Source organism: Eptesicus fuscus, chromosome 12 (genome assembly GCF_027574615.1).
Source record: "Eptesicus fuscus isolate TK198812 chromosome 12, DD_ASM_mEF_20220401, whole genome shotgun sequence".
Classification (NCBI taxonomy): domain Eukaryota; kingdom Metazoa; phylum Chordata; class Mammalia; order Chiroptera; family Vespertilionidae; genus Eptesicus; species Eptesicus fuscus.
In genome coordinates, this window is record NC_072484.1 from 68,954,886 (window position 1) to 69,218,813 (window position 263,928).

Consider the following 263,928-nt stretch of genomic DNA (forward strand, 5'->3'; position numbering starts at 1 on the left):
GGGAGAACTGGCCTGCAGGGCGGAGGTCTGGCCATTTCTCCCTACATTCCTGGGGGCTAAGTCTAGGGACCCAGGCTTCCAGCATCAGCCATCACGTTCCCCAGAAGGAATCTCTAGTCATAACAAACCCCAAAGGTCAATACACAAAGGTCACCCGTCTGAGAATCAGAGTTCTGACTCCGCCCCAGGGCAGGAGAGAGGGCCCAGTCTTTATGGAGACCACCCTGCTGTCCGGATGGGGGTGACCTGCTCTGGCCAGCCTGTGGGCCCCTCTTCCTCCTCTGGCTCTCCTGTGGGGTGGTGTCTGGATGGGACAGGTGGAAAGATGGATAAGGCGCCCCTAGAGAGTCCTAGTGCAGTAAATGCATGGGCTCTGGGTCAGATTCCCCTTTCACCGCCTCCCAGCTCTGTGGCCTTGGGCAAGCTACTTTACCTTGGTGTGCCTCGGTTTCCTCTTCTGTAAAATGGGGATAATGATATCTGCTGCAGAGGGCTGCCATGAGGATGAAATGAGATCCATTCATTCAAAGGCTATTTATTGAAGGCCTGCCAACTTCCAGGCGGTGCGCAGCAAGGCACCGAGTAAAAGAGACGAAACTCTCTACCTTCAAGTTTTTAAAGAGGAATATTGTGACGGATATTGTTTACTTTAGAAAACGCTGGCACCAAAAAAATGGAACAAATATAGCAAAATGGTAACAGTTGTTAAATCAAGGAGATGGGCAAATGGCAAGTGGTTGTTCATTATATGTTTTCTATACTTTTCTGTATGTTTGAAATATTTTATAAATGGAAGGAAGGAAGGAAGGAAGGAAGGAAGGAAGGAAGGAAGGAAGGAAAGAAGGAAGGAACCTCTGCCCTTGGCAAACTTACAAGTGGGGAGTAGACAATACACAAGTGAGTAAAGCTTGCATTAGATCAATTGATGCTCAGTACTTTGGAGAAAGACAAAGAGGAGGAGTCACAGATGCCCAGGTGATGGGGGACTTCCATTTAAAACCCAGTGGTCAGGGAAAGTGACATTGAGAGTAGGGCTCAGGTCTCCTGGTTTCTGGACCTGGGTGGCCCCAGGACCCACGTCCAACCTTCTGCCCAGGGAAGAGTCATGGCAAAAGCCCCGAATCCAAGACCCGTGGGACTGTGAAATCTTAGAATTACGTGTGGCAGGTACGAATTTCAGTTCAAAATCCAGATGCTCGGAGAAGGTACTCGATTTTGAATTCATTTTTAGCACAACACTCCACTTCCGACGTAGGAAGAAAAGTAATCTTGATCAGTTTGGTTGTTTTCCCCATCGCACGCACATGCGCGTGCGCACACACACACACACACACACACACTTTCCCTGTGGTTGTCTAAGTGTGAGGTTGTCTCGGGCTTTCCTGGCTGGGACACATCGTATGACCGTTTCATCTCTTGAGTCCTTCCCCCCACCTTCTACTTTTGGATTCTTCAAAGCTCTCGGGGTCACACTGACCCACAGAATTAAAAATATGTTCACTCATAGCTTGTTCTCTGGCTCTCTTCCCAGCCTTTTTATTTGGGAGGAAGGAGAGAGGGGAGGGGAGAGATGAGCATCTGTCAGGGTGGGCTAGGTTAGGTGCAGTAACAACCACCCCCAACCTTGCTTCTCGGTCGCTCCTGCTGCTCCCGAGATCAGCCACAGCCCTGCTCCGCGTCTCCTGACCCCGTGGCCCGGCCGCTGGAGCGGCCACCACCCGAATGTGTACAGCAGGGGACAGAGAAAGCATCGAATCACGCCTTTCTCTGACTCATTAGGAATTAATATGCCCCAAGTCCCTTCCGGAATGGTTTATTTTGGAATGAAACAGGGCTTTTGGAACCTAAAAACTTGTTTTCTGCTTTTACTGAAACACCCTTCCCTGAGTCAGTGATGTCCCCGGGTCTACCTATCTGGATGGGGAGCAGAAAACCCGAAGGGGGGAACGCAGGCGGCCCCCGATTCCCGGAGTGTGAGTGCCCCGCAGGCTGAGGTTGGGCTGAGGACACGGACGGGAGACTGACAGCCCAGCTTTTCCCGTCGAAAGGCCTTGGCACCCAGGGGCCCTTCCCACGCAGGCGCTGCCTCCATCTCCTTCTTCCCTGCCCCTCCCTGCAAGTGAGCACAGGGCAGGCTTGCCGGCTGTGTTCAGCTTCCATTCCCGAGTGCCAGCCAGTTCGGAGGTTTCAGGCTGCAGGTAGCAGACTCCCCGACACTCCTCACGTCAACTGTAAGGACCTTTGTGGTCAAGACACCTGGAGGTGGGTGGTTCCGGAACCGGTTAATTCGGAGGCTCCGTGACGCCATCCAGCATCCTCAGTGTGCTGGCGTTAGCCCTGGGGCCTGGCCACCTCGTGGTCTCAATGTGGCTGCCCGTTTCCGACATCGCAGCCTCACACACCACGTGGAGGGGAAGGAGAGGGGACCATCTCCCTGCACAGCTTTCTCAGCCCAGCGAGCCCTTCTCAGGCCCCCCCAGCAGACTTCCTGTCCCCTCGGCCCGACGAGGTCACCTTCTTGTGGAAGACAGCCAGCGCTCACCGCCCCTCTTCCTGGGCACACGGCGAGGCTGCAGGTCCCAGCCTCCTTTGCAGTTAGATGTGGCCACGTGACTGAGTTCTGGCCAATTGGACGCGAGCAAAATTAATTGCCCCATTTTCAGGTCTGACCTATAAAAACCTCCTACCCACCCTTCTTGCTCTCTGTCTGCCGGCTGAATGGAGAGGACTCTGAGGACAAGGAAGGCAGAGTCACAAGACAGCAAGAGTCTCAGCCCCTAAAAAGCTGCCCGGAGAAGAGCCTCCTGCCCAAACCTCCTGTGCTGTGATGTGAGACAGAACCATCGCCCGTGGTGTAAAGCCACTGACATCCTGGAGTTCCTTGTTCCCGCGGCTCACAAGGCGTAACCCAGCCAATACACACCCAGCCCTACACGCCAGCCAAGGGGCCTGGAGAACCTGGAACGGCTTAGGGGTTGGGAAGAAGTTCCACCTGAGCACTTTGTCCCCCCTCCCCCAAGACCAGAGCACAGGCAGCGGTAGAGAAGGGCGAGGGCAGGAAGGGGAGTGAGCGATGGGTTTGGGGCTTGAGCGGGACCTAAGGCCACAGGAAGATGGGGCTCAGGGAGACAGCTGCGTTCCCCGCGTGGTGGGTGAGAGGGTCACACACAGGTGGAGGAAGGGCTTCCGGAGACAGCTGTCAGGGTGCTCACCTGCCCGCGGGCCACCCAGGGCCTCTGCTGGCTCAGCCCTCTGGACCACCCCATGCGTCATCCTATGGACAGCAGAGAATCGGGCAACACTTGACTCATAACGTATGGTGGCTCCCCTCAGGGAATCTGAGCTTCTTAGAAGCATGTGTCCGGAACCCCTAGCATGGGGACTCTCAGGAGCCCGGGGCCCTGGGGCCTGCGGGCAGGCAGGGCTGTTCAGGCTGCGTCTCCCTCCTCTCCTTGGGGAGGGAGATTTGCATGGTCGATCAGAGGCCAGGCTTCAGCATCTCAATTCCACAACCTCCCAGCCTGGCCAGCGGGACAGGTGAGCTCATCTCCCTAAACTGAAGTGTTTCTATCTGCAAAATGGGGGAGGGAAATTAATTCCTTCAACACGGGTGAAGAGGAAGTGAAACAAGCAACATGGAGGACCTGGAACCCAGTGAGGGCTCCTGAAGTGATGGCCGCCCTCGTTATCACTGATGGAGGGGGGACCGCAGCTAGATTCTGTCAGCACCCCCTCTCCACCCCACAGCTCCAAGAAGCTGTCTCTTTCCCCGAGGAGAAGTATTGGACAGAAGTCTGCCCTGGCAGGGCGGGTCCAAGCCCTAACTCCTCCCTCGCCAGCATGCCACCGGTCTGCTCCAAGCCTCAGTTTTTCTACCTGCACAGTGGGCACAATTGGTTCCCCCATCTCCGCCTCACAGAGTTGTAACAGAATTCAGTAGGAGCAGCAGATCTTTGTGCTTCAGTTGACGGTCCACAGCCACCCTGCCCTGGGTTCAAATCTAGCTCCGGCCTCTGCCTGTTTTGTGACCTTGATAATGTCATTGAGTTAAGGTTTGGGGCTGTCAGAGGGGATGACACGGGATCCTACCTCATAGGAGGGATGAAATGTGACCAGACATGTGACATGCTCAGCTCTAAGCCTGCACCTTTGAAAGGGCTCGGTTAATAGGAGAATTGTTATCGTCACCGGTAGCCTCAAGATTTTGCAAAGGACAGAGGGCTCTGAGTTGAAAGGTTCTTGGGTCAGTCTCCATGAGATGCCGAAGAGGACAGTTCCATTTCACCTGGAGGCCATTTGGGTTTCCAGATCCTCCCACCCCATTGATACCCTCTTCCTAGAATTGGAGCCACGTGGGAGGCAGTGGGTGGAGGGCTGGGAGTCTGGAGCTTCAAATTCTAGTGCAGCTTCCGCTGCTCTCTGGCTGTGTGACCCTGGGCAAGTGCATCGCCCTTTCTGAGCCTCCTTGAGAGTCGTGTGAGGCGACGGGACTGCAGGCTCTACCCTAAGGACCCCTATGCCTGTGGCATTCCCTGACTCCTTCCTCACAACAGCCAGGGGCCAAGGGAGAGGGCGTGGCTCCCCCGGGGGCTCAGGGTCAGGGTCACTGCTCTGCGTGGAATCTGGTCTCTGCTGCCCAGAACTGCCTCTCCGGATGCTGGAATTTCACCAGGAGTGACTCACGCCTTTGGGAAATCATTGCCCTCACCCCACTGAGTAATAACAATAACAACCCCTCGTGGCTTCATAGCCGAGCCTCACTCGATGATCAACCACTGAGCCACACTGGCCAGGCTCAATCTCTCATTCTTTTTCTTTTCTTTTCAAATCCATTTTGCCAAGGAACACGCATGTAAGTGTGTGTCAGCTCCCAGCTCAGCCAACAGCCCACCCCTTGGGAATTTCTGCTGTAAATACTGGGGTTCAGGACCCTTCAATCCACACCTCTGCACGTGCTGTTTCTCCTCCCGGCCGTGCCTCACTAGCTCCCGCGTCCGTTCCCATTCTGCTCAGCAGCGGCCAAGGTGGCCCACAGGCCCTCTCCGGGGGCAGCCCCTCTGATCGCTGCCCCTGCCCAGTTAGCACAGCATTACAGTCTCCCTGGGGTGGGGCGCGTGCCTTAAATCCTTGTTCCCCCAGTTATCAGCACTCTGAGGGCAGGGACAGTGCCATCCATTTCTTTACAAAGTCAGACCGTCCACCACCCCCACATCAGCAGGCGGAAGGGATTGTGGTCCCCATTTTACAGAGAACATGGCAAGTGCAAGTGAGTGGTGAATCGGGGTCTCCACCCCAAGGTCCTTGCTCGCACTGAGCCGCCCTGCTGGGCTGAGCGCACAGTAGGGATGTGCCTGCATGGGCATCAGCAGGGGACGGGCCAGAGTGGTAGAGACCAGCAACCCTTTCCTCTGCGTCCTGGACACACAGCTAGTCCGCATTTCCCAGCCTCCCTGGCGGGGGAAGCGGGGCTTTTGTCATCCTGAGCACAGGAGACGGAAGCAGAAGGTGGTTCGCAGGGCCCGGGAGAAGGAGTGGGAGGGCTCTGGTCGGAGGGGTACAGACCCTCCGTTCGGGGTGAGGAAGAAGTTCTGCAGGTGGAGCGTGGTGGTGGCACAGCGAAGTGCGTGGACTTAATGCCACGGCTCTGCAGAGTTAGACGTGGTGAACATGATCAAGTTGGTGTTGTGTGTTTTACCACCATAAAAAATGTCATACAAGCCGCAAATCCAACCACATATGTAATTTAAAGTTTTCTAGCAGACACGTTTCAAAACGTAAAAAGACACAAGGTGGAATTAACTTTTACAATTATTTAACCGAATCAATCAAAAATAGTATTTCAACACATCATCAATATAAAAAAGGTTATTAAGGAGTTATTTTGCTTTTTTTATTTCTTTATTGATTAGGTGTTACATATGTGTCCTTATTCCCCTATTACCTCCCCATCTCCCCCACTAATGCCCTCACCCCCCTGGTGTCTGTGCCCATTGGTTAGGCTTATATGCATGCATACAAGTCCTTTGGTTGATCTCTCCCCCTTACCTCCACCCTCCCCTACCTTCCCTCTGAGGCTTGATGGTCTGATCGATGTTTCTCTGTCTCTGGATCTGTTTTTGTTCATCAGTTTCTGTTGTTCATTATATTCCACAAATGAGATCATGTGATATTTATCTTTCTCTGACTGGCTTATTTCACTTAGCATAATGCTCTCCAGTTCCATCCATGCTGTTGCAAATGGTAAAAACTTCTTTTTTACCACAGCATAGTATTCCATTGTGTAGATGTACCACAGTTTTTTAATCCACTCATCTGCTGATGGGCACTTAGGCTGTTTCCAAATCTTAGCTATGGTGAATTGTGCTGCTATGAACATAGGGGTGCATATATCCTTTCTGATTGGTGTTTCTGGTTTCTTGGGATATATTCCTAGAAGTGGGATCACTGGGTCAAATGGGAGTTCCATTTTTAGTATTTTGCTTTTTTTCCCCCACTAACAAAATCCGGTGTGTGTTTCACACTGACAGCACAGCTCAAGTGCTCAGGAGCCACACGTGGCTCGTGGCTTCTGTATGAATAGAGCAGGTCTCGCCCAGGCTTTTGATGAGTGGACTATGAGCAAGCCTGTGTGTTTGTAATTTTGATATTTACGAGGTGGCCTTCCATAGGCGCTAATGCCACATGATGTAAGCCCGCCAGCAAGGTCTGAGGGTGAGGACTCCGTCCCCTCGCCCCTCGCCCACCTCACTGCCCACTTGAGGGATTAGAAAGTGCCTGCTCATTGTGCACTTGACACAGGTCCTTAGGAGGAGTGAGCGCCTTGTATATACAAAAAGCCATTGCGTTTCCTCCTCTGTGAACCATCGGCTCACCTCACTTGAGCGCTGTGTGTACTATTTCTCTGCACACCTCTCCATGGGCCCCAACCCCACCAGGCCCTGGGACTAAGGCCAGATAGTTCAAATCATGCCGTAGTGGGAGCCGGCTGTTCCCAGCAGCCAGGACGCTGTGGGCCCGAGAGCTGGGAAGCAGGACTTACCTTTGAGGCCATACCTCCCTCTGCTGGCCAGGCTGAGCTTCTCCACTAGGACTTGGGCCAGAAGAGGAGGCTGGACAGCTGGGGACTCGGGAGCCTGTGGAGTCTGGTTTCATCTCACTTCTACCGTGTACTGCTCTGTGACCTCAGGTCAGTAACTCCACCTCTCTGGGCTCTCCACCCCCTCACCTGTAAAATAAAAATAGTAGCCATTCCTCTCACTCACGGGGTTGCTGGAGGAATAATGAGGACAAGACATGAAGGTGCTGAGCAGTGGTCCTAGCACAAAACAAGTGCTAAATAAGGGGTCGCTGGGGTGTTTGGGACCCAGGGAAGACAGGGAACGGCTGGCTGGAAGCCTCGTAGAGGAGGCAGCTGGGTTTTCATGGGACCAGCACTGCCTAGCCAGCTTCATCGTCCTCTTCTGCGGACTGGCCACGTCACTTCACAGCAAGGGACTGGGACGTACTGCAATGCCGAGGACCCGCACACCTGTATGACCCCCTGCCGAACCTGGGCAGGGCCCCAACCTCTCCGCACAGGGGGCTGGGCACACAGGAGTGCTGAGCGAATCCAGGCTGGATACCCACCGAGGCATTTGGAGCCTCCCAGCCTGGACGCTCCCTCCCAGGGACCTGCAGACACCCTGGCAGGGGCTTTCGGAAGTCATTTCTCCCCCAAAGGGCACCCCCATGGCGGGTACCCATGTGATCACATCACCTGAGCACCGGCTCCTTGGCGGTGCTGGGTGAGGACGGCTTTCTCTGAGCCCGCCTGGTGCAGGGCCCGTGGGCCCTGTCCTCTGATCTGACATTCAACCCTCGCTTAATTGACAGTTACGCTCGAACCCTTCCTCTGCCCTGAAACCTCCCGTAGCCCCCCCAGGGCCTGCCAAGTGAGCCCCGATTCTCACCCCTGGCCTGAGAATGGCCCATCTGCGTCTGGGGGGCAGGGGCGCTGCTGGGCTGCATAAGGAGCACTCACCCAAGTCCTGCCCGTCCTCAGATTGCCCCACCTGCCCCTTCACGCTTTCATCCCTCTATCGCCTTTCATTTCTTTTAAAAAATATATTTTATTGATTTTTCACAGAGAGAAAGGGAGAGGGATAGAGAGCTAGAAACATCGATGAGAGAGATACATCGACCAGCTGCCTCCTGCACACCCCCCACTGGGGATGTGCCCGCAACCATTGTACATGCCCTTGACCGGAATCGAACCTGGGACCCTTCAGTCCGCAGACCGACGCTCTATCCACTGAGCCAAACCGGTTTCGGCTATCACCTTTCATTTAACACCGTTTATTAAACACATCATTTATTTGTTAGTACATATCCGTCCCCCACTGTATGAAGACACTGTTCTAGACACTGAAGTAGTAGAGACGGTGATCTTAACCACTGCGGCGAAAATGTCTTAATTTGTAGATTTCGTAAATCGTGTGCCCACGTGATTGCATTGTAGGGTCCCTCCAGGTCTTGGACGGGGACGTGAAGGGAAGCGCCCTGAGCTTCATCAGCCTCAGGGCCAGTCCGCCTCTGCGTCCAGCTGCAGGCCGGCTCCTGCGCAGGAGGCTTCCGGGTGATGCTGGCTTCCCCTCCGCGCGGCAGGGGCTGACTCCTGGCTCCGCCCTGGAAGGTCATTTCCCAGGTCTCCCGGATTGTGTTTGTCAAGGGGTAACAGTGATTCCTACCCTGACAGACGTATTGGGAATCACACTGGAGTAGGTGTAAGTGCTCCTGGGGGCAACCCTCCTTAGCAGCGGGAGCAGCTGACTCCAATCCTGGCTCCCAGCTCCCTGGGGATCTAGAGGTTCTCCTTTTGCCCACTAGAGGGCACCAGACATCACAAACGACCTCCCGTGCTTTGCCCCCTGGAGAGAAGCAGGCTTCCCAAGGTTCCCAGGGTAAGAATGAGGGGTGGCTGGGACTCAAAAGAGACCCCATCAAGGCAAGCCAAGAGCCTGGTAGGTATCCTTTGTTCCTGGGCCCGGCTGTCAGGGGTGAGGGCAGGCTGCGATGGATAGAAACAGCCAGGTCCTCGTGCCACAGCCCACCGTTGATCCTGGGTGCGTCCCACAGCCCCAAAGAGTGAAGTATTCTATCACTTCTGGGGCTAGCTCTTTGAATTTCTGTCTGTATGACCTTTGGCCAGCGACTTGACCTCTCTGAGCCTCAGTTGGAAATGTTACTGGTCCCAAAGAAGGGAAAAGCCCCTGGACGCAGAAGGGTGGCCACGATTGCTTGTGGTGCTTTCCATCGAGTGAATATGCTCAAGTGTAATTAGCTTTTTTTCTGCTGATCAAAAATGTAACGTACTGATTAGTCGAAATGTTTTGTTGAGCATCTTACCTTGAGCCAAGCCCTGCACTGGCTTCTGAGATTGGCAAAAATGAAGCTAGTAGTTTTGTTTGGGGGGGGGGTGGTATTCTGGGTGATGGAATACTTCAGCCTCCCCCCTTCTCTCTATAATATTGATGCTTTGACTCTGCAATAGTAGAAAAGGAACAAATAGAGGGACATTAATTGGGCACCTACTATGTATCAGATGCATAATTTCATCCTTCCTCTGACCCTGGGCTCCATGCAAGCAGGGGCCATCTGGCTCACTCACCACTGTATTCTCCATGCCTAGGACAATGGCTGGCACGTAGTAGGTCCTCAATAGATACTTCTTTAGTGATTAAGAATGATTTGTACAAAGTCTACAGATGAGGAACTGAGGCTCAGAGAGATGGTGTGACTTGTCCGAGGTGAGCCAGCTAGTGGGATACAGGACCAGGATCCTGAGAAGGTTCTTTCTACTCAGTGCTTGTCCCTCCTCCCCACGTTCCCACACCCCCTTGGCCTAAAGCAGCTTATTTTACAAACACATACTTACGTAGTACTTGTTAAGCAGCAGCCCTCAGAGGTAGGTGTTAGAATTCTCCCCATTTTACAGATGGGAAAACGGAGGCACCGATCAGTTAACTAGCTTGCCCAGGTCACACAGAGTAAATGGTAGGATCAGGATTCTAATCCGGGCAGTCTGCCACTAAAACGCTTGCCGTTGACCAGTATGCCATTCTGCCTCCTCGAGAGGCCACAGGGTATGAACCTTCTCTTCTCACCCCCTGGGGACCCCTGATGACCTGGGTCATGCCTTCTTTTGAACAGCCCCTCGTGCCCTGGCGCAGAGTTGGGCGTGCTGTGGGGGCTCAGTTCAGGCCTCTGGCTGGGGGTTTGCCCAGCAGATGAGGCCCCTTAGTTGCTGTTGCCCCATTTGGAAGTTAGTGGGTGGCCCTGAGGTGTTAGTGCAAGGTCATCCCGGCCCTTTGAGCCTATAGCCACCTGTCCATGCCCCACCCAGTCCTATACACACCTGCCAGCAGCGAACGGTGCAGGGAAGAGGCAAGAGTTGGACTTTTCCCCTTTATCTGCACCACTTTCCTAGATGTATGTTCTGAAGTAAATGGCCTGTGTGCACATGGGTATATATATGATGTAGCCCATGTGAACACATGTGTTCTCATGCATGTGTGGAAGTGAGCAGTCCTGCATGTGAGTGCACATATGTCTGGCTGTGACACGTACGGTCCTCTGTGTGTCCAAGGTTGCAGATGTGGACCTGAGTGTAACATATAGCTGCATGTGTGTGAGTAATGTGGAAAGACAGAGCACTAAAACAGAAGGGCATCTCCTCACCTAGCCTCAGTTTCCTCATCTGTAAAATGGAGACAATGATGGTATCTTATTGGTGGAGCAGTGCCAGACACACACTTCGTGCCATAATATTAGCTATTATTATTATTGCCCACCCAGAGGTTGTGTGGAGATTCCATGAAATGATAGCTTTGAGGATTTGGCTCAAGAAAAGTTTCTTCTGTCCTCCTTAGATCAATAATTTTCCCTTCTTCCCCTTGGTTTTATCATTGCCAAGGCAACATAACAACGATCCAGAGAGTCTGAGACACAGAGGTGGGGAAGGATGGGGTATCTGTCACCCACAGCTCCTTCCAGACTTTGTCCATAAGTAAGCTAGCAAGGGCTTAGCTCAGGGTGGTGCTCAAAACACAGTTGGATAAGTTAACAAATATATTTTTTTCACCTTAGATGACTAAACTGAGCATCTTTTTATTCTGCTTTTGTTCACTTATTATGGGCATTTTCCATGTGAGATAACCAGTTTATAATTATTAGAGACGTTAGAAGAAGATTGGAAACTTCTCAATGCCCCAAACTGGGAAATAGTTCGTTTGCTTATGGAAAAGTCACTTTAAGAAATGTGAGATTCTCTTCTTTCTTTGGGACAAGTTAATGTTTTCATATTGGGAATTGGGTGTCCCAGGATTTATCCGTCCCTGGATGTAAAGTGATTCCATTGAAAAAGATGGCATTAGACATCAAGGAAATGCAATTCAAACCTGTAGTGAAACACCTCTGCAGACAACCCCAGTGCTGGTGAGGACGTGGAGAAGTGGGAGCCCTCAGACGTTGCTGGTGGGATGGTAAAATGGTGCAGAGGCTTCGGAAAACAGTTCCTCAAAAGGTTAAAATTAGAGTTACCATGTGACCCAGCAATTCCACTCCTAGATATAGACCCAAGAAAAACAAAAGTATATGTCTATACACAAATGTTCACAGCAGTTTATTCATAAGACCCAAAAGGTGGAAACAACCCAAATGCCCACCAATTGATGAATGAATATATTAAAAGTGGTATGTCCACACAATGTAATATTACTTGGCAATAAAAAAGGAATAAAGTACTAATTCCTGCTACAACGTGGATAGACTGTGAAATCACATTAAGTGAAATAAGCCAGTTACAGATGACTTTGTGTGATTTCCAGTTTGTTTTTATTCCATTCCATGAGTTGTCCAGAATAGGCAAGTCCATAGAGACAGAAAGTGAATAGGTGATTGCCATGTGCCGGGAGCGGGGCGATTGGCAGAGAGGCCAGTGAATGACTGTTAACGGCTACAGACCTTTTTGGGAGGATGACGAGGAAGTTCCAAAACTGATAAACCTAGTAAAAACTTGTACACTTTAGATGAGTGATTTTCAACCTTTTTCATCTCATGGCACACATAAACTAATTGCTAAAATTCTGCAGCACACCAAAAAAAATGTATTTTTTGCCGATCTGACAAGAGTAGGTATAATTTTGATTGATTTATTTTAAAAATAATAATAGTAATTACCTACCCTTTTTGCTCCAAAGTGAGTTCTTAAAAAATCAGGTGCCTACCCCGGCTGGTATGGCTCAGTGGTTGAGCATCGACCTATGAACCAAGAGCTGCAGTTCAATTACCAGTCAGGCCACATGCCCCAGTTGCAGGCTCGATCCCCAGTGGGGGGGTGTGCAGGAGGCAGCCAATCAATGATTCTCTCTCATCATTGATGTTTCTATCTATCTCACCCTCTCTCTTCCTCTCTGAAATCAATTTTTAAAAATCAGGAGCCTATATACTTATATAAAGTGTTTTTTGTTGTTGTTGTTCTAAGAATTAACCAATCAGACACAACCTTATTATGCAATATGACCAATAAGATGCAATTCTATTATGACCTATATATATGGTTCCAGACAGGGCATTCCCACTGGACAGCTATTGTGTTGGCTGTTGTCTTTTTTTTATTTGACAATCTAAAGGAAAAGAGATCAGTTCCTCTGACTAAATACTCAGGTACAGACAGTCCTCGAGTTACGTCAGACTCAATGTATGCCGTTTCATGGTTACGTTGCCATCTCCCATTTATTTATAAAAAAAAAATTTCCATCATTTCGACATATGTACATATGTGCTTTATGTTTTTTATTATTTATTTACCACAAGTAAAGGTCAGGAATTGTTATCTTTCTTTTAAATTTTTTTACTGTTTCACTTCATTACTGCTGTGTGTGTGCTCCATGTGAGTGACATAGGCGCTTATGTAGGTGTGTTCCAACTTATGGTGAAAATCGCATTACATTGCGCCATAGGAACGGATCTCTGACGTAACCCGAGGACCTACTGTATTGGCATGTTTTAAAAACTCTTGCAGCACACCAGTTGAAAAATCACTCTTCAGATGGATAAATCATATGGCATGTGAATTTTGTCTCAATAAAGTTGTTAGAATAATTTTTAAAAAAAGAATAGAGCCCTAACCAGTTTGGCTCAGTGGATAGAGCGAATGAAGGGTCCCAGGTTCAATTCTGGTCAAGGAAACGTACCTCAGTTGTAGGTGTGTGCAGGAGGCAACAAATCAATGTGTCCTCCCCACCCCTTTCCACTTTCTGTAAAAATCAATAGAAAAATATTCTCGGGAGAGGACTAGCAAAATAATCCTATCTAATAAAAGAGTAATATGCAAATTGACCATCACTCCAACACACAATATGGCTGTCCCCATGTGGTCAAAGATGGCAGCCCCCATGTGGACACAAGATGGCCACCACAAGATGGCCAGCAGGGGAGGGCAGTGGTGGGTGATCAGGCCAGCAGGGGAGGACATTTGGGGGGGTGGTCAGGCCTGCAAGGGAGGGCAGTTGTGGGGGACAAGGCCTACAGGGAAGGGCAGTTGTGGGGGGACCCAGGCCTGCAGGGAAGGGCAGTTGGGACCAGGCCTGCAGGGAAGGGCAGTTGGGAGGGACAAGGCCTGTAGGGGAGGGCAGTTGAGGGGGGACCAGGCCTGCAGGGGAGGGCAGTTGGGGGGGACCAGGCTGGCAAGGGAGGGAAGTTAGGGGGTGACCAGGCCAGCAGGGGAGGGCAGTTGGGGGCAACCAGGCCTACAGGAGAGAACAGTAAGGGTGACCAGGCCTGCAGGGGAGGGCAGTTGGGGGCAACCAGGAGGGCAGGGGAGGGCAGTTAGGGGCAATTGGGCCAGCAGGGGAGCAGTTAGGCATCTATCAGGCTGGCAGGCAGAAGCGGTTAGGGGCAATCAGGCAGGCAGGCAAGTGAACGGTTGGGAGCCAGCAGTCCTGGATTGTGAGAGGGATGTCTGACTGTCCGTTTAGGCCCCATCCCAGTGGGATCGGGCCTAAATGGACAGTCAGACATCCCTCAAGGGGTCCCAGATTGAAGAGGTTACAGGCTGGGCTGAGGGACAACCACCCCAATGCACGAATTTTGTGCACCGGGCCTCTAGTCCTATATAATAAAAGCCTAATATGCTAAGTGTCTGGTCGTCAGGTCGTCCTTTCAACCAATCAAAGTGTAATATGCTAATGATATGCTAAGGTCGCTCAACCACTCGCTCTGATGTGCACTAACCACCAGGGGGCAGACACTCCGACCTGTAGGTTAGCTCGCTGCTGGGGTCTGGCCAATTGGGATTGAGTGAGAAGGGCCGGACATGCTCTGGAGTCCTCCCGTGGTCCCTCCCTGGCTGGCCAACATCTCTTATCCCTCTCCAGCCCCGGTGGGGTCCCTCGGCCTGGCCTGTACCCTCTCGCAATTCGGGACCCCTCAGGGGATGTCAGAGAGCTGGTTTCGGCCTGATCCCGCAGGCCAGGCCGAAGGACCCCATTGGTGCATGAATTCATGCACCGGGCCTCTAATAATAATAAAATAAAATAAAAATAGAGACCCAAGACAACAATGCAAATATACAACATCATTATTGGAAACATGGGCTCCGGGGCCAAGTACATATTTTTTTAAATAAATCTTTATTGTTCAGATTATTACAATTGTTCCTCTTTTTTCCCCCATAGCTCCCCTCCACCCGGTTCCCACCCCACCCTCTGCCCTTACCCCTCCCCTCCACTATCCTCATCCATAGGTGTACGATTTTTGTCCAGTCTCTTCCCGCACCCCCCACACCCCTTTCCCCTCAAGAATTGTCAGTCTACTCCCTTTCTATGCCCCTGATTCTATTATATTTACCAGTTTATTCTGTTCATCAGATTTTTTTTATTCACTTGATTTTTAGATTCACTTGTTGATAGATATGTATTTGTTGTTCATAATTTTTATCTTTACCTTTTTCTTCTTCTTCCTCTTCTTAAAGAATAACTTTCAGCATTTCATATAATACTGGTTTGGTGGTGATGAACTCCTTTAGCTTTTTCTTATCTGTGAAGCTCTTTATCTGACCTTCAATTCTGAATGATAGCTTTGCTGGGTAGAATAATCTTGGTTGTAGGTTCATGCTAGTCATCACTTTAAATATTTCTTGCCACTCCCGTCTGGCCTGCATAGTTTCTGTTGAGAAATCAGCTGACAATCGTATGGGTGCTCCCTTGTAGGTAACTAACTGTTTTTCTCTTGTTGCTTTTAATATTCTCTCTTTGTCTTTTGCTTTTGGCATTTTAATTATTATGTGTCTTGGTGTGGTCCTCTTTGGATTCCTTTTGTTTGGGGTTCTGTGTGCTTCCTAGACTTGTAAGTCTATTTCTTTCATCAGGTGGGGGAAGTTCTCTGTCATTATTTCTTCAAATAGGTTTTCAGTATCTTGCTCTCTCTCTTCTTCTGGCACCCCCATAATTCGGATGCTGGTATGCTTGAAGTTGTCCCAGAGGCTCCTTACACTATCTTCATATTTTTGGATTCTTTTTTCTTTTTGCTTTTCCGGTTGGGTGTTTTTTGCTTCTTCGTATTTCAAATCTTTGACTTGATTCTTGCGATCCTCTAGTCTGCTGTTGGATCTCTGTATATTATTCTGTATTTCAGTCAGTGTATGCTTAATTTCTAGTTGGTCCTTTTTCATATTCTTGAGGGTCTTGCTAAATTTATCAGCCTTTTCTAGAAAACTCTTGAAAAACCTTATAACCGTGGTTTTGAACTCTATAGCCAGTCATTTGTTTTCCTCCATTTCTTTCATTTGTGACCTGTTTCTTTGTCTCTGCATTTTGGCTGCTTCCCTGAGTTGATAGAGTGGCTTTGTGTGTTAGGTGTCCTATAGGGCCCAGTGGCTCAGCCTCCCCAGTTACCTGAGGTGGACACTATTGGTGCACCCCTTTGTGGGCTGTGTGCACAGTCTTGTTGTAGTCAAGCCTTGATTGTTTTTGGTATCACTGGGAGGAATTGACCTCCAGGCCAATTGGCTGTGAGGATCAGCTGTGTCTACAATGGGAGAACTTCTGTGCTGGAGACACCCTTATGAGACAAGACTTGCTTCAGTGGGGCTTTGGTGCTCACTGAGTCTGCCCCCTGAGTGTGTCCCTTATGGATCTGAGGAGTTGTAATCTGGATGGTCCCACTCTGACCCCTGGGTACACTGGCTCTTGGATCTCCAAGGAGGTGCTAATTTAGCCTCTGCCTGAGGCCACCCAGCAGGAGCTATGAAGAGATCTGCATATTCCTCTTCTTTGTTTGGGAATTGGAGGTGCCCAGATGAGGCCCAGCTGTGAAGCAATGCAAGCTGCTGTGGGGCCTTGGGCCTTCTTTTGGATGTTCTGGGTCTCACTGACTCAGCTGTAGTTTGTTAGGTAAGTTTAGAATTCAAAGGACCAGGCCATTCATATGCAAAAGCCTCTGCACTCAGCTTGGATGGGGCGGAGTCTCAGGGCAGAGCAAACAGCAATGGCTTCCTGTCAACCCTGCCCTAAGAGGCCCCTGGGTCTCAGTGTCTCGCGGTAATCGCTGCAAGCACTTCTGAGAGAAAGCCGCCCTCGAGTTTCGCCCGCTACCAGACAGTCCAATTTCTCCTCGTATGAGTCTGGGTCCCCAGAGTCTCACCCGGAACTGGAGTTCAGAGCAGTCGGGAGCTTTTGTCTCCCTCCCGCTTGAGAAAGCCAGCCACGTACTCAGTTGCCAGTCCTCTCCGCGCGCACGCCTCCGTACCTCTGCACTTTACTTCCGCAGCTCCTCTCCGCGCGCACGCCTCCGTACCTCTGCACTTTACTTCCGCAGCTCCTGTGCGTCTCAGTGTGCTTTTCTCTTTCCTTCTAGTTGTAGAATTTCCACTCAGCCAGCCTTCCTGTGGTTCTGGATGATGTCCGTTTTGTCTTTTAGTTGTCGTTTTGAAGTGGTTGTGTGAGGCAGCAAGTTCAGGTGTTTACCTATGCCGCCATCTTGGTTTCTCGCCAAGTACATATTCATCTCACTTGACTTTCTCAATAGCCCTGTGAGCTTATTTCCCTATCGGATAGATGAGGACACAATCGAGCGGGGACTCAAAGCTCTGTGCTTCTCCTGAGAAGTGGAGGGTTTGAGCCCTGCATCTGGTACCTCAAGTGCTTTTGTTGCCTCCTTGAAGGAGCCTGGAGCTGGTACACAGGTCAGCTGGGCAGACCTATAGGGACCAGGATCTAGGCTCCTCCCTACTCTTTATCTGGCTTGGGCAGCCAGAGCTCATGGTCAGGGCTCTTTATTGCTCCTCAGGCCTTCTCCCAGCATCTCTCTGTTGAGGGACCCAGCAGGGGGCTGCCCATTGACGTTGGTTTTCTATTCTTAAAAAAGAAAAAAAAGAAAGAAAGAAGGGGTTCATCAATGGTGAAGGGGTGAACAGCAGAGGAGGGGGGAGGCCATGCCTTCTCTTGGGTTCCACAGTTTGCATAAGGCTTAGAAATGCCCAACAGACCACCTAAAGCTCCCTCCCCAAGGCACACCTGTGTGCCTGCAGGGCCAGGCTGGCCCTAGTCCTCCTCCTCACTCTCCCTCTGGGGAAAGGGCCCATGTCCTTGATTGCAAAATTCAGCTAAAAACAAAACAAAACCAGGAACCAATTTCCCTTCCCAGACAATCAAATCCTGAAAGAAATGTACTTGCAAAATAATCCCACGATGAGGTCACCGCACCAGGAAGGTCCCTGTGGGAGGACTGGAGGGAACTCTGAGGTGTGGACGCAGGTTTGAGATAAGAGATGAGCCCTTCCCTGTGGCTGTGCTGCAGGCCTCCTCCTCCCCTCTCATAGCCACTCTGACTCCTTAGCTCCGGCAGCCACCATGCATTCCTGGAGGGCTCAGAAAATCCGCACCCCAACTAAGGAGGCATCCAGGCTCCTGCCTGCACTCTTTTCTGCAAGTGCAGGATGTTTGTGGACTCCCCAGGGGCTCCCCAGGGGCCACAAACCCCTCTTGGGCTCCACTATCTCATCTGCCCAGACCAGACCACTACCTGGAACCCATACCAACTTTACCAGAAACAGGCCTTGCTCACCCCTGCTCCACAGCTTATGTCCCCCTCGCCCATTGGGGGCTGCTGGCTCCCCAGCTGGGACTAGGAGAGACTCTTGGAGACTTGAATTTGCAACCACCCCTCTCCCAACCACTCCCAGCCACGACCTCCACCACCATCACCCCCCCCACCCCACCACCACCACCACCACATGGAAAGGGACAGGAAGATGTCACTAAACTGAAAGGCCTGGCAGAGAAAGAAGAGGAGACTGTCTCCTCGGTCTTCAAAGGCTGTTCAGAGCTGTTGGTGCCGAAAGGCCCCACCAGAGGATTCCCCGAAACCACAGGGGCCTCGGGCACCGAAGTTCTCGGTTGTCCTGAGGAGGCGATTCCAGCCCTGGCCAGCGTGGCTCGGTTGGTTGAACTCTGTCTCTTGCACCGAGAGGTCACCAGCTCGATTCCAGGTCAGCACTCAATCCCCAGGAGGTGGGTGTGCAGGAGGCAGCCGATCAATGTGACCCTCTCACATAGATGTTCCCCCTTCTTCTCTTTCTAAAATCAATACTAAAAACATATTTAAAAACAGAAGAAATGATTCCAGGCGCTTCTCCCTCCCAGAAGCACACCCATGCCCTTCCTCCCTTCCAGGCCTGCACCTCCTAACCTCTAAGGGTCCCCACGAGACTTGCAGCCAGGGGGGGCCATGGGCAGCAGCAGTTCCTCCCGGGCTCACCCCCGGAACCTGTCTCCAAGGCCCCCTTTTCTCTGACGTCTCAGTGAGCCAGAGCAGCCCCGCCTAGGCTCTCCTGCTGCTTCTCCGGTCCTACCCCTCCCTTGTTTACTGCCCCAGCTTCAACCAACGTAACTCTCCCAGGAGTGATTCCATGGCAGTTACACTAGATGTGCAAGCAGTGACAATAGCAGCCAACCCTCACACCCGTCCACAACACTGCCCCGCACTCGAGGCCAAAACATTCTGGACAAAATAATCTGTTTAGCACCGTAACTCCTCTGGTGGCCGAAACCTAACTTGAACAGATGTATGAATATTCAGACATTAATCTTTGCATAAATATGGATGAGTCTAGTTACTGGGAGGCTAACCCAGGCCCCACTGCTGTTATGTAACACTAGAGGCCCAGTGCACGAAATTCATGCACTCACGGGGGCGGGAGGGGGGGTGGTCCCTCAGCCCGGCTTGCGCCCTCTTGCAGTCTGGGAGCCCTCAGGGGATGTCTGACTGCTGGCATGGGCCTGCTCCCCCCTGGGGAGCTGGCCTAAGCCAGCAGTCGGACATCTCTAGCGTTGCCGCGGAGGTAGGAGAGCCGCTGCACTTGCCAGATGTGAGCCCGGCTTCTGGCTGAGCGGCGCTCCCCCTGTGGGAGCACACTGACCACCAGAGGGCAGCTCCTGCATTGAGCGTCTGCCTCCTGGTGGTCAGTGCATGTCATAGCGACCAGTCATTCCACCGTTCGGTTGATTTGCATATTAGACTTTTATTATATAGGACATGGCATTTGCTTTCTAAAACACCCAAACGCTCAAAATCCCACAGCTCATAGGGGGCCCCAAGACATCGGGGTTTTAGGTAAGGGATCATAGCCTGAATATATTCTAAGTGCTTTACATCTGTTAACTCACTCGGTTCTTACAATAAACCTATGGGGTAGAACTTTTATTCCCCCTCCCATTTTATAGATAAGGAAATGGAGGCAGAAGGAGGTGAAGTGACTTGCTTCCCGGCTGGTGGGTGTTGGAGCTGGGGTTCAGAGCCAGGCACCTTGCTAAGCGAGGTGGGGGTGGTAGGGTAGGGGTTAAACAGCACAGAATTGCCATTTTAAGCTGCCTTTGCAACACGGACATGCCCAGGAGGGTATGTGAGAAGCCAGCCTGTTGTGACAGGCCCTCTCATAGGGTGACCAGCCTGGTTTGACTGGAACTGTCCTGGTTCTGTGGTAGGCAGTTAGACAGACGGGAGCAGAGCAAGAAAGCCCTGGGTGCCCAGCAAAGGACAATGGTCGGGTGAGACCTCGCCCCTAGGGTGCCCTTTCCTCCCCTAGCTGGTCATGGACCCCTAACTTTTCCTCCCTAGAGGTAACATGGAGGCCTCAGTTGTATTTCAGCTCCAGGCCCAGAAAAGCAGCAAAACCAGACAAGCAAGCCCAAGGCTGACTCAGGACCAGCCGAATTGGATAATGACCCCCTGCCCTGGCACCGGCCAACCAATCAGTGGAGAGTTAAACTCGGAAAGGACACACCTGGGAGGCGGAGGAATATTCTATTGAGATCTTCCCCTGGGCCCTCCCCTAAAACCTCCGCCCTAAAACCCTTAGGGCAGAGGGCCCAGCACCTTTCCCGTCCCCCTCCCCATCCCCCCAGGGGAGTCACCTTTACCTTCCTCACTTCTAAGCTCCCAGGGCCCCTCCTTGACTTCTGTAACTTGTTTCCTCAGCCCATTTCTTCCATGAATTACTTCTTCCTCTTCTGTGATTTTCTAAATAAAAGTTCTCTTACAGTTTGAGTCTTGGCTCTGAATTCTTTCCCAGCCAGAACTCGAGAACCGAGGTTGCTGAACCCCTGGAGCTGTTCCCGCCGCCCACAACAGTTTTGGCACGGAAAGTCCTGCACCCCAGCAAGCTCCTCACTCCCACCACGCCGGGATGGTAGGCCGCCTAGAAACTGGGGACCATGAGCCTCTCCCCGTGTGCATCGTGAGCACCCCAGCCCACTGAGGATCGGGATCCAGGATCGGAAGAAGAACATTGTTCCCACAACACGGCTTCGCCACGTCGGGATCTCCTGCAGGCGCTTGACCGAGACCCGGGAGGAAATGCTGGCTGCGGCCCTTTCACCGAGCAGCAGTGTGTCTGTGTCCAACCCGGCTCCTGCTTACAGCCAGGCACCTGCTGAAGGGGTTTGCAAGGACAAGGGCGACCGACTCCATGAGGCTTTGCCCTTGCGTGTTGACTTTGGACTCCATTGTAAACACAGTTGAATAGCCCCGTGCAGGGAAATTTACTCCGATATTCCAAGTTAGAAATGTCTGGCTCTCATCCCCAAAGCCCCACACGGGAGACCTGACTTCTCAGGAAGGATCCACACCAGGGACTCCTATTCACCTGCCACAGCCTGCCCAGTCCTGTTTGGCTGCAAAGGACCCTGAGGCAAGACTGGGCCTAGGAGGCAGGAGAGAAGCATGCCTGGGCTCAGAGGGAGACACAGGCCGTGTGCTGAGCGTCCCAGGGGCTCCTGAGCTCGCTGAGGAAGGAGGGGTCAATATGTGAATGCCCTACAATCCACATAACCCCTGGGGGCTCCCCCAGTCAAGAACCCAGGCGGGAGGCTGCCAGTTAAACATGGCCTGAACACACTTATTTATCTCCACTGTCCTCTGAGATTCCAATAAAATGATATAAAGGCATTTTTTTTAAATGCACATCTATCTACCGGGACAGAGAGGGTATGTGAAGAAATAACAGCATATAAAAGGAGTCAACCAAATTCTGAAAGCTGGAAGGCAGATGGTGAGTGGGGACTGATTTAAAAAACCCAAGAAATTGCCCAGCCAGTGTGGCTCAGTGGTTGAGCTTCGACCTATGAACCAGGAGGTCATAGTTCGATTCCCGGTCAGGGCACATGCCCAGGTTGCTGGTTCAATCCCCAGTGGGGCCTGCAGGTGGCAGCCGATCAATGATTCTCATCATTGATGTTTCTGTCTCGCCCTCTCCCTTTCTCTCTGAAATCAATAATATATATATATATATATTATTTATATATTTTTTTATATATATATTAAAAAGGAAAGAAACCCAACAAATTGAAGCCTGAATGTTCAGGGGGAGCCTTCAGATCCACAATTTAAGATCCTTAGAAAGACTCAGGGATTGGAGAGGCCAGGAACCTCCCAAGAATGAGTCGAGGCAGGCCTGAAAAATGGAAGGACTGGTTGGTTATCTATCGGGGGACAGCTGGCACAGGCAGAACATGCCCTCCCCACCACTACAGAGGCTCAATCATGCAAGGGGCCGGAAGATGGAAATCAGAGATAGTGTTCACCCAAGGCTCAGCTCAGGGCCCGAATAGACAGGTCCTTAGGAAGTTGTTGCTATCATTATTATATTCAGACTAGAGGCCTGGTGCACGAAATTCGTGCAAGGGGCTTGGCCCTCGCAGCCTCGGTGGCTTGCCTCGGCCCTCGCTGCCCCGGTTTTGTCTGGAGGGTCGTTTGGAAGGTCGTTCGGCTGTCCAGTCTAATTAGCATATTACACTTTTATTATTGTAGATGGCCTCTTTCTGTCATGTTCTCTTCATTTCTTAGTCAGGAAGTTATGAGGCAGAAGAGAAGTGAATGGCAGAGTCTGGCTGCCTGTACCATCCCTCCACCCATCCACACACCCTTCTCACAAGCCAGGCTGCTCGATGTGGCAGAAATGGCTAGTTGCCTTCCAATATCTACTATCCACTTCCTCTATCTAGCTAAAATAAATAAATAAATAAAAAGCTAGCTACCTTGCTTTCCAGCCTCGGGACATTTTACAGTCTCCTTTGTAATTAGGTGTGGCCATGTGATTATATAAGTGGAATTTGTTATATAAGAGGAAATCGGGAAGTATCTTTAAAAGAAAACAGCTAAAAAGAAGAAGGAGGAGGAAGAGGAGAAGAATGCTTTTCTTCTTCTACTCTGCTCTTTGGGCAGTTGATGTGATGGCCAGCGCTCCAGCAGCCATACTGTGCAGTGAGGGTAAGGGACATATATGAGGGATGGCAGAGCAGAGAGAGGGAAGGAGCCATATTTACAGAGTTGCTACACCAGCCATACATTGCCACCTCTGGACTTCTTTTGCATGACAGAGAAATAAACTTGCTTATTTTTTTTGCTACTATTATTTTAGGACTAGAGGCCCAGTGCACAAAATTCATGCATGAAGTGGGGGGTGGGGGTGGGATCGGGCCTAAGCTGGCAATCAGACATGCCTCTCGTAGTCCGGGGCTCTCATAGTCCGGGACCCCTCGCTCCTTACTGCCCACCTGCAGTGGAGGTGGGAGAGGCTCCCGCCACCGCCACTGCGCTGCCAGCCATGACCCCGGCTTCTGGCTGAGCGGCGCTTACCCTGTGGGAGCGCACTGACCACCAGGGGTAGCTCCTGCGTTGAGCGTCTGCCCCCTGGTGGTCAGTGTGCATCATAGCGACCAATCGTTCTGTTGTGCATATTGGGGTTTTATTATATAGGATTTTGTGTTGTGTGCAACTGATCCTAGGCCTGCCTGATAAGTTTGAGTTGGGGACATCCCTCCCTTGTCTTCTTTCTATTCAGCTATCCTAGATCAGAATCAGCAGAGACCTTAGTTATTCTGGAGTCCACAGGGCCAGGGGCAAAATCTGGACCACATATACATATATAGGTTATCCCAGTGGTCGGCAAACTCATTAGTCAACAGAGCCAAATATCAACAGTACAACGACTGAAATTTCTTTTGAGAGCCACATTTTTTAAATTTAAACTTCTTCTAACGCCACTTCTTCAAAATCGACTCACCCAGGCCATGGTATTTTGTGGAAGAGCCACACTCAAGGGGCCAAAGAGCCACATGTGGCTCGCGAGCCGCAGTTTGCCGACCACGGGGTTATCCCATGAGCTAGGTATGGATGTGGGCTATCCTATGAGTTAGGTATATATGTGAATTATCCTATGAATTAGGTATGTTCATGTGTTATCCTATGAGCTTGGTATTATATGTGTTATCCCCACTCAATAGATGAGGAATTTGAGGCTCAGAGAACTTGTCCCAGGTCACAGACTCCAAACTGTCTACCTTCCATGCTTACTCTGTCAGCATTTGTGTTTGCAACCCTTGATTTCCTAACCACTTGCCAGGAGGTTTGCAGAGGAAAACAACAGAACCAAGGAGGAAGACATACTTGCTGACCCCGACTCCCTGCTGCACGGGGAGCAAACCAACTGGAGAGCGGGGTTTCCTCCACATCCTCAGTGCCTGGTGCAGGGCCAGCCTAGGGAACCCTGTGCTGAGCGAATGAAGTGACCCGCCTTCAGGTGGTGCAAACTCAGGGGCGCGTGCCTGCCCAGGGCTCTGCCCGCAGACCTGGCCGCTGTCCGACCTTCCCTGCTTTGTCCTGGTACTGACAGAGGTCAAGAGCACAGGCTCTGAGGTCTGGCTTCTTCACACCCACCTTCCTGCTTCATCTCTCACTCGCCATGACCGCGTTGAGCCTTGGTTTCTTCACCAGCAAATGGGGCTGATCATGGTGCCTCACAGGGCTGCTGGGAGGACTAGATGAGATTATGCAAATCCCTTCTCATGGCCACCAACTTGAGAAGTAGTAGCTGTTACTGTGACACATACTTTGTGTGAGTGTGTGGGGTGGGGACGGGTTAATTTGCCTGAGTCTTAAAATCCTTTTCCTTATGCATTGACTTGCCCCTCCTTAACCCAACGCAGCCTGAGCCCTGCACAGGACTGGACACAGGTCATGCTCAGGTGAGGGCTTCCCATATAGCTCAGGAGCTTGGCACCAAGGACCTGAATCGCCCAATTACATCCCTTCGTCCCAACAACACTTACAAGCTCCTGCCCTCCACCAGGCCTGGGTCAGGACTGGAGGTCAGGGATAACCTGAACCACCTGTCTTATCTGTGAAGACCATCTGCCTGACTGGCACGGTTAGACAAGGTGCATGATTGCCGAGACACAGGAAATGATGACACTAGATTTTTTTCAGGAAGGATATGTGAGAGTTAGCATTCCTGTGCATTTGAGAATGCATCTCTCCCGTCTTCACATGTGAATGATGCTGTGTGGATGATGCTGTGTGGATGATGCATTGGAAAGCATCTCTCTCCATTCCTCCTCCAACTCTGTGGATATTGGCCAACTGTGTACTGGCGTGGAGAAGTTCAAGACCAGCCTGTGTCACCCAGGGTCCTGGCAGGAACCAGGTGACACACTCAAACTGAAAAATTGAGGAGAGTTGAATAAAGGACTTATTTACAGTTATCAAATAGATAAAATCTGAGGATCTCACGTACAACATGGTGACTATAGTTGGTTGATAACACTATTGTGTAATTAAAATTTGCTAAGAGCAGCCCTAACTGGTTTGGCTTAGTGGATAGAGCATCGACCTGCAGACTGAAAGGTCCCAGGTTCGATTCTGGTCGGGGGCATGTACCTTAGTTGCGGGCACATCCCCAGTAGGAGGTGTGCAGGAGGCAGCTGACTGATGTTTCTCTCTCATCGATGTTTCTAACTCTCTGTCTCCCTTCCTCTCTGTAAAAAAAATCAATAAAATATATAAAATAAAATAAAATTTGCTAAGAGTGAAACCGAAGTGTTTTTACCCCCTCCCAAAAGAGGTAAATATGTGAGGGGATGCATGTGTTAACTCGATGGGGGAATCCTTCCGCAATGTATACACAGGCCAAGTCATCACACTGGAGTTAAGCTCCATGCAGTTCAACAAGGGATTCTCCTACAGGCTTTCGGCCGAGGTCAAGAACTGGCTCCTGTCCAAACATGACCCTGAGGAGGAGGCGGAGCTCCGCAGCTGGATGGAGGGACTCACGGGCCTGTCTGTGGGTCCCAACTTCCGGAAGGGTCTGAAGGATGGAACTATCCTATGCACACTCGTGAATAAGCTCCCGCCCAACTCAGTCTCCATGATCAACTGCTCCATGCAAACTGGCACCCGCTAGTAAACCTCTCCAACTCCATCTAGACCACAGTCAGCTACGGCACGAACTCCGTGGACCTGTTCAAGGTCAGGACCTTGAGAGTGAACACGTGAAGCTGGTGCAGGTGTCTCCTCTGGCTCTGGCCGGGAAGGCAAGACAAAGGGGCTGCAGAGCGCGTGGACATCGGCATCAAGCACTCGGAGCAGCAGCAGTGGAGCTTCGATGACGCCACCACGAAGGCGGGCCAGTGCTCCACTTCTTACATTGCCACTCAGGGTTCCCAGAGAGAATGTTCCAGAGGCCCCAGTGGCTCCAGTGTGTGCCAGCCAGTCAGGCATGACAGCATATGGCATGAGAAGACATCTGTGTGATCCAAGAACCATATCCTGCCACCCATGGGCCATTCATCATGAGCCTGCAAATGGGCACCAACAAGTGTGCCAGCCAGATGGGCAGGATGGCTCCCAGGACCCAGCGGCACATCTATGACACCAAGCTGGGGACCGACAATTGTGACAACTCCTCCTGTCTCTGCAGATGGTCTACACCAGGGGTCCTCAAACTTTTTAAACAGGGGGCCAGTTCACTGTCCCTCAGACCGTTGGAGGGCCGGACTGTAGTTTAAAAAAAAAAACTATGAACAAATTCCTATGCACACTGCACATTTCTTATTTTGAAGTAAAAAAAACAAAATGGCAAAAACACCCGCATGTGGCCCGCGGGCCGTGGTGTGAGGACGCCTGGTCTACACGCAGGGAGCCAAACAGAAGAGCCAGGTCTCTGGCCTGGGCTGGCAGATATATGACCCCAAGTGCTTCCCACAAGGCCCAGTGGCTGACGGAGCTCCAGGGTCAGCCAGCAACTGCCCAAGCCCAGGGAAGGCCCTGGAATACCCCTCTGCAGGCTACTGAGGCCCTCCTTGCAGGGTGTCTCCCCACATCATTGCCCATGTGGATTTGGGGTTTCCTGTGTTTTTATCTTGTTTCTTTATGTGTTCAAGTGCTTCCAGCTGAGGGTCTGTGAAGGCCAGCTCCAGGCATGTGGGGTAGGGGTCCCTGCCAGGGCACACCCAGGCAGCAACCTTCCCAGCAGGCTCTGGGTGAAGCTGTTGTGGGAAGAGGTCCGTGGAGGGAGGGGAACGGGCCCCAAGCTTTCAGTTGCTTGGTCCTCTTTCCTTTTCTCTGCTATCAGTTTGTGGTTTCTGTAGCCACAGAAATTTCAGGCAATTTTAACCAAAGTACAGTGGAACCTCATTTCTCGAACTTAATTCTGTTCAAAAACGAAATAACTTTTTCCCATTAGAAATAATGTAAATTTAATGAATCTGTTCCAGGCCCCCGAATGATTCCCTGTTTCAACCTTTCGAATATACAGTACATGCCTATTGTACTGTTTAATCTATAAATGAACACTTTAAAAACAAAAAGGACATGACGTGAAAATTTAACAAAAAGGAAAGGAAATGTTCAGTGAAATGTGAAAACTTAACAATAATTATAAGCAGCAGCAAAAGCAAAAAAAACACCTATGAAAATATTCGCAGCACACTATCCTGAGATGTTAGCAGTGGTAAATGGACTCATAATCGCAGCTCTCTCCTTCATTTGTCACCTGAGAGATGAGTGACTGATCACACGGCATCAGCATGAAAGGGTTGTCAGGTTGAGAAGCGAATTGCTCGAGGTGGGAGACGTTGTTTTCCACTGTGATTGGGGTGGGGGATGGGGGATATTAGCCAGCACTCCTATTATCTACCGATGCCTAACAACCTATGCCAAGACTTAATGACTTCAATTAGCAGCCGTTCTATTACATTATAGCTGCAGGTCAGGAATGTGGGGTGGGGTCAGCCGGCTGCTGTTCTGGTCCCACATGGCTTCGCTAACGTGTCTGGTCTCTTGGTGGGGGCGGCAGGAAGGCTGCGCTCAGCTGGGCAGTCCAGGGAGGGACCGCATGTGGATTCTCCAGTGGGGACTTCTTACATTGCCACTCAGGGTTCCCAGAGAGAATGTTCCAGAGGCCCCAGTGGCAGCGGCATGGCTTCCTATGACCTAGACTCAAAGTCCAGAAATATCAGGTTCCCCACAAGTCTATCAGGCAAACAAGTTACTCTTCCAGCCCAGGTACAAAAGGAGGAAAATTAGACTCCAACTCACTGTGGAAGGAATAGCAAAGAACGCGTGTCACCTTTAATGGACCTGCCAGTCATCCAGGTTGGCCAGTGTGTGAGGACTGTGCTGAAAAGTAATGGGACTGATGTTGGGGAGGAACTTGAAGGTCCTGGCAGGGCGCTGGGGAGACAGCGATAAGGTCGAGTGAAGGTTCTAGAGTCAGGTTCAAATGCAAATCCCAGCTGCCACGCACAGCTCACGTGCCAAGCAGGCTGCTCTGTTCTCGGAGCCTCAGCGTTCTCTCCTGTAAAAGGAGATCACTTCCTACTCCACCATATTGCTGTAAAGATGAAACGGGATGGTGCTAATAAAGCGCTTCTCAGAGTACCTGCTCCAAGTATGCCTCAGGGAATAGAGCGTTATGATTTACCCTGAGTGGCACAGAGAGCCAGGAAAGGGTCTTAGCAAAACACTCTGGTTTCCACAATGTACCGGAAGAATCGGTTTACAGCCATCCAGTAAAGGCCTATCTTCCCTAACCAAGGACACAATGTGAGTAAATGGTTTACACTTCTCCCCCAGCAGAGGCTAAATAGCTCAAATCAGCCTACTCAGGGAGCTAGATAACAGAAATCCAATAAATGCCATTTGTGCCAGCCACACCCAAGGACAGATGAAGTTAAGGGAATAAATCTCATTTTGGCACGTGGGCATAAAGCTGATGAATATTCTATTAGGTCCTCCCCTAAGATCTCCCCTAAAATCCCCGTCTTTAGAAAACAGATAAGACAAAGACCCTGCGAGGGCTCTCTCTGGAGCACGCCATGCCCCTTTTTCAGGCATGCATCTTTCCTTCTCTCTCCTAAACTCTAAGAGGCCCCAGGAGACTTGCAACCAGGGGAGCAAAGGGCAGCGGCAGCTCGTCCCGGGCTCGCCCCCTGGACCTGTCTCCAAGGCCCCCTTCTCTCTGACGTTTCAATGAGCCAAAGCAGCGCCGCCCTGACTCACTTCTTTCCTATAATGTTTCTAGGGCCAAGGCAGAGCACCCCCAGGCTCTCTCCTGTTGCTGCTTCTACCCCAGGCCCTTCCTTTGTTTCACTGTCCCCTCAAAATCACCTGGACTCGTGTTGTGAAGTGTTTCCCACATGAAGCCAAGAACCCAAACGTGTCCAGGGCAGACCCACTCTGGCGGTCCCTTTCCCGTGACGCAGCAGCCCAGGCTTAACATGCAATGCGCACTCCAGCCACTTGGGAATCGTGTTAAAAGATGGATTCCAGCTCAGTAGGTGTGGGGAGGGTGCGAGAGTCAGCAGGTGTCGTCAGCTCCCAGGTGACATGGATGCTGATGATTCCCGGCCACACTTTGAGAATATTGTTTCCAAATAAAAGTTTGATCCTGTCTTGCCTCCACTTAAAACCCTTCATAGCACTCTCAGGGGAAAGCCCTCACTGTGTCCCATAGTGACCTAGTTATCTCTCATCGGATTGTCTAGCCCAGTGGTCGGCAAACCGAGGCTCGAGAGCCACATGCCTCAATCAGATTGAGGACGTTTTTAGCAAAGGCCAGCTTAGGAGTACCCTAATTAAGTTAATAACAATGTACCTACCTATATAGTTTAAGTTTAAAAAATTTGACTCTCAAAAGAATTTTCAGTCGTTGTACTGTTGATATTTGGCTCTGTTGACTAATGAGTTTGCCGACCACTGATCTAGCCCCTTGTCCTCCACTCTCCTGCCCTCTCTTTTCTCCTTATTGTTATCAGCTTATTTATAATACTAGAGGCCCAGTGCATGAATTCGTGCACAGGTGGGGTCCGGCCAGCCAGCCCCAATGAGGGCCTATTGGGGCGGGGCCATCTTGGGGGAGGGGCCACAGGAGGTTGGGGCAGGCTGATTGGGGCCAGATCGGGCAGGTTGGCCACTGCAGTGTGCATCATAGCGACTGGTCATTCCGGTGGTTCCGCCATTCAGTCACTGGCCTTTATATCCTACCTAATAATAGACAAATATGCAAATTGACCGTACCTTCGCTATGCCTGCGATTGGCCAGGAGGCGTGGGGGGGCAGGACTCGGGGTGGCCAGGGTGGCCGATTGGGCTGGCGGGATGCTGAGCTCGCGTCGCCAGCGGCGGCTGGAGCTCAGCGTCTGCGCCGTGGCTATGCTGCGGCACAGAAGGGGCCTCTGGGGCAGCGAGCTCACGTCCCACCGTGGACCATCAAAAGCGGGAGAGCTGGGTGCCTGTCCACTCAGGCACCAGGCCTTTCAGAAGGCTCCGCCGCGCTGGAGGCTTCTGAAAGGCCTGGTGCACCAGCGATCAAAAGCAAAAGCGTGGGAGCTGGGTGCCTGTCTGCTCAGGCACCAGGCCTTTCAGAAGCCTCTGCCACGCCGGAGGCTTCTGAAAGGCCTGGTGCATGAGCGATCAAAAGCAAAAGCGTGGGAGCTGGGTGCCTGTCCACTCAGGCACCAGGCCTTTCAGAAGCCTCCGCTGCGCCAGAGGATTCTGAAAGGCCTGGTGCACCAGCGGACAGGCACCCAGCTCCCCTGTGATCGAAGCGAAAGCGTGAGGGGACCCTACACGTGCATGATTCAATCATGCACTGGGCCTCTAGTATATAGATAATGAGATGAAACCACCATCCCACCCAAGCACTGGAACATGACCAGTAGCCTGAACGTACCTGTATGCTCCTCCATCTGCGATAACCACTCTTCTTCAGTTTACTTCTCTCTTTCCCTTGATTTAAAACATTTTCTCCCAAATGCATGTGTCTAAACATGCATATTTTTGGTTTTTGCTTTTATTATACATTCCACGAGTTACATCATGGCCCATGTAGTTTTGTGCAACTTTTTCACTCCACGCTGTTTCTTAGGTGGATGTGGTGCTGTTTGCAACTGAAGTTCATTCGATTTCACCGCTGTATACTATTCCACGGAGGGAGTGTCCCAGAGGTTATTTGCGCACTCGCTGTGGGTGGGCCTTGGGGTGTTTCCAGTGTTGTTCTTATTACAGGGGGGCACAGTGTGAACATTCTCCGGCTTCCCGCTTCCACTCCCACTCCCTTCACCTGGCACACTCCTTCAGGTGCTCAGACCAGCCTTCCCCGACCTGCAGGCCACGGGTGGTCCCCATTACAGCTCCCTAATTACACACTTGTGTTGTGTGATTAAGTGATGAGCGTGGGTCTAGCCCAGGTAGAGAGCAAGCCCCACAAGGTTTGCGATGCTCACGGGCTCCCAGATTCCAGTGGGCCTGGCACTCTGTAAGCACCCAGGCAGCAGAGCCGGGCCTGGCGGCTGGAGCCTGAGCCCACAGGTGGCTGCAACCCCAAGTCCCAGGGCCAGTGTTTGGGCGGGCCAAGGCGCTGAGGGGCCTTGTGTTTGTTCCCATTGCTGGGCCTGAATTCCAGGAAAAGCACAGCTGGGGACGGAGGGGCGGGGCGGGGCCTGGAGCGGGCCGGGGGCGGGGCCTGGGCGGGCTGGGGGCGGGCCGGGGGCGGGGCGGAGCCGGGCCCCGTTAAGAAGGGCGAGGCGGGCCGCGCTTACTGCGGGGCCCCCGGGGAAACGAACCGGCCTCCTATTCAGCCCTCGACCGCGGGGATCCGGCGGAGGAAGCAGCGGCGCGGGGCGCGCGCTTGGCACCATGACCCAGACACCCGCCTTCGACAAGCCCAAAGTGAGCGCGGGCCGGGGCTCGGGGTCCGGGTTCTGGCTCCTTGTCTGGCTGGAGGGCTTAGGGATCAGCGGGGCCCCTGCGGGTGCTTTCTTCCCTCCGCTCAGGCCCTCGTCCGCCTCTAGGCTCCTGAGTGAGAGACAATGAGGAAGTGAGGGTCCTGAAGCTGGAGGCATCCCTGGCTGGCCTCCGAGTTCTGCTGCTGCCGCTGCCTTGCCTCCTTTGGGTCTCAGTTTTACCATCTGTCAAATGGGCATTCTCTTGGGACCTCATCCGTCGCATGGGGCTTGGGGCGCGGCGTCTACAGCCGTAGGTGGTGGTGGGAATGGTGCGCAGGGAGCGCTCCGTGAGTGTAAACAGCTTCATGCTCTAACGCTGATGGTTTCGTCCACTCCGAGGAGTCCGTTTGTGGTTGTATCACGGGACGAACTGAGCCATGCCAGAGACGGGGGCAGCGGGTTTGGGTGGCCTTAGGCTTTGGGCTCTGGTAAGATTCGAGAGCCACTGGCCCCAAAGGATAACTTCCTTGTCCCGCCTCCCCCACCAGCTGTGGTGTCTTGGGAATGGTGGGGTCAGGGGAGTCCAGGCCCCTTGGTGGGCTTCAGAGCACTGCGATTCATCAGGGAGGGGAGCGGCCCAGAAGTCCGCCCAGCGGAGTGAATCAGCAGCTGGCGGGATCTGAGCCTGGGGTCAGGGGGAGGTGCGAGTTTCAGTCTGCTTCACTCACCCATCTGAGAAACAGGTGTGTGTGATGATGGCAGATGTCACAGAAGTGTGGGTAAGAATCCTGTGTGTGTGCACCGAGGAGAGGGGAAGGAAGAGGGGACTCGGAGGAAGCAAGGCCTAGCGCCCCCACCCCCACTGCCCATGCCCTCGCCACAGGGCAGATGCTCAGCTACATCCTTCCAGGTGTTCCAAGTTCTGGGGAAGCACTTCTGCCCCCCCCCCCCCCCATGCCTCCTTCACATCTTGTATGAATGCCCATGCTCCATCCTTAGTGGTTCTTCCTTTGAAGGCTGTTTTTTTGTTTTATTTTGCCTTAACTGTTCTTGGATTCCCTCTACCATTGGTCTGGGAACCACCTTGCCTGAAATGAATTCCAAGGCAGTAGGCAAACCCCCTTGATGGGGAGTGAAGTGGGAGTCATGGAGATAAATAAGAGGTAACGCTGCTAAACACTTTTAACAGCCCCGTGTTGGAGCAACGATTGCCATTCCTAATTTTTGCCTCACCCAATCCTCTCCTCTGATTCAAGCTGGCAGGTCATTTCCCCTCACTGGGCCTCAGTTTCCACACCTGGGAAGTGGGCCCCACCTGCTTGTAGAGGTATCCAGAGGTCACCCACTGTGTAGGTGAGGTGGGGTACACGGTTATCCTGGAGAGGAGGGGACGTGCCTGAGCGGGCAGGGAAAGCGGAAGGACCATGAGTCTCAGCCACTTCACCCTGGGTGGGGCAGGTACTTAACTCCGAGTATTAGCAACTGGTGCTTCCATTGAGTTGATTTTTGCTGTGCCAGGACCCTTTCTGCGAATGTTACCTGCACTAATTCATCTGATTCTGACTGTGACTCTGCGACGTAGCTGGTGTCACCCTTATAGATGGAGAGACAGAGGCACAAGGTTCACTGGGTTAGGACAAGCACAGTCGCCAAGCTAGGGCTGGCCTCACAGTCCCGTGGCCCTGACGAGCTTTCCTGAGCTGCCTCTGCAGAAGCCCTTGGCGGGTGGAGGTGCCAGAGCCCCAGGTGCAGGCCTCTGGCTGCTCAGGCCCCTCTGGCTGCTCAGGCCCCTCTGGCTGCTCAGGCCTACCTCCAGGTGAGGCCAGGCCCCGGCCAGTTTTAAGCAGCCAGAGCCGAGCAGTGCTTTCCAAACATTAAAGTGTACTCAAATCACCTGGTTCTTGATAACATTCAGCCTGTTTATAGACGAAGAAGCAGAGGCACCGAGACGAACTAGGTGAGGCAAAGCACAGCCGCCGGGCTAGGGGGCTGGCTCCCAGGCCCGCCCGTGAAGGAGTCTAGGGTAGGGGCTGAGGTGCTCCCTCTGACACGCCCCCAGGTGACGCTGATTCGGCTGGTCCACGGACCGCACTTGAGGTAGCAAGACCCTGGCAGCTACCTACCTGGGTCGATTATGTCATTCCAACAAACGCTTCCTGAGCCGCTGTGAGCACTGGAGGAGGTGCAAAGGGGGATGGAGGGGGGGCCCTCATCTGTTTCCGCAGGGCAAGGCTGGGAAATGCCCAGGCACTCGAGAGTTCTTGGTCAGGGAGGGCAATGTGGATCACATGCTAGTGTTTTAACAATAATAACAGCTGCCATTTAAGTGTGGGTTCTGGTACCTTCCAAGATTCATCTCTCAGAATCCTCTGGACAACTTGACAAGGCAGATATTTTCTTTTTATTCTTTTTGCTGTTTAATGCGGATTTTATTTACGAGAATTCAGGGGAACAACACCCCAGGAGGAAAGGGGTGATGAGAAAGACTCCTCTCTGGGAGATACCGGCCACCCCCCGTTGTGTAAATGTTTGGGTCCCATGAACCCGTTGCGGTAAGAGGAAAGGAACATGTCTGTGAGCAAGAGGGCGGGACGGTATCCATCCACAGTGTCTCCCAAGGCTGCAAAACGGGTCACGTGTTCTGCAAGACACAGGAGAACACTTCACAGCGTCCCTTGCAAATAGTAGGAAGGAAAGGTACCACGTCAGGCCTAAGACTGCAAAATGCAGAAGACGAGGGCAAGCCCCTTGTTATGCCACCCAAAGGCAGAACCCGGGGTGAGCGCAAATCACAGCAGCACCGTGACGGTTACATCACACCCAAGGGCTCGAACGTTCTCTGCCGCTGTCTCATTGGTCCCGTGAGGCAGGCTCCCAGTGGATGCGGTGTTACCAGAGGTGTAAACCGGCAAAGGTCTAGTCCCTCCTCGGCAGCCAGAGCAGAAGAGTGCCCAGGAGTGAGCAGAGAATTCCTGTAACAAGACACGCAAGGGAGCTTTCTGTTCTGGCATCCCAGCTTAAGGAAGGTTCCCCCCACACCCCCCCCCCACCCCCGCCTCGGCCAGGCCGCCCTGGTCCTCAGTGTCGGGCCCGCTAAGCACCTTCTTCAGCTTGTCCACCGGGCCACCTCCTCTTACGCTGCTCTGTCCACGAAGGCAGATGTTTCACCCCCGTTTATAGACGAGGAGGCGGAGGCCTGGGGAGGTGAGTGGCTTGCCCAAGGCTACTCAATCTGAGAGCCGGGCGAGCAGCCACGTTGGAACAGCAGTCTCTAAACTGTTCCTTTCTGAGGAAGCGGAGAATTGAGGCTAAATCTCCTGGGCACCTTTTCTTTCTCTTATTTGAATGTTTACTCCGAATCTGGCGCTGTTCTGATTTGCATATTTGCTTGTACTGACTCATTTAATGCTCACAACAGCCCTCCCGCAGGAGGTCCTATTATTCTCATTTACAGAGGAGGAAATTGAGGCTCAGAGGGGAAGGAACTTGCCAAAGTCACACAGCCGGAAGGGCGGGGGCTACCTGGAACTGACATGGGTGCTGATACCTGCTGTACTCACCTGCCACCCCCACTCTGTGGGGGAGGAGTTAGACTTAGGGTGACCTTGGACTTCAGATCGACCGGTGGGATCCCTGTCTTGAGACTTAGCAGCTGTAAGGGCTCAGGTGGACAGTTTCCCGAACCCCAGCTTCCTTCTCTAAAATGGGCTGACAACACCTAGGTCGTGGGGCTCTTGGGGGAAATTGACCTGCTGGTTGGAGCGTGTTCCTCCTGGGGCTGCCGACCGGCAGGAGGCCCTGAGGGCTGCATTTCCTCCTGGGGCTGCCGTGGGGGCCGCTGTGGACTCGGGGGGCCTCCGTCTGCCGCGCCTCCGCCTTCTGCCACAGAGCCCACCGCCGGCGCTGCTCTGGGCTTTCGGTGCTTTTCGGTTACCAGAGCCACCCGGTAAATAAAGGTGCCCCTGGAAGAGCCCGCCTGACCCTGGCTGCGTATGGCAGTCGGGAGGGAGGGGAGCAGAGATTGGGTTTCACCGAAGTCTCTGTCTGACAGGAGGAAGCCAGGCGGAGGGAGGGGAAGTGCGGAGTCTGGTCACAGCAAGGCGGGGGAGGCCAGCAGCCTCCGGATCCCGGAGCTGACCTCAGGTGGGCTCGACCTGGGAGGAACCTGTCCCCCTGCCCATTGTCCCAGCGCGTGTCCCCACAGCAGGGGAGGGAGGGCAGGACCGTGGTCTGGCTTGAACAGGGGAGAAGAGTAGAGGTTCGAATCTCTATTTGCCCAGAGTGTTGGGGGTTGGCTTACCCCTACCCTTTAGGGTTCTGAGGCCCTAGGGCTGTGGATTGAGAGGAAGTGGCCTCTGGGGCCCTTTGACCATAGAGGGAGACCAGTGAGGAGTTTAAACTTGGGCAGCCGCCGGGCCAGGCTCTGAGTGCTGTTTTCCCCCTTTCTCCATTGTGGGAGTTGGAGTGAGTTGCTTCTGCGTGCCTCAGTTTGCCCATGTTAAAATGGGAATCACAGTTTTATCCACCTGCATAAAACCCCAAGTACAGGCCTGGCTGCAGGGCGGCAGGGCGGGGGCTGGGGGCGGGACATGGCAGTGCTAGCTGCTAATTGATCATCCATCATCCTCATCATTAACCATTCAGTTCAGATTGTGGCAGCGCTGACTCAGCGCTGATATGCGGGGTGAAGGGGTGGTTGTGACGTCCAGTCGGACAGCGTCCTGGCTGTGCACTCATTGATCTGTGACCTAAGGCAAATTCCTCATCTCTCCAACCCTCACTTTCTCACCTATAAAGTGAGGGTGACTCTGCGGCACTCCAGGGCTGTGGCCCCACGGATGCCCTCCTGGCCAAAGGCACACCTTGCCTTCCATGAAACGTCTGTCCCGGGAAGGTCACAGCAGCAACGGAGTCTTTCAGGCTCCAAGTCAGTAGGAGGCACCGGGGGACTGCTCTGCCCCTTCCCCTCTGCACCTCAGAGCCTCAGGAGCCCAACTGGAGCTGAGCACAGAGGACATCCTGGAGGAGGTGTCCCTCAAACAGTGTCAGCCCCAGGGCTGCGCTGTCTCGTCTTACCCCCAAAGTCAGCGGGGAGGCTCTGGCGGCACCGCCCCCTGGCACTGCCCAGCTCATCGCCAAGAGCAGGGCTAGGAAGGGAGGGGATGTCTGCCCTGCAGTGGGCGCCGGGCTGGCCCAGGTTCTGACTGTACTGCCAGATTCAGGGGTCTGGTCAGGCAATCCTGGCTACTCTGTCCCATCTAGATTCTCTGCCAGGCCAAGGGGCAGGCCAGCCCCTTCTCCGGCAGGGAGAGGACACACGCTGCTGGCCCAGGACAGGGAGATGAGAAAGCCACCCTGGTCTCTCAGCACCTGCTGAGCACTGTCTGCTGTGCCGGGCACTGTCCTGGCACCAAGGGTGCAGCATGAGGACACAGTCTCTGCTTCCAGGGAACTGATAGCGGGGGAAAGAGACCTGTAAGGGAATTCTAAAATCGGTGGATGGGAAACAAAACAGTGATGTGTTTGGGGGCCTGGGAAACCCTGAGGGAAAGAACAGTGATTGGGGAAGGCCCAGGAGGGGACAGCCCCCCCCCCCCACCCTTCGGCAGGGTCCAGCCCAGGAACCCAAGGCCTGGGTCCTCGTCCTGGCTCTGCTGCTGCCACCGGGGGGAGCCTGGGCCAGGGAACGCACCGCCGCGCCTCGCGTTCTGGCTGGCATCTCCTGAGGGGACCCGGCGTGTTCCCCAGGGTGCCGATAGTAAACATTTGTTGGTTACTGAGGATGCTTCCTGCTCGGAGGATTTCCTGCAGTTCTGCTTGTGAGTCAGCCTCACGGAGAGCAGGTGCAGGGACGGGGCCTGAGATTCTTCCCCTGGAGGCCTGGCTCAGTGCCAGGGAGGTGGTGTGGCCCTGGCAGGACTTGGGTCCCAGCCCCGCTCTGCCACCATAGATCGGTGTGGCCCTGGGCAGGTCACTGCATTTCTCCAAGTTGAGCTTGGCAAGTCCCGATGGGGCTCGTGTGCAGCTCTGCCGAGGGGCTAAGACGAAATGAGACCAAGGGTCTGCTCACAGGCGGATGCTGTTACTACTGCTGCGTTATTTATACCCGAGGCTAGGCCTGTGGGAGCTCAAGACTCAGACCTGGGTTCAAATCCTGATTCCATCACTGCCTGTGTCCTTAGAGACTTCTTTGAGCCTCGGTTTCCCCATCTGTAAAATAGGAGTGAAGTCCCAACCTCCCTGGTTGTCAGGATGAAGGGAGATCATGCCTGTAGACGGTCCAGCACCCGGCAGGTGAGCCAGAAGCCCCTGCTGCTCCTTTCCCCTGAGCAGTCTCTGAGCCTGCACCCCACTGTTATCTGGGTGGGTGACACTTCTCCATGGCTAGTGGCAGTTTTCCAGAAAGTTCACTGGGAGGCCTGCCTGAGCTTGGGCTGCTCGAGGAGGTGGCTTCTGCCTCTGCTTCTCCCCCAGGAGGTGGCCCCTGTGGGCACGGTGAGCAGCTGGGCTCTGCCTGCTCTCTCCAAGGGCCACTCTCGCCTCCTGCCGCCTCTCTGCGACCTTCCCGCCACGCACCCAGTGCCGGTAGCTCGTGCTTCCTGAGCACCTACTGTGTGATGCTGTAGGAATTCTGGTCACTGCTCATCTCCCATCTGGATCCCGAGCCAGCTCTCTGTCTTCCGTTCTGCCTCCCGCCAACCTGCTCACCACGCAGCAGCAGAAAACACTTTGAAAAGATCGTTCCCCTTTGGAAACATCCGTGGACCCCTTCATTGTTATCTGGGGGTCCCCTGCCTTCCACCCCCTGACCTTCTCTGGCTTCATCTCTCACCACCAACATTCTCTGCACTTGAACCAATTCGTTCCCTGATTGCTTAGCACATGCAGTTCCCTCTGTCTGGAACAGCTCTCTGTCCTTCCTTCTCCCCCTCCCCCCACTAATTCCCCTATTCACCCCCATTCCCCACACACAAAGTGATCTTTTCTAAACACTGAGTTACTGCCCTCCCCCCCTCAACACCCCCCCCCACCCCCTTGTGTGTTTCTTGTCCTCAGGCATTTGGTTCATTTTCCCACCACTGTTGGTACAATGAGTTCTGAAAGGTGTCTGCTCAGGCAGGATAGACTCCGGTCTGCTGCAGTAACCAACATCCCCAGGGGTACGGCGTCAGAGTGTCCCTTCTTTTTTTTTAAAAAAAAATATATATATATTTTTATTGATTTCAGAGAGGACAGGAGAGGGAGAGAGAGAAACATCAATGATGAGAGAGAATCATTGATCAGCTGCCTCTTGCATGCCCCACCCTGGGGACTGAGCCTGCATCCTGGGCATGTGCCCTGACCAGGAATCAGACCTTGACCTCCTGGTTCATAGCTCAATGCTTAACCACTGAGCCACGCTGGCTGGTGGCAACCGTCCACGAGGGGCAACAGCACCAGAACAATCCCCAGAGGTGTCCATTCTTGCTCATGTGACATGCCCATCACAGCCCGCTCATCAGTCATGCAGGGACGCAGGCAGACGGGCGGCTACCATCCTGGACGTGTCCATGTGTGCGGGAGCGAAGCGGCACGTAGGGCTTGGGCAGAAGTAGCCTCGCAGGCCCACCCGTCCACGCGGGGCAGCAGCACCGGGACGTCCCCAGATCCCCTGCTGCCGGGTAACTCGGAGGCGCTCTGGTTTTCGCCTTCTAACCTCGCCTGCCTTTTCGAACCTCATGCAACTCTTCTCTCTCAACTTCAGTCTCCATCATCGTTTAAACATGAAAAAGACATACACATCATTTCCTCCTGGAAAAGAAAGACAATTCTCTGTGTTTCAATTCACGTCCACCCAAATGGTCTCCATGTCCTTGCCTCTGCTTCTGGCTCACCCTGCTCCAGTGTGGATCCCGCGCCCTCGGGCCTCTGGGATGGCTGCTGGAGGGCAGTGCTTCTCCATCTTGGCCTCACGTTAAAAACAAACCCCTGTGCCCGGCCCACCCCAGGGCTGTGCTGGAATTGACTTGGTGGACACAGGCACCTGTCACTTCCCAAAGCCCCCCAGCGCCCTGTGGGCCCGCAGGGTGGGAGCCCCTCCTGGGCCTGGGCCCTGCATCCTCGGTCCCAGGGACACGTCTCTGCTCTTCCTGGGGGGGAGGAGGGGGGCGGCGGCCTGGCAGCCTCTCCAGTCCCAAACCCCTCCTCCCTCCTCCGCACCCCTACACCACGCTCTCCTCACGGCCCCGCCTTTGTCAGGCTGTTCCCTCTGCCTGAAGTGTTGTTCCCATCTTCCTCAGATCTCGGCCCGAGATCTGCTTTCTCCAGGAAGCCATTGCCGGCTGCCGGCCGGGCGAGGTTCTTCTTGTGTTGGCTTTCACGGGTCTGTGCTTTTGCTCCCAGATCATGCCGTGGCTCTGGTTGGACCTCTATCGATGTGACGCCCCGTGTCCCTCTCCCTGGCGGGGCTGTAAGCGCCACAGGAGCGGGCGTCCCTTTGGCTTCCCGCTCCACTCCCGCACCCAGGGGGCCTCCAACGCTGGGAATGAAGGCCTCGAGGTTGAGGATTGTTTAGCGTTTGCTCTGTGCGAAGCACACTGCATGCTTTAACGTGGTTAACCCTCCCCAAGCAGGAGGGAGGCCTGTACCTTCCCTGTTGGGCTGGTGGGGACCCCAGGGAGCAAGGAGAGGAGCTGGGATTCCAGCTCTAACCACAGGCTACCCTGCCTCTCTAGCCGGGTCCTCACCCCATGGGAAGCCTTAAGGATAAGAAAAAGGAGGCTCAGAGAGGTGGGGTCCCCTGTCCAGAGTCACACAGCTGGCCGGCAGGTCCCTGGACTGGAGGCATCAGTGTTCCCAATGCTGAGCATTCCGGGGGAACCCGGTAAGCATTTGGCTGAGCAGCACTGAGCCTCTTTAGTCCATGAACCAGCAGCTCAGTGCGCCCCGAGTCTGGGTGTGGGTGCCGCCTGGCCCCGGGCCGGCTGGATGACCGCTGAGAGCTCTGACGATCGGACGGACGTCCTGCTGAAAGGCGGGCCTGGCAGCTCTGAGCTGACGGCCTCCCCTGGGCCTGGGCGGGGTTCCTCTGCAGCAGGCAGCTCGCGTGTGTGTTCCAGATGCCCTCTCGCCTCCCCAGCCAAGGCAGCCACTTGCTTGTCCACGTCCCCAAGTTCCAGAAAAGGCCCCACCCTGGTGGAGACGGCAGGGAGGTTTCGGATGCCCGGGCGCAGGAACCGTTTCCTCCGGGGCTGGACCAGCAGACGCCAAAGGCGCTCTCCGCTGTCCTCGGCGCCGCGTGCCGCTCCCCGCAGCTCCCGAGACACCCAGAGGAAGGGCTGCTCCCAGGCCGGGCAGACCCCCCCCCCCACCCACACACACATGGTCGTTTTGGGCCCTTACATTGGTCTTGGCCCCTGAGGCAGCCACAGCCGCTGAGGAAGGGGCAGAGCGGGGTCAGACCCGAGTGGCTGTGTCCCAGCCCCTGTCCTAACTCCTGGCTTTGTGTGCAGAGCGTTGTTGTGGGGCCGCACATACAGGCGACCATCAGCCAGATGGCCGAGTACCTAGTGTCGTTTCCAGAGTCCCGGGAAGACCTGGGCTGCTTTCATACGATCCCTGAGAAGCTGTGCTTGACCAACACCTGCTCTGGAACACGGAGCTGGAGTTTTGAAATGCATCACGTGGTTCGCTAGTCCAGGAAGTCTGTCAGCCCTTTGTGTGAACGCGGGAGTTTGTTCAGTGAGTTGTCTGAGAGCAGGACTGCCCGTGTGGCTGGGCTCGGGGGCTCCTACGGGACCATGGCTGTCCTGATGTGTAGGGATTGGGCTCCGGTTAGAATTCTGGTTCTGTTCACTGGCCGTGGTAAGCACACAGGCCTGGGTTGGGTTCCTGCTTCCAGCACTGGCTTGCTGTGTGGTGGTGGACAAGTTACTTAACCTCTCTGAACCTCAGTGCTCTCAGCCTGAGAGAGAGAGGAACAGGCCCACCCACAGGCGAGGATTAATCACGATGCTGTGTGTGGACGTCGGTGCCTGTGTGTGTGCGGTGAGTGGTGACGAATGGTCATCGTGGTGAATGAGCACTGACTCTGAAGGTCCTCCCGCATTCATGGGGCGTGTTCTCTCTCTCTCCCCTTTGCCCCTTGCAGGTAGAACTGCATGTCCACCTGGATGGATCCATTAAGCCCGAAACGATCTTATACTACGGCAGGTAAGTCCGCCGATGCGAGGCCTTCCCCCCAGTCTGAGAGCATCCGGGGTTGCTGCTCCTTCCCGTCTCCCCATGGGATCCGCCAGCCCCCGGCCAGAAGGGCTCTGAGCTGGAGACCCGCAGCCCATGTCTCCTGTCTTCGGCGCCTTTGATTTTTGTCTTCCTGTTTCCAGGTGAGCCAAGGGGAGCATGTGCCACCTTACACACGGACACACACACACACACACACACACACGGACACGGACACACAGGGACAGATGGACGGACACACACATACACAGAGACGGACACACACACACACGGACATGGACACACACACACGGACATGGACGGACACACACACTGACACACACACACACGGACACACACATGGACACACACACGGATGAACACACACACGGACGGACATGGACACACACACACACACACACACACACACACGTGGAAGCAGTTCCCAGGGCTGAACCAGTCACGGTGTTTTGCAGAGAACTGGTGGCAGGTGACACACCCACCGGGAGGAGGCTGTCGCTATCCCCATCTCACTGAGGGGAGAGCAGGTTCAGAGATGTAAAGGCAGTTGCCCAAGGCCACACAGCAAGTAAATGGTAGAGTCAAGAGTTTATGGGGTCAGCTGACCCCCAGGGCTTTCCCCACAGCCCCATGGAAATAAGCCTCCAGGGAGACGTGAAGCGGCTCCCTCTCTGGTCCCAACTCTCCGCATCTTCCAAGCGAGAACCACCTCCTGCTGCAGCTCTCCTGGATGCTGGCGGTCCGAAGGGTCCCTGTGCCCCCGCCCCCCGTGAGGGCGGTCTGCCCCCCTCCCCACACCCCGAGGGCCCATGGTGGCCCCTCTGTTGGGTCCAGCACCTACGAGCACAGGGGCTTTGAAGGCCAGTGGGTCTGGATTCAAGTCCAGACAGTTTCCTCGCTGTGACCTTGGCCTCTGGGGTGAGGGTAAGAAGAGGCCTTCCTCAGAGCTGACTTGGGAGATGGGCGCCCGTCCTGCCATCGCCCCTCCCTGGGCAGACTGCGTGCTTCACAGTGTGACCAACTCGCCTTTTGTTGGAGCTGGAAGGACTCCGCCTGCCCTCAGTGCTCCACGGAGGAGCTGCTGCTCCTGGAGTCAGCCCCGACTCTCGGGGCATCGCTCCTACTCCCCGGGCCAGCTCTGCGAGAACACGCTCCTCGTCTGCCCGTCAGCGGCCCTGCTCTAGGGAGCGGCTGTTGATCTCGTTATTTAACTGTAAGTGTGTGCATTCACTGCCTGCCAACAACGTCCGGATTCCTCAGGACGCCTGGGAAGTGGTTATATTGTCCCTATGTTACGGATATAAAGGAAACCGAGTCATGATAGCTGAAGAGACTTGTCTAGTAAGCACGGCTGTGACCAGGGTCCGCCCCTGCCCGTACCCTGCCACCAGGGGTGTAGGTCAAATACAGCAGGGAGCACACTTAGCTCAGGGCTCCAGCAAAGGCACTTAATGAGCTCAGTATCATTAATCACAACCAATGGCTCTGCTAATGGGGTCAAGCGTTCGGCTTATCTCTGCCTGTCCTTTGACTCGAGCGCCAGCCCTTGCCACGGGCCCGGCGGGGCAGGCCGTTGGGGCGGGTTATCGGAGGCCAAGATGGGATCTAATCGGGGTGCTCGTTGAGGGGTCAGAGAGCACCCAGTATCGCAGCCAGGAGGCGAGACGCCAGGGCGGGTGGAGGGAAGGAGCCGCCGGTGCTGGGTGACTGGTTGGACTTTCCATCTCCCTGTCGCCTGGTGTCTCGGCGCAGTCTTGGCCCTGGAGAGGGGTGGGGTGCCAGGTGGAGTTTGATCTCGAGGTCAGCAGGCAGGGGAGCAGGGAGTGGGGCAGACTCCGTCAGGGGCAGCCCTGGAGGACTCCCTGGTGGGGGTAGGCCAGGCTGAGAAGAGGAAGAGATGGAGGAGGAGGGGAGTGTCTGGCCTGTGACCTACCCCCGGGGCAAAGCCCAGTGGCCCCTTTTCTGCCTCTGACCGAGGCCTCCATTGATTTTGTTTTCACCCATTTCTTCTTCCTGTGAGTCCATCTCCTGACTCTTTCTCAGGCTCCTGCGAGACCCCATCCCCTCATTCTCTAAGGCCCAGTCCCAATCTGGCTGTCCTCCCTTCTGTCACCACCCTGTTCTGAGCCGCTGCCCGTCCCTCACGTAGACTATCGCAAAGGCCTCAGGACGGGTCTCCAGGGGTCCACTCTGGCCTCACCCCTCTACCGTCCTCACAGCACTGTAGTCAGGACAATGGTCTTACAACCGGGTCTCATCAGCTCGCTCTCCTGCTCAAACCCTCTCACGGTCCTTCCCACCTTGCTCGGGGTCAAGCCAGTCTGCGTATGGCCCTACGGTGCTCCGAAGCCAGCTCTGACCTACTCTGCTCCTTGGTTATTCCACAGCCGATGTTTCTCACACGAACCAGACCTAGTGAACACAGGGAGGGTGGGTAACGGGCCCAAGGCCACACAGCCTTTACAACAGAGCTGGGGTGCAAACCCCGGCCACCTGGCTTCAGAGCCTGCTGCGATACCCAGGACACAGAAAGAGCCTCGTGTGTGCGTCTCTGTACCTGCAAACAAAATACGCTCTGAGTCTTACTGACAAGGACATGGAGGTCCTCAGAGGGCACAGCTCCTGCCTGGGGTGGGGTGGCACCTACAGGGGGGCCTGGGCTTCGAACCCAAAGCCTGGGTCCATCCTCCACGCTGGGCCGGGCTCCGTGGCCAGGCCCCAGGGAGGTGGGAAGAAGACAAGGGAGATGGAGTTGGGGGAAGGCCCTGCCTCTGGCTTGGTGGTTAGATGGAGGAGCCATACTTGGAAACGTGGAGCCCGGAGTGGGAGGAGAAGGGGGTGGTCAGACACATGAGTCTGTCTCGGTCCGTTCCCTGCCCTGCAGGCTGTCAGGTGGTGTGGGGAGGAGTTGGAAACTGGGGACCTCTGGGTCCTGGGTTGAAATCCATGAAAGATCTGGAAGGGAATGGTCAGGAGGCAGCGCCCCAACAGGAAGCGGCGGGGTCCAAGGCAAATGTGGCCCCTGCATCTGCCAACATGGGAGCCAGAGCCTTAGTGCCACCTCCTCTGCCTGCAGCCCACCGGCTCCCAGAAGGAGTCACAGCACAGCATTTAACACCTGGTGCGGGCGGCCTGGGGCCTGGGGGCGGCCTGGGGCCTGGGGGCGGCTCGCGAGGGTGACTTGGGGGCAGGCTGGCCAGCAGGGGAGAGGCTCAGGATGCGGCCAGTGAGGAGACGCGCTGGGCTGGCCGGCGGGCTGGTGGCGGACCCGGGTGATGCCCACTGGACACTCGGAGGGGCTGGAGCCACCTGGAGGGGAGGAGGGCATATTTAGGGGCTTAAGAAACAGGTATTTAGGTAGGAAAACATTTTAATATTTGAACAGAAGCCACGAAAGGATGTAAGCACTGTCCACTCAAACTTCCATTTCTTTGGCAATTTCGTCCTCCTCTCATCTTGCTTTATGGGTAACTGGGTGCCTGAACCTCCTGATTCAATCATCTAATTTTCTTTACCATTTGCTTTTTTATTTTTTATTTTTTTTATCACCTTGTCTTTTGTTCTACTCACTGGAGAATTTTCTCACCTTTATTTTCCATCCCTTTCGTTTCCTCCCAATGGCTGCCGCCATATTCTTTTAAATGTCCAGCAGCTCTTTCTTACTCTCGATACTGAGCTCATTAAGTGCCTTTGCTGGAGCCCTGAGCTAAGTGTGCTCCCTGCTGTATTTGACCTACACCCCTTTTAAAAAGCGACATTCCTGGTCCAACGATGCTCCTCCTTTCGTCTCCTTGAGGATTTGCATTTCAGGTTCAGGTTTCTTTTGTTTTCTGCATTTTTAGTTTCATCAGAGCTCCTTTTGTCTCTTGTTGTGTCCCTTGTGGTAGAAGTGTTTCTTGAGTGTCTGGTGTCTCTTTTATCTTAAAAAGTGGGAAAACTGCCGTCCAGGGTGACCCGTGAGTCGGGGCAGAGCCAGGATGAGCACAGGGGTGAGGCATGCAGAAGGTGGGGGCCAGCCCAGCCGAGCCCGCTGCCCTGGCTGGGGAGGCGGAGATGCTGCGGAGAGGAGGCGGCTCCAGGCGGAGGGCTGTTCTCAGCAAGGCCTTACTGGGGGTGGCCGTGTCCCCGCGTGGGGGCGGTGGGCCGGGAGAGGAAGGCCTCTGAGGTCGACAGCCAGCCCTCCCAGCACACTGGGCCCGCAAGCCTCTCTGATAAGTTGGTCTGCCAGAGAGCAGAGGAGGGAGGGCCAGTGCTTGCCCTGGCCCCTGCCCCTGCCCTGTAGTTATTGCCCCGATAACCCCTGAGCTGGCGTAGGGCCAGTTGGCTGTACCCACTCTTGGGCTGAGGCAAAGTTGTGGGCTTGCTGCCCTGGCACCTCCCCTGTCCCCAGGCACTTGTCCATGCACACAAACAGACTTTACCCCAGGTGCCCCCGCCCCTTGAAATCTGCTGGCTGACCATGGCCTTGGGGACAGGAGGTGCTGGAAGGACTCTGATCCTGGATTTGTATGTGCTGGGCCTCAGCTTTCCCATCTGTCCAATGGGTGGAGTTGGATGGAGAGGATCTCAGGTTTCCAGCTGTGGCCCCTGGGGAGTTGGTCAGGTCCTCCCAGGGGCAGTCCGTCACCCTCGTGTTTTGTCCCCAGGAAGAGAGGGGTCACCCTCCCTGCTAACACAGCTGAGGATCTGAAGAACATCATTGGCATGGACAAGCCACTCACCCTCCCGGGCTTCCTGGCCAAGTTCAACTACTACATGCCTGCCATTGCGTGAGTCCCCTACCCTCGGGCCCTCGTCAGAGTCCATCCTGTGCCCAGGATGGGCTGCCAGCCCCAGGCCTACACCTCAGCCCATGGGGTGGAGACCCCAGCTCTGCTGTTCACCATGGTGTATACTTGCTTGACTCTCTCCATGCCTTTGGGCCTTGATTTTCCTCTCTGGAAAGTGGGTGTGCTGGACTGAAATTCAGCTTCTATAGCGAAGTGACCCAATGTGGGGTTAGGAACACAGGTCCTCGTCTCAGTCTCATGACGTGATGTTGGCACATTCCCCCGGTCCTCAGGCCCCATTCACACAGTGGCCTTGTGATCCCGTCTGCCTCCCGGGCCGGAGTTTGGGCCGGACACGGGGCTGTCCTCGCACTCCCCCCTCACTGTGGAGACAGCCCCACCTTCGCTGACAGACACTGGTGCTTTTATGTCACGTGGCATTCCTTCCATTTCTTCATAGATGAACATCATATTCGCACAGCTCACAGAACTGTACTTTCTGTAGTCGTCCGCTAGGTAAACTTACTCCTTTCCAGAGGAGGGAATGACGGCTCAGGGAAGTGAAGGGGCTTGCCCAGGACCCCACAGCTGGCAGGGGATAAAGCCGAGTCTCGCCTCGGTACCACCTTGAGCTTCCTGGCAAGAGGCAGAGCTTCCAAGGCAGGCGAGAATCAGCTTTGGCAGTTGGTGCTGCAGGAGCTCGGGACAGGGAGAGACAAGGGCGCAGGGGGCAGTCAGGAAGGGCTGCCTGGAGGAGGAAGTATGGACCTGGCCTTGGGATAGGAGGGTGTGGTCTTGTCCAGAGGGCTGGGCTTGAGGAAAGGCTTGGAGGGTGGGCCAGGCACTGGCTGTTGGAGGAGCGGTGAAGGTGTGTGAGGCCGAGCAGAGGCATTGGCTGGGTGAGTGGCAAAGCAGGTACGAGCAGTCCTTGGGAAGGACGATGTGTGGCAAGGTGGCCGACTTCTGGCTGGAAGCCTTTGGGCTCAGCCTGGAAGGCACTGAGTGTCCCAATCCTCGCCTCCAGTAAGCAGACACATACCACCTCCCTGGAGGCACCTGCCGCCACACCAGAACGCATGAGCAGGCCAAGCGCCTCTCCTGGCCACGTGACAGAGCGGCCCCGCTCCCTGAAGGCCCAGCCCACCCAGGCTGCTGGACAGCACCTCCTGCAGAGCTGCCTGGCTATTTGGGGCCATGGCCCTGGAGACTCTGACCTTTCACCCCCTTGCAGCACGCACAGGGGCCCGACGGAAGCCCTCCGCGCCTGCCACTCGCCGCTTGGCTCCCCCTCTCCAGCCACATTGGCCTCCTGGGGCACCTCGGGCTGCACCCACCCCCGGACCTCAGGTCCTCTGTCATGGCTGTTCCCTCTGTCTGGAACACTGTTCCTTAGAGGCCCCAGCACTCACTTCCTCGCCTTCACGTCTCTGCTCACGTCACTCTCTCAGTGAGGCCTTCCCTGATCACACCACTGAAAACTGCAGTCCCTCCCCCTCACATTCCATGCCCCTGGCCCTGCTTTATGTGTACCCATAAAACTTCTCACCGTCTGACCTGGGATGCATTTTATATTTTACTTCTTTCCTTCCCTGTCCCTCTTGCTAGGCTGTGGGCTCTTTGAGGGCAGGGATTTTGTGATTTTGTCTGCCTGGTTTGCTGTATCCCCTATCCTCAGGGCAGTGTGGAAGGAGCCCCCAGCCATGGGGGAGATAAGGACCCTCTCCCTGGGAAGCCAGCTCCCTCCCCAGGGCTGGCCCCGCCCCCAGGGACTTCCCACAGCAGCTGCCCATCCTCATCTTGGCTCTCCAAAGCACAGGTCCTTCCATGACCCTCCCTGGGAGCGGCCCATTTCCGCAGGGCACCTCTCACAGTCTGCTTTCTAGTAACCCATCCCTTTCATGCTTCCTGGTGGGAACTCCCAGCTAAGGCAGGTCCCCTGTCATCTGGTCACACTCACAGTTTGGGCTTTGCTTCTGGAGCCCACATTCAGAAATAACAGCTAAAACACTGAGCATGTCTGTTCTGTTCCAAGCACTGACTCAGGTGAGTTTTATGAGATTTAACTGATTTGTCCTCACAATAACCCTTCGATGGATATGTCAGAGGTGACTAACTGGGGTCACGCAGCAGGTAAGTGTGGGAACCAGGGTTCAAGTCTGAATCCCAGGTATCTTCCCCACCCTAGAGTTCCCTCCAGATTTGTCCATCTGTGTCCTTTTCTCTCTTTTTAAAAATATATTTTTATTGATTTCAGAGAGGAAAGGAGAGGGAGAGCTAGAAACATCAATGATGAAAGGGAATCACTGATTGGCTGCCTCCCGCACACCCCACACTGGGGACTGAGCCCACAACCTAGGCATGTGCCCTGCCCGGGAATCAAACCATGAACTCCTGGTTCATAGATTGACACTCAACCCCGAGCCACGCCCGCCGGGCTATAGGATCTCTTTGTGTTCTTGGCTATTGGCTCCTTAGTAGGTATCTGGTTGGCAAACCCTTCCTCCCATTCCGACTTCTCTCTTCCCTGCTGAGTCTCCTCTGCTGTGCAGCCTTCAGGGTGATGCAATCCCACTTGTCTATTTTTGCTCTTGTGGCCCATGTATGTCCTCTCTTATTTCTCTTCCCTGCTGGCCTACATCCATCACTCAGCAAACAGCGAGGGGCCACTCTGTCCTAGGTTCTGGCCTCGGCTGAGGGAGCAGATCAGTGTCCAGACAGATGGAGGAGGCCTTGTGCCATGGCGACTGCATTCTGCAGGGGAGATGGAAACTGGCTAATAAGCCAGTGAGGTTCAGGGGAAGGGGCGGAGAACGCCAGTGGGGCCTTTTTAAGATCAGGCGGTCGGGGAGGCCTCTCTGAGGAGGTGAGACTGGAGCTGGGGCCTGAGTGGAGCGGGGGAGCGAGCACAGGACGATCTGGTGAAAGACCATGGAGGCTGGGGAGCTGCAGACACAAAGGCCCAGATGTGGGAACGAGCTCGACTGTCCCTTTGACAGAAAGAGCTGGGGAGGCTGGAGGGGGGGAGGGGTTATACAGGCAGGGACTTCATTCCACGCGATGGGAGCCCTCAGGGTGCAGAGCGGAGGAGCGACATGCTCTGATTTGTAGACCGCTCTGTCTGCTGTGAGGAAAGGCACAGGGAAGCGTGGAGACCAGTTAGACGCCGGGTGAGACCCAGGGCGAAGGGGCCGGGAACTGGCAGGTTGGAAGCAGAGCTGACAGGACTGGCCGTGCTTCTCGGATCTTCTCCAGCGGAGGCCCAGAGCTTGGCACTGGAGGAGAAGGATCGGGGCCAGAAGTGGGTTTGATCTGCCAGGGTTGGGCCAGCCTTGTGCCTGGAGCTCTGAGAGGACACTGGAGAGGGCTGTCCCAAGTGCTCCCTTCCCTTCCCAGGGGCTGCCGGGAGGCCATCAAAAGGGTCGCCTATGAGTTCGTTGAGATGAAGGCCAAGGAGGGCGTGGTGTACGTGGAGGTGCGTTACAGCCCACACCTGCTGGCCAACGACAAAGTGGAGCCGATCCCCTGGAACCAGGACAAGTGAGTGACCGCGCAGAGGGGCTGCGCCAAGGCTGGGGCAGGGCGGCCCAGCCTGGGCCCGCGGGACAGACTGCTGGGAGGCCCTGACCCAACAAGACTTTGATCTTGTCCCCCAATCTGGTCTGCGGCCTTGGAAAGATGGGCTTACCTCTGTCCTGAGAGAGAGGGTTCCCATCCCTCCCCTGGGCTTATGCTTTAACTTTGGGAGAAAGCGTTTGGCATTTTGTCACCCCTAATCCTAGACACAGGCCTGCAGTCACTACTTACCCAGTGACTTCCAGGGTCCTGCTCTGACCCCGTAACTGAAGTGAGTCTGGCCCATTCCTGCCCCTTGCCTGGACCTCCAGGGATCTAGCAGTGCTATCACCCAACCACTCTGCCCCTTCTAGCCATGACTCTGACACAAGTGAACAAGTGGGACTCACACGCAGTGAGCTCAGCAGTGCTCCCCACCTGGGCGCAGGGCTGTGAGTGTCTGAGCCACCCCCCCCCCCCCCACACACACACACACACACATCCTCTAGGTCTGGAAGTGCCGGCAGTTCCAAGGAAGCCGGAGGGGGTGTGCTAGGGCTTGGGCCGGCCCCCTCAGTGTTTTCTCAGAGGCAGTGGGCTGGTGAGGAGAGGGGACTTCTCCTGGAAGAGTCCTCTTCCCTCCCCCTCCCTCTCCCTCCTCTCTCCTCCCTCCTCCCTCCCCTCCTTCCTTCTTCCCTCCCCTCCTCTGACCCAGTCCCAGGGCTGTCCGTCAGACCTTCCTTTGTCCCAGGCCCATCCCTACTCCTCTCTCCACACAGAGGGGACATCAGCCCAGACGAGGTGGTGTCCCTAGTGAACCAGGGCCTGCAGGAGGGAGAGCGAGACTTCAAGGTGAAGGTGCGGTCCATCCTCTGCTGCATGCGCCACGAGCCCAGTGAGTGTGACCTCGGCCCTGCCCTGGCTGCACATCTGACCAGCCCCAACGCCCCGGCCGGTGCTGGGGCTGTGCCCCCGCCACCCGGTATCCCCCTGAGCCCATCGGCTGCACCCCAGGGCTTCCTGAAGTCGTCGGAGTCCTGGGCAGGCTCAGGGCTTCTGGCAGCACTTTCTCCCTGGGGAGACCAGGCACCCAGCCACCTGACCTGCAGGCGGTTCAAAACCAAAGGAGCCTAAACAATAGAAAACAAGCTAAGACAGGCTCTGACCAGCCCACGGTTCGCCCTTGAGACCCTGTGGGCCAGGCCTCTTGTGGTTCAGGCCACAGGTCCTATGAGTAGGTCGGACCTCTGGGACCCGAGGGGTCTCCCTTGTGACTGACACTGATCAAGCCTCCAGGGAACTTCCAAGGTGCAGAGCCCCACTGTCTGACCGTGGGCAAGTCCCATCACCTCCCTGACCTCAGGTACACACTGTCCACTGTGAGGAGTAGTGAGGACCACAGCAACGGGAGTGCCAGCCGCCGGCCCACCTGCACATAGCGGCTCACCTGTACTTTCTCCAGTCCTCGCAGCAGCCTGAGACTACCGCTGTTTATCCCATTTGACAGATGAGGAAACTGAGACAGAGGGGAAGCCTCTTGCTCTTCAATCAGGAAGGCAAAAAGCTCTGATTTGAACCCAGGGCCATTTGGTTCCAAAGCCTGTGATTTCCCACTCATTTTAAAACACTCAGTGATGAGTTTGCCGGTTAAGAGTCCACAGTTCCTTAGCAATATGGTTAGTAATGCCAGCGAGTCATTGTTAGATTTAAATGTTAAACTGTGTGGGCCTCCCTCTCCTCTCCTGGGGATGAGCCCACCTTGAGGGCTGCTGTGGGGACAACTGAGAGAAAGGCCATGGGCGTGTACTGAGCCCAGGCCCTGCCCTCAGTGCTCCACACAGCATCTCGGCACAGCCTTGCCGAGACCCTGTGCAGCCGCTGGTGGTGTCTGAGAGGAAGCTGAGGCACGGGGTGGAGCTGTTTGCTGAGGCCATGTGGTTAGGCTGTGGCAGTGGATTTGAAGACGGGACCCTGGGCCCTCTGTCATGTGCTGGCCTCGGGTGGAGGGTGAGTGGGATGGGGCAGCCAGCAGGCGTTCGGGAAGGATCGTTCCCCGGCGGCGGCTGCTGACAGAGGCCCGTGGGCATCCCGCCCACAGACTGGTCCCCCGAGGTGGTGGAGCTGTGTAAGAAGTACCAGCAGCAGACCGTGGTGGGCATCGATCTGGCTGGGGATGAGACCATCGAAGGGAGCAGCCTCTTCCCTGGACACCTGAAGGCCTACGAGGTGGGCCCGGGGACGGAGCGGGGGGCTGGCCCTGGAGGCTCTGGGAGAAAGAGCTTGGCTCTGCCCACGGCAGGGAGACGTCACCCGGACTGGAGCGTGAGGTCGCAGCGTGAGCTCTCCTGGGTTCCCAAGATCTCAGTTGGGCCTGGGGCCCCTAGGGGTGTGAATTTGGCATAAAGACAAGACCCCACTTGCTGTTGGGACTCTTTCTGCCTGTGACTTGCTGCGACCTTAAGCGAGATGGTCTCTTCGCTGGGCCTGTCCGGGCAGACGGCTCAGCCTTCTGTGGAAGGAGTGAGGTGCAGGGTTGTGAGTGGGGTTCCGGACAATCACTGCCCGGGTTCGGAGCCTGGCTTCCCACTTCCCAGCGGTTTGACCTTGGTCATGTTCCTTACTTTCCTGAGCCTGCGAGGGGCATCCCTGGGGCCCACCCCGAGGCCCCCACAACCTGGCTCTTGTCCTTCCAGGAGGCTGTGAAGAGCGGCATTCACCGCACGGTCCACGCCGGGGAGGCTGGCTCTGCAGAGATGGTGAAAGAGGTGAGGCGGCCAGCGGCCGGCGGGCTGCGGGCCCTCTCCCTACGCCCGCCTCCCCTCACTGGACTCCCATCTGCTTCCCTGCAGGCTGTGGACAGGCTCCAGACGGAGAGGGTGGGACACGGCTACCACACCGTGGAGGATGAGGCCCTGTACAAAAGGCTGCTAGAGAAGAACATGCACTTTGAGGTGGGAAGCTAGGAGGGGCCTGGGAGCCGAGGGAGAGTGGGCACTCAAGCTGCCAGGTGGTGGAAGACTGGGACCGACGGCTCATGGGAGTCGGCAACAGGGAGGCCAGTGTGACCACGGCCGGATAGGTGGCTCCAGGCCCGGGCGTGGGGGGCAGGCCGAGCGCCCTGGGATGTCTATGCCAGCCGCACGCCTGCTTGCTCTTCCAGGTCTGCCCCTGGTCCAGCTACCTCACGGGCTCCTGGAACCCGGACACGGAGCACGCAGTCGTTCGGTGAGGCTCGCTCCCCTGGGGCCAGTTCAGTCTTGTACCAGGAGAGCCCAGGGTGGCAGGAAACGCAGGGACTGGGCACCGGCTGTGCTGGGTCTCCTGATACAAAAATCTGTCAGAATCCTTGGGAAGCAGGGTTACCATCCTTGTCTTACAAGCGAGGACTCCAAAGGTCGGATGTGCTATAACCTGACGACATAGCAGAGCTGGGGCCCTGCAGCCCATTGAGCTATACCAGGGTGTCCTGCTGCCCCAAGAGAAAATGGCACTCCAGACCCTGCCTCCGAGGGGTCAGGAGGATGAGTGCCTCCTGCGCACGTGGGCTCTCTGGGCTCCTCTGGGCATTCCCACAAGCACCATCCGGAAGCTTTTCCCTGGAGGCCTGTCCCACCCTACACTGCTTCCGCCCCGCAGTCCAACGCACAGCCGTGGCCCGTCTTCAGGCTGTCCTTTGACTAAGCTGGGGGTGACATCAGGCCTTGGGAGGGCAAAGCCACCTGCCCCTGACCCAGGATGAGGACGGCAAGAACTCGGGGTGATCACGGTCAGGCCAGCACTGGTCTGTCTGCCAAGCTTATGCGGAGGGAAGGAGCTCGGGCTCCGATGTTGATTACAAGGGGGTGCTGAGCTCAGCTTTAGGAAAGAGGAGTGTGCAGTACCGTGGCTTATCCGGGAGGTTCTTGGAGGCTCCTGGGCACACAGCCTGTGGTCTGTGGAAAAATTCAAGAGCCATCTACCCAGACATGGGGGTTGGAGGGAGAAGTGATGGCCTAGGGAGATGGGGAGCAAGAGGGCCTAAGAGAGGACCCAGGAGGAAGTGACAGTTATGGGGCAGGCAGGAGGAAAGCCAAGGTGTGGTGTCTGAGGATTCGAGGGAAAGGGTTCCATGAACAGTCAACAGTGCAGTAAGAGCTGGAAGGTCCACTGGACTTACTAAGACCGTGGGCAGGGACCGTGCCATGAAGTTTCTTGAGAAGCAGAGCCCAGCGGGATTGAGGACGGTTAGGGTTAGGCTAGGGCTAGGGTACTGACAACTCTCCCAGAACGCTGGCTGTGAAGGGGATGGCTAGAGAGGGTGGTAGCTGGAGGGGGGTGCTGTGTGTCTCCCCAAGCCACCATTCTAGCGGCCCCCTTTTCTGCTGTTGCCTGGCTCTGGCTTGATCAGATGGCTTGTCTTGAGTTCCTAGTTTTGTGGCCTTGCACAAGTCCCCCAAGTTCTCTGAATTAGTTTCCTCCTCTGCCTGAGAAGATCTCCCAGGTGTTTAGAGACGATGTGAGGCTCGAGGGGGGTGTCGGGGTCCATATGCAGTGACTGCTCACGAGAGTAAAGGGAGGCTCTTCCCCACACCCAGATTCAAGAAGGACCAGGCTAACTACTCGCTAAACACGGATGACCCGCTCATCTTCAAGTCCACCCTGGACACTGATTACCAGATGACCAAAGAGAAGATGGGCTTTACCGAAGAGGAGTTTAAGAGACTGGTGAGTGGGTGTGGGCCCTGTTGGCCTTGACTCTGGGCTCCGGGACTGTGAGGCCTGCAGGGCCTGGAACCTCTGAGGATGAGGTGTGGGTTTACCTTAACAGGCCAAGCCAAGCCAGACCTAGAGTTAGATGCCTTCCACAGGGGGACGTACTGGCCTGGGATCAGGTGTTTCATCCTTGGCTTGCCCTCAAAGACTGATGAAAGCCAACACCCTCTCCCCAAAGAAGTGTGGTCAGCTATAAAATTCTGCACTTTCAAGCCGTTCACAGACCCCAGGGTTGAGCTCTTGATTTTTAGATGTTATTTCCCAAGCCTGTCTCTGCAGGACTATCTCTCTGGCCCCCTACATCCCACCCTGCCTCTCAAAGTTTCTCCAACTTCGTTCTCACATCACTGTATCATGGAGTGCCACTTAAAATTTTTTTAAAATATATTTTTATTGATTTTAAAGAGGAAAGGAGAGGGAGAGAAACATCAGTGATATAAGAGAATCATTAATTGGTTGCCTCCTACATGCCCCACACTGGGGACTGAGCCCACAACCTAGGCATGTGCCCTGACCAGGAATTGAACCATGACTTGGTTCATAGGTTGATGCTCAACCACCGAGCCACACTGGCTGGGCTGGAGTGCCACTTTGAGATCACAGAACCGCACGGTCTCTGCTCTGGCAGTTATTCACCTTACCTTGGACAAGTCCCTTCCTCTCCGAGCTTAATCAACTGCCCACGTTCAGTGAGGAGAGTGGACTATCACTAGATGGCCACAGGATCCCTTCCACAGTCTCTGGTTCCATGTTGTCTGCCATTCTGGCCCTTCCAGAATATCAATGCGGCAAAGTCCAGTTTCCTCCCAGAAGATGAAAAGAGGGAGCTACTGGATCTGCTCTATAAAGCCTACGGGATGCCACCTGCGGCCTCTGCAGGTATGTTCCTGCCTGCGCTTCTGGGCCCTGACTGCCTGGCTCGTTTAGCTTTCTGTGGGACCCCGGGGAGACGTCCTCTCTTGGGTAGCACCAAGGACTTGCAATGGCGCCTGGGCACAGGCCCTGGCTGGGGCAGCTTTCACCACACCGGCCTATTTTCTGTGTGATGCTGTCTTGAGGCTGGTCTGAGGGGGAGACTTTCTGAAGGTCTTAGCTGTTCTGCTCCTTCCTGCGTGGCCTTGGCAAGGCATTCTCGGGCTCTAAGTCTCTGCAGGGGACGCCTGTGGCTCTAATGTTCTGTGATTTTATGCCCTGGGGACTGGGACTTGCCTAATCTTCTGCTTCTCTGACTCGGCCAGCAGAGCAGCAACCGTGAAGGCATCGCGGCCGCCGCTCCGAGCCGCACCCTGTGGATGGAGACTTCATAGCTCTGGGGGTCGAGTGGCACCCATCTTTCTCCCTCTGGGAAGACCATGCTTTCCAGTCAGCACTGATGCTACTTGAAGCCTGTGTGCCCCTGCTGACCCACACAGCGTGGCATGGTCAAGCCCCTCCTCTGGTTATGAAACCCTCCTCCTCTGGTGACTAATGCGGAAAAGCTGGTGCTCAATAAAGAAGCCAACGGCTGGTGTCGTGCAGCACGTGATGCGTGGTCTTGGGCAGGACGACTGGGTGGGGGGAGAGAGAAAGGAGCGTCTAGGGCAGCCTGCCCAGTGGCGGCTGTGACTGGGAAGCCGGAGCTCCCATGCTGGGGGGAGGGCCCACGCCTGCCCTCCCTCCCAACGCAGCCAGGCTTCTCTCGAGGAGTTGTCTGCTCACAGGCTCCCTGAACTTTCAGCCCCTCCCGGTCTAGGTTTTAAGAGAAAACCTTCCTTTTGGGTTCCTGAAGCTGGACGGGTGAGAGGGAAGAAGACCCTCGGACACCAGCTTCTGCTCAGGTATTTCTGTGGGAGCTGGGGCAGCAATGGATCATAGCCAGCTGTGGACGTGGCCTACCCCCTGCTTTTGCTGTTTAACGGAGAAATAATCTTAAACCAGTCACACAAATCACCAGCATTTATTTCCTGGGTCCCAGGTGTTATTTATCTTGGTAGAAAGGAAGGACAGAGTTGATCAGGTAGTTTTGAGCACAAAAATCCCTTCCCTAAAACTGGATCTGTAAAGCTCCAAGAGGGAACCTCAGAGCTGCGTAGACGCGCAGAATTTAGATTAAAATGGCTTTCACAAAAAAGTGAATTGTCAGCTCCTTCCCTCTCTGCTGAAAAAGGTTTATAATTTTTTAAAGTTTCTTTTTTTAAAAAGGGATCAGATCAGAAGGTCTTGACCTAGACGGTTGGTTTTGGAGACGAGGGGGCAGAACTGGGACATGGTCCCTGCCCAGGTCGCCTAGGAGAGGAGCTGCCGTGGGGGGCTGCTCACCCAGGTGAGCAGGACCCAGCCCCTGAGTCTCAGTGCCCAATGAATAAATAACATCCTGTGGTTATAGTGTCTTAAAAGTGTACCTGGGCACGGTGAGGAGGTGGTAGCGTGGAGCCTGTGGGTATGGGCAGAGGGCCTTCCCAGGGTGAGGGCCTCTGGGGGTGCCTCAGTCTGACCTTGCTTGGCTGGAACACGGGGCTCAGAAGAGGCTGTCGGGCCAGTGCCAGGACTCCCTGTCCAGGTGGGGACAGCAGGTCTCTCTTCCAGCCTCCTTGGGCAAGGTCAGACTCAAGATGAGGTGGTCCCGTCACTGCTCTCAGGCTGGTTGCTAGCCTCCTTGTCTGGGGCACCTGCCTCCGCCTGTCCTTCTGGAGAGAAGAGGAAGAGGAAAATATACACAAACGTAAAGCACAGAAGGAGATAAGGAAGGGCCCAGCCAAAATGGTAGCAGTGGATGAGCCCTGAGTGCAGGATAGGAGCTGGCTGAGAGGCGGTGGCAGCCAAAGGGAACTGGAGCCTTGTCTCTAACATTTCAATGCTTACAAAGAAAATGCATGTGGCATTACTAGCATCGTTAACTCAATTAAAGGCCAGGATCATGGATGGATGCTAAAAGCAACAGGCAAAGGGCTGTTGCGGGTCAAGGGCTGTGCAGGTTCTCCAGGAGGAGAGGGCAAATGGGAGGTCCCAGCAAGTAACAGGTGCTCAGCGAATGGTAGTTCTTAGAAGACAGAAAAGGATATTAGAAAAAGGCGTCAGACTGGGCCAGCTCAGGAGAGTACCAGGGTATGGCCTGCATCAGGGTTAGGGGTGGAGCCTACGACTGTTTCATTCTGCGGTGTCCTCACCAGACCTGCCGAACATCCCTCCCTGGCCTCTGTCTTTGCATCCTCAGGCTAAGCCTTTCCCATGACTAAGAACCACCACCCTGTACCGAGCTCCATGCAACCCACCCAGCAGCCTGGGGTGTGATTAGGGGCTTGATACAGGTGAGAAAACCGAGGCTCAGAGAGGTGAATTGATGTGCTGAGATCAAGTGATGGAGGGAGCCAGTGTCCTTTCCAGGAAATTCAACTCCTGCCAAGCAGCATCGCTGGGGTTTATAAAGGCCTGTCACCATCGACACGGCATCATTTTGCCCTTGCAGGAGTCTTGGGAAGCAGGTGTTAGTAGGAGCAAGTGGTGCAGGCAGAATTTGGACATCTGTCTCTCTGCCAGGATACCTCCTATCCTGGGTGGTGCTCGTAGCAAAGGCTTGGTTCCAGAGGGTCCTTCTGGCCCCTCCAGAAGCCTGACAATTTAGATGGCACTTTGGGCAAGTTTCCCAGCTTGCAATGCCTTATTTGGCCCTGAGCCTCCAGCCCCAGCAGGTAGAAAGCATCTTGTTAGAGTCCGCAATAATCTCTGCTCTGCCATTTCCTTGCTGTGGAATCCTGGACATTTAATCTCTCTGAGCCTCTGCTTCCTGATCCGTAAAGTGAGGATGGTGACACCTCTGCCTGTTCACGGAGGGGTGTGCTGGGCCTGCATGTGACCATTTGACACACGGGAATGTCTCAGCCAATGGTAACGCTTCCTCTGTGCCAGTCCCGGCTCTCCTGGCCCGAGGAGAAGGGCCTTAAGCACTTTCCTGTCCAACCAGCACCCTTGGGACTTTTGGGGCCTATTTCAGAGCACCATCTGAAGATGTGTCACAGTTACCCACTGCCAGGCAGTGTCCTCATTCCTTCAGGCCTGTCTGTTCTCAGTAAAAGGCCAAGGAAGGAAAGGGTTGTGCTCCTCACACAAGGAGATATGAGGGAAGACAGGTTTGCACTTAGCATGCTGTGCATCAGTCTCCTGGGAAGCTTGAAGCAAACATTCTGAGCAGCGGGATCAGACTCTCTGATTGCCACTCCCTCGGTAAGTGCCGGACTGAACACGGAGGGCCGGCCTGCGGAAACTGCACAGAGCAGGGCTCCTCGGCCAGTCTGGCCTGCACCCCACCATGAGTGCTTCACTTCCTTGAAGTGAGCACTATTCCTTTCTCAGGTCCTTCTTAATGCCCGTCACCCTGGAAGGAAAATGCACCTGCTGGGAGACACCTCAGAGAGTTGGAATTGGATGGGAAACAGGTTTTAGAAGGGACTGGGCCCATGACGAGTGGCTGCAACTGCTGAGGTAGAGGGAGACCGAAACAGCTCACCAGAGCTGAGGATACAGAGCGCTGGCAGCATGCCCAGGTGGCAGCTGGACAGTGAACAGCCATTGACTAGGCACCTCTACCATGTTCCAAATGTTGCCAGGCACCACGGGCACAAGACAAAGATGCTGTGTGGGAGAAGCTCACAGCTGGAGAAGGGCACTGTGCTGAGTGCGATTAGAGGCAGAGGATGTGCCTGCCCCTGCCTGAGAGGGGGGTGGTCAGGGAAGGCCTCTCAGCAGAGCAGCTGGGATTCTGAGAATGAGGGGGAAAGCCAGGGAGGGCTGGACAGAGGAAGCATGGTGTTCAGCCCATAAAGGGCTTTTGAGAACAGAAGTACATTCCTCTGGCTGGACCACGGGAGAACGATGAGCTGAGGCGAGCAGGTGAGACGGGTGGAGCTCATGTGCCTGGGTAGGGAGTGTGGGCCACATGATGAGGGGGTGACATGCTGACAGAACAGAGAAGGGGTGTGGGTTGTGTCCCTTGGGCCAGGTGCTGGGGGAAGCCAGGTTCTCATTCTGTTAACTTGCTGGTGACCCTGAGCAAGCTACCCACTTCTCTGCACGTATTTGTCCAGATTAAATAACATGACAGGGCTGGCCCATGCCCCCACAAAGTCGTCTCTGTTCTATACTCAGGGGAAGGAGGAGGGGAAGAAGGGAGGGGGATGGTGGGGAGGGGCATCACAGAGGGGATAGCAGATGCGGTTTCCTCCACTTATTCATTCAGCCTGTGGTTGCCAAACCCCTGCTCCTGCCAGCAGAACAGAGGCCCCTGCTCTCCTGGAGCTCATATTTAAACCCAGGCGACCTCGTCAGAGTGTGAGGAGTCATGTGACCAGGGAGGGCCAGTTCGAGCTGTCAGAGAAAGCCCCTCTGAGCACCTGGTATCTGAGCTTGGGCATGAGGTGGCAGCCACAGGGCTGCGCGGCGGCTGTCTAGCAGCGGAAACAGGGAGACGTGCAGAAGTGCTGAAGGGTTCTGACCTGCCCCCTCCAGTGCCAGCTCGCCCATGTCTCCAGCCAGCTTCCTCACACTCACGGCCTCCGAGTCTCCCTGGATGTCAGGGACCGCATTCCGACGGCCTGTCCGGTCACAAGAGATGAAGTCCGAGTAGGAGGACTCGACCTCCATCATGCCTGTCGCATCGTTCTTCAGGCCTGTGGGGACAAGGGCAGGAGGGCAGTGAGTCCAGGTGCATCTGGCAGGGAAGGCACAGCTCTGGTCTCCAACACCAATGTCTTGACAAAAATGTGTTTTGGAGGGTGAATCAACAGGACCTGGTGTTTGAATGATGGGGAAGAGAGCTTTCTGAGATGAAAAGTAGGTGGACAGAAGTGTGGTTTCCTGAGAGGGGGAGTATTTTGGGGAGTGATGGCGGGTGAAGACTCAGAGCTCTATTTGACCATATTAACTCTGAGATGCTGTGAGCCCTACAAGGGGAAAGGCAAAGTAGGCCAAAAAGAGATGGGGTATGGCATGGGGAGGGGAGGTAGGAGATTAGAAGTCAAGAGATGGTGGCTAACCCTGGTTAGTTGTATAGCCTGGACAGAGGAGAGAAACATACATATAAAGAGCCATATACATTTGAAGAATTATGTGGGGATCATACTATACATTGTATTTTATAGCCTACTCTTTGGAACACTCTGGAACATGTTATTGTACATGATTTGATCTGTCCCCTAGAAAAGAACATGGAGGTACTTTTCAATTTCACACCATTACAGACACTCCTAGGTCTTTATGTAAATCCTTAGAGTTTATTCCTAGAATTGCTGAGCTAAATGGAAGGATGAAATAATTTTAAAACTTTGTTTTGACACATTTCCAAGTTGCCTTCCCGAACGCACAGTGGGACAGTTAGGGGCGCCGACTGCCCATGCAGTCAATAATCCGCACATAACCAAAGTCAGCCCCTGCATACTCAGAGTCCCAACTGCCAGGTGACCCTGAAGAATGCAGGTCTGAAATGTGTGGGTCAACTGAAAAAAATCCACGTGTAAATCGACCCACACATTGTTCAAGAATCAACTGGTAATGACAAAAACAATGAGGGAAAAAACCTTATAAATTCATTACTGTTCTATTTATATTCCCACTAGCAGCAAAGACTGTCCATTTATCTGCACCCTTACCAACAACAAGTATTGCTATTATGTGAAAATGCCAATGTCTGTAGTGTAAGGATATTTACCCCATGTGGTCAGTAATGGCGAACCGTAGGGGGTCACCTGTATGTCCAGCAGGAAGCCAGGCATTACCTGAGTTATAAAGTATTCATAAAAAGAAATGCACCAGATGGACTGGTACTGACATAACCGTTTATCTCAGAACCCTTCCTAACTGCAAAATGTAGGTTGCAAAACAACACCTAAAATAAAACCCAGTTTCTGTGGTGAAAGATAGCAGATACGAGCAGAAACACACACACACACACACACACACACACACACACACACACACAACCTGTCAAGTGTGATTCTTTGGGACTAAAGGGAACCTTCCCTTCTAAGACAATATTTTTGTAAAGGTAGAAGATTTTATCCGTTCAAGTTATTGTGTAATGCTTTCAGAAGGTAAATAATATTGGCAGATGTGCCCCAAAGTGCCCAGGGTGGGGCTCGGTAAGTGCTTTGGGGATTGTGTGTGTGTGAGAGAGAGAGAAGGGGAGAGAGGGTAAAGGGAGGAGGAGAGAGGGAGAGAGGAGGGCTGGCTAGAATGACATCACAATACCTAGTTCAGAAGACACCCCTGAAGAATCAATTGTGGGCACTCAAAGATTAGGCATGGGAGACAAGGAGGTGTCCATTAGTAGGAAAAAGAGAGTGACCCTGTGTTGTGAACCTGGTTCTGCCACAGGACCTTGAGCAAGATAGCGCCTGTTACCCCATCTGTTAAAGGCAGGGCTGCATTCTGTCTAAGGTAATCCCCCCAAGCTCCAGCAGAGGGCGCGCCCAGCCTGGCCTTGGCTGCCTTGAGAGAGAGAGATTGCCCTAGTTGTGCTTTGGCTCCTTCTCAGCAAGAAACAAACAACAAAAACCTCTCCAAGTCCCAGAGGTGGTTCCTTCTGCAGGTCACAGACGTTTCAGTCCTGCACTCTCCCTCTGGGTAAACTGCCCAAAGCTTCAGGGCAGGGGAATGGCCTGTTGCATAGCAGTAATAACGGAATAAAAATGATAATTCTGACAATAAGTAAAGATAATATTTACCAAGTCATTCTCTTTTCCATACCTCACTTAACTGTCCCAACAGCTCTCTGAGGTCAGTGAGGTAAACGTATAACCACGACTCAGAAAGATCTCAGTTGGGCCCCTCTAGCTCGTAGGCCCAGCCTCTTCCTCCACGACATGCCTGTTGCCTACAGGAAGGAACAGACCCTGTGCAGCCAGCCACACCATCTCTGAGCTCTTTCCTCCAACTAGACCAGTGGTTCTCAACCTTCCTAATGCTGTGACCCTTTAATACAGTTCCTCATGTTGTGGTGACCCCCAACCATAAAATTATTTTCGTTGCTACTTCATAACTGTAATTTTGCTACTGTTATGAATCGTAATGTAAATATCTGATATGCAGGATGTCTTAAGCGACCCCTGTGAAGGGGTTGCGACCCACAGGTTGAGAACCACTGAACTAGAGTAGAGTGTTGGCTCCCGGAGAATAAGGATTTTTATTTGGATTTTCACCACGCCCGACTGAAAAGCCTAATCCTGGCAGCTAAGCCACATGCTCTGGCTGCTCCATCCTTGGATTCTCGAGCAGCACAAAACTGACGTTCAATAATACTCCTCAAAGTAAATGTGAATCTGTCTGTCTGCCTTCCCACTATCCCTCTTTTCCTATCTGTGGGGACGATGAAGTGATAAAGCGACTCCTCTGGACTATTGCATAAAGCTCGGTTCAATGTAGACTGCTGTGCTGATGTTCTTGCTGTTACCGCTAGGAACTGACACGGTGGGATGGAGGTACAGGCTCCAGCTTAAAGGAACAGACACCCTGGGTGCTGGCTCCCGCCTCTGCCTGGCTAACTGGTACAGGAAGCTGACCCTCCTGGCTGGAGAGGGAAGTGTGCCAAGGTCAAAGGCCAATCCTGGAAAACACCACCCAAGCCGACAAGCTCTGGCGGCCCCACTGCATCCCCTCAGGGAACAGCGGTTCCAAAGATGGGCCTGGGGTTTGTGTCTGGGGCTCTATGACCCGAAGTGCAAGCACATTGTTTTGTTTTTCTTCAACATTTATATTCTTCCCTCACTCTGTTCTTTAAAGTCAACAGCAAATGTGGAAATAAAGAATCCTCTGAGTTGGTCATTCTCAGACTGTTCATAAGAGTGTCAACTGTCAGGACTTCTCTGGGGAGTAACTTGACAAGATGCATCAAGAAATCTCGATTTTTTTCCCAGATCCTTGAGCCACAAAGTCAGTATGTCTACTAAATCAGCTTATAATAACTTATTCTAAGAAAATAATCCCAGTTGTGCATGAAGATCAATGTACAAAGATGTTTACCACAGTATTATTTATACTAGTCAAAAACTAAAGACACCAAAATGTGCTCCTAAATGGACAACAGAGATGTCTGTACATATTTAATTAATGAAAGTGAAATACCAATCAGGCATTAAAATATTTGTGAATATTTTTTAAAAACATGGGGAAGTGTTCACATATTAAATGAAGAAGAATCTCAATGACGTGACCACATATATTAATACTATGTAATTCAATTATGAGTGATTTAAATACTTTTTGTATTTTCTAAATTTTCACAGTGAAAGGATTCACTTTATTTTAAAATTATTTCATTTTTGAATATGTGTGCATGTGGTGTAAAACTGGAAAGATAAAAAGGAAAAGAGTAAGCCTGGTAGCTTCTCACAGGCACCCTCCCCAGGCAAGCACTGTCTTATGTCCTCCTAGAGATACTCTATGCAATACACACGTCCCATCACTCTACCCTTCCCTTCCTCCCTTTTTCTTCTTATTTAAAACAGAAAATTGTTTTCCATCTTGCTGTTTTCATTTACAAATACATCCTGAAAACAATTCCAGATCACCTTGAAGTCACCGGGCACTGATCATAGCAATCAATAAAGCATGAGAATGGTCCATTTTTGTAGGGTGATATCAGTAAAACTGTCCTTTTGACATTTTTGTTCAACTCCTTTGTTTTTTACTGTTTAATGGTACATAGAAGGCCAAAACCTATATACTTCCTTCTTTTGTGCTTTATGGTGCTGAGTGGAATGTAACTTCCACAGAAGTGGTGACCTGGCTGGCATGTGCGCCGCTATATCTGAGAGGCCTAGCACATAGTTGAAGCTCAATGAATATTTGATGAATGAGTGATATTCTAGATGCCAGGGTAGAAAGGGCCACAGGGTGAGCAGCCCTGCATCATAATGGTGGCCAAGGTCTGGCTCAGTCCCCATGCAGGAGGGCGACTCCTGTGGAGTCCCTTCCTCTCTCCCCGCTTCCAGGTTGAGATACACAGTAATCTCTAAGTCTCTTTAGTCCTGACATTCCATTCATCCATTCATCCTGTTTTCTGAGCACCTTCTGTAAGCCCCGCAGGCACTGTGCCAGGTATGGAGTATACACTGAAGCCTAAAAAGACATTTATAATTTGAAAAGAGAAAAAGGCACTGACCAGGGAAATGAATCTACCACACAGATTGTGGTAAGTGCTAGGAAGAAGAGAACAGGGTTCTCTGTGTGTGGAAGGTTCAGTTAAAGATCATATGGTCAGGTGAGGCCTCCTTGAGGGGGTGACCCTGGGCTGAAATCTACAATAAAGTTGGAGGGAGGGCGATCCAGGCAGAGCTAACAGACAATCTGGCCTATGGTGATCCAAGATCTATCTTAGCTCGAGGAGCCCTAACGGGTGCTGAGAGTGCTTCCTCTTCCCTCTTCCTTGCCCTCAGGAGGTGTTGGTGCTTTCCTGGGGTCTGGATGCTTGGGAGGCACTTGACTGACCCTGAATGCCCCGTCAAAAGAGAGGAGCCTTCTACTCAGGTTCCCAGACTCTCGCTCGTGGCCCAGGGTCAGAGGCTGTGGCTCCTACAGGTGCTTGCTCTGGTGACGGTTTCCCCAAAGGAAGCCACCTTCTCCCTTGGTTTTTCATTCTCCCCAGCTTTGTAAACTGAAGAGGCTCCAGACTCTGCCAAAAACTACACAGTCTGTTCCAAGTCTGCAGCTGAGTCCTCAGTGCACAGCAGATTCCATTACAGCTCCAAATTGTTTTCCAAATATACCAGAAAGGTCATTTCCTGTTTTCTTTTTCTTTTTAAAAATTAAATATTTGCAGAGACCATACGAAAAGAAAGCAGACGTTTTGTGGAGGACGCAGAGTGGGACTTGGTCCCGTGGGAGAGGCCGCCTGGGGGTGGGGCAAATGCTCTCAAGAGTTTCTCTGAGGGAAGGACTGTGCCAAGCTGATGGAAACACCAGGGCCCACGGAGCTGGCATTCCTCAAATTCAAAGGGAAGCGGCCTCTCTCTGTGAAGGGCAGCCAGAACCAGAGGGCGCTGAGGCGAGCAGAAAAGGGCCCCAAACCAAGCACATTCCGAGAACCTGGCAAAGGGCAGGGCGGCTGGTGTCACCAGAGAGGAGCCGTCCTGCCAGGGCAGTGCCTCCTGCCCATTCAGAGCGCAGCCCCTTGGTGAGGTTTCCTTTGGAAGCAGGCAGGCAGGGCCTTGACCTCTGGAGGGCCAGCCCGACAGCCCCAGGACAGGCAGTGGAGAGACAGGTTGTGGGAGTCCTCTCGGTGAGGGGAGGCAGGGTGCTGGAAGGTCCCCCACTCTGTCCTCCAGGGGCTTCCAGACACCACATCCTCTGGGCCTCCACACAAGTGCCTCCTCCATTAGGGACCTTTGTGTTAGAGGCCCTGGGACCAGGCCTGGGTCCTCTTCTCTGTTTATTTACTCCCTGGGGTTCTTAACTTTTCCCTAAATAGCATGTGTTGACATCCCCAAATAGCCCCAGCCTGTTTTAAGAGCTCAAGATTCCTGAACCTAACTGCCTAGTTAGCGTGTCCGCTATCTCACCAGCATCTCAAACTTTACATGGCAAGTCACAGCCTGCTCCGCCCAGCTTCCCCAGCTCTGGGAGGCACATCTGTCCACACTGCTCACACCGGAAACCTGGATTCCTCCTCCTCCTCCACCTGCCTGTCACCGGGTCCTGTCTCTTCCACTTCCCAAACAGAGCCTGAGTTTGCCCACCTCTCCGCTCCACGTGCACCTCCTGGTCTCCACCATCTCCCACCAGCACCCTCGTCACGTCCCTGTTTTCCCCTTCGTCTTCACCCAAGGTCTACTCTCTCCACAGGCAGCCAGGGTGATGTCCTCAGATCAGGCACCAGGTCATGTGATTCCTCTGCTTCATTCAGCCTTTGATCTTCTTTCATGCCACATCTGGCAAAACCCAAACTCCATACCAGCCCCTGAAACTCTGCATGGTTCTGCCCTGCCATCCTCTGTGATCTTTTGTCTCATTTCCACTCTCTTCTGGCCCATTTTGCTCTGACCACACTGGCCCCTGTTTAATTCCTCAAACCAGCTGACTCTTTTTGACCTCAGGTTCCCCATGAGACTGTTCTCTCTGCCTGGAACATTCTCTGTCACTCTGCTTTTTCCAGAGCCTCCTAAGTGGATTTCGGGCCTCGACGTTCCAAACTTTCCTGCTCTAGGCCCTGACCTGGGGCCCTGCAGGGAGTGAAGGCTCCCGAGTCCCTCTGCCCACCACTACTGCATGTCGAGGCCTGGCTGGCGTCTTGCGTGGTGCAGTGGCCACAGCAAGGACTGTGAGGTTACCTCAGCTTCTGACCCCACAGCTGAGTGACACCTGACTGCATGTTCCTCTTCTATAAAATGGGGGTGTTACAACTGCCCTGAAAGGTGGTTGGGATTAACCAGAGCCAGTGTGTATGGAGCCCTTACTGCACGCCAGACTGTGCTAAGCATCTTGGAGGCATTATCTCATTTAATTTTGCAGCGACTCTAAGAAGAGGAAGCAATATTCGTGTTCTACCGAAGAGGAAGCTGATGTTAAGTAGCTTGCCTACTGAGTTGGACAGGGTCGAGCCTGTACTATTAGGCTTGGAGGCGTGGAGATGAATTAATCATACTTGCTACACAGTGAGGGTTTTTAAAAAGACCCTTCTCCCCTTCGTTCTCCTCTATCCCCAACCTCATCATAAGGTATTTCTGAAGGAAGAGCAAGAAAGCAATGAAAGTCCCAAGAAAACATTTGATAATGCGGGCGGGAACATACACCCAGGTGCATTTTACCCTTGCTTAAGCAAAATTCTGTTCAGAATTTTCAGCCAGAGGTAAAAATCTTCAGAACCTTTTTAGTGACGTTGGGTTGATGATTCTCTGAATTCTGCCACCATTCTAATGTCTGTTACCTAACTTCACAGCAATGGTAAAATAGTTTCAGGTACAAACTACAACTCTTACCATCCCGGCAGCTACATTTCACCCCGGGCAGGCCTGGGGGTTGGGACAGTGATACAAACTCTTCAATCCCTGAAAGTCTGTGCTTCTCTGGAAAGAGGCAGAACGGTCCAGCTGAATTACTGCTTGGAGACCATGCTGGGTCTTCCTGGTCTCCCGCTGTTTACATACTATCAAACTTGGTTCCCAGTCACTGGCAGTTCCCATCCCCGTGTGGAGGGAGGGCAGGAAGGGAAAGTGAGGTCATTTCCAAGCAGGCCAGCCAGAGTCCGGGCCTGGACTGACCCCAGCTCTGCTCATGCCAGGCTGGCCCCTCTGGCCTCGGGGGTTTGAGTGTGGAACGCAGGGGTACACGGGCATCTCTATGGTTGCTCTGAAACATGTCTCTAATTCTCTGACATCCTCCTATCAAGAGGTGACTCTGAATTAGCTGGCCTTGGTGACTTGCTTCTAAGAGAATGCAACAGAAGTGATGTCGTGTGACTTCCAAGATGAGGTTAGACATGGTGACACAGCTTCCATCTGGCTCTCTCTTGGGATGCTTCTCTTCGGAGCTTTGAGCTGCATCTAGGAAATCTGAGGCTGCTATGCTGTGAGGAAGCCCAAACCAACCCCACGAAGGGACCACATCGAGAGTCCTAAGAAAGCAGAGAGAGAGTCGGGGCTAGCAGCCCCCAGCTGAGCTGGCCCCTGGCTGCTCCAGCACCAGCCCCTGTCTAACTGCGACTGCATGAGATCCAGCCAGAACTGTCTAGCCAAGCTGTTGCCCAATTCCTGCCCACAGAAACCATGAGAGATAATAAATGACTGCGGCTGTTTTAGACCACTAGGCTCTGAAGGTGAGGTGCTCCGCAGGAATGGAGAACAGAGTGACGTCTAAGGGTACGTCCAGGTCTGGGGGCCCTCTCTTTCCTCCAGAGCGCCATAGAAAGCATGCCCCTCACCCACTGTGGAGAATGAAAGATCTTATATCTCTGTAATGCTAATGTATTCCCCCATTCATTCAGGCAACAAAATTTAACTGATCCCTCAGTGTGTACCGGGCTTGGGACTGGATGCCATGTTATAAAAACGGTAAAGCACCAACTGTGCCCTTGAGGGGGAGTTCCTGGTGTAGTTAGGGAGCCCACATTAACACACTGTATACAAGATTCCCAACCCCTGGGTTCGGTATTCCAGCCCTCCACCCGTCACCTCCAGGCACTGAGTCCTCATGGGGCTGCCAGCCCAAGTATCCTGTGTAACTCCTATGGCCCAGGGCGGAGATCCCTCAGCCTGAACCCCTTCTTCTCTGACTCAGCAGAAGACATAAGACCTTCTTGTTTTGCCACTTGCAGCACTTTGACTTCTCCTTCCTAATCATCACTGCACTTGTACTTCACTCAAAAGTCAGCAAATGTATACTGAAGTCTCCCATGAGCCAGGCCTGACACAGGTACTGAGGCATTTGTTCATATTGGTCGGGGCCGACTGGTTCCAAGAAGAGTAGGTACCCTGGCTCTCCTTGTTTGTCCCTGTATCCCCAGCACCAGTTCCTGATACACAGAAGATGCAAATAAATAAACTCATGTGAACGAATTAATGAACAAATAAACAGACAAAATAAGAACTTAAGAACATCCACCCTCTCAAGCCAGTGATTAAAATAACCATCTGAGTCCTGGCTCCTGACAAAAAAAATAACAATGATAATTAACAAAGTAAAAATGGCTGCCATTTAGGGGTTGTATAGACTATACTTCAGACATGGTAACAAGTGCTTTCTACATATCACCTTAGTTATGCTTCAAGTAGCCCAGCGTAATTAAATCCCTTTTACACATAACTAGGACATACTGGACCCTGGATTCACATCCAAGACTGGCTGGCTCCTAGGTTCAAGGCCCCAAGGGTGGCACCTCCCTTTGGCTCAGGAAAGCAGAGGATGTGGGACCCCTAGAAAAAGGTGAGCTTAGCCCTAGCTGGCTTGGCTCAGTGGATGGAGCGTCAGCCTGCGGACTGAAGGGTCCCGGGTTTGATTCCGGCCAAGGGCACATGCCTGGGTTGCAGGCTTGATCCCCAGTGGGGGGCGTGCAGGAGGCAGCCAATCAATGATTCTCTCTCATCATTGATGTTTCTATCTCTCTCTCCTCCCTTCCTCTCTGAAATCAATAAAGAAATATATATATATTTTAAAAAAAGGTGAGCTTAAAGGGGCTAAAGTAGCAGGCGGGGACTGGCTGGGAGAAGAAAGGGAGGTTTCTCCTTGGTGCTCATTCACATCTGTCTCCAACTAGTCACCTGACCTCCTAGAATTTACTCCAGCAATGAGATTTACAGCATGTTCTTTCATTACTTCAGTCATTCATTCAGTCCTTACAAGTACGACTCTTTCCGGCAATGACACTGACGGTATTTTTAGAGGCACTGCATTATTGAACCCTCCCAATAGAGAGCCCATGGCTCAGAGAAGTGGCCTGAGTCGCCCAAGGTTCTCCTAGTGACTAAATCAGGACTTGAATCTGCGTTTCCTCATTCCTGGCTCAGTGCACATTCTTTAGGATGGTACGTTCTGGTGACGCCTCTGCCCTGATGTGGATGATACAGCATCTGTCTCATCCCCATCAGAGAACTCTCTGTTATCAAACTCCCTGCCTCTCTGGCTTTTCTCAGCTCAAATGGCCATCCCCACCTGGGTCAAAGAAGGTCACATCCTATATAATAAAAGCCTAATATGTAAATTGCCCCCTTGGGCGGTCATTCAACCAGGAGTTCAACTGGAGACTGGGAATTTGCTCGCTATAACGTGCACTGACCACGGGGGGGGGGGGGGGGGGGGTTCGGGGGGGTGGAGCACAGAACATGGCGGGCATCAGCTATGTGCTGTGACCTGTCTCCGGCTACCTGGGGCCTGCTACCTGGGGGCGGGGGTGACAGGGATGGAGGTGTGGTGAGAATGCCGGGTGTCCACCAAACTCACTTTCACTCCCCCTGCTACCCTCTCCTGAGATGCCAGGGCTCATGTGCCGGGAAAGCCCCCTGCGCTCAGGTGCCGGGTGCCTGCGAGAAGCCCACCCCACATCCACACGGTGTCTTCGGGTGAGCCAGGCCGCAGCCGCCGGGACCACAGGGGCCGGTCAGGCTCCCTGTGGGTTCACGCAGGAGCCAGTGTGCAAGGCTGGCTGGGAGAGAGCCGCTGCCCGCCGGGCTTCCGTGCGCCGCTGCAGGGCAGCCCAGAGGCCAACACTGTGCCCCAGTCCGTGGCGTCCAGCCGCGCTCACTGCATCTCCGCATGGGGAATTGGGCAACGTGACTCAGGCAGAAGGGGGTGTGTGGGGACCCGGAGGCCCAGGTGCTGCCCAGGGCCCAGAGGTCAGCTGGGACCTGCCCTTCCATGCTAGATGTTCACGCTTTTATCACTGGCCAGGCCTAGGGACCGCACCTGTGCACAAATTTCGTGCACCAGGCTTCTAGTACTATAATAATGGGAAGACCGACTTTCAGAGTGATTTACTCAGCACCTACCACAGTGCTTGCTGCACAGACCTAATAAATGCTTCCCAGAAGAATGAATGAATGAATGAATGAATGAATGAATGGAGTCAAGAGAGATATACACAGAATCTGCCAATATGAAACAGCTCAAGACAGTGTGCTGACAGGATTCCGTGTGTGCTGCCTCCTGAATTTCAGAGTGACAGGCATCTACATGAGTGCCCTTCACATCGACAACTAAAGCAAGCCTGCGATTCAGATAACAAAAAAGATCCTGTGCTGAACCACCACTGGTTCAGAGGCCAGTGGAGAAATGTGTGCCCACAAAACCATCATCCTTTTACAGACAGGCACTGAGAAAGCCTATTTGACAGGTGAGGCTGAGAAGTGGAATTACTCAGAAAAAAACTTGTCTCTTGCTTACATCAACCCCAAATTCGAGCTTGCAGCTTCTTAGCTAATAAAACCATTTATAAGACATTGAGTCAAATTTCATTTGTGTAATTAATCTTTAGGGAATGACTCACTCCAGATCACCAAGATTCCCACACTGTTACTCTTTTAAGAATCAAAGTGTTATATGGAGAAAGTAGATTAGTGATTGAATAGGACTGGGAAGAATTGGGGGGATAAGAGGGGGATGAGTAAAGGGTGTAGGGTTTCTCTTTGGGGTAATGAAAGTGTTCTTACATTGATTACGGTAATGGATGCAGAACTCTGTGAATATACTGAAGGTCACTGAACTGTACACTTTAAATGGGTGAATTGTATGTTATGTAAATTATATCATAATAAAGCTATAAAAACTCATTTGAATTATAATGGATAGAAATTCTTCTCATGTATTGCACTAATGCATTAATGTACTACTTGCTAACATTTTCTTTTCTCTATTGAATTAATTGGGGTGACATTGGTTAATGAAATTATACAGGTTTCAAGTGTACAACTCTATAATACATCATCTGTATATTGCATCGTGCATTCACCACCCAAAGTCAAGTCTCCTTCTATCACCATTTATCCTCCCTTTGACCCTCTTTTATCTCCCCCTAACCTTTTCTTAATGATTTAAGATCACTGCTGTGAGCATAGTTTTTAAAATCTGATATAACACAGCAATGCTTTCAGTATTATAATATACAGGGCTGTTTGACCTACACTAAACAGCCCCTTGTTTTTTCTGCTTATTTATTTTCTTCTAACAATGCCTTTTAATTTTAGTTTAAGCTTGGTGGTTAAGCTCATGTGCTCTGGTGATGTATCACTTACTGAGGTCAGAGTGATCACTTATTGGCTGTGTGATCTCTGCAAAATTACTAGATCTCTCTGTGCCTCAGTTTCTCCCTGTGTAAAATAACAGAAGCAATCTCAATGGAGGGCTGTGAGGATTACATAAAATAATGTGTATAAAGCATTTAATTCTGTCCTTGGAAATGGTAACCCAGATTGAATTTTAGCTACCAATACTGTTCTTGATGTTGTCAGTATAGCTGCCTTATGAGCTATGGACCCCAAACCTGAAAATCCACATAATATGTTCAGTATACTCGGCGTGTTTGGTGAAATGTAACAGGGGCTGGGGGTACAATTTCATGACTGGACTTTGGAACACCATGGGATGGCTCTGAGTTTTAGTAATACTAGGTAATTTGTCCCAATTCACCCTAAAGAGAAAAACCTAAAGGCCTGGTTAGGTCTCACATGACCCTGGTATCTGACAGGCTGGTGCCCAAGGATACACAGTGGCCCACGACACCTTATGCTCTCTCTAGACCAATGGTCCTTAGAATTCAGAGGTCACAGGCACACCTGAGAATCTGAGGAAAGCAATGGACATTCTGCTCAGAAAAGGGTGTGTGTGTATGTGTGTGTGTGTGTGAGTGTGCACACACGTGCATGGGTACATACAAAGTTGTACCCATGGTTACAGGGGGCTCCAATGTCCCAGAAGCCAACCATAAAGCTCTGGTTAAAAAGCCCAGCTCTAGACTTCATACAACCCAAGCACTCTCAAGGTTTGGTGGCTCTAGCCTCCGACGTTCCCACAGCAGCTGAAACAGAAAGCCCTTTGCAGGCCTGCCCTCCTAAACTGGCCCTGGCCAGATAAACCGTCCTGGGAACAGACTGCCACATCCTAATTACTACAAACATCTGCATCCAGGGGATTCCCAGGGGCACTGAGTCAGAACAGGACGCAAGCCTGGTGGTTTGGGAAGCTACTGTATGGCAAGGCCCAGAAGCCCTGCTGATAACTAGCTGGGGAGTTCCAGCTCCAGGGCACTGCCCACTGGAGAAGGGGACTCTTGGGAGAGGTGTGGGAGGACGGCTAGGCCATGAGGGGGAATTCAAAGGAGCTGGAAATCCCCCAAACTCCCGGAACTAGTAGGACTTGAACAGAGAAACAAAGGCTGGAGATTCTACCCTAACTGCAAGGAGACGGCACTGAAAGGGGGTGGGCAAGTAGGGATGCAGGGGAGGTGGATGAAGCATGAGTCACAAGCTGGTAAAAACTATTAACTTATGCCAGGAATGTTTAGATGCCATAAAAATATAAACACTGACCCAAGGTGGCCATACCTCCAGGCCACTCATGTTCTATGAATTGCGTTTTTCTTCCAACTGGAGGGCCCTTGAGCCATCTCTCTTCAGCAGTCCAGTGGGCAGTGCTCGTTCCTTTGGGCTGGGTTTTGCTTGCGTTTGCCCCTCTATCACAGCATTAAAATTACCACAGTGTGCCCTTGTCTTTGTGAAAATAGCTTTATAGCACACAACTGGTAGACGGGAAAGTTGACATCATACCCATATTTGTAAAAACTCCTGTGTATGACCCATCTGCTTAAGCAGATGGCTAAAGAAACCATTCTCTTTTAAGCCATCAGAGGCAATTTCTCTTCCTGATGCTATAAAGAAACTGTCTGTAAATGGAATCATGACTGTGAAATTGCAGTGTGATGTCATATAACTTTTGAAAAGGGTCATCCTGCCTTTTCTTCATGGAGCCAAAATTCCTGTCTAATTTAATTTGGAGCCTCCATCTTGTCTTTCTTCAAACAGAAATAAAGGTTTTTAGGCAAATACTCGTGATGCCACAGAAGAGTGGTGTGAACAATGTGACTACCCACCTGGTTTAGTCTCTTCTTCCTGCTCGCATCTCTTCAGATTTTCCACTGTTGACAAATCAGTGTGGAAATTCTAAGGAACCAGAAGAAAAAAATAGTAATTAGAGCCCGTCATACTCCAGGGTTGTACACTGAAAGAATCTTTTGGGAAGATAAGTGAACAATATCTAACAACATGTTAAATGTGCACATCCTTTGGGTCAAACATCTGGGAATTTATACTATAGATAGGGTCACATGAATAAAAATATGTGCAGCAAAACATAATGTGGAAAAGCAAAAAAAGAGGAAATAAATGATTATAAGAAAATAGTTAAATTATAGCATATCAATACAATGAGAAACTATAAGGAAATAAGGAAATAACGGTATAAATAACAATATAAGGAAATAAATGATTATAAGAAAATAGTTAAATTATAGCATATCAATACAATGAGAAACTATAAAGCCATGAGCACTGGCAAAAAGGAATACTGTTTAAAAGTAAATTTTAAGCTTAATAAAAAAGAGAAATTAAAAAGTTTTTAAATGTCTTCCACTAATATTTACAGGGTAAACTGAAGATTATTATTCAGGCAATCTAATCCTTAGTAGTCACCATAACTACAAAGAGAGTCACTTAGTATGTAGGCATCACAGTATTGGTCAGCATCTGAAGAATAACCATGTAAGTTGCTTGGTGTAAAAGAAAGAAAAAGACTTTTAAGAGAAACTCTCTAAATGTGGCCTAGAAATTACTCTGGGAGGAAATGAAAGGATATTTCCTTCAAATGTCTAGAAAATTGTAATTAAAAGTCAATGTATTAGGCCCCAAAAAGTAAATAATTTGCATTTTGCCTCCCTAAACAAAGCTTATGTAAGACTAATAGCAAAAATTTAATTAGTGTCATTTACTGTCAACACCCAAGGACAAATGAAGTTAGAAAATAAGCCTTATTTCAGACTAATTTAAATTGGCAAGTTAAAATAAATATTCAGGGGAACTTAGTTTTACTAGGCAGGAAACTATTCCTGAAACATTAACTAATTTTTTACTGATGGTTTATCTCATAATAAAGCTGCTTATAATGCAATGAATCCAGAACAGTCATATTTCTGTGCAAAAAAATGAAATTAAAAGCTATCAAGACTGCATTACAAGATTTCCAAAAGCCTCTTGATAATATTTAAAACAAAAAAAGGGGGTGGGGGATAGTAGATTAATCTTCTGTAAGTAAAATACATCAAGCCTTAATTACTTAAATTTTTTTACTTTAAAATTTTTTCACTTGTAATGCTGATGTAACCCATGAAATTACACTGGTGTCAAGAAGCCAAAGGAAAATGGTTTGGCAGAATGAAAGGATCCCGAGTCTAGTTTACAGAAAGGGTTCCTTTATTAACATTTGGTCGAGAATATGCTTGTATATTTCCAGAAAACTCCTCCAGCCCATATGGATTCCTGCAACAATGGATCCAAGAGGAACTAACCAGACTACTCCAGCCACAGATGGCAGTGGCCCCAAGCAACACTCTGAGGAGACAAAGAAGAAACAGTCCAGAGATGGAGGATAGTGAAGATGCCTTGCCATGTTAGCAGTCAGCAGCTGTGCGTCGCTGCAGGTTGCCCAGGACAAGCCAAAGAAGGTTGGACCTGCATTGCATTTGCTCAGTGTTTGTCCACCATCCAGAACTGGAATATCATTGCTGTCATGTCACAAGGGACCGTGATTGGAAAGGGGACTCAAAGAACTATTGGCCTAGAAAGAAGCTACCAACCCTCTACCTTCTCAGGTACAGCACTGTCCCTCTCTTGGGGGAGGGACAACCTATATAATAAAAGCCTAATATGCTAAGTGTCCGATTGTCCATTCAACCAATCAAAAGCATAATATGCTAATGATATGCTAAGGCCACTCAACTGCTCGCTATGACTTGCACTGACTACCAGAGGGCAGATGCTCCAACTGGTAGGTTAGCTTGCTGCTGGGGTCCAACTGATTGGAACTGAGCGAGACAGGCCAAACATGCTCTGGAGCCCTCCCGCGGTCCCTCCCCAGCCCCAATCATGCACCGGTGGGGTCCCTCTGCCTGGCTTGTGCCCTCTCACAATCCGGCACCCTTCGGGGGATGTCAGAGAGCCAGTTTTAGCTCAATCCTGCAGGGGAGGCCAACGGACCCCACTGTTGCACGAATTTGTGCACCGGGCCTCTAGTAATCATGTGTTAAGAGTTATCCAAGACTTCTTTACCTATTGGCCTCTGAGCTACTTATAAGTCTTACATAGGTATTCCCCAGACCACCTTGCATAATGCCTAACACAAAGGTGAATGAAGGGAGAACCAAGATGGCGGCATAGGTGAAACACCTAACCTGCAGCCGGGCACAACAATTTCAAAAATACAACTAGAGGTCAGAACAGACATCGTCCAGAACCACAGGAGAGCTGGCGGACTGAAATGCCCACAGCTGGGGGGAAGGAGAAGGCCACGGGGACAGTCGGGGAAGCCGTAAAAGCCTGAGGTATGGAGAAACGGGCGGAGACACGAGCACACGCGCCTGCGGGGAGGATGGAACCAGAGAGGAGGGGGCGGCTGATGACCTGGCCGGAGTTCACTGGCAGGAAGGAGATAAAGGCTCCGGAGAGCGCTGAGCACCGGCTCCGATTGCACTGAACCCCATTCCGGGCGAAACCCTGGGAAACTCACTCACTTTCGCAACTCCGCCGCCCCCGCAGGCCGCCCGGCCCGGGACGCTGGGGACGCCGCCGCAGCGGAGGCGCCCGGAGCCCGGCGGCCTCCCAGCACCCGTCCCCGCCGCGCAGCCCCCGCGCGCCTGGTCCCGCGGGCCGCGCGCCCCGCACACCGGATGGAGGCCCGGGCGCCCTCTCCGTGCACCTCCCGGCGGCGCTAGACTTCAGTAGAGTTGACTGAATTCAAGGGATTAAAAAGTATAAATTGGGGGGACGCCGCGGCGGCGACGTCCGGAACACGGTGATGGCGGTGCCTGGAGCACGGCGGCCGCCCAGCGCCCGTCCCAGCCGCGCAGCCCCCCGCGCGCCTGGTTCCGCGGGACGCGCGCACCGCACACCGGACGGAGGCCCGGGCGCCCTTTCCGTGCACCTCCCGGCGGCGCTAGACTTCAGTAGAGTTGACTGAATTCAAGGGATTAAAAAGTATAAATTGGGGGGGACGCCGCGGCGGCGACGTCCGGAACACGGTGATGGCGGTGCCTGGAGCTCGGCGGCCGCCCAGCGCCAGTCCCAGCCGCGCAGCCCTCGCGCGCCTGGTTCCGCGGGACGCGCGCACCGCGCACCGGACGGAGGCCCGGGCGCCCTTTCCGTGCACCTCCCGGCGGCGCTAGACTTCAGTAGAGTTGACTGAATTCAAGGGATTAAAAAGTATAAATTGGGGGGACGCCGCGGCGGCGACGTCCGGAACACGGTGATGGCGGTGCCTGGAGCTCGGCGGCCGCCCAGAGCCCGTCCCAGCCGCGCAGCCCTCGCGCGCCTGGTTCCGCGGGACGCGCGCACCGCGCACCGGACGGAGGCCCGGGCGCCCTTTCCGTGCACCTCCCGGCGGCGCTAGACTTCAGTAGAGTTGACTGAAATGAAGGGATTAAGAAGTACAAATTGAGAAGTTTGAAAAAGATGGCGGTGGAGGTTAAAGGCTGTTCTGTTGCCTCGCACCCAGCGAAATCGGAGGGGATGAGGTGTGGAGGTGCGTGGGTCTGGCTGGTGGCGGGGGAAAGGGGCTTTTGTTCCAAACCTAAGGGAGATTAGCTCTCCATCACCCTGAAACCCATCTTCTGGCGAACCCCGGGAGACCCAGATGCCTGCGGGGAGAGGCGGGACTCTTGCAGAGGTGCGCCCAGCAATCAGTGTTTGCTGCGCTGGAATGCGGAACGAGAGGACTTAGATACATGGAAGGCAGAAGGACCAGACTCACAGCCATCGAGGCTCGCCGCACCATGGCCTGTTGGCGCCCTGAGACCCCGCCCCGCCCTGGGACCCGCCCCGCATGTTTTGAAGACCTGCCCCGCAAGTCTTGCAGGCACACCTGCGCCCCAAGCAACGGCTTATGCATGTGGGTGGCCTGCCCTCTGGCAGCGGACCAGATGATCTGCTGTTCTAGTCGGACTGCTCCAGGGCCACTCAGACAGGAGGAAGAAACTACAGTTTTTGCTGTAATCCTTGCTGAGTGCCTAAGGCAGTAGCTGATCTACACCCCATTGGAGACCCAGAAACGAGGGCATCTAGTGGTCTGTGGGAGATGACACCAGATTTCAACCACGGGCATAAGGGACACATTCAACGGGAATATTCAGTGAGCGCCAAAGCTTTGCTGCACCAAGACCCGGCCCATAAACGTGTCTCCTGCACAGCAACTCTTCCTTTATAGACAAAGAGAGCCCCCCCAGTGACACCAACAACAATCAAGACTTAACTATACAAAGGAGGACCAAGATGGAGGCATAGGGCGGAAGCCTGATTGTTGCCTACTACAACAACTTTGAGACTACGACAAGAGAGCAGAGCAGACACCATCCAAGACCACCATAGGGCTGGCTGAGTAGATGCTCTACAACTAGAATAAAAGAGGGGTATGTGGGATGATGCTGATGCCGGTGACCCAAAGACCACACTTTAAGAACTACAGCTCAGGCGACACAAAAGAACTATGGCTCAGGCGATACAACAGCGGCCTGGAACGTGCTCGGCGCAGTTCCCCCGGCGGTCTCCGGCTGAGGGGACGGCTCCACTGGCAGCCAAGCACGGACAGACGAGCCCCTATGAGACATGGGGTGGGAGACTCCGCGCTTGCTGACCTCTGAGTCCGTCAAGAATCTCAACGCCCCGGAAGCGGCCAGGTGCGCATGCTCGGTGACCGGCCACCTATGCAGACCCAAGGGCCGACGCAGCGACGCCAGACTGGCCCACCGCCATGCACCGGGTGCACCGGAGCTTCGCCGAGCCGCCGCCCGACGAGTTCTGCAGCAGCCATACTGGAGCTCTGGAAGGATGGCCAGGGGAATTGCTGAGGGGGGATTGACCGGCAGGAATTGGGATCGGGAAGACGGGGCCCCGCTGAGACCCGGGAGCGGGCGGGGTTGCGCGCCTCTGGACTCGGGTGTGGTCACACGCCTCTGGGTATAAGTGAGGCCTCACGTCCCTGGGTCTAGGTGAGGCCACATGCCCCTGGGTCCAGGTGAGGCCGGACTCCGGGTCCGGGTGAGGCCAAGTGCCCCTGGACCCGGATGACGCTGGACCCCGTGCCCGGGCGAGGCCAAGCGCCCCTGGGTCTGGGAGAGCCCACACACCCCTGGGTCCAGGCGAGACCATGTGTCCCTGGATCCGGGTGAGGCTGCGTGCACCTAGGCCCGGGTGAGCCCAAGTGGCCCTGGGTCTGGGAGAGGCCAAGCGTCCCTGGGTCCGGGTGAGACCATGTGTCCCTGGATCCGGGTGATGCCTTGTGCACCTAGGCCCGGGTGAGCCCAAGTGGCCCTGGGTCTGGGAGAGGCCAAGCGTCCCTGGGTCCGGGTGAGACCATGTGTCCCGGGATCCGGATGAGGCCTCGTGCACCTAGGCCCGGGTGAGCCCAAGTGGCCCTGGGTCTGGGAGAGGCCAAGCGTCCCTGGGTCCGGGTGAGACCATGCGTCCCTGGATCCGGATGAGGCCTCGTGCACCTAGGCCCGGGTGAGCCCAAGAGGCCCTGGGTCTGGGAGAGGCCAAGCGTCCCTGGGTCCGGGTGAGACCATGCGTCCCTGGATCCGGATGAGGCCTCGTGCACCTAGGCCCGGGTGAGCCCAAGTGGCCCTGGGTCTGGGAGAGGCCAAGCGTCCCGGGGTCCGGGTGAGACCATGTGTCCCTTGATCCGGGTGAGGCCTCGTGCACCTAGGCCCGGGTGAGCCCACGTGGCCCTGGGTCTGGGAGAGGCCAAGCGTCCCTGGGTCCGGGTGAGACCATGTGTCCCTGGATCCGGGTGAGGCCTCGTGCACCTAGGCCCGGGTGAGCCCAAGTGGCCCTGGGTCGGGGAGAGGCCAAGCGTCCCTCGGTCCGGGTGAGATCATGTGTCCCTGGATCCGGGTGAGGCCTCGTGCACCTAGGCCCGGGTGAGCCCAAGTGGCCCTGGGTCTGGGAGAGGCCAAGCGTCCCTGGGTCCGGGTGAGACCATGTGTCCCTGGATCCGGGTGAGGCCTCGTGCACCTAGGCCCGGGTGAGCCCAAGTGGCCCTGGGTCTGGGAGAGGCCAAGCGTCCCTGGGTCCGGGTGAGACCATGTGTCCCTGGATCCAGGTGAGGCCTTGTGCAACTAAGCCCGGGTGAGGCCACGTGCCCCTGGGTCTGGGAGAGGCCAAGTGTCCTTGGGTACGGGTGAAGCCAGATCCTGGGACCGGGTGAGGCCGTGCGCCCCTGGATCCATCCGGGTGAGGCTGGGTCCCAGGCCTGGGTGAGACCACGCGCCCCTTGGGTATGGGTGAGGCCACGTGCCCCTTAATCCAGGTGACGCCGTGCCCCTGGGATCGGCCGAGACCAAACCAGAGGGAGTCGGACCTCCATTACCACCATTTGTCCACCATCCAGAGCTGAGGGGTCAGTGCTGACATGTACACATAAGGAACTACTGGACATCGAAATTGGGTCTCAAAAGAACTGTTGGTCCAGGGGGAAGCTCGCTACAGATTGATTCATTTGCCTGTCAGCATAAATATTATTGCTCGTCTCACATTCAGTTCTTATTAGTATATATCTAGTGACATTTAATCTTGTTCATCTAGAGGAAATGATGAACAACATAGACTGAGGAACAAGAACAGAACCAGAAGCAAGGAGGCATCGATCGGACTATCGGGCCTCAGAGGGAGGATACGGGAGGGTAGGGGGAGGGTGGGGGGAGGGGGAGAGTTCAACCAAAGGACCTGTATGCATGCATATAAGCCTATCCAACGCTTAAGTTCAACAGGGGATTGGGGCATGCGTGGGGAGAGGGGTGGGATGGGAATGGGGGGATGAGGACAAATATGTGACACCTTAATCAATAAAGAAATTAAAAAAAAAAAAATAAATAAATAAATAAATAAATAAGGTAAAGCCAAAAAAAAAACAAACAAAAAAAAAAAAAAAAAAAAAAGGTGAATGAGTTCATGCATATACAGGAAAGTACACACGAAGGCTGCGACCTCTAACCATAGACATTGGTTCCTCCTACCCAAGGGTCTGAGCACCTAAAAACATGAGCACCTTCAAGACAGGCAAACAGACTCTGCCCAGGAAGAAATTAAAATTATAACTAAACTTGATATATAGTGGTAGTGGTGTGGGTGAGAGGAGGGGAGGGAAAAGCATGCTAATGGAAGCTTATATAGGTAGAAGCTTTCTGGTGCCAAACTGGAAATTTGTATCAGAGATCTAAAAAAGTTCATGTCCTTTGACCTAACAACACCGTATTATAAAATCAGAGAAGAGAGCCCTGGCCAGTGCTGCCAAGTGGTGACAGCATCAGCCCGCGCACTGAAGGGTTCAATTCCCAGACAAGGGCACGACATAACTTGCTGAGAGGCAACCAGTCAATGTGTCTCTCTCACCTCCCACCCCCACCCGCCCTGCCCCCCGCAACTCCCTTCCACATTCTCTGAAAAGCAAAGGAAGAAATATCCTCAGGTGAGGATTAACGAAACAAACAAACAAACAAAAAACAACCAAAAAATCAGAGAGGTGAAATCAGTGGGTGATGATTTAGGTATGTTTTCTGAACTGTCTAGTTTTCCTTCCATGAACATGTTCTAATTTTATAATCTGAAAAAGCAAACCCACACAATAAATGCTATAAAAAGGAACTAAAAGAAAATCCAGTGGTGCTTTTAGACTACAAAACCACCCCTGTGTTTCCTTGCTAAACTTGGGATTGCAGATTTAGGGTTCTCAGTGGGCGGGGGAGGGGGGGAGGGGGGGGGCCCCCCCCGCACAGGCCTGCATTTTGTGAATACTGCCTTTCCTTGTCTGAAGCCTTGTGGGACAGGAAGGTGTAAAAGCTTCAGCAGGGGCAGCTCTCATTTCTCCCTAATGCAATACTGGCAAAGCTCGGAGAGTCAGGAAATGGAGGGAAAGCTTGGGAGTAATCAACACAGCTCAAGGCCAGGAACTCCATCCTGCAATGATTCATTCACCTGCCCGTATTTCCTGATGCACTAAGAGCTCCACGAGAACAGAGGCTGTCTCCTAATCAGCCTGTTGCTCTGGCCTCGTGCTTAGTACTAGCTGGCCCCCAGCACAGTTTATTGAACGTCAGAGACCACATCTATAAAGTTCTAAACACAATGATGAGGAGTTAGATGGGATCAGGCAGTTTAGGGTAATGGCTGCCAGGAAGGAAGGTGGTAGATAAGGAGGAAATAAACCAGATGGTCAGGATGTGAGCAACATAGGCGGAATGCCTCAGTCAACCTATAGAGCTGCCCTTCCCCCTGAACCCAAGGGCGGTAACTAAAAGCGGGAGAGGAGGGCAAAGAGAGATTGGCTGGTGTGTTTTTTGAAAGAGCCAACAGAAGTCAAGGGCAGGAAATTTAAATCCCTAGACTAGTGAGTTCTTCGGCAACCCTTCTCGGGCCCCTCTCTGAGAGCTTTGTTACTTCCGATCTTGGAAGATTAAAGAGACTCCTTTCAAATAAAGCTAGGAATGCTGGCTTCCTCCAGTAACAGCGGATGCACTTAAATGTGCAATTGGGAATCATTCCTCGTCCCAGCTGACTGCAGCTTCCAAAGAAACCACTCTCTGAAAGAGCAGCGACACTCCAAGTTTTCCTAAGACGTGTTCGACTTCCAGGAGGCAGTGAGCTCCGCTTTGAGTCATGATTAGTGACTTGTTTCCAAGAACTTCAGATTTTCCATGACTGTCTCCACTTAGGAATCACCTCTGGCCCCCCATCAAAACAGCAGAATTGAGCAGCTTGGCTTCTGTCACACTCCGAAACTAACACCTGCCACCAGCTTCTTCCTTAAGAGGCTGGGCCAGGTCGCCTGGTCCTAAGACAGCACCCACTTCTGCATCTGAATCAGCACCTGATTGGGTGACAGGAAGTAGTGCTGAGGCTCGGTTTGAAAAGCCAAAGTGGCAGCTCCAAGGCCCATCACAGGGGGTTTCAACAATGCTGAGGTTGATGCCCTGGCTGGTTTGGCTCAGTGGATAGAGCATCAGCCTTCGGACTCAAGGGTCCCAGGTTCGATTCCAATCAAGGGTATGTACCTTGGTTGTAGGCACATCCCCAGTAGGGGGTGTACAAGAGGCAGCTGATCAATGTTTCTCTCATCGATGTTTCTAACTCTCTCTCCCTCTCCCTCCTCTCTGTAAAAAAAAAAAAAAAAAAAAAAAAAAATCAATAAAATATATTAAAAAAATAAAGACAAAATAATATTTTTTAAAAACCACAATGCTGAGGTCGAAGGTGTCTTCAAATTCCTCAGACAAATGCCATCCTATGACAGAGGGGACAGGTGCCTGTATACATTGGCTAACACTCTCTCTCTGGAAACCATAAAGCAGCTAATCCCGAGCATGTATCTGTGTACCAATTAAGGTCATACTAGCTCTATCCTATTTAATCCTCAGGGTACCCTTTGAGACAGGTTATGGTGACCCCCACTTTACAGAAGAGAAGCAGGCTCTGTGAGGGGAGGTCATCTGTTTAAGATGTCTCAGTGAGGAGGGGGTGAGGGTAGAGCTCTTACTGCTAACCCTCGCCAGTTTCTCATTGAACCATAAATTGTCTAAAGTGATAGAACTGTGGAAATGAACCAGTCCAGGAGTGGAAAAGGCAAATGCCCATGGGGACCAAGGGACAGGCAGGAGACCAGAGAGTGCAATAGACTGGGCCAGGGAACGGCACAGATGGTAATAAATGGGAGAACACACCCACCTAAAGACATTCAAATTCAAATAAAAATGAAAACCCAAACCACTCTGACTTCTGACTCTGCCTCACACTTCATTTCATAATGGAGAAGCGGAGATTCGGAAGGTGGTACAGGAAAGTCAGCGCAGTGCAGTGGGAATTCAGGCCTCAGGAGAGCCAGCTCTCATGAGGAAATGCAGCTATTATCTGTTAGCTGAGAGGCCCAGGGCAAGTGACTTCATCTCTGACACTTTTACGTGTAAAATGAAAATAATCTCTGCTTCACATCGTTGCTGTGAAGATTGAAAGGAATCGAAATACAGGGTGGGGCAAAGTAGATTTACAGTTTTTAATATGCGAAACACAGAGTTTATTCTTGTGTTCTCATCGATGTTTCTAACTCTCTCTCCAGTTTCTCATTGAACCATAAATTGTCTAAAGTGATAGAACTGTGGAAACGAACCAGTCCAGGAGTGGAAAAGGCAAATGCCCATGGGGACCAAGGGACAGGCAGGAGACCAGGTGCACGAAATTTGTGCATGAAATTTGTGCATGGGGAGGGGGGTGGCCTCAGCCAAGCCTGCCCCCTTTCACAGTCTAGGAGCTCTCAGGGGAAGTCCAACTACATTTTTAAAAAATCACCCTGTACTTAATTTTCTTACTAACTCCTCCTTTTGAACTCCCCTCACTCTCGCATTGTTTCTTCTTTTTATTTAACTATTTTCCTGGCCTCACCCCATTTTAGCATCCTTCTCTTTCCTGCTTTCTTTCCCTCCCTCCCTCCCTTTGAACCTACCACAGCCCTTCTCCTTCCCTCCCTCCTCCCTTCTCTGCCTTCATTCCCCATGTCTGTCTTCTTCTTACTCCTCCCACCTCCCCACCCCATTCGCCTTTCCCTTGTGAGCCTGAACCCTGCCTCTCCCTCCCTCCTTCCCTATTATTACTCCCCGCACCCCCCCCCCCCCCCCCCGCCCCGGCCATGTTCACTGGTCTCTCTTCTAAACCTTCCCCTTTCCTCTCTGGGGCCTGCTTCCAGCCCCGCCTGAGCGCACTTCGATATTAAAGCTCCCATTTGGGGGGCGTTAACCCCCAGCCCAGGGCCCAGCCCTGGCCAGGCCTTCGCCACCCCCACTTCCCCGGCCTCCCCACCACCGTCCTCCTCCCATTCCCTGCCCGGGACCCCCCAACTTCTAGTCAACAAAGTACACTTAACATGCCAGCAACCTAACCCTGGCCAATGTCTTTGGGGTCCAGCCCTCAGGGACGAAAGCGGTACCCTCCTTAGTGTACGACTCCGCCCCAGCTAAGCTGTGCCTCCCCTCCCAGTGCGGGGCGCCTGGCCCAGCGAGGGTGGCCGAGGCCCACACGGCCCGGGCGCTGCTGCCATAGAGCAGGAGCGCCTCCACCTGAAATGCCTCGGACCGTCCACCCCTCTGTCCCAATGGCCCGCAGCAGGGGCCACCACCCTCCTCCCGCGTCTGGGTGGGGCTCCCCGCACTGTGCCACCTGCGCCCCGCCCCTCGCCGGGTGCAGCTGCTCCGCTCCCTCTCCCCGCAAGGTCACCACCCCCTGCCATGTGCAGCCCTGCATTTCCTTCCCTTTTCCATTCCTGTGTCTTTTTCTTGTTCCCTTTCTGTATTTCTGTTTCACCTCTCTGCCTGTCTACACGCAGGCCTGCCTTCCTCTCCCTCTCCTTTCTTATCCTCTCCTATCGTATCCTATTCTACCTATCCCAGGCTTCACAGCTGCCTGAGCAGGTGGCAGGGACGCAGCCTGCTGAACGGTCGTTACGTGATGGCATCCCGGACAATTTGCATATTCCTCTATTGTTAGTATAAATTGTTGTAGCCCTGGCCAGGTAGCTCAGTTGGTTAGAGCATCCTCCCGATACCCCAAGGTTTCGGGTTCAATCCTAGACCAGGGCACACACAATAATCAACCAGTGAATGCATGTGAATATGTGGAACAACAAATAGATGTTTCTCTCCCTCTCTCCCACCCTTTCTCTTTTAATAGAAAAGATTGTATTATTTTCCATATGAACAAGTGTAAACCTACTTTTGCCCCACCCTGTTTGCAAGATGCCCAGCCCTGTGTGTGACATGTGTTTCAGGGAGATATAAAAGCCAAGCAAGAACTCGGGACATAATAGTCTCTTCCACAACGTACCTCCTCTCCTGAGATGCCCTAACGTGCTGTGGGGCAGGCGGACTATCTGAGGATGAGCACGCTGAAAACAGTGTGACTGACAGCACCTCATCCGGAAGGCCTGGAGCGCGGGCGGGTGAGGCATTCCACCACACTGCCACTCCCCCACCCCGGCAGGAACCACAAGGACCACGTGGGCACTTACTTCCAGAGTACTATCTCCTCATCACCTCCTTAGGAGGAGAGATTACTTTTTAAATTATTCAAAGGCTCTGGAGATCCTGGGGGGATGGAGGGAGGTGGAGGGAGGGCCTGGCCTTCCCACTGCCCATGCCCCTGGGGAGTTCCATGGCAGCAACAGTCCACTTTCAAGGGCTGAGGGGCTTTGAGAATCTTACTGGAAACCCAGATCTTAATTCATGCAAACAGTTTTTAAATGCCACACCTTCCTGCGGGTTAGGGTCTATGATGGCCTTAAACATAAAAATCCCTTAAATCCCCAAGACCTAGAACCTTGGAGACTCACAATCCAAGATTTGACATCTTCCTTTGCTTGTCTTTGGGCTTTGCTCCCACTATCCCGCCCCAGCAGCGGTGGAGGCTGTGTCAAGGTGAAATGAAGGGGAAGGGAGCAAATGAAGGGATCCCCCCCACCCCACCCCACCCCCCGCCTTTCCTCCTTCTCTGTTGCCAACCTAGGACCTAGAACCGTGGGCTTTTGAGTTAAAATTCAGTCGCTGTGTCTCCTCTGTACCTATGTGCCAGGCTCTCCGCCAAGCAGTGGGCTGCAGAGATAGATGAGAGTCTCTTCCATAACCTAGAGAGAGGGTGCCTACGGTCTAGCAGAAACACAGTGGCCTGAAGTTATGCCAGTAATTCTGTGAGCACAGTACAGGTAAACACTTGGAAAGAGCTCAGGATAATATGGGAACATATAGTGGAGACCCCCTCAGTCAGTAGAGTCAGGGAATGATCTGACCACCTCTTGTTATGGAGGGATGAGCGTAACACTTAGGGGTTGCTCAATCATGTTAATTCCCTCTCCTCCCCACCCCCCCCCCCCCACCCCATTGTGTGTGAGCATGCGCACGCATCCGCACACGGAAACTTTCTCTTTCTTCAGGAACACCAAACCTGACAAAACCATAAAAATTCAGAAATAACTTAATGTTGCCTGTTTTGTGTCTTCTTTTTAACTCTCCTAGAGGCACCAGTGTGTAGGCACTCTGGGATATGGAAAACCAAGGGCACTTTGCTCACGGGGAAAGAAATATCGATGGCTCATTTCACACGAATTTGGGACTACAGCAATCAACTAGATTCGCCCCTCATTTACATACGAACGAGGAAGCTGAAGCCAGGGACACACTTGCCCAGGGTCACATAGTTCCCTTGGGTGGCCCTTCTCATATATGGTGGCTCTTTGTTTTCTCCTTAACTGTGATTCTTCAACTACTTTTACTTGCAAGCGAGGGAGGTGGTGACACACAGCAGCTACAAACCATTTGAGAACCCTCCACTTGGGCACCCTCAGGGTTCAGGATTAAAATCCTGACAACAGACCGGACAAATAAAATGCCCATGGGCTAACAAGTTCTGTTTCTTTTCCAGGCATAAACAGCAAATTTCTAAAAGGAAGCAATAAAGAGATCACAGTTAAAGAGTTCCAAAGCTTCTTCCCATCTTGGAGTCCCCACGCAGCCGGCAGCCGTACATGTGTTGAGATAATTTCACAAAATCTAATCAGATCTGTATCTTAAATTTAAAATATCAATCTTATATCTAAGGGTAAGTCTCCACTCTGTGAGGAAAATATTGCAGGAAATTTTCACTTTGAGAGACATTTCTCTCTGGACTGTTTAAAAAATTTTGTACTATCTTTGTAATCAGAAAAAATATATAAAAGTTTCACAAACCCCAGCTTCTAAGGGAGGATTTCTTCACCTATATTTGACGCAAAGAGCTGCTTTTAAAGCTCTAGATACTCTGCCAAAGTTCTTGGGTAAAAAGTAAAACAGCATTTGAATGGAGCCGGTCTGTGAGACCTGAGGCTCAGACGCTAGTCCTAAGCAGTTTCAGACAAAGCCATAATTTTCAGAGCAATAATATATCATAATATAAAAATAGACACTTTGTGACCAACAAACACACGCTCTCCGGAGAGCTCTGCCTGCAAGCTCTGCTTCTCCCAGGGGTGGAAAATGAAGTTCTACTTACAAGAGCAAAGAGTTTCTTCAAAGTCCAGGGGTCCTCAGTCAGAGGTGAAGGTAGAATTTAAGAAACCAGGATTCAAAACGCCTCCCTTTTGAGGATAACCCTCCTTTGGAGCAGACCAAGCAGGATTCTCTCTTACCCTTTCACTCTCTCTGTGTCTCCTAAATAAAATGCACTTCGAGGTTTTAGTGGGTGTTTCCCACGTCTCCGGCCAAGTAAGTCCCCATTTGTTGTAATTCAACGCTCAGCCTGATGATGTCAACCACTCAGCTCCCTTGCTCAGTTTCCACCTCTCCGTCCACAAGAGAGATCCATTTCCTTTGGACAATGAGCCAGGGGGCTGTAACTACATCCCGAGCCTTCGTCACGTTTGCCTAACATCCTTCCTTCAATTTTCAACCCTGGAGCCTTACTGACAAAAGGCTTCCTATCCACTCGCTGCAGGGCTCCGGGCAAATCCCTCTGCCTCGTAGTCACTGTGGGCTAGCTACTTTGCTCTGCAGTATTTTAACTAATTTCTTTGGTATATAATTTACCAGGTTAGGGTGGAGCCCACCCCCATCTCTTTTTTCCTGCTCAACTTTCCAAGCTGTTTAATTTCCCCCAAGTTTTCTAGGTGCATGCTGGGCACAGTGCATGCGTGAGCTTTTCCTTCACTTTGGGGAAATGACACGTGCCCACGTGAAAGGCTTAAGAGTGCTTGTCTTAACTCGAGGAACTGGATTCTGATCTTAGTCACCCACCTGACTGAATGAATGGCCTTAAGTCAGTCACCCCTCTCTCTGGAACTCAGTTTCCCCATCAATAACACGGCATTGATGTCTTCCCTTCCTGCAGTTCAGTGATGGAGGAGCTTAACAAATGCAAAGGAATTTTACCACAAGCTGACTGACTACATGCTTGAGGGAGGGAAGAACCCAGGAGGAGTCACAGGACACTGCTCAAGAGGTCGGGCTCAGTCTGGCTCCTAAACCCCCTTTATTTTGGAGCAGAACTGTTTCTCTGGGAGAAAACCCGAAAGAATTCACTAAGCAAATCCTGGGGGACATTGAAAGAGGCAGCATAAACTGGAAGATAAGATAAAGAAGCAAGAGAATTTAACTATCCTTAGGGACTAACATGGAACAGTAGTGGTTACAAGAGATAATAATTGCTTGCATTTGCAGAGTGCTTGGTGGGGAAGACATATAAACCTCTCTACTTTAGTGTACAGTGGAAAGCAATGTGACACTATAGTGATTATCAGCATCAATTTAGGAGCCAGAGACGTGGATCTGAGTCCTATGCGACTACTTCAGGATATGTGTTTTTTTTTTTTTTTTTAATTGTAAAATGGAATGCTAGGGCCTCCATTTTAGGACTGTGAGAATATTACATAACATGTAAGGGAACTGTAAGTTTTTGACATATACTGAGTGTTGATAGATGGTAGCTCTCATTGTTGTAGTACATAACCTCATTTGATTCTCATTTTATAAGAATTAGGTACCCAGGGGCTACACTATTAATCTCCTTTTCCTGAATAGGAAAATAAAACAGAGAAGTGATGTGCCGGAGGTCACACAGCTCAAGATGAAAGGGCCAGACTTGGAAAATGAGTCTTAATTAGTCCAGCACACATGCCAATGCTACTTCTCAAAATGGTTATTTCACCGAGTCTGGTCCTTATTTCTAATTGGGATCATCTCTTCTTAGAAAAATGAGCTAAGCTTATTAAAACAAATGGGCAAGGTGTGGGAGGGAGAGTTTTCCTGGGTTCAGCCAGGCCAGGGATGGGGAGAGCTGGTCAATCTGCTGCTTAAAGAAAACATTTGGGCCACTAGGTAAGAGGTGGTGCTTACTTGTTTTACTACCAGAATACCGTGTGGTCTAGAAGCAAGACTGGGCTTCCGTCACCTCTCCCCCAAAGAGGCAGATGTGATTTGTCTTAAAGCTACTTGGATGGGTAGTGGGGTTGGAGCTCTATTGGTAAAGAAGAAGCTATTTATAGGTGTGGGTAAGGCTGTGGTCGTTTGGAACTTAGCCAGAATTTTAATTCGTTCTCAGAAAATTTTGATGCGCATCAAAAAAGGGCCAGGCCAGCAGGCTATATATAGGGTGGGGCAAAAGTACGTTTAATTATTTGTATGGAAAATAATACAATAATCTTACCTAATAAAAGACAAACATGTAAATTGACTGTACCTCTGCTACACCACCAGCCAATCAGGAGTGATATGCAAATTAACCCAACAAAGATGGCGGTTAATTTGCATACACAGGGGCTGAGTGACGGGGCGGGAGGCTTGCGTCGTTGCCATGGCGGGACGCAGGCGTTCTGCTCCACCTCCAGTCTCTCAGGGCCTCTGGGCAGCGTGGGAAGAAGGCAGGCTGGAGCCAAAAGAGGCGGCTCCGGGGCCTGAGCGGAAAGGGGCTGGGCCGGAGTGGAAAGGCGGTGCCAGCAGCCAGGGAAAGGAAAGCCCATTCTAGCACGAATCTTCGTGCATCGGGCTTCTAGTTAATAAATAATAATACAGGAATAAACTGTTTCATGTACTCACAACTGTAATCCTACTTTGCCCCACCTTGGAGTTTGCCAATCTGAAGGCTTTCCCACAGCTGGTATGGGACTGCAGTGGAATAAAAAGAACACCAGCCTGGTAACCCAGGGAGAACAGCAGTTAATGGCTCAGAGACCTGGGTTTCCTGTTCCTAGCTGTGTATGAACTTGACCTACCTGTGTATGTGCCTTGGTTTCCCACTGTAAAACAGGAATTAAAATGAGACTTATCCTGCAAAATGCTTAAGTGGATAGGTGCCTGACACATACTACAAGTTAAAAAATACTTGCAAAAAATAAGCTGTAGCATCTTAATAGCAAAGTCATTATTTTCTAATTCTGACTCAGTTTTACCATTCTCTGCCCTGAGGATGACGTGACAATAAATGAATACGGTCAAGAATGCTGGGAAGCCAGAAAAAGGGCCCAGTGTTTCTCTAGAACATCAGGATGAGCACGGAAGGAAAAGCCTGCCGAGAGCAGCTGGAATGCTCTCAGCAGCAGCCCCCAGCTGGGAGGGCCTGGAGGCCGGGCCATTGTTTGGCTGGGCCTTTATTCCAGAAGCCCGAGTGGCATCAGGAAATGAGGATGGGCTCTTGACAGGTCAGTTTACGGACATCACCCTCAGTGCTTTCAATCAAGTTTTGTTACTTGAATGAATGTAATAGTAAGGAGCCCATTCATAAAAACAAAGATACAGTTTCTTTCTATAACATGTATTTGGTAACACTTTCCTTACAGACGAACTGTACACCTGTGACAGAATCCATAGAGAGGACTGTGACACCACCGGCACACTCATTTTGTCTTCTGACAATGGCAGATGTACTTGGGGCCATGCCTGGTGCTGAGCACTCTATAAATACCACTTTATGTCATCCTTCCAACAATCAGGTGCAGGAGGTATTAATATTCTCATCTTACAAATGTGGAAACTGACGTGTGCAGAGACTGACCAATCTACAAAGGTTCGCTGGAGTGACAGAGCCCATGCTGTATTTTTAAGTCCCTGACTCACAGCCAGCACTATCGGCTCCATTGGAGGATAAAGGAAACTTTGGCTGCTTCATAGCACAGAGCTGGCCCGAAGGGCTCAGCCCCTTCACCACAGAGCTGCCCTTAATTCTCACCCCCTCACCCCGAGTCTGGAAGGAGTTTCTCCCTCCTCTGAATTTCCTTAGTACTTTATCTGTTTCTTAAGGAACTTTTCCTCTTCTCTTTTGAGGCATATTTATTTCTGGGCAGATCTTATTCCTCTGCTATAATTTGAGCTTCTTAAGGAAAAGATCTGTGTCTAATTTATAAGCATTTTGTACATATTATGAGATACTTATTAAAATAAAAAATTCATAAACAACAAAAACTTTTATCGAATGTTTACCATATGCCAGATAATACTCTAACATAATCATAATTGCTTATTATAAAAAATAGCAAAATATAGAAGAACAGAAAAAAGGGAGGAAAATCATCCATCATCCTACCACCCAGAAATAACCAGTTATCCTCCTGGTATACAGACACAGAAAGAATCACACCTACACTCAAAACAATGTTTTGAAATCAGACATTTAAGTCATTTGTTGGGGGAGGAGTCAGCCCCACAAAAGGTGACAAAAATGTTCCATTTTGTTGGTTTGTTTGGGAGGATCCTGGCTGCTTTCTACAGAGTTCCATGTTCTGAGGCCCCACATCCTTGTGCCCCTCAGATTACTGCTGAAGTCCGATGAACTGCTGGCAGGAGAAGGGGAGCCTGATCATGCATCTCGCAAATGAGTAGGGGTTTGCAGGGTACCACACTGCCCCTCCCTGCCCTTTTCAGCTTTCTCATGATCCACTTGCCACCAGCTAAAGACAGGTTTCTGACTGGGGCAGTTATGGGACAGATGGATCTTCACTCTTGAGTAAATTTTAAACAATCTTAGCCTTGTGTTTAAAACTGAGACGGGCATGTGATCGCCTCCTGTTCATGAGGAGGAATGCCAAGTCCAGAAAAGGCAGACTTCCTGACTCTGCAGAGCCTGCGCTCTAACAGTAGGAAGTCCTTCTCTCATTCCAGGCTCTCCCTTGCCACTGTGCTTTGCCACTTGCCACTGTGCTTTGCCACTTGCCACTGCGCTTTGCCACTTGCCACTGCGCTTTGCCACTTGCCACTGTGCTTGGAAATCCTACTCAGCCATCAGATGTCAGATTAAATGTCACTTCCTTCTGAGCCAAGTCAGCTCCTGCTTCTGTATCGGTCCTATGGCATTCTCTATTTCTCCTCTCATAACCCTTAACACGTTATTGTAAGTATATGTTATCTGTCTTTCCCAGCCAGACTGTAAACTCTGTGAGATCAACATGTCTCCCTTGTTCACTGGTACAGAAAAGGAAACTCAATGAATATTTTCTAAACACACACACACACACAATCTTGGGTAGTACAGGCTTGAGGTAAAGGGAGCAATAACATGAATTTAAAACGTATCGTGTGCCCTGGCCAGGTGGCTCAGTTGGTTGGACCGTCGTCCTGTGCACTAAAAGGTTATGGGTTTTACTACCGGTAGGGGCATGTATAGGAGGCAACCGAGGAAAACAATAAAGAGAAAATTGTTCCTGTAATGAAAAAGGAAATTCGGACAAATGAGAAGCTTAAAAAAAATTTTTATGTCTTCAGAGAGATTCTGAAGACACTGTGTCCATAAAACATGAAATAAACTGGTAATACTGGGCTCTTGGAAATTAATCATACGAATACTGAAATGAACAATTCAGTATAAGGACTGGAAAATAAGAAAAGGAAGGAAATCTTTCAAAGGATAGAAAATATTCACAGAACAAAAAAGGATCTCTCTATAGAACAGTAATCCAGGAAGTTCACCATCAGACTAAATAGGAATTCCAGAAAACGAATAGAACGGGTGACAAGTACAACAGGAAATTATCTAAGAAATCACGAGGAAAAATTCTCAAAGCTGAAGGAAGATTGCATCTTCCAACTGAATAGTTTAAAGAGTGTTGAGAAAGATGAAGAGAGACTGTAGCTAGACACAGTCTCCTAATCTTCCAGAATTCAAAATGGAAAAAATCCTAAAAGTTTATAGAGAGGCAAACAGACTGTTTCAAAAGAAAAGAATCAGAATGCTCCCAAACTTCTTACCAGCAACACTGGGTGCCTGAGCTCAAGGGAGCAATGCTTTCTGGGGGAAAGGGTCCAAAGGAAACCCATTTGGAACCTAGAATTTATACTCAGCTAGGCAATAAGGACTTAGAAAAATTTCTCTTTCACTCTTTTCTCAGCAAACTACTGGAGAACATACTTTGCCTAAATGAGGATTTAAACTAAGGAGAGTTGAAAAACAGGAATCTAACAAGTGAGGTGAAAGGAATGTCAAGGATGGTGATGAGACCCTGGCTGACTCAGGTCTCCAGCGAGCGCCAGTCTGACCACAGGAGGAAGGTGGGAGGCTCCAGGAAAACAGAACTGATGGACTGCTTGATAGGTTTGCTGAAAACTGTATTGAAAGTCTACAGGAAAGTATGGAAAGCCTTAGCAATAAGGAACAAAAAAATCCTTATTATGAAGTCCAAGAAACATAGTCAAATAGAAAGGAAAAATAATTAGAATGCTACTGGCTAGGTAGTAAATAATATTTGCCATCCCACAACACATATTTTAATTCAAAATGTGATACTGGGAGAAAAAGGTAAGAAGTAGCATGAGAAGTATGTATGAGCCCCGTGGTGTTAATAGAAAAGCTAAAGCCTCACGTGCTGGTCAACAGGTAACATCTAAAACTGATGAATAAAGGAAGAGCAGTAAGGTGGTGTGTGGTCCTGGTTTGGATCTGATTAGAAAAAAAAAAACAAACTTAAGAGTTAATTAGAGATATTTGCTAATAATAAGGGATTATTAATTAAGTTATAGGATTATGGCAGCGTGTGTGTGTGTGTGTGTGTGTGTGTGTGTGTGTGTGTATGAGCCCTTATTCTTTCAGAGATACATGCTAAAGTAGTTATTGATAAAATTACATGATATCTAGTAGCAGGGGGAGAATGGCTGTAGGCACAAATGAAATAAAACTGGTCTTGATTCTTGGATCTGGGTAAATGAGTGGTTCATGAAGGTTCATTATATTATTCTCTTCAGTTTTTTATGTGTTTGAAAATTTCCTCAATAAAATGTTTAAAAAAGATGTATCTATATAAACATATTATTTAGGATATATTAAAAATACTAGAACAAACAGCTAATAGAATCGAAAGTATATGTTCTTGGGAACAGAACAGGAGAGAGGGGAATAGAGGGGTGGGGGTAGGGGATAGCTGATTTTTAGTGTAAGTTTTTAATGATATTTGATCTTAAAAAGAACGAAGCAAAACTATGTGCATGTACCATTTTGACAAAAGAGAGAATTTTTTTAAAAGAAATGGAGGTAATATTTAAATGGAGGTAACCACCAAAAGAACTAAAAGCAGAAAAAATTAGCCCTAGCCCGTCTGGCCCAGTGAATAGTGTTGACCTGGGGACTAAAGGATCTGGGTTAATTCCAGTCAAGGGCGCGTATCTAGGTTGCAGGTTTGATCCCCAGGCCTGGTCGGGGCAAGTGCAGGAGGCAACCAATCGATGTGTCTCTCTCACATTGATATTTTTTCTCTCTCTGTGTTTCTCCCCCTCCCTTATACTCTCCCTAAAAATCAATGGAAAAATATCCTCAGGTGAGGATTAACAAACAAAAAAATTAAAATGGCTCCCTCAGGGTAAGGAGTTAAGCAGAATAATGATGCATATCTGGAATTTTAAATGATGTGCATGTATTACTTTTTTTTTAAAAATATTATCTATTGTCATCAGTTATTGCTGTCAGTTTTTATCAGGGCCTTTTGCTAATCCTGACATCTACACACTGAACCGGTTTCTCCAGGTGAAAAATCCTAACTACCCAGTGTGAATATCTCTGTTACAGAAGACAGGAGAAAAACCAAGCAACGCTTAGAGAAATGGAATTACACTTTATTATTATTATACCAGTGGGCTCAGAGAAAAATGTCTTTCAAATTCTGAGCAAAAACATGGAGGAAGCTTTCCTTATCTATATCTTTCCTAGTCCTTTGTTTCCCAAATTTGGAATGAGACTTCCGGACCTTCCGAGAAAGAAGGCCTGTGTGCTGGGAAGGGGCCATGAGACCATATCTCAAGGTCTGGCCTGGTGCCAGCACTGACAACTTTGTTTGGGGCATAGTTTATGGCCTCTCTGGAATGGGAGTAGTCTTATTTTCCCTATTATTTAAGCAAGCAAGCAAGCGTTTACAGAAGCCAAAATAGCAGGATTAAAATTTCAAACAGCAGTTTTTATATAAGATGGAGGTTACTATGCTTCATCTACACATTAAATGTAATAATTACTATTATTGCCACTTAACTATGTCTACCATTTGTCATTGCTTTACGTTTGTTATTTCTAATCTTTGCATCACTCCTGTAAGACAGGTATTGCTATTCCCATTTTACAGATGAAAAGATTGAGGCCAAGAGACATTAGCCATTTGCTCAAGGTCACAAAGTAGGCCAGGCTTGGGAGATTCTTTCCACCACCTTACTGCTACTTACATTCCACTAGTTGGGTACAGTCCAGATGTGCACTTTTACATAAACTTCATCAACTCCATGAAACAGGAGAGACAAGATTATCCTCACTTAACATATGAAAAAACTAAACCTAAGTTAGATAATGTGCCTAAGAATCCAGTAGTACTTTCCTTCATCCCTTATCATCTATCCCCTTGAAAATAAAATGTCAAGTTATTCATCCTCCTCATGGACATTTGACATAAGAGTCACTAAATGAATGCTGCCAAAGCAAGAATTTCTTTTAAAGAGACTATTTTCTCAAAAGGGATAGAGTAATAACCCATGGAATATCCTCAGTTGCTCAAATGTCAGCTGCCCGCCTGGCATACCGCAGATCAGCTGCCAGCAGCGCAGCTTGCAGCAGTTCCCAGAACCACTGCCGCTCTTCTTGGCTCCAAAAGAAAGGAATGAGCCGTGGGTGCTTCTGCCCTGAAAAGAGAATGTCTATCTCCTAAATCTACTTCAGTCAAGGCCATGTGGCCAAGGCTTTTTATAGTTGACAGTGTGCCTCTAGAGCAGAGGCAAGTTTGTAAAGCTATAGAACAGACTGCGCAGGCGTGAAGCCAAAAGTGGGGAACTGAAGCGCCTGGGTCCTCTCAAGCTGCCGGGTAAGCTAACAGCTCCACTTGGCAGAGAAACAGCCCCAGGGCTGGACACAAGTGCCATGAGCCTGGTGTGAGAGGGGCTCTCCTGGCAGCGGAACAATGGCCAAGCAGCAACTAGGGGGAAGAAGCTGTTTACTGAAGTTCAAACTATTTCTAGCACCAGCAATCTGCACATATTTGGATGACGAATCTCTGAGCTTCAAGTGAGCAGTGCTTTGCTCCTGGACGCTCACCAAACACATCGCCTCCCCACACCACCCCCAGACCCGCTCCCTAACACTTGTTGCCCTCGAGGTGTTTTATTTAAGTTGATGAGTTTTAAAAGATTATAAAAAGAAACTACATTTTAAGAATAACTAACCTGTTTTTTAATCCTCACTCAAGGATATGTTTTTATTAATTTTAGAGAGAGAGAGGAAGGGAGAGAGAGTAGGAAACATCAATGTGAGAGAAACATCAACTGGTTGACTCCCGTATCCACCCTGACTGGGGATCAAACCCACAACACCTAAGTATGTGCCCTGACCAGGAATCAAACCCACAACCTTCCCAACCAAGCTATCTGGCCAGGGCAAGAACAAGTGACTTTAATTCACTCGTCTATAAGTTTAAACTACATAGTATCATTTTCTTTAAGGCGTGAATCAGATATTAAATTCTAATACATGTGTATTCTATAAAACACCACACAACTGAAATGCAAACAGCACCTGAATGAGGTCTCTATTTTAACATGTCCTACACTGTTGTAATGACACTGAGCCCTGCTCAAGACTTACAAGAGAATGTTTCTTATGACACAGTTTACATAGGATGATAAAAAGGTTTAAGTGCAGATCCACAAACAATATGTCATCGCATACACATTCCAAACAAACAAAAGATGTCTTATTACCTACCCACCAATTCTGGGGCAGAAGCAGTTGTAGGGTTCCATGATCAACAATGCGGCCCCCCCCCCCCCCCCCCCCCCGCCCTCCACTGCATTCCAAACAGGAGAGGTTTGCCTGTAAGGAAAAGATGTGCAGAGCCTTCTGCACAGTTGTAACTCGCAGAAGGTGTTACATATACCTTTGACAACAAACGTGTTTGGAAAAACCAGCCTACCTCTAAAAGCTGCCTCGTTTTTACAGCAAAAGCAATGCTCATCAGCCATCTCGCCTGAGACAGGCATTAATCCCAAAGGGGAAAACGGATTGTTAATCATCATGTACTATTATTGGCTAAATTGTTGGTGGCTTTCAGTCCTGTCACACAATGCAGACAGAAACCAGCAGAGAGAAAAAGGGCAGTAAGTGAGAAGAAAGGTTTACAGTGTGAAGGGTGATGCTGGACGGTTAATTTAGGAAGAGGTAACAGAAGGGACTAACTTGTTTCTTTTCCCTCTGCTAAGGAAGCTCATTAGAAGACAAACAAAAAGGTCTCTAAGATAAGCTTTCAATAACACCACTTTCAGGAGGAAAGTGCTAGTGAGGGTAAAGAAAAGAAACATGTCTATACACTGTGGAAATGTAAATTATTTTAGAAAAATTTTGCAGGTCAACTTGCCAATATTATATTAACCATAGTTTTTTTTTAAACTTTTTTTTTATTGATTTCAGAGAAAGGAAGGGAGAGGGAGAGATAGAAACATCAATGATGAGAGAGAATCATTGATTGGCTGCCTCCTGCACCCCTCAACCCTCTTACTAGGAATGGAGCCTGCAACCTGGACATGTGCCCTGAAAGGGCATTGAACCCTGACCTCCTGGTTCATAGGTCGACACTCAACCACTGAGTACAAAGGCCGGGCATTAATCATAATTTTTTTTTAAAGTGTGTGTTTTTAAATATATTTTTATTGATTTCAGAGAGGAAGGAAGAGGGAGAGAGAGATAGAAACATCAATGATGAGAGAGAATCATTGATTGGCTGCCTCCTGCACGCTCCCCACTGGGGATCGAGCCCACAACTCTGGGCATGTGCCCTTGACCAGAATCGAACCTGGGACCCCTTAGTCTGCAGGTCGACGCTCTATCCACTGAGCCAAACCGGCTAGGGCTTGGTTAGAATTCTTAGTAGCAAATGACAAAATCCATTCTAGCTGTATAAGCGGAAAAGGCTGCCTCCTACAAGCCCCCCACTGGGGATAGAGCCTGCAACCCGGGCATGTGCCCTTGACTGGAATAAAATCTGGGACCCCTCAGTTTGCAGGCCAATGCTCCATCCACTGAGCCAAACCATCCAGGACTTAATCATAATTTTTTTAAAAAAATAATTACTTATTGTTGAAAGTATCACACATGTCTCCCCTTTTCCCCCATTGACCCTCTCCAGCCTCCTCCCACCCCCCCGACCCAGGCGCTTCAGTTCCCCACTTTTGGCTTCACGCCTGCACAGTCTGTTCTATAGCTTTACAAACTTGCCTCTGCTCTAGAGGCAAACTGTCAACTATAAAAAGCCTTGGGCCACATGGCCTTGACTGAAGTAGATTTAGGAGATAGACATTCTCTTTTCAGGGCAGAACCCCCCTGTGTTCTCACTCCCCCCCCCCCCCCGCCCCCGCCCTCCAGCCTGGTACTCGTCTGCATAAAAATATCTCAAACAAAACAAATCAAAACAAAAACCAGAGCTCTTTTCTTTAATAACCAGTAACCATGGATTTTCTTTTATGCTACTTTAAGAAAAAGGAATTAAAAAACTAAAAGGATGTTCTGAAAAAAACTTCTAATACTAACAGGAACCTGCAATCCCCGATGCTGGTTTGCATTGTTAGATCAGCAAATATTTATTGAGCTATGAAATGGTAACAATGTCCGCTATTTGCATCGTATGGGGCTCTTTCACATCGATTGTCTCATTTCTTCTGCAATACATTTTCTCTTCGTAAGTGCTTATATTACCATTTCATTAAAAAAAAAGTGGAAGGTAAGAAGGGAAAGTGACTTGCCTAGGGTCTTTTTTAGCTTGTAAGTCCTGCAGCCAAAAATAAGAATACAGGCAGACCTACCTTTTCCTAAATTTACAGGGAAAATGTCAGTAATGAGAGAAACAGGAAGGCAGGAGAGATAGCAGCAGGATAGAAAGTGGAGAGACTATGTTAAGTGGCACTGTTAGAGCATGGGTGTGAATGCAGATGTACTTGAGGACAAATCCTGGCTCCATCTTCTACTTACTAGCTGTGTGATTTTAGGCAAATCACTTAACCTCTCTGAATTCATTAGTAAACTAAAGAAAATAATAGTGTCCATTGCATTTAAATGGGGAGGTAGAAGGAGAAGTGAAGAGGTGCTAATTTCTTCATCTTTTACAGAGTTACAAAGAGAGTGGATTAAGACTGCCATTTTAGCCAATAGATGGACTAAATTTCCCAAAACCCTTCTCCCCAAATCCTTCAAATGATAAGAAATAGTAATGAGACGAATAACGTAAATATAAATTTCAGAAGAAAGGAAATCCAGTCTTATGATGATGAGAATAGGAATTTTACTTTAAATGTGCCTTATTAGAGATTTCTTTGTAATGATAAGGTGAAAATGGAAAATGCCTCAACTGCTGAGAATAGTGAAAAACTGAAAACAACCTTACAAGTCCCCAGTAGGAAGTGGCTAAGTAAACTTTGATCTACCTATAGAACTGAATATTATATAGTCACAATAAGTGATGCTACAGAAGAATATCTAATTGTTAGACATGAGCAGAGCAAGGATGAGGGTCAGGTACAGACACTCACCAGGCAGAAAGCCCGGGGAGGCCTAACAAGGGGCAAACCTGGGAAAACAAGAACCTTGTCCCCAGGTTCCTCCCATAGCTAGTCATGCAGTTTAGACCCCCTGACCTTTTCCTCCCTAAAGGTAACATCTAAGCCTCGGGTGTATTTCAGCTCCAGGCTCAGAGAAGCAGCAAAACCAGACAAGCGACACAGTGGCCACCTCAGGACCTCTCAGCTACACTGACTAATGACCCCATGCCCTGGCACCAACCAATCAGTGGAGACCACGACCCTCAAAGAGAAATAATTACGTTCAGGACAAAGGAGCCAGTGACCATCTCCCTCCAGGGAGCACGCCCCTGCCATTCCCTTCCCCTCTCCCTCCCCCTAGGCATGTATCCCCGAACCTCTAAGTCCCCATGAGACTTGCAACCAGAGGAGCAATGGGCAGTGGCAGCTTGTCCTGGACTAACCCCCTGAAGCTGTCTCCAAGGCCCCCTTTTCTCTGACTTCTCAGTGAGCCAGAGCAGCCCGCCTAGGCTCTCCTGTTGCCTCTTCTATGCCCTTCCTGTTTCACTGTCCTGAGTATATTTTTGCTGCCATCATGGACCCAGTACCCTTTGGCTCAGTGCTGTGTAGCCCTTCCCTTTGGATATCCCCATCCTCCATCCCCTTTTCCTTAAATAAATTCAAGTTTTCTTTATTCACTCTCTGAGATGGCTGTTTAGCCTGCCTGCACAGCACTGACTTTAACTTTTCACTAATGACATGAAAAAAGTCTCATTTTCGTGTTAAGATATATACAGTAGGGTTTCATATTTGAAAAAGGAAAAATTGCATTTTGCATAAAAAAGAAGGCAAACTACTAGGAACACTGAAGATCATTTTATTTTCTTTCAGTCTATTGGTATTTTAAATTTTTCTAAAAAGCATTAGTTTTATAATAAAAACATAGTATTACTTCCATAAAAAGAAAAAGACAAAAAGCTATTTTTAAGTTCCTCCGGATGATATATACCAAGCGCCACAAATATGTACACACTCTGACTTATAAGTGAGAGAGATATTTATAGCAGTGATTACTAACAGTGAAAAAATGGAAACATTCAAAATATTAAACACATTGTCTGGCCATTGAAAACAGTGGAGAGAGACATGAGCCACACTCTGCCAGCTGAGCAGTCTCCAGGGCCCTGCTGCTGCCCTCCACTCCCCTGGCCCGGCCCAGGACGTGTGCTGCCAGCTTGTGCCTGGCACAGGGGGTGGGCACTGGGACCTTTCCCACATGTAGAAGGCACGCCTGAAAGTGGGAGGAAATGAAGTCTCTAAGCTCTGTTCAGGCACCGCAACCATATTCAAGCTGCCTGATGACAGCAGTGATCATGAAGAGCATAAGAATATGTGGGGAAGCATGAGACTTGGTAGGAAAGTTGTGAGGAGGACATTCTGAGAAAAGGGAAGTGTGTGGAAGGACGCCTGCCCTGTTTATCGGAATTCCGACTTAGGGGAGTCTTAGGGGAGTGCTGAAGGCGGAACCCCTAATTATTCCTTGACCTTTCCAAACAAGTCTGTGCATGTGCAGACCCTCAGGTTTTACTGGAATCCTCCTGCTTAAGACCTGGATGCCCTTGCCTAGAGGACAATGTAAACACGTGTGTCCTCCCAAGATTACTCACCCTTCTGATTGTATCTAAAAGATAAACTTTATCTCAAACTGCTGCGACAGTAAAAGGCTAACAGGCAGGCAATTCTCTTTGACAGTGAAACTGTGTTGGAGTCATCTGTTCATCCATTGTTCAGGGGCTGCTGGTCAGCCCCAGCAAGAATAGCGAAAGAAAGGAGAGAAGCAGATCCCAGGAAAAGAAAAGGAAACAAAATGGAAGAAAAAGGAAGATTTTTAGAAAGGCCAGACGGAAACCTGGGCGGATGAAGCAGGACCCTCCGGTCAGAGGGAAGTGCCCTGGACAGCCTCCGAGCTCTTAGCCAGAGCCCTCCTTCAAAAGCTTTGAGGAGACATCACAGAAAAAGGACCCCAGAGCTTTCTTCTCACTTCCCATGACTGATCATATTGCTCCTGGCAGCTTGATGATAATTATACATCCAGGGGATTTTAGTACAATGAAAGATTAAATCAAGAGTAAGGCTATGAGACCATAGTCCAAAGGTAACTTCAAACTAATGTGCAACCATGCAACCGTGCCATGATTTATAATAAACAGACTGTTATTAAAGCTGCAAAGAGGCTACTGTGTCCACAGATAAAAATTCTTAGCCAGGAACAAATTCCAGGCCTGAGGCAGCACAGTCTTTAAAGGAGAGCTGACTTGCAAAAGATGAAAGGGACCCTTCCCTCCCCCTCTGGCCGGACAAAGGCTGTTGGCAGTGAGATAAGAAAACTGTAGGTACTCAATGTTTCTCAATGTTTCTAAAAGTCTTTAAAAGTCCCAAGTAGGAGAACAAGAAGAAAGATGACATACTTGAGGATAAATGTAAACAAATTAGAAAGAGAACAAAAGCAGGCTGGCCTCTTGTGTTACAGGAACTAGAGGAAGCTGACAACAAGCTCAGTGTGAATGTGAAAAGAGAAAATTCCGAAAGGGACAATGACACTGTGACTTCTCCATCCCTCAGGTCCCATGGTAGGAGAACCGGGGAATAAGACCAGAAGACTTGAATGTGGACTGAATATATTATATAGGATCAAACAAGAGAAGAACAAAGTTATACCTGAATTATGGTCCCTACAATGTTTATGCACCCAACCAGTGACTTCATTGTCTGCAAATATCAGCAAGGATAATTCTGATTTAGTTACCTTACAGGAAAGACTGATCTAAGTACTCCTCAACAGCCATTAGTTTCTGGCCATTTCTCAAGATTATCCATACATTATGGCAGAGAGCTTCAAAGGTGAGCCTTCTGAAACTGATGATCATAAAATTCTGATTATCCATACATTATGGCAGACTTCTAATAATAGAATCCTCTGTGACATGGAGACACCATCTGAAGCTGAGGATTAGAAGGGACATTTAACAGAGCAAAAAGAAAAAAAAAGAAAGCAAAAAGAAAAAGAAATATTTAATTACAGAAATAGAGCCAATAGGCTCTTAGAACTCTAACAATCAAGACAGGCTCACAGCACTGAATGTAGTTAAAAACACTGGCATACCAGTTGAGGTTTTTGACTGGAATGTCCCAAAGGAACTTTGATGAGGACATCATATTATTCAGGGAGTTGCAAGATGTCCAGAATGAACATATGAACACTGACTGCCTGTCCTAGTCTCTTAGGACCCACTTACACAGAGAGTAGCTCACTGAACAAGTAACTAATTCTTCTTTTCTCTCTTGCTTTGATAATCCTCAACAGAGGATATTTTTTCCATTGATTTTCAAAGAGTATGAGGGAGGAAGGAAGGAGAGAGAAGAGAAGAGAAGAGAAGAGAAGAGAAGAGAAGAGAAGAGAAGAGAAGAGAAGAGAAGAGAAGAGAAGAGAAGAAGAAAACATTGACTGGTTGCCTCCACACACTCTAGCCACGAAGCCATACCAGCCAGGGCAATAACTGATTACCTTAAAGAACTAATACAGCAAGTAGCTCCTGTTCCAACTGTTCAATCCTACAGCTACAGTGCAAACGCAGCCATAGAAACAGTGCAAATAAATGAACATGGCTGTGTTACAACAAATTTACAAAAACAAGTGGCAGGCCATATTTGGCCTGCAGGCCATGGTTTCGCAATCCCTGCATTAGAGGATGGGATGCTAGCAGTCAAACGCATGCAGTGTTAAGAGTTTTTAAAATAATCATCTATGGTCATCTGAAGCAAAGTCCATACTGAAGGCAAAGCTATTGCAAACTCAGTGGTTGCTGTGCAGACCAATGAGGGACACAAGGAACGTCAAGGCCATGAATTGGGTTAACTGCACCTAACCGCTTTGGAAACCGTAAAGAAAATTACAAGCTCATGCTATAGGGCTGTGTTAGGGCATTAATTTCTGATGTCAAATATCAAATGTCATTTGTGCCGAAGAAGTGAGTCAAGGCTGCAGTGGTGTTTTCTCTAAAACAGCCTCCCTAGTGTGGCTAGGCACTTCTCATGGAACATGGTCCCTGCCTGCTTTTTTTTCCATTTGTGTAACATTCAAGCCCAGATCCATCAACTTCCTGGAGACTCTAAAAGCTACCTTTTCCGCTGATACAGCTAGAATGGATTTCATCATTTGCTACTAAGAATTCTGACCAAGCCCTAGCCGGTTTGGCTCAGTGGATAGAGCGTCGACCTGCAGACTAAAGGGTCCCAAGTTTTATTCCGGTCAAGGGCTCATGCCCAGGTTGTGGGCTCGATCCCCAGTGGGGAGCGTGCAGGAGGCAGCCAATCAATGATTCTCTCTCATTGATGTTTATATCTCTCTCTCCCTCTTCCTCTCTGAAATAAATAAAAATATATTTTTAAAAAAGAATTCTGACCAATACCTAATAAGCACCTCAATTATAGTTCTCAGCACAGTACATTATACTTGTTATATTTCTGTCCATATGGAGAATGTACTTTATTCAACTCTGTAGCCCAGCACCCAGCACAATGCCTAGCAAACAGGAGGCACCTAAAAATAAGACGAATATACAGAACAGAAAAAAACACAAACACATGAAAACTATTGCTTTAGTTAAAATGATGAGATAAATAGTTTTACAATGATGTCTTAATATATTTTTTTGAGTTTCTAGGTCAAATTTAGTATCATTCACCCAAGACCAATTAGCATAGTAGGGACCACATGCTCTAATGAAGAAAAATGCTGATTCTGTTTCCATTGATAAGATTGAACAGAGTTTCAAAGCTTTAAAGGTTTGTATGTTTATGTCCAGAACAATGATAGGAATGTGAAATCATGATCAGGAAGGTGTGTTTCCTCCTGTGCTCACAACTTATCTTATAATACAACTAGGGGCCCAGTGCCGAATTCGTGCACCTTGAAAGGAACTGTGGGCCGCGAGGCTGCAGTGGGCACAGGGGTGGGTCTCGGCCCATCCTCCACACCCCTGCCTGGCCCCGCCTGCCGGCAGCCCCACTCCCGCAGCCGTTGGCTCCAACGCGCTGACAGCTCTGGCCCGGCTCGTATTCCTGATGGTGCGGAGCGATGGGGGCCAGCGCCAGCAGCAGGTGCGAGCGGGGCTGACACCATCAGTGGGTGCGAGCGGTGACTGCTGCCCAGATCGCCCTTCAGGAACAGAAGCCTTCAGGGGCGATTAGGGCCGGCAGCCACCGCTCGCACCGGCTAACAGCGCCAAGCGATCGGGGCTGGGGCTGGGTACTGGCAGCAGGTGCAAACGGTGGCTCTAGCGCCAGCAGTGGGTGCGAGTGGGGCTGGCACCGGCAGCAGGTGCGAGTGCCGGGTGGGACCGCGGCACATGGGAGCAAAGAATTTTCAGTGACCACCAGAGGCTCACCCTGACAGTGACCGGTGCCTCACCTTGGTCTGGTGCCCCTGCTCACCTTCTCGACCATCCGCGTGCACCTCCTGGTGGTCAGTGCACGTCATACGACTGGTTGTTCGGTTGTTCTGCTGTTTGTTCTATTTGCATATTAGAGTTTTATAGATAGATAGATAGATAGGTAGATAGATGGGGAGTCACAGAAAGTTTAAAAAAAAAAAAAAAAAAGATCACCGGCCCTGTTTGGCTCAGTGGATTGAGTTTCTGCTGTTGAACTGAAGGGTCCCAGGTTCAATTCCAGTCAAGGACACACATACCTTGGTTGCAGGCTCAATCTCTGGCTCCAGGCCAGGGCATGTGTGGGAGGCAACCAATCGATGTGTCTCTCTCATATCGATGTTCCTCTCTCTCTGTCTCTCCCTATTCCTTCCACTCTCTCTAAAAATGTCAATGGAAAAAATATCATTGGGTGAGGATTAATCAAAAACCAAAAATAAATAAATAAGATCACTGGATGAGGTGGCCTTAGGATCAGGCAAATAACAAAAAAGGTGAGCCTTCTGAAACTGATGATCATAAAATTCATTATAACTCATGCTACGTCACAATTTAGACAGAGCTTATAAATGCAATGAAGGTGTGCCCTTTCATGACATCAGAAACTAGCAACTTCAAAATGGCACAAAAATGAGATCAAAATCCTAACACATCATGAGGCCTATGCTACTGCGGTAATAGTAGGTTTGGGGAAATGAAAAGGAATATTAAAAAAGGACTCAGTTTAAAACTGACATTTTCCCACCTGCTGTGTGTGGGGAAGAGGGAGCTTTGACTCCAGGTGCTTATTCCAGTTACTTTGAGTATAAGAGATTCTATCCCCTAAAAGTTGATCAAGACACTACCAGATTTTTCTTTCCTGCAGTCAAAATTAATCTCTCCATCTACCAGTATCTGAGAAGGTGAGGTTACTAAGTAGAGCCAAACCTCACACTGAAAATAACTCCTGGTGGATCTATAAATTTAAATGCAAAAATATCAAGCCATATAAGTACTAGAAAAATTCAGAATACAACATTTTATAACTTCACAATGGGGGAGGCCTTTACAAATATGATATAAAATACAGAAGTCATTAAAGAAAATACTGATAAATTTGACCATGTGTAAAATTATTTTGCATGGCAAAAAATAATTATCAGCAAAGTAAAAATCAAATTTGGGGAAAAATGTATTTCTTACGATGAATTGAAGCATCCATCTTATATAAAAACTGCTGTTTGAAAATTTTAACCCTGCTATTTGGCTTCTGTAAATGCTTGCTTGCTTAAATAATAAGGAAAATAAGACTACTCCCACTTCAGAGAGGCCATTAAACCTTCCCGGATGAAATTATCAGTGCTGGCACCAGGCCAGGCCTTTGGTTGAGGTCTCAAGGCCCCAGCACATAGGGGCTCTTTAAGAACTTGCAAAAGGGGCTGGAAACACCCCATATTTGGGAGACAAAGAAGGTAAAAACATATAAATAGGGAAAGTTCCTCCATGTTGGGGCCCAGAATTTGAGAGACATTTTCCTCTGGACCCGTGTGTAATAAATGTAACTCCAAACTCTCCGAGCATTGCTTGATTTATTCCGGTTCTCTGTAACAGAATAACCTATTCCTTAATCTATAAAGAGCTTCTAGAAATTGATAAAACAAAGTCCAATAACCCAAGGGGACAATAAGGTCAGAATATGAGCAGGGAATTTACAGAAAAGAAAATACATAAAATTCTGAATATATGGAAAGTAGTGCAGTTGGGGGTGAACAGGCTGAAAGGTGGGGGCAGTTGGGGGAGAGCAGGCTGGCAGAGGGGGGGGGGCAGTTGGAGGCAATCAGGCAGGCAGGCAGGTGAGCAGTTAGGAGCCAGTGGCCCTGGATTGTGAGAGGGATGTCCGACTGCCACTTTAGGCCCGATCCCACAGGGGTCCCAGATTAGAGAGGGTGCAGGCTGGGCTGAGGGACACCCCCCTCTGTGCACAAATTTCGTGCACCAGGCCACTAGTCTTTCAATAAAGTCTTATGATTTTCTCTATAGGGACCTTCCATTTTTGATTCTGTTGTAGAGTGTGTTTTTTTAAATTTAATTTTCTATCTGTAGCTGGTATAGAGAAATATAATTGATTTGTATATTGATTTAATATCCAGCAAACTTATAAAAACTTTAATAGATTTAATAATTTATATATAGAATTATTTTATAATTTCTTTTTTAAAATTTTATTTATGGATTTGAGAGAGAGGAAGGGAGGGAGAGAAAGAAACATGGATTTGTTGTTCCACTTATTTATGCATTCACTGATTGATTCTTGTATGTGTCTTGACCAGGCATCAAACCACAATTCAGCATATCAGGACAATGATTTCAGAGAAGAAGGGAGAGGGGGAGAAGGGGAGAGGGGGAGAGAGAGAGAAACATCAATGATGAAAATCATTCATTGGCTGCCTCCTGCATACCCCCAACTGGGGAGCCAGCCTGAAACCCAGCCTTGTGCCTGACTGGGAATCGAACTGTGACCTCCTGGTACAGAGGTCGACATTCAACCACCGAGCAACACCGCCCAGGCTGAAACAGTTTTTAATACCCTACTCTTAGAAAAAGAAAATGTCACATGTTCTGTAGGTAACAAAAATAACTAGTAAGGTGATTATTTTCCTGTGTTTGTCAATGAAGTCAAGAGAAACACTGCCTCTGTAGCCAGGCGTGCTTTTAGAAAGCTGTCTTCAAAATGCAGATGGCCTGGGAGTCTTTCCAGGAAGACCTCAAAAAACCAGTCTTCGGTGCTCTGTCTACTGTAGACACTTTGAATTCTACAAAGCATTTAGGGGTTTGCCCTCTGCTAAAACATCTTATGATTAGGATTACCTGACTCAGCTGCTAAAAGTACACAAATAACAGGTGGTATACATTATACAAAACAGAGACTCAGATCACTGACTCTACAAAGGGTCATCAGAGATGGGCCAGACCCTCTCCAGGGCCTGTTTCTTCTTTGTGAAGCCCCAAGACTAAGTAAGCATTTCCTTTAAGACAATTAAGACCCTAAATACTCCTATTGCTCCCTGAAGTGACCTAAATAAATGACAGGGGAAGGGGTGGCGCGGGGGGACAAAGAGGGAGGAAGGAATGACCGAGCTTTCCTTATAATAACTACCACTAAATGAGCACCTACTATGTGCCAAAAACTGCCTGGTACTTCATATAATTCATCTTTAAACTTACAACAATCCCTTAAAAAGGGTATTATTATCAACATTTTATAGATAAGGAATCTGGAGCTCACAGAGGTTGAGTTATCCAAGGCTGCACAGCGGTAACACCATGATTTGAACTTAGATCTGACTTGGAAATGCTTGTCTCCCTATATCCCAAACTCAATTCAAAAATACATATGAATCACCACATGCAAGGCAATGTACAAGGTACCACAGGGGAGACAAGGCAATGAGGCTACTCCAATTATCAAGAAGGAAAAGAGGATTACTAGGAGAGATTCATTTCTCGACACCCATTATCTGGAACAAGGCCTGTTACAGGAGTTTCCTGGGACATTATTTCCTGAAATATATGTGGAAGATAAAACACCTATCAAATGTAACACAAGGCAGTCTATGGTTAGCCATGAGAGAGAACTTGCTACGAGAGTTTAATTATATCATGATCAGGGCTCTGAGGAAGATCCATGAACAACAAAGCATTTGAGATAAGCTTGACAAATGGATTTTGACAGGCAACAGTGAAAACAAAGATCAGTGGAATACAGAGAGCAATACAGTGGGATAAATCCTTTAGCTCCTCCTCCAGCAAAACATGGAAAAATGAATCTGGAAAAGGAAATTGTGTCGGCCCTAACCATACATTTTCTTTGAATTTAACCTACAGCTCCTTCATTAGTTAGGGGCTTAATCACAAGGAACAACAGCCTATAATTATTGGAATCGAGTGTCTAGGTCAGTGGTCGGCAAACTCATTAGTCAACAGAGCGGCGAGCCGCATGTGGCTCGTGAGCCGCAGTTTGCCGACCACTGGTCTAGGGGACTAGTTAGGTCAAGGACTCTAGTCTTGTTGAAGGGGAAGGCATTTTTGGTTGCACAGTATTTGATTACCTCCTTGGTTTTCAGTAGATGGGGACCAGGAGGGTAAACATCCAGCAAACTGTGAGGAAGTCTTTCAGAAACAAAGATTGTGGATGGCAGTCTCTTAGAAACAAAAATTGCCCTTACCCCACCTGACTTTCAAATAGTACCAAGATATTCATGTAAGTGAAACACCTGTTTTAATTATCTGAGCCCAGAACTTAACTCCTTTTACATGTTACAAAGTACTTTTTGCATGATTCTAGAGGCAATATACATTGCATGGAAAATGAAAGATATAAATACCATGTAAAAGGAAGACGATGCTCTATTTTGTATTTAGGGGTACATTATCATGTCTGTAACATACGTTCAAATAGTTCCGCAAAACTGAAAAGCACATATACATATGTAGATAAAGCATATTCAGCAAAATGTTAACACTGTTTGATATGTAGATGCTCACTGTACTTTTTAATTTTTTTCTGTATGTTTGAAATTTTTCATAATAAAAAGCTGGGGGGAAATTACCTCTCATTAAATGAGAGGTAATTAATAGAGGCTAATAGAATAGACTCTAGAGCTCTGTGACCTTACACAGGTTACTTTCCCTCCCTGTGCCTCAGTCTCCCCATCTGTAACATGAAGATAATAGTACTTAGCCGAAACCGGTTTGGCTCTGTGGATAGAGCGTCGGCCTGCGGACTCAAGGGTCCCAGGTTCGATTCCGGTCAAGGGCAAGTACCTTGGTTGCGGGCACATCCCCAGTAGGGGGTGTGCAAGGAGGCAGCTGATCGATGTTTCTCTCTCATCGATGTTTCTAACTCTCTATCCCTCTCTCTTCCTCTCTGTAAAAAATCAATAAAATATATTTTTTAAAAAAGATAATAGTACTTACCTCATAGAGCTGTTATAAGGATAAAATAAAATGATAAATGGAAGCTGCGTAGAACAGAGCTTGGCACAGATATGTACTATTGAAGACATAGCTATTATCATCATAACTCAGTAAACAGTACCCATCCACATACTTCCCATCTCTCGAGTTATCTGTGCAAGTAGAAAAGTTGGACATTTTTTCACACTACTATATTTCCTTCTAATCAGATCCTTTCCCTCTCTCCCCCTTCTTGAATCTGCTCTGGCCAGATAGCTCTTACTTAGCCTCTAACACTTAGTGCATTCTTTTTTTCACAGACATCTCCTGATTTTATTCCCTCCCCATCCCACCTCAATACCTTTACTCCTTCCTCCCTCCTAATTCTTACGTATCCTTAAGGATACGGGCCAGTTATCGCTCCTTTGTGAGTCTTGCCAGACTCAGCCATCCCTTGGCTGTCCTCCTCTGGAATCCTCCCAGAAACTTGGCATAAGCTGCCTTAAAGTGTCAATTACCTTTCCATTTGTAGATTTCTTTCTAAACAGACTTTAAACTCCTTAAGGACAAAAGCCTTTCTTTGTGATATATTATCTTAGGCTTCTCACAGCCCCTCAAGAAGACTCATTATGAAATCTTCCTTTGATTTAGGCTGTTGCATTTGCTGTCTGAAACTTGCCCTTGTTTTCAATGATGCCTCAGAAAAAACTTGACCCAAAGGTTTAGCCCCAAACAGACACTTTACTTGACAATATCTTCTGTGCTAACATAAAGCCGGGATGGTCCCAAAGAATTCCAAGGTATCTGTGCTGCACATTCAGAGGCCAGGACACACTAAAGTACTGATCCGTACGTCACCTGGTGAGGAGGCTAAAAGGCTAATTCCAATGTAACCCTGATATTTGGGGGGGGGGGGCGCGGGGGGCGGGGAGGGGACCCTAGCAATCTGAATCCATGCCAGCAAGCTCAGTGTACATTCTTGATAACCTATAATTAAGTCACTACCTCTTTCCCAGAAACTGGTCTTGCAGAACCTGTTACAGAGGCCATAAAACTGTGAACAGTGCACTGCCCCGGAGGGACGGTTATTAACGCTGGTGCCAGGCCAGACCATCAGATATGGCCTGGAGACCCCCAACACCTGGGGGCCTTCTTGCAAGGCCTGCAAAAAGGACCGGAAGCATAATCCATATTTGCGGGACAGAGAGCACAGGGAGATATAAAGAGAAGCCCCCTACATGTTACTTTACTCAGATTTGGAGAGTTATTCCCTGAGTCCGCCGGTGTAAATAAAGTGTCACTCCTTTTCTCTAAAAGTGTTGCTTGGTTTTTCTCTCGTCTTCTGCAACACTGGTACCTCCTCCTGAACATCCCCAAAGCCCGACATGAGCTGTATCTTCCCTCCCAGCAAACCCATCATTCTGCCTGAATGCCTATTGGCAGGACCAATGTAATTAATGGGTAATATGCTGAAGGGGACAGGACCAGGGTCCTTTTCCTGAGGTGGTTGCCGAGAGAAATGTATACACATGGGAGCAAAGCAAGAAAAAGGAAAGCCTCATTCCAGACTAGGAATGTGACCCCAGTACCAAGGTAGAATTCCAGTGAGTTAAGCTGGACCATGTTGTGCATAGTGTTCCCTTGCTTATTAGAACCTCCTAATATCTCCCACTGTACTTAGAAAGAGATCCATATTCCTCATCACATTCTACAAAGACTGAGGTGATCCAGACCTGGCTGTTTCTCTAGTTTGAAACTGTTTCTCTCTCTCTGTCTCTCTCTCTTCTTCTCTCTTTCTCCCTCCCCCAGCCTCTCTCCCTGCCTATCCTCCATCCAGCATCTTGGTTCTATCTGTTCTTTGAGCAGGACAAATTCAACTCTATTTTAAAGCCTTTGTGCCTGTGGCTTCAAGTCATGGTTCTACTACTTACTAGCTGTGTGACCACAGATAAGGCTCTCAATCACTCTGAAACTCAGCTTCCTCATTCAGGAAGTTCAATCACTTGGGAAATATTTATCCAGTACCTGTTGCATGCATGTCCTGTTCTAGGCTCTGGAGATAAAGTAGTGAATAGAATAGACAAGATTCCCACTCTCTTTAACTCACCTTCTATTGGACAAAGGGAAATTAAACAAGTAGATAATTTCAGACAGTATCAAATTCAATTAAGAAAATGAAACAGTAAGGGACAGGTGAGTGAAAGTGGAGAGAGCAGGCTACCTTACAGTGGTCAGGGAAGACTGCCCTGAGGAGGTGACATTTGAGATAAGATTTATTATTAAGGGAAACTGGGAAAATGGTACATGGATCTCTCTGTATTATTTTCTACAACTGCATATGAATCTGCAATTATCTCAAAAAGCCCCCCCCCCCTCAAATCACCCTGGCTGCTATGTGGACATATATGCATACATGCATACATACATAATAGGTATACATACATAAAACCTTTTTAAACTTTAATCTGTTTTACTTAACCCAGTATTTCTAAGACATTATCATTTCAATGGGTAATCAATATGAAATGATTAATGACCTATTCTTTATCTTTGCACTAAGTCTTTGAAATCTAATGTGGTACAACACATCTTAATTCAGACTAGCCACATTTCAGGTGCTCAAAAGTCACAGGTAGCTAATGGCTACCTATCATATTGGACAGCACAACTGTAGAGTTCTATCTAAGGCCTTTGATCATGGGCATTTAACCCTGACCTTTGTTTCTCTTAGTACTCATTCCCCTTACCTCAGTTTTACTGAGATGTATTTGACATATAACACTGTATTAGTTTTAGACATACAAGCATAAATCTTATAGTGGGGCGAGAAAGGAATCAGGGAGACCTGTGAGGAGGCTGCTGCTACTGTCTGATGGCTCACAGGTTGAATCATGGAGAAGGGGGTGTTTTGTTGCTATAGCAATGTAACCAAACTGAACTGTGTGTGAATAGGATAGTGAGAGCAAGGAAGAAGGTTTTCAGTTTAAGCAACCAGGTATTTAAATCACATCTACCTAACAGTGCTTCTGTGAGAATTAAATGAACCAAATATGTAGAACACCCAACACAATGCGAAGCACATACTGTATGTAAATACTCAATACATGCTGAAATTAAAGAAAAAAATTGATCCTAAAGTTCCAGCACATAAAAAAAATAAGGTACAGATACTGGGTAAAATCCCCCAATTCCTTCAGAACTTAGAACTAGTTCCAAATTTCACTTTTCAATGATTAACAAGGAAGATCAAGGAGTATATTTAGACCTCTTTCTTTTCACTCAGACATAAATATATATTAAAGTAAAAAATTCCCATAATTATAAAAAGTCCCAAGTTTTTCCTGTCAACTCTCTCAATTTAGAAGTTTACATTAGATTTAAATAGCAATTTAAATTAGAAGTAGTATATCTTCTTCTTTTTTTTAAATCCTCACCTGAGGATATTTTTTCCATTGATTTCTAGAGAGAGAGTGGATGGGAGGAAAGAGAGGAAGAGAGAGAAACATTGATCTGAGAGGGACATCTTGATTGGTTGCCTCCCACAGGTGCTCCTACCAGGGCTGAGGAACCTGCAACCAAGGTAAGTGCTGGGAATCGAACCCAAGAACCCTTTGGTCCATGGGCCAATGCTCTAACCACTGAGCAACTGGCTAGGGCTAAAGTAGCATATCTTTTAATACAACATTGGCTAGATGGCTACTAGATTTGTTTTGTGCTAGATCCTTTGGAAAGAAATATTAACAAAATATACTGAAATCCTGGGGCGGGGGGAACTCAAGAAAATAGACTATATAATAAAACATTTAAATAGGATAGTCTATGGAAAATCAAGTTGAGAGTTCATATGTCATTGGGGCCAAAGAATGGCATTAGGATATTGTTCTTTTTGAGATAAAACTGCACTTTGTATTTATTTGTTTTTGTTATTTGAGGATAGAGAATGGGTCTTTAATTTGTTTGACTAAAGAAGTTTATAAAAGTACCAGATGCTATAAATCACAAGTGGAAAGGCCAAATTTTTACTAATGAAACAACAAGAATCAAACTTTTAAAAAGTCAAACCTGATGCAAAGTGGTCATTTGAAAAGAGAAAATCTTCCTGAGAATTTAAGTTTAGGACACTGACTTTCTGACCTGGATTTATACAACTCTCATACCCAGGAGATGTGACTACTGATTGTCCTTCCAAACAAACACTGCAGACATTTATTATAAACATCAGGGATATCCCACTTCTCTTCCCACAGTATCTACTAATTCTTATCTCAGACAGACATGTATGTGTGTGGTTTGGATGAATGCTCTGCATAATTAGAATTCTTTACAGCACTGAGGAGAAAAGAAAGTGTTTAAAACTTAGTCTTCATTAAAAAACATTTTTTTTAGAGGAATTCTGGCTTTGGTAAAACTATTTTAATTAGGAATTGAGCAAAGTGTTGTAAGAAAAATATAGACAAATGAAGATAGTGTTTATATTTCAAAGATGGTGAAACAGATTCCGCTGCAAAATTTTTCCAACACTAATCCCCAGCAAACAGTTCCTTAGAAAAACTATTTTTAATCCCTTTATCAACTTGGTTGATAAGTATTTCATTTCTTGTACATACATGGACAAGCTATATAAAGCAAAATTATTTCCATGCTTTAGAAACAAACATTTTGCAAAAGGAAACGAAGCTTGCTGCACTACAATGTTTATTTGCGAGGCTGAAAAATAACTCTGGGGCCCACTGATATGAAGCCTCAGAAGGAGAGTCCATAAAAGGAATAAGTCCGACTTCCTCAAAACTCCAGAAGCACCGTCCCTCAGTCCAGAACACCACTCTAGAAAACTGTGCTTAATGCTAATTACCCCAGAACACACGTGCATGAGCAATTTCATTGCCTAGTGTGGTATATAAGATGCTATTATCATTCCCATTTCTTCAGATGAAGAAACTGCAGCTCAGAAACGTTGGTGTCCAAAGTCACCAAGTTAGTAAGTGCCGTGGCTACCAAACTCAGCTCCCTCAAGCTATGCAGTAGTGGCAGTAATGGCAATGACAGTAATGGTGGAAGCAGTGACGGCACTTAAGTCGCACTTACTGCGTGCTGAGCATCATTCTTTGCCCCATTCATGTCAACTCATGTAACCTTCACGACAACCCCATGAGGTACATAGGCAGGTTCGTCTTTGGGCCACCAATCTTGCCACCAAACATCTCTGCATCTTTCCCCACAAATTAAAATGAGCACCCCAAAGTCCTTATGTTTTCTCTGCCCTCATCCCAAATCAAAATTGGCTCTAAAATGTTGATAATTATTGAAGTTGGATGATGGGTAATGGGGATTTCTTTATACTACTCTCTCTACTTTTAGGTTTAAAAATTACCTTTAAAAATTTTAACATTTTTTACTCTAATGTGGCATCTAATCTATTGAAGAGCCTAGAAGACTAGCCTCCACTCACAATGAACTCAAAGGAAGTGTTATGGCCCAGCTGGCATGGCTCAGTGATTGAGCGTCAACCTATGAACCAGGAGGTCACAGTTCATTTCCTGGTCAGGGTACATGCCCGGGTTGCAGGCTCAATCCCCAGTGGGGGGCATGCAGGAGACAGCTGATCAATGATTCTCATCATTGGTGTTTCTATCTCTCTCTCCCTCTCCCTTCCTATCTGAAATCAATAAGAATATGTGTATGTGTGTGTGTGTGTGTGTGTGTGTGTGTGTGTGTGTGTGTGTATGTATTTAAAAATATTTAGGGAAAAAAGGGAAGTGTTATGGAAGATAGCTATGTAATAAGAGAAGAAAGTCATATTATTCCACGAACATAAAATGAGTGCCCATTATGTTAGGATAAATAAAGGTCTAATGTAGGTTTCTGTCCTCAACTAGCTAGGGGTTTAGTAGCAGACCAAAACAAGTGCAAAAGTAATTATAGAGGAGGATTATTTATGAGAAATGCTATAAAAAGAAAAGTTCAAACAAAGTGCTATGTGAATTGGAAAGAGAAATCACATCAAGACAAATTCCATTACACGTGACTCTCTGGGATAATCCAAACTTTTTTGGTGTAATAAGCACTAAACATTATCTAAACTCAGTTGAGTGGCCCACAAGAAGAAATGGAGCTAAACCCAAAACCAAAATTAGGGCGGGAATGCCCACATGCCCTCTTATATGGTATTATAATCGTCCCCAGACAGAAATCCAGGCCTCTAGGTGAAAAGGGGCAGAATTCCTCAAAAGTCAGGATCAAAGCATACTTATTAGAGAAGATTTAGCTGGAAAGAAAATCACTATAACATCACATATAACAAAAAAAAAAAACAACCCTGAAAAACCATGTATATGTCCAACAACAGGGTTTGGTGATATTATTCATGTCAATTGATGCACAGTAACCCATATATAACAATTTAAAAAGAAATAAAGTAAAAATCCTCTCCCTGATGTGATCAGGACTAATGATGGCAGAATTCATTAAAAACAAAACCAAAAACAGCTGGTTAGAAAGGAATCATTCAAAATGTACATTCATTTATCAGACACTTGATAAGGAACCAACGCTTTTGAGAATAAGTTCTAGCAATTAAAGTTCCTACATGAACCACACCCATGATGCATGTCTATGATTTACAGTTTTGACTGGAAAGCCACTTGTGAAATGAAGTCTGAAGGCAAAATCCTACATTTTTATGAACGTTCATCGTCAGTCTTTTCAGAGATTTTGTCTACCTATAATCTGACAAGAACTTTTTTTAGTCATTTATCTTATTGGGTCTTTTAAATGCATTCAACTTATTTTTTCACAAAAACAATGTCTTTTGCCCCCTTTTAGTTCTCATATTTCATTAGTTTAATACTCATTTTGTAATTCAATAACAAGTAGAACAGGCGTGGAAACAAACCCACCTGATTTTATTCATCATCTTTATCTTTATCATCATCATCCTCGTCATTATCAAGGCAAATACTTACAATGTGTTTAATATGTGCCAGACACTGTTCTAAGCACTCTACATATATTAAGTGCTCTAATCCTCAGAGACTAGATACTACTCTGACCATCACTTTATAAATAAGGACACTGAGGCACAGTGGGGTTAAGTAACTTGCCTAAGGTCACACAACTAATAAATGGCAGAGAATTCTAACACAGGCAATCTGGTTCCAAGCTGGTGACTTCCACCACTACACTAAAATTCCCTAAAACCAAAAAGTGAGAGATTCAATGTGCTGGTGCTCTAGAGCAGTGCTGTTCAATAGAAGTTTCTGCAATGATGTAAAAGAAAGGTTCTATATCTGAAACAGCTGTCCAATACAGTGGTCACATGTGGCTACTGAGACTGAGAAACTGAATTTTAAATTTAATTTAAATTAACTAGAATTTAACAGCCACATGTGGCCAGTGGCTACTGTAATGGGCAGCACAGAAGAGTTGTTTATTAGCTGAGAACATTCAGAGCTGTGGGAATTAAACATTAGTTTTATAATGAGAATGGAGAGGATCAACAGATGGAGATTAGTTAAGAAGCTTCTACTTGTATATTAACTGACATGAAAAGATACTGATATTATGGTTGAATGGAAACTATGAATTATAAAACAGTATATAAAGTATGATATCATTAGTATTTGATTTAAAAATCAAGAGTAGAAAGACAGTAAACATACACTGAGTGGCCAGATTATTATGATCTCTGAACACATAATAATCTGGCCACTCAGTGTATATCCTATATAATAAAAGGCTAATATGCAAATTGTCCCCTCGACCAGGAGTTCGACCGGCAGGCAGGCCGGCCAACTGCCCATGTCCTCTCCCCCGGCCAGGCTGGCCAGACCCCACCCATGCACGAATTCATGCACCGGGCCTCTAATACACACACACACACACACACACACACACACACACACACACACACACACTGAGTGGCCAGATTATTATGCGTTCAGAGATCATAATAATCTAGCCAATCGGTGTATATAGAGCTGGTTTCCTCCACGTGGAGGGTATAATGAACATTGTTGGCTATTTTCCTAATGGGCACTGCACATTACCAAGCCTATATCCATTTTACCTTTCTTCTATAGCAACAGAATTCTTATATTGTTGGGAAGAGCAATGTGTCCAGCTAAGAAACTACATTCACCAGCTCCTCTCGAATGTGAGAACAGACAGTAAGCTCAACAAGTTGGTTAGGACTTCCAGTACTTTAAAGGGTGTGCTTTGCTCTCCCCTTTCGTACTACTTCCTGCCTCAAGGAAAAACTATTTGGCTAGAGAGCCAGAAGCCCACTGTGACCACAAGTTGACCATGAGAGTGCCAGTCATGTGATAAAGATGGTAAAGTAGAATGAGAGAAAAATCTAGACAGCTTGAAGGCACTGTGGAACTGCTAGCCCATCAACAGACTGCCTACTCTAGACTTAATTATTTTTAAAGAAAAATAACCTGTATTATTTTAACACACTGTTATCAGCAGCCAACACAATTTCTAGCTGACCAATCTACTTAGCATGCATTCATTGCTCCTACTCACAGAAAAATATCCTTCCTAACAGAAACACAATTCTGTTCCTGAATGGCCTAAAGATAATTTCACCCCCTGACCCCACGCATGAGCCCTTAATCTTATGCAATCCTCATTACATCCACTTTGCAAATGAGAAGATGGTGAAACTTAGAAGGGTTAAGGAACTTATGCATGAAAGCAGAAAGTGCCTGGGTTAATATTTGAAGTCATGCCCAAAGGACTCCAGTGCCTCCTAACCACAACTTGTACTGCTTCCTTAGGATACATAAAAACACATATGAGTTCCCTGAGGCTGCACTATTTTACTGTGTGTGTGTTTTTGTTGTTTTGTTTTGCTTTTGCCATTTTTTTCATTATTTTTGTTTTGCTTTTGCATTATTTAAAAATATTCTGGAGGAGATTTAAAATGGCTGCAGAGTTAGTGGACACTCTCCTAGGACCAAATTGGAAATATAACTAAAATACAGAAAAACCACCCTGAAAAATCAACTGAAGACAACCTGAAGAGAACCCTGATAACCACGGACGGAAAGTGGAGACCATATAGAGATTGGTAGGAAGTGCAGAGGTGTTAAAGGGCTGGACAGGCTCCCACAGACAGCAGCTGAGGTCCAGAGGGATATCTCAGCTGCGGGGGTTCCCACTGAACTCTGGGGTCTAAATCCCAAGCTGGGTTTCCCTGCCCAGAAAACCAGAACTGATAAAGGAGACCACAGAACATCTGGCTGTGAAAAGCAACAGGGTTGCTATCTGCCAGCCAGAGACAACTAGAATTGCAGGCACCCTCTTAAAGGGCCAATGCACAAAATTTCGTGCGTAGCCACTCACCTTGGACTCCAGCAGTGGGAGGGCAGAGTAGACTGGAGCTGTGTGAAGAGAGTCCAAGATTGGGGGGCTCTGGAGTTGGAGCTCAGAGGTCAGACACCCCAGTTTCCTGTGCTGAGTCATTCCCACACACTGGGGAGGACATCTTTTTCCACGGACGTTAGTTATCCAGGTGGTTTTTGCCTGGGGGGAAGGCAGTTGCCCCACCCTGTTGGAAGACCTCTCACCCCACCCTGTTGTCTACAGCCTGAGGCTAATTAAGACTGAGAATAACAATTAGACTGCAGGTAGAGGAGGATTTCTGGAGGCTTTGGGTCTTTACCTGATAACTTCTGGGCCAGGGCAGGAAAAGCAGAGCCTTTCCAAAGGGAGCCACAAGCTGTGGATTACTCATAGCTCCCAACAGGGGACTCAGGGCCAGTCACAAACAGTGTCTGACATTGTCCTGCACTAGAGACTGGGAGTCATAGCAGATCTACCCAGTACATAGACACAAACCCAAACAGGCAGCCAAACTGGGAAGACAAAAAAACAAGCCCAAAATGAAAGAACAAGAGAATTCTCCAGAAGAAGAGGTAAACGAAATGGAGACAGAAATTTATCTGACATGGAGTTCAGAGTAATGATGGCAAAGATGCTCAACAGTGTGAGAAAAATTATAGTAACCATGAAGAATGATATAGCACTACTAAAGAACACAGTGGAAGGAATACACAGCAGATTAGTAGGTCCAAGGATTGGATCAGTGAATTAGAAGACAGGGTAGAAAAAAATCACTCAATCAGAGAACCAAAAAGGAAAAACAATTAAAAAACAGGACAGCTTAAGGGATCTGTGGGACAACATAAAATGTAACAATATTCACATAATAGGTGTGCCAGAAGGAGAGGAAAGTGAGCAAGGGATAGAGAATGTGTTCAAAGAAATAATGGTCAATGAGGGGAAAACAGGGACATATGTAATACTTTCAACAATAAAGACTTAAAAAATCAAAATTGTGCAGGTTTGGTGAAATGGTTGGGGCAGAATCTATAATAGTGGCAACTTCCAAAGGTTCAATGTAATATATCAGCGGGATGTGAAGAGAGCGGGATATGAGAAAGTCAAGACAAAAGTGTAGGCAGCTGAAAGGAGTTTGTGAAGGGGAAGAGAGAGAAGGCTGGAGTGATTGGGGAAACAGGTGAAACCTTTTTAAACACGAGAGACCTGAGTAGATTTAAATGCTGATGGCAACGAGAAGCCAGAGAGAGGCCGAGGAAATACGGAAGATGAGGGGGAAAGTCAATCGCACAACTTTCCTGAGGTGAGAGTGGATGAGATCCACAGCACAGATCCTTTAAAAAGAGTCTAGTGGCTTCTGCTTTTTTTTGGAGAAGCGGGAAGCAAGGTAAACGCTGAGAAGAGTGCCACCAGAATCATGTAACAAGAACAAAATAAAAGGTGTAAATGTGGAAAGTTATATTTTCATTATTGCCAGACAGCAGACATTTATTGAACTAATATTGTGTTAAGTATATTCATGCACTACTCTCAATTAATGTGACCTTTACAACAACGCTGCGGAGCACCTCCTTATATTCCCAGCTTATGGATGAAGAAACCAAGGAAAACTGCTTACACAAGGTCACGTAGGATTTGAATCCAGGTCTGCCTGAGCCCAGAGTTTTTAGTCTTTTTTTTTTTTTCAAAATATATTTCATTTATTTTTTTTTTTTTACAGAGAGGAAGGGAGAGAGATAGTTAGAAACATCGATGAGAGAAAAACATTGATCAGCTGCCTCCTGCACAGCCCCTACAGGGAATGTGCCCACAACCAAGGTACATGTCCTTGATCAGAATCAAACCTAGGACCCTTCAGTCCACAAGCCGACTCTCTATCCACTGAGCCAAACCGGTTCGTGCTGGATCTTTTAGTCTTAATGACTATCTAGATGACAGGATTGTCTGTCTATGATATGATTATCTGCTGAGAAAATTCAACAGAATTAAGTTAAAATAATTAGATATAGAATTAAGTAAACAAGCAGCTACAAGATAGACAAAAAGCAATTGTATTATGCAAGCAATAATAGTCCGAAAATGTAATTGTAGGAGAAATGACAGTGGCAATATGAGAATACCAGGGATAAACATTAAAATAAATATGCCCAGGCTAGCCAAATAGAACAAGAATTGGCTGGAGGGAGAAGGCAGGGTGAAGGACAGGTGTCTGGGTGAAGAGGAGATACTGTTTTTCCCTTGGGAAAATCAGGATATTGATACTCAAGAGGGTATATGTAAAAAACCAAATGTCTGTCATAAGACAGAATGAGAAAATATGCAAAGATGTTGTCTATGATGTTTTAATAATATTTAAAAAATGCAAACAGACTGGTTAAATTATGGTGCAGTCATGTAATGGGTACTACTAGCCATTAAAAAAGAATGAAGTGGAACTGCTACAGGATTCCAGGGCAGGAGGAATAGGGAAACTGAGACACGAAAGTTAAAAGGAGGCGAAACAATGTGGGCAATTTGCAGTCAGCTTGTAACTAACAAGCCATTATCTTCCCCAGCCAAGGACACAGAGCAAATGGTTAATAAAACCTCCCTAAAGAGAGAATGCAGAAAGGGGAAAGGAAAAAAAGGGCCATTTTACTCCCTAAGCAGAGAAGCCAGCCGTCTCAAGGCTTGGCAAGATAAAGTTGCCAGGTGCTTTTTATGAATTCTGGGAAGGTAACAACAGAGTAAAAAAAGGGACCTTGAGAATTAATCTGTACCAAAATAGTCAGCAGAGGAATTCTGAAGCCTAGGGACAGGAGGATACATAACACTTCAAACCCCCACCCAACTTGCTCTTCAGATTAGCTGAGAGCTGGTCTGTGCTTCATAAGCCATGTTTGCTTGCTTTGCTCTTTTCAATAAAGATGCACGCTTTAATAAATTGGCTTTTCACAAAGCAGTCAAGGTCTCCAATATAAATTCATTTGTATGAGAAAACAAGGATCGAGGTTGGGGGCAGCCCTTTCCCACTGGCTCAGGGGGCTGTCCTGTCAGGTAACACCTCTCTGGTGTTGGTGAGAGGTGCCTATAACAGAACTATCTATAATAATAAAAACATAATATGCTAATTAGACCACATAGACCACATAGTGCTTTGACCTTCTGGACAAAGCACTAATTTCGTGCTTTGGGTCTCTAGTCCTATATAATAAAGAGGTAATATGCAAATTGACCCTCACACCCTCACACAAGATGGCTGCCCCATGTTGTCAAAGATGGCCACCACAAGATGGCCGGCAGGGGATGCTAATTAGGGGTGACCAGGCCAGCAGGGGAGGGCAGTTGGGGGTGACTGGGCCTGCAGGGGAGGGCAGTTGGAGGTGACCGGGCCTGCAGGGGAGGGCAGTCGGGGGCAATCGGGTCAGCAGGGGAGGGCAGTTGGGGGCAATCGGGCAAGCAGGGGAGCAGTTAGGCGTCAATCAGACTGGCAGGGGAGTGGTTAGGGGGTGATCAGGCTGGCAGGCAGGCGAGCGGTTGGGAGCCAGCAGTCCCAGATTGTCAGAGGGATCCCAGATTGGAGAGGGTGCAGGCTGGGCTGAGGGATACACCTCCCCCTCCCCGTGCACAAATTTCGTGCACCGGGCCTCTAGTGTATACATAAGAGAAAGATGTTTAACATCATATGGCTAGGTATGAAAAGCAGATTACAGTATGTTCCTATTTTTTACTTCTTAGGTGTAACATACTTACTTACAGGAAAAAAAGTTTGGAAAGATGAGTTCTTCAAAAAAGTTTATTTAAAAAAAATTATTTTTATTTTTAATTGTGGTAAAATACCCATAACATAAAATTTATCATCTTAACCATTTTTAAGTGTACAGTTGAATAGTGTTAAAGATATATTGTTGTGCAATTGTATTTATATTGTTGTATAATCTATCTCCTGAACTTTTTCATCTTGCGAAACTGAAACTTTATACCCATTAAACAACAACTTCCTATTCCTGCTCTCCCCCCCGTCCCCCGGCACCCCCCAGTCCCTGGCAACCACCATCCTGTCTTCTGTTTGTATGAACTTGACTACTCTAGATACTTCATATAAGTGGAATCATATAATATTTGTCTTTTTGTGATTGGCTTATTTCATTTAGCATAATGTTTTCACAGTTCATCTATGTTGTAGCATGTGTCAGAATTTCCTTCCTTTTTAAGAATGAATAATATTTCCCTGTGGTCATCCCAATATATCAAGGTTGTGGGTTTGATCCCCCGTCAGGGCACATACAGGAATCAACCAATGAAAAATAAGTGGAACAAAATTGATGTTTCTCTTTCCCTAAAATCAATAAATAAAAATTTAAAAAAAGAATGAATAATATTCCAAAGCATTTTGTATATACAGTGTGTGTGTGTGTGTGTATACATTTTGTTTATTCATTCCATACTTGGACATTTGGGTTGCTTCCTGATTTGGGGTTTTGTGATAATGCTGCCATGAACACGAATGTACTAGGAAAGATAAATTCTTTATGTCTGTGTCACAAGATCATGGGGAGACTCTTATTCTTTTCCTTACTGCATTATTTTTCTTTTTTTTTTTATTAGCATGAATTGCTTTCATAATCAGAAAAAGCAGTATGAATATATTTATCCTGTTTGGGGAGATGGAGGACTACAGGTTTAAAAAAAAAGGGGGGGGGGGAGGCCTGATCTAGGGCAGTGGGAACAGGAATGGGATGGAGGGGCAGATTTGAGAGACATTTCAGGAGAAGCAACAGGATTTGACAACTAAGAGGTAGGGGAGAGGAGTGGAGGAGGAATCCTTCCCTCCTATGGTAAGATGGGGCCATCAGTCCAGGAGGGGGTGGGAGGCCGGCCAGAGAGCCACCTGAGCCTTTGTTCAGGAGCTTAGACTTTTTCCTGAAAGCAGAGGGAAGCCATTGAATGGAAGGGAAATGACTTAATCAGAAATGTATTATAGAGAGTCACTCTGACTCTCCCTCCAACCCATTCTACAAACTAAAGCCAAGTTTCCCTTTGTGTTCCTTAGGCTTGAACCTCTGTTAACTTCCTTTCATTTTGAGATGAAGCATTAGTGCTGAAAGATACATATCTATTCTTCTAAACGCACCTGGAATATTTTAAACAAAGTCCAATTTGGATTACATTGATTTCTATTTGTGTTCAGTTTTATCTCAACAACACAGTCTCCTGTAAATTTACTTTCTATGTTTAATAGGGGAAATATGAAAGTAAACAAGAAATACAAGCAACTCAGAGAACTTCTATTTATTGCAAAAATCTTTGACACTTTCCTTTTGAGAGAAAAGGGCCAATACAAAATAAACAGTGTCATATTAAGTAGTTATTACAAAACAAAAATTCTTAAGAATCCAAATGGATTCAGCTCGTTACCATTTCTCCTCCCACAAACCTACAATCTGCCTGTTTCCAGAGTGCCTCAGAGAGAGAGAACTGTTTTGCTAACATTTGTAAGAGTTATACAGTTTTTAAGAGGTGGATTTCCAAATGATGTCAATCCATGATCTCATTTATTCCTCAAAACAGTTCTATGAGGTAGGGATTATCATTCCCATTTTCAGATGAAAAAATTGAAGATCAGAGGATTCCAGAGATTTCCCAGGTCCTACATTTAATAAACCTTGGAGTTTGAATCCAGGTTTTCTTTTTGTATAGTTTCTTATTATGGAAAATTGGAGGCCAGGTGCACAAATTCGTGCATGGGTGGGGTCCCTTCTGGCCGATCAGGGCCATCTCGCTCAGTCCCAATTGAGGTCGATCAGGCGGGGCCAGCCAGCTGAGGGGAGGGACCGCGGGAGGTTGGTTGGTCGCAGGAGGTTGGCTGTGGGAGCACACTGACCACAAGGGGGAAGCTCCTGCATTAAGCGTCTGCCCCCTGGTCGTCAGTGCGTGTCATAGCTACCGGTCATCTGGTTGTCCGGTTGTAACAGTTGCTTAGGCTTATATATATAGATATATAGATAGACAGATAGATAGATAGATAGATATTAAACATGTACAAGAGTACCAAAGATATTATAATAAACTAGAGGCCTGGTGCACAAAATTCATGCATGGGGGGGGGGTTGTCCCTTCAGCCCAGCCTGCACCCTCTCTAATCCAGGACCCCTTAGGGCCGTGGTCGGCAAACTGCGGCTTGCAAGCCACATGCGGCTCTTTGGCCCCTTGAGTGTGGCTCTTCCACAAAATACCACGGCCTGGGCGAGTCTATTTTGAAGAAGTGGCGTTAGAAGAAGTTTAAGTTTAAAAAATTTGGCTCTCAAAAGAAATTTCAATCGTTGTACTGTTGATATTTGGCTCTGTTGACTAATGAGTTTACCAACTACTGTCTTAGGGGATGTCGGACTGCCGGTTTAGGCCCGATCCCCGGGCCTATTACCTCTTTATTATATAGGATACTTTATCCCCGGGATCGGGCCTAAACCAGCAGTCGGACATCCCTCTCACAATCCTGGACCGCTGGCTCTTAATAACTCACCTTCCTACCTGCCTGGTCGCCCCTAACTGCCCTCCCTCCCCCACTGGCCTGATCGCCCCTCACTGCCTCTCCGTGCTGGCCTGATTGCCTCTAACTGCCCCCCACTGCCGGCCTGGTTGCCCCTAACTGCCTCCTGCTGCCCGCCAGGTCACTCCCAACTGCTCCTCCCTGTCCCCTGCTGCCAGCCTGTGATCTCGATATTTCTTTATCCAAAGGACACTTTAATGTTTAACTTAATTTGAAATCCCAGCAGTATCCAGCAAAGTTGAGAATGAAAGTTCGGCTTTCATTAGTACACAATCCTAGGTTTCCTCCTACTTATCTGGCCATTTCTTCTTGGTGTTGTCTAAGTGAATGTTTCTTCCAAGAGTGTGCAATGCAGCGGCCCTAAATGATCTGGGCCTTATATTTAATCTCTCTGATGGGTCTTTTCCAATACTGATTAAGTTCCAGTTGTACTAGACTGCATTCATCTCCATGAATACACCTTTGAACATGTTTGGAATACATGCCATGAGGGCAGGGACCTAATTCCTTACTACCTACACAATGCCTGGCACGTAGTAAATGCTCAATAAATATGTTTGAATCAAAGGAATGGCTGCAATGTGAAAGACTGGAGAATTGATGACACCAAAAGTGAACAACAAAACCCCCTGATCTTTCTGAAACCATATCTCAACCAAATACACACATCACACACTCATGACACACACAACTGACTGCTCAAAATCCTTTGATAGCTCCCCAGTGGCCCCAAGATAAAGTCCAAACTCCTTAAAACTTGCAAGGAGACACAAGCAAAGTCTCTCAGAAGGGGCACCTCTTATTTCTCAAACATTATTTAGCCTGACCATTTCCACTTCTCGGAATCTGACTCTGGTCAGCCCGTGAAACCCCTGCAAATTCCCAACAAGCCTGCACGCTCTCCCCAGGGCTTTGCACGCACTGCTTTCTCTGCCCTAGAACATTGTGCACCCATCAGCCTCGTCTTCTGACCAATCAAAGGCACATTCGTGTCTCATTTTGGGAGTCACGCCCTTTTGGAATCTCTCTTTGACCGCCCACCCCAACCTCATCTCTGGAAATCTGGGTTAACTTGCCTTCTCCGTGGATGCATAGTCCCCTGTGTGTCCACAATCACAACGGGAATCACGACAAATGCCTACTTGCGCCGTACAACTGTGGCGTTCCCTGAAGGCAAGATGCCTCATTCACTTTTCCACCCGTGGCAATCAGCCCAGGCCCGGCACACAAAAACCTGCTCAGTGTTTTAGGGCAGGTACACCGCGGAGATACTGCGGATCGGGTTCGAGACCTCGGCAACAAAGCAAGCATTGCCACAGAGCCAGTCCTAATCCTTTTGCTGCTGGGGGCCTTGCTTTCAATTGGTAAAAAAGCGCAACACCTGTGGAGCTCGCAAGGCAGCCAAGCTCAATTCGACGAGGTATGCCTGTAGTCGGAATAACAAAAGCTCCCAAATATTGAGGACTTACTGCAAGGGTTTTCAACATAAATGTACTGTGTCATCTTACGAGACAGGTGCTATCATTATCCCCATTTCGCAGACAGCAAAACTGATACACAAAGAAGTCAATCCTCTTTGGCTCCAGAAGAGTCACACAGACAGACATGTTCTGCAGTTTTGAGTTATTCCCGGCCCTCGCCTAAAAAGGGCTTTCTGTTTTTAAAGAAACTTTCGGATCAGGCCAACTACTGGCTCCAAAAATATAATGAACCACCCCCAAAGCGCACGCCAAACCCGCGCCGGGCAGGGTTAAGAGGACACGAGGGGACGCCGCTCCGGCGCGGCTGAAGGGGTCAAGGTCCGGTCCCAGCCTCCTTCCCGGGGGGTCCCCCGCCGCCCAGCCCCTCGCCCACTGCAGAGTCCACACCCGGGTGGCGTGTTTGGCCGCGACTGCCATTCGGCCCCCGCTCACCTGCCGTCCCGCCGCCTCGCCGAGCCGGGCCGTCAGCCCGCAGCGCCTCCCCCGGGCTGCCGGGCGCCCGCAGCGCGCAGCGGAGCCCGTTGCCTTGGCGACCGGAGCTACTTACTCCCGCGGCTCCCGCTACGGCGGCTCGGAGGGGACCTGGGGGGTTCGCCGGTCCTTCCGCGGCCGGGAGGAGGGAAAGCGGGTGGGCGTCGGGCCCCAGAGCGGTGAGGGACCAGCGTGGGGTTCGGCTTGCTGGAACTTGGCCCCCAGGGAAGAGAGAGGAAGGGAGTGCTGGGGGAAGGGGGACAGCGAGGCCGGCGGAAGACTTGAGCCTCTGACCTTCCTGTGCCTCAGTGTCTCTCCCTGTAACCTGTGAGGCGGACCATTAGGGAAGAGGACCGGCCGCAGGTGGAAGCTTCTCACACTGGGAATATTTAAAGACAGGAAAACGGACTTGGGCGGGGTGGCAGGTGCCTCTTTTTTTATTTTATTTTATTTTTTAAATCTCCGAAGCGGTGCTGTGGCAAATAATAAACCTGTTTCTTTGGGCTCAAGGTGAGAATTAGGTTATCACATTTGATTTCAATATTGGAAATAATCTAATTTGTGACCAGCAATTGTACTTCTTGGAACTAGCATGCAGATACACTGGAACACGGATCCAAAGGATAATCATTGCTCCATTGTTTGTAAAAGTGTTAAGACCAGTCTTAAGGTCCATTGAGTAGGGGATTGAGTAAATAAATTATGGTGCATCCATAAAACAGCTTACTATAGCAAGAGAGAGGCCCAGGAAGATAAAGATGTCGATACAATTTAGATGTAGACTTGTAAAAAGGGGGTGATGGATAATACATACAATGCTGGCATGTGCACATATGAACTGTGGAAAGAGATCTGGGAGATGGGGGGTTCAGATAATGCATTTTCATTGTATATTCTTTTATGTAGTATTTCTTAAAATATATTTTTATTGATTTTAGAGAGGAAGGGAGTGGGAGAGATAGAAACATCAATGATGAGAGGGAATCATTGATTGGCTGCCTCCTGCAGACTCCCTACTGGGGATCAAACAGGCATGTGCCCTTGACTGGGATCCAACCTGGGACCCCTTCAGTCCGCAGGCGGACGCTCTATCCACTGAGCCAAACCGGCTAGAGCTTTAATGTAGTATTTTCAAAAACAAGTACATGTATTATCTTTTCAAACAATATATAGGAATGTAGGAGATCAGAATATGCCACCCCAAAATATGCCCTTTCTAAGGATTATTTTGAGCTGAAGGCAATTGAGAAATAGACACAGAAAGACTCTCTGCCCTCATCCAATAAATTTCCCTTTGTTAAGTCTCCCCTCCACACTCCCCAGGGAAGGCAGAAAATAATCATAGGAGACAATTCTAGACTCTTACCAGTGAGAGAAAAATCTATATAACAAATCCTGCTTAAAAAAAAACAAACAAAAACACGATCTTTATCTTCCATTAATTTCTGCCACGTATTTACCTTCCCACAGCATGCCCCCCCCAAAAGCCTAAACCCCTTTCCATTGTCTTACCGCTTCTCTACACATTTAAAGTTTACCAGCCTTGTTCAATTGGTATAAAACCCTCCATGCTCGGCCAGTCACTGAACCTAAAAGGAGAAGACAAATTTTCCTCTCCTACAGGGGACAAAAAAACACATCTAGTTTTGACAATCAACAGGCAAATATGGGAGGGGCTGTTGGGTGGCAGTGAGCCCCCCATCTTAGAAGAATGTTGCTGCGGTGGAAGATAGGAGTAGAGGATCTCAAAGATGTGCTTTCCTCCAACTTTGCCGCCTAGAGGAGGCACACTTAACCACGTAGGGTTAAAAACACAGAGATGGGCAGGAGACCACATTTGGCAGGACTAATGCTTGCAGGTCAGAAAATGAAAACCTCTTCAGCTGCTGGCTTGACCCAGTGCTCCTTACATAAACAGTGCTGCTCACAGAATGTAAACAAGTATCAGACAAGGCCACTGCTTATCTGGAACAAGGCAGAGACAAATATGATTCAACAACTTCCTCTTCTAACAGGAGTGAGTCCTGCTTTTTTAATTGTTTTTTTGCTTTTTCAATGACAATTTTGGCCCTGCTTTACTTAATCTCCTATCTCCAGGATAAAAGTTAAGATACCTACTCATCAAACTGTCCCTGCTTCTTGACTGTGTCCAATTCAAAACAATTCCCCACTTCCTTAACCTTTTGCACTCGGATGTCGAGTGTGACCGTTTTTGAATGTATCAATAATTTGAAATATAAAAAAATCCAAATAAATAAGTTTGTATGAAAAGAAACTCCAGTTTTTTATTCTACTGCCGTGCTTTGTAAAATCTGGGGTATTTAAAAAAGTAAATCCCGAGTAGAATAAAGAAATCGAGAAAAAAGCAAGCGAGTGCAAAGGGTTAAACCATCCTTAGAGTGCAAAGGCTTAAACCACCCAAATCCTAATATAAACTCTTTCCAAGTCCCTCTTACCAGGATTCCTCACGGTGTCCCTGGTATGTGTTCTCCCTTAATGAACAAGCTGAATAAATAAATCTTTTTGATAACAGGGTTTTAAGAGCTACCTGGAAGGTTCAGTGGTCCTGAAGCAGCCTGACTTGGGCAGGTGTTTGGGGGTTGGGGAGAAGATAGGCTGAGGCAGGAAGAGGAAAGCTTGCATAATTCTTCCTCTGCCATCAACCCTTCCTGTGGCCTTCGGCAAACCATTTCACTTTGAGCCTTTTTCCATTTCAGTAAAAGAAGAGATCTGAGTATATTTCTAAGGTGTCTTCCAGTCTCAATATTATAGAATTCCAAACTCTACAGGTTCTTATATTCTCGGGTAAATGTTACCCCTACATTAGGAATTTGTACAACATTGTCATCATTGGAAAGTCTACATACCACTTACACTGTTATGTATTTAAATAAATCATTTTCAAGTTTTCTTTCTTTAAATAGAATCTTAATTTTTGCTGACATCTACAAAAGAAAATTTACCTCACTGCTTAAATGGAAAACCAGCTTTGGTTGGTAGAAATGGAAGTTTTTTGCAAACACACACACACACACACACACACACACACACACACACACCCTGAAACAAAATGGTTATTTAACTATAGATGTGGTTACCTTTGGAGAGATGTGGAAAATGAAGCCTTCATTCTGTTAAAAAGGGAGATAAGCAAGTGTTAGAAAAATGTTAAATACATACTAGTCCCAAACAAACCTTTTCTATGGTTTGAAAGAGGGCTTTTTCACTGTGCCTTTCAATGATATACAGAGCCCACATTTTAGGAAACTGCTCACTTTTCCCTGATAAACTTGACTCATCTTTCAGTTCTCAGATTAAATTTCTCCGTACAACTTCCCAGGCCTCCCGCCCCCCAACTAAATTGCTTTCCCTGTACCTAGTGGGCATTACATTTTTATGGAAATAATATTCCCTTATGCTACTTCTTCAGAGTACTCATCACAACCAAGGGGTCTGGCTGCCTGTCACTACTTCAGCCAATTCAGCAGATACAGGGTTGAATCATATATGAGCGTTTATTCCAATAATGCCAGCAGTATGGGAGAGCAGCAGGTCATCCACAAAAATCTGCTCTGCACCCCACAAGGCAACTGCTTACATTGGGTAGAATAACAAGGTTATGTGGAGAAGTAGGAATTACAGGTATGGGAAAGTGAGCATGGGATAATCATTACAGGTTACAAGTCCTGTGGGCTGGGGGGAGGGGGAGAGTTACAGAGAGCAGGCGCCTCTGGGCCCTGGGACCAGATTACAGGTAATAGGGTCAGGGGGTTGTAAAGAGCAGGTGCCTGCGGGACTAGGTGCCACGAGGTTGTAAATCTGTCCATACTGATAGGCAGTTCTCGGGAGGAGGACAGACTGCATTCCGATGTTGGCTCCCATGTCCCAGGGCGTACAATTCCCAGCGAGGTTAGACTGTGCTTTCTCTAATCAGAAAATAACAATCACGGTTAACGCAGCATGATTAATATTTCTTATAATCATAGTTAATTTCTAATATTCTATTTCTGCCCCTAACAACTTCAGTACCCCAGATGTTGACACCTAATGGGCTCCCAGTGAATACAAATGAGGGGAATAAATAAAGCCTCCACAACTCCTAAAGCACGGGCAGGTTTAGCCCCGCCTCCTCCCTCAGGATTTAGCCCCGCCTTCTTTCTCTACCAATGACAGGTGCCTTCTGAGCAGCGGCCGCGGGCGGTGGGCGGGGCCACGCAATGACGCTAGCCGTGCGTTTCCGGCTTGAGAAACCTTCGAGGTTTTGAGGAGACATCTCAACTGGCAGTCACAGCGCGCGCCGGGAGCCTCCGGATCCGCCGCTTCCATCACCGGCGTCACCATGGGAGCTGTGCTGGGCGTCTGCTCCCTGGCCAGCTGGGTGAGTCCCTGGGGCTAGTGTCTCGGTCTGACCTGTGGTTTGGACGAGGGGGGGCGATAGTGAGCCCCAAGATCAGACCCGAACGGGCCTCGGCTGCAGACGCCCGGGAATTGGAGGGACCGGCCCTGAGCTGCAGAGAGTAGCCAAGGGTCCAGGCCAAAATCCGCGATCGGGGTCAGACGGCTCACTTTCCGCGTGGGATGAACGTGGGAGGCCAGGCCGCCATTGTTTACAATTTCTGTTGCCCCGCCCCCATGAGCCTTCCGGCCTCTGGGTTCACCAGCCGCTGGAATGGGACGAAGGAATGAGTTCCCGGAGCTGGAGCTCTCCGGTTCATTTCGAAGCACCTTCTTAAGGTGGCGCCATTTAATTTGCGTGGTTTGAATAATATTTTTATCCTGTAGCCCGGCATTCGCCAAAGCTACGGAATATGTGGCAGAGCTGTGAGTTTCACCGAGGCCTGTGCAGTTCTGGTGCAAGGGGAAGAAGGCCTTGTAGATTATTCTTCAAAATTGGAAGCCTTCGTCTGAACTTTGGGACCTTGTATAAGTCCCGTAGGACGAGGATAATAACTCCAGCATCCCTCGCCTGGGAAGCTGTTGTGGGATACAGTTGAAATCACTTTGTAGACTGTAAACTCCATATTTTAAAAAGGAAATTTTAGGATTTATAGAATAGAATATGCGGAGTTCCCTCGTATACTCACGTCAGAGGACTCTCTGAGCTCATTCCACTACTATTTCCTAGGCACACCGCCCCCCCATAGGTTGAGGTGGACCTATGAACCGGGAGATCACGGTTTGATACCGGTTTGTGGGTTCGATCCCCAGTATGGTCATGCAGGAGGCAGTGATGATTCTCTCTCATCATTGATGTTTCTATCTCTCACTCCCAACTCCCTTCCTCTCTGAAATAAAAAAAATATATATTTTTAAAAAGATTGTGGATCTTAAATAAAAAGAGTAGGTTCCTTGAGAGCAGTGGCTTTCCAATTTTTTTTTAATTTTGACCCAAAGTAAATAAATTTTACACTGTTGAGGTAATACATCCATTTAGACACAAGTTTAATGAAATCTTACCTTTACCATCTGCTGTACAATTTTTCTACCACATTAAAAAAAATTCTGGTCAGTTGATTTTTACAATCCACTAGTGGGCTAAACTCACTATTTACAAAATAGGGGAGTAAAAACTTTTCTTCCACCCTTGGTTGGTAGTTAGGGACCTGTGACAAAAAGACAGAATAGCAAGAGAAAGAAAGTTTACCTCTGTGCGCAAAACCCACATTCACACACAGTTGCTTACTGATGAACAACTCAAAGGGGTGGTTAGAATATAGAGCTTAGATTCCTAACTTTGGGGGAAAAGGAGGTAGGAGAAAAGGGCTTCTATGGGAAGAACAAATAAGTTGTCTTATTTCTTAGGAAAGACAAATGGGTTGTTTTTTTGTGATTTTAAAAAGATATATTTGTGTTGATTTCAGAGAGGAAGGGAAGGGAGAGGGGAGAGAGATAGAAACATCAGTGATGAGAGGGAAGCATTGATGGGCTGCCTCCTGCATGCCCATTACAGGGGATCAAGCCCGAAATCCCCGCATGTGCCCTGAGGGGGAATCGAACCCTGACCTATGGGGAATCAACACTCAACCACTGAGCCACACCAGCCCAGCCAAATGGGTGTTTAGGAGAACAAATTGGAGATAAGAAAGTTTGTGATAATAACTTGTTTGTGTAGATGCAGAAGTCTTTTTTTTAAAGTGTTTTTATTTATTTATTTAATATTTTATTGATTTTTACAGAGAGGAAGGGAGAGGGATAGAGAGCTAGAAACATCAATGAGAGAGAAACATCAATCAGCTGCTTCCTGCACACCCCCCACTGGGTATGTGCCTGCAACCAAGGTACATGCCCTTGACCGGAATCGAACCTGGGACCCTTGAGTCCGCAGGCCGACGCTCTATCCACTGAGCCAAACCGGTTAGGGCAATGCAGAAGTCTTTTTATCTTCTTCATGGCCATAAAACTCTTGGAGAGAGAAGTTACGGCAGCCTCACCTCTTTGTGTTTAGTCAGATGAGGAAAGCTATGAGAGAAGGCTTTTCTTTTTCTACATCTATTTTGAATCTGAAATGTTTTCATCTTAAAATAATCTTTATACTAACTCTGGGTTCTGAATGGGTTGCTATAGTAATGAAACAGGAGCTACTGCATTTAATCCAGATGAGAGATGTTAGTGGCTTAGACTTAGACCAACATGATAGCTAAGGATGCTATGAAAGTGGTCAGATTCTGGGTATATTCTGAGGGTAGAGTTGATATGCTGACAGATTGGATGAGGGTTTTGGGAAAAGAAGACATCAAAGATGACTTCAAGGTTTTTGGAGTGAGCAACTGGAAGAATAGTTGTCATTTAGAAATAGGGAAGTGACAAAACATATAGTAGGACAGGTTTGTTCCACAGATTAAGTATCTTTACACACTAGGTACTTGATTCATTTCTGTGGCTGAATAATATTCCCTTGTGTGGCTATAACACATTTTACTTATCCATTCATCAATTGATAGACATTAGGGTTGTTTCTGCCTTTTGGCAGTTGTGAATAGTGCTGCTTTGAACATTCATGTACAAGCTTTTGTTTGCATACCTGTTTCAGTTCTTTTGGGTTTATATTCAGGAGTGGATTTACTGGGTCTTGAGGAAACTGGTTACTATTTATGTATTTATTTATTTTTATTGATTTGAGAGAGGAAGGGAGGGGGAGAGAGGGAAAAAAACATAGATGTGAGAGAGAAACATCGACCAGTTGCCTCCCATATGCAACCTGACTGGGAATCGAACCCACTAACTTTTGGTGTTCTGGAGGACACTCCTACTCTGGCCACACTGGCCAGGGCTCCGGGTTACTCTTGAATGGAGCATAATGGCTCTTGCTATCATCTGTAATAATAAAAGCATAATATGCTATTTAGACTGGATGTCCTTCCAGACAAAACTGGGGCTGTGAGGGAAGCCCGGATCCCAGGTGCCAGAGGGAAGCCGGTGCCGGCCGCCTACTCTTGCACGAATTTCGTGCATCAGGCCTCTAGTTAATTTGTAAGGGTTTCCATGTAATGTTGCTTGTAATATCAAATTTGGTAACGAGGGTTCTTGGTAAATAGCAAGTGCAATTAGGTTTATATTTTTCTCATTATTAAGACATGTTGTTTTTAAAGATAATATACCTGTGTGAATATAAATAAAATTTCTTGGGCTCTTAATATGTTTTAGGTACTGTGTTGAGTGCTTATTTAATACAGTAATGTCTGAGGGAGGAAGTTTCTGTTAGAGTCTCTGTTACAGATGGAGAAAAAGGTTTGCTGAGATAAAGTGGCAGAAATAACATTGACTCCAGAGCCCATGCTTTTAACCACTTCCTTCCTCTGTTAAAACTGTCAAAATCTGGCTTGCTTCGTTTTCTATTCTGCGATACCTATGTCATGAAGGAGTCCACTGAAAGACCTCAGACGGCCATCTGTGCTTATTACAGGTCCCATGCCTTTGTGGTGGTGCATCATGTCTGCTATGCGGTTGCTGTCCCAACAGTAAGAATTCCACTGTGACTCGCCTCATTTATGCTTCTATTCTCATCCTTGGCACTGTTGTATCCTGCATCATGCAAACGGAAGGGGTAAAAAATCAGCTGAAGAAGGTGAGTAGAAGTAACAGAACCCTTAATGTATTATTTTTACATTCTGCAAAATTTTAGTTGACATTAATATTCTTACTTATTTCTTCACTTATGAAAGTCAATCAAATTCATTGTAATTTGGGATATAGTTAAGATACAGAATATGAAAAGATTAGTCCTTTCCCAGAAATAAAGGAAGTCTAAGTGAACATCTTCAGGTTCTAGTCTAACAACTGAGAGAGAAAACAGATATTAAAAGGGTGGCCCTAAAACTTAAACATTTAAACTGATTTAGGCCTTTGAAAGGAGTGAGTTGTAGCATGAAAATTCATGGGATAATGGGAGATAACCTCATCAAGTAGCAAAGTGCAAAGAAGAGAGCGTTCACTTTTATTTCCAAAATGCAAGTTGTTTATACTCTCTGGTGACAAGATTGTAAATGATTGGAAGACATAGAGAATAATCCCACAGGGTAGTCTTGCAGTTGTTGAAGCAGTCAGTTTCATAAATCCAGGCTTTCCTATGGTGGGGTAGAATCTCTGTTTAAATGTGGGTGTTCCCATAACATTGACATTATTTTTTCCAGATTCCAGGATTCTGTGAAGGGGGATTTAAAATCAAGGTGGTTGATATAAAGGCTGATAAAGATTGTGATGTGCAGGTTGGTTTTAAAGCTGCATATCGGATCAGCTTTGCCTTGGCCATCTTTTTCTTTGCCTTTTGTCTACTCATGTTAAAAGTAAAAACGAGCAAAGACCCCAGAGCAGCAATACACAATGGGTATGTAAGATTTATTTATTATGAAGTTGTTATATTATGGTGTGGACCTTCACATTCAGCTGTAAATGTTGCCATTCTGATGGGCGCAGTAGAGTGTGTAAATCGGTGTCCCAGATGTATGTCTGACCTATTGTACATGTGAAATTGTTTCAGTGTCATTTTCAATTGGAGACCTGTAGCACTGGAGGAGATAGAGGGGATGAGGAGAGTCTTTATATATATATATTTTTATTTTTTAAATATGTTTTTATTGATTTCAGAGATGGGAAGGGATAGAGGGAGAGAGAGAAACATCAATGATGAGAGAGAATCATTGATCGGCTGCCTTTCTGCAGGCCCCTTACTGAGGACTAAGCCTGCAAGCCCAGCATGTGCCCTGACCAGGAATTGAACTGTGACCTCCTGGTTCATGGGTCGGTGCTCAACCATTGAGCCACACCAGCTGGCTTATTTTTTTTTTTTTAATTAAATCTTCATTGTTGAAGTATTCCATGTGTCCCCCTTTCCCTTCCATTGATTGACTCCTTCTATTCTATCCCACCTCTGTCCCCTGCCCCAGGCCTTTTGTTTCAAGTTTCTAGATTTTATTGAACACCTGTGAAATAGTTAAAGCACTGTGCTAGGTACCACATCAATAAAGGTATTTAGTTTTCCTTTCTATTGTTAAAAGATAAAATGTGCATGTTAAATTTAAACTAGAGGCCCTTCATGCACTGGTAGGGTCCCTAGTGGCTGCTGGCCAGGTATTCCCTCCCTTCCCCCGGCCGCCTGCCCCCTGGTCGAACTCCCGGAAGAACTCTGGTCGAGGGGACAGTTTGCATACTACACTTTTATTATATAGGATCGTATTCAGAAAGATAAACAGTGGATATATTTGGGCTACTGATTTACTTACTCTGTTTCTTTCTATTCCTGGTCTCCAGTTCCCCTAATTCTCATTTGAAGAGTAAAGGGAGTTTTGTAAACTTTATACGTAAATTATCTCCTTTTTATAGATGCAATAACTAAATTTGAGAGAGGTTATATAAATTGCTTGAGGTCTCAGCCAATGAGGGTTGGAGCTGAGATTGAAACTCAGGTCTGTCCAGCTCCAAAGTCTGATTCCTTTCACTCTGCCATACAAGGAGTCTTTAAAGATTCATGAACTAAAAGCCAGGTTTGGTCTTTGAGGTGGAGTCAGTGATGAACTGTGTAATTGTGAGCAAGGCCCTTAGATCCTATGTTGTAAAAGAAGGATTGGGAAATAAATTTTCCCCACACTTAATAGTTAATTGTCCTATGTTAAGCTAACATTGTTTGTCTAGAACACTTCAGAATTCTAGAAAAAGTCCTATCTTAAAGTGCTAAAAGTAGGGAAACTCTAAGGATATATGTTCCTCTTAATGTGAATGATCTGTTCCCTGTGCTGTTTATTCTTAAATTTTGTGAAGTACTGAATGAAGTAGCCTCATATCAAATGAATATCTAAGTCAAGTCATGTTGGAAATGCTACTAAGCCTTTATTTTTGCATTTTAGAAGTTCATTTTCTCACTATTAGGGTGAAAATTAGCATTTCATAAATGCTTTTTTAAATATTTTAATAGGTTTTGGTTCTTCAAAATTGCTGCCATTGTTGGTATCATGGTTGGATCTTTCTACATTCCTGGGGGTTATTTCACTACAGGTATGGCTCACTATTAAGGGGGTTAATTATAAAATATACAGACTCTACATGATTAAGTTAAAACTGTTTTCAGTATTGATTTTGTAGAACAGACAAAGGAGATGGTGTCCTATTTTATGACTTGGTACTACTATTAAGATATTAAGGCATTCAGGTCACTTCTCAGCTGTTCTGGAACCAGATGTTAATTGTTTGTCAATATTTTAACAGTCTGTCTTCTTACTTGACAATACTCAGTTCATCAGAGAGCTTGTCAACATAAGGACTTATAACTCATGTGCTCTACCACCCCTGTCTTAGCCTCCTTCCTTACTATGGCATTGAGTGACATGTGGATTTCCACTATGATTTTTTTCCTCCCTGTAAAGTAAAGGAAAATGCTTATAGTAGCATTTGGAATATTAGATTCTAGGCTCCCCTTGACACAAGCTAAAACAAGTTTTAAAAGGTCTGAAACCCACAGAACACTTCTCAGACAATGCCTTTGATTTTGGAATTGGAGTAATCTTGCTCTGTAGTGTTGGAGACAGAATATGTTTTTACCTCCTCTCTCTTACTTGAATTGGAATCCTCTTAGAATGTTAGCAACATTGTGAAATGTTACTTGTATGGTAAAGAATAACTTTGTTCTTTTGATTTGTAGTCTGGTTTGTTATTGGCATGCTTGGGGCCTTTATCTTCATTCTTATCCAGCTGGTGCTGTTGGTAGACATGGCTCACTCTGTGAATGAATCATGGGTGAATCGAATGGAAGAAGGAAACCCAAGGTGCTGGTATGCTGGTAAGTATCTAAACTCAACTCTGAGAGCCACTGCATTATGCTACATTAAACAGGGCGTACAAGAAAAATCTCCGTTGATTTAAATGTACAAACTTTCAGGGTCGAGCTGACTTTAAAAACTATACTTTCCCATTGATTTAATTCTGAATTATATGCATTACTGGAAGGGAGTAGCACAGATAATATAAATAATTGGATTCCCCCAATTCATTTATTTTGAGATTTGTAATGTAACTACATTCATTTATATAAGGGGGAAAATTGTATTTAGTGACATAGTTCTGGTTTGTATTTCCTTGTTTCCCTGGACGAGGGGACTCAGATGCATTCTACATATGGGACATCTGCCAACATAGGCAGAGAAAGTGAACAGTACTTACTGCTTTGTTCAGAGTATGACCCCACACCCCTTGTAAAACCCTTTTGGTGGAAAAAGGGTACTTAAAATTTTTAGGTTGGGAACACAATTTATAGCCTGTAATAATGGGGAGGGACTTTGGAGCCCTTTACTTATTAGGAGCAATGACCCAGCTGTATTTTAGTTTTAAAAATAATGGTTGAGATTCCTTGCCCTGACTCCACCTCAACGCCCCCCCCCCCCCCGCCCCAATTATAAAATAATAGCTGTTCTGTGTCAAGAACTTGAAAATCAAAAATCACAAAAGAAAAAAATTCCCCAGTAATTATTATTCACTGTTAACATATTAGTCTACATGTGCATCTTCTATGTATAGGAAAAAGTCATTGAAAAATGTATACTATGTTTGTGTCTTATTTATTTTTTAAATGTAGTATATATTCAAATAGTTTATAGTTTGATCATTTTTAAAACTTAGAAATATCTTGTGAATAAGTTTGGCTATGGTACAGCAATAAATACCTAATAACATATTTCTGAGTACATTTCTGATTATTTCCTTAGAATAAATTCCCAGAAGTAGAAGAGTGGAAGGATATGGATATTTTTAATATTTTTAGCACATGTTATCAAATTGTCCAGTTTTCTTTTCATCTTACATATTTAGGATGCTTCGTTTTAAATTGAAAAAGAAAAAAAACTAGTACCATTTTTACCATAAACATAAATGGTAGAATTTTATAAAGAATAAAACATGCAACTCTACCAACTTGCAACAACCCACTCTCCTCTCCAGATGTAACCACTGGAAGGGAGTAGCACAGATAATATAAGCAGCACCAACTGGATAAGAATGAATTCAGTTATGTTTAAATGTAAATAGGTTTATACTATATATTGTTCCATGACTTGCTTTTTTTTTTTTTTTAATTTTGGTAAACTTTAATACAGTTAGTTTCTTTATTTTTAAAATATATTTCTTTATTGATTTCAGAGAGGAAGAAAGAGGGAGAGAGAGATAGAAACATCAATGATGAGAGAGAATCATTGATCGGCTGCCTCCTGCATGCCCCCCAGTGGGGACTGAGCCCGCAACCCGGGCATGTGTCCTTGGCCAGAATCGAACCCGGGACCCTTTAGTCCACAGGTCGACGCTCTAGCCACTGAACCAAACCGGCTAGGGCTGCTCTTTTCACTGTACAATGAATATTTTTTCCTATCAGTAAACATAGGTATGTCTTACTCATTTAACAGTTGCATGGTGTTCCAATCCATACAATTCCTGATGTTCCATGGCATGGTGTACCATAATTCATTTAACCATTGCCCTGTTATTGGTCACTTAAACTGTTTGTAATGTCTGTTTATTGCAGAAAAAGATTTTTTAAATTGTCTATCCTTATGGGTTGGAAATCCTGAAACTTCTCCTTCTTCCTGACTAATAAAATTTATTTCATTTTTTTCTTTTACCTATTTACTTCTGTTTTGTATATTTCATTTTGGATCATTCCAACTATAGGAGAATTTAATAATGAATTGTAGATTTGCCCTACTTTGGAGAAACTAAAAGAGAGAAATCTTGTATGTTCAGATAGAAAAGCATTAAGAACTCTGCCAGTAACCTAATGTACATCATCATTTTATAGTAATACTAGAGGCCCGGTGCACGAAATTCATGCACTCGGGGAGGGGCGTTCCTCAGCTCAGCCTGTGCCCTCTCACAGTCCAGGAGCCCTGCGAACGATTTCCCCAAAGAGGTAGGCCCCACCCACCCAGCCGGGGGTCCTTGATGGATCACCCTGCAGAGGGAGGCCCTGCCCACCCGCCACAGCCCACCAGTCGGTGGCCTGGGCCTCCCTCTTTGGGGTGATGGTCCTGCCGATGTGGTCATGTTGTGATAGGAAACAGGTTTTTGTAGCCAGCAGCTACAGAGGAAAAACTGCCACAAAAGATGCCTGTCTGTTCTGTTTAGTGCTAACATCATCCCTGGCACTCAGCTTGCTGTGAACTGGAACATTTTGAAGGCTAAGAGATCTTTTAAGTTCCTAAGAAAAGCTTACAACAAACAATATTTTGTATTTAATTAGGATTTACTCTGGTTAGAATGATCAGATGTCTGGTTTTTCAACCCATGAACTCAAGTTAGGTAATCCAGGAAGTGAATTCAGTTGTTTGGTGGATTTTGTAATTTTACATTGAGCCAACTCGAACACAATCTGAAACTTCAACCTTGGGACTTCTGTCATTTTACTATAAATTAGTAACCATCATAAAAGTGAAATAATGTCTCTTCGCTTTTATAAGGAGAAGAAAATTGGTCTTCAATATAAAAGTTTGTTAGGATTGTGGGTATTCATATTGGTTTTTTTTTTTTTTTTTTTTCAGTTTTACTATCTGTCACAAGCATCCTGTATACCTCTTCAATAATCTGTGTCAGTTTGCTCTATATATACTACACCAAACCAGATGGCTGCACAGAGAACAAGTTCTTTATCAGTATTAATCTGATCCTTTGTGTTGTGGTTTCTATTATATCCATCCATCCAAAAATTCAGGTATGGTGGTTTTCTGCTTCTTCCTCCTGTGAGATTTTTAACTAATTCTAAACTTGAAACCTAGGTAACCTATATGAATTTATGTCCAAGTTAAACATTTTTCCATCCTATATAATAAAGAGGTAATATGCAAATTGACCCTCACATTGTCACACAAGATGGCTGCCCCCATGTGGTCAAAGATGGCTGCCACAAGATGGCCAGCAGGGGAGGGTAGTTGTGGGCGATCAGGCCAGCAGGGGAGGGCAGTTGGGGGCGACCGGGCCAGCAGGGGAGGGCAGTTGGGGGGGACCGGGCCTGCAGGGAAGGGCAGTTGGGGGGGACCAGGCCTGTAGGGGAGGGCAGTTGGGGGTTACTGGGCCAGCAGGGGTGGGCAGTTGGGGGCATTCAGGCCAGCAGGGGAGCAGTTAGGCATCGATCAGGCTGGCAGGGGAGTGGTTAGGGGGTGATCAGGCTGGCAGGCAGGCGAGCGGTTGGGAGCCAGTAGTCCCATATTGTGAGAGGGATGTCCCAGATTGGAGAGGGTGCAGGCTGGGCTGAGGGACACCCCCCACCCCAGTGCACGAATTTCGTGTACTGGGCCTCTAGTATTATTATAAAGTCTTCATAATTATAACTTAGTAACTATAAAATGTGCCATTGAGTTGCCTGTAGTATAATTAAATGAATAATTTCCTTATTTAAGAAAACCTAAGCAACTTGAGAATTTATAATTTAAGCAACTTGAGAATTTATAATTTTCATAAGATAGTTTACAACTTGAGAATGATTCTTATGAATCATTAGCCAAGATATTTTAGGGGAATTAAACTAGAAAAAAGAATTGATTTTTAATACTTAAAAACAAAACTCATGCTCCTAAGTTTTATCACTTAAATACCATACTTTTTAAAATTAATGGAGTTTTACATATGAAACATTTGTGCACTGGGGCGAGGGTGGGGGGAGGAGGAGTCTCTCAGCTCGGCCTGTGCCCTCTCGTAGTCTAGGATCCCTCGGGGGTTCTTAGTGCTGCCACGGAGGCAGGAGAGGCTCCTGCCACCGTCACTGCGCTCACCAGCTGTAAGCCCGGCTTCTGGCTGAGTGGCACTCCCCACTGTGGGAATGCACTGACCACCATGGGGCAGCTCCTGCATTGAGTGTCTGCCCCCTTGTGGTCAGTGCTTGTCATAGCGACCGGTCGTTCCACCATTCAGTTGATTTGCATGTTAGCCTTTTATTATATAGGATGTGAAAAGAACATCTAGACATCACCCCTCCTTTTAAAAGTGAGGAAAGTGAAGTTCCGGAGAGATGATGGGTCACCCAGCTAGTTAATGGCAAAGTCTGAGTTAAGATTCCTCTACACTAAGAGATTAATAAATCAAAGCCTTTGTGTGATAAACAGAAATTTCCAGGATTATGAAATGCCTTGAGAACCAAGAATACAGTAGGTCCTTGGGTTACGTTGGAGATCCGTTCCTACGGCATGACGTAACGCGATTTTTGCCGTAAGTCGGAACCCACCTACATAAGCACCTACGTCACTCACATGGAGCACATACACAGCAGAAATGAAGTGAAACAGTAAAAATAATTTAAAAGAAAGATAACAATTCCTGACCTTTACTTGTGGTAAATAAATAATAAAAAACATAAAGCACATATGTACATACGTCAAAATGATGGAACTTTTTTTTTTAAATAAATAAATGGGAGATGGCGACATAACTATGAAACAACGTACGTCGAATCCGACGTAACCTGAGGACTGCCTGTATATGCTTCCTCTTCCTGGGTTCTTTTTCAGGCTAGTTCAAACTGCAAGGTTACTTGTCATCTTTCAACATCAGAAGGTTCTCAGTGAATAACAATTCAGTGGATCCCAGAGAAGTACACCAAGTTTTAGAATGTCAGCCCTTGCAATCCCTGAGGCATTGTTTTCTTTTTGATTCCATAGGAACACCACCCTCGTTCTGGCCTCCTGCAGTCCTCCATCATCACACTCTACACCGTATACCTTACATGGTCAGCTCTGACCAATGAGCCTGGTAAGAGAATGGCAATAGCACATTCATTTGATGAAAGTAGGAAATTATTCCTTTGGTAGAGTAAAAACTAAAGCTAGAGCAGATTCAAACAAATGAACAAACAGAAAACTTAAACTTCACTGGAAAGTATAATGTCACTGCAGATACTTGCCTTTCATTTCCATGTCTTTTCATAGCAACTCATAGCTGACAGTCTAAGGAACTGCAATCCTTTATGTTAGTCTTGGCCATCGATTTTCAACCTTTATTTTTTGCCGATCTGACAAAAAAAAATAGATATAATTTTGACTGATTCACACCATGACTATAATGTTGGCTGTTGTCATTTTTTTATTTGACAATCTAAGGGGGAAAAGGTCAGTGCCCCTGACTAATAGTCAGATTTTGCATGTTTTAAAAATTCTTGTGGTACACCAGTTGAAAATTGCTGTTCTAGGCTTTTCCCTGGACTAAGTCAAACTAGTTGAGAGCTAGAAAAGAACATTGTCTTGGCTCTTGTTAGAATTGTTTTAATTGTGTTTTACTTTGGTGTTACTGGCTCCAGAGGAAACAGCTGTAGGAAATCTCCTTTTGTAGTTATTATAGGGTTGTTTCTCTTTTCTTTTTTTAATATTTGTAAATTGATTTCAGAGAGAAAGGGAGAGGGAAGAAAGAGATAGAAACATCCATGATGAGAGAGCATCATTGATCGGCTGCCTCCTGCATGTCCCCAACCAGAGATTGAGCCTGTGAACCTGGGCATGTGCCCTGACTGGGAATTGAACTGTGACCTCCTGGTTCATAGGTCGGTGCTTAACCACTGAGCCATACCAGTTGGGCAGTTATAGGGTTGTTTCTCAATAGAGTATTCTGTGGGTTCCTTTGAAAGGAAAACAATTATTGCAGAACCTCTCATGATGACTCCACTTTTTAAAAATTTTTTATTGATTTCAGAGAGGAATGGGGAAGGAGAGAGAGAAACATCAATGATGAGAGAGAATCATTGATCAGCTGCCTCCTACACACCCCACACTGGGGATCAAGCCTACAACCCAAGCATGTGCCCTGACCGGGAATGGAACCATGACCTCCTGGTTCATAGGTTGACGCTCAACCACTGAGCCACACCAACCAGGCTCAACTTACTTTTATTATATTCTTATGTCAATATGTGACAACAAAATTAGGGATAAACTCCTTATGCTCAAAGCCTTTGCATAATTGTAGAACCAAGAAGATTTATTAAACTTCAAAACCAGTAAAATCAAGATTGATATTTGTAAAATTTGACAAACTATTGTTTCTTTTTTCCCCAAAACTAAGTCACTGATTGCAATACAGATATGTTACTGACTGCTAAATTTCAAGTTCTTTTAAATATAGCATTCCCATGTTTTAAACCCTTCAAATCCTTTATAGGACAGGATGGGTGATAACTAAAGATAATAAAATATTTCCCATTTTCAGATCAATCCTGCAACCCAGGCCTGTGGAGCATCATTACACACCTGACTGCACCAACCTTGGCTCCTGCAAATTCAACTGCTCTGGTCCCTACCTCTGCTCCACCAACGCAGAGTGGGCATCTTCTGGAGAATGGGAATTTTATTGGGCTGTTAACCTTTGTTCTCTGCCTTGTGTATTCTAGGTAAGTTTAAAAATACTTAGAACAAGATTCTCGTGAAGGTTAATATGGGTGAAGCAGCTTTTTTGCTTTCAAAAAGTAGTATGAGGAATTTTTTAAAAACAGCCTAACTCTTCTTTATTAAAAGTCCTTGACTTGCCTTGGCTATCCATTTCTTAAAGCTCATTAAATTCTCTTATCAAATAATTCTTCCCAACCTTACAAAGAGATACCTTCTCATTTGTTTAGGAGAAGAAAGTCTACCCCATGACCCTAGATCAGCTAGAGCAGTGGCTCTGAAAATAGGTTGGCTTATCTTTAAAAACTTCACATGCCCCAACCCAAGATCAAACCCACAACTTAGCTATGTGCCTTGACTGGGAATTGAAACTGCAACCTTTATTATGGTGTACAGGATGATTCTCCAACCGAGTCACCTGGCTGGAGTATATACACAATTTTATTTATATCACTTGATATATAATTTTAAAAAATAAATTAGGGCCCTGACTAGTGTGGCTCTGTTGGTTGGGTGTCATCCAGTGTACTGAAAGGTTGCTGGTTTAATTCCTGGTCAGGGCACATGCCCCAGTTGCAGACTTGATCACCAGTTGTGGGGGTATTGGAGGCAGTTGACTGATGTATCGCCTTCACATCAACTTTTCTCTTTCTCCCTCTCCCTTCTCTCTCTAAAAATCAATAAAAATCTTTAAAAATACATAAATAAAGTAAATAAATTAGGAACATGCTGTATAAATACACATACTATTCTAAAATATGAACTTGTCATTATAATCTGGACAGCTTTCTATATCATTATGTGTAGAATAGAGGCCCGTTGCACGAAGATTCATGCAATAGTCCTTCCTTCCCTGGCTTCCCACACCGGTTTTCCTCGCGCACCCGGGACCCAGGCCTTAGCTCTAGTCGCAGTCTTCCGCCTTCTCTCCAGCCAGAGTCTGCTACCTTTGCTGCTGACTCCGGCCAGTCTGCCGCCTTCATCTTCACTGCAGACTCCAGCTGGAGTTTTCCATTTTCGCTGCAGACTCTGGCCGGAGTCTGCCATCTTCGTCTTCGCTGCGGCTGGAGTGCTGCTCCTGTAGATCCCTTAGACCCCCACCCTCTCTCTCATAGCAGGCGTCCTTCCCTGCCCACCCGCTCTGTGCCTGGAGCAGCTGGGTGGTGGGACTAATTTGCATATTCCCTCTTGATTGGCTGGTAGGCTTCTTGGAGATACGGTCAATTTGCATCCTTTTCTTTTATCAGTGTAGATTTACCTGTGTGTTTTTTTTAAAATGATTGCTTAAAGTAGGGATTGGCAAACTGCAGCCCTAGGCTGTCTGCCTATTTTTTGTTAGTAGTTTTTGTGAAACACAGCTATACTCATTTGTTTTCATATTTTTGTTTGTTTTGCTTTTGGCCTTTTTTTTAAAAAAGATATAATTCACATAGTGCAAAATTCACCCTTTAAAAACATAGTTTGGTTGTTTTTTAGTATATTCACAGAGTTGTGCAACCATCACCACAGTCAATTTTAACATTTTACTTGCCTAGAAAGAAAACCCATGCTCATTAGCAGTGACTCCCCATTCCCTCTACCCTCCTGCCCTGGCAGACAGTGATCTCTTTTCTGTTTCTAGATTTGCTTTTCACACGTTTCATATGTGTGGAATCATATACTATATGGTCTTGTTACTGGCTTCTTTCACTTAGTATAATGGTTTCAAGGTTCATCCATGTTGTAGTATATGTCAGTCTTTAATTCCTTCCTGTTGCTGGAAATAATAGTCAATGTGTGATAACACCACATTTCATTTATCCATTCATTCATCAGTTGATGGACAATTGGATATTTTAAACCGGCTTATTTGTCTTTTTATTGTTTTTGTACATGGTTTGCGGTATGGGGGTCCAACTTCACTCTGTTGTATGCGGATATCCAGTTGTCCCAGACCCGTGGTCAGCAAACTGCGGCTCACGAGCCACATGCGGCTCTTTGGCCCCTTGAGTGTGGCTCTTCCACAAAATACCACTGCCTGGGCGAGTCTATTTTGAAGAAGTGGCGTTAGAAAGAGTTTAAGTTTAAAAAATTTGGCTCTCAAAAGAAATTTCAATCGTTGTACTGTTGATATTTGGCTCTGTTGACTAATGAGTTTGCCGACCACTGTCCCAGGCCATTTGTTGAAAAGACTGTTCTTTCCCCATTGACTTGTCCTGGCATCCTTGTCAAAAATCAGTTGACTATAAATGTAATGGCTTATTTTTTGACTCATAATTCTACTTCATTGATATGTATGTCCCTCCTTATGCCAATACCACTTTTTTGATTACTACTGCTTTGTAGTAAATTTTAAAATTGTGAAGTGTGGGTCATCCAAATTTGTTCTTTTTCAAGATTGTTTTGGCTATCCTGAGTCCCTTGCATTTCCATGTAAATTTTAGGTTCAGCCTGTCAATTTCTGCTGAAAAATAAAAAAGGTAATTGGGATTTTGAAAGGGATTGAGTTGAATCTGTACATGAACTTGGAGAGTATTATGATCTCAACAATATTAAGGCTTCTAGTCCATGAACATGGGATGTCTCATTTAGGTCTTTAATTTCTTTCAGTGGTTTATAGTTATTAGTGTACAAGTCTTAAATTTTTTTTGTTCAATTTTTTCCTAAGTATTTTACTTTTTTTATGACATTGTAAATGAGATTTTTTTTTCTTAATTTATCTTTGAGGTTGTTCATTGCTAATATATAGAAGTAGAATTAATTTTTTTATATTAATTTTGTACCCTGCAAGATTGGTTATTGATTCTAAGAGTGTGTATTCCTTAGTACTTTCCATATACAAGGCCATATCATCTGCCAATAGAGATCATTTTATATCTTTTTTTCCAATCTGGATGCCTATTATCTTTTTCTTGCCTAATTGCTCTGGTTTGAATGAGAGTATAGTATTTGTCTTGTTCCTGATCTTAGAAAAGCTTTTAGTCTTTCACTATTATGATTTTAGCACTGGATTTTTCATAAACACCCTTTAATATTTTGAGAAAATTTTCCTCTATTCCTAATTCGAGTGTTTTTGTCATTAAAAAGGATTTTGTCAAATGCATTATTTTATGTTTGTGGAGGTGATCATGTAGCTTTTGTCCTGTATTTATATGTATTTTTTAATTATTTTTTAAAAATATATTTTATTGAGTTTTTACAGAGAGGAAGGGAGAGGGATAGAGAGTTAGAAACTTTGATGGGAGAGAAACATCAATCAGCTGCCTCCTGAACACCTCCTACAGGGGATGTGCCCTCAACCAAGGTACATGCCCTTGACTGGAATCGAACCTGGGACCTTTCAGTCCTCTGAGCCAAACCAGTTAGGGCTGTATTTTGTTATTGAGTCATTTAATAAACTTTAGTGAGCATCTATTATGTGCCAGAAAGCATAGATGACTAAGGTCATTGTTGTTAAGGAGTTCTGTGAATAGCAAGAAAGACAGGAATGGTAAGTGCTGTGGCAGAGGGAAGCATAGAGCTGTGGGAATTTAACCCAGCCTAGTGACTTCCAGGGGACATGGCACATACCCAGAGAGCTGGAGGAGAAGTAAGTTAGCTGGGGGAAGGTTGGATGGCGGTACGTTCTAATAATAGAAGAGGTATGTGTGAAGTCATGGAAGTAGACCTTGAGAGCATAGTATGTTTGGGGAAACTCCTAAGCAGTTAAACCATCAAGTAGTAACTGAGGAGAGTACTGTCTGTCTTGTGATGGCAGGCAACAGTTCAGAACTTCAAGCAGGCCTTTCAGAAGCCCGTCAGACCCCAAAGTAGGAGCAGTTCAGAAATAACCTTCATGCATATGAGCCAATGGCAGCAGTTTGTCTTCATGGCCCATTTCTGATTTGTTTTCCTTCGGATCACTTTCTAGCTTCCGCACTTCTACCAATAGCCAGGTAAGTAAGCTGACCCTGTCAGGAAGTGAAAGTGTGATCCTCCGTGAAACATCTACCAATGGTGCCAGCGATGAAGAAGAGGGACAGCCCCGGCGGGCCATGGACAACGAGAAAGAGGGCGTTCAGTATAGCTACGCCATGTTCCACCTGATGCTCTGCCTGGCTTCCTTGTACATCATGATGACCGTGACTGGCTGGTACAGGTAGGAGGCTCAGACAACACGGATGGAAGATCACTTAGCCTCCTGGGGCCGACTCTAAAACCTCCATCCATTTTCCTGACTTTGGAATCCTCTTCTCTTACCTACATAACAAGTTGTATTCAGTGCAGACTCTTTTCTGAAATACTTTTGACTTTTTCTCCTCTTGGATTTAAAATCCAGTTGGGATTCTCACAGTGCAGATTATGGGGAGCTCTTCCAAACTTGAGAGAGAAAATCATGACATAAAGCTAATCTTTGTTCTCTAATTTTTCTCTGTGTCTAGAGAGGGTCATACAGAGTATTCTGATCAAAGTAATGATTGGTAAGGAAGGTGAGTTTCAGGGAGACCATTTCGATCTAGACTTTTACCAGATGCTCCCGAAGAACTTTGCCCAAAGATTAGTCAGGGCTCTTCATGCTGACAAGAAAACACAAGCCATTTGGGAGGTAGGGTTCCCCGCTCATAAAAACGAAAAGTAGCAGTTTCCTCAGATCCCTTCTAGAACCTTACTAAGGATTAGTGTCAGCCAAGTTTCCCTGGAGAGTTTCCTGGCTTTGGCTGGGGGGCTGCTCGATGCTAGTGTCAGGCTCCTTTCTCTGACTTTCTTCTGTTTTCTTAGCCCTGATGCAGAGTTCCAGAATGTTACCAGCAAGTGGCCAGCTGTGTGGGTCAAGATCAGCTCCAGCTGGGTCTGCCTCCTCCTTTACGCCTGGACCCTTGTGGCTCCAGTTGTCCTCACCAATCGAGACTTCAGCTGAACCTGAGTGCCCGGGACACCACATAAAGGTTCCCTTTGCGGAAAGCCCCTTTACTTTTGCTTCAACTAAAATATTAAGTGAATGCTTTGCAAAGTTGACTATATCCAAGTGTATAGCCCAAGGCAAGATTGAATTATGATTGATACAGGATCTGAATTTTTTATTTACATGTACATTGTTTATTTTTAAGGATATATAGTGCAAAGGGAACTTTTTGCCTTGTAAAGCTAACTACAGCTGTGCTGTGAAGAGAGTTCTTTATTAAGACCTGTAGGTTCCTACAACTTTGATTTAAAATAGAAAAATATTGGATATTTGAGGCCATTGTTAATATATTTCTATTGCAATATCCTTAAAGAGCAGGGAAAAAAAGTAATAATGTACTTCTATGACAGTTTTCCTCTGTGAAAGTCTTTACTTGTTGATACAAGCATTCTGTTCAGTCTGTAAACTCTTACGAGGAATAGCATCATAGCAATTGGGCGAAGGAGTATGTGTGGCGTCCTTCCCCAGAAGAGGGGCTGCTGATAGGGCTGCTGCTTCTGCATCTTGAGACTTCGTGTTTTTTATACTACAGCATTGACACTGCTCGATTCAAGTATGTGGCTTTGCCAGAACATTAATTTCAATAAATGCTTTGTAGGTTTGGTTAAAAATGAGAACTCACTTAGGAAAAAACTGCAACTTTAGTCTATGTAATTATTTTGTTATGAGTACGTAAAAGTAAAATGCATGTGAATTTACTATATTTGCACTATAAGGTATTTGATTAAAATAGACTTACACTTGGAAGGCCCTTTAACAGCTTTTATGAATTAGCAGCCATTCTATATTTTTTAGACTTATATAGGCAGTCAATTATCAGCAGAATGCATCTATTCCTTCTAAAACTTAAGGGCTGGTGAGTAAAGTCTTGGAACTCATTCCCAAAAGTGTACCAATAAATACCTTCTCTGGGTAAGACGCGGGGGTAGGTGATAGGCGGGGGCAGGGACTGGTGGGAACCCTCCAGGAGAGGGAGCAGGCAAGGAGATAGAGGTCTGTTCTTTTAGCCAAGATTTACTGTCTGTTCTTTCCCAGCCCATCAGGTTCTGGGATACAGCTTTAAGAATGACAGACACTTGACTGGTACAATGTGGTGTGATTAGTCCTGTGACTTAGGAATTGCAAAGGTGCCCAGGTGGGGGTGTCATGGTAGGCTTCCTGGAAAAAGGGATGTCTAAGCCAAGAATTGGTAGGAGTTAGCTAAGAGATGGGAAGTGGGACGACAGTGCTGGAAAGTAGACAAGTCTGCATGTTAAAGGCAGGGAGATTGGTAAAGACTTGTTTAGTAAAGCTGGACTGGGGAGAAATGGGCAGGGACTGGGTTAGGAAGGGCTTTGTAAACCACACTAAAGAGTTTGGACCTTACGTTGAGGGCAGTGGGGAGCATATTCATAGTGGCATGAATAAATTGTGTCTTCATTCACTGTACATATAGAGAATGGGTTTAGAGAGAGAAGACCAGGGTAGTCCATGTAAGATTTGAAACAGAGAAGTAAACATAAGGATGGAGAGAAATTGACAGCTCAGAGCTGCTTAGTAATTAAAATTTAAAAATGGGCAGGTGATTAGATATGGGGGAGAAGTAATTCCTGAGTGACTCTGGTTTAATCACTTGGGTCAGTGGTGGTTCGATATGTATGGTGAGGGGCAGGAAGAGGGACAAGGTGTGTTAGAAGGATGGAGGTGTGGTCCCTAAGGAATGGCTAAGAGCATATGCTTGGAAGTCCGACTGGGTTTGCATCAGTTTTGCCATTTTCTACTAAGCTTTATGACCCTGGGTGATAACTACCTGTCTGAGCCTCATTGTTTTCTTTGTTTGAACAAAAGATAGTACCTAGTACATAAGATTGTTTAGAGAGTAAAGCTATTTTGTCAAGTGCTTAACCCATCTTAAGCACTCTGGTAGTAGCTGGTAACCTGAATATGGGCTAAAAAGCAACTGGACAATATTCAGAGTCATAGATTTTCAGCCAAAATCTAGTGCAGGCTAGAATGAGGTATTCTTACAGAATTAAACATAGAGAACATAGAGGGCACAATCTCAGTTGGGGTGCAGGTGTGGGGGGTAGGGAAGCAGGGCTTGATAATAGGAATTGTTGGAACTACCATCTTTTAAACCAATGGTTAATGTTGGGGTACAGAGAAAAGGTAAAGGATTTGGGGGGGCAGATAGGGCAGGTTTAGCCCTTTTCCAGTAACGCAGATACCCCACTTTCCTTAACAGCAGGACCACCCAGATTAAACCCATTAAAGGTCCTAAACTTCAGAAACATGTACACCCCTTCCCCACCTTATATAATTCAAAATAAAAGCAATACTAAACTGTAAAATAGGTTTCATAAGATCCAATAAAGTTTTTAAATTTTTTCTTATCATGATAGAAACTTTGATATTTAATTTAAAATAACAAATTTTCTTTAAAAATTAGGGGGCATTGTCCCTGCCGTGCATGGTTTTAAGTTGAAAACACAGTAGTTTAGCTAAGATTGAAGTGATTACCCACGTGAGTGCTGAATCACAAACAAGCATAGGTATCAGCATCTTGACTAAGCCCAGGGTCAGACTGGAAAGCAGGCGGGTATTCTGAATCGTCAGACCTCATGGTGTCATCTCACTCCAGATGAGTCGCCCAGGGTTTCATCACCATTCACAGTCCTGTCTGTCTCCCAGGACTACTGACCAGGCCCTGGCTTTGAGGTCCGCAGTATGCTGTAGGGATTCATCAAAGGCAACATCTGGGAGACCTAGTTACATCTGGGAGAAAGCTGGTAGGCCCATGCTGGCTATTTACTTTCTAGGTGGTTGTTACAAGGTACTCATTTCATTGGGAAATAAAACGTTCTCTTGACAACCGAAGATACTGCCAAAGAATGACCATGGACCTGGTTGTCAGTGCTTTTGATGTTCTGGACCCAATCCTAACTCAGGCTTAATTTAAACCAGGACAGCTTTTTTGTCCAAGTCATTGCTTGACTGTATTTTTCTTTTTACACATTAAGCTAAAATGAGTATTCAATAATATGAGTCATGCATTTGATCTTTGCAGATGGATGGCAGATACCAGGCTTATGCTTACTAACGGGAGCAGCACTTCATCTCTTTACTCCTTTGTGTTGGTCTGTTGTTTCCATCGTGTTACCCACTCAGTGATGTTCTAAGTCCTGCTGGGTGACTCACCACGCCATGCCTGTAACCTTGGGTGAAGAACAGTCATGACTACCACATAAATACCTACATGTACCAAGCAATGAACAGACACTGTCCACACCCCTGCAACGTGGTGGTGGTTCTCTCTTTTCCAGGCCAAACCAAGGCTTAGAGAGCTTGGTGATCTGCCCTCAGTTACACAGAAACAAACCCCAGGCTGACTTGGTTCTTTCCTCAGTTAGGCCCCATTGTCCCTTGGCCTACTAGGATGCAGGAGACAATGTCAACTAGAGACTGCTTGGACCTACAGAGGAGTCAGCTGGCGCTCTAAGCTTACCCATCACTAATAAAGGAAACTTAGTCATCCCCTGAAGGCAGTAGCTAGTATCTTACTAGGTCACTGTATCTCTAATGGCTGGCACCTTGTCAGGTAAGAGGGTGAACATTTAAAAACATTTTTCCCAGTAAAGTGGCACCTTAAATTATTTTATTACTCACCAGCTATAAATGCAATAATGTGAAACATTTGCTGCCATTTATTATAGGAATGTCAAACCAGTACTATGTAAAGAGTGGGCAGTAGGGAAACTAAGATATTTTAGAAAAGAAGAAAATGCTGACTCATAACATAGACAGTAACTCCAGTAGCTTATAAAGTGCATCACAACTATTTTGTGACACTGCTATAAGGTGAGAAGGATTGGAGCCATTAGCTCCATGTTTCCAGATGTGAGAAACAGACTGAGCTTAAGCCCCACAGGTTCCTCCGGGAAGGCTGACCTGAAGAGCTATGTTGCAGTGTGAGTACTTACCTGTCGAGTCATCAGAAGCCAACAGTAAATGTATGGACATCCTGCATGAGAGTGTTTCTCAACTGAGTCATCACCACAAGACCCACCATGGGGACCTGGGTTTGTCTCTGGGGCAGATGCGTGCTCCTCTATAGAAACAAATGGGACAGATAGAGAAATGGCTAAGCATACAGAGGCCCATTGATCAAGCCATACCTGTTGCCCTCCCAAGGAGTGTAGGTTTACGTATAGGTGCTTCTAGAATAATATGTTCCATTACAACTTGGGTGTCAGAAGTTAAGAAACTCTGTATTTCCTAAGAAGCCAGAATAAATAAATAAATAAATAAATAAGCAGATTTTTAGAGATGCTTCCTCACTCTAAAAGTTCCTCCCCTCTGTGTTCCGTCCGTGGACTGACAATAATAACTAAAGAGAAGTGCCTAGCACCATCAGGAGAAAATAGTGGCTGGCTGCCTGGCTTTGAATCCGTTCTACCGGATTAGCTGTGTGTCCTTGGGCAAAATGCTCGACTTTTGTGTCTCACTTACCCCACTGGGGCAATAATCCCGCTTCACTAAGGGGCTTGACAATTACATGAGATTATCTCTGTGAAGGACACCACCATGCTCAGCCCACCTGAGCTCTCAGGAACTGTTCGCTATCACTAGGATTCAGGGCTGGTCCAGAAAGTGTATCTGGGCCTTGAGAACAAAACATGTGTCTGCACCACTGCACCAGCTCCGTCCTCCTTTCTACACACGGGCGTCTTCTAATCGCACGTGGTCTCCGCGCAGCAGCCCTGCGTGTGTGGGACGCACTGTGCTGTGAGTGCCCTCCTGCCTCGGCTGCAGGGAGGCTCTGCCAGGCCGCATGCCAGGAGTAACAAGCTGCCACTGTCACAAAGGGACTCCACACCTTTGTCCTTCCAGGGTTTTATTGTTGGAGACCAGTCATGCATACTAAAATTACACGTTTTCACCACTTTGACTTAGAAAATGCACTAGAAAAATAAACTTTTGGTCAAAACAAACACTGAAGTAGATGACTCCACCACCATGTGGCCCTATACTCAAAGCCAAACTGAATTTCAGTTTGAAGTGAGGAATGTGACCAGTGGCTGAAATGGTGCCCCAATCTGGTCAGAAAGAGCCCACCTCCCACCCATCAGAGTGGGGTCAGAGGCTGTTGGCCCCAGGAAAGTTTCAAGTATTTCACTCGTAACAGGGTCCCACCTGATGTGCCAGGAGGCGAGGCACATCTGCAAGAATCCCCAAGGGCAGCTGACTGGCTGTCCAGCTGAACACGTCGCCCAGTGAGATGGAAGGAAAAGCAGTGAATTGGCCAACATTCATCACTAGCATCTTCATCCACAAATCACACTGGGCTTCCTCAGGGACCAAATGCTAAGGAGGAATATCTGGACATCCTGCATTTCAAGCAAGCCATTTTTTCTGAGTCCAGAAAGCAGAAAGAAAATGACTTGAAGTTCACAAAATTAACAGATCCCAGTACCCAGGAGAGGAGTGGAGTGTGAGAACTGCCATCATTCCCGAACAGTCAATGTTTGGCATCTCCACCCCTTTCGTGCCACAGGACAGCCACACTTACACATTAGCTATCACTTTGCTTCCTAAATGAAAGAGCTGTCAAAGGAGAACCTTAAGAGCGGAAAACTTTAACAGGAGGTATTATAATAATGCCAGAGTACCACCGCCTTTTCATTTGCCTACCCAAATGAAAAAAATAACCCCACGACTGATCTGAGAATCAGATGGCATTTAAAGAAACTGCCCACCAGGGAGGATTCCGAAAGGCTCAATGTCTCACAGGAATTTAGGGGGAAATTCTCTGATTCCCCTGCTACATTTTGGCCAAAAAAAAAAAAAAAGTATCTTGTAAGCTGAAGTGTTTATAAACCTAAGGACAGGTGGCTCCGTGAAAGCAGGATGAAACATGAGGGAGCTGAAGAGGAAGCCAGGGTTGCACTTCTGGCTGTTTCTGTCGATTTCTTTCTGTAGATTCTACCTCCCCATGAAGGCAGAATGGGATTCCAGGAAGAGACACACTTTTGTGTAGCAGTATGGGGGAAGGAGGAAGAAAAACCCCATATTACCTAAACCTACATTTGGAAGTTTTAGGTACTTCCTGAATAACCCAGCTTGGGGGCGGGGAGGAGGGGGCAGGGGCAGGATGATCGATGCTGGGAAAGGAGGTTTCAGAGTCAGGGTGTGATCCCCTTTAAGTACAGAATGGAATGATTCAGGGGTGTGCAGTGGTTCACCCAAAACCACACAGCAAGGTACAGCTGGAACTCAGGTCTCCTGGTTTACTCTTTTCCATTCCCTACTCTACACACTACCCTGAATTGTGGGGAAAGTTCATTTTCAGGAGCCTGTGAAATGGGCTGGAGTTTTTCCCTAAAGGAAAGCACTCCCCGTTCTCCGCGGTTCACTGCTGTGCGGTCTGTGCGCCTCCACTAATGAGTGTGGCTCCCTGGGCGGCTCCCTTGGTCATCACCGGCCTCCTGCTGGGGAAACTGGAAATGCTTGGTGAAGCCACACACAGACTGCCTTGATTTTCACCCAGGGAGGCCCTGGTTTCCCAGCTTGCTTCAAACTCCTCAGGCGCCAAACGATTGGATCCCTCTGTAGAGCCACAACGAAGCAGCAGCTCTAGAAGGCAGGCTGGCAGGCAAACCCTGGCTCTGACTCCTTTCAGAAGCTGAAATGACAACGGCCTGACCAGCATCCTTCCTGGTCTGAGATGATTCTCTAGGTGAGCTTGGCCACTGCTATTGAAGTCACCTAGACAAAGGCATGCAATGGAATGCAGTTTCAACCTTGGAAACTTAGTGGGGCTGAGCAACTCATTTCTCTCTGTCTAGCTGATTTCAATTTTTTTTTTTTTTTTTTTTTCCTTTTAAAAAAAATCTCTTTGGGAACTAGGAAAGCCTCTAACCAATTTTCCCATCCAGGCAGATGGGTCCTGAACCTCTACCTGCATTAGCCACCCCACTTGTCCTGTTTAGATCTTTTCAGCAATGCTGGTCACACCATCACTGTCAGACGGAACTAGAGGCAGCCAGGGGTGTGCATTTTGACACTTTCAGCTCAGCCAGGTCCCAGAGGACCCGGGGTCAGTATCTATGGTGAAAGGAACTTTCCCTAGAGTTGGCACTAATGAGGCACATAACTTCTACCAACAACCGCTCCGGACATTTTTAAAGTGCTATGAAGATGAACAGCTTATTTGCAACAGACTGGCCTTTGAATTTCGGTGCACTGTTCACTTCCACCTTGCCTGGTGGCCTAGGAAGTGCACAGAGAAGGTGCACACACAACACATAGTACTGGTTACTTTAACATCATTTACATGGGATGAGTAGGAAAGAAATCAAAAGCCACGAGATGAACCCCCTAATATGATGCCTGGACAAAGGCTAAATTCTTGACAGGATGAGTCTAAAGTATTGAAATGCAGAACAAACATCCAGTCTGGCTGGACAGACTAAAGTGTGCCCACCCACAACAGAGAGAGAAATGCCGGGGGTCTGGGAGGGCAGGGGCCCTCAGAAGTGACCCAGCAATAACGTGCCCTTGTATTCAATTCCAGACCAAAATTTCAGAATCCCAAGTAACTTAACCATTCCCTGCTGCCAGCTTTACAGTTATACCACCAGAATCTCAGGGATGGAGTTCATACAAGAAGCTGGTCCTCTCACCTGCCTGCCCTCACAAAAGCCATTCAAGTTTAACCCTCACTAAGAAAAGGAGGTTGGTACCACTGAGTCCCAGGAATATACATACTTGTTTCTTTAAAGGCAGGGCCAAATGGTGACTGACTGACACATCCCTCCTGGAAAGGCCCAGGCGTACCACAGAAAACAGGATCCAGCCACTTGCATCTAGAGAGTCCTCTTTCTAGGCGGAAAAGCAATGTCTAATGTCCAATAACAAAACCAAACCCTCAGCAGCCCAAAGGGCCCTATGTGTCATTTCATTTAGCATCATTTTACAGATGAGGACACTGAGGCTCGCAGAGGCCCAGGTCTTATCCATGGCCACACGTCTGAGGCTGGAGCTCAGGTCTCTTAATTCTTAGGCCAGCATTTTTTAGCTACACAGGCCTCGCCTCCAGTATTTTAGGTTGAATAAAATTATATACTTCTAGGACCTTGCATGATTCTGTTGAGAACCAGGACTAAGGCTTTATGGATTTGGGAAAACAAGTTTCTACTGCAAGATTCAACCAATGAATCCTACAGGTGCTTGAAGTCTTGGCTCCCGAACTTGACCAGGAAGTCCCTGGTCAAGCTGCTGATGTGCCGCTGTGTGCCTGATTCAGGTAAGGTGCTTTCCAAATCCATGATGGCAATGGGCCTGGGCCGAAAACTTGTAGATTCCTGATGAGCAACAGAAGTCTGGAGTTAGGGTTCATGGGAAAGACACAAACTCCTAAAGTCTCACATGTGGCCACCATGCAGGCTTGACGCAAGTGTTTCATGTGCTGACTGGCCAATCGGGTTGGTTTCTCCTGAAGATGGGATCAAAGTGACTTTGGTCCTCATTCTTCCTGCTTTGAGATGTTTAAGAACCAGATACAACTTCCAGATTAATGGTTGCAAACTGGGATTCCACAAATTTGGGAATCATTGGGGACATTTTCCATGTCTTCCATGAAATAATTCAAGTAATCAAGGGCATGCCCTTTCACTCACGCTCAGCTTTCCCTCCATGCTGCAGCTTAATTACAAGGAGCAAGAATCCATGGCACCTAAAATTCTCCATGTGCCTCCCCATGGAAGAAAAAAAGGAAAGGACTTAAAGCTGGTGATGCTCACAAGGGACTGGCTAATAGCAGGAGTACAGCTGTGATTTCACGGCCCGCATGGAGTCATCACACTGCGCTTCTGAGGTCAGCCCCTCGGGCAGCAGCGCCCGCCCCAGGATGCTGTCGCAGGCGGGGACAGGTTGGCAGAACTCTCGCACAAAGTCCTCCTCCGAGGCCAGCAGCACCGCGCTCCAGGCAGCAATGTCCAGCTCGCCAGCCGTGCCCCCGTACTCCTTGGGCAGAATACTTTTTGGAAGGTTTGTGTGGAGAGAGTTCAGGTCAGACCCGTGGAGGAAAAACTAGAGGGGAAGGAAGTGAAAACACACCTGGCCTTAGGTTAATCAGTAATTCACTGACCTCCTTCGTGCTAGGTGCTCAAATATCTTGAATGAATTAAGGAATGGTTGATGACAACTCCACCCCTCCAGTTCCTTGGAAAGCTTGAGGATCCTTAATTTTCTTTTCTTTATACCAAGTGCCCTGTTGGCCGCTCCTTCAAAATATACCCAGAATCCAACCACTTCACTGCCACTCTAATGGTACTATGCCACCATCGTTTCTACCTAGACTCCCACAACAACCTCCTTCCTGGTCTCCCTGCTTGCACCCTTGTCCCACCACAATCTAAGCTCATTTCGGTGGATGTCAGATCACGTCACTCCTCTGTACAACTCTCCAGTGCTCCCATCTCACAGACTAAACGCCAAAGGCCATTATGATCTAGCCCCCGTTACTTCTCTGCCTCCTCCTCCTCCTCCTTCCCCTCTGCTGCTCCTCCAGTATGCCAGGCGCGCTCCCACCCCAGGATCGGGCTGCTGCTGGTCCCAGGATCTGTAAGGCTCATTCCCTTGCCTCTTTCAATTCTTTACTCAAACGCCAGCTTCTCAATGACGCTACCTCTAACCACCCCATTGAATACTACAACCCTTTCCCCCTTCCCATACTCACTAACTCCTTTCACTGCTTCATTTCTCTCCATTGCACTCATCACATTCTAATACCAGGTAACATATAATTCCTTGTCTATGTCTCCCTAGAACAGGGGTGGGGAACCTTTTTACTGCCAAAGGCCATTTGGATATTTATAACATCATTCTCTAGCCACACAAAATTATTAACTTAAAAAATAGCCTGCTATATTTGGTCAAACATTTATTTGCCTCACCCCTATTGCCTTGGCAGGGCCAGACCAAATGGTTTTGTGGACTTTATACGGCCTGTGGACCAGACATTGTCCACCCCTGCCCTAGCATGCAAGCTTCCTGGGGACCAAGAATTTGGTCTATTTTGTTTATCTAGAACATACTCACATGTAGTATTTGATCAATATTTTTGAATGAATGAATGAACATATGAAGGACCAAAGGAACAAGATTGTGGGCCATAAATAAGGTCATTTCACAGATTAAAAAAAAAAAAAAAAAAAAAGACTTGGCCCAAAGGCTGCTTTGGAAAAAGCAAGTTCCAAATAGGAGCTCCAGAAACCAACACAGGCTCAAACCCAGGCGTGGAGGCCACTAAGTTAGTGGTTCTCAGACCTAACTGTGCATCAGAATCTCCTAGGAGATTTTAAAAGCACAAATTCCTGGGCTCTACCCCTGAGCTGATGAATTAACACCTTCAGGGAGCCCAGCTAGTATGGCTCAGGGTCTGAGCGTCGACCTACGAACCAGGAGGTCATGGTTCAATTCCTGGTCAGGGCACATGCCAGGATTGTGGGTTTGATCCCAGTGGAGAGCATGAGCATGCAGGAGGCAGCCGATCAATGATTCTCTCTCATCATTGATGTTTCTATCTCTCCCTGCCTCTCTGAAATCAGTAAAAAAATATTAAAAAAAAAATCTTCAGAAGAAGATCTGGGGATTTGGATTTTAAGTTCTCTTCCTTGCAATCTTGAGATTCTCTGTCTTTCTGTGCTTCCTCTTTGGAAAAAAATAAAAATAAATATATAATATGTATTATATATATATAATATTCAAGACCCAGTCTTTGGAGTGATCACAATGTTCCTAGGCCTAGGGAGGGGAAAACTACACCCACCACATTTCAATCGCGGTGCTGGAAAAGGCTCTTCCATCTTTTCAAATGTCATTTACCCTTTCTTAAATAAGAATTAAGCTAAAAGCTCAACTACCTCATGAACCTTGAATTATTTCACAAACTTTATACAGCAAGACAACAAATTAGGTAACTGGGAAGGCTTAAACAGTATTTTGAAACCCAAGGAGCTGTAGTAAGAAATCTCCATAACTCTTCTTAACCACCTGCCCAATGACTACCCTTTTCCATCCTCTTACATGTAAAATATAATGTTGGTTTACACAGGACATGAAAAGGTCTAATTGATTACAGAGCAGGGAAGCTCTTAGATAACAATCCTGGCTCTGCTCTCTCTATTGTCAAATATTATATTCTTATTCTTCTTCTCTTCACAGAAAGGATTGTTATTGTACTTTCCAAATTAATAGTCCTGGGGCAAAAATAATAAATTAAGGTAAGTTTATTGATGTCACAATTAAATTTATAGATGTCACAAATAAGGAAGCAGAAACAAAATTAAAGTATCTTAAGTTATTAGGACCATTACTTACTCTGTTTGCTATTTTCTCCTTCAGAAATGGTTTTATGATGGCAAAAATGCCTTTAAATATTCGAGGTTCATTCACGACATGGACCGCTTTTATCCGAATGGGGAAGCCATCCTGTGGGGGAAGGGAAGGGGATGTTAGAACACATGGAGTATTTGCAAACTGTCTGTTACCACAGCCTGCCTCACCCCGTGAAATCTTGGTCTGGTCTGATTCTCAAGGTCTCCTCAAAGAAACCCAAGTAGGGGCTAAACAGGAAGGTAAAAAGTGGTCTGAGCCTATGTGGATGGATCTAGTAACTATCGGACCTTCTGAATCAGAGCTGCCCAAAATGCATTTCTCAGGATGTTACAAGGTGTGATGTAAAAAAACATTCCATGGTAGGTAAATGAGTTTGAGAAGTAGCAAGCTAAATATAGTCAAACAGATTTCCTTTAACTGCAGGACGGTTCAGAGCCTTAAATGCAAATGTTTACAGTGACATTCACAAGGAAGGGACTTGCTTTACCATATTTCCCAAATTTTTTAACCCTGGAATTTTGTCTCTCAGATCATCTTACAGCAAACAATAATCTAAACTCATTGTGCTGACCCTGAAATCCACATGGGATTTAGCAGGAGGCATCAGAAGAGTGGAAGCCAAGGAAAGCCCGAGCGCTGCCTCAAAGCCAGAATTCCAACTTCTGATAATGACCAAATGTGACACTGATGTTCAAATCCTCAGCTGGGGCACAGGAGGGCCTCAGACACACTGAGAACTGTTCTCTGGTCCCCACAGCTCACAGGAGCCAGCACCCATGGGCTGGGTCAGAATGAGCTAGGAGTCAAGCCGGAGAGACCTGGGCCACACTCTATCTGCTGGATCTGTTTTCCCGCCTAACCGAAAAAGAAAAATAATTCTTGACTTGTCTGTCTGAAAGGATTCCTTAAAGCACTGAATGGGTTATGATGACGGTAACAGTGCTTTGCAAACCATTACACACTGTGAAGATACATAAGGAACCTGATGGTTCTCAGTGACTTGTGTTCTGAGACACAACTCGAGGGGTGAAAGCATCGGGCCAAACAGTCCAACAAGGCTCCCCACCCCCAGGTCCCACAGGCGGCACGGCAGGCTCTATGACCTTGGGCAGAAACACAATTTCTCAGTTTCATTTGTTAGGAGAATTTCTCCTCTGTCTCCTTGACCAAAAAAAGAGCAGAAAGCATTTCCCTGGTTTTTGGAGTCTTGTCCGAAAGCTGATCTTGCCTAGATTAAAGGTACCTCAGAAACTACTGGAGACCCACATGGGAATGAGTGGTAAATAGAACTTTTAATGCTTTCGTATTTTTCTGATTGTAGGAGCGGGAAGCGGGGTGTGCGTATCACATGGGTAACTGGACAGGGCCCTGGGGAAACAACAACAGAACAGGCACGCGACAAATGGGGCCATACCTGAAGGATGCCAATCACCTTTTTGGCTATAAAAGGGCCAAAGTGAGATGCTTTTGATAAGCTCACTCCTCTGTAGTCTGCAAGAATTACAATTCCATTCACTTGGGTTTCTTCAGACTGAATGAGCTTTTCTAATGTCAAGTATATGACTCGGATGTTTTCGGTAATTGGATAGTTGCTCGGTATCCATCTGTCTAAGGTCATAAGAGATGGTCAGTGTGCTACAAAAATACATACAAACAATCAGACAGGCTAAGCTTTATCTCTGTGCTAACACTGTCCTTTAAAAGCAGAAAAGCAAGATGATATTCAACTGGCATGGCTCTATTGAGGTTAGGAAATCGGACACCTTCAGCAGCAGCTGACATTTCTTAACTCCTGAAATGGAAATGCAATTGTGTTGAAGTCAAAAGTGTGAACTCTGAAGTTACACCTTGGGCAAGTTACTTCCTTAGTCTGAGTTTTACATCGCCTCATAAATAGAATGGGATAACAGTACTTATTTTATTTTTATTTTTTGCTAATCCTCACCTGAGGATATTTTTTCCATTGATTTTTAGAGCAAGTGAAAGGGAGGGGATGGAGAAGGGGGAGAGGGAGAGAAACATCTATGTGAGAGGGACACATCAATTGGTTGCCTCCCACATGCACCCAGACCAGGGCCAGGGATGGACCTGCAACCCAGGTACGTGCTCTTGATGGGGAATCGTGCCCTTGATGGCGCATCCCTTGGGTGCGTGGGATGATGCTCTAACCACTGAGTCACACCAGCCAGGGCAATAGTACTTATCTTAATGGACATCTATGCCTTCTCCCATCAGATGTGTCCCTTTATCTTCAGGGCATCACCCTGGTTTTCCCTGGGGAACCACCTCTTCCCATGCTAACCATGCAGTTTGGGTAAAATTGAATTGACTCCTGGCTCCAGGTGGGCTTGGTTCTCTGAGATGCTCCTGTCTCCTCAGACTAAATCCTCCCTCTTTTCTTAAGCCAGGTTGAGTAGGGTTTGTTATCTGCCATCAAAAGGCCTTGACTAACACATGGAGGGGATAAAACGGAAAAGGAAAGGGAGAGAGGGGCTGGACAGACACATCCCAAACTGAGGCTGTGCACAAGCACCCTGCAACCGCTTAGGGCAATACCTGGGCGGAGGCAGAGGATATGGCAGCCCCGGGGGTCGGTGTGGGGCAGCACGGTGAGGAATCCGGAAGCGAGGACATCTTTTAAGGCCGACGGCTTCAGGTTATGGAAGACTTCAGGCCAACTCCTCCTACAGCTGTGGTAGTTGATCAGGAGCTGCAGGGCCCGGTCATAATCAAACTTGCGGGCTCGGAGGAAGCGCAGCAGGAAGGCATCGTCCAGAGAGGTGCGCAGGTTCGGGAAGTCCTTCCGCACCATGTCACGGAGGGCCTGCACGTCTCGAAGCCTCCATTCCGGCTTCTCCTGCAGCTCTTCCCTGGCCTTGGTGACCAGCTCTTCCGACAGCGAGCACACATAGCCAGGAGGCTTGGATGCTGGCGGCAGCTCATTTTCGGAAAGTGAGGCCACAGAAGGGCTAGTTCTCAGAGAGTCACTTTCTTCTGACATTAGCTACCAGGATGCCTGTCAAAACAGATGCCCCAAGCGGATTAATAAAGTGCAGCATTATTACCTGGTCACCTCAAACCCCACGGCAGCTGATGTAGGGGGACAGGAACATTTTTGTTAAGCCAAGTAACCTCAGAGCACTGGGTCTCAACTGGGGTGGAGGCGTGAGCTGGATCTGAACCGCGTGCCCCGGTCCAACCCCAGACTGGATTAAGTAAGAATCTCTATGGAGGCATCCAGACCTACAGCAGGAAACACACACTCCTCACCCAACACCGTGGCTTTGCTCACAGATGTATGCATGTGTGCTCGACGTAACTTGTAATTAAAGAAATGTGAATTAAAACAACTCTGAAATTCAGATTGGCAAAATGCAAAATGGGTACTCTGATATGCTTGCTGTTGAGAGAATAAACTAGGTAGCCTCTTTGGATGGCAGTTTATCATTATCTATCAAATTTTAGCCCTGGCCGGGTGGCTCAGTTGGTTAGAATGTCGTCCTGTACACCCAAAGGTTGTGGGATTATAATGGCAAAAGATTGGAAACACTTTAATTACCTACTAGTTGGAGACTGGTTAAGTAATATCACCATATGAATGGAATGCTATTCGGTCATGGAAATCAGGCAGAACTTATAAGCTGATATGCTGAGGGGGGGTGGGGGAAAGCAGTTGCAGAACAATGTATATAAAATAATCATGTCTGACTGGCAGGTGTGGCTCAGTGGTTAAGCATCGACCTATGAACCAGGAGGTCAGGGTTCGATCCTGGTCAGATCACATACCTGGGTTGCAGGCTCCCTCCCCAGTAGGGGGCGTGCAGGAGGCAGCCAATCAATGATTCTCATCATTGATGTTTCCAACTCTCTCTCCCTCTTCCTTCCTCTCTGAAATCAATAAAAATAATTGCACTTATGTTTTTAAAATATATACATATATTCACTTGTCAATACACCTAAAATTTCTGAGAAGAGATACAGGAAACTGTTGCCAATAGTTCCCAGAGAACAACTGGAGAACTGGATACCTGAGGTGGGAGAGGCTGTTTACTGTACTGTTTGAATTGTTTTTACCATACGCAATGTGACTTGTCATGGTGCTCGTGAAACTGAACTCATCAGATCTGCTGCTGGGGTGAAGCATAAGTGCCGGGTGGCCCCAGCTGCTTCCCCCCTGGATCCGCCATCCAGGGGATTCACACTTGGCACAGACTGCCCCCAGCCAATGACTGAGACATGGGACTCCTCTAACAGGTAACTCTCTGCCTCGGGGACTCCCCATCAGTCTGGCCAGCCGAGCCTTTCATGGACCTGCATCAGTCCGAGACTTACTGCCCGAGCCTCCTTCCCAGGGCCAGCTCCCCTCCCTTCGTGCTTCATGGGCGTTGCTGCCAATGGATTTCTTGCGTGTCTAATCTCCTCTTAGTTTCTGCTTCTTAGAAGACCAGAAACACACTTATCAAGTGAAAAACAGAAACAAAAAAACGGCTGCCTCAGATATTCCAGAATAAGATAGCAGCAGGGCTGTCCAGTTCCAAAGCCTGAACTCTTGTCCATGGGCTGTCACTGAACCCCTGGAGCCCAACGAGGAAGGCAGGGACCGTCTCAGGGGTCTCTGCATGTAGCCAGTCACGCCAAGTGCACAGCGGCCCTTGTGACCAGTTACCTGCCCGGCATCTCAGGTCTGCCCATTCCATTCCTTGCATTCTAACCTCCAGCCCTACCCAGCTTCTTTCACTTCCTCCCAGAGGTGTTTTCCTGTCTTGTGCACATCCTGTTTCCTCCAACTAATATGCTCGTCCTCTAGCTCATCACCTGACTGATTCATCCTTAAGTTCCAATTAGATGCCACTTTATTCATTCAACAAATACTGAGCACTTACTATGTGCCAGGCCCACTTCCAGGCACTGGGGATGCAGTGAATATAAAATCCTGCCTTCATTGAGCTTGGATACTAGTGTGTGTGTGTGTGGGGGGGGGGCACTATAAGCAAAATGAACTATACAGTCTCCATAAGCACTATGGAGAGAGATGAAGCAGGAAGGGGGTTGGATGTATCTGGGGACAGGAGCTGCAATTATAAATAGGGTGGTCATGGAAGGCCTCACCCAAGCGACAATGGAGCAAAGACAAAGGAGACGAGGGAGCAAGTTGTGTAGGTCGGTATCTGGGGGAACGAGTGTAAAGTCTGAGGCAGGAATCTGCCTGGCTTTTTCGAGGAACAGAGAGGCCAGTGTGGCTAGAGCCAAATGAGCAAGGCAGAGAGTACTAGCAGATGAATTTAGAGAGGTACCCATGGGACCAGAGCTTTGTAGGCCAATAAGGTTGACCTTGAGTTTGGTGGGAGCCAAGAGGGTTTTGAGTAGAGTGACATGACCAGATTTGTATTTTAAGAGGATTGTTCAGTTGTCTTGCAAATGGACTGGAAGGGGATGAGGATGGAAGTGAAGAGACCATTTAGAGGCCACTGCAATAATCCAGGCGAGAGATGACGGTGCTTGAAGCAGGCGGCCTTCTGGGACTCCAGGCCAGATTAGGAGCCTCCCCACGGCTCTCTGACACAGCCCTTCTCCCACTCCATTGTTGTCTGTAGGCAATTTGTGAGCAACATTCACAACTGTCTTGCTCATCACCTTAAACCCAACACCTAACAGGATGCCAGGCACATAGTCCGAGCTCCATAAATATTTGTTGAATGAGTTTCATCAGCTTGGCAGAGGTATGCTGAGCAAGGAATGGAACAAGCATAGATTCACAGGACGCACCCTGGGCTCTGTTTCCATGGGAGTTACCACAGACGCCTGTAATCCCAATTCCGTGCGTACCCAGGAGAAAGACTGTCATGCCACGTCCCTGCCACAGCCTCAGTGTCTTTCTTCAGCCTGTCTCCTAGTTCCCCACCTCTCAATGCATATTAAATGCCAGTCAAAACAAATGTCCCACCATTCTCAGAACACCTCATGCATTTATGATATTTCTGCTGGAATTTCCTCTGTTTGTTCCCACCCAGATAACTCATCACCTTCCAGACCCAGCTTCAATGTCACCTCCTCTGTGAAGCCTTCCCTGATTCCCCTAGGGTAACTCCCTCCAGTGTCCCACAGCACCGATTTCTTTCAGAAATGGCAGTCCAGTGTTAAGACATAAATACTCCTCAGGGTCTGTTTCACCAACCTGTCGTTATCAAGTAATCACCGATCACCTACCATATGAGTCAGGCACTGTGCTCACAGGCAATGGGCATACAACAGCGAACAATATAATTCTTTGCCTTAAGTTTAACTTACAGTGTAATAATGAAGAGATAATACGTATTTGAGCATTTTACCATGTATCGAGCATGGTGATAAGAACTTTCCTTTTAATCTTCACAATATTTGGTGACGGCTCTATTACTCCTCCCATTTACAAAGGGAGGAAACCGCCCACTGGAATATAAATTCCATGGGGGCACACAATTTGCCTGGCATGTTCACAGATGCTCAGAACAATCGGCTGATGATGTGGAGGTAAGTGATGTGCCCAGGGGTACACACCTAGCGGGCTCTACACGCCACCTGGAGCCTCCGGGCCCATCTCCAGGGTCTGGGCAGTTGTCCCGCACAGAGCTGATGGGTGGGAACTGGGAGGAGTGCAAACCCCATTCGTTAGGGTGGAGCCATGAACCTTCCTCACCTGAGTCCATCACCCTGTGAGCATCACCTTCCTCCCCACGCCGCCCAAACAAGGAGAGGTCTAGATGCCATCGCGCCTGGAGCCCCACACACCCTACGTCTCGGAGCAGCCTTTCGAGACCCCCCACTTCCGGTTGTCGCCCCTTCCCCAGGTGTCCCCATTTCCTGGGGTCTCTCTCCTCGGGTCCCCCACTTCCGGTTATCCCTCCCTCTCAAGGGTCCCTTTCCCCGGCCCCCAGGGCCACGGACGGGCTCGCAGGCACTCACCGGCCCGGTTACGGGGCGGAGCGCGGGTCAGTCGGCGGCGGGAGCCTCGTCCGGCAGCACGCGCAGAACGACCCGCACTCCCGGCCCGCCCGGCCCCGCCCCTCGCGCCGGAAGTGACGTACGAGGGCGTGCGAAGACGGGCAGCGCCGTCAGTGCGCATGTGCGATGTCTGGCCGCGGTGTCGGTCTTTTGGCTCCACCTGGCGGCCCGAACCCGCGCAGTGGGACAGGAGCCCGGGGAGAGGCTGGCTGGGAGGAAGGGGAATGCCTGCAAGTTTAGATGGGCTAGCTGGGGAAACTGAGGCCCAGAGAAGGAAGGAAAGAAGCTGCCATTTTCTGAGAACGTAGCTACCGTGCGCCTGGTGTTTTACGTTTATTCTCTCATTAAATCTTCATATTTATGGAAACTTTCATGAAAGGGAAACTGGCAATCAATGGAGTAAACTCATCAAATATGTCTCAATCCCTGAGTTCATAAAACCAGCAAAAAAAGAATTCATATTCAGCAAAAATACTAATTGATCACCTTCTCAGGATGGCATAGAAACAAATTATATTCTTAAAAACTAGGTAAATAAAAGGAAAGAATCAATTACTTCACTTAAAAAAAAATGCCTTCATTGATTTCAGAGAGAGAAAGGGAGAGGGAAAGACAGAAATATCAATGATGAGAGAGAATCATTGATTGGCTGCCTCCTGCACACACTCCACAGGGGATCAAGCCTGCAACCCAGACATGTACCCTGATGGGAATTGAAACATGACCTTCTGATTCATAGGTCAATGTTCAACCACTGAGCCATGCCGGCTGGGCAAGTATTCCACTTTTTACATATTAATTATACCACTGGGTAACCAAATAGTAGGTTAAGAAAAACAACTTATAAAATTACTAGTGACCTGGTGCATGAAATTCGTGCACATTAAAAGGGAATTAGAGGAAATATTTTAATATTGCTATTTGCCCTTTCTCTATAGAAGTGTCAGAGATGAAAGAAAATTAGTAAAATGTATATGAAAATCTTCCTCCTGTCAGAGTCTAGGGTGCGACACGGGAACCAGAGTGAAGTCCCCACCCACCCACGTGCACCTCAAAATCATGCGAGACCCAGACCTGGCCAACCCCACCCCTGTCAAGCCCCCCCCCCCCCAGGTAGGGGGCATGGCCTGAGGTCCCCTGTCAAGCCCTGCTGTGGGTGCAGCCATCTTGACTGTTATGGCATGATGGTCAATTTGCACATTCCCTCTTTATTAGATAGGATTATAGCTAATTGCCTTGGCTGGGTGTCTCAGTTGGTTGGGGTGTCGTCACATACACCAAAAGTTTTGATTCCTGGTCAGGGCACATTCCTAGGTTGCAGGTTCCATTCCCAGTCAGGGCGCATACAGAAGGCAACCAATCGATGTTTCTCTTTTACATCAATGTTTCTCTCTCTCTCTCCCTCCCTTCCCCTCTCTCTATAAAAAATATCAATAAAAACATGTCATCAGTTAAGAATTTAAAAAATTATTAGTTAATAAATGAAAACAAAGTGATTGCCATTTTGCAGCCTGCTATAAAATCATGTACCTAGCTAGAGAGAGAGAGAGAGAGAGAGAGAGAAAAAGAGAGAGAGAGAGAAACTCCAGCCATGTACGTGATTCTTGATGAAAGAACCCAGAACCACCTGCTATCATGCCAAAGGAATGAAACCTGGGTCTGATCCAGCTGCTAATTTGCAGGAAATGGGGAGGTCAAAGGGCCAAGCTGAACTGTACAATGAGGATGCAATTGACAAAATCCAGACTTTGAGAAACTATACAGGCCAGGCAGCCTGAGTTCTTCAACAGATAAACTGCAGGGAAAAGAGAGAGAGAGAGAGGGAGGAACCTGTGCACTGAGAGAGGCTTAAAAGACATTGAGTTTTTTTTGTGTTTTTTTAAATATATTTTATTGACTTTTTACGGAGAGGAAGGGAGAGGGACAGAGAGCTAGAAACATCGATGAGAGAGAAACATCGATCAGCTGCCTCTTGCACACCCACTACCGGGGATGTGCCTGCAACCAAGGTACATGCCCTTGACCCGAATCGAACCTGGGACCTTTCAGTCCGCAGACCGACGCTCTATCCACTGAGCCAAACCGGTTTCGGCACATTGAGTTTTTTTAAATGGGAAAAACTAAGCTTGAATGTCTAAGGGTGCACACTCAGATGATTAAACCATACAGGATGCAAGGAAATCATTGCTATAAAAGTCAGGGTAGTGGTTACTTTCAGGGGAAGGGCTGTGGCTGGGACATGGAGGGACTCAGGGGGGGCTGGCAAAATTCTACTTCTTGACCTGGGTGGTGTTGACAAGGGTGTTTGTCTTGAAATGGCTCCCTGAGCTACAAATTAAATTTGTACGATTTTCTGCATCTGTGGTTTGTTTTACAACATAAAGGTTTTTTAAAAATGAAAACAGAACTACTTCCCTCTGTGTGTGTTTGTGTGTGTGTACATATACATGTATGTATATATAGCTTCTGGGAGTACCAGGTACGTAGCAGGTACTCACTAAATATGACTGCCCTTCCCTGTTAATCATGTGAAAAACCCTTACCTGTGTGATTTCACTCCCTTGTGCGACTAATTAAAAGTAGTTGATGCTTATTAAGTGATTGTTATGTGCCAGGACTGTTCCCAGTGCATGTAATCTAACTGAATTTTCACAACCTTTTTAGTTTTATTCCCATTGTACAGAGAAGAAAATTGAGGCTCAAAGAGATCATCTGTGGCCCCACAGAAAGTGGTAGAGCAGTCAGATTTTAAACCCAGGCAGCCTGGCCGCCTGACCCATACTCTCATCGTGTGTGTGTGTGTGTGTGTGTGTGTGTGTGTGTACCTACCTTACTGTTTTTTAAATTTGGTGTCCAGTGCCCCTTTTTGTACAAATAATAACTCCCCCTTATGGAGTGCCTGCCAACGTGTGTGCCTCCCCTGGACACGCCACACCCTGGACCACGGAGGTACTTGTTAGTCCGCCTTTGATAGATGAGAGAACTGGAGCTCAGAGAGATGCAGAACTTGCCCAGTTACAAGGTTAACAAATGGAAGTGTTGGGGGTTTGCGTTGTGGTGGGGACGGCTCACACTCTTTGGCCCTTCAGATGCTAAAGAACAAAATGTTCCTCCTCTTAAACAGATGGCTAGCTGATGGATCTGACCCAGTTTGAGGTCATGGGTTGCCCAATCAGTGGTCCGGAGCCTGACTTGGCTTGAGAAGTGTCCAGACGAGGGCTGGGAGAAGTCGAGAGCTTGGCAAGTGCCAGACATGCCTGACCCCAGTCGGGGGGTCGTGTGAAGCTTGTGACCCATGGGCTGGGTGTGCCTCGAGGAGCCAGAGACTCCTGTGTGCCAGGCTTTTGTTCAGAAGCCTTCAAGTCAGGACCTAGAACAGAGCTGTCCACCTTCCCGTGTGCCCGGGGCTGGCTGCATGGATTTCCCAGAAGAGGTGGGAGCCCAGCTGTGTTTTTCTGGTCACACATTGATTTTCTAACATGACTCAGCATCGCTGCTTGGAGCTGCCGTCCATCCTCTCTGTTCCTGGGGGCTCTACATCCCAGCCAGGCTGACGCATTTCAAAACAGGGCTGGGAACGGTAGCAGACGAGGAGAGGGGGAGACACCACACCCTCTAACTCACAGCTTAAGAGCCCACTCAGCCCACACTCCGTTGTATATTGACACCCAACAGGATCAACTTCTTACCGAATGCCGGGCACCTTGCTAAGCACTGTGTGTATTCACCCAGCGAGTCTCACAGACAGGTTATCGAGTAGGGGCTCTCATGAGCACCATTGCAGAGGTGAGAAAACTGAGGCCCAGCCAGGCAAAAGCACTTGTAAACAGACACACAGAGATGGAGCGTCAGGTCCGTAACTGTGGAATCACAGGCTATCCGTCCGGCAATGCTCGGTCAAGTCACTGTGTCGCTCAGCCTTCCCGACAACCTGGTTGGGCAGTACTGTCACCTGCATGAAGAGATGGGGAAACGGAGGCCCCGGGGAGGCGGGTGTGACTTGCACAGTGTTACTCGAAACTTCTGCCGGCACAGCCAGTGATTACTTTTCAGGAGCACAGTGAAAGCCCACACCTGCTCCAATGTGGCCCCAGTCCCTTGGTGTAGTATCGCTCCTTACATTTGCCCACAGCTGTTCTGTGATGGGAAGAAGGGGCAAGGAATCCTTTGGTGGTCATCTTCTCGGAAGGGTGGAATGGGCATAACGGGGTCTCCTCCTGGTGGTGATGACCATTAGAGAGTTTAACATGTGACCCCTACATGCGGGCCCAATGGTGTGATGGGGCAGGAGCATCCAGCAGCTGGGAGAAGCGGGATGCCTGGCTGCGTGGGTGAAGGAGCCAGAGAGTGGGTCTGCTGGGGTCAGCCCGCCCTCCAGGTGCCCCTGGGAAAGGCTGCTTGACTGTTTCCCATAGACCAGTGTGGGCAGAAAGCAGCTACAAGGAGCCAACTTGGGCCTTGTCCTGCAGCGCCTCCTAGAGGGGCAGAGGGGTGGCGGCAGCAAGAAGCTGGAGTTGGGTGTCAGATTCCCAAAGATTGAAGAAGAAATTGCAAGGGGCCCCCAGGAAGAAGGGTGCACCCATTGAGGTCAAAGGTGAGAAGGACTTGAAGCAATGGCCGTCTCCATGAGTCCACAACAGCGTCCAAGACAGAAAGGGGCAGCTTCCAGCATCTGCTGCGTCCGGAGCCCTTGAGGCCAGCTAGAAGGGTGCTGGTGGAGTGACACCCCTCCTCTCCTCTCACCATCTCTATGAGGCCCCCTCGAACCCAGAAAGGCAGGGAAACCATCAATGGGCTCCACAGTTTTTTTTTGTTGTTTTTTTTTAAACAGTGCTTCTAGAATGGCTGACATTTAAAGAGACACCCTAGCAACTGGAACTCTCGGACATTGTTGGTGGGAATGCAAGGTGGTGCAACTACTTTGGAAAATAATGCGCAGCAGTTTCTTAAAAAGTTAAACGTATACTTATATGACCCAGCAATCGCACTCCTAGATATTTGCCCAAAGAAATGAAAGTACTTGTTCACTCAAAGACATGTGCATGAATGTTCTTAGCAGCTTCACTTACAATAGCCAAAACTGGGGCAAAACATCTATCCACAGGAGAGTGGGGGTAAACAAACTGTAAATATATATATACACACACACACACACACACACACATATCTTAGCAATCAACAGGAACAAGCTACTAACACATGGATACATCTCGAAATAGTTCTGCTCAATGGAAAAAAAAAAGAGTACGAATTGTGTGTTTCCATTTGTATGAAATTCCGCAAAATTTAAAGTGACCTGCAGTGAACAAAACGCACCTGCAGTGACTGTGGTTGCCAGGGATGAGAGGGGTGATGAGAAGACGAGGAGAAAGGGGCCGCAGGAAACTTTGGGGTGATGGCACGTTCATCATCTTGATTGTAGTGATGGGCTCATGGGTATGTGCGTATGCCAAAACTCATCCAATTATGCAATTTAAGTAGGTGTAGTTCATTGTACATCGATTATACCTCAATAATGCTGTTTTTTTTTTAAAAAAAAAACCACAAAACTAGGGAGTGGCACAGTTAGGATTTGAACCCACGTGTCCAAGGGAGCCTTCCTGTTCCCGCCGCTGTGGACCGTGGCCTCGCCCACACCACCCTCTGGCCTGCCCTCAGGATTGGTGAGGGACTCCTTTCTCCCCTGGAGGGACCTTTCCTTGTGTCCTCCCCCATCAGGTGCTTCAAATGCGCTGCCTGAGAGCCCAGTGCTCAGTCAGACCTGCCTGGGCTGGATTCACACCGGCTGTCTGACCTTGGGGGGTTCCTTTACCTCTGTGAGCTTCAGATTCCTCATCTGAATAATAATAGCAGCTACCTCGAGATTGCCTGAAGGATCAAATAAGAGACAGTTCATGTTAAACAATTAGCACAGGGCTCGGTGTAATCAAGCACTCAATAAATGTTAACTATTATTGATCTTCACCTGGGCAGTGGCTGCTGGCTGTTTAAGTTTCTCAGCCTTTGAATCAAGTGCTTACCGCCTCAGTTATATTTATTGACATGGAAAGATGCCCAAAGTGAACCGCTGAAGGGGGAAAAAAGCAGGCTACAAAACAATGTATTTTAAAGGCGTTTTAAAGACTAAAGGGGGGGAAAGGGGACATACCTCTCTCAGCACGGTGTCTGCACACCGGAAGGGCCCAGTGAAGGCCAGGTGTGATTGTTATTCATGTGAAAACATTTTGTTGCCCACCCAACGCTACTTTCGAATGTTATCCTGTGAGCTCCTGTGAAATAAGAATGCTCACGACTGTGCTTGGACAGTGAGTCAGAGATAGACCTGTGCCGTCCCCCTGCCTTCCTTCTGATGCACTGCTGGGGGCTATCGCGGGTGGGGCTGGAGTTGGACTTGGGACCCACGGTCTCAGGTGGATGTTGGTACTTTCTTTTGAGGCCCTGGAGCAAAAGCAAAGCAAAGCCATGCCCTTTGGAATTGAGACTCCAAGCTTGGACAAAGAATATTCTTTGCAGTAACTGAGGTGCTATGATAAAATATAGACACTTGAGGGCATTACAATCAATTGGCAATGGAGAAAATCACAGAAGGGTGATGATGATGATGATGATGATGATGATGATGATGATGTTGCTGTTACATTTAACATTCGCTTCTGTTTACTAAGTTTTTACTATAAGCTCCTAAAATACGCTCAGAAACTCACAATTTTTATCTCTATTTATCCTTCCAAGTACCCCATCAGTTATTCTGTTACTAAAGATTTTATAGATAGGGTGTATTGCTCTTTAGCATTTTAAATATATATACATAAAGCATCAACCTTCACAAATTTTTTAAAAATTTATTTTTATTGATTTCAGAGAGAGGTAGGGACGAGAGAGAGAGAGAGAGAGAGAGAGAGAGAGAGAGAGAGAAGAGAGAGAGAGAGAGAGAAACATCAATGACGAAAGAGAATTATCCAATAACTGCCTCCTGCATGGCCCCTACTGGGGATCGAGCCCACAACTTTTGCATGTGCCCTGACCAGGAAGCAAACCCTGACCTCCTGGTTTGATGCTCAACCACTGAGCCACACTGGCTGGGCAAAATTCACAAATCTTATAAAATGTACAGCTATTAAGTGTAAGACTTGGTGAATTGTTACAGGTAACCCTGCTCAGATCAAGATGCATAACTTTTTTTAAAAATATTTTTATTGACTTCAGAGAGGAAGGGAGAGGGAGAGAGAGATAGAAACATCAATGATGAGAGAGAATCATTGATCGGCTGCCTCCTGCACGCTCCCCACTGGGGATCGAGCCTGCAACCCGGGCATGTGCCCTTGACCGGAATTGAACCCAGGACCCTTTAGTCCACAGGCTGGTGCTCTATCCACTGAGCAAACCGGCTAGGGCAAGATACATAACTTTTTAAATTAAAAACAAATTAAATTGATTAGGATAATATTGGTTGAGGTATGCAACTCTATAATACAATCTCTGTATCCTCTATTGCATGCTCACTACCTGAAGTTTAGTTTCCTTCTGTCAGCTTGTATGTTGTTGTTTTTTAATTTGTCACCTTGTGTTTGATTCCCTTTACCCTTTTCATTCACCCTCCCCTCCATTCCCCTCTGGTAGTCACCATTCTGTTGTCTGTAGCTATGCATTTGTGGTTTTGAAGATATATAACATTTTAAAATATTTTTGATTTATTTTTATTGATTCACAGAGGAAGAGAGAGAGAAAGAGATAGAAACATCTGTGAGAGAGAATCATTGATCGGCTGCCTCCTGCACGCCCCCTACTGGGGATTGACCCACAACCCGGGCATGTGCCCTGACTGGGAATCGAACGGTGACCTCCTGGTTCATACATAGGTCGACGCTCAACCATTGGGCCACACCAGCTGGGCCCAAGATAGGTTTTTGATGTATTTAAGAATTAGTTGTGACTACTTGTAGGGACAAGCCACTCCCAGCCTTTTATTTTTTATCCTCACCTGAGGATGTTTTTTTTTTTTTTTTTTTTTTTTTTTATTTCAGAATTTTATTGTATTGCACTGTGATGGAAGTACTTGCAAACTCTTAAGACTACCTTTACCACCAGATTAGGACAGTAAGTATAATAACCAATTTCTTAGTAAGTAATGTCTTACAAATTAAAACACATTTAAAATAGCTTTAAATGCATTCTTCATAAGTAATTCAGCATATGTTTTTATATCATATTCACTTATGCTTAAGAATTAAAGCAAGTATATTACTGTGATGGAAAAATCCCACTCTTCTTATTTTTTTAATGTATCCTTATATAATCATCTACATGATAGATGAGGAAACCCATGAAGTTTCCCACAGATCAGATATATATTTTCAGTTCATCAGAAGCACCTGGTCATCTACAGCTATTTGTAATTAGATGGCATTTCATTAAAACCAAAACAAGTTCCTATAAACAAAAGCTTCCAATGGACTAAGGACAATAATTAATGCAATCATTCAAGGGATCATGGCTGTTCCTTAAGGAGTGCAAGTTCCAACCTGTCAACACCAGAGGTAATCACTTTACATTAATTTATACGTAATTCATTTAAATTCTTTATCCGAGTATAACATATTAAAACAGTCTTTCCACAAGCAAAAAATGTGGAAACATTTAAAAAATAAGGAGTCATTTTTTAATGTAACTGATCAGATTCCATAGGCTACTCTTGGAAACAGGATCTTGCTGGATAGAATCCCTTCGTTTGGTGGCTTTTTGCATGCATTTTAACTGGACCACTTCTTCTGTGTGTTGTTCTAAGAGCTCACCAAGACATAGATCATGCCGTATAAGTAGTAAAAAAAGGCTAGAAGATAAAAAGCTAATTTGCACCATCCTTCTTTCTGACAGTATGCTAGAATATCAGCATTCATGATGGTTGTAGGGTCATAGAGTCCTGGTCCACTCATCACTGGTCTACTCATATACCTCCAAATATGATATGCCAAGAGGGGCATATTGAGACCCAGGGTAAGCCACTCTGCTGCACAAAGAAACATGACACAGAAGAAAGCATGGATGAGGTACTCTGGAAGTACAAGAGGATTCAGGGTATTACACTGGTCTATAGGATTCTTGTAATCAGTCTTCAGCTCATCAAATGCTATAATGTGCCAGATGGCGAAGAAGATGAGTGCGGCGGTGAGCAGCAGCACCAGCATGTAGCAGAAGGCCGCGAACGTGAACGCCATGGCCGGGGAGATGTTTATCAATTTTTAGAGAGAGAGGAAGGGAGAGCAGGGGAGAGAGAGAGAGAGAGGGAGGAGGAGAGAGAGAGAGAGAGAGAGAGAGAGAGAGAGAGAGAGAGAGAGAAACCCAGTGTGAGAGAGAAACATCGATCAGTTGCTTCCTGTACACGCCCCAACCAGGAAATCAAACCTGCAACCTAGGTATGTGCCTTGACCAGGAATCAAACCCACAATCCTTTGGTGTACAGGATGATGTTCCCACCAACTGAACCACCCGACCAGGCCCAGTCTTTTTTGTGGTGATGAGATCATGGTCCTTGGAGTTGGGGACCTAGGGCCCAGCCCTGATGTCCCCCCATCCCAGGGCACTCTGTGACTCTGGGCAAGTTAAGGTGTCCAGTCATCACCTTCCCCCCAGCAAGGCCCTGGCACCGAGTAGTCCCTCAGTCAATGTCCACTGGCTACGAAGGAATGAACCACTGTGCCCTCTGCTCCCTGCCTACCCCTGGGGCCCTGAGGACTCGGGAGTGAACCAAGGCACAATAAAGTGCTAGTAATACACAGGTTTCTAGAAAGACATGCAGGCATAGACACAAGACCAAGGCAACCAGAGGAATGCCTAACAGGGGCCCATCGGCCTGGAGGGCCATGGCCATCTGAGAGCCCTGGAAATTGGAAATCAAGCCCCAGGCTGGTAGGAGAGAGGCTCAGGCCTCCCTCCAGGAATGGGCTGATGGGAGTTCTCTACCTGTGACCCCGCTTGTGACCGCAGCTCCTATCACCTTAGCCTCCAAAAGGCTGGGCCCACAGGGCCATAAATTCCTGCTATCATTAGTCAGTATCTCTACAGCTCCGGCTGTTTGCCGGGAGCGCTACAGTTATTTTTATCACTTACGAGTTCCATGATTATTTTTTATCACTTTTTTCTCACAGCAACCTTGCAAACATGGCTGGTTTTGCTCTCTTTCGATTTGGAGTTGGGGGAATCCAGGCCCCAGAGGATTTCAGGGAATTTTTTTTTTTTAAATTTGCCCAAAACTCCAGAGAGGGTCAGGGTCTGACTCACAGCCTTTCTGAGGTCCAGGCTGGGGCTTTGTGTGAAGCCAAAGGCTATGGAAGAATCAGGAGGTGGAAACAGGGAACCATTGGTAACTAAGGAAAAATCTGGGCTCAGCTACTTCTGAGCTGTGTGACCTAAGGCAAGTCTCTCAACCTCTCTGTGCCTCAGTTTCTTTGTCAGACAAATGAGGAAGTAATAATAGTACCTACCTCATAAGTTAGTATATAGAGATGCTCAGTGAGGTTCTATATAACTTAAATCGGGATCTGAATTCTAAACTCAGACCCTGGCTTACTGGATGACTTGGGCAAGTCTCTTGCCCTCTCTGAACCTTAGATTTCTTATAAGTAAAATAGGCATAATCTTGCCTGCCTCCCACCTTGGCTCTTGTATCTCCAGTCTCATCAGCCTGGTCTTCAAGTCCTCACCCCTCCAATTCTTCTTGATACTAAGCCCCACCGCCCCACCCCCAGCTTTGCCTGGTGAACTCTCCATTATCATCTCAGGTGTCCTTCCTTCTCTCCCTCCCTCCCTTCTTTTCTCCACTTATTCAATAAATACTTATTGAACACCTACTATGTGCCAGAACTGTGCTAGGTGGCAGATAGGATAGGCAAAGCCCCTGTCCTCTTGAAGGGGAGGTAGACCATAAACTGAAAAGAGATGAAAAAACAAAAACTCGAGGCAATTACAAACTGTATTAGGAACTTCATAAGGAAAAGTTAAAACATCACAAGAGGAAGTAAATGAAGAAGGCTGCTTTCTAGAACGTCCTCTCCGAGGGACTCTTCTGTTTAAATTAATAACTTATTTGACGCCGAAACTGGTTTGGCTCAGTGGATAGAGCGTCGGCCTGCGGACTGAAGAGTCCCGGGTTCGATTCCGGTCAAGGGCATGTACCTTGGTTGCGGGCACATCCCCGGTGGGGGGTGGGCAGGAGGCGGCTGATCGATGCTTTTCTCTCATCGATGTTTCTAGCTCTCTATCCCTCTCCCTTCCTCTCTGTAAAAAATCAATAAAATATATTTTAAAAAAATCAATAACTTATTTGACGATGTGCCTGGCATAAAATTCAGGCGATGCCCCACGCCTCGCAGTCTCAAGAGCTCCTCCCTGCCAGCTCCCACCCCTTCCCCAGAGGTGCAGCCTTCCTCCAGAGAGGCCCCTGTGTGGCGGCTTCAGAGAGTGGGTGCCCTTGTGGTGGCATCTGAATCACAAGAAGCGGCAGCCGTTTGCAGATGTGGGAGAAGAGGCGTCCAAGCAGAGGGCTTGGCAAGTGCAAAGGCCCTGGGGCGTTCCTGGGGGGAGAGGAGGGCACACAGAGGCGATCGGGTGGGCGATGTGGGGCCAGTGAGCCAAAGGAAGGGGTTTGGGTGTTTCTCTATGTGGCCTGGGCAAAGCTTTCAAGTTGGGGGCTGGGTCGGGGTCAGGATGAGTGTCTTTTGGTTTGTGTTCTACAAAAACACCGTGGAGAATGGACTTAGGGATCTGAGTGGAGCAGGGAGACCATCGAGATAAAAACTGTGCAGCTGATGATGGTGGAGACAGGGGCCTGGATGGAAGAATGGGGGTGTTGAGCAGGGGGTGACCTGGGCTATTTGGGAGGTGGGGTGGAGACCAGCGAGGGCTCCCTGGCCATACACTCTCATGACACCGTGCCGTTGTTAGTAGGCTGTCTTTGTGACGATTAGATTAGCATTGCACCCAGGAACCTGGCACCGAGCGGGCACTGGGGACCTGTTTGCTGAAGGGATGCCTGAAGGATGAAAAGGCCCTTTGTGAATGGAGACACGCCCTTTGAGAGAAGGCTGCCGCGGGCCCCTAGGGGCTCCCTCCTCCCCCATGGACACTCCCCTCCCACCCAACCTTGCCGGGAAAATCACCCCCAAACCCACCCTGCCACATGGAGCCGGCTTCTGATACAGGAATTTCTGACCTCAACCTTAGGATTCTCATATATTCTGGGCGGTGAAACCCTCTCTCCTTGAAAGCCTGACGCAGTCTGGGGAACCGAGTCCAGGGGTGCAAGGCAGCCCCCGGTTAGTGGCAGAGTTTCCCCCCAGCCCCGACCTTGATGCCTCTCCTCCACCACTTCCTCTGGATGGCTGATGGCTCCTGTTTATATTGTACTAGGCAAATCCAAGGTAACACACGAAATACTTTCCATTAATTTTATTCTCATAATAGTCTTAGGGGGTGGGTTCTACTATGATACCCATTTGAGAGATGAGACACCTTCTTCTTGCCTTCTATCCTGCCTGCCCACCCATGTCCTGGAGGCTCTCATTCATCTATAATAATATAAGTGTAATATGCTAATTAGACCGTACATCCTTCTGGATGACCTTCTGGACAAAGCCGGTGCTGCGAGGGAAGCCCAGGTCCCGGGTGCCTGTTGGTGGCCAGAGGGAAGCCGGTGCCGGCAGGTGGGGGAAGGAAGGCCTACTCTTGCACAAATTTCGTGCATGGGGCCTCTAGTTCTGTGTATATTTGAGTGATGGTGGTTTCCTTGGAACTTCTGCCACAGGGAAAATCGCCCAGGTTCCCTGAGGCCTGTTTAGCCACTGAGTCTAGTCTTTCGTCTTCTGCAGCCTGTTTTTGTTTTTTAGTTTTTTAACATTTTTTTTTTATTTCAAAGAAGAAGGAGAGAGAGATAGAAATATCAATAATAGGAATCATTGATCGGCTGCCCCCTGCACGCCCCCTACTGGAGATCGAGTCCACAACCCGGGCATGTGCCCTGACCAGGAATCAAACCCTGATCTCCTGGTTCATCAGTCAATGCTCAACCACTGAGCTGCACTGGCTGGGCTGTTGTTGTTTTTTAAAAATATGTTTTACTGATTTTTTTTTTAGAGAGAAAGGAAGGGAGAGGTAGAGAGAGAAACATTTATGAGAGAGGAACATCAATGCTCTGCCTCCTACACACACCCTACTGGGGATCAAGCCCATGACCTGGGCACGCGCCCTGACCAGAAATCGAATTGGTGACCTCTTGTGCATGGGTCAGTGCTCAACCACCGAGCCACACCTGCTGGGCTGCAGCCTGTTTTAAGACATTGTTGAAGGATTTTTTATTTATTTATTTTTTTTAGCTCAGTCAGCAGATGCCTGTTGACCTCCTACTATGGGAGTATGTGGTAAATGACACAGGACTCGAGCCTGGTGGGGGACCCAGTTCACCAGGATCTTCCCTGCTGCACAGTGGGTGACTTGATGGCAAAGATTTGGTCTTTTCATCTCTGCTCCTGGACTTAGCTGATTCTGTGGCAGTGAGGCCAAGACAGGAGGAGAGGCCATGGAGAAATGTAGGCCCTGACAAGATTAAGGAAAAACTGGGGTGCATGGCATAAACATCCCTGCCTCTCTCTCATCCTGTCCTCTAATCTCCCATTGGCTCCTTCTTTTGACGAAATCCAACAGGAGTCAGGAGGACCGGGTGCCTCCTGGACCACAGAGCAGGGCAGACCAGGGCATGAGAGAATCACCACCTAGGGACATTTGAGTTCAGTCTTGTAACTTGCGTAGGAGTTTTCCGGATGGAGAAACCGGGAAAGGGTGTTTCCACTAGAGGGAACAGCAGGTACTAAGGAGTTACAAAATGCCTGGCCTGCTTAATTGTTTATTTAATTAGGATTGTTTGTTTGATTGATTGACTCTGTTCTATGTGCACTTGGTGAAAATAAAACATTCAAAAGGTACAAAAGGCCATAAAAGGAAAAGTAGGCCTTCCTCCCTCCCCTGACCCAGCTACTCAGCTCACCTCCCCAGAGGCCATCTTTCTCTCCAGTCTCTTATCACCTTCCAGAAACAATCAATTCAAATGACAGTAAATGCTAGTGAAGAAGTGTGCGACATGTGTCACTTGAACGCCTAACTTGACTTAATGTGAGTGATATTGGTAGAGCTCCTACTGTGTGCAAAGAAATCGGCTGAGAATTCTGGCCTTGGACTCTAAGCCCAACCCTTCGCTAAACACTGTGTAGTGTTAGACACTCCACACTCTGCTTCTCATGTCCTCCCCCCGTCAAGGGGTGAGTGTCCCAGGGTCCAGCCAGCTCTGTGAGGTGTGCCCACCATTGTGTTGTTCAATGGACGTTTTGTGGATTAAACTGAATTAAAGCTGAATCACTGGCAAGAAGCAAATCGTGGCACAGGAGCACACATAAGCCTTGGGTGTGGTTCTGGGGACCACGTGTTGTTTTGGGGAGACGAGTGGGGTTTCTGTCTCCCAAGACCTGCTCTTCTCTGAGACACCAGATCAGCTGTCTATGGTTTGGCCTTGGGGGGAGTGGTGTGTGTGGGGGGGACAGTTGGGTCCAAACAACTAACTGGGAAGGACAGACCTTTCCTGACTACCCCTAGCTGGTGTCTGCAACCCTTGTGGAGTTTAAGACCAGACTGGGGAGCTGGGAGGGCCAGCAGGCTACAGATGTGGGAATCCCTACAGCCAACCCCCACAGCAAACTTGCCAGTGCCTGAAAGCAAACAACCAAATCTGGGCCCCGGATGCCCAGCCCGAAGCCCCGAGGCCAGAGCAACCCAGGTCACCAGGTCTTCCATTCCAACCTCTCTCATTCTCTCAAGACCCAGTTCCTTCCTGACCATGCCTGTGTGCCCAGCACTTAGGACAAACGTGCCTACCACGGTCGGACCACCTGCTTTGTGCAGGTGCTGACCACACACCAGCTCTTACTCCCCGCCCCACCCCCCAGCTGCTCTGCAAGGAAGATGTTGAAGATCCCCACTTTTTAAAAAAATATATATTTTCTTGACTTTTTACAGAGAGGAAGGGAGAGGGATAGAGAGCTAGAAACATCGATGAGAGAGAAACATCGATCAGCTGCCTCCTGCACACCCCCTACTGGGGATGTGCCCGGCAACCAAGGTACATGCCCTTGACCAGAATCAAACCTGAGACCCTTCAGCCCGAAGGCCAACGCTCTATCCACTGAGCCAAACCAGTTAGGACAAAGATCCCCACTTTTGCAAACAAGGAAACCTGAAGCTCAGAAAGGAGGGATGTGCTGGCCAGTGTGGCTCAGTGGTTGAGTGTTGACCTATGAACCAGGAGGTCATGGCTCAATTCCCGGTCAGGGCATATGCCTGGGTTAGGGGCTTGATCCCCAGTAGGGGGTGTGCAGGAGGCAGCCAGTCAGTGATTCTCTCTCATCATTGATGTTTCTATCTCTCCTGCCCTCTTCTTTTCTCTTTGAAATCAATATTTTAAAAAACAAAACAGAAAAGAAAGGAGGGATGCAGGGCAGTGTGAGGTTGGGGATTATAAGGTATAGTGATATCAATGGGCATTTTGTATAAAAATATTATGGAGTGCTGAACACAGAATCAGAGAACCTTAGAAACATGAAGTCCAGGGCTCACAAACCTGTATATTAGCAGTACTAGAGGCCCGGTGCATGAAATTATTGCACTCAGGGGGGGGAGGGGAGGCCCTCAGCCCAGCCTGCGCCCTCTCGCAGTCTGGGAATCAGTTGGACATCCTTAGCGCTGCCACAGAGGCGGGAGAGGCTCCTGCCACCACTGTTGCACTTGCCGCTGTGAGCCTGGCTTCTGGCTGAGTGGCGCTCCCCCTGTGGGAGCACACTGGCTACCAGGGGGTAGCTCCTGCATTGAGCATCTGCCCCCTGGTGGTCAGTGCACATCATAGCGACCAATTGTTGTGCCATTTGGTCAATTTGCATATTAGCCTTTTATTATATAGGATAATTCACCCCCACCTGTTCCCCACACCACGGATGAAATGTCTCCCTTGAGCCCATCTCCCATCCATTCACGCCTCTTCTTCTCTCACTTGGGGTCTTGTTCCAGCCTCCCCTCTGGTGTCTCTTTCAAACCTGCGCACAACAGCCAAAGGCATCTTTTAAAACTTCAAGCAGACTGAGTTACTCTTCCCCTTAAAACACTTCCATGGCTCCCCTTTGCCCTCAGGGTAAAGTTCAAACCCCTTGAGCTGCTTTATAAGGTCCTCTGTCGTCTAGTCATAGTATCTTGTCACTCTGCCTCTCTCTGGAACCCCCTCCCAACTTTACACCAATTCACATCTACCTCATTTTACCAGGAGTTCACCAGGTATGCGTGCACCCCCCTCCGTAACCCCTGGACCTTTGCACTTGCTGTTCCTTCCATTTGGAACACAGTGTACACCAGCGCCCCCTTCTCTGGTTGGAATACTCTCTCTTCCTGTCTCCACTGGGCAGCCATTTCTGCTGACACCCTTCCAAGGAGGTGGGGTTGGTGCCTCTCCCCCTGCTTCCTCTCCCAGATCCTGTGTCCAGGAGCACGACAGAGCTCACTGTGTATGGTATATGCCCATGTGCTTGTCCGTGTCCCCATCAGCCACAAGAGGGCAGAAACTTGGGTCATTTCTTCTCTACTGAACCCCTAGCTCCTGGCATTGTGCAGGGTAGAAAAGAGTTGCTGAATCAATACGTATTGATAAATGAATCATAATACGTTAGAATCACAGAATCACAAAATTTTAGAATCATGGACTAGGTCAGTGGTCGGCAAACTGCGACTCTGTTGACTAATGAGTTTGCTGACCACTGGACTAGGTGAAACAGAAACCTAAAATCTCAGGATCACATCTTCATAAACTTAGAAAGTACTACACACAGAGAAACTGAGCCTCCCAGTAGCTTAGGATCTCAATGTGGGAAGAATTCTTGTACAGGCATCTTGTCCTATTAGTGGGTTAGGTAAGACTCACCTGTGTCCTTCTATACTATTTAACTTATATTTTATTACATTGCCTTTCAAATATCTATTTTTATGATGTGTCCTTTTATAATATGCATTGAGCACCTAACTTATTAACCACTACTTATTGAACACACAGTATGTACTAGACAATATGTTGGCCAACTGTATTTTATCTACGGCTGCATAACAAATTATCCTGATTTAAAACAATAAACATTTATTATCTCACAGTTTTTGTGTGGTAGGACTTCAGGAGTAGCAGCCAGCCAGGGCCATGGTCACCTGAGGGCCTGGAGGATCCACTTCCAAGACGGCTCGTTCCCACGGCTGGCAGTGGACAGCAGGCCTCAGTCCCTCTCCACATGGACCTCACCTCAAGGCTGCTTGAGTGTTCTTACAACATGGCTGCTGGCTTCCTCAAAGCAAGTAATGCAAGATGGAACCTGCAATGCTTTTTGTAACCTAGCCTTAAAAGTCACATCCTATCATTTCCTCACTCGCCTAGTGATTGTACAGGAGAAGCCCTATTTTGTTGGGGTGTCAGTATCAGGAAGTGGGGCTCATTGGGGATCATCTTGGAGGCTGGTTGAACAAGACTGACAAAGTATCTGCTCTTAGAGTTAACAGTCTTGGGATAGGTGTGTGTGTGGTGGTGGTGCTGGGGTGGGGTGGGGGAGTGGTATGTAGAGGAAAACAATAAATCAATATACAAATAGAGATAATTTCAGATAGCTGTAAGCATAATGAAGAAAATCAAACAAGACAATAAGTTATATCAGGCATCAGTAAACTACAGTCACTGGCCAAGTCTGGCCTACTGCCTGCTTTTATAAATAAAGTTTTATTGGAACTCAGTCATGCCCAATCACTTACATATTGCTTATGGCTGCTTTCACACGATAAGGGTACATTTAATTAGTTGCAGCAAAGACCATATAGCTACACAGCCTCCTGTACTTAGCTAAGTTGGTCACGGTCAGCATCCAGATGCTCTAGATCCCTTTTTCACTCAGAATCTTCCTTGTCCATATTTTTAATGCAATATTGTCCTCTACACCACCAAAAGCTTTGCTCCATGATGACCTCCAGGATTTTCTTCCAACCCTCTTACTCCTAACCTGTAGGTTTGACCCTGACACTTTCTTCCTCTTACCGGAAGGTATCAACAGGAGGTTTTCAGGAAGCAACCAGGACTCAGGTCCCTCCCTCAAATGATCCTTAAGTCCTTTGAGATGATCCTTAAGTCCCAGAGGGTGCAGTTGTCCGGTGAGGCCACCGGAAATAATGACCAGAACCAAGCAGGTCAAGACTGCCACCTGGGCCCAGCCGGCGTGGCTCAGTGGTTGAGCGCCGACCTATGAATCAGGAGGTCACGGTTCAATTCCCTGCCAGGGCACATGCCAGGGTTGCGGGCTCGACCCCCAGTGGGTGGCATGCAGGAGGCAGCCAATTGATGATTCTCTCTCATCATTAACGTTTCTACCTCTCTCTCCCTTCCCTTCCTCTCTGAAATCAATAAAAAATATATTAAAAAAAAAAAAAAAGACTGCCACCCCCCTGTAACCGACAACAATGATGGGTGGGATGCCATTGATTTAAAGATACACCCTAACTTCAGAGATATCTTAATGTAAAAAAAAGTGCAGCATAGAATTTTTAGAATATCATGATCGTTGCTGCCTCTGGGGATTATGTGAGGATGAAATAAATCTGTGACCGGCCCCGGCCACAAGCCCCAGAGTGCCTGGCTCAGCAGTGGCGGCCCCTTGGCATTGCTCAACTGCCCCCCCGGCTCTCAGGGCCCAGGGCATCGCCCTTGCAGGGCCCACTCCGGTTTATGGCGACAATCACTGCCCCTGCCAGACATGATCTCAAAGCCATAAAGACTTTTACAGTTTCTCTCTCCCCCGAGATAAGCCTGGGGAGCCCTTCCCAAGGCCGGGAGCAATTTCAGAGCCGCAGGGGGAGCGGCTGGGCATTGCACAAGGCGGTGGGGGGGAGGGGGGAATGGAACAAGTTTTATGGCCCAACTTCTCTAGAATTGCCAGGTTCTCATATCCTCAGCTTGAACCTGCTAGTGAAACCTCGGTACCATGCAGGGCACACAGCAGGGACCTCCTCACTTTGCCACTCTTACGGTCTGTGTGGACCCAGGGCAACTCACTTCCTCTCACCTGCAAAACAAGGACGATCCGTTTAACCCCCTCACAGTCTCACCGAGGTGGCCGCCCACGAGGAGGGCCTGGCACACTTAGCACGCCTGCAACCGACACCGTTCGCACCCCTTTCCTCCCCATCAGATGCCTCTCAATCATCTGGCTGGTGCGTTGCTCTCTTTCTCTTTCCACCGGATGGTGGAGTAGCCCAGATGTGGTCCTCACCTACATCTCTCTGCTGGCTACACTCCCTCCCTCTTTAAGTGAGCTCACGAAACTATTTGGCTTTTTTCTTTCATATTTTTTATTAAGGTATAATTCCATACACGAATACTCACCTTTCATAGTGTATGGCTCTCCAAGTTTTGGCAAATGCTTTCGGTTGGGTAACCACCACACAGTCAAGATGCAGAGGATCACCACTCCCCCCAAGCCCCCATCCCACCCCATCTCAGCCCCGGCAACCACAGCATCTGTCCCTAGAGTTGTACTTTTGCAGAATATCATGTAGATGGAATCGTATGGTGGGTGGCCTTTGGGGTCTGGTTTCTTGCGCCCAGAATGACGCACCTGAGGTCCAGGTGCTTGTATCAGTAGGTTGTTTATTTTACCGCGCAGTTGGCTTTTCAGTCACATTTGTGCTTATGGCTTGGCCTTTCTCTCCAGCCCACCTCCTCTGTGAGTTCTAGGCTTGTATAGCCAGTGATTCCTTGGATATTTAATTAGCATCTCAAACAGAACATCCCAATGGAACGTTCTAACCCAAATCTACAGCTCTTCTAATCTTCCTCATTGCAAGAATCAGCACCACCAGCCCCAGTTACTTTTCTTCATACGTCCGACCCAGTAGCAAATTCTTGGCAGTGCTACTTCTAAAACATCCCAATCTGACCACCCCTCCCCACCACCACCTGTATTAATTTCTGATGTTGTATAAGAAAGTACCCCAAATTTAGTGGCTTAAAACAACACCCATTAGTCATCTCACCATGTCTGGTCAGATGGGCCTGGTGGGTTGGGGTTCTCTGCCCAGTCTTACACAACTGAAACCAAGGAATCAGCTGAGCTGTGTTCCTACCTGATGGCTCTGGGGAAGGACTGATTTCCAGCCTCATTCAAGTTGTTGCCTGAATTCGGTTTCTTGTGGTCACAGGACTGAGGTCACCACTTCCTAGCGGTCCGTCAGCAGGGTTCCTCTCAGCTTCGAGAGACTGCCTGCATCCCTTGCCATGTGTCCACCTCCATCTTCAAAGCTAGCCAGAGACTCTCCCTCATATCAAATCTCTCTCACATGTCGAATTTCATTTGCCAGAAAGAGCCCAACCCCTTTTAAGGGCTCACCTGATTAGGGCAGGCCATTAGCTCTCTCTAGTCACAAAGGGATACTCTCCTTCTCACAAAGTCATCTGGTTTGGGACCTTCATGACACCTGCACAATCCTGTCACAGTAGCACCTAGATTAGTGTCTGAATGAATAATTTGGAGGTGTGGATAGACCAGAGGGTCCCCTGGGGCACCTGTGAATTCTGTCTACACTACTCTAGCCCAAGCTGCCATAATCTCTCCCCGGAATCACCTCATAGACACCTCATCCCCCACGAAGCTGCCAGAATGATCTTTTAAAAACACAGATATGGCCAAAGCCTTCCCCTACCTACAAATGTCCAGTGATTTCTTATTTCCACAGAAGAAATTTCAGTTGTCCAGGGTTTGAGGCCCTCACCACCTGGCCCAGGTGTGGGATGAGGACTTCAGTGGCATACACAGGGACGGTGGTACGAAATGACATTATCCTCAAAGCCTGTCTCTTTATAGGTCTTACTTCCTTCTGAAATCGTGAAGGAGAGAGTCTCCATTGGATAGCATAGGCCTTTAACATCTCTCTAAATACTTGTCAATTTCTCATTTGAAGAAAGAGCAGAGATTTCCTGGGCAATCCTCTCTGGTTGCACCTTAAAAATATTGTTTTCATTTTAATTTTTCAGTCACCTCCTATTTATGGTTCATGACACTGGTATGGTATGGTTTCCCATTTATATCAGTGATCAGTGTAAAGAAAATAATTATGAATTGATTTAAAGAAAAAATATTAAGTAGTGGAAGGTGCAGTGGTCCTCGGAGTGGAGAGGATCAAGGTGGTGTGTGCCAGTGTGCGGTGACTGAAGGTTGGAAAGCGCTGGCCTCCGTCCTCCCTGCAGCCCACAGCCTGTGCTTCGTGCTGCCTGCCCAGCCCACTGCCCGTCCTCTCGCCTCAGTCTCTCATTCTGTCTTTTCTCTCCCTTACTGTTGCCTCTCACTCCTCCTCCTGCGTGTGCACACCGCTCTCTCTCCCAGACCGCCGTAATCTCTCCCTTCCTCGATCCAGCATCTGAACAGCTGTCACCCTCACTCCTTGGCCTCTCAGCATTCAGCGGCTTGTTATTTCCCCTACAAGTAAAAACTGTAAGAGGGAGGGTCCTGGTGGTGCTGGGCCTTCATATTCCCCAGGACGCTTTGGCACAGGTATTTGCTCATCACCGTTTATAAATGATGAACTTCTCACAACCCACACTGCTTCTGCGCCACCACGCGGTGACTAAGGCATTCGTGCCCTCCTCCATTCTACCTCAGTGGCCCCTGGAGCCGGACAGCGGGTGTTTGAAGTTCACCGGGTGTTTGAAGCTGTTGCACCGGCTGTGGATGGATGAATGAAGAAACAAGTCCCTTCTGAGCCTCGGTTTCCACGTTCATAAAATAGAACAAGAATCGCTGACGCACGGGGTTGTTGTGGGGATTAAATTATGTTCAGTTATGCTTGACACAGCGGTCAATAAATGTTGCCCTTGGCATCAGGATTTGGTTTTTTTGCTCCACCATCATCAAACAGCTGCATGGGGTCCCGTGATTCAGGTCCGTTAGATCACATCTTGGGATTTACATATGACACACTGATTCCAGAATTGTAGTTCAAAGGTGACCTGGGTTCCACAAAAGAGGAAGTACGACCAACCCCCCGATTTGGGATGACAGGCCATTCACACTGCATGGAACTTTCTTTGGTTCCTCACCCAGCCTGTCTGTCACCCAGAGTCCCTTTCACGTCTCATCCCTGCTCTTTGAGTAGTGGGGTTCCATTTGGAATATGGGATGAAAAGCTTCCAGTATCATGGTTGGGGAAGCAACCTTCCCCCATTCTCAGTGAGGCCACATTGGTTGGGAGAAGCACAGGTTCAAGTCCTGGCTCAGTTGCTCTCTAGCTATGTGCCTTGGACAAGTGCCTTCACCTCTCTGAACCTTGGTTTCATCACCTCTAAAATGGGGAGAATAGCATTTGCTGTTTGTCTCCCAAGCTGATGTTTTGCAACTGAAATGGAAACCAAGCTCTGGCCACCAGCACTGAGATTTGAGATTAACTGGGGCAAAGGGTTGATGAGGTGGAGGAACCAAGGCCAGAGGAATTTATGGCAGTGCAGGGTTTATGGTTTTGATATGGACTTATTAAGCACACTCTAGGGCTGCAATCGTCTCCTCTGGCCCCGCCCCCATGTCCATGTTGGCAGCAGCATGGATGGGGCTTCTGTTGCAACATTAAGGAAAACATTTCCTGGTACTCATGAGAGGGTAGGGACAGGGGAAGGCAGGAATGGCCCTGGGATCAGGCAGGATCAATGGTGCTCTTGAGGCTGGAGAACTTAATGGCCAGCCTCTCACTAAAAGGGACTGGCTGAAGAAGTCACACTCACTGAGTCCCTGGTGGTGGACACTTTGGGCACCTCATACACACACAGCTCTTATAGTTACTAAGATCTCATTCCATGAATCCTGACAACACCCCTGCAGGGAGGGATCATTCCCATTTTACAGATGCAGCTCAGAGGGATGGAGTGACCAGACCAAGGTTACAATGAATCTCCCAGATGTGTGACTCCTGGACTGGAACTGCCAATCCCTCTGTTGGGAAAGAACTAAAAGGGTCACTATGCTCCACCCTCATCCTTGAGTGACACCACACCTAGGCACCCCATCAGCAATCTCCCATTCACCCATCACTGAATGCCATGGTGTGCTGGTGAACGTTTAACAACCCGCTCTCCGGGGGAAAGCCTTGATTTATAGTGTTTGCCAGTTCCTGTGGTGTAAATGCTTCCACCGCTGCTATCATTGTGATATTGCCCAACAGAGAGTTGGGAAGAGAAGTTAACAATCGGCTCTCACAAGCCAGTTCCAGCACATCTCTGAGTGAATGTGAGGCTGTGGTCCTTGGTGGTTAGTTTATCAGGGGACAAGGCCAAGGTGGCTATGAACCTGGCTGGAATACTCAAGTGCATTCCTTGCTTTTAAAAATATATATATATATTTGTATTGATTACAAAGAAGATGGGAGAGGGAGAGAGAGATAGAAACATCAATGATGAGAGAGAATCATTGATTGGCTGCCTCCTGCACACCCGCTACTGGGGATCGAGCCTGCAACCCAGGCATGTGCCCTTGACCGGAATCGAACCCAGCACCCTCCAGTCCGCAGGCCAACACTCTATCCACTAAGCCAAACTGGCTAGGGCTCCTTGCTTTTATTCTTTTTCAAAACAACACTTGCTTTGATGAAATTTCCCCATGCCTACTTGTCCCTTATTGCTGGCAGGTTGACCCAGGACCCAAACAGGGCTCCATCTTGGACCCTCATGGTAGACCCTCTTGCCATCCTTTCAGGTCTTTCCATCACCCCCTCCCTTATCGGCTTTCATGTCTCCACTAACTGAGTACTCAAAATCAAGGGACCAGAATGAGATTTCCACTTCTGCCTCTTTAAGGAAAATCACTTCCCCTGAGCCTCAGTTTCCCCATCTATAAAGTGGGTGGTGGTGGTAACAATGTCTAACCTGCTTACCTCTTGATGTGAAGATTAAACAATAATGGCTTTGAGAGCACTTTGCACACTGTAGGAGACTATTTTCATTCTTATTTCTAACACCTGAAAGGAAGAAAAGACACCCATCCAAGGACTTAGAAAACATACATGCCATTTATTTAGCTTTATAAACTTTTGTTAAAACACACAATAAATGTTTCTTGTTTGTTTGTTTGCCCCATTGGGTGGCAGTGACAGGGGCTCAGGTGCCAGCACAGGACCTAATGACATTCACACCCCCTGGAAGAAGCTGGTGGATCTGCCAGAACCCAACCCACTTTCAGAACTGCTGGATGTGAATTTCACACTTCATCCCAATCAGGGCAAATCACAGAGCAATCTGGCAAAAGTAATTGGCTTGATCATCACAAGAAATCTAGGAGCATCCATGTACAACCCTTTCCTGTCCTCCCTGTCCCCTCTAGGAGAGCCACGGGGACTCTGGAAGCTTCTGAGAGCTGCCTAGAGAAGGAATTGTCTCAGTGGAGGAATTACAGGGTCCATGGATGCCCTCCCAACCATTTTTTAAGTCCATCAGGTTTTGTTTTAGGACTACAACTCAGGTAGACAAAAATTCCAATGTGGTATCCTCAGTTTAGAATCAGGAAAGTAAACTTGTCTTTACTCTGTTTCCTATAATTGCAATAAAATTATTAAAGTGGAATGGATTTCTCCTCCAGGAAGAGTTGACTTGGGCAGAGGACTGACCCCTGCCCCAGGAAATTGCTACCATTAAAAGCCACTGTTGCCCCACTCCACCCCATGGGAAATTCTTACCTCAGCTTTGCTCCCATGACATTGGGGGGTGGAAGAGCAAACAGAAGGAATGACCATGATGAGCGGAATGACTCCAGCTTCCCTACCTCACCTCGCACCAGCCTGAGCCCCCTGGCTGGGATTTCTGGGGAACTGAAATGAGATGTGGCTAAGGAAGGCTGGGGCGCTCAGAGCAGGGAACACTCTCTCCTGGGACTGGGGATTTGGCTTGCTGGAGTGGGGAGGACAATCCTCACAGCACTGGAGATGCAGAGATTTCTCTGGGACATACTGTCCAAATACCCTTCATGCCTCTTTTGCCAAAAGAAACGATCACTAATGATGGAATTGGGGGGGCACTGGGGTACTTCCCCATCTATCCAGAAGGGTCAGCCCTGGCTGGGGGGTAGATAACCCGTCTAACTATTCATCCTCCTACAAGGCACAGCTCTGGTCCCAGGCCTGGTCCCAGCTTTCATTGCCATGGGCAAGTGGCATTTTTCAGAATTCCCCAAAGCCACCAGGATTCTGCATGGACGAGGCACCGGCTGTTTCATCCTGGGGTTTAATGGCTCCAGAATGTACCCTGAGTGATGCTCCCCAGAGCAAGTCTCAAACCCAGACCTGCCCCTGCCTCCCCTCCCGCCCCAAACTGGCCCACTCCAGGAATGGCAGAATTCTGACACTCATCCCTCAGAGTTGGGGAGCAAAGAGAGAAAAGGGGCCTGGACACTATGACAGCACTGGGGAGAAGCACCAGCCTCAGGGGAAGAGAGCTGTGCTTGAGCGAGGTCCCACGCCATCTCTAGGCAGCAGGTGAAGCAGCTGGGGGTAGAGATGGATGAAGGGGAAGGCAGTGGCTTCGGCAAGAGAAACGTTGTCCAAGGCAGCAGAGGATTCTCCAGCTGGGATCTCCCCAAGTCAAGGCCCCATCATCCAGAGCAGAGGAGGGTGGCAATGTGACGTGGCCCACAGCCTAAGTTCTTGGGCCCTTTGCCCTTTTCACTACTGCTCTGGGACTGGCCCTATTGTCACAGCTTCCAGCCCTGTGACCGAGTGACCACCAGGGGCTCTCTGAGGGGACTGGAGGGCCAGCAGAGCCCCCGACCCCCGGCGACTTGCTAGATGACTTCTTGCTTGGTGATAGTCAGCTGGGGGATGGCAGAGGGGGGCTTGACAATTGTGGTGATGGCTCCTGGCAGGAGTTTGTAGGGCTCAGACCCTGAGCCACCTGGTGGTGAGGGCTGTGGAGTCTCAGGGGTGGCTGGAGGGACAGAGAGACAGACAGGCTGTTCAGAATCCTAGCCCTTTGGAGAGTAAAAGCAGAGCCCTAGGAAAGTTCTCCCCCCTCTCTGGGGCTCCGTTTCCTCTTCTATCAAATGAGAGAAAGAAACCAGATAATCTCCAAAGTCTCTTATGGCTCAAATCTTCGGATCCCAGATCACAGTCTTATGTTCTGTAAGGTCTGAAAGGCTATGGCTGGGCCAGGTCACACCCAGTTCCTACCAACCTCCATCTCCTCCACTGTTTGATATGGAGACACGAGCTGCTTCTCCCAAACCAGGGCCCAAGTCTGACTCTCCCCAAGGACAATGGGACATGTGACAGGAATACCCATTCTTGGAGAGAAGGAGCAACAATTGATGAAACCCTAACTGGCTTAAAAAAATTCTCTGATATTTAGGTAGATGAGCAATAGAAACTAATTGGCCTCACCCCCATAATAGGTTTAGAAAGTAACTTTGAGCCCAGCTGGTGTGGCTCAATGGTTGAGCACCAACCTATGAACCCAGAGGTCATGGTTCAATTCTCTATCAGGGCACATACCCGGGTTGCGGGCTCGATCCCCAGTAAGGGGCATGCATAATTCTCTCTCATCATTGATGTTTCTATCTCTCCCTCTCCCTTCCTCTCTCTGAAATCAACAAAAACAGAAAAAAATGGAAAGTAACTTTGATCATGACCCACTTGGCTAATTTTAGTCAATGGACAACTTTCCTAAAGAACCATCTCAAAGAAATGAAATCTCATTTTAGTGGACTGCCTCATCCCGATGATAATCTTACTCTTTGAGGAACGTTGCCAATGATAAACTCACTCTTGTGTGAGATTTTACCTCAGAGGAGAGCCTAGTTCAACGGACATCCCAACCTAATAAATAGTCTCACTCAGTTGTTTAGTGGATAGCCTTACCCAATTGAGAAGCCTTATTGAATGAACAATTTTACCTAATGCCCAACACCTAATGGAATTTTCACCCTAATGGATATCCTCACCCAATGGGAAACCTCATCTAGTGGATTACCCCATCCCAAGGACGGGTTCATTCAGTAGAGGTTATCAATCACCTTACTGAATAGCAGCCTTAACAAATACACAATCTCATCCCTCATCCCTATCCTGGCTCCCTCTTAGGCCCCAACCTCACCCCTTCCTGAATAGAACCCAAGTTGCCCACCTGCCTGCCCCCTGGGTCGGGGCCACTCACACATCTGTCCGTTGCTGAGGTGAGTAGGCATCGTGTTGGCAACAATGACGTTGGTGCCCATGTGTTCCTGCATCAGGTGAGGGTGCAGGGGATGATGGGCATGAGTTGCATCACTGGAGGATCCTGCAGGTAGAGGGAAGACTCAATGAAGATGAAGAGTTTGGGATAAGGACCATGGGCCTTGAGACACCATCTTCCTCAGGTGTGGCCAATCAACCTACCCATCCATTATGGATGATGCCTATTGGGTTCCTATTCCTGGGCTAGCAAACTGGGGTTTATCATTCCCATCCATGGACTTTATGAGGATATTAAGAGGACCCAGCTAACCAAGAGAACAAAAGTGATTTAAACAAAACAGAAGCATGTAAAGAAGCATTGAGATAATTTAAATATTATCATGAGTATTGATTGCATATTAATATAATGGATTTAATCAATGGCTTTCGAAATTCCTTAGCATGGAAGTTCTTCAACCATTTGGTCCCAACTCACGTTTCAGCCAAGCTGACCTATTTACAGCATCTATGTGTTTCTTTGTACTTTCCTGTAATTTCCAATCTCTCTGCTTTTGCTCATGTACTGGCTCCACTAGAGATGCCTTCCTCACCCCTCCATGTCCACACGTCCAAATTCTAGTTCAGATATTTCCTCTTAAGGGAAGCCTCTCCTGGTTCTCTCCACCCCAGTAGGAAGTCAACTTCTCCTTCCTTGCAATGCCCAGAGTAATTAATTTATCTGTAACCCATCTTTAGGAATAACCACTTCTCCTGTCTGTGAGCATTACAATCAGTCCAAGCTTCCTTGCTTAGATCCTGCCTTCTATCCTTCCAGCTCACTTCATCTAGTACCACCACTGCAAAAACTCTTCAACCCTATTGAGGCTGCAAACTCACTGATCCACACTTTTCCCTATTACCCCATTTTTATTTCTCTTTTAGTGCAGCCAAGATTCCATAGCCTAGTATTATAATCCCTCCCTCCCTTGCATTCAACATCAACTCCCTCATAGCTCCTCTTCAGAGTAAAATGTTTTCAAAGGGTTGTCTACTCTTGCTATCTCCACTTCATTTTCCCACTCACTCTGTTACACTTCCCAGTCTGGTTTCCTTTCCCATGGTCCTCTGACACTACTGCTCTTTTCACAATGGCCAAGAGCCTCCATTGTGCCAATCCAATGAACACCTCCATCCCTTTCCTGTGAACTTAATTCCATTACATGCCCTGTTCTCCTTAAAACATGCTCTTCTCTTGGATTCTGGAACTTCCCTGGTTTTGCTCTTATCCCACTGGCTCCTCTTCCTCCAACCTCCTCCCATGGCATCTAATTGCTGGAATACCATGGAGTTGCCTTTCACCCTAAGCTTTGGGATTGTATTTTAGTAACAGACTAAGACATCCAACTGCCTCCATGATAATTCAACTTGGATGCCTAACAGTCATCTCAAGCTTAACTCAAGTCTAAAATGGATCCCTCACCATCACCACCACACCCAGCCTCCAACTGTTCTCTCTCAGTCTTCCCATTTTAGCAAATTGATCCACCAGCATTCCTGTTACTCAGAGCAAAAACATAGGTTTTATCCTGGACTCTCCTCCTCCCTCTCTCTCCCCACATCTGATCAATCAGCAAGTCCTGCAGGTTCTTCCTCCAAATAGATGATCAAGTTTTTCTCTGCTGCTAAATTCCCCGTCATGCTTTAGTCCAAGCCTCTATTGTCTTTTCCCTGATTGGAGACAATAACATTCTCAGGGGTCTCCTGTCTCCATTTTGCACCTCCCCCTCCCTAAATTCACTTTCTACCCAACAATCAGAGTAGTTTGTTTAAAACACTAGTGTGATGTTCAATCTTCTTATAATAGTTGCATGAGAATAAAATAAAAAATTTCTGATCATGGCCTATAACACCATATACTTATCATTTGGTTTCTGCCGGCTCTCCATCTTCATCTCATACAACTCCCCCAGCTCACCACCTTATCCTCCTTCTCAAACACACTACCCTCTCCTGCTTCAGGACTTCTGTATTAGTTACTTCTGTCTAGAATGTTTTTCTCTTCACTTTTAAATACTCAATTTTTTTTATCCATCTGGTCTAAGCACAAAAGTCACCACTTCAGAGAAGTCTCCCTTGGCCAACCTGTCAAAAGAGGCCCCTTCTCTTGGAGAGACCCCTGTCCCCGCCCACCTCTCTGCCCCTCCGGGGCGGGGCACGGACCTCCCAGCAGCATCTCCTGCAGCAGGTTGTCGATCTTGGCCATGCCAAAGAGCTTGATGAACTGGATCTGCTCGATCATCTGCCAGGTGATGCTCTGCAGGGTGGGCAGCAGCAGCAGCAGCTCCCCGAAGCGGCCACGTGAGTCATACTGGCGGTCGTTGATGTAGTCCTCCAGGCTCACCTGCACCTGGGACCGCAGCCTCTTGATCTTACCCGGGTCACTCAAACCTTTAGCATCTGAAACAGGAGGGGGTGGGCAAGGGAGGGCAGTGGGGCCCAGTTAGAGCACCTGGGGAGTCAGGACCCAGACTTCCCCTGACTCATGGGGCCCTCACAGGGGGCCTAGTGGCTCAAGGTCACACAGGGGATCCTCAGCAGTGCTGGGATGAGGATTCAGGGTCCGCAAGAAGCAGAGCGCACTAATGCAAACTGTAGCTTCCTGGACTCAGGCAGAAAAGTGTTTCTGTCACATTTCCTAAGATGCAGAACTGGGAGAGAGGAGTGAGGGATGGAGGGTGAGACTTCAGGAACATACCCAAGAGGGCATTTAGGAACTTCCTCATTACACATGGAGAAACTGAGGCACAGAGCAGGGAAAGGACTTGGCCCAGGTCACACATCCAGTGTTGGCAATCTATGATGTGGACTTGGGGCTCCTGACTTCCAGTTGAGTTCCCACTGTCCAGATCTCAGCACACACTGCTTCTGCTGCCTTAGAGCTGTATCCCCACTTCTCTGCTCCCTTGCCTACATCATCCTAGGGTCTCAGCTTAGGTTTCACCTCCACCAAGAAGCCTTCTCCATTCTACCCTCCCCAAGTCCACATTATGTGTCCATCATGTTCCCAAATTTCTGTGGCTCTTCCGTTACTACTGACTGCACAAGAGGCAATTGTCTCTTCCACTTTATGTGCGCTCTGGGCAGGAAGGCATATATATCATTTGTCATTTTAAACCCACCACCTAGTACCAGGCACAGTCAGTACTTGTTGAATAGATTAAAGGATAGGTAGATGGATAGAAAGATAATTGAATGGAAAAAAAAATCAATAGATAAATTCTAGATCCTCCATATCAAGAAGGGGACTCAAGTAGTCCTCCAATGGATAATCTCAAACTTCATGGAGGTAATGCATTTATTTCCTAATGTAAGTGGCAGAAAGAGAATTTTACCCACACATCCAGTCCAGGATGCTCTCCACTAACCATGTTTGTGCATTCTTTTACTCAGTCAACAAACTTTATTGAACACCACCTACATGCCAGGCCCTCTAATAGGTCACCTACCCCTCCAAGCCAGGTTACTGACCTGACTCAGCGTCAGTAAACCTGCACATTTTACTGAGCTGTTTACTCTGTCTAGCCCTGTGCTGAGTGCTTCAGGGAGTCTAACCTGGGCCAGACTCTCAAGGAAACTAGAACTAGCACTCTTACCCTTTAGGAAACGGGGACTAGCATGTGGTAGGTAATAACATGGGCTTGAGATCTGAATAGTCTGAAGTTCAAGTCCGAGCTCTGCCATTTCCTGGTTGTGTGACCTTGGTCACATTAACTGATTTCCCTGTGCTCAGTTTTCTAATCTGTAAAATGAAGATAGTAATTCCCACCTTGTACCATGTTGCAAATACTAAATGAGATGATCCACACAGAGTGTTTAGAATGGTGTCTTAAAGAGCATTCCATAAATGGTGATCATCTCCCTCTTTATTACTATTATTACTAGAGGTGATCTTCATGCAGGTAGGACCTAAGACAGTGCCTGGCACACAGTAGGTGTTCTCTAACATGTAAGGAGGAAAGGAAGCAAGCAAGCCTTTGGGGGCCCAGGAATCTTGACATTGTAAAATAAAATCAGGCTTTGCACAGACATAACTACAAACTACAAATGCAGGTGGAAAGTCAGTAGATGGAATGGGGATAGGAGAGTATAACTGAAGGACAGGGTGGGGATGCGGTACAGTAGTCCCCACTTATCTGCAGGAGATACAGTCCAAGGTCCCAAGTGGATGCCTAAAACCACAAACAGAACTGATCCTTTATATACCATGTTAGAGACTATATTTTTTCCTACACATACATACCTATCATGAAGTTTAATTGATAAATTAGGCACAGTAAGAGATTAATACCAATAACTAATAAATACTAAAATTGAACAATTATAACAATACATTGTAATAAAAGTTATGTGAATATGGTCTCTCTCTTTCTATCTCAAGATACCTTATTAAACTGTACTCACCTTTTCACTTAAAGGAAGTACTTTTACGGCTTCTCTTTGGATTGTCCAAAGTGCCAGCATCGCTACTCTAGCACTTTAGGGCCATTATTTAGTAAAATAGGGTGACTTGACCACAAGGACTGCAATTCTGGGATAGTCAATCTGATAACCGCATTGGTTACCAAGTGACTAACAGGCAGATAGCATATGCAGAGTGAATACGCTGGAAAAGGGATGATTCACATCCCAGGTGGGACAGAGCCGGAGGGTGCAAGATTTCATCACACTACTCAGAACACCCTGCAATGGTAAACTTATGAATTGTTTATTCCTGGAATTTGACCACAGGTAACTGAAACCTCAAAAAACAAAACTATGGATAAGGGGGACTACATGCTACATGAAGGGTTGGAAAATACTCTCCACAGTTGATAGGACAAGGAATGAAGGCATAAGCACATAACAAACATTATAAAGGTGACCAATAGAGACACTAAAATAGCCAGAAAAAATACATTAAGAGAATGGAGGAGAATAGGAATGGTGATAAAAGAAGTGAAACCCTCCACTAGCCTAGGAGGAAAAATACGACCTAAAAAAGATAAAGCAAGAGAGAGCAGGCTTAGCATTTTATTTTGAGCTCAAGGTAATGGCCAGAAGAAACGATAAAGAATCAGAAATGGCTCCCTCTGGGGAGTAGGCTTTAGCAGGAAAAGTGGAGTAGGGAGGAATATTTGCATTTTAAGTATGTGCAGATATTATTTTGCTCGGGGTAAGGGTACACCCAAGGTACATCCCCTCTTGAGGAAAAGAAGATAAAAGGAAAGAAACGAAGGAAAGACGGGAGATGAAAGAGAAGGAAGGAGGGAGGAAGGGAAAGGAAAGAGAAAACCCCAGCCTCTGGGTTCAGTGTGCCCTGACAAGTCATATCATCCCTTTGAACTTTGATTTTTCCTTATCTCTGAAATGGAGCTAAGAAAAACATCCTCTCCTGGTTGTTGTACTAAAGAGATGAGGTTGTGAACTTGGGGTCTATAACCCAGTCGGAGAAGTCTGACAGAGGGTCTGGAGCATCGGGGGTGGGTGGGAGGTGTGGACTATACCTGGGTCAAAGAAGATGATGGCTTTGAGGCAGGCATACTCATTGTCATCGATCTGCAGCTCCTGGAAAGGCAGCACCAGCTCATCCAGGATGCGCATGGACACCCGGCTCATCTCTGCCAGCTCCGGGCAATGCCGGGGGATGATGTAGTCATTTCCTGGGTGAGTTGGAAGGAGAGGGGATGGAGACACTACCTTGGGTGTACCCTTACCCCTAGCTCTGAACAGGCCCTGTCCTTTGCAGTGGCAATGCAGTTGATGCCCACGGGAGGAGTGCCCATTTTACGGATGAGAAAGTTAAGACCCAGATTAAAGGAACGAGTTGCTTGAAATCATCAAACTGGGCCTGGAATCTGGCTTTGAGTGTGTTTGAACATTGCCTGCCCTAATTCCTTGGGTCCATATTTCCTTGCATCCAAGGGGAGAGGGCTATTTCTGATTGGTCTCCCTTGCCCCAGCATGCTGCCATGGACATCTCCTGTGCCCAGGTGGGTTCCACACTGGACATGCCCAGAGCCCTGGCTGAGCAGGCCACCTCCTCACCTAGTAATAGAACGTCCTTGAACACCATAGAGCGCTTGGTGGCTCCAAGAAGCAGGTGCTCGCCGGCGTGGGCTCTGAGCAGGGCCACCTGGAAGAGAGAAGAGACAGCTTCTGGTGCCTGCACACCTGTGAGGGCTGCTCCTAGTTAATTCACCGACACTGGGCAAGTCAGCCTCATGCTTCCCTCGCCTTTACCTGCCTGAATTATAAAACAGGCATCAGAAACCTGCTGCCTTCTTCCCGTAACTGATCAACTGGGGATCTGGAGAAGATTCAGCAGGAATCCAGGAGGGGAAAGAACACGCACTAGGAGCAGGGCCACCAAACACTGACTTTGACCTTGAATTTCTGTGTCCTTGGGCAAGTTGCTGCTCCCCCCTGGGCCTGGTTTATGTGCCTGGTGAAACTGTGACAATATTCTGGGTATATATTTTTTTCATTAGAGGTGCAAAGGCTTTCATCAGACTCTAGAGAGGGTCTACCACCCCGAAAGTTCTAAAACGGTGGGTCCCCGATTCCTACTCATGGGCCAGCTATGAAAGATTATGAAGAGCGGTTTATAAGAATGCAGATTCTTGGGCCCTACTTCTAGAGATTCTGATTCTGTATGTATGGGGATGGGCCCAAGGATCTGTGTTAAACAAGCTCCCAAGTGGATTCTGATGTGCAGTTGTGTTTGGGAAATCACTGCTCCAGATTTCCAGGCACCTGCCCACTCGACATTGTAGGATTCTAGTGGATGAGCTTGACAGACACCTTCCCTGCAGAGAAGACAAGTCTAAAGTTGGAGGTAGGAGCCCAGCCAACTCACAGGAGGACATCGCCTGCCCTTTCAGAACCATCTGCTTCAGTACTAGCATGAGAATCAAAGATGGGCTGGAAAAATAGTATCAGGCTGGTAACCTCAAGGGTCTTATCTGCAAGGTTGGGTTAGGGAGTTCAGAGGGTTTTAGCAGGCTAAATTATTAAGTAAAATGCTTTTGTTCATTAATTCATTTGATTGTTCATTCTTCCAGTCATCAAATGTTAAGTGCCTACTAAGTGACAAACACGTTTTAGGCAATGGGGACGCAATGGTGAAAGGGAAGGGAAAGAGAGAAAGTGAGAAGGAGAGAGAAACAAGAGAAGAGGGGAGCAAGGAAGGAAGAAAGGGAGGGAGGAAGAGAAGAAGGCGAGGGTATGAGATAAGAGCATAGGGCAAGAATAACTACATAAATGGGAGGTCAGAAAAGACCCATCTAAGGAGGTGGAATTGTTCTAAGGCACATAGTAAACATTCAATAAATATTTGTTTGAATGAAGAAAGGAAGAAATGGGTGAATGAACGAATGAGCAAACTAGTTAACTTCCTCTCCAGATGCAGCCCCTCCTAGGCAGCCACCTGTCCTTACCTAGTCTATTCCCCTGTGGTTAACCTGGTGAGGATGCCAGGAAAATAGGAGAAATGGCAAACAGGAGGTGAGAGTACACGTTCCATGACCAGGACAAGGATGCTTATTATTGAGCACTTCCTACACTGTACACAGGGCAGGGCCTTGTCACTTACCCAGTGGTTCTGATTGACAGGGAGAAGACCTGGCATCAAGTCCCAGCTCTGTGGCTGCCTTGCTCTGTGACTTGGGGCAAATCACCTTCCCTCTCTAGGCCTTATTCCCCTTATCCAATGCTACCCTAGCCTTCCAGGTTTCAATGGATTGATATTCCAGACAAAACAAGAAGCAAACAACTTGGAAAGTGGTTCCTGAGCAATGTCTACAGATTTGAGGTGTCCTTTGGAAGACAATGACCCCCATCTCCCAGGTGTGTCTTCTCCTCCTCCCCAACCCCCATCTAGAGCAAATGGGCTCCTTGTACACCGTGAATGGGGAGCTGGGAACCCTCAGGATCCGGGTCCAGCCCCCTGACATGGCAACTGTTCTGGGGGTGAGCAGGCAGGGGGGTGTTAATGATTGTCCCGTGTTATTGGCCACCCATCACTGCTCTCTGAGAATGCTCTGAGCCCTAGCCAGGGAGGTTTGAGTGGGAAATCGAGGTTAACAATTGTTCAGCTTGGGGGTATCTCGTTGCCCTGCTGAGCCCCTGGGAAGGAACAGGAGGGATTAAACATTAATGTAGATTCTCCAGCAGAGGGGACCAGGGCCAGAACACGAGGAGCAGGGGAGAAGCCAGGGGCTCTGCCAAGATCCCTGCCCTGTCATCCCTCCCAAAGCGGGAGGAATCCGTGTGAGAGGGCATCTGTTCCAGCCCCCGGTGCGAGGCCCAGGACCAGCCAAACTCATGTTTGCACAGCGTGTCCCATCGTGGGACACTAATAGGTGTTCTAGGAGAGGGTGGGTGTAAAAGGAGTTCCAGGAGCCCCGGGTCTGTCCACAAAGTTCAATAGGTGCCTTGCCTGCGGGGCTTCTCAGAAACTTGAACAGACTGGCATACGTTGCCAGTCTTTCATGCAAATGTGCAGAAGGGAGAAGTAAATGGACCGATGGACATCTAGGCCCTGTCCACTGAGACACCGAGCTTCCCTCAGAGCTGAGAAGGTGCCCAGCCCGGCTCTCCTTTCCCAGACAGGAAAAATGTCTGCAGAGGCCTAAGGGGTGCAGGAGCTGTCACTTGGGGTATCTCAGAAACTCATCTGTCCTCGGACACCATCCCCATTCCCCACTACCCCCCAACACACACACACACACACACACACACACACACACACACACACACACACACACAGTCCCCTGTTCTCCTGGGACATTTTTGGTATGTCAAAGAATGCACTTTGGGAAATAAAATGCTGAGCTATACCATGTTGGTGGGATACAGGAAGAAACTGACATTTAGGGAGGCCAGCAGTGGCCCCGGCACTGTGTAGTGCTCATTACATGATTTACACTTTTCAAATGGTAATGTCCTCAATCCTTCCAACAACGTTCTGAAGCAGGTATTACAATTTCCACTTTATAGATATGAAAACTGAGACTCAGAGACAGGAAGTAATCTGTCTTAGATCACACAGAGAACCAGTCTTAAAAACAGGGCTCAAGCCCAAATCTGCTGATCCTTGGCCTTGGGCCCCTGTCAATATCTCCTCGGGAGAGGAGGCCGGTGCAGAGGTACAGTGGATAGAAGCTTGAACTTTGGAGCTTGCCTGCCTAGTTCTAATCCCAGCTCTGCTGGATACTAGCTGTGTGACTGTGAGCAAGTTACTTAACCTCTCTGTGCCCCAGTTTCCTCACCTGTAAGATGGAACTAATAATAGCACTACCTCATAGGGTTGTTGGAAGGATTAAATGAGTTAACATTTGCAAAGTGATTTAAACAACTCCAGGACACATGAGCACTATGTGTGTTTTGTTAAATAAATTCAGACCAGTCCAAGGCTATATCCCAGGTGGGCCAGCCGGTCCCTCCTGCCCAGTGCCCCCACTGCCCATAGTCCACGTCCGCCGCACCTGGTCGTCCAGGGGGAGTTCGCAGAAAGCTGGGATGTACTTGGCCCACTCAACGAGCACCAGCAGCTGCTCCTTCATGGACTCGCACACGTCGGCAATGCTGGCGATCTTCTTTGCCCGGATGTCTCCGTTGATCCCAGAGACAGGGGAGGTGATCTGGGGGGAGATGAAGGAAAATGCTGGGGGTGGCTGGGCTGCCCCACACGCTCTGGACCCTGCAGAGGCCCCTCCCCAGATAGTGTCCCTGTCTGGAAAAGGGGAGATGGACTGTGGGTGCCGTCTTGGCTCGGAGGAAGTTTAAGGGAAAATGGACAGAAGGAAGGATGCTGAAGAAGCCCTGCTGCCTGCCCCTGCCTCCTCTTCCTCCAACTCCTCAGAATCCCAAGGAAGCCCTCAGCCCTAGGGGAGAAGCAGGGCAAAAATCCTCATCCCCATCTGGTAGATGAAGAAACCACAGCCCAGGGAGGTGCTGTGATTGGCCCAAGGCCAACGGCAAGAGGCTGACTAAGTCCCAGCTTGCTACTCTGTCCACTTGTTCGCTGCTCTGTTGTCTGGGGCTAAGCTGATCTCAGGCCCTCAGTGAAGGCAGAGATCTGCTTGGCCTGCACAATGCGGGCAGTGGATGAACCAGAAAGTGCCCCAGCGTGCCAGGCCTGCGTTCCAGTTTTGTCTTTGCTACTAAACTGGCCGTGTGACACTGGACTCAGCTTCCCTTCTGTGATATCTGAGGGTCCTTCTAGTTCCAGGGCTTGGCTGGGGAGGGCGGGGTGGAAGTGAGACTCCTCTTCAGTGTGTGGGGCCCCAGGTGGGTGGAGCAGTCACCCCAGTACCTGCTGGGACAGGACCTCCGCCTGCAGGAGCGCATTGATGGAGGGCAGACTGCTGTCCTCATAGCTTGACCTGCGAGTGCTGATCCGGTCCCGCTCATTTTGGACGGCTGTGAGGACAGCAGAGAGAAGTGAGGAGGGAGGGCAGGGATATGGAGGAGGGGAGGGCTGTTGCATGACTGATGAGGAATGGTGAGGTGCAAGGAGAGAGAGTTCAACCCTGACAGAGTTTCTGCAGGGCTGTCCTGCAGGGAAGGAGGTGGGAGTAGGAGGGGTGCGTCCAGGGGACAGAGCCCAGAACAACTTGTGGGAAGGAAGGGAGACAGATTCTAACCCTGCTTGTTAGAACTTTCCAAATGCCCAGACTGCCTCCACACAGTGCGGTGACTGCAGGACTGACCCACCCATCCCTGGAGGCATGCAAGACAATGATGACTTGGCAGAGGGCTTAAGGTGAGTCTTGAGCATTGAAGAGGGGATCTGTCTAGATAATAGATTTTCAAGCTCTGTTTTGAAAAAGGGTCCCTTTCTTTCCAGATGAAAGTGTGTAAAACAAGCATAATGAATTCCTTTGGATGACAGGAGATGGCCCAGGGATTCCTGAACACTGAGGCAGAGGCCTGGACAAGGGGATCTGGAGGCCCCGCCTGCCCTGGCCGTCTCATCCGTCAGCAGGAGCTGCAAGGGATCCAGGCTACCCTTCTCAGAGACAGCAAAGGTATGCTGTCCTCCCCCTGCCCATTGCTGGGCTCTCTCCCAGGAACTCAGAGATCTGGGGCCTGTGTCCACCAGGGCCCCACACCCCACTGCGTGTCCCCTTCTGGCCCAGTCCTGGCCGGAGATATAAGACGGACCTGCTGCCTTGGCCCTGTCCCTTGGACTCTGAGAAGCCTTCCTGCGCAATGAGGCTTGGCTGAAGCTGGGAGGAGGGAGGACGCGGTGGGAGGAGACCAGTTCCTGTTCGGAATTGCCACTCGCTCTCCGTGTGCCAGTAGAAATCACTTCCTCTCTCTGGGCCTCAGTTGCCCCATCGATCAGCTTTGGCTTCCCAAATTGTCTCTCCCATCTCAGAAACAGGCAGTTTATTCTCCCACTTCCAGCCTGGGAGTCTTTCTCTCACATACCAGCTCTACTCATGCCCCGCATGTGTGAGTGGTCCTTACAGAACCCATCCTGGCTCCCTCGCTGCCTGGGCCCTGACTTCTCGGCCCTGGAGTAGTCTGGGACCTCCTCACTGGTCCCTTTGCTCCTAGCCTTGCCCCTGCAGCCCATGCACCTCTCAGGTCAGACCCCTCCACTGCTCATTTTGGACCAGTGCCTCCCCATCTCCCTCGGAGTGAAGGCACAACGCTTCCCTGTGGCCCTTTCTCTCTGATCCTCTTCACTTACTCTGTCCCCCAAACATGCCTCACTGCTCCTCTGACACACTCTGGCGCTGCTCTTCCCACTGCCTGCAATTCTCTGCCCTATATACGTCAAGTACACAACATTATCATTTGACATCTGTATACTCTGCAAAGTGAGCATCCTCAAAAGTCTAGTGACTATCCATCACCACACAATTCACCCTTCAGGGCTACTTTTGGGTGTAAATGACTGAATTAGCTGCATCTTCATGTCACTCCCGTCCCCGTGCAAATGTCACCTTCTCAGAGGTACCCTCTCTGACCACCTGTCTGAGTGGCATTCCCTCCTCACGCTCTGCCCTGCATCCTGCTTCCTTCTTCCTCTTGGCACTTATTGTAGAATCATGTGTTCATTTCTTTACTCTCTGTCTCTCTCTGAGAAAGGAAGCTCCAGAAAGGACTCCCTCTTGTTCACTTCTGTGGCCCCAGCGACTAGAACAGAGCCTGGCACACAGTAGGTGCTCAATCAATACTTGTCGAGTGAATGATAGAAGGCGCTGGAGGAGACAAGCTCTGTTTCTTGGGAGCACCCCAGGCCCTGTGTCTCAGCGGGACATTGACATCCCACCTATTCATTCAACTGTCTCTGGATTTCACACATTGTTGAAATCAGAGAATGAAAGTCAGACAGTCTAAACGAAGCCAGGAGTCAGGGGGATAAAATAGAAGTCCCAAGATAAGAAATCTCTCTGGAGACCCACCACCCTGCATGGGGCCAGCTCCCAGAACCGCTCCCCAGCCTTAGTCCTGCCCCACCTGCCCTGCCCACACCCTCCCACAGAGGCTGCCCGCACCCACCAGGGCGCCAGGAGGAGGCAGGCTGAATAAAAGGGCTGCTGTCAGCAGCTGCGGATTGGGCTCCTCAAGGTTAGGCCGGCCTTATCAGTGCCCGCGAGATCAGTCACGGAATGATGTTTTCCAAATGTTTGCTCAGTATTAGCAGGGTCGGGGACCTAATGTAACTTCTATTGAATATTAACCAACCTGGGCAGAGGCGGAGAGGAGGATGAGCTTGTCTTCTCAGAGAACCCCTGGATGGGGGCCGACTAAGGGCTGAGCTGAGGTTCCAAGAAAGGGCCCACCACCAACCCACACCTCCTGCACCCCTGGCCCCGCTTCCTGGTTCTAGGTGTCCAATTCCAGGAGTCTGCATTTGTCCTAGGACCACCAAGTAAGTGTCGGGGTATAGGGAAGAATTCTCGACCTACTGTTAGGCCCACTGGTCCCCAGAAAAACTTGTCACTTCAGGGAACTCACTTCTGGCCACGATGGAATAACCTCTGGCCAAGACTTACGGGTCTATGAGATTTAGAGCCCTTCCCTGCGGTCAAGAGGAACTTTCAGGAATCTAGACCCAAGATGATTCCCACGCTGGTCCCTCCCAGTTTCAATCCTGGGAGCTTGGTACCTGCCCAGCTCTGGGAGCCTGAGTTCTATCCTGACTCCACCCTTGAGTCAATCATGTCACTTCTCTTGCTTCAATTTACCCATCTGTAAAGTGTATGAAGAAGTAGATTTAATAGCCTCAAATACACCTGTCTTGTCTATAAATTTTGTTTGCAGCCCATTTTTAAAAATATATGTCAAGTACATAACATTATAATTTGACATCTGTATACTCTGCAAAAGTCTACTGACTATCCATCACCATACAATTCACCCTTCAGGGCTACTTTTGGGTGTAAATGACTGAATTCTGCTAAGACCATCAAGATAGAAAAATGAAAACTTGTCCCAGCTCTTCTGATCCCTGTGGCTTCCAAGAATTTCTCTTGGCTTTTGGAAGTTCTTACCAGACTAGAAAACTTAGATAGAACTAGTAATATCCTTACTTCCCAGAGCTTGACCACAGTGGTGACTGCACACTTTGCTGCCCTGGCTTATTCTCAAAGCAACCAAGGGACACCAGCACATGTCACAATCTTAACCAGGTGTGTAAACAAGCACCAACATTTACTCACCTACACTGACTTGCCATCAGCCAATTCTCCTACCCTCCTGACATGATGCCACCTTCCCCGAGCCAAGAAGCGATTTTCAAGGCTAAGCGAGGGCAGAATTGCCTGGTGCTCCCTCTCCCCTTCTAGGAGCCAGGATGTGGGCCTGTGCCTCCTTGGCAGCTTGGGGGGAAGACCAGGAGACAAACGCACAAGTCCCAGTGTCTGTGGTGAGGCTCACAAAGCTGGGAGGGACCACTACCAACCCCCTCATTTTATAGAGTCCAGAAGGGGCAGAAACTTCCCAGAAGTGACACATGGGAAAATGACTCTGAATGCTTTACAAGGGACACATATAATGGCAGATCAAAGCGGGACCAGGCCACATACAGCCCAGGAAGGCTTCTAACCCTTCTCCCACCTGCCTGTCACAAGGCATGCGATTTTAACACGAGAGATTCATTCTCTTGAACCTAAAATCGTGACTGTGGGGTAATAGAATCACTGACTATTAGAACCATAGACTCTTAGACTATGGTTCTCAATCTTCCTCTTGTCACCAGCTGGTCATACATACAGGGGTGGGCAAAAGTAGGTTTACAGTTGTAAGTACGCAAAACAGTTTATTCATGTATTGTTATCTATTATTGTATTATTACTATTATTACTATTAACCTACGTTTGCCCGCCTCTGTATATCACATCCCCATCTTCAGCATTTCTCATCCCACAGAGTGGTTCCCAACTTGGAGGTGAGAGTGGGTGAGAGAGGCTCCGCACCACTGAACACCAGGCAGGGAGAGGTGGGGGGCATTTGCCCTCTGCAAAAGCCCCTTCCCCACTCTGAGAACCACTGAGGTCTGGATGCTAGAATTATGTTGAGAGCAGGAGGGGGCTACTCCTTCATCAGGGTGAGCAGGCCCAGGTTTGCCCCGGACTCATGAGCTCACGCCAAGGCCCTATTAGGATGAGGCACAGAAATAATTCCTAGGCCTGGAGCAGAGAAAACAGGGTCTCAGAGGCAAAGACGGGGAGGGAAGGTGACCACAGCTGAGCTCCTCTCCTCATTAGGCTCAGCAGGCTGGGTCCCAGGTTCCCACTGTGGGGTGGGATGGGGGTAGGGGGCATGCAGGACAAGACCAGAGGTTTGGCTTGGGTACCACTGCTGTGGGCTAGAAGTGAAGGCCTGGGGGCTGGTCCTAGAGCTGGGAAGTGTGAGTTGAGAGGAGAAAAAGGTGAAGAGATTTGATAATGGAAAGTTATTTTTAGAAGCAGTTAAAAGATTTTTGCTTCCTGAGCTTGGGCTGAATGTTCCTGAGGCATGGAGGGCATAAAGCAAGCAACATGGAGGTGTCGTCCAAACAGCACTGGACTTGAGTTCAAAGCTCTGGATTCAAACCCCAGATTCTGCATTGACCAGCTGTGGGGCCTTCGGCAAGTTGCTGAGCCATTCTGGCCTCCGTTCCCTCATCCATAATAATAGTGCCACCACACACAGTTGTCATAAGAACAAAAGGAACTATCCATCATGGAAAAGCCCAGCCCAATGACTGGTGTCTGCTGGTATCAGGAGGCCTGGAGAGACCTTAATCAATGCACTGCGTCTTCCCCTTCTCCACTCCCCAGGACAAGTCCAGTGTCCTGTTCCCATTCCCTAGAATGGGAACACTTTGACTCACCTGATACTCAAGCATGACGACTAAGGAACTGGGGCACTTGTCCCTGGGACAGGAAGCTCAGGAACAGAGCACCCCCGCCCCCCCCCCCTCATATTTGCTGAGTCTGGGTAGTACATAGACATTTGTAATATCATTCTCTACACCTTTCTTAATGTTTGAAATAGTACATAAAGAAAAAACACTGGACTTGGCTGCCTTGTGGTGGAGAAGGCAGGCAGGGGTGGTGATGGCTGGGAACCCGCATAGCCACAGTGGGAACTTATCTCTTTGAATCGTTCTCAAGACCAAGCCCAGCCCCTCCCTGTGGTCAGATTTCTAGGCCCTTCCTTCTCTCAGCCATTAGTCAGTCACCCTGGGGCCTGTTACTGAGTCATAAAGTTGTGTCCCCAGTTGTAAATGACTGTGGGGAGCTGTGGTGCGGGTGGGGCAGTGGTGGCAGGGGGAGGGCCGCAGCTCACCTTCCTTCTTCATGCCAGCCCGGAAGCACTTCTTGAGCCTGCAGTAGCGGCACTGGTTCCTCTTGTCTTTGTCCACCACGCACTGCCGACTAAATCTGGGGAGGGCTTTGGATGGTTGGATGGAAAAGGGACAGTCCTCCCGCCCCCAAGATTGAACTAGAACCCTGGCCATCTGGTTGATCCCCAGCCTCTTTGCTGTAACTAACCCTTCATCCCAGAAGTTCTCATGTTAACTATGAGAAAAGCTCAATGGAGTCCAAACCTGTCTTATTAAATGTAGGGAAACTGAGGCTCGGAGAGGCAACTCGTAGACCTGGATCACTCAGCCTGGGGTAGAGCCAGGTTGGGAACCCTAGCCTCTTGAGTATCAAAGCACCGCTATTTCCACCACATCCTACTAGTCCAGAGCAGGCTCCTGGTTATAGCTAACGGTCAATACGTGGTCCACATAAGCCACTCTCTGGATGGGATATAAGTAGAGGCAGTGCCCCACAGTGGCTATGGGTGGGGCCTGAGTATCAACCTGGGCTCTGCCATTGATTCGGGCTGGGTGACCTTGGACAAATTCCAAGCCCTCTCCATGCCACAGCTTCCTCCTCTATAAAATAGGAATAATAATAGTAACCACCTCAGAGGGGCGTTGACAGGGGAAAATAATACATGGATGGAGCCTGGCACAGTATCCACACATGGCAAAGGCTCCTAACCGATGGCTGTTATTTTATTATTGCTGTCACTCAGAATGGCAGATGCTTTTAAAGGAGGGCTCTCTGAGGCTTTAGGAAGCCCTTGGGGCAGGAGGAAAGGCCTGGGGCCAATCTCCTATCTGCCCTAGAAAAAGCACCAGCTTGGGGGTTGGGCCCCATCCTCAGAGGCTTGATCCTAAGCCTCATGGGTCCTTATTTGCTAAGTGGGGAAAATAACAGTGGGTGTGTGGACTTAGGATGCTGCCTGCATATAGTAAGGGCTCAATAAAGGGCAGCCAATCGCTTTCTGGTCCGTGAATGAGTTTCCTAGAATGGCTGTTCCCACCTGAAGCCACAAGGCCTAGGAAACCAGAGGAGGCTTGAAGACCTTGAAGGGCAGATGCCTCTGGGAACTAGTAGGAGATGACAGACCCTGGGGAACAGTAGCCCAAGTGTGCCTATTTCCTGAGACCCCGAGCCGGGGCTCCGCACCTGCAGGAGTACATGTGGTTCTTTCTCACGCTCCTCCGAAAGAAGCCCTTGCAGCCATCACAGCTTGAGGCGCCGTAGTGTTTGCCCGTGGCCCGGTCTCCACAGATGGCGCACAGGGCACTGACACCCAGGTTGTTGGTCGCGTTGAGGTTAGCACCTTCTGATGGGGATGTGTCTGCACGAGAAGAAAAAAGAGTGAGGACTCAGAAGGGCAGAAAGTTACCTCCCGGAGGCCCTGTTTTTCTGGGGGTTTAAATTTGCAAACCAATATGAATGTTGGGGGGATCTCCCCAGGGCTCCAGCCTCAGCCAGAATGCCATGTTGTTCCCACTCCCTCAGTGGCCTTGGGCAAGCCCCCTTGGCCTTTTGGAGCCCCTGTTTGGCATCTCTAACTTAGGTATCACTGTGACAGTGACTTCACAGAGTTGTTTGTGAGAGTCTGTTCCTCTGCGATGGCGACTACTAGCCCAGCTTTCTCTGGGAAGGAATGAAGACTTGGCCACACCCTAGGATGCTTCCAACCTTATAGACCCTGATTGACTGGGCATAGAGGGCTGTGGAAGGGACAAATACTGCAGCATCTGCCCAGAACCAGGCCTTGCCATTTATTTCTTATTGAGTGGCCCTGGGTGGGTGGGTCTCAGCGTAGTGCCCAGGGGCCCTGACTACTCTCCTGGGAAATGAGAAGACATGCACCAAGGACTGTGGCTCATTTGCCCTCCTGGGAGGGTCATGACAAGAAAATGTGCACTCCTCAAATACCTCTTTTCCCAGAGGCAAAAGCTACTGCATCTGCATAGATGTGAGGAGGGGTAAAGAGGCAGGTGACAAAGATCTTGGGTTGGATGCTGGGGGTTTCGGGTGCTAGTACTGATGCTGCCACTAATTTGCCTGTGACTTTGGGCAAGTTTGTTTCATTGCTTCAATTTCCCCTGGGCCTCAGTTTCCCTAAATATAAACAGGGCAGTTCTACTGTTCTAGTGGTTTTCAATTTTTTTTTTTTAAATTCAGTAGCCGACCCCTCTTTTTATAAGCAAATCTCCCACCAAGGATAGACCTCTTGGAGAAGATAAACACTAGGTCCCATCTCCCCTGAAGAATGCATGCATGTGCACAGCACACAAAGTCATAACACACTGTTCTCATAGAACCCTGAGGCCGACCTTGAATTCCTAGGGAACAACCAGTTAAGCACTGGAGAGGGGCATGGCGCTGTATTAAGACCACAAAGTCTGGAGCCCTTTTGCCCAGTTAGAATCCCAGTTGCCCACCTTTTAGCCCTGTGACCTTGGCTGAATTAATTAACTTCTCGCCTTCCTTTCCTCACTTTTAAAATAGGAGGAAAATGCCCTAGGATGTTGTGGTGATTCAGTCAAGTGCTTGTCACAGAATAAGCATTATATTGGCATTTGTGAAATAACTTTTCTGCAGAAGAAAACTCTCAGAACACAAGACTTCCAGCCTCCGTGTGCAAGCAGACTCTGCTGCATTCATCCTGCCGTCACCTGGCTGAACATCTCCTAGTCTCCCCAGGGTGCCCAAGAGTGCGGCCCCCTCCACTTGGTGAATTATTCCTGGAGATGGGGATAATTGTTAAGCCGTGCTGGTGCCCTTTCTCCCTCAGCCTCGCCTCCCCAGACCCCTGGGAAGAGCTGACCCCACAATTCCTGGCCATTCAGGATGAGGCTGGGGGAAGGGGTGCCCACATTCAGGGTGGGCTGGGTGCTGCCAAGTATATAATCTCATCCCTGGGGTCAGCTGATCAGCCCCATTCTCCAGGTGAGAACACCAAGGCCCAGAGAGAACAAGTGGCTTGCCCAGGGTCATCACACTGCTGGGAAGTAGAGGAGCCAGATAATGGCTCAGGGGTGATTCTGGCCATTGTTGCCCCTGTTGGGGTCTCTGAAGCAAGGAACCCCTGTAACTTTTGGTTCTGAGTCCGAGATGGGGACAGATGGGGAGCTATCCTTGGAGCCTTTGAGCTACCAGCCTAGGATGCATGCCAAACATAACCCCAACTCTCAGACCACTTCAAACTCCAGTAAAGAACGTAAACCCTTCTTACAGGCGTTCGGAGTTCCTGAGATGACTCAGGTGGGGCCAGGACCAGTTACCAGTGCTAAGATATTAAGCACCTTATCTTATTTCATTCTCTGGTAAGCCCTGGGGTGGGCGCTATTATTTATTCCCATTTTACAGATGAAGAAACTGAGGTTGCAACAGGAAAGAATCTATGCCAGAATTTGAGCCCTAATTTTTCTGGCTCCAGGGCAGGAGGCTGTGCTGTCTTCAGGTCACCCAATCAAGGGGCTTGGCTCTGCCTCAGGAGCACGGGATTCCTGGGAGCTGGAGGCATGCGCTCTGCAGGGTAGATGGCACCAGCCCCAGGGAGCAGCCTGGGACTGGGTGGTGGCCAGGAGTGTGACAGCACACATTGTCCTTGTGGGGTCACATGGCACCCCACCTAGGGCAGCAGCTCCTTGTTTACCACTTCCTGCATGTCTGCCCCTCAGTTCCTCACGGGACCCTTGGATACTCCTAAAAGCTGGCCAGCAAGCAGACTTGGGGTGATTAAGCCCATTTTGTGGAAGAGACCAGGAGAGGAGAGGTGACATGCAGGCCACACAGTGAGTGGATGGCAGAGATAGGCGAGCAGTTGGTGAGACTGACTATGGACAGTGCCCACTGACCACAGGCAGGGAGTCACCTTTTTCCAGCTGAGCCAAACTGACCACAGGCCCTAAAGGCCTGGGCTGAAGCCACAGAGCCCGGGCAGGAAGGCAGGTGGCAGGCTGGCCTCGGCTGGCGGCCACCCACTTCTCCACTGAGGCTGACTGGCCACCAGTTAGGGACCTTTCTCTCCAGAAACTTCCTGGCTTTCAAGTCCCTTTCCTCCGCCCCCCCAACAACCTCCTTGTGAAGGAGAACCCTCCACCAACCCCCCCCGCAAGATGGGCTCCCGGTGATTATAAACCTGGAGAGACACATACAAGCAACAAAATCTGCTCAAAGACAAATGGACATGTTGCTGATGAGAATCTCATTTGGTGAATAGCAACGTCAAAATCCTGCACATCATGTCTGCATAATCGTGGCCCCCAAACAGCACCGGCCCCCAGTGCAAGGATGTGCACATATACACAAGCAGGTACATACAGGGCACGAGTCAGAATGCCCATGCAGGAAACACAGGGCACACAAACAAATCCACATCCATGGTACATGTGTGCAAACATCCACAGACACATGTACACACTCACCGCCACTTATGTACATAAGACAAACACAGGCACCTCTAGAAACACCAACCAACACAAACCCACTCAATGAACAAACACAAATGAAAATGGGCACAGGACAAGTGAACACAGACAAATGTGCACAAAGATGCAAATAGTTTCTGTGGGCACACAGTTGCCAACCCAGTGTATCACCACCCACCCACTTACAGGGGAACTCATGCGTGCACACCACACCAAGAAGAGGCCATGATCACACACCACACACACACACACACACACACACACACACACTACTGACTGGTGTCTCATTTAGCAAAACTTCCCTGAGAACTCTATTTTCTCTAAGTGGGGCATTCACCCCAGGAAATTCTCAAAGACACCCTGAAACACAGGGTGCCTCCATCTACCATCTCCAGGGACCGGACGTGCCTTCCCAACTCCCTGGACCTAGGCCCAAGGGATTCAGGAAGGGGCCATGTTGGTCACAATGACTGGAGCTGGATGGGAAGGAGCTCACCGGCACGTCCCCGCTCCCAGTGACGCGCTGAGCAGGATGGCTTTGAGGAACGAGGGACTGCAAGGGCCTGACGGGAATCCCTGGGCCTACTTTTGCTGGAGATGTGCTCTTGCAGGCCTCCCCTGACCCAGAATGCCTCTGGTCACTGTACCTGGGCACATTTCCCTTACCTGGCAACACCTGCACTGGCCTATCAGACCAACCCGGCCATCATCTATCATTCTCCTCCCAGCCCCAAACTGAACGCCGGAGACCTGCTCCCACACCTGGGCATACCCACCCTCCTGGCATTCCTAGGCACACGTGCCTCCACCTACCATTGCCCATCGTCAACACCTGCACATTCTCAAATTCCAGGGTGGTGTAGGCTGGGTCCAGCGCAGCACTGTAGTCGGCCATGTCCATGTCGACCAGGGTTTTGGAGAGGCGCATCCTCCCCCTCCACTCCTCAGTCACTTGCCCTGCCCAGGATGCCCACCCGGAAGGCTCCAGGCCGAGCCGGCCCCCGCCCTTCACCCTCCCCCTGCCTCCTCCCAGGTGCACTCTCTGCCTTCCTGCCTTTCAAACTGTCCTCTGGGAGGATCTCCCGGAGTCTGGGCCTAGCCTCCGAGAAGGGGTGGAGGTTCTGCCAGGGAGGGGTGGGGGTTAATGGTTAATCGGCTCCCCCACTGGTGGATAGTCTGGGCGGGGCCGCAGGGATTTGGCTGTTTGTTGGTTTCTGGCTGACACCAGGGGTGCTATTACAACTGGTGGGGCCTTACCAATATTCAGTTATTGATTCTGCAAGATGGAGAGGCTAGCTCATCAGCACTCATTTGACCCCCTGACTCAGCCACCCTCCAAGCCATTGTCACTCAAAGTCAGGCATTCTAGTTGATATGCTGGGACGCTGAGAGCCCACCACCAACGTGCCTAATTCAATGACTTCCCAAATCATTGACTTTTACCCTTAATGCTCTTACAGATAAAGCTGCCTCATGGCTCATGAATTAAAAACCCAAATCCCAGGCCCGTCACCAATCTTCTGGATCCTCATCCTGGGAGCTCCCTTCCAATTTCCTACTTCCTTTAGGGGCAGAATAAATAGGCAGTTTGGTAGGGCCGGACTCACCGCTGGTTCCACTCCCCTGCTCCCCATGACCCCACTCTGGCCACCATAGCCCCACAGCGCCCAGCTGCTCAGGCCCAGACCCACTCCATCTCCCATTTCCCTGTCACATCCTCCTGGTTCCCTCCCTCCCCCCAGAACAGGCGGAGACAAGGCTTGCAGCCCACAGACCTGGATTTACAGTCAAACACCTACCACCTACTAATCGTGACCTTGGGTGAATGATTTTGGGTAAAATGCATTTTATAGAGGAGGAAACTGAGGCTCAATCAGCCACAAGCGTGGTCTGAGTGTTAAGTGAGATGGCATTAATAAAGCACCAAACAGGTGCCTAGCAAGTGTCCTTGCCTTCTGCTCCCTGACCCCACTTCTTGTCTCCCTCGTCCCTCTCTACCCATCTCCTGCCTTTGGAGTGGGCATTGTGGGAATGCCACCTGAGCAGCTGCACACTTGGGTCTTGGGCTTGGTTTAATGCTCTGCTGTTGCTGAAATTCTTAATAATTTCTGAACACAGGGCCCTGCCTTTTCATTTTGGACTGGGCCCTGAACATGGTGCAGCTGGTCCTGCCGCCTTCAGCTCATGGCTCATCCATTTCTCCTCATACCTCCAGGCCTCATTGCCCTCTCCACAGACACTTCCATGAGCTCCCAATCTAGCTGGGGAGGTAAGGTTGCAAAGTGGAAGGTAGAAGTCACTGGGCAGAGGTAGAAGGACTGAGGCCTGGGAGCTGAAAGGACTAAGGTGGCAGGATTTGTTAAAACTGTAAGCAAGAGTGGGTGAATTAGTGAGAGAGCCAATTAGTGAGAGTGGGTGAATTGGTGAGTGACTAATGAGTGGGTGGGTGAACGAATGATTGAATTTGCCCAGCCGGTGTGGCTCAGTGGTTGAGCATCTTCCCATGAACCAGGAGGTCAGGGTTCAATTCCAAGTCAGGACAGGTGCCTGGTTTCAGGCTTACTCCCCAGTAGGGGGCATGCAGGAGGCAGCTATCAATGATTCTCTCTCATCATTGATATTTCTATCTCTCTCTCCTTTCCTCTCTCTGAAATCAATAAAAAGAAAAAAAAAAGAGTGAGTGAATTAGAGACAGGGTGAATTCATGTGTGAATGAGTGAATTAATGAATGGGTGAATTAGAGAAAGAGGGAACGAATGAGTAAATGAGTAAATAGATGGATGAATTAATGCGCAGGCAAATCAGTGGGAGAGGCGGTGCATGTTTGAGGGGGTGTGGAGGCACCCTCCTCATATTCTTTCAATTATTAAAAGCCTTCTCTCTGCCCTGCGTAGCTTTGTTCTCTCAGAGCGGAGATAACTGGGGTGGGAGGCGGGGAGAGCAATTGTTCAGAAGGAGAAGAGAGGCTGGATTTGTGGTCGAGAGACCTGAGTTTAGGAATTAGCTCTGTCACCATTCAGATAACTTTGTTTAAATCACATCTCTCTCAGGGTCTCAATTTCCCTAGCTGCAGAATGGGGAGCAGGTCCTGGCCCATTTGTTATATCAGGATAAGAACCCGAGGGAGGGAGAGAGAGTGCCCCCGCCACATCCCACACTCTGAGATTCCATAAGGGCCTGAAGAAAATTTCAACTCCTGGTGGGTCCCTCCCATGTCCCACCCGGGGACATCTGATCCTGACTCCAGTGGCCTTGGGGGCGGTGCTGAGCTGGGCTGGAGACCTGACTAAGGGATAAGCACAAAGGGGAAGGAGGGGCAGCTCTGGGGGGTGGGGATGGGTGCCTCCAAGGGCTGACTCCAGGTCCTGCCACCTGTCTGGCACCTGTGACAAGCCACACACAGCTGCTCCCCTCATAACCTAGCAATACCTGCTACACATACGAGGCACATTCCAGTCTTTCCAACTTGCCGGGCACGATGGCTCCCGCAAAGAAGGGTGGCGAGAAGAAGGGCCGCTCCGCCATCAGCGCGGTGGTGACCAGGGAGCACACCATCAACATCCACAAGCGCATCCACGGCGTGGGTTTCAAGAGGCCTGCCCCTCGGGAGGCCCGGAAATTTGCCGTGAAGGGGATGGGGACTACAGATGTGTGCATTGACGCCAGGCTGAACAAAGCTGTCTGGGCCAAGGAATAAGGAATGCCCCATATCGTATCCGGGTACGTTTGTCCAGAAAACGTAATGAGGATGAAGATTCACCAAACTAGCTGCATACCTTGGTCGCCTATGTACCTGTCACCACTTTCAAAAATCTACAGTTAATGTGGATGAGAACTAACTGCGGTTTGTTGAATAAAGTTATGAAACTGTCACCAAAAAAAAAAAAAAAAAAAGAGGCACATTCCACATTTCCAAAAGTGGACTGTGATCGTTGGCATGTCAGAGTTTAATTGGTAACAAATATAACAATCTTTCACTCTCTATACTTGACATCTTAGATCGAATTCAATAAGGTCTATGATCAACTAGGGTGAGCCATGTCATGCCTCTTACATGACCAGTTTCATACAACCACCACCAGGTAGACAGCCTGCACATGACAAGCAGCTAAGTATACAAACCATGACATACACACTCTACCAAATGTACAACATATGACCTACTGTCTATGAGGTACATTCCTGAAACCTATTTCATGCCCCAGACATATCCTACCCATCACAACATACCCAAAAAGTAAATCTACCCACTCCTGAACTATATAACTTACATAATCTATTACATACATGATTTACCCCAGCCTTAGCTGATGCCAAACAATGTATTCTACATACATGTTCCTCATATAAACAACCCACCACCTATAAGATCTACTGACTCTGTGGTCTCAGGCAAGTTACTATTTTGAAGCCTTCGTTTCTCCTTCTGTAAAATGGGCCTAACTTGTAGTTTGCTGTAACAATTAAATGAGATACTACTATAAGGTTGTTAGTCCCACCTCCAGGCCCCACCCAAACCCCAACCCGTAGGATCAACCACAGATCCTGAAATCAGAAAGACCTGGGTCAAAATCCAGGCACTGCCAGCTTCCCAAACTTTGTGACCTCAGGTTCCACCTCACTCAGCCTTAGTTTTGGCATTAGATAAGTAGGTTGATACATTCTTCACAGTGACAGTTGGGCTATAATGGCCAAGTGTAGGCATATAGTGCAACAGTAGCAATTGCTGTCATTGGTGGTTGACCCTTGACCCACTGGTCACATAATCAGGGCCCCTGCACAGAAGAGCTCCTAGCGATGGCATGCCCAGCCCTAAACAAACCCTGGCCTCCACACCATCAACTCAGCAGCCCTTCTTTTATTAAAATTTTTATAAGAGTTTATTTGAGCCAAACTACTGACATATGCCAGGGATCAAGATCTCAAATGCTCCTCAGCAGCCCTCTTTACCTCTGCCCCGCCCCCTCGGGCCATCAGACCCCAGCTCAACATGCAACAGCTCCCAGGGAATAGCAGAGGATCTCCGAGCTCGCCCAGAGCTCCAACTCCATGTTGCAGATGGAGAAACTAAGGCCTCGGGAAGGAAAGGAGGGGTGGCTTTTCGTGTTGCCCTGGGTGGCCGGGTGTTGGGGAAGGACTGCTGAGACCCAGCTGTGGGCAGGGTGCTCAGGCATCTGGTGTGGACAGTGGCTAAGGAGGCTGCCACTGAGAGCCACGTATTTTTCTTTTAAATTATAATAATGGCTAATGTTTCTGGAGAGTCTGTGCTAGGCTCAGAGCTGAGAACTTTGCACTGTTCTCCACTTACAGATGACAAAACGGAGACTCTGAGAGGCGATGTGACTTGCCTAAGGCCATACAGGTCATGACAAGAGGGGCCGTGATTTGAGCTCTAGCATGACTCCGGAGCTGAGGGCTTCAACTCCTACCTGCTGCCTCTGTCCTGGGGCCCCACAAAATAACCTCAGAATTCTGGAGCACTGGGCTGGCGGGTCCACTGTCCGGTCCCTGCCAGGAGCCCGGAGACCTGAGGAGCGAAGGAGCCTGTCCCCGGCACGTGCACGTTCAGGGGCATCCTCCAGACCCCGGCTCCCCGGGCCGCCGGGCACCTTTGGTCCTCTGGGTGCTCCCCACCTGCTATCTCCTGTTTCTTCTCCCCACCCACCGCTTGTGGTTCGGGAACCAGGGACTTATCAAGACAAAGAACAAAAGTCGTGGGGGAAAGAAGCCAAGAGCCATCTCCACTCTGGGGTAGGGCCCTTCAGTTTCGCCCCTTTGAAATTTCAAATTCCAGTTTGTGGACAAAGTCCTAAGTTTCTCACAATATAGGTCCCCAACCACTGACCAAACTCCAGTCCAGGCAGCCAGCAGGCCCAGGGCTGCTTCCTTTGGCAGCTCCCAGGGTCTGGGGGGAAGAGGCTCTGCCCCAGGGGGCCTCTCAGGCCATTCCTGCAGCTCCATCCCACCCCACGGGGACCCCTGCCTCGCACCTGAGAGGAGCCCTCTGCCTGGAGCTGGGATCTGATGCTTGTTGGCACCGACAGCAGATACCAGGTAGGCACCTTCCCTCTTCTGGGCATCTTTTCTGTCCCCTAGACTCCTAAAACACTGCTCGTACCACCCTCCTCACCCCAGGGTACAGGCCACATGGACTTGAGAACTTAGAGACTTTTGGTGGATGGGGACACTGAGCCCCAGGGGAGTGGCTGCAGGTTGAGCCACAGACCCAGCCCCTCGCTAAGCCCCACAGGGTGGAAGAAACATACTCAAGGCCACGCAGCGGTAGTGGGGGAGCTTTGCCTTAACAAGAATCCACAAGCTCTGGGAGGACCCCTTTTATCCATCACAGCCCTTGAGGGTCTACCTCTTGCAGACCCGGAATGGCGGTGTGTGTTCACTCAGTGACTGGTGGCCACTGGGTTGCCATGAGAGGAAGATGAGGGAGCTTGGGGCTGAAGGCCAGTGGGTTTGGAAGGAAACAACATTCATGTGGTTAACTGATAACTGAGCCCCATCCTTGGGCCTCCAGGAGCCTCCTTCCTCCCTGTCCTCAGCACAATTAAGACGAACTTACCTGCCTGCTAATCATTGCTGGGCCTGTTGATTTTGCCTTAAAAAATTAACTGGGCATGAGTTTGCGGTTTGCTTCACCCCTAACCCTGAAAAGATCGGGGTGGGCAGGAGGCCGCCCAGGTTATGCAAGAGGCCGCTGGCCTCCCCACGCACATCCTCTGCCTGCCCTCCAAAGGGGAGGTTTTGCTTAAGAGTCAACAGTTTGCTTGTTCCCCTGTTCTGGGTCCTGAGCAAATTTGCTCTGTTACCAAAGAGAGATAAAGGCAGCTGGGGGGCAGCTTTCCATGCGAAGCGGCAGCTTTTGAGCTTGGGATTCGAGAATCCTGCAGTGTCAGAGCCAGGAGAGCCTGTAGGAGGAGGTGGCCTGGGCCTTTCAACGTGGGTTCTGGGGTCCTCAGGAGCCAAGGGAGCGTGTGCACAGGCCCTGCTTCACCCGGTGCCCGCCTCTCGGGTGTGCTGGGCCTCAATAATTCATCTGAAAGGTTGAGCCAGCTACGGGGAATGAGAACTGGAAGACTGCTGGTCCACACTCATCCCCTCAGTCATTGTACAGATGGGGAGCTGGAGGCCAGAGGGGGGAAGCGACGCGTGCAAGGACAGAAGGTCACCCCAGGAATCCTGGGTCTCCAGCTAGGATAGGGAAGACAGGGGCTATCTCTGGGACGCAGTGATGTAGTCTGGATATTAGTGAACAAATGGTACTTAAACGCCCTCCTCCACCATTCACCCTCCCTCCCAGGGCTGGCTGGGGTCAGAGTGGTGCCTGAGAGCAACCAGAAGGCCTAAGTCAGGGGAACTCACCTGGATTTGTGTCCTGTGGGTCCTCAAGGAGCAGCCATGAGCTGAAACTCATTTAGCCATGTCCTCTCTCTGCAGGCATCAGGCCATAGAGAGAGATCCAGAGCCCCCACCCTCTGTGCCTCAGTTTCCTCACCTGTAAGTTGGGAATAACAATCCCTAACTCCTTGAGTTGTTGTGAGGATAAAATGGACTGAGACGTAGGCAATGATAATCATGCCGATGTTCATAAAGCCTTTTTTTTGGGGGGGGGTGGGGGGCTTTCCATGTGTTAACTCATTAATCTTCACAGCCACTCTGTGAGGTAGGTAATGTTTTTATCACCCAGACCTGAGGCACAGAAAGGTTGAGTCATATGCCAAGCTCACACTGCTTATGAGAAACAAGAGCTGGAGTTCCAACCTGAACAGTCTGGCTACAGAGTCTGTGTTCCTAGCTCCAAGGCCACTCTATCCTTCCAGGGCTGGTACACAGTAAGTGCTCAATGACAAGTGTCCAGTGTGAGGATAAGATAAGCTCCATCCCAAGACACATGTGGGCTTTATGAATGGGCTCTGAGGGCTGGAAGGCGGGAGGAGAAAGACAAATCTCTGTGCTGGAGTGGTTGGGGATGGATTCCTGGAGAAGGCGGCATCCTGGGCAGAGAAAATGTCTAGAAGTGGAGAACACAGTGGGTGATGGTGGGAGGGCATGGAGGCTGCTGTGGCCGGAGAGCAGGGCATCGTGGGAGACACAGGGTAGAGAATGTGGTCTGGAAAATGATCAGGAAGGAAGCCAGGAGGACTTGGATCTGTGTGGGCGGGGCCTCCCCACAGGCTGTCTCCTGCCAGGTGGCTTGTGACTTCTGAGCTGAGGCTGTTGCTATCCTGTTTATGTTTCTCTCTCCTGGTTATGATCCTGACTTTATCTGCAGAAGTGACCTTGGGAGTTAGATGGGGCCTGCTCAGCCTCTGTGGGGCCTAACGGATGATGGGGAGCCCCAGCCTGGCTCAGGCCCTGCTCTTGGGGTGAGGGATGAACCCACATCCCAGAAACCACTGTTGGTCTCCCTGCACCCTTATGCTGAAGGGCTCCAGGAGGTGGCTGGAGTGAAGTGTTTGGGAATCCTGAGACTCAGAGCAGGGCCACTGCATACAGGGTACAGGTTGCTCACTGCACAAAGGTTCTTTGGCTAAGGCGGCAAATGGAGGGGGAAATCCAGCCCTTGTGCCACTTACCAAGACGAGTGCCCCTGGGGATTTGCCTGCCCGGGGGGTGGGGGGGGAGCCTTTTATTATTTTCACAAAGGCTCCATGTCAGCCCTGCCCCGGCTCTGCTTCAAGTCACTATGTGACCTTGGGCAAGGTTATTTCCCTCCCTGGTCTTGGTTTCCCATTTGAAGAGTTGTCTAGCATAAAGCGGAGATTCAACCCTATAGTGAATTAGCATTGCCTGGGGCCTTTAAAAAATACTGAGGTCCAAGCTCCATCACAGACCAATGATCAAATCTTAGGGTAGGGGTGGGTGGGTTCGAGGTATCAGTATTTTTTTAAGCTTTCAGGTGATTCTGATGTGCAGCCAAGATTGAGACCCACTGTAAGAGGGCTTGAAATTTGGAGCAGAAAAGGCCTCGTTGTGCATTCAAGTTCGTCAACTTACTAGTTGCAACTTCAGTGAGTCTCAGTTTGCCCATCTGCAAAACGGGAATGACAACAGCTTCCTCATAGAGTCAGAATGCCAATTCAGTGAGAGGATATTCAGACGGTGCCTGGCACTGTGGCCAGCAAGTAGGAAGCTCCTGGTCCACAGTATCCATGACCATTATTTTGCTACTGGCAACATGAGACTGACTGAAAATTAAGGGCACAAGAATTCAGAGACTTGGAGTTAGGCTTTCTCTGTTCCTTTCATCAACTCCTAGTGTATGGGTCTCCATCTTGGCCGCACACCTGTCATCTTAATGAGGTACGTGTGATGATGGTGATTTGATAGTTTACCTAATTTGTTAACATTTTAAAATTTATTTTTTAATCGTACTACCTTCAGATAGTTCAAAAATCAAAACAATATCAAAGATGCACTTCGCAAAGTCTTGCTTCCTCCCCTGTGTCCTGTCCACCAGTCCTCTCCCCTCTTCACAGAGGTAACCACTTCTCTTACTTTCCTGTGATCCTCCAAGTTTTCTTGAGGCAGCATATAAGGTCATCTATCATCACCCACGCCCCTTACCCTGTTCTGTACCTTTCTTGCTCATTTAACAGGAGAGCTTGCAGATTTTTCCAAAGCATTTGTGAGCAAGCTTTGAGGAAGGGTTCTTGCCCCCATCCCAGGTGAGGAAACTGAGGCTCAGACTGCTGAGTCAGTGGTGTCTGAGCTCTCTCTCCCCGGCTCCAGGGACGGTGTTTGTCCCCCTGCCCCACTGTGGCCTTCCAGGGAGCCTGACAGCGAGCTTTGGAGCCCACATTTCTCCAGGGCAGGCCTGGCAGGAGGTGGGTGGGGGTGGACTGTCAGGGCCTCCACTGTGTCTGGGCACCAAACTTACAGAGGGGCTAAAGCAGGAGAGCGAAATGTTTATAAAGTCATCCAGGTGGTAACCCAGTGAGGGGATGTCCCCTGGATGGGACCATTCGGGCCTGGTGGCCGTGGCCTCCAGCAGAGTGGAGCCTCCCAGGGACTCTGCCAGCCTCAGGCTGTGCTGGTGGCAGGGGTGGGCAGCAGGGGGAGGCAGGGAGGGAAGGGAAGCATGGCTGACGGGACAGGCCCAGGGCAAAGAAGACTGAGGGGACCCTATTCCTACAAGTCAAGGAGGAGGATTTGGAATTCAAGGCAGAGGGGACATTTTGAGCAAATGTTTTCTGCTCAGGCTACCTCAGGGCTCCCTCGGGATTCCTGAACGGCTTCGGTTTGCTGACTCACTGACCCTGGACAAGTCACTTTCTCGCTCTGTGCCTCAATTTCCCCAAAGCAAAAATGAAGAAGATTGGGTAGCTGGTCTTTAGTTTTGGAGCACTCTTAAAAGACTGTGAGGTTCTCCCTACCTTATTGAGGAAATCAGAATCCTGCCTTGATTAGAATGGGGTGAGCCCATCTGGGCCCTGGGCCTTCCTGGGGTGGGGGCTAGGGGTACAAGGTCTCTACCCTGCTCCAAATCTAGACTCCTCCCCTTGGTCCTGTCTCTCTCCCATCCTCATCCTCCTCTCCAGGTAGATGTGGAGTTGGGACCATACCTGGTGGGTCCCGGGGGAAGCCCTGGCCCCAGCCTGACATCGTCCTCCTGGTGCTATGGGGTCCCGCACAGTGGGCAACCGCTTCATCCTTGAGGGAGCTCCCACTGCCACGCTGGCACCCAAGACCCTGTAAGGGCTGCTGGTCAGAGTTAATCTCTTAATACTGGTCACAATGGGATTTCAGGGACGGTGGGAGGCGGTCCCATGGAAACTGCAGACCCGCCCAGGCCCATGCAAGGAATTAGCCACAGGGCTGAGCAAGGGGGTTCTAGAGGCCCAACCCAAACAGGGATGGGAGACAGTGGCCTGGACTCCTGGGTCCTGCCCCAGCCCTCCCATTGTCTCTCTGGAGAGTGTGTGAGATAAACCACACCTCTCACACTGCCTCCGTGATCTCCTGTTAAACCGGACGGAGCCATATTCACAGGGAGGACCCTGTCACCTTTCTGGGCCTTGGTTTCCTCACTCTCCGACTGGGGTGATAATGCTGAACCCATAGGCTGTTGTAGAAGAGTGCAGGCTTCAGAGTCTGCCAGGCCTGAGTTTGAAGCTAAGCTTTTTCCACGCAGACTGCAGCCCTAGGCCAGACACTGCACTTCTCTGAGCTTCGATTTCCTCATCCACACAATGTGCACAATCACGATTGTGCCTGACTGGTGAGTACTGATGCTCAGTGAGTGTGTCTCCTCTCCTCTTCCTGAGCCCCATCTACACTGCACAGCTGCCCCCATCCCAGCCACTTGCAGTTTTCAGAATCCCACAGCCCTGTCTCTGGCCTTTGCACATGACAGGCCTTCTGCCCAGAGCAGCTGTCACACCTCTTTCTTCAAATTCTCATCCTCTAAGTCCCATCTTAGCCATCTTCCTCTGGGCAGTCCTGCTGGCTTGGGCAGGGTCCCGGCTCCTCCTCTGTGCTCCCACAGTCCCCAGTGCTTTACAACATCGAAGTGTAATCCAGTGGTGGTTACTGGTTATTTGTCTGCCTCTTCCTCTTTTACCCTTATATTCCCAGAACCTAGCTGGAACTTAATGGGTTGGATGAATAAATGAATGAAGGAAGGAATTTGTCCATCCAACCTTTCAACATTTATCCAGCCCTTCCATGTGCACTGTTGTGGATGTTTGAGCAAATAAAGATACAGGGTGCCCAATTAAATTTGAATTTCAAATAAACAATGAATAATTATTTTAGTATAAGTATGTACCAACTAACACCTGGGGCACTCTTATACTTAAAATTCTTGTTGTTTATCCTCAAGTTCAAATGTAACTGGGTGTTCTGTATTGGATCTGGCCATCCTGTTCCCTCCTCCACAGAGCTGATGTTTCAGTGGGGAGGCACAGTGGAAATGGTATGCAAGCCATTAAAAAAGAGACGAATTTCAAATGCTGGATGTTACAGCGCCTGGGGACTGCAGGGAGTATCTCTGCATAGGGTGGTCTCTGAGCTAGTGGCCTTTATCCTCATGGGACAGTTCTAAGCTCCAGTGTGGTACTACTGTGTAAAAGTCCTTTCAGAATCTTAAAGGGCGCTGTGGAGGCTGTTACACTTGAGAGAAGGGCTCAGAAGCAAGCAGAAGGGGCAGCAGAGGGAGGGGAGCTGCTGAGTCTCACCTGACAAGACTCCACAATTTTGTCATTTGGATCTGAACCTTCACAAACCTTCGCGAACTCGCGGCCCCACCCCTCGGTCAGCCAGTGTCCTCTGCGGGGCTCAGAGCCAGAGGAAGGGGCCATAGGGGCTGTGCAAAGAAGCGTGGCCACCTGTCTCACAGTTGCCCTGGGACGCCCCGCAAAGCCCAAGGGCGTCCATCAGAAAGCAGCCCAGAGGCACCGCAGCGCCGCGCTTTGAGCGTCTTGGGCTCCTCCTAGTGGCCAACACAGGAACTGGCTCTCAGAAACTTTTAAATAACCACAGGAGCTTCACCATTCATAGTGAAAGTTGCATTACAATCCCACCAATCACAGGCCCAGACGGACAACTCTCTCCAAACTCAGCAGACGACAGGTCAACACAACTCACTGGGTTTAGTTAGGGACAAGCTAGGGACAAGCTAATTTCCCTCCTGTCACACACCAACACCTGGCCACTGCACCTATAAGAAGGCAAGAGTTTAAAACCGGTTCCCTATGGCGGTACCGCATTGCAGTTCCACCATCTATGAAATTTATATTCCCCACACCTGTTTGCAACGTGCAAGTGCCTTTAAAGAGGGTACCAGGTTTTGTGCTGGTTCCCTGTGTAATCCCTCGTTTGCATTCAGAGATATTTATAGATCTTAAAATTTCATATTACTATTATAAAAATTAATGTGTGGGTCTGGAAGACTGGGAAAAGTATGATCTTTGGAGTTAGATACAACTGAATTTGAGTCCACTTATTAATTTTGTAAAGTAGGACAATTCACTTCTCTTCCTTAGTCTTAAAAAGAGAATATTAAGACGGGCCAGTGTGGCATCGACCTATGAACCAGGAGGTCACGGTTCCATTCCTGGTCATGGCATATGCCTGGGTTTGGGGCCCGATCTCCAGCATGGGGCGTGCAGGAGGCAGCTGATCGATGATGATTCTCTCTCATCATTGATGTTTCTATTTCTCTCTCCTTCTCCCTTCCTCTCTGAAATAGATAAAAATATATTTTAAAAAGAGAATAATTAATAATAATATCTACGTTAACTGTCATATTCCATCACCCCACCCCCATCTCAGTTATTCAAGCCCAAGTCCTGGAGTCACTACTTTTGTGTCTTTTCTCCCATCCCTCCCAACACATCAGAAATCCAGTTCTTGCCACCTCTAACAGTATCTCAAATTTTTATCTCCACCACAGCCAGCCTTGCCCACAACACCATCATCTCTCCAGGTCTGTAAAAGTCTGTTCATTTCTCTTTTTCCTCCACTCTGGGTCCCATACCCATTCTTTACCCAGAGTCCAGGGGTGATCTTATAAAACAGATTGGATCAGGTCCCTCTCTTAAACTATTACAGCTTCCTATGCATTTATAACAAAACTCATAAAATTCAAGTCTTCCATGGACTGAGGCCTACCTAACCTTGTTTCTGTATCTCTACATCTCCAACCTAATTTCACTTCATGCACCCCACCCCACACTAGCTTTTGTTTTTTTTCTTTCCTGTCTCAGGGCCTTTGTACATCTATCTCTTCTGCCCCATTAAGAAGATGATTCTTGTCTGCTGTATTCCCCAGGGTGCACCCCACACCTTGAACAGTTTAAAATTAAATGCATAATAGGTGCTTAATAGATATTTGTTGGATGAATGATGGAAAAGATTTTTTAGGAAAAACTGATATAATGTACACGAAATGCTTGGTGCATTACTATGTTTTCAATGAAAAGGATTCTATGCTTATAGTAGAAATTTTGGAAAGTAAAATTAAGAGAGAAGATTAAAAGTCATTTGTGCCTTTTCATTTGGAAGGCTTCAACTCTTGTTAAGCAGGGTTTCTTGACCTTGGCACTATTGACATTTTGGGCTAAATAATTCTTTGTTTTGGGGGCTGGACTGTACTGTGCATTGTAGGATGCTTGGCAGCATCTTTGGCCTCTACCCACTAGATGCCTGTGGCACTCGCTCCCCCAAGGTATGCCAACCAAAATTATCTCCAGACATTGCCATATGGCCTTTGGAGTTCAAAATAACCCCTGATTGAGAACCACTGTGTTAGACCTCTACACTTACAGGAAATTTTCTCCCCAAAATTCAGTCTGTCTCAGTTTTCAGTGTCCATTGGAATCATTTGTGGTCAATTATTAAAAATTCAGGTCCTGGCTGGTTTGGCTCAGTGAATAGAGCGTTGGCCTGCGGACTAAGGGGTCCCAGGTTCGATTCTGGCCAAGGGCACATGCCTGGGTTGCAGGCTCAAGCCCCAGTAGGGGGCATGCAGGAGGCAGCCGATCAATGATTTTCTCTCATCATTGATGTTTCTATCTCTCCTTCTCCCTTCCTCTCCGAAATCAATAAAAATATATTTAGGATATCTTAAAAAAAAAAATTCAGATGCCTCAGGTCCCACCTCAAGACTCCAGGGTCCACAGTGGGCCCAGGCATCGCATGTGCAATGAGCTTCCAGGTGCTTCCCATGCATGGAGCCCTCAGAACCCACTTTGTAAACGCCTCCAGGGAGCCTCCCAATAATCAGATAACCAAGCACTGGGTGAGGCTCCCTCCTCCCTTGGAACCCCCACCCCCCCACCCGCATCCTTGAATTTCTCTCCTTTCTAATTACCCATCCTTGGCCATCTCTTCAAAATAGTGACAGAACCAAATCCTAGCTCAGCCAAAGCCCAAACTGCCTCATTTACCTTCAGGGAAGAAACGAAAACTGACCACAGAGCTCAGCTGAACCCACTTAGGAAATCAACAGGAATCCTGAGGTGCTGCCTGGGAGAAGTATCAGCTTCACAGATGGTGGTGTCAGACTGTCCCCTCCTGGACCACCTCCTCTGGGAACAGGTGCTGGGACAGACAATCCAATGAGTCAGGACTTGGCCTACCTCTCTAGACCCATCTTTCAGGCTCTTTTGCTCGGGGTCTCTGTGAGCTGTTCTCAATTCCACTTCTCTCCTTTCAGGCAAGTGGCAGGATTACACTTTCTCGCCTCCTTCCAAGTTGGATGTGACCATGTGACTTGTCTTGGCCAATGAAATGTGAACAGAAACCATCTGTGTCACACCTGAGCAGAAGGTTTAAGAGCCAGTGCTGAGGTTGTTGAGGAAGCACATACAGATGTGGAGTCACCAGGAAGAGAAGAGCGCCCTGCCAGCCCATGCCAGATATGTGCCGTACGTGAGCAATTAAGTATCCGCTGTGTTAGCCACAGAGGCATGTGCTTATTTTGGTCGTTGTGGCATAGCCTCACCTATCTTTACTGAACACGTTCTTTCCAAAGCTTCACTGATATTCCTATGACCATTATGATTTGTCATATCTGAAAACCACTTATGCCATTAACACTTTCCTTAACATCAACTTACTTATTTTAACTTAGATCTATTTTAGAAGGAAATGTTATTACTACCAAATGAAACACCAGTATTATAAGTAGAAACCAAAGGGAAAATAAACAGAGTGAAATAAACTGTTATAATATATCCTGACTTAATATTGTTATATTTCAAAGCCTCTGGGTCCTTGATCTGTTCTCTCTTTGTTTAAAAAAAAAAAAAGGAGGTCCCTAAGTGTGTGTCCATCTTTTGGGCTCCAGAAAAGTGTCTGAGATTGTCAGATGTTTGGCGGCAACACAGTAGAGAGGTCAGAGCACAACTTCTGGAACCTGACTTTCTGGGCTTGAATTCTGGCTCTGCCATGGACAAGCTGTGTGACCTTGGGTGAGTTACTTAACTGCTCTGTTACTTTGCAAAACAGGGATGATGGTGTGGATGTCATTAGGTTGTGAGGATTATTCGTGTTAATATACAGAAAGTTCTGTGCTGGCACATAGTGAATATTATACAGATGTCAGCTATAAAATAATGGCAGGATCAAGATCCAGATGGATTTGGAGAAATGTTTGAACTCAGTGAAGAGGAAAGAAAAGTCCTTCACATTGATTAGAAATAAATCACCTGGGGATGGGGAGAGTTGCTTTAGCAGCAGGAGACATGACGAAGTTTTAGAAGTTTTCTTTGGTGGCAGCTGCCCAAACTGCTAACCCGATCACATGTGCCACTAGTGGGACGTGGTGCTCAGGTCAAAGGAGCTAAGGAGCCCTCTGTTCTCTACCCTTAAAGCACCAAACAAGAACAACTGTGCTTGATATCAACTTTAATCGGAACACTTAAAATCTTCCTCGGATGGGACAGGGTGAGAATAATTGAAGATCCAAAAGAGTTCTGAGCTGTCTATTGGGGAAGAGGAGCGGGGCAGTGTGTAGAGTGGTCAAGGCCACTGCCTTTGAAACTTCAGTGGTACCATTTACATAACTGTTTGACCTTGTGAAAATTATAACCCCTCAAGCCTTATTTGCTTCATCTGCAAAATAGGAATTAATAACAGGACCTCTTTATAGATTGCGTTGTGGAGTAAATGTGATGAACCTTAGAAACCCGGCATGCAGTTGCCCACCATGTAGTTGTGTTATTTACTGAATTCAAAGTACTTTCCTTTAAAAGAGTGCTGACCTATTCTTACAGCCCCAGGAGACAATCCAGGACCAACAAATGGATGTACAAGGTTTGTACTCAAAATGGAGACAATTTTTCTACCAGATCCAATGGTTCTTACCAGGGGAAAAGCTGCTTTATTAAGTAGTGAACATCCTGTCATTGGCAGTATCAATCCCAAGCTAAATGTCAGGGCCGATGGTGACAAGATTCCAGCAAAGGACCAGAGGTTGAATCAAAGTAGTATCTCCCAGGTGCAAAAGTCTTTTTTTTTTTTTTAATATATTTCTTTATTGATTTCAGAGAGGAAGGGAGAAGGAGAGAGAGATAGAAACATAAATGATGAGAGAGAATCAGAATCGTCGATCAGCTTGCCTCTTGCACACCCCCCACTGGGGATTGAGCCCACAACCCAGGCATGTGCCCTTGGCCAGAATCGAACCTGGGACCCTTCAGTCCGCAGGCTGACGCTCCATCCACTGAGCCAAGTCGGCTAGGGCAAGGTGCAAAAGTCTTAAATAAAATACGATCAGAACCAAATTCATGTTGGAAAAACTGGCTTATCCGCAGGCAAAAGAATGATGTTGGACTCTTAGTTTATACCATATACAAAAATTAATGCAAAATGGAATAAAGACCTAAACATAAGAGCTAAATCTATAAAATTCTTAGAAGAAAACATAGGGGGAAATATTCATGACATTTGATTTGGAATAATTTCTTGGATATGACACCAAAAGCACAATCAACAAAAGAAAAAAAAATAGGTACACTGAAGTACATATAAATTTAAAACTTTTGTGCACCAAAGTATATTATCAACAGAGTGAAAGGACAACCATGGAATGAGAGAAAATATTTGCAAATCATATATGTGATAAGGGGTTAATATCCAGAATATATAAAAGCTCCTATAACTCACAAACAACAAAAAATAAACAACCCAATTTTAAATTCAGCAAAGGGTTTGAACAGAGATTTCTTCAAGGAAAATATACAAATGACTAGGACGGACATAAAAAGATGCTCAATGTCACTAATCACTAAGAAATGCAAGTCAAAACCACACTGAGATACCACATCCCACTCATTAAGAAGAATATTTTTTTAAAAAAGAAAAAAACAAGTGTTGGCAAGGATGTTGAGAAATTGAAACTGATTTGCACTGTGGTGAGAATTAAAATGGAAAATAGTCGGTCAGTTCCTTAAAAATATAATTAATGTATTTACTATACACATAACTAGTATATCCAAAAGAATTGAAAGCAGGGTCTGGAATACATATTTTTTACATTTCTTTCATAGCAACATTATTCACAAGAGCCAAAAGTTAGAAGCAAGCCAAGTGTCAATTGACAGATAATCAGAAAAACAAAATGTGGTATAAATATACAATGGAATATTATTCAGCCTTAAAAAAAAAAGGAAGTTCTGATAATTGCTACAACATAGATGAACCTTGAGAATTTTTTGCTAAGTGAAATAGACTAGTCACAAAAAGGCGAATATTTTATGATTCCACTTACATAATGTACACAGAGTAGCCTAATTCATAGAGACAGAAAGTAAAATGGTGGTTGCCAGGGGCTGGATGTAGGGAGAAATGGAGAGGTAATTTCTACTGAAGACAGAGACTCAGTATGGGAAGATTTTAAAAATTCAAGAGAAGGATGGTGGTGATGGTTGTATAACAATGAAAGTATTTAAAGCCTCTGAATTGTACCCTTGAAATGGCTAACCATATCTTATTTAAAAATTTTAAAATTTTAGTAATGCATAAAATATTTATAATGCATCATGGTCAAGTTTGGTTTAATCCAGGAATGCAAAAAATGGTTTAATATTAGAAAATCTATTAGTAGATGAACTGAAGGAGAAAAAAAGGGATTATCTCAGTAGATACAGAAAAAGCAGTTACAACCACTCAGCATTATGATTTTAAAACAAACAAAAATTCTAGCTTACTTAGAAGAAACTTTAAAAAACTCAATAATATTACCTACCAAAAACCTAAAGCTTAAAATATCCCTCTAGATTCAAGAATAAGGTTTCTCACTGTGACAGAAGCCATCAGTTGTTCTAAATTATCTAGCTTCCTGTCTTCCTTGTACTAAAATCTCCATTTCTCTATATGGATGCCTCTAAAAAGACTTATCTTGAATGCTTAACTACAACAAGACTGTGCACACAGCCCACAAAGGGGTGCACCAAGAGTCTCCACCTCAGGTAACTGGGGAGGCTGAGCCACTGGGCCCTATAAGACACCTAACACACAAAGCCACTCTATCAACTCAGGGAAGGAGCCAAAATGCATAGACAAAGAAACAGATCACAAACTAAAGAAATGGAGGAAAACAAATGACGGGATATAGAGTTCAAAACCACTGTTATAAGGTTTTTCAAGAATTTTCTAGGAAAGGCCGATAAATTTAGCAAGACCCTCGAGGATATGAAAAAGGACCAACTAGAAATTAAGCATACACTGACTGAAATAAAAAATATTATACAGAGATCCAACAGCAGACTAGAGGATCGCAAGAATCAAGTCAAAGATTTGAAATCCAAAGAAGCAAAAAACACTCAACAGGAAAAGCAAAAAGAAAAAAAAAAAAAATATGAAGATGGTGTAAGGAGCCTATGGGACAACTTCAAGCGTACCAACATCAGAATTATGGGGGTGCCAGAAGAAGAGAGAGAGCAAGATACTGAAAACCTATTTGAAGAAATAATGACCGAAAACTTCCCCCACCTGGTGAAAGAAATAGACTTACAAGTCCAGGAAGCACACAGAACCCCAAACAAAAGGAATCCAAAGAGGACCACACCAAGACACATCATAATTAAAATGCCAAGAGCAAAAGACAAAGAGAGAATATTAAAAGCAGCAAGAGAAAAACAGTTAGTTACCTACAAGGGAGTACCCATATGACTGTCAGCTGATTTCTCAACAGAAACTATGCAGGCCAAATGGGAATGGCAAGAAATATTCAAAGTGATGAATAGAAAGAACCTACAACCAAGATTACTCTACCCAGCAAAGCTATTATTCAGAATTGAAGGTCAGATAAAGAACTTCACAGATAAGAAAAAACTAAAGGAGTTCATCACCACCAAACCCATATTATATGAAATGCTGAAAGGTATTCTTTAAGAAGAGGAAGAAGAAGAAAAAGGTAAAGATAAAAATTATGAACAACAAATACATATCTATCAACAAGTGAATCTAAAAATCAAGTGAATAAAAAAATCTGATGAACAGAATAAACTCGTGAAATAATAGAATCAGAGGCATAGAAGGGAGTGGACTGACAATTCTCAGGGAGAAAGGGGTGTAGGGGGTGCAGGAAGAGACTGGACAAAAAGTGTATACCTATGGATGAGGACAGTGCGGGGGGGTAAGGGCAGAGGGTGGGGTGGGAACAAGGTGGAGGGGAGCTATGGGGGGAAAAAGAGGAACAATTATAATAATCTGAACAATAAAGATTTATTAAATTTAAAAAAAAGATTTATCTCAAGCCTTCCTTTGAAGTTAAGTGAGACCAGGCATGAGAATATGTTTTGGCCAATCTATATATATATATAAAAGCCTAAGTGACGGACTATTACGACCAGATGACCGGCCGTTAGCTATGATGCACACTGACCACCAGGGGGCAGACGCTCAACGCAGGAGCTGCCCCCTGGTGGTTAGTGCGCTCCCACAGCCAACCTCCCATGGTCCCTCCCCCGCACTGGCCGGCCAACCCTGATCGGTCCCCATCACCAGCCAGGCTGAGAGACCCCACCCATGCACGAATTCGTGCACCGGGCCTCTATTAAAATATAATCCTATTTAATAATAGACAAACATGCAAATTGACCATACCTCCAACACACCCACAAGCCACGCCCACAAAGCCACGCCCACCATCCATTCAGAGCGAGTATGCAAATTAACCCAAACCAAGATGGCTACAGCCACAGAGAGCAAGGTTTCCTAGGTAACAGAGGAAGCCAAGCTTTCTGCAGGCCGTTGCAGGCCTAAGCCTCCACTCAAGCTACAAAGTTTCAATTATAGAAGGTAAACAAATTCAAACAAATGGCGGCAGAATGGAGCTTGAGAGAGCAGGCCAGGGTTACCGCCGGCAACAGGGGAAGCAAAGCTTTCCACACACCCTGGCCGGGCCCACCCGCTTAAGGCAACAAAGTTTCAATTATAACCCCAACACAAATGGCTTTGGGCATCGGAGGGAGCCCCAGGCTTGGCTCTGCTCCAGGCTACAAAGTTTCAATTGTAGAAGGAAAATAAATTCCAGATACTAGGGCCTCCACTTGCATTGCCAGGGGGCGTGGCCAGCCTGCAAACCACCACAGGCCCCTCGCTCAGGCCGCCCCACGCCCCAAGGGAACCCCACCCTGATCAGGGACATCCTTCAGGGCAAACTAGCTGGCCCCCACCCCTGTACCAGACCTCTATCCTATCTAATAAGAGTACTATGCAGATTGATCATCACTGCAACATACAATATAGCTGCCCCCATGTGGTCAAAGATCCTGCCCCCATGTGGACACAAGATGGCCACCACAAGATGGCCAGCAGGGGAGGGCAGTTGGGAGGCACCCAGCCTGCAAGGGAGGGCAGTTGAGAGGGACCAGGCCTGCAAGGGAGGGCAGTTGGAGGTGATCAACCCTGCAGGAGAGGGCAGTTAGGGGTGACCAGGCTGGCAGAGGAGGGAAGTTGGGGGCAAACAGGCTGGCAGCAGAGTGGTTAGGGGGTGATCAGGCTGGCAGGCAGAAGCGGTTAGGGGCAATCAGGAAGGCAGGCCGGCAAGCAGTTGGGAGCCAGCAGTCCTGGATCGTGAGAGGGATGTCCGACTGCCCGTTTAGGCCCGATCCTGGGATTGGGCCTAAACGGGCAGTCGGACATCCCTTGAGGGGTCCCAGATTGGAGAGGGTATAGGCTGGGCTGAGGGACAACCCCCCTCCGTGCACGAATTTCGTGCACTGGGCCTCTAGTCAAATATAATCAGAAATATAGTTTGGCAGTTTCCAGGAATTTTTCTTAAAAGACAGCTGGAACATGGACTTTTGCTCCCTTTTCTTCTTTGTCCCTTGCTCATCTTTCTGCCTGTAACATGGGTGGATGTCTAGAGCTCTGGCAGCGATATTAGACCACAAGGATGAAAACCTCATGGGGTTGAAAAAGCAGTAGCTGGAAGGAGCCTGGGTTCCTGAGGACTGCTATGAGGAAGAGCAGCCACACCAGCCTTAGTCTGGCCACGCTGGACTTTTACATAACTGAGGAATAATCTTCTGTCGTAAGCTCTTGCTATTTTTGTGTCTCAGCTACTCACAGACAAACTAAACCCATTATTACTGCTTCTATTTGACATTTGACTGGAGGCCCTCTCAATGCAATAAGACAAGAAAATAAAAACAGATCTAATAAGATAATTTAGCCAAGTTGTTGAGTACATTTTCAATATATTAACACGTTAAGCGCCATGTCAGTCACCGGTGACTGTCACTATACTTTCCATCCGGACTGGTCAGTCACTGGTGCCGCCAGCATATCGGTGAAATTGGATATCGCGGGCTAAACAAAAAGGAAGACAAAACAGGCTTGGCACTTAACGTGTTAAAAGCATTTGATTTGTATCCACTAACATTAACAAATGAGAAGATGCAATTAAAAAACCATGCCAGCAATAAGAATTATAACTTATCTGGGAATTAACCTAACAAAAGACCTTTATGTATTAAGATTACCAAACTTCATTGAAAAACATAAAAGCAGACCTATATAAATGTATTATTTTCATAGCAGAAGGATTCACTATGTAGAGATGTCAATTCTTTCCAAATTGATCAATAAATTCAATGATATTCCAGTTAAAAACTCAAGCAGACAAAGCCAGTTGGCAAATGACAAGGGTAGATGACTTTATTGAAATACAGTGGAGGAGACAAATATGCCATTGGTCTCTAACCCTGGTTCTCCTCTGTTCAACCTCATCCTAAAATGTATGTGAATAAGCAGAGAGAATGGCCATGATGATGTTAAAGAACAACTGTGAGGAGGACATGCTCTACAATATATGAAGCTATAACTGCAATATGGTAACTACTGGACAGTGCAGTGGCCATCGAACATTTGATTTGTGGCTACTTCAAATTGAGATGTGCTAACAGTGCAAAACGCACATCGTATTATAAAGGCCTACTATAAAAAAAAGAAAAATATCTCTAATTGTTTTTATTGAGCAGATGTTGAAATGATAATATTTTAGATATAGTGGGTTAAATACAATCTCTCTATATAAAACCCTAATATGCTAATAGACTGAATAGTGGAACATCTGAACAACCGGTCGCTATGAACAACCGGTACTGACCAGCAGGGGGTGCACATGGAACATGGCGGGCGTTGGCAGCAGGCAGCAGAGCACAGAACATGATGTGCATCGGCTGTGGCAGGATGGTGGAGCAGGTGAGCAGGGGTGCCAGACCAAGGCAGGGCGCTAGCCGCTGTCATCGGGGCGAGCCTCTGGTGGTTACTGAAAATTCTTTGCTCCTGCGTGCCACAGTCCCGCCAGGTGCTCGCACCTGCTGCTGGTGCCAGCCCTGCTCGCACCCGCTGCCTGTGCCCGGTGCCAGCCCCAATCACTTGGCACTGTCAGCAGGTGCGAGTGGTGGCTGCGGGCCCTGATTGCCTGAGGGCTTCTCCACCTTCCCCTGATCCTGAGGGGCAATTAGGGCAGCAACTGCTGCTCACACCCCATACTCACTGCTGGCACTGGCCCCAATCACTCTGTGCCGTCAGTGGGTAAGAGAGGGGCTGGTGCTGTCAGCCCAGGCAGTCAGGGGACCAGGGGCTGCAGTGGGAGGGGGCAGGCAGGGGCGCGGAGGATGGGCCAAGACCCGCCCCTGTGCCCACCGCAGCCTCACGGCACACAGTTCCTTTCAAGGTGCACAAATTCATGCACTGGGCCCCTAGTATATTAATAATTTTAACAGTTTCTTTTTTGGGCTTTTTAAAAATTAAGCCTTTTATTTTGGTATAAAATACCAAAAAAAATTTTTTTAAGTTCTTTCTAAATGTGGCTACTAGAGATAGATAAGTGGGACAATATAGAAAATCTAGAAACAGATCTACGTATATTTGAAAATGTACAAAGGCAATGGCATTGCCTATCAGTCAAGAAAAGATGTCAAGAAAAAATAAAAATAAAATAAGAACAAAACAAAACACAAAAAGAAAGAATATCATACTTAATAAATGGTGCTGGGCCAATTGTTTATCCATATGAAAAAAATATAAGGGCATCTCTATTTCATACCATACACAAAAATCAATTCCTATGGAATAAAGATCTAAATATGAAAAATAAAAATAAAATTTATAGAAAATATTTAGCATAATATCTTTATTATCTCAGGCCCTACAAAATTTTATAGGCAAGATACAAAAAGTACAAACCATAATGGAAATGATTATTAAATGTAATGATCTTATTTGTCATTTTGCCCAAATAACTACATTACAGTTGTAAACTTCTATACAACAAAACATTCTCTTAAGAGAGTGGAAAAGGCCACAGACTGATCTAAAGTATTTCCAAAAATATAACTGAAAAAGGATTTGTATCAAGAATAAATAACTCCTTCAAATTGATCTTTAAAAAAAAAAAAGTAAACAATGCAGTAGGAAAATGGGCAAAGGATATGAGCAAGCAGACTCACAGAGGAAACACAAATACCCAACAGCCTCTCCCAACTGAAGTGTCAGTAGTGAGCAATTTACCAATATCTCATCCAAGTAAAGAAGCCCAATGCTTGCCGAAACCGGTTTGGCTCAGTGGATAGAGCGTCGGCCTGCAGACTCAAGGGTCCCAGGTTCGATTCCAGTCAAGGGCATGTACCTTGGTTGCGGGCACATCCCCAGTAGGGGGTGTGCAAGAGGCAGCTGATCGATGTTTCTAACTCTCTCTTCCTCTCTGTAAAAAATCAATAAAATATATTAAAAAAAAAAAAAAGAAGCCCAATGCTTGAGGTCCAGAAATTCACCTCCTGCACCTCATCCTAGAGAAACTCTCAAGTATGAGAACATTCTTCGTAGCACTGTTTAAACTGGCAACAAGCTCCACTGTTAAAAACAAAGATACTTGGGTACTTGTACACATTGTATTAATATGGGAAGATCCAAATATCTATTATATGAGTGAATATAAGGAAGTTGCTGAAGGACAAGTACAACATACCATTTGAATAAATTTTCCAGATATGCAAAATAATATTACATATTGCTTATGCAGCCATGTATAGTAAAAGTATGGGAACATGTCTGGAAGTGATAAACACCAAATGCTGACAGTGGTCACCTCAGAAGGATAGCAGGGCGACGGGATGAGGGAGGGCACAGGGCCTTCAACTCTAAATGTAATGTTTCATTTCTCATTAAAACACAATATGAACCCAATGAAAATATGGTCATGCAGTAGCATTTGACAAAACTGAGAGATGGGTACGTCGGTGTTCATAATATTATTCTCTATACTTTTCTGTATGTTTGTTAATATTTTTTACTTTGGAAAAAAAAAGAGAAAATTCACTCTCTATATACCAGTAATAGACAATTTGATACTATGATTTGTAAAATCATACTATTTAACATATAAAGTTTTTTTTAATATCTAGCTCTGGCTGGAGACAACCAATTAATGTATCTCTCACCTCTCTCTCTCTCTCTCTCTCTCTCTCTCTCTCCATCCCTCCCTCCCTTCCACTCTAAAAATCAATGGAAAAAATATCCTCAGGTGAGGATTAACAAAAAATAAAAACAAATAAAAAATTGAACAATGTACCTAAGTCTAGCATTTCTCTGTTTGGGGCAGGGAGAGCTTAAATGGGTTTTAGTTTCTCAAAGGTCTCTGTGATGAACTAATGTGGGCACACTGGAGGCCTCTCTTGAAGTGCCCAAGTAAGTGTCCTGTGTCAAGGCTCTGAGAAGTTCTCTGGGAATGAAATTTGTACAGCTTTCTCTAATCCAGCATTTTTCAAACGTCTAAGAGTAGAATTCTTGTGTGAGTGGCCTCACCTTGGGAAAGGCTGACCTAGTGACCTCCAAGTTCCCTTCCAATTCTCACAGTCACCATTCTAGTTTGGCCTCTGCCAGTAACTTGCTATATGACTTTGGCCAAATCACCTTTCCTCTTGGGGCCTTAATTTACTAAGATATTAGATGGGTGAGTGACGTTTAGACGCTAAGATCTCTTACCTGTTTCCTGCTCTAAAACCCTCGTTGGAGCCCAGAGTTAGGATGACTTCCACTTATTCTTCCTCTCTCAACTCTATTATTTAAGTAAAAGTAGGTTCATGGTAGAAGGATTGCAAAAAATGCACAGAAGCAAAATAAAAAAGAATTCAATTTACACGCCACTGTGGCCCTTTCTCCAAAGGTATGATGAGAGCAGCATTTATGGAGCATTATGTACAAAGCACTGTGCTAGGATAGGTCTATTCTTATCCTTGTTTTACAGAAGAGGAGACTGAGGGTCAGAGAGGTTAAGTGTCCTGGCCAAGGTCAGACAGCTTGCATGACTCTAACCCAAGTCTTCCTGACTCGACAACACACGTGCTCAGCCACTACCATATACGGCCTCCCCATTTGAAGGGTCCTCATCACTGGAGCCATTCCTTTCCCTCCCGGTTCCCTAAGTCCTGCAGGATGTTCTCCTCTCCCCAGAGACGCTGTGGACATGATCTCCTCCAAAAACAGTCAGCACCATTACTACAGAAGGATGTGTCCCTCCCCCAAACTCGGTCCACCTTATCTCTGGAAAAACTATGACTTGCCCTGGAGAAGGGGGGAAAATAAGCCTCTCCCCACCCCAACTCCACCCCTCAAATCACTGGATTTGGGGTAAATCCAGCAGGCTGTGGACAGAAGAATGGTATGTATCTAAGTTTCACATAGACTATTGTCTTACATGAATGTCAGATAAAGGAAACACAATGGCTGCAAGATGGGGGCTGGGAGGTGAGATTTCCTAAGTGGAGATTCTAGAAGACAGGCCTGGAGTTCTGAAGCCTGGGTCCTCCTGACAGACAGGCAGGCAGCCGGGGCGGGGACATAAGAGATAAATGTGGGGTGGAGAAAAACCCAGCCAGGGACACCAGCCCAAGAAGTCTGGCTAGCACTGGTCTGTTGAGAATAGGAAATGGAGGCAGGATGCGTTAGCAATGAACTTGGTTACTGCTATAGAATCTGAGGGGCTAGGGCAGCACTGTCTAACAGAAATATAATATGAGCCACATATGTAATTTTAAATGTTCTAGTAGTCACGTTGAAAAATAAATCTATGAAATAGATTGCTCTCACAAATAATGAGCTTCCCTTGGTCTTAGCAATCAGGGGTTCCACACTCAAGTGCCCTCCGTGCCCAGGTAGGTAACAGAAATAAGTGGATGGCATATAAGCACATTTCATACTTCCCTATAAAAATAAGCAGCATAGCAAACACAACGTTCTGTTCATTAGTGTAACTTCAGTGCAAGAATACCAGGAAGGGTGGTGCCTATGGCAAATCAGAGAAAGTACACCGGGTCTCAGTTAGCTCCGGTGCACGTTTGCCTCCCTCATGGGTGTGGGGAATCAGTGTTGCTAGAACTTCCAATTTTTGGAAAGAAGCTGGCAGTTGGGATTTCTAAAAGTTATTAGTCAATTCACATTTTATTAAAAAAACAACTGGGTGGGCCAGATCTCAACCTCTGGTCTTCTTCAAAACCTTGACCATGCCCTGGCCCGTGTGACTCAGTTGGTTGAGTATTGTCCTGTGCACCAGGAGGTTACCAGTCCAATTCCCGGTCAAAGGGACCAGCCAGGGTTGCAGGCTTCATCTACCAGGGATCATGCAGGAAGCAGCTGATTGATGTTTCTCTCTCTCTCTCCCTCTCCCTTCCTCTCCAAAAATCAACAAACTATTCTTTAAAAAACAACAACACACACACACACACACACACACACACAACCTTGAAGATGTTTTACAGAGGAGGAAACTGAGATTCAGAGTTGTTAAATATTTCCCAACTTCACAGCAAAGACAAAGAACTAGCTCTTGAGGTAATTTCTGCTATGTCTGCTAATAACCAACATCGATTTTTCTCTATTCTTATTGAGAATTTACTAGGTGCCAGTTCTGTACTGAATATATGACACCATGAAGGAGACGCTGTTTATGATGATGCCAGATTTAGACAGGGGAAGCCCAGGCTCAGAGAGGTGGAGTAAATTGCCTAAGATGACACTGTGGGGCTTGAACCCAGGTCTGTGTATGATTACAAGATTCTAGATGGCCCCTTCTGGCTCCATTCCCTACTACCTCACCACACTGAAGAACCAGCCTGGAGGCCAAGGCGTCTGGTGGTTTTCAAGGTAAGGCTCTTCACAGGGCCTGGGGCTATGGGGTGGACAGCATCCTGCACCTCCACACTTCCTTTAACTCCCTCCTCCCGCCCCTCCCCACCTCCTCCATTGTTTCATTCCTGTGAACTGGCTTCGGGTGAGATTTTGTTTGAAGAAAGAATGCCATTGCCTTTTTACTTTTAACACATTGCAGACAGATCACGAGAATTCTCACTTCATATTACACAGTGTTTTACGAAGTATCGTACTTTAAAAAGATATTAGCTTGTAAGAACGTGTAATAAATAACTTCAAAATGCAATGGGTATTTAATTTTAAAGCGTGCGTGTTTTTGTACTCGTTCAATAGAAACTTATCTGGCCACTGGGTAAAGCTAGCAATAAAACTACTGGTACACAAAACTACTGATTGCCCAGGGTACCTTGGTTTACAGGGGAAGAAACTGAGGCCAGGAGGTGGCAAGTGCCTGATGTCCCTCTGTCAGTCAGGACCAGAGCCAGGACCAGAACTGGATCCTGGAGGTCCAGCCTGGCCGCCAGGCCCTGCCTGGGAAGCTGCCCACTGGGTGTGCCAGGGCCTCCCTCCAGCTCCTCTGGCCTCTCTCCAGGAAGGGCCAACTGCTCTCTGTCTCACCACTTCCCGGGCCCTTCCTCACGCCTGTTTGGATAACTTTTTCACCCCCGCCTCCACAAGCTCTCCCTGAGGTATGGCTGCCTCTGCTGCCTGTCTCAGGGATCCTGGGGCCTTGGCGGTGTGGCAGCCCAGGCTTGGTCAGTCTGGCGGCAGACAGTTCTCAAACAGAGGCTGTCTGGGCAGAGGGAGGCCTGTTTACCCAGGGCAGGGCCCAGGCAGAGGCTGTAGCTTCCTCCCCATGCCACTGGTCCGTCCAGCCACTCAGCATACTGACTCGGCTCTCCCCATCTGTATTTGCTCATTCCACAAATATTTATGGAGTGCCTACTGTGTGCCAAGCACTGTTCTGCATGATGAAGATATAGCAAGACAGCCAGATACCCTGCTGTAATGGAACTTACACTGTAGTGGAGGAGACAAATGATAAACAGACCAAGGAATGCAGCAGAGACTCCAGCGCTGTAGAGGATGACAGGGTTGATACTGATGGTTGGAGGTGGGTCAGCCTTAGATTTAGGAAGGCCACTCTCAGTGAGGAACATTGGAGCTAAGACCCAAACTATGGGAAGAAATCAGTTATGGGAATATCTGGAGAAAGGGTGTTCCTGGTAGAGGGAATAGCAAGTGCAAAGGCCCTGGGGCAGGAATGTGGTGTAATTGACGGATAGTAAAAAGATCAGTGTGGCTGAAGTGGAGTGAGGAAAAAGGAGAAAGACAGGAGAGGCCAACAGAGAGACAGACGGATTTAGTTCCCCAGGGGCCTTTTAGGTCAGGAGAAGATCTCAAGTTTTCTGTTCAGTGTGACACAAGTTTCTGGGAGATGTTGGGCAGGAATTTTAAACATGATTGTATCCTGAATTTCTCCTCCAGCTTTAAATATGCTTTTTCCCTCTGTGGCTTTCTGTCCCACGACTCTTATTTCCAAGTACACTTGAGAGTGTTTGAAATAGCACTTAATTACTCCCTTTACCTTTTTAATTGTTTTTTTTTTTTATCAAAGCTATATAGGTACACAATCGAAACAAATCAAATAGTTCCATAAAGCTGAAACTATATAGCAGTAATTGCTGGCCACTCTTTCCTGAACCTGATCCTCACCACCCAGAGGCAACTACTTGCAACTATGTTAGCTGGTTCCCCCGCCCCCACCCCCCTGGTGTTTTCCTCTGTATTTCTAGATATGATGGTTATGCTGCTACTTCTTGATTTTTCAGTCTTAGGTGTAATATGTTCATTTGCTGATAGGAAAGATCCTACAAACTATTTCCCAATTTGGAGAGAAGTCAATATTCATTGTTTTCATTGGCATAATTATGCCACTATCATTACTATAATTCACAGCTAATGTCATCTGTACATGAACTAAGGTCTTTCCATGTGTTATCTTGGTTAATCTTCACAATAACACTATAAGGTAGGTGTTGGTCAACATAAAAATAACACTGACACTTTACACTCAATGAAACCATTTGCAGTTTGCAGAAGACTCTTTCAACCATCCCTTGATTTGCAGAGCTATCCTGAGAGGTAAGCAGAACTGGCATTATTAACCCCATTTTTAGAGAAGGACATGGTACCCAGAATGATAAAGAAAACTCCACTTATCACAGTGGGGTGTGGTGGTTAAAATAAAACCCAGTTTCCAGCCAAGATGAAAGGAACTGGGGTTCCTGTGTAAAGGAGATAACTCTTCTATCTTATATTGGGGGTGGCTTGTTGCATCTGCTAATATTGTCCTTACTAATACAATACGGGGTTTAAATCCTAGCTCTCCCTCTCATAGGCTGTGTGGTTCGGGGTAGGTTATTTAACCTCTCTGAGCCTTTGTTACTTCTGAGAAATGGGTATGATGACAGTACCTACCTCAATGGTCATTGTGAGGTTAAAGGAGGTAATTTTTATAAAGTATTTAGAACAGTGCCTGGCCCATAATGGGAACTATATAAGTGATCAAATAAACCCAAGGCAGAAAGTTAATGAGCCAGGACCCATATCTGGGCCTTCTGATGCCAACTTCAGTGTCTGACCCCAAAGCCCCAGATACCTATGTTCCTCTTTAGGATTTTTACTATATCTGCCTATTACCTGTACATTATTTACCTGTAATTATTTACTTGATATTTTCCTTTCTTTTGAAGACTTTAGTTTTTAAGAGCATACTTATATTAATGCTTTAATATGCTAGTTATACATCTTTCTAACACACAATAAAATAAATCCAATATGATTTAAAAGGGTTTGTCCAGGTACAATCTAAAATTGGTCCCTGTACCCTGGTGGGTACACCACAGGACAAGTACGTTATTTTTAGACCTATAAAGAAGCTTTGAAAACATTCTGTCCAGTGGCTTTTAAATCATTTTGATCATGACCCTCAGTAAGTAACACAATTTACATTATATACTTTATATTCAGTAACAATAAAAGTGGTAGTCAAAATAATACAGACTCGCCCTGGTTGGGTGGCTCAGTTGGTTGGAGTATCATCTGTACACCAAAAGGTTGAGGGTTCGATTCCGAGTCAGGGCACATATCTAGATTTTGGGTTCAATCCCAGTCAGGGCACGTACAGGAGGCAACCAATAGATGTTTCTCTCTGCCCCCCCCCCCACCCCTCTCCTGTCTTTCTAAAAATCAATAAACATATCTTCGGGTGGAGATTAAAAATAAACAAATACAGACTCTGGAGTACAATGGCTTGGCTTGGAATCCCAGCATCATCTCTTAATGGCTATGTCACTTTCACTGAGTGACTCAACCTCTATGCCTCCATTTTCTCATCTATAAAATGGTAGTGACAATAATAGTACCTACCTCATAGGTCATTGTGAACATAAAGAGTTAATATGTGTAAAGCCCTAGTAAGTGTCCTATAAATGTCTACTCTTGTCACAACCCCCAGCGCACATCCATAAATGTACAGAAATGAAACAAAAGTTTTACATATGCAAAATTTACTCGCAATACATGATATGCACTATTTTTTCTATCCTATTTTATTTCATTTAAAAATAATATGGTAATCTTTGTGAAATTTCATGAATCTATTTTTTAAAATACATTTTTATTGATTTCATAAAAGAAGGGAGAAGGAGAGAGAGATAAAAACATCAATGATGAGAAAGAATCATTGATTGGTTGTCTCCTGCACGCCCCACACTGGGGATCAAGCTCGCAACCCGGGCATATGCCCTAACCGGGAATCGATCCGTGACCTCCTGATTCATAGGTTGACACTCAACCACTGAGCCACACCAGCCAGGCTCATGAATCTATTTTTGATTAATAACTCATGCTCTTTTCTGATGAACATTATACTTCAATAAAAATATTTTTAAATAGTACATTTTTATTCAAAGAAAAGGCAAAGAATGAAAATAAAAGAAACTGGTTTATTATGTAAACAGCAAATGTGCTAAAATTATTTTGTCCAGCACAGTGAGGGCACATTAACAGATTTGAGACTCTAACAGCTTGGATGCTGCTGATTTGGAATTTCTTATGAATACTGTTGAACTGCACTATAGGAATAATATATCTGCCGAAAATCAAACATATGTGTTTCAAAGGCTTTTTAAAAATAATATTTGATATTTAAAGCAAAAGTCAGCAAACTATAATCCCTGGGCCAAATCTGGCCCACTGCCTGTTTTTACAAATAAAGTTTTATTGGGGCCTGGCTAATATGCCTCTTTAATAAATAAATAAAAATGAAGTTTTATTAGAACAAGCCACACTCATTCATTTATTTATTGCCTATGGCTGCATTTGTGCTACAAGAGCAGAGCTGAGTAGTTGCCACAAATCCCATCTGACCTGCAAAGCCTAAAATATTTACTATTTGGTCTTCTATAGAAAAATTTACCAGCCCCTATATTAAAGTTACATTTCAAAATTCTTAAGCTTAAATTAAGTCTGATTCTACTTATTTTATACTATTTATTGGTCTAGCAAATTTTAATAATTACTTTTACCCCAACATTTTACTTTGAAGGATTTCAAACCTACTAAAGGATGAACGAATAGTACAGTGAGCACTCATGTATTCACACCAAGATTCACCAATTGGTAAGATTCTGCCACAATTGCTTTAACACTATATATCTCTCTATGCACTTCTTAATTAAAATATTTGTTGTCAAAATTGTATATTCACATACATATTTGACTGTGTGTGTGTGTGTGTGTGTGTGTGTGTGTGTGCGTGCGTGTGTACACACATGACCTTATGGCAGAAGTGGTCAACTGTATACCAACAAATTCATGTCCGTCCCCCACCCCACCATAGTTTAGAATTATTCCTGGGAAAACAGCTGCCTGCTAGGGACCACATATCCCAGAATCCTCTTCACTTGCCAAGGCCATGTGACTAGTTCTCACCAATAGAATGTGAATAGAAGTGATAAATGTCACTCTGGGACAGGGTCACTTCTGGGATCCCTGGGTCACTTCTGTGACAGAGGTAAACAAACTTCTAACTTAACATTTTTGGGTGTTTGTTCATTAGCTAGTATAATTCTAACTAATGCAACCCAATAAATTGTGTGACCCATTAATGGATCAAGATGGCAATTTGAAACATATTGGTCTAGTCCTCTGGTTCTCTGAACATTTTTGAACCATAGTTCCTTTCATTAAATGTTTCATTGAAAAGTCAAAATGGAGCTTCTATGGTTGAAGCATCTTTACTGACTCCTCCAATGAATATTGTGTGATGATCACTGAGTAAGGCACATGCTCCTCCATTTATCAAAAGAGGGGAGAGCCAGCAGAAGGACTAGAGTGAGGCCACAGACAGTTGCCTGGGGCCAGAGCCATTTCCCAGGTCTGTGGCCAGTGCAGGTCTGTTCCCTCCATCTCCATGCCTCCCATTTGCTCCCCACAGTCCCAAATCATGGACCAGGCACTGAGAACAAACCCCAGACATCTGAGAGCATCTGGAGGCTTAGAACTAAGCTTTGTCCTGACTCTCCAGCTAGACAGTTGCATCCTGGAACCAGTTGCATATCCCTCATTCTGTTTGTTCCACAACAGCTAAGTAATGCCTCGTACACAGTAAGCGTTCAGTCCCTTTTGCACAGTAGGTATAATAACAATAATAATAACAATAGTTAGAATTTACATAACACTTTCTATGTGCCAGACACGTAGCACTTTACAGATATTAATCTCATTTGATTCTCACAACCCTATGAAGTGGATGTTATTATCATCAGCCCATTAGACAGATGAAGAAACTGAGGCACAGAAATTAAATAATTTACCTTAGCCAGTTTTGCTCAGTAGTTAGAGCATCCACCTGTCACAGGTTTGATTCCGGTCAAGAGCACGTGCCTCGGTTGCAGGCTTGGGCTTGATCCCCATCCCCAGTTAAGGCACGTAAGGGAGGCAACCAGTGGATTTGTCTTTCTCACATCGATGTTTCTCTCTTTGTGTCTCTCGCCCCTCCCTTCCATTCTAAAACACACACACACACACACACACACACACACACACACACACACACACACAAAAACACAATGGAAAAATATATCCCCCGGTGAGGATGAACAACAACAAACCAACAAATAAATTAAGTAATTTATCCAACGCCACACAGCTAGTAGATGGCAATTTGATCCTAGTCAGTCTGACTCTGAATCTGAGCTGCTATTATATAGCCCTGTAGATGCTACTATAAGAGGTAAGAGTATAGGTAAAAGAATGGAGATTTGGTATGAATAGATTTTAATCACTCATTTGCTGTGTGATGCAGGGAAACTTGTTTAACAACTCTGAATCTCAATTTACCTGGTTATAAAATGGGGATAATACTTCCCACCTTGATGGGTTATTGCAATGATCAAATGGAAAAAACATATAAAGTAACCAGCATCCTGCTCGTTACATAAAAGGGGGCCAAATAGAAACAAACTATTACTTCTTCTAGGACCTACCCTTATGCTGGAGGCATGTGAGTCAGAAAAAAATGGAAGGCATAGTTCCTGCACTTAAGCACCTCATAATCTTTATTTTTATTATTGATTTAGAGAGAGAAACATCACTTCTTGTTCCACCCATTTATGCATTCATTCGTTGATTCTTGTACTGGTATGTACCCTGGCTGGGGATGAAACCGGTAACCTTAGCCTATTGGAATGATGCTCTAACCAACTGAGCTACCCGGCCAGGAGGCATCTCATAATCTTTTTAGGAACAAGATAAATCATTCATGAAAGAATCAGAAAAGTCCTAAGGTACTTCAATAAGGATTGGATTAGTTGCAGTCAAATGTAAGTAAAATCAGTGCAGTTTATGGCCAGGCACTGGGCCTCTGTACTTGCTGTTCCTCCTCCTTCTCTTCTTCTGGTTTCAGCTTAGATATCAATCCACCACCTCAGGGTCAGAGGTCTCTGACCTTTCCCTTCCCCTTTCCCTAAGTCCTTTTGTGTTCTCATAGTGCCCTATTTGTCATATCACGGCACTGTCTTTGATTGCTGCTGGTCTGTCTGCCCCACCACATTGGGCACTCTGCAAGATCTGAAGCCATGTCCTATTCTCCTACATTCCCCAGTGCCTAGCAGAATGCCTCGCATTCCATAAGCCCCCAGTAGTTGTTCATTGAAGAAATGAACAAGTGAACAATGAATAGATGTAAAAGCCTTCCAAGTAGAGACAAGAGGCACTCTGGGCCTCCATAGCCTCCCTTTATAAAATGAGACAAAGTAAGGCAATGGTTTCCAAACTCCAGCTGACCCAATAGCCAAAATCATAAAAGGAACTTAACGAAAAATTAACGATTCTTGGAAGTCATTCCACGAAACTCTGTTTCACCAGGTCTGAAGTGGAGCCCCCAAATAGGTCAGTTTTAAAAAGTTTCCCACATGCAGCCAGGTTTGTGACCCATTGAACCGTACATAGGGGATCAAACTGAAATTGAGGTAGGATGGTAAGATGATGTGGACAGGGGAGAAAGGGGAAAAGGGTGGGGAGACTATATTTTGGGAATGAGGGGAGGGAGCAGCATGCCTGATACCTGATACAATCCCATAGCCCACTAGTATCTGGGGTCCTGTCCTACTTTGGGCCCATCAACCCTTTAGGGAGACAAAGCACTTTATAGTTTACCTTTTATCCTTCATTAGCTCATGGAATCCTCACAACAACCAAGGTTCATTTGACAGATGAAGAATTGAGGATCAGATTGCTTAAGTGTCCACCATTGTACAGCTTTAAGTGGGTGGGCCACTTAACCAAACTCCTTTGACAACAGCCTCTGATCTGGCTTGAGGCTGATGTCATTGATCAAAGGAACTAGGCCTATGTACCCAGGCTCATCTAGCACTTAGAAACAGATACAGTGCCCTGATGGAGGATTGCTGACCAGTGGCTAAATCACCCTGTCTCCTTACTTGTCCTGTTCTGTGTACTTACAAGTAATGCTATCCCAGCCCAGCCTAACCCATCTCATCCATCTATCCATCTTTTCATCTACTCACCCATCCATCACCTCATCTATCCATCCACCCATCTATCCAGTTACTTATTCATCCACTTATCATATCCACACATTTATCCATCCATCCATCCCATCCATCCATCCATCCATCCATCCATCCATCCATCCATCCATCATCCCCACCAGACACCCATCCACACATCACATCTATTCATTAATCCATCCACCCATCTACCCATCTATCTTCCCAGTTATTCATTAATCCATTGGCCCCATCCATCCATCCATCCATCCATCCATCCATCCATCCATCCATCCAGCAATCTATCCCTCCATTCCATTTCATTCTGTTCAATTCCATCCATCCACCAACACATCACATCCATTTATCAAACCATCTACCTATCTACCCATCCATATACTCATTCATTCATTCATTCATTCATTCATCTATCCATCCATACATTCATCTTCCCATTCATTCATTCATTCATTCATTCGTTGAGTAATATAGACTCCATCAAAATCTACATGGGACCAGGACCTGTGGCTGCCAGGAGTATAACAAGAAGAGATAGACAAATACAGACCTTTCCCTTGAGGAGATTTGAAATGCTTACAAAAATGACAAACTCCCGAAGGGACAAAATATATACTCAAGGGAAGCTTATTGAAAGGAAAACAAGGGTAGGATATAACAAAGCCAGGAGTCAGGTTGGCACACAGATGCACAGCATAGCATCCTATCCTTAATGGCTAAAATTGGCCCTGAACTTGGCGCTGGGCTATATCCTGGCACCCAAAGCAAATACTACAACATAAGAGTCACAGTATGCTAAATCATGGCAGACACTACCCAGCAGCTATTCCTGTTTCCAGACAACACAGTGGTGTTATATGTATCCAGGACACATTTGGAAATGTCTGGAGACATTTTTGTTTGGCACAACTGATGGGGAGGTATGTGACAAGCACCTAGTAAGTTAAAGCAGAGATGTTGCTAGACAACTATTATGAGAATAAATAAAGTAACAGACACAGAACATCCATCCATCCATCCATCCAATCATCCAACCAATGTTTGTTGAATACTTGTTATGTCATTAGCACTGCACAGAGGCTAGGATGAAGGTATGGGAGTGGACATCCTACAAAGTGGATAGACCTCCGATATGGTGAGAGGCTGTAGGTATATTATCATTATTACATTATCCTTTGGGAGGAACTCTATGGGCCTTCTGTTCACCCCTAGCCTGGGCTTGTAGCCTGGAGCTCTCCTCCAGAATCTGACCAGCCACAATGAGTCTTCCTCTGGCCACAGGGTTAACAAGACTTGCGACTGTGTTTTAAATTAGTACGAAGCATCTAAGGCAAGCCCAGCCCTTTCACTATGCAATCTCCTCTAATAGCACCACCTTTTGTGAGATAGGTCCTATTGTTCTTCACTTTACAGACGAGGAAATAGATTCAGAGAGGGGAAGTGACTAGCCCAAGGTGGGATAGATCCCCAGGCTCTTTTTGATTCTTCAGCTTCTGCTATTGCCACTGCATCACAGACTTCTGCTTTATGGTGGATCAAAGATCTCCTGGACCAGTCAGGAGATCAGTCCCTGCTTCCTTGAGGCCATCTGTCCTCCGCTAACGACAACATTAAATACTATTTATTGAGTCCTTACCATGTGTGTGGTGCCAAGGTCTTACACCCTTGCTTTCTTTTAGTTATCCTAAGTTACTCCATCTCAACTTTGGAGATAAGGTGACCAAGGCACAGAAATGTTGAATAAATCATCTAAAGTCACAGAACTACAATTGAGATCTACAGGGTTCCAGAGGCCAAGCTCTGTGCATATGTGTGATTTAAATTGGTTTATAAAAGGCACCCAATTTTTAAAAATCCAAAATGTAAAAAAAAAGAGTAAAACAAAGAGACATTCTCTTGACCCTCCTTCGTGAGAACTGTTACCAGTCTCTTTGTGCACTTCCACTAATTTTCTATGCAAATATAAATGTCTGTGTATATATATGCGCATATCATTTTGTTATCAGAAATATAACATAACATGCTATACACAATTCTTCAGCTTATTTTTTCACTTAATGTAACTTGGAGGTCCTTTCCTATCTGCACACAGACCTGCATTTTATTTTCCAACAATGGGAGAGCATTCCATCTTAAAGATGCATCATGCTTTATTTACCCAGCCTCTACTGTCCAACATTTGGGTTATTTCTGATTTTGGAGTCAACCCCCAGCAGGAGAGCCCGAATCCTTCACCATCAGTCACACATCTCCCTAACCTTGCATCTAAGTTGCACACCAGCATGAGATCCTTCTCATTTTCCCACGCCCCACACTGTGCATTGCTTTATACCACTAACCCTTGCTGAATTATCCAGAGCTAATGGCCCTCATCAGAGGGGCTGGCCACCTTCCCACTTGGGCCCCATCCCACCTAGACCATGACCCAGCTCGACAACCAAGCCCAGCAAGGCTCTCCATGGGCTTTAGTTTGTCCCCCAGGCAAAGTGGGGATGATGCTTCCAGCTCCACCCACTGTGAAATTTTGGAAGAACCCTGGTATGCATCCCCAGGAAAGCAGTTTCTCTGGGCGGAAATGAGCCAAGATACTGTGCTAGGGCTCCTGCAGGCTCTCCTAGCACTTCCCATACCAAATCCGCCATGCCCCTGTTTGGAAGCTTAGTGAAGCGAGTCACATGCTCCTCCCCACCCCCACCGCCCCCCCGGGCTTCCAGCCCTTCTAAAGGAGCCCTCAGAGGGTCTTAGGTCCCCTCAGAAACACATAGGGGGCATCCCATGGTTTCCCAAACTTAACCATGATCCCACCCGATTCAATCCTCCCCCAGTTCCAACCGCTGGCCCCACTCACCATAAGGACTCTCCACTGGAGCCCCAAGGGGCGTGTTCACACTGACCATGGCCGAGCCCACCCAGTCGGAGACCTGGGGGCATGGAGGAGCTGGGGCCCCACACACAGCAGCAGTGAGAGCCAGTCCACCAGGAAGGCAGGAGTGCAGCCAGCTGCCACCGCCCGGTTATCTTATTGATTCTTCTAATCACCCAATGTGGGTGGATATGTTAAAGAGTAACCAGTCACTTAGGGAACCTGTGGCTGGGGACTGTCACTGTTGCCATGGCAATGATAACCTGGCGAGATCCGGGGTCCACTTGGGCCCCAGTCCTGCACTCTGGGGTTGGGGACACCTGATGCCAGAAGTAGGGGATACCAGCTCCCCCACCCCCAACTTGAGAGAAAGGACTGGCCAGGAGGGAATGGGGAGGTGAGAGTCCAATCTGGGTTAGGTTTTATGACTCCACAGAATGGGTGTGGCAGGAGGTGGGAGGGAGGAGTAGAGGAGAAAAAGGGGGTGGAGGACTGTAATGTGTTATTAAGCGCCCACTGGATGCTAGGAGATACATATAGGCATTGCCACATTTAAAATATGTTTTATTTTTTATTAATTTAGAGAGAGGAAGGGAGAAGGAGAGAGGGATAGAAACATAAATGATGAGAGAGAATAATTGATTGGCTGCCTCATGCACGCCCCCTACTAGGGATTGACCCTGGGCATGTGCTCTAACTGGGAATCGAACCCAGACCTCCTGGTTCATGGGTCAGTGCTCAACCACTGAGCCACACTGACCAGGCTACATTGCCACATTTAAAATAAACCTTGACGAAAGAAGTTGCTGCTTGAAGTCTCACAGTTGGTACATAGATGGGTTGGAATTACAACTCCTCTTCATCTAACATATATTTATCGAGCACCTACTGTATACTAAGCTCTGTGTTAGGTTCCAGTGGTATAGAAATGAGCAAAGTAGACATCATCCCTGCACCCATGGGACTTGTGGGCTAATGGAGAAAATGGGCATTAGTCAGATAATATTAAAAATATTATTGCAAACTGATGCATGCTTTCAGGGATGGAGAAACACAGGTCTGATTCCAAGCCCATGGACCAAAGACATTCTGCTCACTCCCTCCACTGGTCCATTGGTCTCCTTCCCCATTTAAAAGGTAGCCTGCTGCCCTAACTGGTTTGGCTCAGTGGACAGAGCGTTGGCCTGTGGACTGAAGGGTCCCAAGTTCGATTTCGGTCAATAGCATGTACCTTGGTTGCGGGCACATGCCCAGTAGGGGGTGTGCAGGAGGCAGCTGATTGATGTTTCTAACTCTCTATCCCTCTCCCTTCCTCTCTGTAAAAAATCAATAAAATATATTTTTAAAATAAATAAATAAATAAAAGGTAGCCTGCTGCTAAATGCAGAGCCATCCTGTGTTTTAGCTCACTTGCATACTAGACACCTGCTACCTGGCTTTTGGGGAATAGTCCCATTTCTATTATCCCAATGTTGGAGCTAGTACCCTGATTTGGGATTCAGGTCTTCTTTATGTTAGAGAGAGGTCCAAAGAAAGGTAGTAAACTTTTGGACTCAAACGAATCAGAACACCCAGCCCTACCACTGTCTTGCTGTATGGTTTTTGGTAAATGATGTCATTCCCCTATAGAAATACCCTCCTCAGGCACTGCTCCACTTCTAAGCTAGCTAATTGATATATTCCTCTTTGTTCACACTCTCTTTTTTCCAGTGTGCTTGCTCAGTCACCTCAAAGGGACCTCTGGTCCCCTGAACACTGGGGCTGTATCCAGTTCTTTATTCCTTCTATTTTATCCCTACCTGTCTCACCTTCCTGTCTTCTTTCCCTTTTGCCCACTTTAAAGCTACAGTTTCTGCCCTGGCCAGTGTAGTGAATTGGTTGAGCATCGTCCTGTGCACCAAAAAGTCTCTGGTTTGATTCCTAATCTGGGCACATACCCAGATTGTGGGTTTGATCCCTGGTCGGGATACATGGTTGGGGTATATGCAGGAGGCAACCAATCAATGTTTCTCTTTCTCTCCCACTCCATTCCTCTCTCAAATCAATAAAAATATATTAAAAATAGTAAAAATAAACCCCGTTTCTATCTTGCTTCTCTCTGTTCCTTTCCAACCACCTGACAAAAACCCAAGCCTGAATGAACCTAAGTGACTTGCTTTTATCATGCCTGCATACCAGAAGCCAGTAAATGCTAAGAAAAAACACTCAAAGGACAGATGGGAGCCACCATAGTTTCACGATCACCAACTTCCACATGGTACAGAGCTTCTGCTGTCTCTTCTCCTTGATCTTCTATTCTCTAACCCTGTAACAAATCTTCCTCTCCTCAAACCTCTTCCATTCTTATCCTCAGCAGAGACTTTACCTTCCTCACATAGAAAACGGAAGCCTGAAACCTGGACCTGCCTCAACTCCCCACAAAAATTCACCTACATTTGCACTTTGCTCACCTCCTTTTTCCAGATCCACATGCGTTTGCACCCTACCCTTTCCACTGCTCAGGTGCCCCATGTAACTATGTGTGATTCCTCCTATATAGTCAACCTCTCCCTCTTTAGACTTTTAAAATCAACTTTATTGAGGTATAATTTCGTATAGTAAAAATGTACCCTTTGTAAGTGCACAGTGTTATAAACTTTGGGAAATGTATACTCCCTTTATTCCTCTGCAATCAATCCTCCAGGCTCCTCCCACTCCAAGCAACTATTGATCTGCTTGCTGTCACTCTAGATTAGATTAGTATTTTCTAGAATGTCATAGAAATAGAATCAGAAATTTACTCCTTTGTGTCTGGCATGTTTGTGAGATTCATTCATCTATGCTCATGTCCTTTTTTCTTGCTAAGTAGTATTCCATTGAATGGATATAATACAACTTGTTCACCCATTCACCTGTTAATAGACATTGAGGTTGTCTACAGTTTGGACTATTATGAATTAAGCAGCTATCTATATTCACAAACAAATCTTTGTATAGACATGTGTTTCATTTCTCTTGGTTAAATTTCTTTAGAGGAATTGCTGGTTGATATGGTATGTTTAACTTATAAGATACTTCCAAACCATTGTCCAAAGTGACTGTACTATCTTGCATTCCTGCCAGCAGAGCAAGAGAGCTCCTATTTGCTCCATATCCTGATCACCACTTCTTATTGTCAGTTTTTTAACTTTAACCATGTGCTGTGATCTTTCCTTGTGATTTTGTTTGTTTTAAACTAGTTTTAAATGAAGAAAGTAATGAATTCACATGTTAACAAAACTGTACAAACAGCAAATAATGAAAAATAAACCTTTTTCGTACCTTAGTTTCCGCATCTCACTCTATTAAATGTTTAAACAAATTCTTGTATATATTTCCAGAGATAATACACATACACTGCTGGGGACTGAATTGTGTCATCCCAAAGTTCATATGTTAAAACCCTAACGCCCAATCTGTATTTGAAACCAGGACCTTTTGGGAAGTAATTAAGTTTAAATGAGCCTAGCCGGCATGGCTCAGTGATTGAGCGTTGACCTATGAACCAGAAGGTCACAGTTCAATTCCCCATCAGGACACATGCCGGGGTACGGGCTCCATCCCCAGTGGGGGGCACACAGGAGGCAGCCAATCAATGATTCTCTCTCATCACTGAAGTTTCTATTTCTCTCTTTCTCCTTCTCCCTTCTCTAAAATCAATAATAATAATAATAATAATAAAAAGATTAAATGTGGTCATAAGGGTGGAGTTCTGATCCCATAGTATTAATGTCCTTATAAGAGGAGATTTGAGAGAGCTCTCTCTCTCTCTGCCATATGGGGACACAGTGAGAAGGCACTTGTCTGCAAACCAAGAAAAGAGCTCTCTAACTGTACTGGCACCCTGAGCTCAGATTTCTAGGCTTCAGAAACATGAAAAAACAATTACCATTGGTTAAACCATCCAATGGTATTTTGTTATGGCAGCTTGAGCTAAAACACACACACAGATGTAAATGCATATAAATGCATGGGAACATATTAGACACACTGTTCTGCCACTTGCTCTCTCCATCTTTAGTATCTAAGGGCTATCTCCATACCAACACACCTACCTCATTCCGTTGAGTAGCTGTGTAGTATTCTATTGTGTGAACATCCTCTAAGTGATTTTGCCCGTGTCCTGTTGCTGGATATTTAGGTTGTTTCCAGGCTTTTGCCACTACAAACAGCAACTGTCTTCATACCTGTGTCTTGACTCACATGGTGGGGAATATATCTATAGGACAAATTTTTAGAAGCAGAATACTATCAATATTTAAATATGTGATTATATCTCTTTTATTTAAAAAAAAAAAAATCCCTCACCCTACCTGATTTGGCTCAGTGGATAGAGTGTTGGTCTGCAGACTGAAGGGTCCCAGGTTTGATTCTGTTCAAGGGCACATACCCGAGTTGTGGGCTCGATCCTCAGTAAGGGGTGTGCAGGAGGCAGCCAATCAATGATTCTCTATCATCAATGATGCTTCTATCTTTCCCTCTCCCTTCCTCTGTGAAATCAATAAGAATATATTTTTATTTATATTTATTTTTTTTTAAATTTCTTTATTGATTAAGGTGTCACAAATTTGTCCTCATCCCCCCATTCCCATCCCATACCCCTCCCCACGGATCCCCCAACCCCCTGTTGAACTTAACCATTGGATAGGCTCATATGCATGCACACAAGTCCTTTGGTTGATCTCTCCCCCCTCCCCCCACCATCCCCTATCCTCCCTCTGAGGCCCAATAGTCCGATCGATGCTTCCTTAGAATATATTTTTTTAAATTCCCTCAATAACTTCTTTTCCTAGCTCAGCTACTACATCTGCTCTCTCCTCCCTTTGCTGCTAAAGTTTTAAAATAGCGGTCTACACTAGCTCTATTTTCCCTACCTACAGCATTGCCTCCCACTCCCCTCCACACACACCACTCAGTCTTCACTGGCAAGTTAGAATGACTCCATGTCTAAATATTCAATGGATACTTTGCTAGATCCCCAGCAGGATTTGACAGTTAACTCCTCCTCCTTTTAATAACCTCTTCCCTTAGCATCCATTCTACAATAGTCTTTTGTTTGTTTTCCTCTTTATCTCTTGACAGGTCATGCTTCTCTACCTGTCCTTAAATACTGGAATTACTCAGGGCTTAGTTCTAGATTTACTGGGGGGTTTTTCTCCATACTCTATTATCTCTCTTCCCATAATCTCATTCATCCCTATGACTTTATGGCCACCCATATACCTTATACCCATGCCTCCCAATTGTTTATCTTCAACCTAAATTTCTCCTCTGGAGTCCAGATTCCTACTACTACCTCCTAGATACTGCTACTTATATGTTTCACAGACATCTACACTAATACAAGAGAAAGATGCAAATTGACCATACCTTCACAACACCCACCAGCCAATCAGGAGTGAATATGCAAATTAACCCAACAAAGATGTTGGGTTAATTTGCATATGCAGGTGCCAAGTGGCTGGGGGTGGGATGCTTGTGTCATCGCCATGGTGACGACGCAGGCGTTCCGCACTGCCCCAGCTGCTTCGGGCTTCTGGGCAGCGTGGGAAGGCAGAAAGGCGGCTTCCGGTGCCAGCAGCCAGGGGAAAGAAGGCCCATTCTTGCATGAATATTGTGCATCGGGCTTCTAGTCTCAAATATAATATGCCCCTAATTGCACTCTTGCTCTTTGCTGCCATCAAAATTCCTCCCCCTATACTTTTCATCTTGATAAAATGGTGTGCTCATCTACTCTCATTCCTTTATACCCAACCATTACAAAGTCCCCTTGAATTCCACTTCTTAAACATCTCAAAAACATATCCACTTCTCTTTGTTTCCAATGCCATTACTTGGTTCAAGTGATCTTCATTTCTCACCTGGATTACCAAAATGCCCCTACCTCCCACCTCAGCTCCCACTCTTACACTCATCAAATCTTTTCCCCATTAATATAGCCAGAATTATCTTTTCAAATGCAAATCCGACATGTGGTTCCACTGCTAGAATCTTGCTATGCCTTCCCATTTTCCTCAAGTGAAGCCCCAAAATTGTTCATGATTTGGCCCCTGCCTCCCTCACCAGGATCATCTCACTCCCTTTCCCCCAAGACCCAGCAGGTCTTCTTTAATCCCTGATATTGTCATGTGCTCTCTCCCCCAGCTTTCCACCTACATTGTCATCACTGCCTCAGAGCCTGACCAGCTTCACTTCTTCATGAAAAAACATCCTTCTGCAGGAAGACTCCCATGACTACCCATTCTAGTTTAGAACACACTCTTGCAATTCCCCCTTCTTCTTCCAGGTAGCACTTCCTGCCATTATAATAGTACTAGAGGCCCGATGCATGAAATTCGTACAAGGGGCTCGGCCCTCACAGCCCTGACTTCATCCAGAAGGTCGTCCTGATAGTCGTTCTGCTGTTTGGTCTAATTAGCTCTTTATTATGTAGGATATTTGTATTCATCTTCTGTTTAATGCTTTACTGTCCCTCTAGAATTTTAAGCTCCAGGAATATAGGAACACTACAGATCTCAGGGTTTGACAATGTTTCTGTAAAGGGCTAATTAGCAAATATTTTAGGCTTTGTGAGACATGCAGTCTTTTGCAACTACTCATGTTTGCTGTGAAAACCTGAAAGCTGCTATAAAACATATATAAACAAATGAGCATGGCTGTGTTCCAATAAAACTTTATTGAGAAAAACAGGCAGAGAGCTGGATTTGGCTTATGGGCCATATTTTGCCCAGCCCTGATCTATATTAATGGCCACTATTCTCAGAGCTGTTAGTTTTATAGCACTTATTCTGAGCAAGGCACTGTTTTAAGTGGTTTCCATGTATATAGTACATCCACTTAATGATTTGGATGACCTC

General features: G+C 47.8%; 6 protein-coding genes and 2 pseudogenes across 15 annotated transcripts; 4 read left to right on the top strand and 4 right to left on the bottom strand.

Annotated features, from left to right (window-relative positions):
• The first annotated feature begins 25,468 nt into the window (after window positions 1-25,468).
• Window positions 25,469-26,664, top strand: LOC103304052 (calponin-2-like; annotated as a pseudogene).
• A 4,727-nt stretch (window positions 26,665-31,391) lies between these two features.
• ADA (adenosine deaminase) lies at window positions 31,392-56,351 on the top strand. 3 transcript variants are annotated; one of them, XM_054723845.1, is made up of 13 exons: window positions 35,438-35,483; window positions 35,589-35,680; window positions 41,667-41,728; window positions 46,409-46,527; window positions 49,921-50,064; window positions 50,859-50,974; window positions 52,178-52,305; window positions 52,773-52,844; window positions 52,929-53,030; window positions 53,240-53,304; window positions 54,654-54,783; window positions 55,608-55,710; window positions 56,070-56,351. In XM_054723845.1, the coding sequence occupies exons 4-13, from the start codon at window positions 46,463-46,465 to the stop codon at window positions 56,084-56,086; spliced, it is 942 nt and encodes a 313-aa protein (XP_054579820.1). In that variant the 5' UTR covers window positions 35,438-35,483; window positions 35,589-35,680; window positions 41,667-41,728; window positions 46,409-46,462; the 3' UTR covers window positions 56,087-56,351. The 3 variants fall into 3 exon arrangements, with proteins under 3 accessions (XP_027993139.2, XP_027993150.2, XP_054579820.1); XM_028137338.2 differs by lacking the exons at window positions 35,438-35,483; window positions 35,589-35,680 and adding an exon at window positions 31,392-31,541 and having other exon boundaries at window positions 46,405-46,527; XM_028137349.2 differs by lacking the exons at window positions 35,438-35,483; window positions 35,589-35,680 and adding an exon at window positions 31,392-31,541 and having other exon boundaries at window positions 46,405-46,527; window positions 56,073-56,351.
• A 397-nt stretch (window positions 56,352-56,748) lies between these two features.
• Window positions 56,749-132,421, bottom strand: PKIG (cAMP-dependent protein kinase inhibitor gamma). 3 transcript variants are annotated; one of them, XM_054723848.1, is made up of 4 exons: window positions 132,402-132,421; window positions 74,369-74,438; window positions 60,355-60,473; window positions 56,749-57,497 (listed from the first exon to the last, which is right to left on the bottom strand). In XM_054723848.1, the coding sequence occupies exons 3-4, from the start codon at window positions 60,448-60,450 to the stop codon at window positions 57,201-57,203; spliced, it is 393 nt and encodes a 130-aa protein (XP_054579823.1). In that variant the 5' UTR covers window positions 60,451-60,473; window positions 74,369-74,438; window positions 132,402-132,421; the 3' UTR covers window positions 56,749-57,200. The 3 variants fall into 3 exon arrangements, with proteins under 3 accessions (XP_054579823.1, XP_054579822.1, XP_027993166.1); XM_054723847.1 differs by lacking the exon at window positions 132,402-132,421 and adding an exon at window positions 129,265-129,343; XM_028137365.2 differs by lacking the exon at window positions 132,402-132,421 and adding an exon at window positions 88,599-88,864 and having other exon boundaries at window positions 60,300-60,473.
• Window positions 132,422-133,541: 1,120 nt separating this feature from the next.
• Window positions 133,542-187,662, top strand: SERINC3 (serine incorporator 3). Of its 5 annotated transcripts, XR_008557628.1 has the most exons (12): window positions 133,542-133,681; window positions 137,207-137,368; window positions 137,934-138,127; window positions 139,712-139,791; window positions 140,435-140,572; window positions 143,316-143,485; window positions 145,425-145,515; window positions 146,962-147,142; window positions 151,027-151,254; window positions 151,875-152,041; window positions 154,729-154,856; window positions 155,105-155,714. XR_008557628.1 is itself a non-coding variant. In XM_054723843.1 (11 exons), the coding sequence occupies exons 1-10, from the start codon at window positions 133,643-133,645 to the stop codon at window positions 152,011-152,013; spliced, it is 1,422 nt and encodes a 473-aa protein (XP_054579818.1). In that variant the 5' UTR covers window positions 133,542-133,642; the 3' UTR covers window positions 152,014-152,041; window positions 187,645-187,662. The 5 variants fall into 5 exon arrangements, 4 of the variants coding, with proteins under 4 accessions (XP_054579818.1, XP_027993094.2, XP_027993088.2 ...); XM_054723843.1 differs by lacking the exons at window positions 154,729-154,856; window positions 155,105-155,714 and adding an exon at window positions 187,645-187,662; XM_028137293.2 differs by lacking the exons at window positions 154,729-154,856; window positions 155,105-155,714 and adding an exon at window positions 163,967-164,289.
• On the bottom strand, window positions 156,855-170,425 carry TTPAL (alpha tocopherol transfer protein like). Its single transcript, XM_008158668.3, has 5 exons — window positions 170,380-170,425; window positions 165,994-166,453; window positions 164,852-165,045; window positions 163,420-163,530; window positions 156,855-161,127 (listed from the first exon to the last, which is right to left on the bottom strand). The coding sequence occupies exons 2-5, from the start codon at window positions 166,436-166,438 to the stop codon at window positions 160,849-160,851; spliced, it is 1,029 nt and encodes a 342-aa protein (XP_008156890.1). The 5' UTR covers window positions 166,439-166,453; window positions 170,380-170,425; the 3' UTR covers window positions 156,855-160,848.
• LOC129150863 (protein cornichon homolog 1-like) lies at window positions 179,045-179,637 on the bottom strand. Its single transcript, XM_054723846.1, has one exon. The coding sequence runs from the start codon at window positions 179,631-179,633 to the stop codon at window positions 179,199-179,201; it is 435 nt and encodes a 144-aa protein (XP_054579821.1). The 5' UTR covers window positions 179,634-179,637; the 3' UTR covers window positions 179,045-179,198.
• An 8,199-nt stretch (window positions 187,663-195,861) lies between the features above and the next one.
• HNF4A (hepatocyte nuclear factor 4 alpha) lies at window positions 195,862-257,122 on the bottom strand. 2 transcript variants are annotated; one of them, XM_054723827.1, is made up of 10 exons: window positions 257,039-257,122; window positions 214,710-214,884; window positions 213,532-213,626; window positions 208,055-208,161; window positions 207,225-207,380; window positions 203,785-203,872; window positions 203,244-203,399; window positions 199,921-200,157; window positions 197,702-197,824; window positions 195,862-196,477 (listed from the first exon to the last, which is right to left on the bottom strand). In XM_054723827.1, exons 1-10 carry the CDS (start codon window positions 257,085-257,087, stop codon window positions 196,335-196,337), a joined length of 1,329 nt encoding a protein of 442 aa, XP_054579802.1. In that variant the 5' UTR covers window positions 257,088-257,122; the 3' UTR covers window positions 195,862-196,334. The 2 variants fall into 2 exon arrangements, with proteins under 2 accessions (XP_054579802.1, XP_054579801.1); XM_054723826.1 differs by having other exon boundaries at window positions 197,672-197,824.
• LOC114226697 (60S ribosomal protein L31-like) lies at window positions 221,451-228,642 on the top strand (annotated as a pseudogene).
• Window positions 257,123-263,928: the final 6,806 nt, after the last annotated feature.

Coding starts and splice junctions, on each gene's coding strand:
- ADA (XM_028137338.2), top strand. CDS start 31,509: ATGACCCAGACACCCGCCTTCGACAAGCCCAAA. Junction 50,975..52,177: donor CTGCATGCGCCACGAGCCCA/GTGAGTGTGACC, acceptor TCCCGCCCACAG/ACTGGTCCCCCGAGGTGGTG. Junction 54,784..55,607: donor AAGAGGAGTTTAAGAGACTG/GTGAGTGGGTGT, acceptor TGGCCCTTCCAG/AATATCAATGCGGCAAAGTC.
- PKIG (XM_054723848.1), bottom strand. CDS start 60,450: ATGATGGAGGTCGAGTCCTCCTACTCGGACTTCATCTCTTGTGACCGG. Junction 57,498..60,354: donor TCCAGGGAGACTCGGAGGCC/GTGAGTGTGAGG, acceptor TCTTCTCTCCAG/AAGGACAGGCGGAGGCAGGT.
- SERINC3 (XM_054723843.1), top strand. CDS start 133,643: ATGGGAGCTGTGCTGGGCGTCTGCTCCCTGGCCAGCTGG. Junction 138,128..139,711: donor AGAGCAGCAATACACAATGG/GTATGTAAGATT, acceptor ATATTTTAATAG/GTTTTGGTTCTTCAAAATTG. Junction 139,792..140,434: donor TGGGGGTTATTTCACTACAG/GTATGGCTCACT, acceptor TTTGATTTGTAG/TCTGGTTTGTTATTGGCATG.
- TTPAL (XM_008158668.3), bottom strand. CDS start 166,438: ATGTCAGAAGAAAGTGACTCTCTGAGAACTAGCCCTTCTGTGGCCTCA. Junction 165,046..165,993: donor TATCCTCTGCCTCCGCCCAG/GTATTGCCCTAA, acceptor TTATGACCTTAG/ACAGATGGATACCGAGCAAC. Junction 161,128..163,419: donor AGGAGAAAATAGCAAACAGA/GTAAGTAATGGT, acceptor CTTCCCCTCTAG/TTTTTCCTCCACGGGTCTGA.
- LOC129150863 (XM_054723846.1), bottom strand. CDS start 179,633: ATGGCGTTCACGTTCGCGGCCTTCTGCTACATGCTGGTGCTGCTGCTC.
- HNF4A (XM_054723826.1), bottom strand. CDS start 257,087: ATGGTCAGTGTGAACACGCCCCTTGGGGCTCCAGTGGAGAGTCCTTAT. Junction 197,825..199,920: donor GCAGGAGATGCTGCTGGGAG/GTCCGTGCCCCG, acceptor CTCTACCTGCAG/GATCCTCCAGTGATGCAACT. Junction 196,478..197,671: donor CCGACCCAGGGGGCAGGCAG/GTGGGCAACTTG, acceptor CTGTCCCTCCAG/CCACCCCTGAGACTCCACAG.